Source organism: Ambystoma mexicanum, chromosome 2p (genome assembly GCF_040938575.1).
Source record: "Ambystoma mexicanum isolate Mex_15411 chromosome 2p, UKY_AmexF1_1, whole genome shotgun sequence".
NCBI lineage: Eukaryota > Metazoa > Chordata > Amphibia > Caudata > Ambystomatidae > Ambystoma > Ambystoma mexicanum.
This window is the reverse complement of record NC_090923.1, coordinates 988,685,713-988,974,070: the sequence shown is the minus strand read 5'-3', so window position 1 is coordinate 988,974,070 and position 288,358 is coordinate 988,685,713. Positions and strand designations below refer to the sequence as shown.

Genomic DNA, 288,358 nt, shown 5'->3' with positions numbered 1-288,358 from the left:
CCAATGTCGGCAAAGAATTTACTCATATCTTTATAAAAAGGTGAGGTAGTATGTTTTTTAGTCATTTCCTGCTGAATAACCGACAGTACTGGATTAGAGGAGCCACTTATCATCTTCAGATAAAACCCAGCTCTTTTTTTCAATATCAACGCTTTCAATGAAGGAAGGCCCAATTCCAATCTTATCACAGCCATCGGCACACCCGGGGGAAGACCCAACATACGTCTCCAAAACTTGCCCTCGATCACTTGAAGCCACTCTAAGTCAACTGTTAACAGCGACTCGAGGCCATATATAACCATAGGGACAAAGACTTGCATATAGAGATGGCGGGCCCCCCATAGAGTGAAACCGCCCTGCTTGTTAGTGAAAGATGAGACTAATGAAATTACTTGTAATGCACGAATGGTCCGCCCCTGTTTGTATAATGTATAATCACCTAGTGGTTCTATTTCCACTCCTAAATAACAGTAAGAAGGGGCATAGAGGATAAGATTTTTATGTACCACCAAGTTCACACGGGCTACCCTTATCCTGGTAAATCTAAGTACTTTAGTTTTATCCAGGTTAATGGACAAACCATTGGTTCTAGCATAGTCCCAAAGAATATGTGCTGAGCGCCTAAGGCCACCTATGGTGTTATCTAGGACTACCAGATCATCAGCATAGGCCAGAACGACACACAGTACATCCCCCAATTTTGGTGGGCAATTGTCCACATCTGTAAGTGCCGCGGGGATGTCATAAACATATAAGTTATAAATAAGAGGTGCTGTAACACAGCCCTGCTTAACCCCCCTATTTTGAGGCACATTTCTAGTCGTATTGCCCTCTTGGTTAAGTCTAAGGCACACCGAGGTATCATGATGGAGTAATCTAAGATAGTATAATAATCCTGATGGGCATCCCATTGTTTCCAACTTGGCCCAAAGCCGCTCACGAGGGATGGAATCAAAGGGGGCCTTGAAGTCAATATAGAGGGCATACAACGGGGGCTGTCCTTTACTAAGCGCTCTAGTGCGTAATATATCCATTACCAGTAGATTATGTGATGTAGAGAAATCCTGTCTAAAACCGCATTGGAATCTGCTAAGTATATTAGTGTTATCTACCCATTTTTGCAGCTCAGTTAGCAGTAAAGAGGCGAAAAGTTTCCCTGTGATATCTAACATAGATAGAAGCCTATAATTGTTGGGGTCTGAGCGCCTACCTTTTTTGAATACTGGAATAAGAATGGCAGTTTGCCAGGAACTGGGGATAGTTCCCTGGGCTAAGATTTTGGTAAAGAGTAAGGAGAATACTTCCGCCCAGAATACAGAATTATTTTTTATCACAATATTCGCTAGCCCATTTGGGCCAGGAGCTCTTGAGGACTTAAGGGCAGCAATTTTATTAAGGATTGCCTCCGAAGAGACATCAAAAGGGGGAAGAATCGGGGCCTTCTCAATAGATATACTCCAGGATTCTTCTTCTTTCGTATTACGATTTAATAGGAACTCTACCCAAGTATTCTCGTCAATTGGGTTGACCATAGGGCCTTTAACTTTCCCTCTATTCTCATTGAGAAGTGCCCAGATGCTGCGTGAATTCCTAGCACAAATCGTAGTTATGAGTCGTTGATCCCTATTATTTCGCTCTATTCTCTTGATATTTTTAATCTCAGCTCTATATAGAGTTTTAGCAGTTCTTAATTTCTCGCGGTACTGGGTTTCAGAAAGATTCAAAGATTTTAAACCACGGATCACTCTTCTGAGCCCTCTCTTGGCATCTCTGATTTCTCTGTTAAAAGGGGGTAGAGTGCCACCCGTTTTTAACATGTGGCCCTTTTTGGCTGAAGCATGTTGACCTGAAAAGCCCAATATCCAGTTTTCAATTTCGTTTATCGTCATATCATGAAAATCATAAAGGCCCTGTATGGTGGTAGGTATGAGAGCTTCAGATGCCGCTCTGATGTTTTTCTCTGACCATATAGTTCTAGTTTCTGAACAATTAGATTGAATATCACCAATATGCGCTAGGGGAGTGAGGGGGATCGGTATAAATATTGAGCAATGCAGCGAAGCATGGTCACTCCATCCATTAGGCTTAACCCACATATCCCTTACTTTGGACTGCATCTCGGGGCTCATAAATATATAGTCTAATGTACTAAGTGATGATCCATTTGCCCAAGTATGCTTCCCTGGTCTGTCCCCAAAAGTGCGGCCATTAATCATCACCAAGTCCCAGGTTTCGAACAATTGTAACCACCCAAGTCCTTCATTCTCCCTCTTGCTATGGGTCATCAAACACTTCGCACTGAGACCTGAATTGGTGGGTATAAGAGTATCGTCAGACATATGGCAATTAAAATCCCCCACAACAGTGATAGCAACATTACTAGTTCTTAATGTCCAGGTAGACAGTAAATCCTGTATGGCCTCTTGTAAGGTGTCCCTTGCTACTGCTCCAGGAGGTTTATACAGATTAATTAATAGAAACCTGCTACAGCCACTTTCAGTAGGATATTCTACTTCCACCGCCAATAACTGGTCTTCAGCTTTACACTGTATTTTCCGGGACTTGATAGTATTGGTAACCCCCGTCAGTAGGCCACCAAAAGGGCGACCCTTACAGCCTCGTTTCGCAGGTGATTGATGTATAACAAAACCATCTAACACTAAGGAGTCCAATGACCATGTCTCCTGCAGACAAATATAGCTATGTTGCGATAGGAAGGCAGAAGAACCATCTGTCCTAGAACGATGTGAGAAACCTCTTCAATTCCATGACAGTAATGATAAATATCAATGACTTTGTAACAGCTTGGGTAAGGAATCTAACAAGGACTTGAGTGGTAGTTGTACTTCTACCAATAGTGGACTATCTCCTGCTCCTGTATTGCACTCATTTCCAGAAGATGATATCCCAACTGATTCCTCATAGATAACTGAGAGATCCTTCTCCTGCGGGTTCACATCAATATCAATATCAATATCAATATCCACCGCTCTCTATTTTCTCAATAATTGCACAATATTTAAAAAAGTACAATGTAGGGCAGATACATTAGGATTAGCACCCGACAGAGGTTCAATGAAAAGAAAGTCATCAGATTTTAAAATACGGAGTTGCGGAATGTGGTGTAGCCGAGTTAATAGCTCAGAGCGTGCCAACCAAGAGTTCTTGTTCCTGGGGTACAGATTCTTGATGAAGCATAAGCGATTATTCTTGATTTCAGGCACTTGCTTCTGCTGTTCCAAGAGAACATGCTCAGTCTGGTCCTCCGAGGACCGTGTCTCCGGAGCAGGCTCAAGGTGGGAGGGCGTGCTTACTTCACAGACAAGCACCGAGTCCTCCAATACAGTTTCCTCTAGGTCCATGGCCTGGGACTTATCTTCAGGTATTAACCAATCTGTAAGCGGACCTTTTTTTGTTGCTGCTCGCAAGGCGGCTCTTGTCAGTCTTTTTCTGGCTTTTTTTGAGCGAGTTTCGAATATAGGTCCTGCCCCTGCCGTAGGAGATGGGGCATGTATTATAGCTGACTTGTTTTTGAGGGCCTTTCTGGCCAATCTACGTTGTTTACACGTGAGGGGGGCTTGGGGACGATGTTCCAAATCTTGTTCCTCTGTCTCTGTGGGAGTATCTTCAATTAAGATGTTGCTATGAGGTGACCCTGGCACCGTTTCCTTCACCTTCTTGTCTGCTTGTTCTTCCATCTCCTCGGCTATTTGGAGAGCGTCCGATAAATTAACTTCAGCTTCTTCTCGTAGAATATCCTTCGAGTTTAATATCGTGGAAATAGAATTGGTGTTAGATAAGATACGTCCCGTCATCTGTAGCAGTATCTTCAAAGCAAATTGGAGGGAAGCTACAGTCGTTTGGAGCTCAGCTAGCTGTGTAGCATTGGATTGGGAACCAGTGCTCTCCACCATCTCGTGGTCTGGCTCGTCCTCCATTGAGGCCATTGCAAGGTTCGGGGAGAGGGATAGACGTTCCCCACTTCCAGCTATATTATGTCCCCCTAAATCAATATTCATGTTATTTTCTTTCTGGGGCGAAAAGACTTTGGATATTATCTGTGGCGTGTGTGTCTGCATCCCTCTCTGTATCGTCAAACACAGATCCAAAAGAGAATTATTATCAATGTCATCAAAGTTGGAAGAATTTAGAGAGGTGCCTCCTGTGTTTGCCGGTTCAGTCGTCTCCTCAATTGTAGTTGAATTGGTCTCTGGAGGGGGGTTCACAGGGAAGAACTCCGTAATAGCTCCCTGTGCTACAGGTAGAGCATATTTCGAGTTTTTCTTAGCTTTACCTCCCTTTCTGTGGGTCTCCTTTGGCTCTTTTATAGCAGGGGTCCTGTTTTTCCGTACGTTATAGATCAAATGCTGCGCTCTTTTTCCCCGCTGCATCTCTGCGTTGTCTCACTCTTTCGAACGGCTAATTACTAAGCCGACTGAAAAGCAAAAAAGGGGGGAAAGAACTGCTATCACCCAGTCCAACCATGCAGTACGGAGGGGGAGGATTTGTCCAACATTACCGCCAACCCTCCAAAAAGGGGGAGACCGTTAGCAGTAAATACCGGGTCAACGGCCGTAGCCCGCAGTCCCCGGCTTATATACCCCTTTTCGCTTCTTAGTCAGGACGTAGAGAAGGGGACTTATGGATCTGCGCACCAAATATCAATCCCCCAGCGCACCCGAACAGGCTCATACACGGAGGATTCCGTCGTACAGACACCTCCAGAGCCCAACACGGAGGCTGAACGGGAGGGAACAACAATTGTCCTCCACCCCCGCCCTCCACTCACCCCCTCCTTACTTCTGTATCACCCACAAGAGCAAAATGAGGCAGGTCGATCCCTGCACTCACTAGGCAGGGACACCAACAGGGTAAAAAAGGGGGGGAGGGGTCACCCACAGAAATACAGTGAGGTAGGTCAATCCCTGCACTCACTCGGTAGAAACACCAACAGGGCAAAAAAAAAAAAGGGAGGTGCCGCTCCCACACCAGGCACCTCCAAGGCCCCTTCTGGCTGTAAGACCTCCTCACCTAATAGGTGCACAGAGCAACTCTATCCAGCTCTGCCCAGCTCGTCGCGGCCCTTCCCCTGCACTGCACACTCAGAGGACCGCTCCTTCCTCGCGTCGTCCTTCTAGGAGCCGGCAGCGCCCAGAACGGGATGCACCCGCACAGCACAAGGCTCCCTGTACGCTGTGCCACGGAGCTCGACTCCGTCTGCTCCTTCGCGTCTTTCGGCTCCGCACGTTCAGTTAGAGGAGAGGACCCTCCCTCCTGCTCCGTATGTCGCACATCACATACGTGTCAAGCCGCACCTCTGCTCGTCAACGGCAATACATCTCACAAACAGACAGCTCTACAGCATTGCCTAACTGGCGCAGGTAAAACAATGCTCGTAATACAGTGATAAGGGGTTAACAGCACTGGCAGCATTACGGCGCCGTTAACCCCTTACCGCCAAGGTCGTAATGACCCCCTATGAATTTAATGGCTGCTTTTATCACGGATGTCACGATTGTTACCCCAGCAGGGGTTTCAACACTTTGGGCCTCCTTACGATTTTGGCGGTAGCCATGCCACCATTGGCGGCATGGCTGCCGCCAAAATCGGGTCCGGGTCCCGGTTCCCAGAATGGGGAATTATCGGGCCATTCGGAGTTCGGAGGGCCCGGTAATTCCTCCCTCCAGGAACCCGGGCTCGGACCTTCCCCAGTCCCATTTCAGCCCCCATAGGGCTGAATGGGAATGGGGGAGGGAGCTAACAACAGGCCAATTATGACCGGCCCGTTGTTAGCTCCCTCTTCCCCTCGCGGGACCCGCTCCGCAGGTCTGGTAGAACCAGACGTGCGGAGCGGGTCCCGCGGGGGACCTCGTAATGTGGCGGAATGGTGTTAACGGGTCCGCATCCTTTTGCGGCACCCGTTAACCCATTCCACCACTCTTGTAATGAGGCCCTTTGACACCCTAGCCTGTGGGACACCCAGAGAGCATATGTAACAATTTTGGCAGTATATACTAATATTTTGGTTTAATCAGATGTGAGGTCGATCCACCCAAGGCCTGTACATACCAGTCCTGCCCTAAAGATGCAACAGTAAACTAATGCTTCCGCTTTGCTGCACATGCGTTGAGACAAATATGCCCATTGCAAGCACATGGGTGAGGAGCGACGCATGACCAGTACTTGGTGTACACTCGAGCTACAGGTGGCTCTGAAATAGTGCTATCTGGGGCGCATACACGAAATATGGCATTTTAAAACCATCACCCTCCCTCTTCTGTGATTGTTTGCATATTCCTGAAACAAAAATAGGAAGCATTTGGCTTTTCTGCCGGCTATGTGGACAATGCTGCTAAACAGGCTTGTATTGATAATTAAACTGGGCATATGTTTGCGTATGGAACACATTGAGTACAACCCAGCTCAGCAGCTGTTGGCAAAATTATACCTTCATTTGTTGTGGGGTAAGTTTGTGCAAAGAGTTGATTTGCCCAACACATCTATCATCACAGACCCTGATGTGCTTCACGCCTATCTATTTGATAATTCTTATGAAGCATGTTCATAGATGATGAAACGGCTTGTCTATGCTGATGGTACGCCATGGAATATCCAACAACTTTAGACAGCACAAACCTATTCATAGCAGCGTCCACACATCCACAACCGCTCACACCCCTTAAAACTGGTTGCTGTGATGGATCAATTACAAGAATGAGTTCTATTGCGGTACTGATGGCATTATTTTTGTCAGCCAACCTGGGGATCTCAACCCAACGGAAATGATCTAGGTGATATAACTTCTGAGTTGGCTCCTGAAGAATACATTGTAGAGTTTGTATCCGCTGGTCCCAAAACCTACCCCTATTGCACATCACTAGGAGCCGTCAGCATGAAAGTAAAAGGTATAACGTTAAATGTTAACACAGCTACAATACATTTTGACAGTTTAAAAGAGCTGGTACAATCCATTGTACAAAAAGATGCATATAACACCCCCACAGTATCGTGGTTACACATCTGGGTATAGTGCACAATAAAAAACAGTGGGACATTAGTACTGTCACTCTACAAAAGACGCTCAGTGTTTGATGAAATACCATTGGTACCGAGCGGGTTGATGCACCTTTATGGCTATTAAATGTTTTAATGTTGGCCTTTACCCAGCCCTTTCACTATTTCACAGCGCACCTGGCATGTCTCGACTAAATCATCTATGCCGCATAAGTGGCATGTCCTTCTATCTGTCTGCGCATTGGGTATTTGAATTGCATTCAATGTTTGCCTTTTTCTTTATTAAACCTAAAGAGGGGCGGTCGAATCCTAACCCTGCTCCCCCTCCCGTAAGGAACATGAGTTGTAAGAAGAACTGCAGAAACCATGATTGCCCATACCATTTCAGACAGATTCCCAGTGCACCTATAATGGACAAATAGTTGAGAGATATCCACTCAGCCAACCCCATAGCCCAGGAACAGTGCAAACATTGCCCAAGGTGAATGAGTAGCCTATGGATACCATTAAGAACACTTCAATTGACAGCCTCGAATAAAAGCGCCAAGAAGCTGTGCTAGTCCGTTAGAAACACCATAACTTAGCAGCGTTAGACATGAAGCACACATGCCATCCGCACATCGGGACACATTCACACGCCCAAATACAAAAACACATGCGTACAGTTCTATAAGCTAGTGGATGGATACATATTGTCTCCACATTTATTATTTTGTCATTCGCTTAACCACAGCAATGCAGAATTTGCAAGAAGCAAATGATCCTGAGCAGGCTTGCAGATTCTTACATGCAAATTAACCTATGGAGCAGCAGGAACACCTGAGGGACCTGACGGATCCATGCACAACTAACATATGGAGACAGAATAGCACAATGTAGAAGCTATGCCATGGCTTAGAAAAATTACAGTAGGCCACAATCGTCTCAATAAAGGCTCGGCTGAGCTGAATTCAGCGTGAACAAGCGAGCAACCGTGTGGGACAGGGCCTGCTGCCAAGACCACCGAGATACAAATGCCATTCCATTCCCTGAACTACATTAACACTGGCACAGCAAAATATGAATAAATCTGAATAATTCAGAGCTCCAGGAGCCCCGAAAACGGTCTCTGAGCATGAGACCAGGCCGAGTTGATCATGAACTGAAAATAGCAGCTGGGAACGAGGAGCGGTCTCACGCAGCCAGACAAAAGTCGTAACAGGAGATGCTGAGTGTTGCATGTTGAGAACAAGCACTCTTTGGTGGTGCACACACGTTACAATGCAGACACATAGTTGTTCTTATTACCTTGAAAAGGTACACTTCGAGCTGTGAACATTTTGGATCCCAAGCCTAGGGGCGACAGCTCTAGCCAATCACGCCTTAGGACCCTAGGGTTGGGTAGCAATGGGCGAGAACCAATGGTAAGATCCTCACACTGCAACATTGTAGAAGTAGCATTTTTTCCAGGATAGTCCAGGCCTGACGTCTGACATGAGAGAGCCAATAAACTAACCCATACACAGTCCCCTATAGGTGGACTACCACTCAATGTCCAATACACTTGTCCGATAGGTTTTCTGGAGATGGGCCCAGGTTTTGGCGTTCTTGTGACGCAAGGATCCAACAAAACTGGACTGCGAGCCAGAGCTCACTGAGATGTCGCTGGATTGTTTTTCCATTCACTGATCCCTGTTGGCTTTGGCTGTAATAAACAGCAGCTGAACTTGCTGTCAGTCTGGGCCTGTGTTCCTTTTGGGAGTGGGAAGACATTGAGCCTTCCATGAGTTTGGGGTCTGCAAACTACTAGTAGCCCTCCTGCTTACCTGAGAGTTTTTAACTCAACAAACTGCTTATGCATAACTTTTTCTTTATATAAAGACCTATTTTTACAAATCATACAATGGTCTGACTTTATTATGCGGTCCTTTTTTATTATGTATAATAACACACATCACTTTTAAAGTGTATTTTGTTCATATGTATAATGCTGTGCTGTGACAGAGGAAACTGTTTCAAACCCACGATGTAAATTACTCTTTCCATGTTTCAAAATGTTGGCTTTATTTTCACAGATGATCCTACAAGCTGTTAACACCGCTTTGCCAGAATGTATTTATGTCAGATTTATGCATGGTTCACTACAGCTCAACTTAAAGATACACCCAGGTTTTACAAACACATTTCTTGACATTTAAAACATTTTGTTCAGATTTTATTCACATTAAATAGCTTGAGATGTCAAATGTTGTACATTGATCTTCTGATACAAATGTTGATGTATCAACAATTACTTCGTACAGATTGTCATTAGCGGGTGGCTGGTGTCGACTCATAGCTTTGTGATACATACAAATGTTTTACATTTTATTCTGTATAACTCGGGTGGTGCCTCCAGATAACAAAGTAAACCCAGCTATAAACATACACACCCAATGGCAGGTTTCTCATTAAATTAATCTCTTTCCAGCAGATGTTAATATTTTATTTCCTGCAAAGAAGCGCAAATGTAAACATGTAAAAACCTACAGATTCATTCCCTGTGGGTTGGTTTACGGGGTTCCATGCACATTGCTCTACTATAGTGTCTTTGATATACTTTATCGCCCCACTTGCAAACTGTTTTCTCAATGATACTTCTAACACATCGGCCACTACCCGTCTAAATTGCTTCAAAAGGGGGATTATTTGGCATTTGCATAGTGCACAATGTTTTGGACACGCATTGTTCCGTCCCTAGACCGACTCTTAGCTGTGTCAGCGACTGTATGAAACGCATAATTTCTACAATGCGTTTAGGGCTCAGCATGTGACATATTTTACACAGCAAATTATCCATGTAAGCTTTTTCCAAACATTCGTGAGTATCCCATCAGGGCTTGTCAATTTTGTGCCCTGAGCATCATCTGTGGAAGTGTTGTTTTAAACACGGTTTCACAACAATGGTCGTGTAAAACCTTTGATGACCAAAATATCGATCCAGGTCACAGGCTGTGTAACCACATCTTTTTTAAGGCTATCCATTTCCATCAGTAAAACACAGGCCTTACACAAGATGTTTTCAGAATCCCCTGAGTTTTCTGGTTGGTTTGAACAGCAAACGCAGTAAATATTGATAATCTCTGCTACAGCTTGGTACTCCTCAGCGCCATCCACTTTTCGATTAGAGACTGTAGACAAAACAAATGTGCATAGTTTTAACTATAGCTGCTTCTTATGTCCTACAAAATACACACGGTTGCATTAAAATATAATCACTGGATAACAGGCCTTCTGATAGCCGGGGTGTTTGGCCCTCTGTTTTTGCTCCTGGCGTAATGGAGCATAAGCAGTCTCAGGTGTCATGGCCGCTTATGCCTGAAAAACCATATATTCATATCCACTGTCCTCAGACACCCTCCACCCCCTCTGTTGTAGATGGTTGCTCCAAAACCACGTCATCGCCATCCCAGGTCACCATTTCCAGATTAGTGAGTGTTATGGGCACATGTTATGAATGTACTCTCCAACAGACTCCCCCATAACCGTAACAGTCAGCGCTGGCTCGCTGCCGATACAGAGTGTGGACATTATCTTGCAGAGCGCACTGGTCTCGCAATCCGCTAACAAGTCCTGGGCAAGCTCTAGATCATCATTCCTCATAAACAATAAGGGGTATAACTCCTCGGAATGCCCTGGGCTTCCTGGTGGTGTTTTCCCTTCATCGTAACTGTAGCTGTTTATAATAACGGTTTCCTGAATAGCCCATGTAAAGCTAAAAAAAAGCGCTGCTTTCCAACCTGCCGCAAAAGCAATATATCTGGTTTGTAAAGCCCACCCCGAAGCAGTCACAGCTTTAAGCCGGCCCTTTAAATCAAACATGAAATTCCTAAACTATATCCATTTTAAATAAAATGTATTAAAGGTTGTATCAAAAATATATAAGTGTATATAAACGTTATTCAAAGTCTCACCAAATGTCCACCAACTTTATGTGCAAATAATATAAAATGATTAAAATTCATAAAATTAATATCAAATACTTCAAAGGGCGTATTGATAATATATACAAACGCACTCCTGCGTCACCACGACAGAACCCTAACATTCACAGTCTATCTTTTCACAACTCACTTCGACCTCCAACAGGCAGCAGCGCACACGAGTGCTCCCAGCCCACATTTATATATAAACTTTATATTCACTTTATATCAAATATCATCCTGTCACACTACAAAAACACCTTATATGAAAAAATATACATATTATCAAATAAATATCATCTTTAATATGAATTTAATATTAAATGTATGTCAAGTCCATATCAAACGATATCATAAGGGGGCGTTCCAGTGATAAAGGATAATGAAAAATATTAAAATATTTTCCTTCTGCCCTGCGATGCTGCTTCTGTGATATTGAAAATAAACAATGAAAAATGACTCCTGTACCAGATGTGGTCTCACAGGATTAAGGAAGGCACTTTCTTTTTAAATTTAAAGTGTATGTATGTGTGTGTATGTATGTATATATTCAAGGAAAAAACTTTATTTGCAAGGTGAGAACTTAATGTAACAAAACCCTGAAAATCAGCTAAAGCCACCTCAACTTCGTGCCCCGTGTTGCGCAGACTATGACCACAATGATGACATCACAGATCACATCACTAATTACATTACAATAGTAACTGGTATTAACCATGAGCTTCAGCCATGGTCAGTGTGCGTGGTCAAATATATTTTAACACATGAATGGGTACTAGCCATGGCCTTCAATTATGGACAGTGGTCACAACCTTCACCCGTGTGCACTGAATATTTTAAAATGCTAACAAGCTACCAACCATATATTTTGGCCTTTACCAGTGGATGAAGCTTTCAGAAGTGTCCACTGTATATTATAGTCATTGAGCAAGGCACTAGCCATGGACTTTAGCACAATAGTGGCCAGTGGCCACAATCTTTGATTGTGCACACTACTTATTCTAACATATAAATGGGCCACTAGCCATGGCCTTTGACGTTCAACAGGCTGTACATCTTTTGGCCATGTCGGTGTACATTTTAAAATAAAAAATGCAATAAACGATGGCCTTCGCGCATGCCCACTGTGTATTACACATCACTAACCAGCCACAGCCTTCGACTGTGCTCACTGTATATTATATACACTAACCAGCCACTAGCCATGGTCTTCAACACAATACTAGCAAGTGGCAACGGCCTTTGGCTGTGCCGACTGTATATTCTGACATATTAATAGACACAAGCTATGGCCTTTAGCCATGGCCACTGACTACAACTTTAAACGTTGCCTACTGTATATTTTAAAACAGTGACAGGCTACCAGGCATTGGCTTTACCAGGCATTGGTATTTTTTTTAACACTAACCGACCACTAGCTATGGGCTTTGGTGCTGACCACTGACCCCCGCCTTTGTCATTGCCAAGTCTACGGCCTACATTTTTATTAAGGTAAGCAAAATGTTCATGTGCTAACTTATAAATGATATGTCTAATTCCATTATTGATGTAATATACAATGCAATCAGTGTTGTGATTTGTAATGTCATTATTGTTCTCATACAACATGTAGTTAGTGATGTCATCAGCAATGTGATCTGTCATGTCATCATTGTGGTCATAATCTGCGCAACAGGGGGGTGCGAAGTTAAGGTGGCTTTAGAAGCATTTCTAGGGTTTTGTTGCATTACGTTCTCACCTTAACGTCCCTGCAACTAAAGTTTTGTCTTTCAATTTCAAGGGTTTTGCTATTCCATACACAAAGTTGCATATTTTTAAATATTATTATTTGTAGCCCAGCTACAGCATCCGCCAATGAATTGCAGGATTTTACATGCAAAGCTAACATGAGCAACAACTGGAGTGCTTTTATTCGCAGCTAAACTACGGCCCCTGTTAACAGTCTAAGCACAGAAACAAACAAACAATTGAGAGATTTGAATTACTGAAACTGCATAAAATAAATTACAATAGATATTGTAATATATTTTTGCAGTCTGTGTTCAATTTTATCTATTTTTGTAAATTAAAGTGTGACCCTTAAAAGGGCCATTTGGGGAGATGGAAGGAGGGCGATGGAATAGGAGAGGAACACACATAAGAATGAAACATCTAACAAAGGGAATTAAAATAAAAAGCAACATATATATATATATAAAATACATATTTTTTAAACTTTTTATTTATAAAAAAGGGGGAGAAACTGCCACTTAAAACAAGAAATAAGAATTACAACCTGATGTGGCTGTGATTGGCCTGGTGAACAGTGAAAGCAGTCTATCAGGGAGCCGGCAGGTGAACACCGGCCCCCACCAAAGGCTCATGCTTAAGGCCCCTGTCGGAGTGTGAAGGTGCGTAGGTCTTTTCCCCGCTGACACCTCAAGGCTATCTCCCCTCCTGCTGAGGTAAATCTCAATTAAGTCATGCGAAGCCTGGATCGGCACAACGCACATCAAGTAAGTCACCTGAGCTGTGCAACTGGTTCAGCACCACCTCCCCTAAAACGTCCGTTGACTCCCAGGATCAGGGTCCTCTGAATCAGAATAACTAACACACTGAAGCCTACGGGCATCCCATAACTCACAGGAAACTATGATCGGACACGAAATATGGTCGGCCAACACCCCGGCTAATCCCAAGCATACCACCACAAGCACACTGACCCTCATGTGCTGTTGATATGCAGGTACAGGTCTTAGAAACCTTCAGACCATCCTGTTTTGCCACATGTGCTCATCATATGCCCTTTGACCACCATTCAAATCTAATGTGTCATAAACCATCTATGTGTGATTTGTTTTTTTTTATTATACATGCCATAAGCCTTTGGCTACCATTCAAATCTAGGTGTGATATATTAACATTTCATAAGCCCTTAACTTTCATTCAAATCTAGGTGTGATTCCTTTTTAACGTGTTATAAGCCTCTGGCTACCTTTCAAATCGGGGTATGATTTTCTAACGTGATTGAAGGCTATTCGCAATGACCAGCCTTGCTCCCCCATGGCCCTTCAATCCCGGGAGTCCCTGGTCCAAATAAGATGGCTTGAATTCCTTCCTTTCTATACAGGAGAGGTAGTTAGCTCACATCAACGTACACAGTTCTAGTTAATTATATTCAGAAACTATTCAGTGATATGTAAACAATTCATTTTAATCATAATATACACATAGATAAAAAGACAGAACAATACAATTGTGTCTTATTGTTAATAATCTATAAAAAGTCTAAAAAACAGACAACTGGCTTGTGACATCAAACCCTTATTCTCTTAGGGGAATGTATTGGAGATTATTAGTTCAATCATAAACTAGATCAGAGGCATTTGCCATCTTGAAATAGTTTGGGCCCTTTTAGTGTTTTATTTTTTTAAATGGCCCTAGTGCTATAATAGGGTCAGACAAACACGGAGCGGCAATCGCTCCTAGTCAATCTGTCTAAATATAAACCTACGAAAATAGTAGAACAAGTCCTTAACAAAGGTCTAGGATACGTAATTTCGAAAAAACACAACCCCTTTCTGTTCCATAATGACTAAACTAATGCGGAAAATACATCTTAAAGAATTCTTTTCAGATCCTAACAATACCAGTGAAACCAACATACATACAAATTGCACTGGTCTAAAGAACCCGTCTAAATTCTGTCCTTCAAGTTATGCCTTCTCTCCGGAGTAAAAAATCTTCGAAAAATGTGTTCTGGCCGATATAGCTAATATGGAAAGTAAAAAGATCTCCTGTTTTCAAAACCTCAATCGGGCTGAAACTCAAGCTCTCGATAACATCTCCAAAAACAAAGAAATTATAATAAAAAGAGCTGACAAAGGAGGAGGAATAGTGATCCTAGACAAAGTAGATTATATTCGAGAATGCCAAAACCAATTAAATAATCATCTATATTACAAAAAACACGAGGAGAACCCATCAAAAGAACTTGAATCTCTGATCAAATCCAAAGTGAAAAAAGCTAAAAAACGAGGTTGGATCAGCAAACAAGCGAGTGAATTCCTTATTAATTTAGATCCGAGTATACCAACCTTCTATTGCCTCCCTAAGATTCATAAAACCCTGTCTAATCCACCGGGGAGACCGATAGTAGCGGGAATTAACTCTATTCTAGAGCCTTTATCAAAATTTGCCGACCACTATTTTAAGAACTACGTTGTGCAAATTAAATCATATATAAAAGACACCAAGGATGTGATAAAACGTTTCGAACACCTACCGTATAATGTGAATACCAACTTTTTAATCACTCTAGACATAGTGTCTCTCTACACTAACATCCCCCAAAGAGAAACTATTGAAACTATCGAAGAGATCCTCTTAACACGCATAGATCACGATCCAGTGCCGACATCTTTTATACTTTGGTGTATAGAGGTATCTCTAACTAGAAATTTCTTTGAATTTCAAGGAGTTTACTTATAACAAATAGAGGGTACATCAACAGTGGGCCTGCATGGCCCCTAGTGTAGCAAACTTATACGTTGAATTTTTTGAGAAAAGGTTCATCTATACTCCACATATGACTAATGTGGTGTCATGGGCAAGATATATCGATGACATTATCGTTATGTGGCAAGGCACAGAGATAGAGGCGACTTATTTCCTTGAATGGCTAAAACAATGTAATAGACATTTACAATTCACAAGTATCAATAAACAAGAAATCAACTATTTAGATCTGACAGTTTTTCACCAAGATGGTTCATTACTTGTTAGAGCCTACCACAAGAGCACTTATAAGAATTCTCTACTAGACTACAATGGTCACCATATAAAACATTTGAAAGACAATTTGCCCTATGGACAATTTTTACTTTTGAAAAGAAATAGCAGTCAAAAAGAGGCCTATGAAAAAGAAGCCAAGGAGCTAGCAAAACAACTCAAAGATCGAAACTATCCAAAAAAAGAATCAGAAAGGCAGCAAAACAAGCCTTTAATAACAATCGAGAAGCTCTCTTAGATGACAAAGTGAAAAAACCTGTGAAAAGGAAGAGGATTCAACCTAGGAATCTGCCCGTCCCCTGCACACTTTCAAATGTTTGGACAAGACCAATACTGTTATTTAAATAAAGCTGTAAAAATTGTACGAATACTAATTTATGACAAATGTAAGCAAACACAGAAATGTGTGACAAAAAAATATTTATATCAGAGCAATGCTGTTTCAAAAAGAATGTTTTCTCTAAATAAAGTTATTCACAGAACAAAGAAACAATACAGTATCAATAGATGACACCAAAATTGAAGAAAAAGTGAAGTCCAAATCAATTAGCGACGCGTTTCGAGGATGATCTCCTCTTCTTCATAAGGCCAGAGTTGGACTCTTAATACAAAGAGAAAACATTGGTTCAGAAACTTTTATGTAGACACCAATTACAATTTTTATATACCATACTCTCCATTTTCAACTTAAATATCTGTCTCCCATGTTGCGCCTAAGGCAGTCCTCACCCCCATCAATATAGGCGAAAAGATTCAACATGTTCTCATATGTGTTGTCATTGATAATACACTCTTTGAAAAACCCAAGAAACTATGTTTAAAGATATGCAGGGCCATATAGTGGTCCCCATCCTGTAAGCTTGACAACGTTAGATCATCAGTATAAGTATTCAGTAAACATAGCCAATATCTATAATTGGCAAGTAAAAGGCACAAGTAGGCTACAGACGTTGGAAGTGAAAGATTCATACTAATTCACAAAATCTCTAACTCTGATATGTAAGCAAGAGGTAATGCAGATATAAATAATTACCCTTAAGTGCACAAATCCAAACAATGTAGAACCGGAAAGTAGAAAACGAATATTAAGCATATCGCTGAATTCCTGGGGGTGCATTCCTCAATGCAGACCGTATGCAATTAAAGTTTCTATGGAGTCAAAGAAAGCAGAACAAATTACGGCACTTAGCTGTGTGTATCCAGACAATTAAAGTTAGTAAAAATAAATTTAGTAAAAATAAATTCAAAGTAACTTACCTAACGTAAGTATGAATAGAAGTAGGAAGTAGGGTGAAAAGGAATCCAAGCAATCAGTGAAAACCTCTTGTCTCAGACTTAAACCTCTGATATGCGGGGGCACTTAGAAATGTCAGCATGCGCATGAAAACTAATTGAAAAACAAAACCAGATCCAACTGTAAGCAGCAGTCAAAAAATAGTGAGGAAATATACCTTAATGAGGTTATGCTCATGACGGGATTGAAGACACCAGTTCAAGTCGGAGTCAATAATGCTCGCACGATCGAACATGAAAATGCGAGGAAGACAGTCTCTATAATAAATCAACTGTGAAGTAAGAGGTAAAGAGAGCACAGTTTAGAGACGAGAACTTTCTAGCAAGTCCCTAAAGAGGGGTAATGTAGACTCTCACGCGCCTACCGAAGCGCGGGGGGACAGCTCTACAAAGGGTCTGTTTCCGCGAGAAAAGCTTCTTACACTGGAGCCATGGAAACGTCATGCGCCCAGTGGAATCTTAATAAAGGAAAAGTCCTAGGAACGAAGTGGAAGAAGGACTAACGAGTGAGTACCCAAGCAGTCGGCCATCTTAGAGTGATAAACCAAATAGAGATATACTATAAAGTGGGTGCCAGAAGAGGCGTAAGCTAAAAAAGAAACAATGAAATGAAGGGAGAATCAGGGTGAAATGTGAATGCCGACCTGGGGCAATCTAAATGGAGACGTGAGGGGCATACCATATAAATGTCTGAAAAAAACTACGTAATGAATGTGTGAAATGATGTTCACATCAATCCTCTCGCGCTTAGAGGAAGGAAAGATAAAAGTCAATGGCTATAGAAAAAAATGTTCACAGGGGTGCTTGGCATAGTCATCAATGATGACTAAATAGACTCAAGCCTGTTGAGTCAACAAGTAGATAGGAACAGGAAAATGTCAATGTTGTCAAGCCTTCAGAGTGGAGAGTGCCAAGGCTAATGGTCAACCAAAAAATGGCAGCATATGGTCTCACAGTCTAAAATGAGTATACTGTGATAATTCTTGTGATTCAGTGTAAGGCATGACTAACCATAGACCCTACATACCTCATTAATAACATAGTGCAACGGTTCTTATTGAATATGTACATTTGATAAAACATGTAATGAATAAACATCAGGGGGAGTACAATCATTTCATCCAATTGACAAGACCGCATATCAATGTGCAATTTTCAGAATAGATTTCAATCTAAAGGTACAAATTGGGCTCTCCAATTGTTACAACCAGACACAAACATTGTGGTACAACCATCAGATTTGTGTTGTTCTTTAAAATAAAACATTCCATATTAAATACATCAAGATCATAAAAAGCAGCTCAAGGTGAAATCCTCATTTAGGCCCCAAGGCTGCAGGGAACCCATTTTGTCAATCCAGTATGCCTCTCTTTGTAATAGGAGTGATTGGTAATCACATCCTCTTGTGGGTCGTTTGACAACTTCAAGTACCTGGAATTTTAATTGTGCAATTGAATGTTTATGCAAGTTAAAGTGGCGCGCCACTAGTGAGTGTTGTTTGTTACATCTTATGTTTGAGTTGTGTTCAGTCAATCTTGACTTGATGGGCCTTTTCATCTGCCCTACATATACTTTTCCACATGGACACTTCAACAGGTAAATGACTCCCGATGATAGACAAGTAGAGTAATCTCTAAGTTTAATCTTTTGGCCATTTCTCGGGTGAGTGACCACATTACCTTTAATTACATTATTACAATGTGTACACCCTAAGCAGGGGATGGTACCCAATTCTTTGGTAGTTAGAAAATGTTGTTTCTCCTTTGGTATTTTTTCAGCCTTCACCAACTTGTCTCTTATGTTTTTACCCCTTTTGAAGCACATCATTGGTGGGGTAGGAAACAATTTCAGAAGAGTTTGATCGTTATGAAGAATATTCCAGTGTTTTTTTATACTTCTTGAAATCTGGAAACTCTGTCTTGAAAATTTCGATATAAATAGCAGTGGGGTATCTTTCACATCTGATTTGGGTCTTAATAAATCAGTGCGTGAAATCTCGGAGGCTCTGTTTTACGCTACTTCTAGAGTTTCTGGAGGGTAGCCCCTATTCTGAAATTTGTCGACAAGGTTAGTACATTCCTTGTCGAGATCTTCTGGGTCAGAAATTATCATTTTACTCGCAAAATTTGACTGTATGGTAAATTTTGAAGCATTGCTCTTGGGTGGAAACTTGAATAATGAAGCAGGTTGTTGGCATCGGTTGGTTTGTGATACACAGAATTGGCAATTTTATTGTTAATAATACTCAAATTAACATCCAGAAAGTGTAGGTAAGGGTTACCAATTTGAATGATAAACTTAATTTTGGGGTGTACAAGCTTAAGATATTCAAAAAACTGATTTAAGTCTTCTCGTGTGCCGCACCAGATACAGAAAATGTCATCAATAAACCTTTTCCATTTGAGAATGTACTATGCCCATATGGGGTGTTCCAGTACATGCTGAATTTCAAATTGAAACATAAAGGTATTGGCATAAATGGGTGCCATCGATGATCCCATCGAGGTACCAGAAGTTTGTAGGAAATATTTGCTCTGATGTCTGAAGTAGCTGTTGTATAAAATCAAGTTTAATACTTCCAAAATAAACTGTGGGTTACCTTTAACCCCTGAGCTGTTGAGGAGCAACCATTCGACAGAATCTATACCCTCGCTATGAGGAATTGAGGTATATAAACTGCAAACGTCAAGACTAAACAGTATGCAGTCTTCACTGATAGCTGAAAAATCTTTTAGACCGTTCAAGAAATCTGTTGTATCTTTCAAATAAGTAGATGATGCCTGTATGAGTGGTTGTAGTAGTCTGTCAATATAGACTGCCAGAGGGTCAAAGACACTCTCTGTTCCAGCAACAATGGGTCTAAGAGGTGGATTTTGTTTATCCTTGTGAATTTTAGGGAGCCCATAAAAGACTGGTGTGATCGGGTGGAGATTAGTTAGATACTGATATGTTTTATCATTGATTCATTCGTTCTCCTTTGCTTTTAGCAATGTCTTATTAATCAGTTCTCTAATTTCTTGTAATGGGTCCCTATCTAATGTTGCATATGTGTCAGTGCCACTGAGAAGTTCAGTGCATCTCTTCATATAGAAGGATGTATCCATGATTACTATTGCACCGCCCTTATCAGCCGGTTTGATAGTAATGTCTTTGCTTTTGGCTAGGTCATCTATTAGGTCTAATTGACGGTTCTTGATATTGATAGGTGTTTTCCTTTTATAATCAATTCTACTTAAATCTTGTAAGACACTCTTCTCAAACAAATTCAAGATTGAATTTTGTACATGTGGGTCAAATGTGCTCTTAGGACGTATTTCCAACATCTCTTCTTGAGTTAATTTAGGTTCCATTTCAGGTTGTGAATCAAAAAAGATCTTCAACCTTAGTTTCCTCAACAATCTGTGTAAACAGATTTTTTCTTGAAACAACGAGGTATTGCACGTTGGAACAAAAGATAATCCTTTGTTAAGTATGTTAAGTTGTTCTGCTGAGAGAATCTTGCTGGAGATGTTTACCACCAAGTTGGTGTCCTTTATTTGTTTTTCTTTTTTGTTTGTGCGCTCTTCCCTCTCCTGGTCTTTCTCTTGTACCTAAAAAAACCCGGTGGAGGTATTGGGTTCAGTTTCTTTATTAGCTGGGGATGTTGGTATCCGTGGTCTGTTCGTGTCCTCAGGTGACTCACATTCTCTAGTATGTTCTGAGGCAGGTCTCTGTATTGGTTCCCCAACACTGCTGTCACTGCTATTGCCTGAGCTTGTCGAGCCAGTGTTTTGTTGTCTGTTATGATTAAAATTACGTTGTCGGTAATATTCCTGCCAATTGTATACTATATCATTCAGATAGTCAAAGGTATCTCTCTTAAATTTCCTCAACTTCCTTTGTTCAATTTTGGACTTATAGTTAGCCAATTTCAAATTGATATTGTCTAATATTTCAGAGAGATCCTTAACCGATTTAAATTTTGATATTTGGTCTTGAAGAGATTTTGTATCAGAGTCCATGCTTTCAAGGGATTTTGACAACTCCTCGATAGTTAATAGCATCAGGTCCAAAGAACACTTATTCAAAATTTGATCTCATTTCTGTAAAAAAATCTTATTTTCACTACAAAGTGTTGGTTTTAAGTAGACCCTCAAGCCTGTGGGTATTTATTTAGCTTTGTAATACTCCACTAATGTGCTGGCATGTAATTTTTGGGAGATCTCACGTCTAATGAGTTTTTCTAGTTTTAAACGTTTCTGAACCATAAAAGGTTCTGAACCAATGTTTTCTCTTTGTATTAAGAGTCCAACTCTGGCCTTATGAAGAAGAGGAGATCATCCTGGAAACGCGTCGCTAATTGATTTGGACTTCACTTTTTCTTCAATTTTGGTGTCATCTATTGATACTGTCTTGTTTCTTTGTTCTATAAATAACTTTATTTAGAGAAAAAATTCTTTTTGAAACAGCAGTGCTCTGATATAAATATTTCTTTGTCACACATTTCTGTGTTTGCTTACATTTGTCATAAATTAGTATTCATACAATTTGTACAGCTTTATTTAAATAACAGTATTGGTCTTGTCCAAACATTTGAAAGTGTGCAGGGGACGGGAGGATTCCTAGGTTGAATCCTCTTAATTTTCTCTGTCTATTGTCGGGGTTTTGTGCCAAGACCCCAGTTCCTCCCTCGCCCCTAAAATTGATCAAAATTAACTCTTGAATTAGTTCACAATTTTCTATGAACCAAAGGTGTGCACCTGTGTTCAACCTTTTAAAGTGAAAAAACCTGTAGATAATAGAATAGTGAGTGTGCAGAAAAGCAGACGTGAAATTAGACTATGCTCTTTTCGCATATCGTAAATCCACCACTATAGGGAATAGAGTGAGTGGGAGTAAACTCAAAAGCAAAACAACACAAATTGACACTCTTACAAAAATATGGGGCATGATCCCTATCACAGGTCACCATCCTTGTGGAAATTGCTCTGTGTGCAAACAAACAAAAAAATCTAATGAAATAGAAATTGGACTAAACACATCATGGCAACAAACCAATTTTTCAAATTGCAACTCAGAATGTGTTATATATATGATCACATGCCCTTGCCAACAGAGATATATAGGTAAAACTATAAGAAAAGTGAAAACGAGAATTATTGAACATAGAAGCTGCATACGAAACAGCACCGTTCAAGCCCCTATGGTGAAACACTTTATGGAAGCTAAATCATACAAGTGAAGATTTTTCCTGGACTGTTCTATTGACTCTTAAAGGGAACAATGTAAACGAAAAGAAAAAGATTTTGGTAGAAGAAGAAAAAAGACTCATCTTCCTAACTAAAAGTGATGAAAACGGGATGAATGAAACCATAGAATGGCATAAATTATTAATAGAGATTTACTACATAACACAGAATAATTCCCTGTATCATCTAAGAATAATCCAACTAAGCTATATGTGCAAAAGTAAACAATACTAGTACCTGCGGTCTAATATATTAGAAAAAGCTAGATCTGGTTTCTCTTTAATTAAAACATGCTTTTCTTTTTAGTTAAAATATGCTCTAAGCAGAAATGTAGTTTAAGATATTAGCTTAATTAACAAAGAATTAAGAATCCCTATTTATAATATACTCCGTAAAATGAATAACCATAACATTCCCGTTAGAATTCCACTAAGAGTCTGATAGAACTCTAATCTGAATAGAATTTCATATGCGGCTAGATACCATCGGGCCATGAACACAAAGGTTTTATCAACAAAGGGAGATCATTAACATTGAAAGAGGACTTTTTCTATAGTAAGCTATCCCCACCCAACATGGCGCATCTACATCAACCATACCGCGTAGTGTTACGAATGGAAGAGACTCCACTCAAGTTTGTATCTAGAACAAGACGTCAAGCGAGAGACATCCCGCGCTGGTAAGAGTTCTGCATACTGCCATAGTAAACTGAGTTTAATATTAGGAGTAAAGTTAGAAGTTAACAACCCAGTACTTAAACTAATTCATGGACATATAAGTTGAATAGCAACTGAGCGTTTCTACGCTATGAACTAAGAATAGAAATTTAGAAGTTGATAACTTAAATAATCTATTATTAGATACAATGGGAAGTGCTACTCCTGTTCTCTGAATCCCATATTCCTCATTTTGTGTCCCGTTTAGAACAAACAGAGAAATCGACGCGCTAGATAGCAAATGCAAATATACAACGAAACCTGCATGGCCACGAACACAAATGCGAGAGAAATCTCCATACCTAGGCATCTACGCATAAACAACCGAGGGTAAGCCATCAAGACTACTATTTAAACCAAAGTCGTCCTCAATGTTTACATGATTAAAACCTATAGCACATTCAGGGACCGATAAAGAATATTTATTATTACATTTTTGTTTTTTTAGATAGCCAAGTGATCTATCGCTATCCACCACAAGAGTATCCCATCTAGATACTGACCCAAAGCTGAGCGCACACAGAACAAACTAGTTAACAAGCCTGCGTAATCCATAAGGTATGTTTAACACCAGCCCATAACCTTTTACTTAATAGAGATTCATGGTAGATGACTGTGGATAGCAAGCAAGGTTTATATTGATGTAAATTCATTTTACGGGCCTAGCTGGATTCAGAAGAGTCTAGCTACTGCCCCTGAGGAGATCTCCTGCCTAATCCAGGACACACCCTCAGAACCCCTCCACTAACTGGACGAGGTAATGAATGAATGAATTTTTCTGGTCCAAGTAATATATTGAAAATTTAAAGTAAACAAGCAACAACAGCTTACTATTTTCTTTCCTCTCTGTTTTTGCATATCAACAGACACAGCAAAAACTGCAGATTCAGTTGTGAAGTATCTATAACAAGAGTGAAATATACTCATCAACAGAAGCAACTAGATTGATTCATGTTTTACGTTAATGTGTGCTAATAGTGACATTCTCCTGAAGAAAGTTCCCGCAATCACCTTAGAGAACTGAAACATGTCGAGTCATCTGACCCTATTATAACACTAGGGCCATTTAAACAAAAAAAACACTAAAAGGGCCCAAACTATTTCAAGATGGCAAATGCCTCTGATCTAGTTTATGATTGAACTAATAATCTCCAATACATTCCCCTAAGAGAATAAGGGTTTGATGTCACAAGACAGTTGTCTGTTTTTTAGAATTTTTTTTATAGATTATTAACTGTGACAAGACACAATTGTGTTGTTCTCTTTTTATCTATGTGTATATTATGATTAAAATGATGTTTTTACATATCACTGAATAGTTTCTGAATATAATGAACTAGGACTGTGTACGTTGATAAGAGCTAACTACCTCTCCTGTATAGAAAGTTTAAAACTACCCAACAAAGGTAGAGCTACCACTATTAGTGGTTATATTGGGTTTCCCTCTATATAGTCATTTGTTGAATTACTTCCTCCATTGCCCACACCTATTGCAAATGGCACGTATGCCCCCAATACATACAATATCCCACCCACTAGCTTCCTTCCGAAGGTGCATCCTTTCACACACTTCTACATCATACCTGAAAACTCCCGACCACCGAGAGCTCTGGAGTGATTTCCCACCTTCCTGCATCTCCACCCACACAACACCCTGCTCCCTAGAATACAGAAACAAATGCCTAGCCTCCCGCAGAATCTCAACCCCAAAAAACCCTCCAACCTCTCATCCCATCCATCGCACGAAGAATGAAAGACTCATCTCCAGAACAAAGACCTGCCTATCTACTAGTCCTCATCATGCATCTACATGCATTATCTCAACCCCGAGCGATGTCACCCACTCTGACACACCTACACCTGATAAGGAGAAACAAATAAATCCCAACTCCATGAAAACCATCACAGTGGACATTGCAAATATAGACAAAACAACACGCATTAAGGGAGCCCTTATCAATGCCAGATCCCTCCTGGTAGAGGCCCTGGACATCGCTGACCTCATTAAGACCAATGATCTAGGCATCCTTGCTATCACTGAAACCTGGCTTCACCCAGCAGCCAGCCCTGTCCTTTACATGGCCATCCCTGAAGGGTACACCATCCTTAGGAAATATCTCCAAGGGAGGGGGAGTGGTGCTCATCGCCAAGAATAACAGTCTGAGAAAATCCACCAACCACACCTTCCCCTCAGGAGAATTGATTTTATACAAAATGTCCATCTCGGCCACATCCACCCTCACCCTCCACCTTGTCTACAGACCTCCATGCCCTGTGACCTCATTCAAAGAACACATTGCCTCTCTCCTCGCAACTAACACCAAACCCCAGTCAGAAATAATCATTGTGGGAGACTTCAATTTAATCTTCAATGACCCAGCAGACACTCAGGCTCTCGCCAACACTATCGGAGCACAAGGCTTCACTCATCGCATTTCCAACCCTATGCACGGCAAAGGACGAATACTGGACTGCTTAGCGGATCTCAACTGCCTCGCCAACATTCTAGCTAACAACCCATGCCCATGGTCAGACCATAATGTCGTTCTATACTCCATCGCCGTGATTACCAAGCCCAATATTCTGCCACAGCTCACCCTGGCGACACTCTCGATGCCATCGGAACATCACCCCCTACAACATGCTCCTTTTGCTACTACCGATAACTACTCATTACACCACATCTGACACCACCGCAATGGTGACCCTCTACAACCAAACGTTCCAAGCTGCCATCAACAAATTTGCTCCCTTGGGGAACCGCAAAGCCAAACCTATAGCCCACACTAATTCTTGGTTTCCCGCTAGCCTCAAAAACCTACGCTCTTCTGAAAGAACTGCTGAGTGATTGGAAATAAATATCCTTTGACGCAAAAAATGACACTTCAATACCTCAGCCACGGAATACAAGGAAGCCACCATCCAATCAAAGGGCAACTCATACAACTTGAGAATTGAAAACGCCTGCTTGGGCAATAGAGAGCTCTTCTCCATATTAAGGGAGCTTGAATCATCAGCTCCAACACCTGATCACTGTATCCAGGATCAGCACTGGTGCACGAACATCCAAAATGCCCTTTCAGACAAAATCGCCCTACTCCAAAACAAAATCAAAGCCAAAAAATGTAAGCTCACCTTAGACACCTAACCACCAGTCCTACCTCCCCACACCTTTAACCACCACTCCTAGATTTGAATTCACCCCTGTCTCCACCGCCGAAACTACAAAATCATCAAAGGTTTGAAGCCCTCCAGATGCCAAGGTGATATTTGCCCTGCCACCCTCCTTAAAGACTGAGTTAATGAGCTTTCTCCGTTCATCACAACCTTCATCAACAACTCCTTCTCCAGTAAGGTACCAGAACATTTGAAAGAAGCCTGGGTACTCGCACTGCTCAAAAAACCTACACTGGACCCAAATGTTCCCACCAACTACTGTCCTACCACAACAGTACCCTTCCTTCTGAAAATAGTCGACAGAGCAGCTTACCTACAGATCCCAAGATTTGTGAAATTCAACAACATCCTAGGCCTCCGCCAGTCAGGCTTTCACCCTGGTCACGGAACTTAAACCGCACTCTTGGACCTCAAAATTCAAATGGACCAAATTAAAGACAAAGGGGACTTAGCAATCCTCCTACTTGTCTTATATGCAGCCTTCAACCTAGTTGACCACAATATACTTTGCCAACACCTCAACCTAGCTGCCGACTTCTCAGCCAATGCCATACATTGGATTGAATCATTCCTTTCCAACCGTTCAATGAGAGATTTCTCCACCTCTGCAGCAGCTTCACTGGCCCCAGTCTCGTGCAGAGTTCCCCTAGGCTCATGTGTCTCGCAACTCTGTACAATGTGTTCACTAAGCCACTATTCGACCTCCTACACAAATTGGCAGTCACATATACCAACTATGCGGACGACACCCAAATACTCCTACCAATCACCAGAAATTATGACACCAACTCACTGAACAAAATCTACCTCACCATTCAAGCTTGGATGGCGCAACATGAGCTCTGTCTGAATGATGAAAAAACAGAACTACTCATCATCGGTAATCAATCCAAGCTAAATAATCTACCCCAATCCTACAAATTCTTCCCCATTGACAGTAACATTATCACTGTAGCAAATAAGGTCAAAACCTTAGGAGTTTACCTTGACTCATCTCTCTCTCTCTAACAAGGCAAGTAAGCGCCATAGCCTCAGCAGCGGCCTACAACACCATAGCTTGTAGACCCTTCTTAACCACAGACAACTGAATCACCCTTTCATTCCACTTATTTTCACACATCTATGAGAATGCGATCTCCTGGTTCCCTGGGAGAGACAGGTGCACTTCAAAGCATGGGCGTGGCCACACTGACATACACTGTGCTACCTAACTTGGTTCCTGCCCTTTTAGTTAATCTATATCTTTACTTATTGCTCTGCTTACATTGGGAGCATGCTTCTCTGTGCTTCCCATTCAGGCTCCCGACTTCGGAATTCATACCGTTCCACATTCATTTCATACACTTTCATACACTTATGTGTAACCAATCTCCCTGTTTCCATGGAGAGACTGATGCACTTCCCAGTGTGGGTGTTGCCATAAGAGCGTGCATGTCGCACTGTGCCACTTAACTTGGCTCCTGTCTGAGGAGTTTAGCCTTACCTTTATTCACCCTATATTGCTCTGTATTTATTTCTTTTTTCATGCACCTATGTGAGACTGGTGCGTCCCCATCTCTCCATTAGTGGAGGAATCGGGACGCGAGGCACCTTAGGCATGCCACCCCCCGCAGCGTCGTAGCAGTCTCCATAGCAACCATTTTAAAATATGAGACGCGCGCATCTGTGCGCGTTCCCTACCTACTGGTTGCGCCTCTGGCTGCAGCAGGTAAGGGGCTACCCTACACGCTGCGTCGTGTAATACACTTTCCTTGCATATCATATCTCACACAGGACTTTATCCTTACCCTAATCTGGTTGGGTTTCAGTTTGTGTAATCTAGTGGTTTAACACTCATTAGTTTCTCGTTCGAGAAAGTATTGGACTTGATCGATTTAAGGTATTTTCCAATTCCTTTTCCTTTTCCTCACACACACCGTCAGACCAACAGTTTTGTAACGATATATACTGACATTGCATTCTGTTTTTGTTTCTCCTATTATTTTGCATCACGTTTAAAACTTGGTATCTACCTTCACCTTATTACATGATTCATATGTAATCGTGATATCACTTACATGTTGGACTACATACTTATCGATTTGTGGAATATTTTTGGATTTGCTTTATGTAACCTTCTGTAGGGCTCTGCTCTTATGAAGGAGTCTTTTACCCCGAAATTCATTGGCTTTATAGCTCTTTCCTAGATGAGGCAACAGCTGGGCTCCCTCGCTGTTGGAAATTAAATTAAATTTTTTGCACTAATGAGATCGCAAGATTGGGTGTTTGAAACGTTAACTATCAATTTAAGTACTGGCTTTTGAGGACCACATAGAAAGGTAATCAACTTGATTCACTTCTCTATAATCAATTAGTAACTCTGCAAGGAGTACATTCTGATAGCGACTGGCTAGCTGTGTGGTTCCCATACAGTTTTTTCGGTTTATAACTGTATCACCCTTGCCAGAGCACTTATCCTATCAAGGATTGACTACTGTAATTCCCTCTTTGCAGGCTCCAATGCCCGAAACATCCACAAACTACAAATAGTTCAAAACAATGCAGTCAGAGCCTTCCTCAACATCCCTAAAAAATGACATATCTCATTAGCCTGACACAACATCCACTGGCTGGCAGTTTGAGATTGCATCAAATTCAAAACCCTCTCATTAACACACAGCTTCCCGGTGATTGCGGCAAAACAATGGAACTCCAAGGCCTTGAGAACAGACCCATCCCTTTGGTCCTTCCGCAAAGGCCTCAAAACCTGGCTCTTCTCCCAAGAATACTAGAAACTCTATGACCACATACCTACTGGCACCTCTGCTCCACCATTCAGCCTCCATATCCCTCTTACATCCACACCCTCCCCACCTACACCCAGCTTGCCTCCCACACAACTTAGACAACCAAATGCCTGGCATCCTAAATTGGCTACCCATTGCATTTTCAAATATACCTCAGTTATGAAATGAGAAAATGAATATAATTTGTTCTTGGAGAAAATGAATATGATATGTTATTGGAAAAAGAGGTTCACAATTGGAGAATTCTGAAACAAGAGTTACAAGCTATAATTGATTTAGTGTGAAGATAACACTGTCAATAAATTTGATTTGACTCACCGAACAATAATCTCTCATTTGATGATCTAAGGAGTTGGCGCATTGGAGTGACATTTCGCATATATTAATAATTTAATGCATTTAGCTTGTGTAGTAGCCACACACATTTTATGGGAAACACTCATGCTGACAACTTCGCACTTTCTGAAACAAACAGCATTTCATCTATTTCAATTTACGAATTGATGTTGCCAAGGTTGAGCTTAAGTTGGCTACAAACTAGAGTTTTCTAAATACCTCAGTTATGTATGTATCTTATGTAACTAACGTCTGAAACACATATAAACTTGCATGTAAGCAATGTAAGTAACTTCTGTAATTTATTACCCAAGCAAGCTAATTTCGCAATATCTGTAACCTACTACCATTGCAAGCAATCACTGTAACCAACCCTCCTAAGCAAAAAACGCGTAGATGCCTCTGGGTTATGTGCGCTATACAAATGACAAATAAATAAACAGGTAATCAGGTATTCAGCGAATAACTTCTACCATTCCTAAAATGTAGCACCTCCCTTGAAAACCCATTCAAGACATCATCTACACAAAAATGCTCATGTACTTATATGAAATAACTGAAAAATAATTAAAATACGTAACAATAAACTAGGTAGGCTAACATTCCACAGCCACACAATATAAAACAATGTTAAAAATGCACAACCTAAATACATTCTATTGTACCTCTAAAACTACACTACAATTCCTCCTTTTCATATTAATTTTGTTAAACTATTTTCTTCTATTTCTTTCAAGTCTCACATTCTCAAAAGTCTGAAAACACACAACCAAAATAACCCCTGACGCGACTATACCTAAACAAAGATTACAGATTAGTTGTAATGTGGCGTTAACGGGTCGGCAGCCCAAGTTAACGGGCCGAGCGAAGCGAGGACCATTAACGAGGGCTCTGGCCCGTTACCCCCGTTCCAGCCTTTGGAACGGGGGCTTAACGCCATTAGCACCCCAGGTTACCAAAGCGGTAAACCGGGGTGCTAAAATAAATATAGTATTTTCAGTCAGTGAATGGGACGCCGCGCGCGCTACGCTCAATGACTGAAAATACTGTGCTTAGATGGCCGCCATGGAATGGGAAGGCAGGCTTTACATGAAGCCCCTCGTCCCTTTCCATGGCGGCCGGAGAAGCTGAGAAGCTGCTGCAGCACCAGCCTGTGCTGCCGTAACGCACAGGTAAGTGGGGATATGGAGGGGGGTTGCAAATGGTAATACAATATGGATATATAAGGGGACAGAGGGCGGGGGAAGATGGCCGTCAGGCGGCTTTGAACGCAGGCTGAGATTGCAGGTTTTCAGCCCGCTTTTCTAGCCGGCTGATTGGCTGGTTCCCGTGTGCCGGGTGCTAATGTCATTTGCAAGTCAGCTGTGCTGTCACAATTAGCCTATAATAAAAACATTGTTTCCAGACATTTATATGGATATTGCAGGCTGCCATGTATTATAAGTTGATGACTGTTTTAACCTTGGCGTAGGGGTTAGTTAACTTAGTCATATGCGTCATTGCCGAGGCCATCCATACACTTCCCTCAGCCACGCCTCTAGATTTCCTGCACTCCAGTCGGGCATCCTTTACCAATTACCCTAATAATAAAACATTTGGCACAGCAAGACTTCATGACATTCCCATGCATTTCCATAGACTTCCTGATTGAACTTGTCAAGAAGTTAATTTGGTCAGCCAGAGTTTTTTGGAAAATCATTCTATCCTGAGATGATATTAAACAGCAAAAAGCAAGAGAACACAACAAATGCGTGAGTAGAAATCTACAACCTTTATTCTCCCAACAGAAAAACAACACATTCAACTTCTTTACATCACACACAAAGCTCCATTTATATAACTAGCTTTCCCCACACTCAAAGAACCCTATTAACATTTCTCACGGCAATGAAAAAAGAAACTCAAGACCTCCAAAATGTCTTCACTGGATAGTCGACAATTCCCACCTGAGCCCCAAGACCCCAAAATCTCTGTATGACATTTACCACAGTTTCAAAGACCACACAAAGCATACTCATGTTCGTCAGCACTGCTTTGTGGGACTGTTTTGATTCAACTCTTTTGCGCCCGGCCGCAGCTCCTCAGTTCACCATAAGAGATAAGAGTTTGAAGAGCTGCTTTTGCTTGCTCTGGACATGAACATTACTGTTCAAGGAACGCTACATTTCTCCTCAACCAAATGCTCCTCCATCACCACATTGCGTTTCCATATTCGATTAACGACATCATGAATTTGCGAGCATCAAGACCTCCATCACGCTCAGGGCCCTTCATTCTTCTGGTCAGGGCCTACCACATTCACATTGCCTCAAGCATGTAGCTCGCCGTCCCCAAACTCCGATCTGGCCAGCTTTGTGGGTTGTTCATTTAACAATGGCCTTTGTAATGATACCTTTGAAGACCATCCAAGAGGGTGAGTCAATGAGACCCACCTTATCAGTGTCATCACTCTCTTTTTCTGCATCTTCCAACACTGCCCCTCATTCTTATCCAATCCAGGTGAGCGGGTCAATCATCCCAGGCAGCTGGGTGTCTTTTCCTCTCCCCACCTCCATTGCCATGGCACCATCACATCCCCAGCTGTCCCTCCAGCAGTCCCAGATCAGCTGTTTAACTCTTATGGATACTCTTCGCTTCCCTCACTCCAGATGCTTTCCTGCACCCTCTCGGCGCCCTAGAGCACCACCTCACTCAGATGTGGGGGTGGCTCGGGGCCACAAAGAGCGTATGCGTTATTTCAGAAGAATCTACACTAGGGGGCCGTACAACTTCTAAATGTACTTAATTCTCGCTATCCTCAGTACACCTTGTTTTAAGGCACATCAGTACCTCTGCACATTGGGGCTCTGGGACAACATCCTCCATTGCTGGGAACAGGACTGGAGCCCTCCACAGAACCCACAGATAAGTCAGCCATCCTGCTGCCTGCTAGATCTACTCTCAGGTGAGCTAATTCTTCCAAAGATGATGTACACTCTTTATTGGCAAAGGTGGCAGGGGTTTTTAAACATTGAGATGCCCCCCTCCTAATGTTGAATGGAGAGCAGCATTGCTTTCAAGGACCAATCCAGAGTTAGCCAGGGTGATGCTGGGAATTATGTCATCTATGCATTGAGTACTGTTGTTTTTTTTACCCAATGATCTAGATTTCAATGTAAGTTGGACTTGTTTTACATCCTTCAGCTGTTTTATTTTAGATAATGATTCCCAGTGTCAACTGACGACCCCGTTGACTTTAAGAACTTTGTTCCCCTCCTTTAGCCAGAGAAAAGGAGGGGACCAGGCTATTCCACCTGCCTGGTCCCCTGGATCACCTCCAAAACTGCCTCAACGGCCATACCTTGCCACACAACCCATTGCCGGGCAAGGGCAGGCATATTGGAGGACTAAGCCTGGTGTGACGCCTTGAAAAAGGGTCTAGATTCAAAGTGCCCCCTAAAAACATGGAGCCTTTTTAATCATTCACATGCCCAGCAAAAAGGAGGTGACCAGGCAAACTCAGTTTCACGGTTTCCACATCAGCAGTGATGATTCCGAACATGCCCTCTTAAAAGCCTTTCTTGGACTGTTGATGATTTGTAATTCATGTTCCAAATGTACATTATTAGTGGAAAAGAAAAATAAAGAAAAAAGGACCAAACATGAATGGATGTAATCAAATGATAGAAAACCCTCTAACTGTTGGGCTATACCGGCCCGGGAAGGATGGGAGATTGACACTACGCATTCTTGCTACGTCTTAAGTAGCTTCTGGTATTATTAATTAAGGTATGCAATTATATTTGTATTGTTTAGTTATTAACACTACTCCTAATTTAAACAAAACCTTATGGCTATCTGGAGTGTGACTTGACCTATGCTTAGTTTCTAATTGTTTAACATTGTGTACCTGAACTGGTACATTCTTTAATATTAACTGCAATCCATACATTTGTAAGCATTGTCAGTAACTTACTGACTGTGGTAACCTAGTCCTTCTCTTGAATAGGTCTAGATGTATGCTACCTTTCTTCTTGAACTACCGGCGGCCATTACTGCTTCTTCCTTTTAGAAGACACCCACACACTAATAGGTGACTTTACCTGCCTTTACATATTCCACTAGAGGCTAATTATATCTAAACCAGCCTGTACACTGGGTAACTTTGCTATTTTAGTCATATGCCCTGAAATATTCGAGTAGATTGATTACAATGGTATTGGATGCAGGACTTTGCAAATACCCATGGACATAAGCATCCTTGGACCTGTGTAAACTTGGATGACATAAATCTCACAGATTATTTAATGTATGTGCATTGTACATAAACAAAATGGAGAATAAATCATATGCTATAGATAGTAGCAGCAACTGAAGAATTAGATATGACATAACTAAGTGACTTATAACTGCTTGTTCTATCATTTGATTACATTCATTAATGTTTGGTCCTTTTTTCTTTATTTTTCTTTTCCACTAATAATGTACTTTTGGAACATGAATTACAAATCATCATCAGTCCAAGCAAGGCTTCTGAAGAAGAGGGGATGCCCTCGAAACGCGTAAAGCCATGCTGTTATGTGTCTTGGATTTTTGAAGAATACGTTTACTTGATTAAAAAACACTCTGTGTATTTTAAGATATCTGTTTTCTCTGAAATCTTTTCTCCTTTGTTACTTTGAACCCACTGTGAACCATTTATCCTTATATTGATTGATGTCTATTAACTATTGTTTAACACCATTTTGGTGGATTGTCGATAGTGTGCGAGGGATGGGAGGATCCCTATTGTTGGATCTTTTTTCTGTTCTATGTGTATAACAGGGCCTTTATGCCAAGGCCTTATTTCCTCCTTTGCACCTCAAAATTCCTAAAAGCCAGCTAGTCTGGTCTGAGAATTTGGACTTAAATATAACAAATTCATTTAGGTGTGCGCCTATACCCCAACTTGCTTTACTGAAAATGGCAGACCAGGATGAGGCAAAGAAAAAACCACGTTTGTGAATAGCATCACATGCATTCAATTTCCAACATTCAAAATTTCTCCTACATTTAGATCTCTATCGCAGCCTTCCCCTGGGCATGGACCACCTGCTCAGTTTCCCATCGAGGGGTCCAAGAATGTGTTGCCACCAACCCAGTCATTACTACCGTTTTCACCTGCAGGTGTGTGCTTGCCGAATGTATACAATATATTTTGCTGCTTTAATTACCTTGAGCCTCTTGTTGAGTAACCTGATCCAGCACTCTTCACTTTTACTGCTTCTCGTGGAACCTCAACCATCCTCACTTTCTCTACAGTGCTCTCTTCTATTACATCCATTTAGGGCCTCATTATGAGGCAGGCGCGCCAGTAATGAAGGGTGCCGGTGCGGGACCGGCACGGTTCATTACGGGATGCCTGATTACGAGGTCCCCTAGCGGGACCCAGAACAGACGTCTGGTAAAACCAGACATCCTTTCCGGGTCCCGCGAGGGGACCAAGGAGCTAATAACGGTAGCTCCATCCCCATTTCCATTGAGCCCAATGGGTGTTGAAATGGGAATGGTGATTGGTTTTGTGCATGAGGAATTACTGGGACCTCCAAGGTCGGAATGACCCGGTAATTCCTCATTCACAGAACCCGGTACTGGAACCCGGTATGGAGGCCTTTAGTCTGGTTTAGGAATGCAACACCCAGCTCTAGCTGTGATAGCCCCCTTGCCGTCACCCTCTACCTCTCCGTTTCTCTCCCTTCCTGGTCAGGTTCAGCAACGCGACTATGAGGGTCGAGCTGTGATCGTCCCCAGCCCTTCTCCTCTGTTGCTGCCTGCCTGCCTCCCTCCCACCTGGTCAGCTTCAGTAATGCAGCTCTGGGAACTAGCTCTGATAGTCCTCTTCACCTTCACTCCGCTAGCACAATGTCTCCCTCCCTTAAAGTGAGGTAAGCAATGCGGCTCTAGAGTCTACTTGTAAAGGTCCCTTGGCCTTTGCCCCCCACCTCCCTGTCTATTTTCTTCTAGTGAGTTTCAGCAATGCAGCTCTGGGTCAAGCTGTGACAGTCCCCTGACCTTAACCCATCTACCTCCCGGCCTTTCCCTCTTAGTCAGGATCAGGAATTAGGCCCTTCTAGGTTTTTTTTCATTTTATTTTTTATTTGTATTTGTATTTTATTTATTTGTATAGCGCACAAGGCCCGAGGGCAACCGGGCACATTATTTAGTTACAGGCAGGTTATAGTCAAAGTATATACATTAAAATATACATGTTACATAATCGAAGGTATGCAGGTTACACAGGCTGAGCATAATACAGAGGGAAGAAATAATACAATAGGCATATGATGCTAAGATTAATATTACAGTCAAGATCATACATAGTCGTGGGTGGACAGCCAAGCTTTGGCATTACGCTTGAAGGCAAGGAAAGAGGGTTCAGCTCTGAGTGGGTTGGGTAGTGTGATCCACAACTTGGCTACGAGGACCGGGAAGCTGTGACCTCCTGATTTTTGGAGGTTGAAGTGCGGGATGACAAGGCAGTTAGAGTGAGCACTTCTGAGAGGTCTCGCAGCTGAGTGGGATGTGAACCTGTTAGATAGGTAGCTGGGGGCTTGGTTAGCGATGCTTTTGTGTGTGAGTACCAGAGCTTTGAGAGAGACTCTTTGGGTAACTGAGAGCCAATGAAGGTTCTGTCTTCATTCGGAGATTTGTGAAGTCCTGGAGATGTTAAGGGCTGCTCTAATAGCATTGTTTTGGGTAATTTGGAGTTTTCTGATATTGCATTGGTTGGTACACAGATAAAGGGCATTGCAGTAATCAATTTTGGAGAGGACCAGAGTCCTGTCTAGAGTTGTACAGTTGGCTGGAGACAGAAAGGGGCGGCAAGCTGTGATGAGCTTGCATGTGTAGGATGCGGCTGAGGCGACTGCATTGGTTTGTCTGGATAAGGAGAGGATGGAATCAAGGTAAATACCAAGGTAAAGTCCTTGGCCACTTTGATCGAATTACCATCGATGGTGAGGGACTTGAATGAAGAGTCAAGTTTGCTGAGTTTCTGGGGTGAGCCTAAGATGAGGGGCTCAGTCTTCTCGTCATTTAGGCACAGTTCATGCTGCGCCATCCAGGCCTGAATGACTTGATAAATGGCGTTGATAGCTAGGGAGTCAGTTTTGTGATCACCTGTAATAGGAATAAGGATTTGGGTGTTGTCAGTGTAATTTGTGTACGTGACGCCCATGCGGTCCAGGATGTCAAATAGGGGTTTTGTGAAGACATTGTAGAGTGTCGGGGACACACATGAACCTTGGGGGACTCCGCAAGTGATAGGGGAAAGTTCAGCAGTGGCGGAGGGGGAAAAGACCCTCATGGATCTATTGTCCAGGAAGGAAGTAATCCAGGCTGTAGCTTTCTCGGAGACATTAGCAGCAGTTTTGAGGTGGTGGCATAGGATTTGATGATTGACTAAGTCAAATGCTGTGGAGAGGTCTAATAAGAGTAAGAGAGCCAATTATCCCTTGTCTTTTAGATCTTCAATTAGCGTTTTAGGTCTAATAGCGCTGTTTCTGTGCCATGGCGAGGGCGGAAGACCGATTGCCTTAGACCCAGGAGGTTGTTGGTTTCGAGATAATCTTGGATCTGCAAGTATGCCGCTTGATCAAGAATTTTTTAAAGAAATGGCACCGCGGTGATAGGTCTATAATTGGTGGGAGTGTTTGCGTCCAAGGTTGGTTTTTTCAGAAGAGGAATAACCCAGGCATCCTTGAGGTTGTCAGGGACGATCCCCGATCTGAAGGAGGCGTTTATGAGTGTGGTAATGAAGGGCGCCAGGTTGTGTGAGGCCTCCTTGATGATAGTGGCAGGGCAGGAGTCTCCCTGACAATTAGTGGGTTTAAGGCTGTTAATGATGTGTTCAACTTCAGAGGTAGAGAGGGGTGAGAAGCAGAAAGGTTGCAAGGATACAGTATTGGGTTTGTAGATAGCCTGAGGGGCAAGCTGTGATATAAGTGAGTGCAGGCTGTTTTTTTCTCATTAATTTTAGTTTGGAGCATGGAAATTTTTCCAAAGAGAGCCTCTTGGATGTTTGTACACCAAGTGCTGTCTTTGGAGCAGGTGTCTGGAGGAGCGGCAGGGGATTCCAGTTCCTTTAAGATTTTAAATAGCTCCTTGGTGTTGGATTGGGCAAGTTCAATGCGTTTATTATATGTCTCTTTTTTAGCAGACAGTATGGCTTCTTTGTAATTTAGGGTAGCTAGTGCCATGCTTGCTTTATTTGATTCCGTAGGGTGGCTTCTCCAGCAAGTTTCAAGGGTCCTTTTTTCCTTACGTAAGGTTCTCAGCTGAGGCGTGAACCAGGAGTTAAGGTGAGCCCTGGGTTTAGGTTTACGTAGTTTGGAGGGAGCGATGAGATCAAGTGCTTTTAGCATAGTCTGATTGTAAGTGTCAACCAAGACAGTGGGGTCCGAGCATGTAGAGGCAAGATCATTGAGGGCACGGAGGATGAGTGGGATCTGTTTGGCACAAGTTATGTTGCGCTTGTTCCTGGTGGATGTGGCAGGTGCTATGTTAGGGATGGCGTGGATGGTTTTATTGGGGATGCTAAAGGTGATGAGGTGATGGTCCGTCCAGGCACATGGTAAGTTGGAGTTGACCATAGAGTCGCAGTTAAGGTTAGCTATCCAATCTAGGATTCTGCCCTTAGAGTGAGTAGGTGAGGTAACACGTTGTGTGAAGCCTAGGTTGAGTAGTAGGCTATTGACATCATGGGCAGACGCATCGTTAGGGTCGAGGAGGCATAAATTGAAATCACCTAATACGATGATTTGAGAAGTAGTCTTGGTGTTTTCAGACAGGGTGTGGGCGAGACCCTCAGTAAAGGTGGATATGGGGCCAGAGGGTCTGTATATAATGTGGACAGTGATGGTCTGGTTGGGGAGATGGCAAGCTTAGCTGTAAGGGATTCTGCTGATTTGAATTGGCAAGGAGTGGAAAGTCTGTTATTTATCGCGGTTTTATAAATAATAGCTATACCTCCTCCTTTGATTTGGGCGGTGTTGCGGTCACTTCTGATGATAGTGTAGCCTTTGGGGATTGCAAGGGATAGCAGGGGTCCTGAGGCCGCATGGAGCCAGGTTTCAGTGACGGCTATAAGGTCCAGGTCATGAGTAGTGATAAGATCGGCCATGTCAAGGGCATGAGCAGTGAGAGACCTGGAATTGATCAATGCTGTTTTGATACTTGTTGAAGGTTGCGAGGTGGGAGGGTAGGGTACACGAGTCAGGGGTGGGGTCCAACAAAGGTGTGTTCGTAGAGGGGGTGGGAGCATAGTATTGGGTGGCTGCTGTGAGCTTGATGTCGGTTGGTTTGGCTGACTGGGCATTGGTAGAGCGGTGGTAGGAGAAGTGAGGCAGTCTGGACCCTAGACTAGTTTCTCAGTGCGACAGTACAAGGTTGTTTAGGTGTAGGTTTCCTGGCGAAGTGTTGTAGCCAGAGAGCCGGATGGTTGAGGTAAGGGTTAGCCAGAGGGGTGTCCATGGTTGAGTAGGAAGGTAGTTGATGGTGTGCGTTGTCGGGGGTAACACTGAGGCGTTGTACGTGCACGGTAGGGTGCGTGTTAAATATATGTTGTGAGGCGCAGAAGGATGACAGTACGGTGTGCGTGTAGTTCTGTGATGGTGCTACTGAGGATACTATGGGAGTGTTAATGCAAGGTAGTGCTGAGTCTAGAAGTGCTAAAAGATTGATTAGGAGGCAGACGGCAAGTTGATGGTAGGTGAGTGCTGCACTCTGGAGATGCATAGTAGCGGGAGAGCGGGAGAGTAGGCAACAGGTTGTACGTCACTCAGTATAGGTGCAATAGTCTGCGATAGTCCCCTGACCAACACCCCTCAATCTGCCTGTTTCTCTCCCTTCAAGTGAGGTAAGGAATGAGACCCTGGGGTCTCCTTGTAATAGCCCCCTCACCTTCACCCATCTACATCCCTGATTCTCTCCCTCCTTCCATTCAGTGTCTGGAGGATACACTTTGGGTTTAGCATGCAAACCCCAGACTTCTCGCTCCTGTCTCCCTTCCCTGTAAGTTGAAGAGATGATTCAATTGCAATGTTGCATGTTATACAAAATAAAAATACAACTATTGACTAAGGTGTTGAGGTAGACATGTGCGTTAATTGGTATATAAGCAAAGTAGTTTCACAAATGCAAGACATGAGACTTAATGCCGTGACTGGATATGATATGATATATTTTATTTATATCGCGCTCATGCACAGGTGTTTCAGAGCGTGAGCAAGGGAAAAATATGATCTTACTAGACCCAGTGACATTAAGAACGCACAAGTCCACGGAAAAGGGAAAAGGGGAGAAAGTGCATGGAAGGGGAGAGGTGGAAAGTGTGGAACAGAGGAGAGAACAGAATAAATAATATGTGGAATGAATAAATGCAGTGAAAAGTGGTAGTGCAGCCAGACAGTGGCAAGTGCATGATTAGTAAGATAAGTGCAGAAGAAGAGTGGGGGCCTGTATGGGTACAGATACAGATAGCAGTGCCAGGGGTGGCCCGGGGGCGATGCAGGAGGGAGGCAGGGCGAGCAGGTACTGGGGCCCAAAGGACAGAGGGTGGCCAGTGCACTGGACCAGATTTGAAGACTATACATCTACTGCTGTCACGGCCCTTCGTACCTTGTCCTCAGGCCTAATGTCAGTGTACTTAGCACATGCTTCTGAACCGCTTGTGGCGCAGGTCTGAATTGAAATATAAGAGCCCCAAGAAGTGTTGAGAGTAGCCTGCTCTTGAGAGCAGCCAAGCACTGATCAAAGAATCGTTTGATCATAAGGTGACACTTACTGGCTAACAAGTGGCCATGATGTCCACAAAGATAAGTAACTGGCCAATAAACTGTCCTTACCTGCATTGCTTCCTCGGTAGTTAAGAAAGGAAAGCGTAGGGAGGAAAGTGCATGAGAAGCTGGCTTACCTATTTGTAGTTTCTTACCAAGAAGAGGGGGAAAGTGAGCCTCTAGAGACCTATTACATGGCAGATGGTTCAGTGGAGAGGCAATCTTCAGCAGTGACATCCAGGCAGCCGGAAGACTACAGGGTTTTGCTCAGTCCAGTTGCTTTGCCCTTCTCTGTGACTCCATGTCTAATGTCTTCGTGCAAACACCGGTTTAAGCCTACTTGTAAAGAGAAAATTGTAAAGGATGTAAGATACAATCCAACACCACATCAAGGCAGAAGTCACCAAGACCTTGGACTAAGATGTGATTGATCGCTCCCAGAGTCCATGGTCATAGCCTTCTGTATTGGTTTCTAAATCAGGGATGACTGAATTGAGTTGTTGCATGGATTAACAGGCCAGTGCTACCACGACAGCAGTTGACCACCCCATCCCAAGTGCTGATGAGCTTGAAGATAAGTTAGGGGTGGGTCTGTACCATACAATTTTTAATTGGCTTCAGCGGCACTTCAGCTTGTGCACAGGCGAAACCACGTTCTCAACTCTGGAGGCGATGTACTACAGTGCTCTTTGGTTTGAAGCATTCACCGGCCGCATTCCAAAGTCTGGTGAATCATGCTGCCACTGGGCTGGAAGGCTTATTTTATTTCATATTTATTCTGTGTTTTGTAACATGTCACATATACACACTATACTTCAGAGAGCGAAGAATGAAGGAGGGGGTGCGCGATGGCTATGGGGGTAAAGGGTGTGCGATACATCCAGGGAAAATGAGACAGTAAGAGAAAGGAATGTTGTGAAACCAACAGATTCCCATCTTGGTTGCACAATTAGTTTTACAACTATATCAATGTTAGAAGTCCATTGTGAGGTCTTAACAAGTAGTGGGCGCGTTGCTATGTTGACACTAAGAGAGTATCCTTAAATAGCAGTGTTTCTTGCCTTCCTGAACTTCGGGTCGCTAGGCTCGATTATTAGTTCTGGTGTGATGGTATGGCGTAAGTCTAGATCTACCACTGTGAGGGATTGTTTCCTGAATCTTTTCAACATGTAAAATGCAATGGTCAGATTGTTAGTGGCAACCAATCTCGTGGTTTTTGTTTGGTGAGGTGGTTTGAGAAGTCTTTTGTCCAGAGTCCCACACTGCCCTCTTGGTGACAGAGAGGAACTTAGAGAGAAATAGGGCATGAATTAGCAACCATTTAGGGCTTAAGAGACATTATTGTTCCTGGAGCAAAATATTAGTTGAGTGGCTCTATTTTGGATGGACTGACATTTTCCAATCTCTTTTTTAGGGGGGCTCAATGGCAGGATGTTGCGATAATCCAATTTCAATAGAACGTGTCTTCAACTTCAGTTGGGAAGTGCATCTCCACCACCTCACAAAGTTGTTGCAGGCACGAAAAAAAGTCACATTGACCACCAATGCCTCTAATTCCCAGGAAGTGTAAAGGTTTGTTGTGTACTTTGTGCAAAACTTTGGGGTCGGAAAGTGAAGTTCCTCCAAGCCAAGGTCTGAGTGGTTCTTGACTCGGGCCAGTCACCACTGAGACTAGGCAAAAGCCATTTTATGGATCACTGGGCATTACTCAAACTTTGTGCCCAACAATGGGAGCCTAGCAATGCCTCTGACAGTTCTAGCCTCTAGCAAACAGGCTGGGAAGGTTTTTTGCACTGAAAAGTACCGGCGGGTCTTCCAATGCTAAATGATGACCTTTGCCAAGCATCTGTGTTGTGGGACCCAGATTTTAGCCAGACTTTTAGCTTGATGAGAAAGACATATAACCTTGTAGCATACACCCTCCAACTCATAGAAAGAGGGCAGAGATGGCTGGCTGCAAACAAATAATGCTTTCCCATTGCCTCCAGCAATTTCAGCACTACCTCTTTGGGACTAGCTTCAAGGGCAGACAGACCCAAAGCCTCTAAAGTGCCTTATGGCCTGAAAAGGAGATAATCTTAAATTGTTATTGTGGTACAGCCGCCAGCAATGGCTTGGCTTCACTGGGAAGCATACGTTCTAGTAATGGCAACATAGATGGGCTTTCTAGGAGATTCTCACCCTTCTCCACTGGGAACTGCCTGGTGCACTCCCCACTGTTCCCGTACCCAACCCCAGTGGTATTGCTGGTGTACAGCTGCAAGATTTCTCTAATTAACAAACTAGGAATATTCTTACACAATTACTGGCTGGGGATGCCATTGAATGCAGTCTTCAGATCTAAGTACAACATATCAGAGACCAAGGCAACATATTTCTCAATTAGAACGCCAAGTCTGAAGACCTGGAAAGTGGTGTTAACGTTGTTCCTAAATCCTGCTTACAAATCGCTGATGCAATTGGAATCTTTAGCCCATTCTTCCAGTCTAGTGAGGACAAGTTTGCCAAATATCTTACCGGTGGCATCAAGCAGAGATATGGGACGATAGTTGCCTGGCTCGTTTCTTTTACCTTTCTTGTATATCGGAACAGTCTCAGTTTGAGTCCAGGTGGACGGGACTCTATTGATCCTAGAAAATAAGTTGAATACATGCTGAAGATAGGCAACCCTCAGACCTTAGGTTCTAATTTGTAAATATTTACCTGAATTGTATTTGGTCCAGGTGCTTTGCCCCCACATTGTGAATTTAATGCATCACCCGCTTCCTTACTGGAAAACACCAGTTAATCTGGCGCAGTTACACCAAGAGTTATCAGCAAACTCTCAGTTCCTTCCCTTGATTCTAGGAAAGATGATCTGTTTTCTTTATAGAGACTGGACAAATGGGCATACCAAGTGTTCTCAGTTATTGCAAGTTCAAACAGGTTGCCCTCTTCATGATCGATCTGCCAGGAGGTTTTTGGCTGTTGCCTTGGTTTCATTTTTGTTTTTAACCAATTCCTTATATTCTTTCCTAATATATGGCAGGGATCTCTAGTCACAGTCGTTAGCTGATGTTAATGTTGCCAGAAATTCCTGCTTTTTATTCCTGATCACACCAACCCACCTTACTATTGTTTTTGCCCTTCACTTCTGTAACTTTTCAGGGTATGGTCGGTGATGACTAAGTTGCTCTGACGCCTTCTCATTGACTCCCGCAGTATCTCATCACTGGGCTTCTTTTGATCAAAGCCTAGCTCAAGAGGCAATATCTCTGAAAGGATTTGAGGGACCATGACTTCCAGGTTTACTGATTCCCATTTCAATCGCCTCCTGTTATTGGAGCAAGTTAATTCGGCATTAGCTGGGGGAAATACACTGTTTTTCCTTGTGGCAAGTTTGTTTAGAACCATTGATATCGGGTAGTGATCGCTTTCTGTTCTAGGGTGAATTTTCAATTGCATAGCGGGGCGCCAGTGTAGTCGGTCTATGAAAATGTAAACGATATGGCTGCTAATGGGCCCATTATGAAAAGTGGTTGAGGACAGAACGTCGCCAATCACACGACCATTACATGCGCGCGCACGCACGCACGCACGCACTCGGAAAAGAAGTTGTGCAGTTTCCAAGGCATGTTTATATTGCCAGGTTGGTTTTGCAAGCTGTAGGGTGGGGATATCCCACGTCTGGTCCTCTTCAAAGCTCATTCAGGGGCTCAAACTGAAGGTTAAAATTGCAGAGAATCAGAACAGTGACTCGTATTTAAATGAGGCCATTGCACCGATGCTCATTCCAAGTCCAGTAATATCTGAACAACGTTCCTATCGTAAGAGCGATTATAAACATTGTGCAGGAAATAACGCGCCTTACTTGGTAAATATATTGAGCAGAAGCGTAAATCAGTGTTGTTAGTGGTTATTACTTCAACCTGCGCATTAAGTGTGGATTTAACCCATACACTCAGCTCCACACTTGGTCGCCCTTTGGCACCCCTTTGTGTCGTTGCCAGGATTTCGGAATTGGTATACCCCTCCATGGTCACCGGGATACAAGCCCACGTCTTCTCGAAACATAATATCATGGCAAGTAATGAAGTTAACCCAATCTGGAACATCTAAATTATTAATAAGGCCTGCAAAATTCCAGCAGATTACTTTCATTTTGATATGCAACACATTTACAGGTGCTATAAGGGCTTGGAGTATCTAGTGCCAACTGGGGGCATGGTTGTCAGGCTGTTTCACCATCACACTGGTTGTACCCTGTTGGCGGTGTTCGTGCAGGGGGTTTGCCTCTAGTTTCAATTTTCAGACCCAAAGGTGATACGGTCCTACAGTCAATGGCAAGGAGTTTGTTAGCCATATCCGCCTCATAGAAACTGATTTCGATATAATCATACTCCTTATATATGTTCTCATTGCTACTGTAAAAGGCTTTTGTGATGGTGGTGTCCACAATATATGTCATCATTGCCGCTGTGAAATGCTTTCCTGAAAGTAGTTGTCATGCAATATCTAATCATTGCCACTGTCGAACACTTTTGATAATGGTACACACACTATGGGCCAGATTCCCCAACAACTTTTTGCCACTCTTAATTTGCCCTATGTCATCCATCATTGCAATGGTAAAATGTTTCCTGATGCTGGTGTACGCACTTTATGTACTCAGTACCCCTGTAGATCATTTCATGGTGCAAGAGCTCCCAATGTACGCCATCCTTGCTACTTTAAATAACCATCATGATGTTGAGGCCCATAATCCAGGGACCACAACAACAGAAACATTGTCCTTTCCCTTGGCACAGACAGACGGCCAGCGCCCTTGCACAGTTCCATTCTTAATGCACACCTCACACACTGCCCCAATGGATAAACCTTGGGTCATATCACCCTCTCTCCCCAATACCCTGGCATTCTCAAGAGAATAGAACGGGATGGGCAAACAGAAAGGGGAGTCCTTTTTAATTGGCAAACCCTACTCTTCTTTTGACACTAGTGGGAAGATATTGATGTGAGGGAGTGGAGAGGGGGTGGAGGGGTTATGAGCGAGGGGTGAATGAAGAGAAGAACTCCCAAGCTGCTGTTCAAGACCCTGAAAACAATGGTATTCTCATGTAAACTGATAGTGAAGCAAGATTTGGGGACGCTTGGAACCAAGACTCATTGATCAAAGAAAGGTTGTGTTGGGGATCAAAGTCATGCACAATCTGGTTAATGTAGTGAACATGTTTTGCAAAAAGAATACAAGTCTCCTGGGCACTCACTCTGACTATGGACCACGAAATAGCCACACAGAATGTATGTGGACTCGGCTATGTGGTTTTGCTCCAAGTACTATCCATACATTTCTTGTTTGCCCAGATGCCTCCTTTAAAACCAACCGTGGCATACAGAACACAGCCATTTACATTGGTAATAGGCAGATGAGTGAGAAACTACTTTGAAATAGGTTCTCAGAAAGGTGCAATGACATCTCATTAGACAGCATCTGCTTGAACAGACCAAGCATGCCGGGGACCTGCCACATAACGGTGTCCCATCACTCAGGCCTCCGAGGTAGCCAAGGAATTCTGCAAACTCGTAGCTGTGTGGCCTTGTGCGGCCATACAATGGGAGTGCACATATGCTGCATACATACTTTCCGCGCCACCCGGAGTTCTCCTGGTGCCGGCCCCAGAGGCAGGGCAGAGCGGTACTGATCCCACCACTGAAGGGGAGGGCAAAGTAGAGTAGGCTCCCTAAATCAGCAGACCTAAATGACACTGCGAAGAGGGTGGCAATCTTTGCCCCTGTGGTCACCTTCTTGCTTCACCAAGCTCCTTCCTCGCCGGGGTCAGAGTGATGATGCGGCAGACAGGCACAGCACAGAGGCAGGAGCGCACCTCTGACTGAATAAAACATCCTGCGTTCTAATTTATGCTTTTGGAATCCATGTGGTTGAGAATGGAATCTGAAAACATAAATTAGCATGACAGATATTGAACTCAATCAGAGGAACCTTTGCTAAAGCACGTGGGCTAGCTGAACTTGTCCTGGCAGTGGAGTGGAAGTGCAAACTCACTGCCCAACCAGGATGGGTCGAGGACCTCAATTACACATAAATGGAGTTCTCACCTCAGCCTTGGAGCCACCATCTACCTTCACCACACCCATTGCCAGCCAGGCCTGTGATAGATTGGTACAACACTGCCAATGAGCCTCAGGGCCAGAAGGTATCTCAGCATCGAAGCACCACGGCGATGCCTGTCCTCCTCCTGGCCCATCTCCTCTCCTCTCCTCTCTGTAGGTGCCGACACAGCGTTCCCAGACCGCAGGCAATAAAGGTTCAAGTGTCTCAACCTCAACCCCACACAGACATTCCATTTTCTTTGGCTCAAAAAACAATGGATATTGAATGGGTGTATGACTAACAGTGGACCCTGGCTTCAGACTGGTCCAAGTCTGCTGTCCGTCACAGTCACTCTTGCACTGTTTGGGAATAGCTTATTAGTTTGAGAGATTCTGTGTTTCCTGACCTTTTAATCTCCGCTGGCCAGGAATGCAAAAGCCCTACGCCATATGCGTGAAGTGCTTTGGGCTACGTGCAGAAAAGAGAGAAAGCCTATCTTGGTGTGTCACATGATGGTCCCTGTGCAGGCCGCACCGCCCCAGCCAGGCCACCATGCATGCGAATGCAAGCCATGATTGACGACACACTGCTACCGCCTGCAAATGCTGCAGCGGTGTACTAGTTGAAAGATGCAAGTAGGTTTTGAATTAACACTTATGGTTGCACCCCTGCATTCAAACATACAAGGCATCACTGAGGTCAACAAGCATTTTAGGCTTTCAAAGCTGGTGAAGAAAAATTTGAAATCTGGGCCCTCCCCAGTGAGTACTTCTGCAGGGCTGAGCCTGGGTCGTTAGGACGGACACGGTCAAAACCCATAACATCTGGTAGTTGTAAGACCGCCTCCTGATGTTTAAGTTCTAGGTTCAGTTGCGAACTCCCTTAAAGCGTTGCGACTTGCTGGACACATGTTATAAGGCTTGTCTATCAGCTACACTACATCCTGCTGAACTTGCATTTATATGATCTGCTGTAGCTGTTGTTGACCAATAAAGTGGAGTTTCACCATGTTCGCCATTTTGTTTGCTTCTTCAAAGAAGGTCATACATTGATAAGAATATTGAAACTGTGAGACATATTGTGCCTCATTACAACCCTGGCGTTAAGGGGTTAACGGCGCCGTAAAAGGCTGCTGCGGCACCGTTAAACCCTTAACGCCCGATTCACACTTTAACGCCTGCTTTTTGCAGGTGTTAAAGTCCAACCCGCTAAGGGACCTTGGTGCTAATTACGGCACCGTAATTTACGGTGCCGTAATTAGCGCCTTCCCCATTCCCATTGAGCCCTATGGGCCAAAAATGGGAATGGGGAAGGGGCCATGGTAAATGGGGATTTCCCGCTCCGCCAACCTTGGAATGGGGCGGTAAATCCGCCATCCACCATGGCGGAATCCGGCATGGACCATGGTGCTAATAGCACCATGGTCCAACGCCAGGGTTGTAATGAGGCCCATTGCATGTTCACTCTAAGTGGTTAAGGTCTTCAATCCTCACTATTCATTTTTCCCCCTCACTTCTGGAGTAGGATGGGTCAGTACCTCTTATCAGGTTCTTTGGATCCCACTACTGACACTCAGCGGGGTTGGCCCTTTAAAAAAAAACACACACACACACACACACACACACACACACACACACACACACACACACACACACACACACACACACACACACACACACACACACACACACACACACACACACACACACACACACACACACACACACACACACACACACACACACACACACACACACACACACACACACACACACACACACACACACACACATATCAATTACATTTATGTAAATGCTTTACTTCTCCTAATGTAGTGGTGCAGTAAGCTGGAAAAAGATGGAGCACCACAAAGCAATTGCCAGTGGCTACGATTATTTCAAAGCTTTCCCCTCTTCAGTGATGTTACATCTGAGAACACGTGTTTATACAAGGCATGTGATGTGCCAGGTCACCAACTTAGATGTGATATTTTGCATTACCCTGAATTGGCCCAAACATTTGGAGTCAATACGCACTATGGATCAATACGCACTTTTTATTGGAATTTTGTATCAGAATGTACACTTGCACTTTGAAGATGTTATTACACTTTAATATTTTCACAATGTAGCAATGATCATCACGTACATTTCATGTTATTGTTTACATGTTCTTTTATGGTTTGGCAGGAATCCAATCTGCCGAAAAAAGCATACACAAAAGAATTGCAATTGTGTGATATAATGCAGCCGGAAGAGAGTAGTGACAGGCTAGATCCAGCACGCCTAGGGCCCGCTCTCGGGGGCGCGACGCTGCGCAGCAGAAGAGGAGGAGGAGTTTCCGTTCGGCTGCTGTCTTTATCCCGTTTCATTTGGATTAGACTAGAGGGTGCATGTTTGTTCATTCATTTTTTTTTGCTGCGTTTTAGGCTCCACCCATATGCGCGCATCGCACGAAAGAAGCTGAACGGGAGGAAAAAGAAAAGAAAGTCTTGTCAGGCAGTCACTGCACCTGTGGGCCCCATGCCTAACTGCCCATGAGTGGTTCGTTTGTCCATCTTTCACCTCACATTTCTTGCTGCATGATTGTCGCAACTTGGCAATGCGCACTCTCCTCATGACACACATATCTCACGCAGCAAGAGCCCCGCGCTCACATTCACGTCGATGTCGCCTGTTTCCCTGCACAACCCAACTACTAAACCTACTGGGCAGGTATCAAACTACCGAAGTCTCCGGGCGCGTCACCCTGCAACACACACATCACCTCAGGGTTCTTAGCCACTCAGACTCTTACCCACGGCCGAGCATTGCTTCTCTGGTCTGCCACACATCCCCACTGCGGCAACTCACATCTCGGCATACTTCAAGGCTAGCTATATGCCTGCATCACATCCTTCCTGGGCTCTCTTTGAGTTTCAATGAATGACTCCCAATCAGAATGTTCAAAGTTGGTGGGAAGAAGGTGCCCCCTATCCAAAACACCAGGTGGCCCTGGCCTTGGTATTTAATGCCAAAAAAAGATATGAACCTACGACTATCTTAATACAAGTCTTTGGCATCCTAGCCCTGGTATGTGCAGTAACAAGCCTGCCCTCCCAAACATGTGGGATTCCAGCATGACTATCTTGAAATAAAAAAAAGATCCGCTACATAGGCCCTGATGGTAAATTAAATACTTTAACAACACCACATAAGACACCATCTAAGGCCAATGCTGAATGCCAGCTAATGCCCGCCTCCCCACCCCCATCTGGCACTCTCCTAATGTTGAGCCTGCTGAGGCATGCCAGGAACACCTCACTTTAAGGGACCGACCTATCATCCCTAAAAGATTTCCTATAATAGCTCTTAAAATCAGCAGCATTCATTACGCCCACAGTATACAAATCAAAGCTTTATTGGTGGATGCTGATAGGATTCCAAAGGCTGAGGGATGGTTTTTAAGTTTATATGAATAATGGCGCACTACAGATTCATCTCACAAAGACTAAGATCCTGCAATGCTCAAAGGGTCGAAGGAAGACTACCTTTAAATGGCATGTAGGCCGAGAATCAGTAGTCAAGTTGCACTCATTGATACATCTGGGGTTTTGAATTCAGGCAATCCATGGCCTGACTAGGATGAAAGAGTGGCTCAAGAATCGCCCCTCGATAGTAGTTAACCAACTGGTGAGGGTCGATTCCCTTTATGGCACCTTGAAATCGCATTTAAAATATTACGCAGGGAAACATGTTCCCAAAACGTTGTACGGTATGGACCCACTTTAGTTATTGGAAGTGCTGCCATTTCCCGTGCCTAACTCAGTTCCTATTCCTATACATGCAATTCGTCATGAGTTGGGCATTATTTCATTGCAAGTGCAGTGGAAGATATTGTCACTGGTGAGAAAGATTCTATGCCCAGTGTTGGGTTCCCAGTTTGAGAACTTGAAAACCATTCTCGAGTCGGGGTGCAATAAATGGTTGAATGAGGTATATGATTACTGCAGCATACTTTTATTGGAAGTGAGTATTTCTGTTGCTGAGTTAAGGGAGAATTCTTGTAGAGTTAAGAAACTCTTATTTAAAAATGACCGGTCAGCCAATATAGCCGGTCAGATAGCACAGCGAGTAGAGCGCTCACTTTGACATCCGAGCATAGCCCGCCCATGCAGGTTCGAATACTGGCAGGGCCAAACTCAGCCTTTTGGGCCTCATTACGACCCAGGAGGTAAGTTACCGCCTGGGTCGTACCTTTACCACCATGACGTAAACTATGTTTACGCCATGGTGGTTGGCGGACTTACCGCCCCATTCCGAGGTTGGCAGGGCGGTAAGTCCCCAATCCCCATTTACCCTTCCCCATTCCCATTTTTGCCCCATAGGGCATAATGGGAGTGGGGAAGGCGTTAATTACGCCACCGTAAATTACGGTGACGTAATTAACAACATGGTCCCTTAGCGCCATGGATTTTAACACCTGCTAAAAGCAGGTGTTAAATCCTCCATGGCGCTAAGGGACCTCGGAATCAGGCGGTAAGGGTCGGCGCTGTTTACGCCGCCGTAAACCCCTTACCGCCTGTGTCCTAATGAGGCCCTTTGTCTTTCCGAGGTCGAGAACTGAGCACCACACACCGTGGGTAATAATAAGCAGTGCTCAGATGCTTGAGGGTTTGTAGCGCTATATAAGTGCCTAATTATTATTATTATTATAACTGGATCGGCACTATAGAGAGAATGCACGAACATCCATCATTATGTCACAAGAAACCCTGCCCCCCTTTTTAGCAACTTATCCAGCTAAGTCGATAAGGCATGACTTTTTAGGCTGTTGCTGGAACTTATACCCGACGATAAAAATTCTGATCAGACTTGGCCATTCGGAAGCTGATCAGATGCGATGCCGCTTTTGCACGAGAGTGAAACCATTTAGCATTTATTGATAGTTTGTCCAGCAGTTCAAGGGTTGAGATGGAATCATCTAAAGAAAAGGTGCATCATCCTTGGAAAGGGGGAGGGGGAGCAAGTCTGGTCTGCTTGTTTGTCAGGTCATACAATCGCCACAGTAATAGCAGTTGTTACTTTTTTTAAAAAAAACTCTTAAATTGGAAGAGTATTTTGATCGAAGCTGCATGTGTAAAATGGAATTGTAGTTAGAGGGTGCTATTGGAAGGTAACCTTGCATCTGGGGGCTCTGCTTGTTCTTGTCGATCAGTCTCCTTTAATACTTATGAAAAAGTGTGAAGTTTAAAAAGTGGTTAACATATGTGAAGTTTTATTAAATTGTATGTAATCTCTTTTTTTTTAATGATTATAGTGTTTGATGATGTGGATTTGTTTAAGGAAATTAGGTGTAATGATTGTTGGATCAATGTTGTGTTTCTTTGTGAGTATTACGTTTCTTTTTTGTATTTGTTAAAAGTTAACTCTTGTTTAACCATAAAACATAAATAATAATAATAATGCCTCTGCTTAAGACAGGCGGATTCCAGTCACTTGTGGAATTATAGGTCAATTTCAAGGCTCCCCTTTCTGGCTAAGCTCTTGGAGTGTCCTGTGACGTGGCAACTGCAGCTATCTGTGGAAAAACAGCGTCCACTTGGTGGTGCAGAATCTATGGTAGTTTCTATCATCAACGACCTTAGAATGGAGGGTGGCTCAGGTGATGTTAACCTGATTCTTATCCATATTTCCACACATTCGACACTGTCGATCATACCACCCACATTAACCAACTTAACAAGACTGGCGCGCCAGGCCTCGACTTGGACTGAATCTGTTCCTAGCTTACCCACAGGGATCTTGCTGCGGCACTGCCTACTGTTTTTTTTCTTTGCATTCTGCGACTTATAGTCCGAGTTTTATAAATAGAGAAAAGTAGAACTACAAGTCCCAGATTCCAAAGAAAAAAAACGGGACTGGATTATGTTGGCAACTATGTTAGGGATGTGATGGGGGAGGTGGAGAGGGCTTTGGTGTGCGGGATTTGTTGGGGGTTCAGTGATTCCACTAGATAACATTCAGTCGAATCACATAGACCTACCTGGCTGTGCAATTAATCTAAGCCTGCCCCTGGCATATGAAAGGGTCTCTGATGGAAGAATTGAAACTGGGGTATTAGTAAATGAACATGTCAGGATAAGTTATGTGGATATTCCCTCGCAACCCCTTTTTAAGTTGTCATCTCAGCTCTCCCAGAAATTGGCATCTTGGCATCTGGCTTTGTAATTGTGTCTAATGGATAAACAGAATATGACCCATATCCTTACCACGCTTTTGGATGGGTCAGGCTCTTTGCAGACTGCTCCCTCTTCAAATGTAAGGCACGGACTTCTCATGAGCTTATATTTTAGGTAATAGTTGACGCCATAGACAACCTGCAAACAAAACACCACAGAAAAATTATATCAACACTGCAGCAAGCTCACTAATAGTGGCAGGAGGGTGCGATACAAGACCACGTACATTACATTTCATTACAATAGCTCAGATAAATGCTTTGAGCGGAAAGGGTGAGCGCCATCCTCAAGTCGATGCAATGACCTCTGGGGTAGCAGTAGAGGCAATTATTGAACATGATCAGCGACAGTTATGATTCAGGTCTGGGCTCAGATAAGAAGTCATTTTTTGCAATTGAATGTTTACACTTTTGCACCTATGTAGGCATTAGCAATCATCTACATACCACACCTGTTTGATGATCAATCGGGAGCAGGAAACCATATAGTAATGCCATAGACATGAATACTTCAAAATAGCCACCACGTTTTGCATCATGCCACAGCTGCATCAGTGCCAACACCCTCGGATGAACGCTTCTCACAGCTGTAGCAAGGTTGCCCCAGGGCACCAGCCCGAGAATCACAGCGGGAGTGAAGCCACCTCAAGAGAGGCACACAAGCAATACCCATCTAAGAGTCCAGACTGGGATATGCAAGGCCTAAGAATACATTCTGATGTATAGCTTCAGTTTTGAACAATGAAGGCTTATGAGATGCACACAGGGATGTCATTTCACCAAAATGCCAGGGGTAGTGTGGGTGACATCACATGACCCTTAACCTCTGATGACATCATGGGAAGTGATGTCATTTGACCCTGCCCCAAAGTGACATCAGGGGAAGTGATGGCACACAACCTTTCACCCCTTGACAAACCGGGAAGTGGCATCAAATAGCGTTGTTCCTTAGTACAGTAAGAAAAACATGGCTGTGATATCACTGTAATATGATATACACTTCATACAAGAATGGATCACGATATGTAGCATTAATATCAATGTGTACAGGCCTTTATTACCAAATTGCTGTCAATGTAAGCAGACGTCCAACACAAAAACCTGGACTATTGTACATAACTTGGGCTAAACTATAAACAGAGAGAGCATCTCGAAGAGGCCTAAACCCCAAAGCGCAGACATCCAGTGCCTGCCAAGTGTCTGACCACAGACTGGAAACAGCAACTGGCCAACATAAGTCTAACCAGAAAAACAATGGTCTGGGGGTTTTTCAAGAGCTGTGACAGTGGTTCTGAATGATTTGAAGCCTTCCAACCATCACCTTTCTGCTTTGCTTCTTTTATAAGTAACCAGCAGTTGTATTTTCTAGATGGGAGATAGAGGGGAAGGATGTGTTGCAGGTCACAGTCATTGTAGGTATTTTAATTTTAAAATGTAAGCAGCAGCAGCTCCACGACATCACTCATAGAAAAGGCCTATTTAATGATTTTCTTTGGTGCTTTATATCTTTTTTTTTAAAACTTTTTTTTATTAATCAGCTTGGCAGCATAACACAGGCGAACAAAATCACAAGGCAAGCAAAAGGTAGGTACAGTTGAAGCAATACAGGCATACAGATGCTGCATCCATTATGAACATTTTCCATCGAGATCACATACGGGATAAACGCAGGGTGAGAGACCTTTTATCTCAGGACCGATGAACCTGCGTGAGCAGGTGTATTAGTTGGAGAAGATGTATCCAGTGTCACATTTAAGTCTGACATATAGGAGCGAAATTTGAGCCAGACATCCCTGGGCCTCGAGTGAGCTGGTTGTAGGCCAGACCACGTCTCCTCAGTGTCTGAGGCCCATGTGAGTGCCCTGAGCCATTGAGCATGAGTAGGAGGTGTAGGGCGTAGCCAACAGAGCAGAATGGCTCGTACTGCAAGGAGCATGCAAAGGCCGGCCAGTTTCCTGGAATCTCGGGATAGCCCGGGGAAGTCATGGAACAGGGACCTCGCGGGGGAGGGGTCGATAGGCTGGTCAAGTATAGTGGACACGGTTGAGAACACTGTTCCCCAAAATTGGGAGAGGCGGGGACAAGCCCAAATCATGTGTATATAGTCAGCAACATCCTTTCCACACCTAGGGCATCTTGCGGAGTGATCACTATGCATACGATGTAGCCTGCTCGGGGTATAATGAAACCTATGCAACACCTTTAGTTGAATTAATTTAAAGTGGGCATTGAAAGACACCTGATGTGTACGAGCACACATATGAGCCCAGCGTTCGTCCGTCACCTCCACCCCGAGGTCCCCCTCCCATGCCCGTCTAAGCCCGGTGAATTTCGGAGATCTAGATTGCATCATAGCGTACAGCCTGGATATTTTCCCTCTGGTAGGCGTAGGGGAGGTCAGTTCTTCAATAGCAGGATCGTCCGGTGGTATTGCGGGAAACATGAGGTAGTTTCGTTTCAGGGTGTTACGTAAAGACGAATACTGGAGCCATGCACTCGGGCAACCTCTCAAGGGCAGCGATAGGTCAGTCCACTCAACAAAGCTACCCTGCTCAAACATGTCACGGAGCAGCTTGTACCCCGCTTCAGCCCATCTGCGCACAGTCGTCGGTGGTACATGTGGGACCCCCACAAGAAAGTTCCATAGCGGGATATTGCCATGGAATGGATAGGGAGTGTCCAGCATTTTCCATGTTTTCGTTAACGCCAGAGAAGTGCAAACCACCGGGTTCAGCGTATCTCGTGTCAGGGAAACAGTTTGTATCACCAGGGAACGGATGTCCCGGTCGCTGACCGCTAGTTTTTCGAGTCTAACATGTGGAGGAGGGTCCGCCGTATTAAACCAGTAGGATGTGTATTGGATTTGAGAAACCAGCCAGTATTTAAGAAAATCGGGGGCCCCAAAGCCGCCGTCAGCCATAGAGGCTGATAAGGTACCAAGCTTGAGCCTGACCGCACCTGAGTGCCACAAAAAAGTGTTGATACTGCGTGTCAATACTCGGAATAACCTCTCGCCAGGCCACAGGGGGATATTGGTAAACCTGTAGAGTAATTGGGGCAGCACTATCATTTTCAATATCCCTATTCTACCTGCAAGGGAGATCGGCAATTTGCCCCATTCCAGAGTCTTGGCCGCCAGGTGCGCGAGGAAGTTTTGATAGTTCTCATGGAAGGTCGACTCGAACTGACATGTTATTACTATCCCCAGATAAGTGAATTTTGACTGTGCCCATGTGAACCCCAGAGTGTCGGGAGGGTACTTTCTGTGAGCGGGAAAAGCGTAGATTTTGCGCAGTTTACCTTGAGGCCTGAGATGCGTCCGAAGTGGATAACATCTTTCAGTATAGGGGGTAAATTAGTGGCGGGAGACTGCACGAAAAGGAGCGCATCGTCAGCATACAGGGACACAATATTGGCTTGACCTGCCGAGCGAAGCCCCCTATGTGAGTGGAGTTGTCGAAGCATGTCGGCAAAAGGTTCTATCGCTATAGCGAAAATCAGGGGAGAAAACGGACAGCCCTGTCTCGTCCCCCTAGCAATATTAAAGTGCGGGGAGCATCTGTCTTCCGTGCAGACACTGGCCACAGGACCTGAGTAGAGTACCTTGACGCAGGAGCGAAAAGCAGGCCCAAATTTGCACTACTCAAGCACCCGCCAGAGGTATCTCCAGGAGACTGAATCAAACGCCTTCTGCATGTCTACGGTTGCGGCAACCGCTTGCACCTCGGGGCAAATCCTACTAATGATATTGAACAGCCGTCTCAGGTTCAAAGAAGTGGAGCGACCTGGGATGAATCCCGCCTGGTCTGGGTGTATAATAGAAGGCATACAGGGGGCAAGTCTGATTGCTAACATTTTGGCAAATATTTTGGTATCACAGTTTATGAGGGAGAGTGGGTGATACGAACCGCACTGGGTGGGAGATTTACCAGGTTTGAGCAATACAGGGATTGTGGCTTCGCGAAGTGAAGGAGGGAGTATGCCCGCCTCCACCGATTCCTCCCAGAGAGTTATTAAGTGAGGGAGTATGAGAGATTTATAGCGTTTGTAAAATTCAACCGGGATGCCATCGGAGCCGGGAGCCTTCCGAGGAGAGAGAATCTATGGCCTCCGAGAACTCCTCAGGGGTGAGCAGGGAATCGAGGGAACCAGCGGCCTCATGTGAGAGGGTCGTTAAGGGAAGAGCAGCAAGATAGGAGTCCACCTCCGCGGCCTCGTCCGAATTGGAGTATAGAGCTGCATAGAGAGCAAATAGCTCCGAGATGATGGCCTGTGATGTGATAGCTAATGAGCCATCCGGTCTAACAATCCCGGGGATATGTGGAGCACCCAGCTCACGGCGGATAAGTCTAGCCAGGAAGCGGCCGGGGCGCTCGCCCTCTCTGTATCTCCTCGCCAGACCGGGTCTATCTAGGAACTTCTGTTCTCGTTCCGCAAGAGAACGAAATACATCCAGCTCCGCTCCTATAGCTGCAAGGGTCGCAGGTGTCGAAGACAGCGAACACTGGAACTCCAGGGTCGATAGCTTAGTTTCGCTAACAGCAATATCCCTTCGAATTGTTTTAAGAATGCCACTCTCCTTGGGTAGTGCTATGCCCCTAATATATGCCTTGAAGGCCTCCCATAGGGTGGCCTGTGAAGTCACAGAGTCCTTATTAATTTAAAAAAACTCAATGGCCACCTCGAGCTCAGAACTAAACAGAGGGTCAAGGAGAGAGTGAGGTTTCATCCTCCATCGTCTGATATGAACACCGTCCAGTCCCCAACCCATGGTGATGGTCACTGGCGAGTGGTCAGATAGAGTCCTAGGGAGGATCGTCAATTGTGTCACATTTTTAATCAATACATCAGAGATTACCCATCTATCAATGCAGGAATAGGAATCATGCACCGAGGAGTAAAAGGAATAGACACGGGAGTCAGGGTATAGTAGTCTCCATGCGTCCACCATTGCAAGGCGGGGGAGGGACGACAGTGTAGCATAGGCAGCCCTGGTGAGGTGGCGGGGTCTGGACCCAGATCTGTCATGGTCTATATCAAAAAGGGTGTTGAAGTCCCCTCCCCAGAGAATAGGAACCATAGGGAAGCCATCTAGGAGGGATGCGAGGTGTATGAAGAATTCCGGGTCATCTATGTTGGGGCCGTAGATGTTCAGTAGAATCACCTCCCTGTTCTGAAGTGTGGCATGGAGTAGGACAAATCTACCCTGATGAAGAAATTAGTGCAAATTTAAGACTCTTATGAATAATAGTCATAACCCCACGACTTTGGGTAGAGAAGTTGGTAAAGTATCTCTGGGGGCCCCATGTTTTAGCAAATCTCATACATTGCTCGGAACACGCATGTGTCTCCTGCAAGAAGAGGAACTTAGACCCATGCCGTTCCGCTTGTAGCTGTAGCTGTCTCATTTTTTTAAAATTGCCCAGCCCTCGAACATTCCAGCTCATGAAAGTCAGATAATTCTCCGTCAAGGGAGCGGCAGCGTTCGTATCGCCGGAATGATGATGTCCAATGGGCTGTTGCAGCAGCCCTGCAGCCCTATTAACACAGCATTGTCCTGTGGTCCGCCCCCGCTGCCAGCGCCAAACTTTTTTATAACAAAACACCCATCACAGCCCACCCCCACCCACATCCCTCCCCCAACTAGAGGAATGATAACCCCAAAACCCCTGAACCAAATCCAAACCAGTGGCATCAACGCCTGGGGGCCTGTGGGCCGGACTAATGTCGCCGCTCCGGGCCATGGCAGATCCAGTGAGAGCATAGTGCCCACAACGAGGCTTCGGACGTAACTTGACAAAGATTTTTGGCACAAATTAATTTGGCACAATCATGCGGAGTAAACCAACTAACACTTATTGAGGAGTACAGGTGTGGTGCATTCCTAGTGTTGGGAGATAGCCAGTGTCAGTGACTCCCCAACGGGTTCAGCTCAGTAGCTGTAGTGGAATAGCTGGGGAGGTGGATCAACCTGGAAAATGTTCGTCGATAAATCTGGAGGCCTCATCGCAGCTTGGCAGGCTATAACATGGAGTATTTGACTCCGTGATCTCTAAGCCTTCTCTTTACAGCCAGGAAAGTCTTTCTTTCCCGCTGAACGGCCACCGAGAAATCAGGGTATAGATGTATCCTTGCTCCACCCAGCAGAAGTTCACCTTTGAGTCTTGCGGCTCTGAGGAGGGCATCGTGCTCTCGAAAGTTCAGGACACAAGCTATAATGGGTCGTGGAGGTGCACCCGGCTTGGGTTTAGGAATCAGGGCCCGGTGTGCCCGCTCTATAGCAAACTGCGGAGAGAGCTTCAGTAAATCTAGAAGTGACAGCAGTGTATGTTCGACGAAGTCCTCCATCGGCTCACTAATTCCGCTCTCAGGAACCCCAATGATATGGAGGTTGTTACGCCTCGAACGAGATTCCAAGTCCTCATTTTTCTTCTCCACCTCCAGAACGCGGTTGGACAGGGCTGTGACCTTGGAACGCAGTGCCCCCAGACCGTCCTCCAAGGAGCTCACCCTGGTTTCAACCTCCGACACTCGGCTTTCAGTCCTCTCAATATGGGCCTTGATAGAGGAAATAGTGCCATTCATGTCGTCTAACTTCCAGTGAAGCGTAGTAAAACCCTCACGGATAAAGTCCATCATATTCTGGGGTTCTGAGGTAGCAAGGGACGAAGAAGTGATAGGGGCCTGCGCGGGGACATCTTCAGCCGATCTGATCGGAGTCTTCGTGAACATGTTCATGGAGCTCTGTTTTTTCCCAGCTCCCTTAGTCATTGTGACCGTGGTGCGATGGAGGAGAGGTGTAGGAGAGTTGATGGCACCCCCGGCTACATCGGACAGAACCAGTAAGATATAGCCTCCAGGGGATCCAAGCAGAGGAACCAAACAGTCCGTCTACGCAGTAGGCGACCGCTCAGAACAGCGGTAGGGTAACGTATATGTCCCTTGATGATGAAAGAGGACTCTCAGGTAGTGTCGGTGGTCGAGGCGGCGGGGCACCCCAAGTGTCTGTTGCTCCCCAGGTGTGCAGGCCCCAGATGCACCACTTAGGAAACCAGGGGGGTCCAGGGGATGTGTACCTGTCCAGGGAAAAGGGAGATCGGGATCACCGCCGCGGGTCAACCCGCAACAGGGGAGGCAGGGGCAAGAGCCAGATCCCCCTACGCGCAGATAGGGGTCTCCACTGTAGTTCACCAAAAGAGAATATATTGCGCCCCTCACTCTGTTACTGCGGAACCCAGGGGTTCACGTGCAGGTTTCTGGCTGTATTAGCCAAGCGGGCAGCACACCGGTCCTTCTGCCCCGCGGAGTCAGGTACAAGCAGGTTTTAGGGTGAAGGAGAGAGAGATGGCCACGATGACAGCTCCAGGGCTCAGGGTCCCCCAGACTTAATGAAAGTGGTTGGCACAATAAAGCAACGTCGGGGAGATCGAAGTCAGGTGTTCTGGAAGGAGGAGGAGCGGGGCCCAGGCAGAGCCTCAAGTGCTGAAGAGCAACCGGCACAAGGCAGCAGAGCCGGACGATGTGGCCTGTAGGGGGTCCCAGACAGCGTGTGGGGCGCGCAGCCAGGGTAGCCTGCAGGTCGCGGCAGGGCAAACAAGGGCTCGGGCCCCTCCAGAAGAGTCTAGTGCGGTCTACGCCGTGTGGAGACAGCACGGGGGGATGTAGGGTCAATCACGCTGCAGGGTGCCGCAAGGGGCACCCCTAAGGGTGGGTGAGCGGAGCCGGGGTAGCTGCCGGGCCATAGCAAGACATCTGGCGGGGTCCAGCGAGTCCCAGAGCGTCCTCCATTGGATGCGGGCAGTTGGTGACCCTCCCAGAGCAGCGTGGCCAAATGTTGTCTCCGCTACGAGGCGGATTGGGGTTAGCAGCCCTCAGTGGGGGTGTTGGGGGCTCCCCGTCCCCCTCGTACCTTATGTCCGCCAAGGGTCCCAGTCAACGCCTCCAGTGGAGCGTGGCACATGGAGTCCGTAGGTGTGCAGCAGCTCTACCCCGGGCGCTGAAGTCTCATTGACAGTGGGGGGGGGGGCCCACCACCGATCCACTCGACCGTAGGGGTGCAGCCACCGAGGGGAGAGGCTGGGCAAAGGCCGATGTGGGAACCGGCCTTTGTCCAGCGCGGGTGCCGGCTCGGAGCGTAAGGGTCACAGCCCGTCTCGGGTTGCACGGATCCGATGTCTGCGATGGTCTGCGCCGGCGTTGTACGGCCAAATTGACCGCGTAGTTCGCTCCCTATCCCCACCGCAGGGGTGCTCCACCGCCCCACGGTCTTCCACGGGGGCAGCGAGGTGACTCAATTCCGGGCGACGGAGTGAACCGATCCTCCACCAGTGTCTGGTTTTCGGCGCGTAGATGCGCGGTCGCTGGGGGATGGGCACAGCAGTTCCCGAGCACAGGGTTCCCGGCGCCGTTTTCAGTCGGGATTTGGACCAGATGTTCCCTGAACCAGCAGCTGACGAATCGCAGTCGCTTGGTGCAAGTTATATATCGGAAAGGCCCTAAATCAGGATCGTGTGATCTGCCTGCCTCGGAGCTCGCAGATCAGGCGGCCATCTTGTTCGGCGAACAACAGCGCCCCCTGGTGCTTTATATTTTGCTTAATGCCAGCCTCCTCCAGCTTCTAAGCACTGGAGCAGGAACTGAACCCATGTTGCACTGCATCCTCCTGTTCCCAAAGCAAGTGTGTTGCCCCTGAGCAATCCTTCCAAATATATATTTTGTTTTGCTTGAGGAAGCAACTGATGGCTTATTTCAAAGGCAAAGGGCAACTTCATGCAAAGTAATTAACTCACCTTGCGTGTATCTACAGTGTGCCTGTGATGCAGGTCTGGCAGATCTGTGTCAGGTCACATAGTACCCAGGCAGTATTGGTGGAAGAAACCCATGAGGCACACCCCTCTCATCACAGGCCCAGTGGCTCACTGGATGTGCAAAGCAGACAAGAAACACTGATGAGATTTGCGTTCATGCTGTGCTGTCACTGAGTACTGCAGGCGGCGCTTACATAGTGCCAGCTAGCTAGACCTAGCCCCCATGCCCTTCCTGTTGCTACAGTACTGGGTAGGAGCTGCACAGACAGCCCTGCCTCTGAACCCAACCAATCAGGCATTCTTCACTAAACTGCCAACCTGTTAGTGATGGCGGCTTAATGTTTTTTCCTGCATCCCTGTTATTTCTCCAGCTAATGAGATCGAGAATTCATGTGAAAAAAAGCTGTGGCACATTTAGCTGCATTTACAACCGCCTTTTTCAAGTGCAACACAGATATCTGCTCTCGTCACTGCCTCTTTGTCCAGTGGGTCAGGGGTAGCAAGAACAGGTCTAGGGTAGCAGAGGGGGGCGAGGGGTAGCAGCTGCTACCCTTGGCAACCCCCAAATGACATCCCTAAATGCACAGCAATGGTGAAGCACACAATTCGTTCTGTGACCATTGCCAATTGCCAAGAGAAACAAAGTATAACGGATCCTCAAAGATGGGGGCATAAAGGAAGTGGAGTCATGTGAGGGGATCTACTTCCCATCTAATAGCACCGAAAGGAGGATGAAGACGTGTGCATGTGTGTGTGACTCTCCATAGCCTGACATCGAACATCATTCTTGCCCCCCCTTCCTAATGTCTCAGAATGAGTAAGCGTAATACAAGGAGCTAGTGTTTATTCTATTTTACAACGCTGATCAGCTTATTACCTTGGTACCAGGAATCAAATGAGAACACCAGCAAATGTCACTCTCAAACCCACAGAAGCAGAACGCCACTCAGCTCTCATGTACTTCCAACCTGCACCCATCAACACAACAGCTTTCTTATATACCTCTCGTTATCCCTTCCCCTCTTTTCTTGCAGAATAACGCACAGCAAGGCTAACCAGCATGGCCGAAGGAAGCTATTTTACATGACATCACCTCCCTGGAGACTCACTCATTCCTTCACAGCCTCATACACTTCCATGGAGTGTCACTTTTTCCTAAACGGGTAGCCTTATATACTAGTCTCACTCTTTCCCACACTGCTGGCCACATACGCCTCTAGGAAGAGTGCGTAATTCCTATGTGGATGGCCTCATACACTTCTTTGGAATCTTACTCATTTAAACGGGTGACCTCATAGACTTCCATGGAGACATACTAATTACTACATGGGTGACCTCAGATACGTCCACAGAGGCTCACTCATTTAAGCAGGTGGGCTCGTACACTACAATGGAAACACACTCATTCCTTAAGGGGTTTTCTCATGCACTCCCCATAGAGTTGCATGTATTCCTACATGGTTGGTTGCATACATTTTAGGACAGAGGGGAATTGCTGGACATCCGTGCGTGTCTTGATAGTGAGAGGGGAGTACACACTACAGGTCAGGATATAGGTGAATCGCTGGAACTCTGTGGGTGTCTTGCTAGTGGTTTGGGAGTGTATTCTGCAGGGCAAGTCAGAAGAGGCTCACTGGAGTCCTATGGGTGTCTTGGTCGTGCAATAGGATGTCTTGGTAATAAGAGGTCCATGTTTGTCAAGAGGAGGAAGGAAGTATGCTGTTGGGAGTGGCCAGCAATAGGCAAGCAAGGGAAAAGACAGGGACCATAAAGGGTCCGAGTTTCACAGAAGGCATAAAATGACCAGACATTGGACCTCATCACGAGTTGGGCGGTAATGCTGGCGGTATTACCGCCGGCGCTTTTAGCATCGGATCACGAGTTTGGCGGAATGGTTAGTGCCCATTCCCCATTGGGCCCATTCGGGAATTCCTCATTTCCCATTGTGCCCAAAGGGGAAGATTTGCGCTATTACCGCCAGCGGATTTCCCACTGGCAGTAATAGCACCAAAAATAGGCAAATTTGCAGCGGATTTCCCCCCAACTCAGAGCTGGGAGAAATCCGCCAGGGCCATGATCTGGCGGACCCTTAAATGCGGTGGTAATAGCGCTACCGCCGCATTTAAGGGATACCACTAAACTCGTGATGCGGCCCATTGTAATGATTCCCACATAGCCAAAACATATATTTTTTATAGCTTTTGGAACTAGCTCCGAAACCATGCAACAGAATTGTGCCCCTTATACTCAAAATCATACCAAATTGTGTACAAGTATTAAGAAAAAGTATCAGACACCAAACATACTCTAGAAAGGCAGTCTCTACTCCCATCCCTGTTCCCCTTTTGTACTTTATTAACATGTCACCAGAATCAAGCTAATCAAAGGGAGACCACATGGCCAACTCATGGAATGAGCTTCAAAGACGACACAGACATCATATTTTCCCGACACTCCTAGAAATCATACCACATTGTGTAATAGTGTAAAGATCAAGGCACAAACCAGTCAACCTCAACGTACGCCAGAAAGGTAGCCCCTTTCCCCCTTCATCTCCCTTTTGTAGAGCAAATAGTTATAAATGGATGAGGCAGTACCCTCTTGGCTCCAGCTTGTGTACAGCTCACACCTTGTGCATATGACAATCCCTGAGAGCCTCTCCCTATCTTTGCAAGGGAACCCCCGAAAAGGAATTCATTATACATATAAACGGTCTTGCCTTGGTTTCATTACGCAGCTGCATTAACCAATGAGCTTGGATAGAAGCCATTAGCTAGCAGGCCAGAGCTAAGGCCAATATGAGATAGCAGTGTTATTGATCTCCCCATCCTATCCCCAACCCAAGCACCCTTTCATGTACTGTCAGCATGCTTCTCTTCTGTTTCCTCCTGCCATCCCCGTCCCCTTTAGAGCAAAGGATGGGGAAGAGGAGGGAGAGGGGGAACCTGTTCTACCACTAAAAATCCTCTCTTCTAACAGAGCAACGGACAGAAGGGCAACAAACATGACAGAAGGTGCTTTATAAGACTATTTTAAATCCCATTACATCACACCAAAGGGTTTGTGCGATTTCCTCTCCCTGACATATGGATGACCCTTGCCAGCATCTACCTTCCATAGAGTCTTAGACAAGTTGTTGGGGAAGCCGCAGCTTTGTGCGTGTGCTGACCATTCTGCAACAGAGGCGGATGACCCACATGAAAGAATACGCACTGGCAAATCCAACCGTTTTGGCTTGTGTATAGGTATAAAATAGGCCTTTGCCAGGCACTGCTATCATATGCCCAGGCACTCACGCCATTTTTCAGCCGTTGCTATATTATGGCCTACTAATATCATTAACACAGTGCATGGCAAATGCCTATCCTAGCCAACACAAAAGTCAAAACCGTTAGCTTTGCCAATGCTTGTTTTTTCCTTGCGGGCGTCATTCATTTCCTGTATGTATCAGATGTTGTATCAGCAGAGTGCTGTAAAGGGCAAGTGCGCAATAGTCCGGAGGAGGCTGCAAAGGGGTAGCGAAGGGCAGGGCCGGTCTTAGACCAGATTGCACCTCAGACGGGAAGCATAATTGGCGCCCCCTCCCCGTAATAACAATAACAAAAATTGTATGTTACAAATGTTATAAATAGGGGAACTCAATAAAGAACTAGATGGAAATACAGCCACTCGATTTATAAGCACTATGTGTTTCCTTTCGACTCAGGTCCTGTTTAAAACAAGGCTGTCCTTGTGGCAGTCTTGGCTCCTGTTGGGCCCTGGAGTCCGAGGTTGAGCGTCCTGGGTGCTCTGTCGCGCTCCTCAGACAGAGCACCCAGGACGCTCAACCTCGGACTCCAGGGCCCAACAGGAGCTAAGACTGCCACAAGGACAGCCTTCAACAACTGAACCAGGACCCCAATGAGGGCTCACAGAAATTCACACATGCCTTGAGAAAGACCCCCAGGGTCGAAACACGTGTCGGCTGACCAAATTGGTACATCAAGTCCTAATAGTTTTTCTTAAACACTGACAATTGTATTAAAAAAAACACCCAAGAAAACCACCAAATAAAAAACGAATTGCTTCGTACCTACCAGAGTGTTGGAACTAATCATTGCAGCAAATCCAAGCAAGATATCCAGGAGTAAAAACTCTTTACCGACCTACCAAACTGGGGTCCAGGCTAAACCCCAAAACCACTCCTGTGATCTTGCGATACCCCCAAACCTTAAATCAAATGGAGCTTAGCACAGGCAGGTTCCACTCCTAGAGCCTAACTTCACCCTACCTGTTTAAAACAAGCATTGGTAAAGCCAACAGTTTTGGCTTGTGCATAAGGTTTTAAGCTTTTGCCAGCCACTACTATTAGATGCCCAGGTACTCACACCATTTTGCAACTGCTACCAACAAAGGGTAGTTAATACCACTACGGTTGTGCCTGGCAAGTGCCTTTCCCATGCCTACACAAAAGTCCAAACTGTTGGCATTGCCATTGCTTGTTGGAGTTGCCCTAGGCTGGCCTGGGATATGTCTCCTGCAAATGTGATTGACCCCTGCTCTAGAGCTATCTCCTAATTGTTAATCTTTGGAAACGAGGGTGGGCATTAACACAACCCATTCTGAACTCTAAAAGCATTCCTTGAGGGCTATGTGGTGACGCGCTGCAATGCATGCACAGGTAGCATATGGCATGCAGGTCTTTATGAAGTTATAAAAAGTCATACAAAATATCAAATTTTTTCATAAGTGAGATAAAGAACCACAGTGTATAATTATACTTAAGAAAAATGCTGCTGAATTATCCTAGTTTTGGCACACCATATTAACAGAACTAACACATGGCCAGACCTGAGCTCAGTGCACACCTGCTCTTCCGACCAGAGCAGAGCAGAACAGTCTTTCCACTCACTCGTTTTGCATTGTACAGTAAGTGAATGTTACAGTGTTCGGTACGAAACCAATGTTGTTTAAAAGTGTATAGACAGCTTTGGGTTAAAAACGAAAGAGTAAATAACATTTCCAATTTCACTAAAAGGGTGTCAAATTTGCCTGCGCTCCTCCATTTGTCCCCATGCAATGCCATTTTATAACAAGGAGCTTCTTAAACAAAATAACACACTGAGGGGTCACTGTGACCCCAACACCTTAGAAAATCTTGGGGTAGGGTTTGAGGGGCAGATATGACATCCAATTGAATGGTAGGACTGAAAAAAGCAGAGAAAGCTTGACATAAAATGGTAACGTTTTGACGAAAAGTACAGCCAGGACCATGAAAAATTGGACAAGCGGTTTTGGGGTTGTTCATTGTAAAGGGGGCACCGACATCACTGCGCAGTTGTAATCACCATTTGTATTGCACAGCGAACATACTGCAAGGTCCTTTGGCGCTGGAATAATAGCTGATATTATTGCTTGACTGAATGATCCTCATTTTAGCTTCTTCACAATGATGAGAGGCTGAGCTGTATGTGTTGGGATTAGTACTTCTGACTTGCAGACAACAGCCACATCTCTGCCGTGGGTCCTGAACCCACTGAACTATCTCACTATTGAAGCATGTATGGTATTATTACCCAACTCCCTCAGAAATTTGAAACTGTTGCTGACAACTGTATATTTCTGTAACATTGTAAGCCTCCCATATTCTTTCTGCCTGTGCCCTGCTGCCCCTGGGTATGGTGCGCCATAGAAATAAATAAACAAACAAACAAACAAACAAACAAACAAACAAACAACCCTGTCCCATCAACCTCGAGCTTGGACTGCTATAACTGTAAGAATGTACTCTCTATACCCTACATTCTCTCGCACAATTACAGCCTCACGTTACTGTAAATCTTGCACAATATTAGCACTAGGTCAAAAATTGGCCATCTGCAAAAAAAGTATTGAAATACACATATTAAAAAGTATTCTTTCAATGCATGTTTGCACCAGGGCAAAGTGTGCCCTAGTGCTAATACTGTGGCAAGCTTTGTCCTGGTGCAAAAAGGCACTGAAAGCATTACATGTTTTCATTAGGGCAATAACATTGCTTATTAGAACTTGGACAAACTTTGTCCGGGTGCAAAAATGCATTGAATTAATACTTCTTTTGCTCTAGAGCCCTGTTTGCTCTAGTGCTAACACCATGCACAATTGCACATGGGGCAAAAGTTCTGTAATCTGGCTCAACATGTTTTTACCTTCTCCAATTCCATGTTGCCCTCTCTAGCGACCTCTGAGGAATGAAAGGCCAAATGGACTTCTTTGGGATTTTAACCAGTCAGATAGCAGCATTCGCACCCGATATCTGTGCGTGCAGCCTGCTGTAGCAGGTTCGAATCCCAGCGGGGTCCCAGCAGGGTCAACTCAGGCTTTCATCCTTCGGAGGTCATAAAATGAGTACCCCTCTGTGGGATAATAATGTCTTCTGTTATTTGAGCGCTCTGAGACCTTTGGGTCTGTAGTGCTAAGAAATACTTGTGCAAGGATCTCAACATGAGAAAATGCTGAGCTCTCTTAAAAAGAAGAATTGAACCCAGGGCCTTACATTGGTTTGGACCACAATTAAAAGGGTCCCCCAGTCAGTAAAGTCAGTTTGCTCCTTTTATCTGAGATTGTTGTGGGTATTTTGGACTATATTTGAACTGTAACACTGCCAAAACATCTAGCTGCACTGCAAAGTAACTCATCAACATGGCCCACTTTGACAAAAAAACCTGGCCCACACTAGCATGTTGGGCTTGCACTTCCGGCATTGCCTTGCACACAAGTACAAGACTGATTGAACCCACTGACGTGCAGGTTGATGTGGGTCGCATGAGCTTAATCAATGCAGCTATTTCCACCAAGCAGGCTTTTCACCTGTGTCTGCAGTAGCAGCATCTCATCCCACGAACTGGCTCAGCACGCATGAACTGCAGGTTGATTGCAGTAGTAACCCATGAACTGCAGGTTGATTGCAGTAGTAACCCGCTAAGCTATCATTGCCAAGCAGGATTCAAGCATTTTGCTTGTAGATTGCATAGTAATATTTGCAGCAGGTGCATTCATTCACATGCCTATACTCATTGGGGCAGGGAGCAGGCTTGGACTGTTACAAGGATGAGACAACCTTTGCCTCACAGTTTGCTCATGTACTTCAGCAGCTTCACTTGTCCAGCTATTTTATCTAAGCTAGATTCCATCCTTTGTCTTGTAGGCTGCCCACACATATCAGCACCAGCTTGCAGCTGCACAACTCACTGAACTGTCTCGTGAGCAAAGGTTTGAATCCGTAACTTGCAGTTAGTACACAAATCGCAGCAGCCTAACCCACTAAGCCATGACAGCAAAGCAGTATTCAAATCTGTGACTCACAGGTGCACAGAGAGGATTTCGGCTGCAGTGCAACGCATCCCCTTCAGCTAACTCACTGAAGCTATTTGAATCTGAGGTATGCAGATTGCATGCCGATCCTTGCAGCAGGTGCATCAACTCATCATACCTTTAAGATGGCGTAGTGGACCTTGAATTAGGGTGAACAGAAGACTCACGGTGTACCACTTCTGGGTCATGGACTTTAATTTAAGATACATTCTGAGATTTGCCTTGTTTACTGCACTTGAAGAAGTCCGACTTATGTTCTTGCTAAATTGTGATTTATAGAAAAGAAAGCATCAGACAATGGGTGCCTAGTGACATGGAGTCACCTAGGCACCCTTTCCTATCCTGTTTCCGTGGGTGGCACTAATTCTTGCATGTATTTGCCTAACACAGAATGGCCTCTAGGCGCTGCCAGAAGCTCAATATACGGCTGTGCGCCATTTGTAGCGTTGCCGGGTTGGAGATGAAGCAAAGCAGTGGGGGACGTGTCACTGTCCGGAAGGCCGGGTTTAATTGAGTCCAGCTGCTTGTTGAGGATTACACGCAAGGGCACCATCCCCACAAGCTGCCCAACCGTTTGATGCTGTTTGTACAAGACCAAAGTGTTCTCAATGTAAATGAAATTGGGCTGCCTAGTGCCCACGTACCTTTAATCCTTTTGGGTTGGGCATGCAGCTTGGTGGTCAGTGGTCAGTGTCACTACACTCACTGTACTACTGCATGCTGCTGTGCACTGTGTAGTGCACACGTGTGGGTGTCTGCCGTCAGCCAGTCAGCAGAGCACTCAGCAACGGATGGGTTAAGCCTGACCAACCCGGCGATTGGAACTTAAGCAAGAAATGTTGTGTTTGCTAGAGGATCATAAAAGCAAGCACCCTGGGCTTGCAGACCCCAGGTGCCCTGACATCAGACTGGCTGGCATTATGCAGTGCTCTGCTCTCTCAATTACTGACTGAGTCTAATGATTTCGTATTGTCATTGCAGCACTTTGCTTTTATGTACAGTAGTACAGTTTATTAAAATAACATTAAATGATGCACTGCAGCATTGGAGGAGTCAGACTACTGGCGCCCCCTAGAGGCTGACACCTCAGGCAGCCGCCTGCTCTGCCTGACACAAAGACCGGCCCTGGTGAAGGGTGTCATGCTGGGGTCCCAGATCTGTGGCTGAAGAGATATTCTTTGAAGTGGAGAGTGTTGAATTACTCCTTGAAGTCTGTTGAGGAGGGAACCTTTAGAGACATGGCAATTGTTTCTGGTACTACATGCAAGCAACCAAGTAGTACACATTTCGAGCATTCAAGAACAGAAAAACACTAGCCTTATTACCTGCTAAGATGAAGCTGAAGCAGCCATTCAGGTCCAAGGAGCTGCATGTGCATAAAGTAACTAAATAAGCCCCATGTCACAATGCGGTCGCTTGCCCCCTCAGCGATTTGAAGGAAGGGCTAGTTTAACATAATAATAGTATTCCGTTTCTAAATTGCGCTTTGTGCCAGACTCTTCCAGCCTCTAAACGCTGCAAAAATATGTTTTTTTTAAAACCCATTTTAAATAGTACTTGCTTACAAGTGTGGGCTCAAATCTGGATTAGAAACAGGCGGTCACTCGTATAAAGGTTTTATTTTTTACTATGCTTTTTTGCCTTTGACTTGAGCTAATGGCCTTAACAAGTGCCAGTGTAGCTAAGCATCAATGAAACACATTCTAGTTTGCAAATTATTTTATTGCAGGAAGTCAGCTTGAAGCAGGCGGATGCTTGGCTGTTTTCCTCAAACAAGCCAAACACCGTGAGTTTGTGTGTCTTTACCTGACGACGGGTTGGCATTGTGATGCGCGCGGTTGATTGAGCACTTTATCCAGACACTTGAAATTCTCTTCATAAAGCTAATGAATGGAATTCATGAGGCATTTGGAATTGGCCTACTTGCATTTTTTTTTTCAATTCGCAAACATTACCACATAGAATTTTGCACAAATATAGGTGACTATCTGGAAATTACTTGAGAACTATGCACTTTTCTGATATCACAAAGAAAACAAGATGACGATACCTTAACATTCATTATCAAACAATAACATGTTTATTCCGGACATTAAAATAAACCCATAAAACAGCACAATCGTCATTGTCTCATTAAAATGTAAAATGACACCTAATACAAATACAGCTACACGAAGGTTAATTGTGCTACGGTAATATACGATAACTTAGTAATTAGGGTGACAATATTAGTTGCTATAAAACTAGGAAAAAGAAAAGATAAACGTATTGCTGTGCTTCGGGGTTGGTTCCGTTTTGCTTAGTAGTAGTACATTTGATAAGTTTGGCATGAATCCTTCAGTAAAAAAAGAATAACGGTTTGTAACACATAGGGCCTCATTACAAGGTTACTGGTCCGGTACAATCGATGCCGGTACGGTAATACTGGCATCGTTTACTGGACCGGAGCATTACGAGCCGGTAATAAGTGATTCAATGATGCCGTTAACACCGGCATCGCGGTGCAGGCGTTAACAGCAATCAGGTGTGTACAAACCTGCCACAGATGCACGCACAGGTGGAAGCAATGGAGTCTGGCACAGCACAAAAGGAGCACTCCCACACACCACACCCCTCCCAAATCCATAATGCTACCATAAGCACTTGCAGTACTGGAGCTGGAGGTCATGCCTGCCTGCTATCAATGTGGAGGCAGAGAATGCAGCGGAGGCACAGGAGGAGAAGAAGGAGGGTGAGAATGGGCCAGCACATACCCATTGTGCAGGCAGTTGTACCCCGCAGGCAGCCACCAATCCCTCATCTAAGGGCCAGCCCATTCAACCTAACCCCTGCTCAGATCCAAACTTTGTACCGGCTGGACAGGGTCACCATCACCACAATAGTGAACCTCATTCATGATGACCTGGTGAGCCTGATCAATATCCGGACAGCCACCAGGCACATATCAGCACACATTGGGGCAGCTGCATGGAATCTCACAACTCTGTTTCTCCCGTGTGCTGACGCAGATGCACTCCTGAAACACACAAGCAACCACATCAAGTTACCAGGGACTGCAGAGGAGGTGAATGTAACCAAAATATCATTCTATGCACTGGCAGGCATGCCAAATGTGATTGGTGCCCTCGACAGCACACATGTGGAGCTGGTTGTGGGCATGCTGTGCAGGTAGTGTACTGCAACAGGAAGCTGAACCATTCGCTCAATGTACAGATGGTGTGCGATGTACGTAAAATCATCACTCATTGCTGTGCAAGATTCCCTGACCACACATGATGCCATGGTGCTGCACAACTCCACGCTTCCCCGATACATGGCATGACACGCTGCAGAACGTACCTGGCTGCTGGGTAAGTGTAACCACAGGGCCATGCATGGTGTTGAGTGGGGGGTGGGATTCCCAAGCATAGTGAACTTGTCTGCTGGCTGGGACATGAGGGGTGTTGAGTGGGGGCTGGGATTCTAAAGCACAGTGAACGTGTCTTCGGGCTGGGACATCAGGGGTGTTGATTTGGGGGGGGGAATTCCCAAGCATAGTGAACGTGTCTGCTGGCTGGGACATGAGGGGTGTTGGAACATAGCATAGGATTGCATTTGTGAGGAGCACAAGAGCAGCCAGCATGCATTGATCCATCATCACTCCTGCAAATAGGCGTAAACATTTCCAGGCATTGGGTCGGGCAATAGAAGGCAAAGTCGGATAAGGAATCAGACCTTGCAACCTTTACATTCCCGACCAGCACAACAACAACCACACACAATAGAATGGAAGAACACCACACACAGCATCCTGGGTGACCCCAACTGTGACCTTAGAAAATTAAACAGAATGTGCATCACAGCCAATGCTTGCAGATGTGCAATGCCTACACAGCTGTGTGCACATGCAATGAACAGACATATTGCACACACCAGCACATGTATAAGGAACATCAGAAAAAAATGACCCACATGTACCACCCTGTAGCGACAATGCATGAATTACATGATCTCAGCAGAGGAATCACGAGTCATGCTGCCCTGCCTGAGAGAAACATATCTGCCACACTGAATAATATCAGTCACGGCACTCAGTCCACAGGCACACTGCAGATCCGTATTCCCGCCACATCACCTTAAGGGACACCTCGAAGTACAATGCGTCAAGTACGACGAAGATTGCAACCAGATATCATTGACTACCACCAATATATGTTTAACGTACCTTTGTTCCACCATGCCAAACACCACCCAGCCGTATCACAGAAATGTAACCCTTCACCTGCGGGTCATACCAGCAACATAAAAGTAACCTATTCATATGGGGGAGGGTGTCGATAGACATGTGAATGGAGACATACAAGAGTAGAATGCATACTGGGGAGACCACTGTGTGACATTAAGCCAATTAGACCAATGCATGATTATCCACTGTACATGCACAGTCCATTTCCATTGGTAACACATTAATTGAATCTGAGCCCATCTTGGAAATTTGTAATAGATATGTGAGAGTGCAGGTTCACATTGAATGGTCTTTGGATCCCCAACTGCATCCATCCCCCCTCCACCCACGGTTCACCCCTAAGCACACTTACCTGGCTCATTGAAAAATTGACATGTCATGTACAGTAATGCATCATTAGTAGCTCTTGATGATGAACCCTGTACAGGCAGTGCCAACATGGGATTAGCAAAATAACCACAAGTATCCATACTCTTCATCCCTTGCAGGTGATGCCGAGTATCTCCTGAAGGGCTTGCTCATGACCCCCATCAGGCAACCAGTGAACAGGCACGAAGGCCTGGGTCCGCTGCCTCAGCAGGTCGGGGGCCCTCATGTACGGCCCTGGGAAGGTGAGAAGAATTGTGTTGGTATGTGCCATGCTACACAACATGTGCATCTGGCGCAACATCCCCCTGCCCCCTGACATGGACATGATGCCACCTGAGGATAATGATGAGGATGATGAGGAAGATGGTGGAATTCCCAAGCGGGACAATGTGAATGAAGGACGTGCAATACAGCAAGATTTCATTGCCCACTACTTCTGATGGACTGGGAAAGAGAAGGCACTGGGCACTGTACACAATTAAATAGACACACACTCAAGAAGCAATGTCCACTCATGTGCATTACTACCTACCACTACTTGACCCCACAACCCCACCCCCACAACCCTCTCACCCAATACCACAACACCCCCTCCCTCACTACCCCCACAACAACTCCACAACTACTCCATCCCCACGTGCACTGGTGACTAGTCCTATTCACGCCCCCTTTTTGGAGGAGGGAGTTCAGCGTCTGTGCGGCGAACAAGTCACTGTGAGCAATACACAGGGCTCATTTGGGTTGAGCTGGCTGGTGTTGTGCTGGTGGATGGTCCAGGTTGTGGTGTTGTGGTGGCGTTGTGCTGCTCAGCAATGGCAGTAGCCAACTGCGCTGTCCGGTCATTTGGTCGACAGACAATTGGTCGACAGACAAATGGTCGACGCAATTTGGTCGAAAGACAAATGGTTGAATTTTTTTTTATTTTTATATATATTTTTCAGGTTTTCATTTAGGAAAAAAAAGGGTTTTTAAGCAAAAAAAGGGGGTTGGGGGGACCCCCCCAAACCCCCCCCAAAAAAAAATTGAAAAAAAGAAATTCGACCATTTGTCTTTCGGCCAATTGCGTCGACCATTTGTCCTGTCGACCTTTTTTTTCGACCAAATTACCTGTAACCGCCAACTGCGTGATGGCCTGGGCCATGTTAGACATCACAGCATTGCCCTCCCGCACATGCCTGGCCACAAGGTAGACGGCTCTGCTGACCATCCTTGCCGTGTCTTGCAGGGCTTCCTGCATTGCCTGGCGTGTCTGTTCATCGTCTGACACATACTGTGTCACCAGGGCCTGCATTGCCTGCTGGCGCCCTTCCATGTGTGACACTCACCCCTCGAGGTCCCTGATGTCCTGTAGACCAGGTACTGGCAGGGGTGGTGGGCTGTGAGGGCTTGTGGGGGTGAACCCTGCTCACTCTGCACTGCAGATAGTGCCTCCTCCTTCTCACGCACACGCAACGGGTGATTCTGGCTCTTCCACTGGAAGTGACTCCTATGGCCCAGGTGTAGATGTTTGCCGGGGGGCAACGCCAGCAGCACTGGATGTGTGCTGGGGGGCCTTGCTGGAGGCTGATGGTGGCTGATGGCCAGCTTGTGCTTCCTGTTGGCGGGTTGGGGGGCTGTGCCGTGGATGTGGTGCCACGCTTCTGTCTTCCTGTGGAGGTTGATGGCTCCTAGCTGGAAGCGGTGTCTTGTCCGCGGCAGCGACGTGAAGTGGCTCTCCATGGAATTGTGGCATGTTCGCCCTCACTGTCTGTTCCTGTGCCTGTGGGGGACAGTGAGGCAGGGCATTAGTTATGGGTGTGCATCCATCTGACATACATCGATGGTAGTACATTCTGAGTAATGCACATTCTTATGGACATGTTTGAGGGGCTGGCATGGTCCACACAGGAATGGGGGTGAGGGGTGCAGTGTGGGTGCATCCTTCTGGTGCAGCAATGTTGTGCACAGTGTCTGTTGGGTGGGGTACAGGTGTTGACGCCTGCAGTTGTACATTGATGTGTGTGTCCGTGCATGCAGATGGTACTTGTGTTGGCAATACAGGGGTCATGTGGGGTGTGTCAGTGGGGATTGTTTAATGTGTTTAATGTGTTTGTGGCAGGGACATTTCCGTTGTGTGGGAGGTGGCTTTCGGTGGGTGCAAATGCTGCAGGAATCTGGTGCCGCCTACTTGGCTTTTGCACTTCGCCATTGCCATTGGGGATTATGGTAAGGGACACTCACCATCATCATCTGTTGTTGGAGCTCCTATCTCTGCATTTCCGACACTCGATTCCTCCCATATGGATCACGGTGCTACAGGTCTCCTCCCAGGAAGTCAATTTGTGGGATGATGGCGGTCCGCCTCCTGTGAACATGCCCTGGCTGCGCTCTACAGCAAGGAGGTTTCTGACCTGCAGACGAAGGTCGTCCCATCGCTTGCAGCAATCGCGGACAGTCCGCAGTGTTCTCCCCACTGCCAACACCTTTCGGGCCACTTCCTCCGATATGGCTTTCTTTCGAAGTTGTGCTGCCGCATGTCAGCACAGAAGACCATGTCCGCATGTTTGAGCAGTGTGTCGGCCAACATGTTGAGCTCTACGTCGCTGAATCTTGGTTTCCGGCGACGGACAGTGCCTTGCCTGGATGCCATGTTCCTAGGGATATCTGCTGCCTACTCAATTCTCCAATTGTACTGCTGTAGATTGAGGATTGCAATGGATTGCATTTTTAAAGATGGCCGCCGGTGCATTTCTCGTTCCAACGCAATGACGTTGCTTCTGGTGCCGGTATTACCGGCATCAGCATACCAGTAATACCGGCATCGTAGGTACCAGTGCCTGCAGCATCATGGATGCTGGTATCGAGGGTTTGGGGCCGTTAGCGGCATGCTGGCGCTACCTTTACCGGCATGCCGGAATGCGCGTGCACGTTTACTCGGAATCTACCATAGATTCCGGCAGCAGTGCTACACGGACATGGTAGCACCGGCATGCGGGTAATTTCCTTTTTTTACCGGCTAACTAGTAATGAGGCCCACAGGCAAATCCATATCAACCAAAAACAACTGTAGTAATGTTTTACCTAGCCCTGACACTTCTAAAAGCCCTCATCAAAGCTTGATGAATGTCTCTGCTGATATTTGGGGAAAGTTTTGTAGTTTTTGCCGATGATTCTCGGCTGACAAGGTTGGTTGCGTGTTGTGGTAAATTGGTCTGCTTTGTTTGAATTGGTGGATGGTCCTGATTTTGTTCTTGAAGTCATCTGCAAGGTCGTTGCATAGTTTCAGTGATGGCATGGTGTGTTCCTTCAGCCAGGGGGATTTCTCATTTTGTTTATGATGTTAAACAGTTCTTTTTGAGTGCTGGCAGCTTTTGGTGATTCGGTTGTCGTAGAATGTCGTTTTGGGCTTATGCAGATTTGTTGTTGGAAATGTCATTTCTTTGCCAGGTCATATTTTTTCCTCCACTCTAGTAAAAGCGTCTTGTTTTGTCTTTTCATGTCGCTGAGAAGCAGGTTAAACCATTTTGCTGTTGCTCTTTTGCGTGATGGGGTGAAAGGTTTTTCCTTGGAGATGTTGTTGATTGTTTTGGCGATCCACTTGTGCAGTAGTTCTGTTTTTGTTGTCGAGGTCAGCTTGGTCCAGGGCCCTTGTCGGTGGTTTGTGGATTTCCAGTTGTTCTATTAGGTTGCTAGCTTTGATGGTCCTCCAGTTTCTCTTCATGATGGCGGTCAGTTTGTCCGGTTGTTTGGCTTTTGTCCTGGGTAGCGTGATCATGAAAGGGATAATGAGGAGGTCGCTCCAGAGGATCTGTACTGGTGGTGCTGTGGTGATGAGGTTTTTGTTGGTGAAGATTGCGTCTAGTGTATGACCCACCGTGTGAGTTGCTCCTTTGATTAGCTGATGTAGTTTCATTGTCTTCAATTGTTTGGCTAGTGATTTTTATGAGTAAGCGGTTTCTTCTTCAAACCAGATGTTGAAGTCTCCTAGAATCATCAGGTGTTGCTGCTCGATGGCTAGGTTGGTAATGGCTTCTGTGTAGGTGCCCACAAAAGTCGCATCACATGTCGGTGGTCTGTAAACTAGAACAAATTTGAAGTTTGCTTTGGGGTTTGCTGTTAGGTGAACGATTATGGATTCACAGTTTTCGATGCTTAGTGGTTCATTTAATTTTCAGGTGTTCCTTTTGAGCTAGTGCCAGTCCTCCTCCTCTTGTTTTTTCTGCTTGCCTGTGAGCACTAGAAGTTGTCAGGGAGGCAGTCGTGGAGAGTGATTTTGTAGTTTTCGTCTAGCCAAGTTTCGGTTATAAATAGGATGTCAATACCCCTGTTACACAGGAGGTCAAAAATCTCTGTGTTTGGACATTGATCTTGCGTGGATTAGGTTACAATGGATCTTTTTGACAGAGTTATGTTTATTTTTATTTTGTGTCTGTTTTGTCTTGCAGTAGTTCTGTTTGGTTGCTTCTGTTTTGCTTACACAAATTGATTGGAGCTCCATGGCATCTGCTTCATCGTTGAATTGTTCTTTTAGATTGATAGCTGTGTTTGAGAAATCTTCTACGTCTTAATCTTCTATGTTCTGATGTAGCTGTTGACGCTGCCCTTGTATTTTTGGGATATAGGGAGTGAGGGCGTTGATTTCGTTCCTTTCTCTTCTCGGATCTTCTCTTCTTTTCTTGCGAGGTTCCAATAGGTTTTTGGTCTGCCTAGAACTGCTGGTGGCATTGTGGTGTTGCAGAGTGGAGGCAGTTGCGAGGTACCGTGTTAGATGAACAGGTTACTTACCAACTGTAACGTTCTTTTGACTGGATGTTCCTCCCACTTATTCCTCATCTTGTGATAATTTGTTTCGCCAGCTTCGCTGCATCGGAAAAACATTTTTTGCCAGAGGGCGCTGTGCTCAAGGTCGTGGCGTCGAATGTCCCTCAACGGGCTCCGTACCGTGTTGACGTCACCGCTGGTATAAATGGCTCGAGTCGCACCCTTTGGCTTCAGTTCTGTTTTTTCGAGGAAATACTCGTGGAACATCTAGGCGTATGCTGTGACTGATAGGCCCATCGTTGAGAGGAAATTGTAAGAAAATGTAAACTATACTGCGGGGTAGGCTGGGAGGGTCGATGAGGAATACGTGGGAGGGACATCAAGTCAAAAGAACGTTACAGTTGGTAAGTAACTTGTTCTTCGAATGGATTGTGTCCTCCCACGTATTCCTCATCTTGTGATAGACTCCCATAGCAGTGACCAATTTGGAGGTGGGAGTGCTAGTTTTTGTTTTCATGTACAGAGTGAAGTACTGCTCTGGCAAAAAGTCCCTCATTTGAGGATGAGGCATCTAAGCAGTAATGTTTGATGAAGGTATGCATTGATGCCCGTGTTGCAGCTGAGCAAATATCTTTTGCAGGGACTCCCCTATTCAAAGCCGCATAAGTAGCCATTCCCCTTGTGGAGAGAGCACGTAACCCATCCGGTGGGTCTTTTCCTGCTAATCTGTAGCATTCCAATATATCTAGAATAATCCAGCGGGATATGGTTTGTTTTGTCACCGCTAACCCCAATTTACGAACTGTGTATCCCACAAAAAGTTAGTCGTCTTGACGTAATTTTGACATTCTTGCAATGTAAAAACTGAGAGCCCTCTTGGGGTCCAGTATATGTAACCTCTCCTCTTCTTTTCACAAATGAGGAGGAGGATAGAATGTTGGTAAAACAATTTTCTGCGACAAATGGAAGTCGGAAACTACTTTCGGTAAGAAAGATGGTTTCACTTTCAGAATCACTTTGTCTTTATAAAAAGTGGTGTATGGAGGTTTACATGAGAGAGCCTGTAGTTCACTAACCCTGCGGGCTGATGTTAATGCCACAAGAAGGACAGTTTTTAGCCTTAAAAGCCTCAATGGACATGAGTGCAGAGGCTCAAATGGTATACGTGTTAGGAATTTAAGAACGAAATTCAAATCCCAGGTTGGAACATGAAATGGTATTGGTGGATATACATTTGTAAGGCCTTTTAAGAACTGTATTATTAATGGTATTTTAAAGTAAGAGACCTCTTCCGAGAAGCGCTTAAATATGGACAGCGCAGCAAGGTATCCTTTCATTGTTCCGATCTGGAGCCCCAGATTGGCTAGATGTAAAAGGAAAGAAAGCACCATTGGTGTGCCACATTGAAAAGTGTCCACATCTCTATCCTTGCACCAGTTACTGAATTTATTCCAACGACACTGGTACCATGATTTTGTTGCTGGCCTCCTGGCTGAAAGCAAAATCTCCATTGCGTCATCTGGAAGATCCCAATCCGTGTATCTCAACCTCTCAGAAACCATGCATGAAGGTTTAGTGTGTTGACCTTTGGATGGAGAACACAACCTTCCTCTTGCGAGAGAAGATCCTCTCTTTGTGGAAGACGCATTGGAGGGCAGATGGATATGTCCAGAAGGTCCAGGTACCACATCCTCCTGGCCCAATCTGGGGCAATTAGGATCATGGTTTTCCTGAACTTTCTCAACCTCCTGATAACTTGAGGAATCACGGGGACTGGAGGAAACGTGTACAGCAGGGGAAAATCCCAATCCACTACGAATGTGTCTCTTAGAGCTCCTCTTGGAGGAAATTCCCTTGAGCAATACTGATTGCACTTCCGGTTTACCGAGGTTGCGAACAGATCCACTTGAGGGGTTCCCCAAAGGGCGAAGATCTTTAGAAGGACTTCCTGAGCTAACTCCCACTCGTGGGAGACTGTGCTCTGCCTGCTCAGAGCGTCTGCCGCCGTGTTCTGCTCTCCGGCTAGGTGAACTGCCGATAGAGAGATTCCTTCTTGTATTGCCCAGAACCAGAGCTGCATCGCCTCCCTGCACAGAGGTAGAGATCCTACGCCTCCTCTTTTGTTGAGGTAGTACATGGCCACTGTGTTGTCCGTCATTATCAGGACATTCTTTCTCTGTACAGAGGGCAGGAAGGCCTTCAGAGCTAGCCTAATTGCCCTCAGCTCCAAAAGGTTGATGTGTAGTCTGGACTCCGATGGAGACCAACGTCCGCTGATTGTCAGATCGTTGGTGTGTGTTCCCCACCCCGTGAGTGATGCATCCGTCACTACTGTTATCTCCGGCCATGGTTGCCAAAATGATTCTCCCTTGAGGTTGTTGTCGTTGCACGCCCACCATGATAGATCCTGAGCAACTGCTCTCGGGACTTGCAGAAGATCTGACATATTCCCCGAGAATTGGGACCACTGAGTTCTGAGGGCCCATTGGAGGGATCTCATTCTCAATCTGGCCTCTGGCACCAGAAAAATGCAGGATGCCATGAGGCTGAGCAACCTCAGGAAATCGAAGGCCGCTAGATGCTGGGCTTTTTGGAATTTTGTTACTATCTGCTGGATGTGGAGAGCTCTCACCTCGGGCGGCGAGGCTTTCCCCGAGGAAGTGTCCAAGACTGCTCCGATAAATTGAAGTTGTTGGGATGGTACCATGTGGACTTCTTGAAATTGAGGGAGAAGCCCAGGTTGTGGAGGAAGTGGCAGGTGATCGACAGGTGTTCCTGGGCTTGTTCTGGAGAACGTGCTCTAATTAGCCAGTCATCCAGGTAGGGGTATACGTGAATCCCCCCCCTCTCCTGAGAGTCGCTGCCTCTACCGCCATCAGTTTGGTGAAACCCTTGGGACGGAGGTCAGCCCGAATGGAAGAACTCGAAAGTGATAGTGAGAACCACCAACTGCAAACCTCAGGTATTTTCTGTGCTTGGGATGGATTGGCACATGAAAATAAGCATCCTGATGGTCCAATGATACCAACCAGTCTTGGAGTTGGAGAGCCTGAAGGATCTGAGAAAGGGTTACCATCCTGAACTTGTCCTTCCTGAGGAATTTGTTTAATTTTCTCAAGTCCAAGATGGGTCTCAATCCTCTGTCCTTTTTGGGGATGAGGAAATAGGGGGAGTACCAGCCTTTGTTCCTCTCCACTACAGGTACCTGTTCTATTGCACCTTTCTCTAGCAGGGTTATAATTTCCTGCCAAAGGAGCGGATCTGGAATTTTGGTAGAGCTGGCTCCTGGTGGATGATCATGAGGTCTTTTTATGAAGGGTAGGCAGTAACCTTGAGCTACTGTCTCCAGTGCCCATGCATCTGAAGTAATGCCCCGCCATTCTTCCAGATGCTGAGAGATTTTGCCTCCCACAGGTGTTTTGTATGATAAGACCTCAGACAGATTTGGAGGCGGCTGCAGGAGCGGCTGAGGGCATAGATGCCGTTCCTGAAGATGGCTTTGTAGTCTTTGCTCGTCCACCACGAGTGACATTTCTTCTCCCCCTTTGAAAAGCCTGTCCTCTTCCTCTACCAACAGAGGAGTAGTATCGTAAATGATGACCCCTCCAGGAAGATGAGCCCGAATAGGGTTTCTGAGGCTGTCGCATGGAGGCACTCAGGGACTTTTCTGCCGCTTTCGAGGTCTGTAGTTTTTCGAGGCTCTCATCAGCCTTACTACCAAACAGCCTCGAGCCATCAAAGGGTATGTTGAGAAGCCTGGTCTGTACATCTGGTGCAAACCCCGACTTTCTTAACCACGCAAATCTGCGAAGCACTGTGCTTGATGCCATGGACCTGCTAATACTATCAGCAGTATCCAGTCCAGACTGGAGGCATTCCCCCATTGCATCCTTACCGTCATTGACTATATTCAGGAAGCCTTCCCTTTCCTCACCTTCCGGAATATGCTCAGCCGCCGCCGAAATGCATTCCCACAGGGTATGTGTGAACCTGGCCAGGGTACAGGTGACATTGATAGATTTCAAGGCCATGCTACCCGACGTAAAAACTTTACGAGCCCAGGCATCAACCTTTTTTTCCTCCCTGTCCGGAGGTATGGTTGGGTATGCTGTCTGCCTGGATATAGTAGCTGCCTGAATAACCAAGCTTTCTGAAGTAGGGTGTCTACTCCGGTATTCTGGGTCAGAAGTGGAAGTTCTGTACTTTTTTGGGAGATTGCTGTCTACTGCAGCAATGCTATCAGGTTTTTCCCAGTTTTTCTCAACTGTTCTTTGTAATGCCCTATGAAAGGGGAGAACTGGATCTTTCCGGGGTCCTCGGACTATAATATCCATCATATCGTCTTGTTCAAACGTGGGGGAGGCTCTTCCCCAACCCATATACTCAATCACCCTATTCATCAAATTCCTATACCCTCAGTCTGCATGTTCTGCAGGATCAGGTGCAGTAAACTCCAATTCGGGTGATGTGTCCACACCACTAGCAGAATGCAGAGTTTCAGAGAGATCTCTCATTTTTGTGTGAGGATTTATCAGTTCCTCTGGAACTTGTCTAGTTCCATATTTTACTCCAAAAGGAGTGACCTCCTCATCATCTGAACCGGATTCCTCAAAAATTGAAGACATGGACTTAAAAAAGTCCTATCTTGGTAAAGGTGTAAACCTTCTCTCTTCTTCCTTATCATTTGTCAAAGGAATCGGTGTTTTCTTCCAGGGAGTCGAAGGAACCTTCGACACACTCGACGAAGCCTTCGACAAAGGCGTTGAAGATAAACTAGGCTTCGTCATCGGAGCAGTCGGCGCCGATGAAGTTGCACCCGACTTTGACAATTTTTGTTTCTTATGAGGGATCAGAGAGGCACTCGATCCTCGAGGATCTCTCGACGACTTGTCGACTCGAGATCTATGGGTACTACTAGGCTTAACCGTTGTAGTTGCAGACTTCCCCGCGTCGTCCAAAGGAGCAACCGGGGTCTGGCTTTTCTGAGGTTTCTTCGAGGGGGTCAAGGCCGCATTCTCAAAGACCTGCAACATTCTTTTTCTAAAGCTCTCCTACTTTGAAGGGGAATCCGATCTAGTTGGACATCGAACCAATTCTGTTGACGAATCGGACGATGACGACGGAGATCTATGTCTCCTTTTGAGCTTTTTAGAGGAAGATGAAGAAGATCGTTTCGTCCTCCTACGAGATCGGGATCTCTTCGAGTGCTTTTTATGGCATTCCGATTCCGTAGAGTCGGACGATTTTTTATGTTTTTTAGATAAGGCTTTCGAAGAGCCCTTCGATGCCTCCCGCCCCACCGCTAACTTACTTTTCCTCTCACGGAGGGCCTTCTCTGTCATAGACTGACAGGAGCCACAGTTGCCGGTTCAATGGTCTGAGCCTAGACAACACAAACAGATACGGTGAGGATCGGTGATGGACATCTTAGATCAACAGTCATTACACTTCTTAAACCCATTCTTGGGAGTCGAAGCGGTTGATGAAGAAGACATTTTCTTGACAGAAAATCTCGAAGCGCGCCGTTCACGAGAGCGAAGCAATCGGAAAAACGGAACTGAAGCCAACGGGCGCAACTCGAGCCATTTATACCATCGGTGACATCAACACAGTACGGAGCCCGTCGAGGGACATTCGACGCCACGACCTCGAGCACAGCGCCCTCTGCCGAAATGTTTTTTTCCGATGCAGCGAAGCTGGCGAAACGAATTATCACAAGATGAGGAATACGTGGGAGGACACAATCCATTCAAAATAGGGATTTTTCTATTCTCATGACGTTTGTTCTGGTGGTTGTGGTGTTTGTAGAGGTGTGTTCTGTATTTGTAGCAGTTTCTATTGGAAGAGGGAGCAGCTGCATTGGGATTGTTCCTTGTTCCGTGTTTCTTTGGTGGTGTCCTGCTCTGTGTCGGGGCATCTTGTGGCCCTTGGTGGTCGCAGGGCTTGGATTTATTCATTTTCTTTTTTTTCTTGTCTCTTTTGGTTTGGGTTTCAGGGGCTGTAGCCCACCTGCAGGATCTTTTGTGGTTTGGATGGTGTCGAATCCTGTCCTTTTGCCTTGTGATTGCGCGATGCACTATGTGGCCTCGCTTCTTTTGTACATAGTTACAATCCAGGGCTAGTTGTGGGGTAGTTGTGATATAGTGGGCTGCTGTTGTAGATTGGCTGGGGTGTCTGCGTATGAGTGATATTGAGATATTTGGGGGATTCTGGGCTTGGGTTGTTTTAGGGTGCAGGTAGTTTGCTGAGGGTTTCCCGGGTGGCTGCCGAAATAGTGGGTTTGGGTTTTGTAGCTCTCTTTCCTGTGGAGGAGGGTGCAGGTGCAGTGGTGTTGGGATATTAAGCATTGGAGAGACGGTAGGCAGTTCAATCAGTTGTGGGAGGTGAACAACGCGACCTTGGTTCTTAGTTTGGTAGTGATCAAGCTATGGTTATTTGCTTTTAGCGGGTAGCCGTATGTTCCTGGACGGCTGGTGAAGGCCTGGGTTTCACAAAGTGGCAGATACAAACACACCTGCATTTGAGATTCCTGGAATGTGGGAGAAGGGCCTAGGCTTCAAAGTCACAGATATAAGCACACCTAAATTTGAGACTCCTCGACAGTGGGAGAAAGGCCCGGGTTTCACAAAAAGGCAGATATAAACACAGATGAATTTGAGATTACTAGATAGTGGGAGAAAGGTGTAGTTTTCACAGCGTGGCAGATATAAACAAACCTACATTTAAGATTCCTAGACAGCGGAGAAATTGCCTAGTTTGCACAGAGTGGCAGATATAAACACACCAATATTTGAGATTCCTAGATAGTGGGAGAAAGGCTTAGCTTTCACAGAGTGGCAGATATAAACACACCTACGTTTGAGATTCCTAGGGCGAAAGGCCTAGTTTTCACAGAATGGCAGATCTAAACACACCTAGGTTTGAGATTCCTAGACAGCGGGGGAAAGGCCTAGGCTTCAAAATATGAAGGACATTTAAATGCGTTTGGATTCCCACTGGTCTTACCGGAAGATGTCACGGGCATGTGTGATTGGTTCAATTATTACACGTTTTTTGTTGATTTTGGTATGATATGTTGTGAAGGTAATAAGAGAGGCAGGGCTTTTTGGAATACAGTAATTGCTGTACTCTGCACCGAGACCACACTTATCTTGTCAGTCGCTGCTGGTTGACGGCTGCCTACTGGCTTCTCAGGTTAACACGTGCAAACTAGGTCTGGAGCTGCTTCTTTGGGAACTGCTCTTTGTCTTGGGGCCCTTAGCCGAAGGGGCTGCACAGGCAGTGGGCTGTCCTAGGGGGCATGGTTAAGAGCATGCCTCCTGGATAAAATAGCCAATCACTGACAGGGGGCAGGTGAAAGGTCACACAGGTGCTGCAGAGAAATGGAAAAAAAGTCCTGAAGGCAAGTAGAAATGCCTGCCAGGAGCAAGGCAGAGACACGCCCGACAATTCTAACCAATTGCAAGGGAGGAGTGTTAAAATAAACAGGGTGATTTAGCAGTTTGTTTTTCAGACCCCCAAACCCTACTTTGGTCTGTGTTGGTGAAGTCAGACAGAAACATTGCAATGATTTGGGAATTTAGGATTTCTGACCCCCCCTACACTTAAAGGCCTGGGTTGGGTAAGATGAATGGTAAAAATTGGGATGATTTGAGAATTGTGGATTTTCTTTGCCTTTATTGTTGTTTAATTCACAATTTCCCTTGTGTTGTAATTGTTTCTGCACAGAGTTCTATTCAGTGTATGGCTTAACTGTGTTTATGGTTGGATTGAATGTGTTGTATGAGTTGAATGAATTGAATTCTTGAATGAATAATTGTATTGTGTTATTGTTTGTATTTTCCATAACATTTTAGAAATATAAATTTCATTGTTCCAGATCTCATTTTTTCAGAAAATACAATTTCATGTGAAAGGGGCCTTTGCATTTCTTCTGGTACTGTGAATTAAAAGGGCTTATTTTCCGTTTTTAATGACAGCTAAGCCTTTTAACATAAGTGCATCTTGTTTTCGTTGGAGGCTCTCCAGCTCAATTTCCCTCAATAGGGAGTGAGCACTCCAGTCTGCCCTTCTGTCTCTGTGTTGGGGGGTGTAGTATGCCACCCCTTTTCTTCCTTCATCAGGGAGTGGGTACTCCAGCCTCCCCTTCCATCTTTGGGTTGGGGGTGTAGCACAGCACCCCCTTTATTCTTTCTTTCGGTGGTCCCTAGGGTTCTCTCCGGACTTCCCTCTTGCTTCCAGGCTGGAAGGTAAGGAATTAATTATCCAACAAATAGAAGGTTCAGTACTTTTTACACACATTTCTCAGGAAGATTTACACAGAAGTGACACGAAAACAACAACGTACAATTATAACACAAGACATTTTCACCATTTCACAAAACCATATTCATTTATCTTCTTTCTCTTTACAATGAACATGAAAATGACTCCCTGTTTATATATATATCTAAGTTTCCAGCACACTTTTCATTCTTCCTTTTTATTCTTCAAATGGGTCCTCTGCTCGACTTTCATTTGGCTCCTCAATCAATCGTAAACGAGTCTGGGATGACAGCTTTTCAAATGATGGATATGGACCCATTTTTCCTCTGTCTGTTCTCCTTTTGGGATACAGATCTTGTAGGCAACAGGTATTTTATGTACAATTTTAAAGGCACCACTCCAAGATGGAAGAAAAGGCCACTCCTTGGTATAATTCCTTTGAAAATTGTACATGTAAACTTTGTCCAATACTTCATACTCTTTCTTGGTGGTCTTTAGATCATAATAGGTCTTCATTCCTTCAGCTGACATTTTTAAATTGGGCTGAGCATAAGCAACAGTGTGCTGGAGGTGCTTCGTTAAATATGCAATGTACACATGAGCGGTAGATGCATTTATCAGGGTCTGCTCATGAGTTCTGTAGAGCAGATGCCGAGGTAACACCATTTTCCATCCGGTCATGAGCTCAAATGGAGACTCTTTGTTGCAGAAGATGGTGCAGACCTAATAGCCATTAGGAGAAGCGGTAATCAGAGGTCCCAAATGGGCCCAGAGTCTGCCACAAACATCTTTAAGATACTGACAATTGTTTTGTGGTATCTCTCTACCCCGCCACTTGAGGCCAGCGGTAGGCAATGTGGAGTTTTCTTTTTACCACTAGAATCTCCCACATCTCTGCCATCAACTCACTGGTAAAATGACTTCCTCGATCTGACTCAATCCTTTGCGGGAGGCCGAAACGAGCGAAAATGTGATTGATAATTAGCGCAGCAGCTGCCTCCGCCTTACCATTCAGGGCTGGAAGACATTCTACCCACTTTGTGAACAAGCATGTCACAGTCAATACGTACTGGTTTCCTCTAGAGGGGAGATTCACTGGCCAGATGAAATCGACTTGCATATCTGACCAAGGCAGTGTCATTCCCCTTTTTTGTAGGGGAGCTGAGCTCTGTGTGTGAGTGAACTGGGTGGAAATAGAGCACACACAAGATACTCCTTTAGGTAAGTGTTGAGGTCCTGTCCCATGTGTGGCCAGTAGGCAACCTCGTGCAAGATTTCTAATGTCGGCACATCATGGCTGTGGTTCAACATCAGGCTCCGGAATGAGGTAGGTACCACTGTAATGTAGGCATAGTATCAATAGTAAGACAGACACAAGTGACCACCGTTCAAGGGTGTGTACTGAACTTCAAAAATAGTTTGAAAAACATCCATCTAATCCTAAATCTACAGATGGGAGCAAGCTACGACCATCAAATAATAATAACACAGTCCTCGAAGTGTCTTATCAAAATAAAAGGGCCTATACTAATTAACCTATTGCCAATCCTTACCTATAAATACAAATAGTGTGGGAAACAATGTTACCAAAAAGAAAGAAGTGTGTTCACAAAACGATATGTCAGGATGTTCAGGCCTTTGGCCTCCCTTCCTCACTTTCTCAGCACGGGACAAGGCGGTACACTCCAGATTAGCACAGTTGCTGCCTTCTCTAGCACGAGTTCAACCATTCGCATCAGGGCCTTCTATGCCCAAGTCTCTTTCAAAGTCTTTCATTCAGACAAACAAACAATTAGTTATTTTCCTCTTGTAGATTATCACAAGTACTGAAGTTCTTAGGCGATACTCTATTCACCTCAGATCTTTTCACCACAATGTTTGTACATCATTTATGCAATTCCTCCTAGGGTATTCTTTCTCTGGTGACTCGTGGTTCACCCCGGATCCTCCTCGGTCAGGCTCAGATCTTGGATCCCCCTTGGTCGTGCTCAGATCTGTTTTAATATAATGTTCATAACTTTACACAAACTTGCTTTAACCAAAAGCTTTTAGCCGATCTCCCTCCGCCAGGCTCGGACCAACTTCCTATACGATTTCATCAACTATCGAAGACTTTAGAATGTGCACAGGGTTTTGCTTTACCCGTTGCAGGTCCACTTTGATTTCCCAATTCTTTATCACTCTTCACATTTTGGACCTTTCACCTAGATACCTAACAGAGACTTTCGAATGAGCACCCATGTCGTGCCGGACCACTCTGAACCCAAGATACAATACTGTAGACAATCACTCATCCCTTGATTAATTATGTTTGCGTTGCTTGCCATGTTCTCTTCAGCTTTGATTATACAATATTGCTGCTTGCAACCTTGGCTTCAACACAGACCGGTCTGCTATCAGTCTCCCCAACTCACTGCCTGTGCTGACTTCACTGGCGATGCTTTGTTGTAGGAGCCAAAGACAGTACCACAGTGGCAAACGATTCTCCCCGCCTTGACTATCAATGCAGGAGAGCCCTGGTTACATCTGACACACAATGTCACGTTCTTCAGCCTCGATTCCTGGTATTACGCTTCCTATTCTCGAAGGTTCCTGAAAGTAATGGTCTTTCATTGAAAAGGTCAAGGGCACTTCCCTCCTTGCAATCCTCTTTGGTTTTTCAGTCTTTCGCCTTGTATTAAACTGCCATCTTGGAACTGCTGCTCCCTTGTGTGCTTTCCCTTGCTCGGTGTGTTTTTAGTGGTCTGCCTTTTATCCATGTAGGGAAGTATGATGGAAGTCAGTTGTGTGTAATGGGCAGCGATTGCCTAATCCTGCCTGACCATTGTATAGGGACATGCCAGGTATACAGCTCGGGTGTTAGTCCATTTTCTCTCACAGTGAGCTGTCCGTGAGAAAGTGTTTGTGTTGGAAAAGGGGGAGGGTTAAGTTTCTAGGTATCGTACCTGGTAGGATGGGGTAAAGGTGTTAAAGGGAAGGGGATACCACGTCTCAGCATCCTGTGTCCAACCTCCACTCCCCAAGGACCCCTCACCCAGGTGATCCTCGCACACTGGTCCACCCCAGCAACAGGATCTCAAAGCGAAGGCCGTGTCCTGGCAACCTGGAATACAGATCCCCTGTGACTAACGGATGAGACACCTTCAGGTTTCTCCCATACCCTTCCCCTATGCCAGGTGGATATAATTGGTCTGGGTCCAGGCTCTTCAATTTTAAGACCTGGGAAAGAACAAGAACAAGAACAAGATATATCCAAGGACTCTCGCATATTCCACAGGTTTCTTTTAATCTGTGCAGGTAGAGTCAAGGTGTTTTTATTGGTCTCTCGAAAGTAGTTAACAAAATGGTCTTGAGGGGTTGACCCTTGATTTATGGGCACCTTATGTCTCGTGGGAGATTCATGGTGTTCTGTCTTCTTCCAGTACCATATTGGAGAGTTTTGGGCATAGTAGTTAGAGTGCCAGTATGTTTGGGGTAAGAATTCCCTATGGGAAGTTGGGGATTCCTGCAAAAGGGCAGAGAATGTAGGGAAGTCTCATCCCACAATGACCTATTCAGGGAGCCCAGGGATGATGGCTGATGATATCAGATATGACTCGCTCCTGATGTTAATGTACACATACCCCTAGGTACTTATTTAATTATCCCTGTGTAAACAGGTAACTAACGAAGGTAGCGTTCTCGAGGTCCGTTGTTGTTACTAAATCGGCCCTTATGGCGTTTGCTTGCTACCGGAGTCGATTAACGATTTCACTTGTTTCCCATTCACCCAGGCCTTTTCATATGTGAAGTCAGCAGAGGACGGACACAAACATATGCTGAAGGTTTCCAGATCTTATTGGGGTTCTTCCCATTCGTCCCCTTTTAGACCACCTATTTCCATAGGTTCTTTAAACTTTTCGGACAGTGTCTGGCCAAATGACCAGTTTCTCTACATGAAAAACAGATAGGAGGGCATGGTTGGCTTCCTTTAGGTTCTTCCCTTTTACTTTCCTCTCTACTTGATATGATAGGTTATTTATAACGCGCTTAATACCCAGAGGTTTCTAAGCGCGGACCCGGGGATCGAACCTGTGGTGCTCCTTGTCGTCTTGCTTCCAAGGTCAGCATGATGCCCCTGAGCTATCCTCCCAAGACTTCTAGGGTCAGGTCTTTTAAATTCCATTCTTTCCTTTGGTATCCACTCCTTGATCTTATATGATCCTCCTCCCTTATCTATCATCTGGGGTTGGAGTCGGTGAGTAGGTTTGTGATCTTTCTGTTCCTCACCTCGGTGTACCGAGTGTAAGTGTTTGGCTGCATCGCAGTGGTTTTAGGCAGTCTCAATGGCCATGGCTAGGGTAGGTCGATTTAGTTGTAACACTGCTTTTTGCAAAAAAAGGTGGTAAAGAAATGGTGAATTGTTGTAAAGTAATAATTTCTACCAATTCTTCCATTATTTTGTTATTAATCCAAAGACGATTGTATTTTTAATTCGCTCGCCCATTTCAAGGGGGGTTTCTCCCGGATTTCATCTAATGGCCCTTCATTTTTACCGATAGAAGGTACAGGTTTGGCCTACTCATTTCAACAGCCCTTCTTTTATGGTATAAAGGTGGCTCCCTGTGCAAGATTAAGTAGGTGGTTTGTAGCACACCTTTCAACAAGGGTCCTAAATAAGAAACATTTATTTTCTTCCCACCCCAACTGCTAGGCTAACCATTCGAAATTCAGAAAAAAGTTCCCTAGATCCTCGCCCTCTAGATATGGTTTTAGTATCCCTTGCGGTAGCAGGGTCTTGCTTGTAACAACCAAATTCATCAAGTTTTTTTGGAGCCTAGCTTCAGCTTGAATTTTATGGGTAGCCAACTGTGCCCTGACAGCTGCTAGGACAACCATTTCTTCCGGTGGGGTAAAGGTATCAGAAAAGAAGCAGGTCTCGACTCCTTCAGATAGAAGGGTCAGACGACTTCTAACCTCTGAGTATGACTCCGCCAAAGGGAAGGCTTTAGATAGACTGGTCTCTAATCCTAATGGACCACGGACTGCCGGTAACTTAGTACCAAAAGAAAAAGGTTCAGGACACGGGGGATTTAGGGCACTAGGTCTAATGAAGGTATGGGCTGGCTGTGTTTTTAATATTATTCAATCCCACAGTTGGATGTTATAATGGGAGAGTGGCAGTGTATCTAATAACAACTAGGTTTTACAAAACAAATCTGGTTGACCAGTTGGGATGTGTAGCTGAGAGAGCAAAACCTCTTTAAGATTGAATACACGGTCAGAGTCAAGGAGTTCAACGATTCTATTTTCCCCTTCTGGTGGTTCAACGATTATCAGTATGGATTCTCATTTTTTATCAATTGAATCACATCCCACTCCTGACACAACATGTAAGGAAAGCATGGTATCAACAGTAAAACAGACACAAGTTCAGGGGTGTTTACTGAACTTCAAAAAGGGTTTGAAAAATGCCTAATCCTAAATCTACAGATGGGAGCAAGCTACGATCATCAAATAATAATAACGCAGTCCTCGTAGTGGCATGTCAAAATAAAAGGGCCTATACTAATAAACCTATTGCCAATCCTTAACTCAAAATACAAATAGTGTAGGAAACAATGTTATGAAAAACAAAGAAGTGTTTGCAAAATGATATTTCAGGATGTTCAGGCCTTTGCCCTCCCTGCCCCACGTTTTCAGCATGGGACAAAGAACTGGCGTTTTCACACCACTCTCTGGTCACAGCCAGATAGGGCTTTCCTTACCAACAAATCGTCTTGGATCCGGAACATCTTGGAAAATATCATCAACACCCAGAGATCCGCTTTACCAGTACAATCCAATGCTGTTTGAAAACCCTTTGAGTTTTCCTCTATGTGTTGATAACATTTCCCAATGATCGGGTCCTCTTTATGTGCAGTGATCAAATCTGCATCTGGGGTATCTTTACTCCACTGGGTAGTCGAGAGTTTACTATTCGCAAAGGTTTGTGACCTGGTGACAGCGGCAACTTGGATTTCACCCAGCAGGGATTCTGTTTCTATGAAATACCCCTGCGGAGCTCTGGTATTAGCCAGCTGGTCAGACAGGTAATTCCTAGTCTTACCTGACTCCTTCCTAGTCTTATCTAACTCCTCTATCCTGGAATTACTGCTTATCTTCTTTCAATAGATGGTCATCTTATTGGAGGTCACCAGATTGTCAATTGACTGGATCAGTTTGGCATGCTTTACGGGTTTGTTGCTGGCACAAAGCATGCCTTGATTCTTCCATTTAATCAGGTGCTCCACAAACCCATTCCTAACATATTCAGAGTCAGTGAGTATGACCAGTTCATTGAGTTGGTGGTGCACTGCAGTGAGGATGGCTTGATGAACGGCCATCAACTCTGCAACCCGACTACTTCAGGGTCCTATTTTATAACCAGCAGAGGGTTCTGGGGCATTATTCACTCAGGCATTCCCAAAGCCAGCCACTAGTTCTTTTTCCCCATTGTTAACAACATGGTAGGAGCACCAATCCACATAAACTGTGGGTATCCCCTGACACGTGTCTTCCTCACAGACCTTCTGTAGGGAAGTTAAGTATGCTTCCATGATGTTGTTGGTTATTAGACTTTCATCCTCGAGACAGTTTTCTTGGGCACAATCATGGATGTCTGCCAACCCTTTCACCAGAGATCTCTTCTTGTTTTGGCCATATCTGACCTCCATAGAAAAACCTTGCATGGACAGATTACAGTAAGTAATTCTGCAATTACTAACGTTCCCCACCCAGATTCTGTCACTTTGGAGATATTGCATGGGTTGGTGAGAAGTCTCGACAATGATGTGCTCCACCTGGATGAATCGGCAGTAATTTCTTGCAGTCATTGAAATTTCCTCCACAGAGCACACAGTCTTGCTCGCCTACGAGATTACTTTGTTGACCTTGTTGTGCTTTTGATACAACACCGCTGTTAGGCATGTATCTGAGAACCCCTGTCTCCAAGAAGAACATATTGTTCTTTATGGGGTAAGCCAAACAAGGGGCCTGGAAAAGGCTTATTTTCAGTACTTTAACTGCCTCAGCTTGTTCCGGACCCCACTCCCACTTGACTCCAGCCTTTAATAAATGGACCAGAATAGTAGGGTGTTTTAATTTCAATAAGGCTTCCACCTTCTTCACCAGGGGATTAAGACACTCAGGGGTGATCTCGTGCCCTAAAAAGTTCACTCGGGTCTTACACCACTTGTAAGTTTTGCAAGCGCAAGCTTGTACTGGTCTTCCCTACTCAAAAGTACTGTCCAGTAGCCGTTGGTCAAGTCAATGGCGGTGTACACATTTGACCCTGGGATCTGGGCCAGTCCCAGAACGATGTAGGGAAGGGGCTATCTTGACATGTGGACCCGTTTGTTCAACTCCCTCAGGTCTGCACATAGTCTCCATTGGCCGTTTGGTTTGAGTATCCCCCAGTACCGGGTTTGTGAAGGTACTGTGGATAGGACAAATTATCCCACAGGATTCTAAGTTCTTAATAATCTTTGTCAGTGACTCTATGGACATGAGAGGTATCTGGTATTGGTTCACAAATACTGGAGCCATCTCGGGGTCCGTGGGTATGGTGGTTGAATGAATGGATGTGCGTCCACAGTCATATGAGTCCACTGAAAAGATATCTTGGAATTCCAGGAAGACCTGTTTCAGCTTTTGTCTTTGCTCCTTGGTCTCGCAGGCATCAGCAAGATTGATCCTTTTCTCGACCACCTGCTTGAAATCAGGAAAGACCTTGGTCTTTGCATTTTCAGCGTTATCCTCCAGTTGGGTGGAGAGATCTCTTTTGATGGTGTCGACCTGAACAGTAGGTTCCAGGGATTTGAGGAAGTGGCCCATGACTCTGAACACTACCTCCTTATGTAATGGGTCACCTCTTCCACCCGCATAGGGGCAGGAAGAGTACACCATGTAATTCCCCCCATACCTAGTAAAAATCTTTTTTGGAGGAATCCTGTCGCTAATGTTGCAATCGTTGTTTGGGATTGGTCCATCAACCACCACTCCAATAAAGGTGTCTGCGCCCAAAGTGATACTTCCAGGTTCGCTGTCATCCAACACTATTCGAATGCTGTCATGTTCTAGATCTACTAGAGATGTCAGATTTAAATACAAACCTTGTTGTTGGAGATGGGAATTTTAATGTATATAGGCGTCCTGATGTTTGAGGTTCTGTCCTCGCTCAGCTTTGAGTGTAATAGTGAATTGTCTCACCTGTCCTGGGATGGTAACCTTTTCTTGCACTTGAACTTCAATGGCATAAGACAGCAATTGAGCAGACCAAAATGGTTTTTCCGGGTTGCCAAAGCCCATGAGGTTACCGCCCCAGTCGTGACCAGGCTTTATTATTAATTAGGTCCAAATTGATTGCAAATCGGTTGAGAATGTCACTTCCCAGATAAAAGGAGGAAGGGACATCTGTCACAACCCAACAATTATGCTCTATGCTTTTGTTGCCAATGGTTATTTTTTAGCATACACCTGTAGGCATGAGATGTTTGGAATGTGTTGTTTTCAGACCTACTTCCCATTTGTCAATCAATTTAAATATGGGAATGGTCTGGTCTTTTGGGAGTTTTCTGAATAATTCTTGGCTCCTCCCCCACATTTAACTGAATGGGGAAACACCCTTTTTCTGAATGTCTGTCAGACTTTGAGTGGATTCGTCCTTATTGGTTTTATGAGGCTCAAGGTTTCTTCTGATTTTGGACTGGTGTAAAATGTTAGGGTCTTCCCCAGTGTGGATTACCACTTAAAACTGTGAGGAAGGTTGATTTTTAGAGAATGAGAAGGGTTCCCATCACCAGCTGGTTCTCCTACAGAGATGACAGTGATGTCTGGGACTTATTATTCCTGAAATGGAATTCTACATTCTCAGAACGTTGATCAATTAAATGACAGGTAGCATTCATCCTTACATAATTGGTACTCCTTTTTTAATTTTATAGGCCTGTTAGTCTGGGTCCAGAGGACCTTGTTTACACAGTCGATACACCTCCTCAGGTGATCGTTCCCCAGTAAACAGGGTGTGCCCTCTGGAGTCATGACTATCACCAGATGTTTAACTCAATGTCGCCCAATTTTTATTTCCAGAACCGCAGTCCCTTTGATGGAAATGTCATTCCTGTCAAAATTTCGGATTTGTCCGGAAAGTGGTGTGAAGGGAATTTGGTGCCTCCCCCCATGCTGAGTTTAGTTGGTCAAAGGCCTTTTTGGACAGGAGGGTGGCTTGCGATCCAGTATCCACCAGAGCTGATAATTCACACTGACCCTACCAGCGCATAAAATCAGCCCTCTTCTCCCCCAAGGTGCAAAGAAAGTGTGAGTTATTTGACAGCCTGGTGGTAATTTTCTTAATATTAAACTCTGACACTGTGGGATCTTGGGCAATTCTGTGTCAGAGTTCAGGAATCTGTAAAGAAAACTTTACAACTCACAATGGCAGTAGTTGTGGAATGCTCCTTCTCCCCGGCACCTTGGTTGTCTACCTTTACCTGGGGACAGTTCTCAGAACCCTTTGGGAAGAGGACACCTCCTCCATTTCAATTGTGTCTGGCTCATATTTTTGGGGCTGAATAGATTCTTGTTCTGGGTCAATCTCCATGCTTACCCTGTCCCATTCAGGGTATTTTGGGACCCATTTTTCTTTAGGAGGGATCCCCCTGTTTTTGAAAGAGAAGGTCTGTTTACCTGAATCCTCCAGGGATTGTTCTCTTTCGAAGGGGATGATCTTGATGTCCCCCACAAAGTGATTTCTTCTTTGGCCTCTCCTACTTATCCTTTGCTCTTTGGGTTCTAACATTTCAGGGGTACAATAGACCCTTTCAGGTGAAGAGGCTTTTAGGGGTTCTCTCTGGGTGAGAAAGGAAGCTTCCTTTAGGGCTTTGCATCTCCCCTCCACCTGGGCATCCTCCTCGGGAACTGTGGTTTGTCGGACATTTCCTCACGTCATTCCCCCCCACACCCCTGCCCGAGGCAACAGCCCTGGGTGTTGGAGAATTCTGGAAAGTAGGGTTAGGTTGGGGGTTGGAATGAGCCCTCAGCATAGCGCCCCAGGTCATCGGTCAGTTGCTGGACCTGTCGCTCCAGCTGCAAGACTTTTTCTGGGTGGTTGGGTTGAGTCATACCTCTGCTGCTCCCATAAAAGAGTAACTGTCCCTTCATCCGGAGTAGCTCGGGTACTGGAAATTTCCCCCATAATTTTCCATCCTGAATCTCCCTTCTCCCAGGTTCAGGGATCTATTGTCCTGGAACGGGGAGAGAGAGGAGGATTATTTTGGTAGTTCTGGTTAGGGGGATGTCTAGGGAACAAGTTCAGATTGGGAGGAGGAGTGATATCTCTCTCCTGGGGAAGTTGAGGGAAGTTTCCCGGGGTGGGGTAGTACTTACCTGATTGCCCCCCCCCCCAACTTGGACCGGTGGAGCATATAAATACCCCAGGATTGGTTTGTTACCCTTATACCTAGGGCTCACATAGGTGGCAAGGTCTGAGTGATCATTGTTCTGGGCCCCTGCCTGACTACCAATCGATTGGGCTGGGTTAGGGGATTCCTTCTGCATTTCTTTTTGATTGCTGGCAGGAGGGTTACTTGGCATTCTAGTGGTATAGGGTCAGGATGCTCTGTTTCCCTGTCTTTTTCTTCTTCTGCACCAGAGTCCATTCACTTTCAGACTCAGAACTGCTACTGCTACTCCATTCCCTGTCTTCTAGGCGCTCCCAAACTCTATTAGACTGGGAATATCTCCCAGAACCACTGGGTCTGGACTCCTCTAGCAAGGGCAATAGTGAACTCTCAGGGTAACTCTCCCTGTAGTTACCTATAGGCCCAGGATAGAACCCAGTTTTCTCATCCCTCCTTCCACAGTCTGTGGAATCCCCCTTCCCCTGAATGTACAGAGGTACATCTTGCAGTTCAGAAAACTGTGTTTGACGCTCTGCACTCTCTTGCTGCTGGTTTCTAACTCATTTTTAGTTGTTTCATGAGGCTTTCTTGTTTTAACTAGAAAATATGGTTCTGCTGTACTTGATCATCTGTTTAAGTTCTTTCTGCACCTCATTTAGAATCTCAGTCTGACTCTGCGCACAGGCCTCACTCTTCTGCACTCGCTCTTCCACTAACTGCAAGTGGAAGTATAGACAACCTGTGAGCTGAGCCATTTGACTCAGTCCTGCTTGATGCCATATCCCACCTTGACAGCAAATGTCAATTTCTTCTGATGTGACATCTGGCATCATTTTGTCTTACCTGCTCGCTTCATCCGGCTTCATCCACTAAACTCGAATGAACAGCCTAGTAAGGAAATATCTTCTGGTATTATCTAATTCAATTGTATACATTTTTGCGATTTTGTTTAGAATTTCCTCTGCACATGGGCAAAAATAACCGTGTTCCCGCTCAATGGCCACCCCCAATTTGTAATGGTTTGAGAGGCCACCCTCAACACAGGGAGTTCCTTACCTCCCTAAGCGAAGTGTCACACTATAAACAGTTAATGTCAGTTCTTTTATTCAGCCCTCTCTTAGTCTCATATCATGCCCCTTGGATCCCTCCCCTGAGCTACCAATGAGCCAAGAACCGGGCTGGTGTACAGGAATATATTTGTATTTATATGAATCATAGGTAATAGAAATCACACTAAACTACAAATGCCTTCTTTGTGGATCACAATAACTTCTTGTTACAAATAAATCACAATGGGTTGGGAAAAACACAAATTACAATACTTTTCTTTCTACAGAGTTCACTTCAAGAAATAATCAGCACTGTCAATGACAGAATTCCATTTCCATATGCAAAGCTGTGCAATTTCGATTTTGCATGTGCACCTAAAAGGCTAGCAGTTTAGTTTTACAAATGTGTGCAAATGCATATGGCAATTATTATTTCACCCACACTTTTGCTTTAAAATAAAAACAGGGGCCCTCATTACGACCCTGGCGGAAAGGGGAAAACGATGGCGGAAAAGCAATACCGCCATCGAAAAGCGCTCGGTGCGACTATGACCCGTCACCGCAAAGTACGAAGCCATTAGCGACACCGTAGTGAACGCCAACGCTAACTGCACTAAGCACGCGCGCGCGCACCATGCCAAACCGCAAACACCACCATGGTGCAACGGTACGCCAATTCCGACCCTAGCGGACATGTACCTAACGCCATCAGGCATGGCGGAATGGACCATCCCGCCATGGCGAGAAATACGGCATCGTGAACCAACCGTAAATGGCCCACTGAGTGCCTGTACTCCACTCCCTGGCCACATTGCACAACTCCTGGCAGGCGCAATGTACTCACACCATGCAACCAGTGAAATCTACAATTCACCCATGCATGCCAACGTAGAAATGCATGCAGGTGTTCAAAGCGCCCCGTGAGTGGGCATCCATGTACGGCATGTCACCATAGCCGTACTGATGCAGCACAGGCATGTGAAGGTACAAGACATCAAAATGGAAATCAAGAACACATGACACAAAACAACAGTAGTCCCCCATCGCTTGCCACCAGCGCAAGGCAACATCCAAAACAGCATCCTGAGGGGGATTGCACCAGCCCTGTACTCTTGCCAGTAAACAAACCAACCATCAGCAGAAGCATGTACCACACAAGTTGGCAGAGTGACTGAGCAGCCAGGCACATCCCAAGAGGGGCCGATGGGAGCTGCAGGGCACAGATGGCATCAATACAGAAGCTATTCCAATGGACATGACCCCAGTCCCCCTCCAACAAACGCACGCAAACACAGGCACCTGTGACCAGCCACATTCTGAACATCCCATCATACCATCAATCGACCTGGCTGACAGGCACCAGTCGGCCAAAAGCCAATCCCCCGCCCCTGAACAGCACATCATGTAAACAGTCACAATGGCAGCCCCTATCCGTGACCACACTGTGCTACGTAGGCAAAAGCGGCCAGTACTGTACCACACAACTCAACTCAGAAGGCGGAACACAATGCAGATCATCTCGCAATACATACCGCCACAAATCGAAAATCGCCACATCACCTGCAAAGAATAACGCAACACGCCAAATATCGGAATACAATTTAAATGCACATCCAAATGACAAAGGCCTCACAGCAATTTGTAAAATAACACCAAAACATCCATCATCACCGAGGGCTGCATCTGCAATAATTGACCAGCTTCCACTTGTGTGACGCCCTGTACCATCATGGCACACAGGGCCAACATCAACGTTCCAAAAGGCAACATGGAAGCGGCAAGAACCGCAGGTCCGTCCCATGAGGCAGGCACTAGTCCAGCTGAAAGGCCGAAATGTTGCACCTAGCCACCAGAACAGCGTAAGGGCATGTGGCCCATTGGCGATCGTCCCATAAGATCGTAATGGTGCTCCACTGATTCACCCGAAGCTGCAGGTGTCGAGAGTAAAATCCATCTGGAGGAGTGGCGTACAGATGGCATCTGCAATAGGGCAGGAGATACCTGTCACCAAAATGAAACACAAATTAACCGATTGCACTACAGGACACATGATGCATCACTATCTTCATTCAACACACCAAATCCACACCCATATGCATGCTAGCCCACTCCAAAGGAATATACACACCCCTAAATCAGTATCGATACATAACGAAACCAATCGAGGTTAATACACCATTGGCAACGTCGGTTACTGTGCATGCGTCCGTCAAGATAGAACCCATGACATGGGATTAGTAACGTGCCTAGACACAAGTGTATGAAGGCGCGTCGAGACAGGGAGGATCCGACAAGGGCAGATAGACGTAAGTCCCACTATGGCAGCCTTGCATCACATAGCGCAGGGGAAGGGGATTGAATCAAAAAACACATGTACATGGCAGACCCTAAATGGAATCATCTGTCCATGCATCCATTCATCATTCCCTCATCCCGCAATGAAAACGCATGAACATTCACTCACATAATATGTGAAACTTCCATCGCGTCTGTGCGTAATGCAGTCTGCAAAAACCACTGTGCTCCTGGCCGGATCTGTAGTGTCGTGAAGCTAGATGGACTTGGGAACGTCCTGCCTTATCGTCCACTACGCTATTGCGCATCCCATTCAATTCATGTCATTCATTGCTTGCTCGTTATGGGCCCTGTCCCAAGGACATTCAACAATAGAACGTTACATTTCCAGGCAGACCTGTGGGCGTCTCCTCACCGCTACTTCGCAACCAAAAATCCTGGCCTTCGAATTCCTCACTTGCAACATTACGTCGAAAAGGCTTCTGTGAACGCTTGCATTCACAATTACATCAATGTAGTGCGGCTGTGTGTCATAATGCTAACTGGCTGCAATCACAAATGGGACGCCACGCCCGTCGGTGAAGTACGATACTGTGCTGCATGAGGGTCGGCCATCGATCGAGCCCTACATACCACTGACTCTTCACAGGTATGTAAGCGGCTGCAATCATAGCATGTGTAACAATGGGAGCATAGCATGAAAATCAGTCAAAGTACATCACACTGCCATCGGGATTTGATACATGATTCCAATCCCAAGATGCCATGCGGCCAAATGCAGCCTTACGTGCGGGACGTGCTCAGCCAGAAGGGATTGCATCCGCCACAGATTCATTCAATCAGCACAGGTGGAGGCCATACAGGCCGACAGCACATATATAGCAGACCCAAACCCCTCCCACAACCACTCCCACTCCAAAATGCTACCGGCAGGACTAGCGATGTTGGGCCTGGGGCACCAGATAGCACTGCAAGTGCTACAACTACAAGAAGACGACGAACAACAACAGGTACAACAACCGGGCGCACAGGGGAGACGGAGGAGAAGGAGGAGGAGGAGGGCAAGGCAGGGTCAGCAAGGCCCACAAGCACTGCCACTACCAACACGCAGGCGGCCCGCAATCCCACGCCTCCGAGCTGATCCGTTCAACCTCACTGCTGAGCAGATCCACACCCTCTACCGTTTGGACCGGGACACCATAATCGCCATTGTGGACATGACACATGCTGACCTCGTGAGCATGATAGATAGCCCAACCGCCATCCCACCCCTACTGAAGGTGGTGTCTGTACTCCACTTCCTGGCCACAGGCACCTACCAGCACACAGTGGGGCACTTGCATGGCATTTCACAGCCACTGTTCTCACGGACACTCTCCCAAGTGCACGATGCCCTCCTGAAGCACGCCGACGACCACATCACACTACCACGCACGTACCAGGAGATTACCAACGCAAAGGTGGGATTCCATGCACTTGGCGGCATCCCGGGTTGCATTGGTGCCATCGACTGCACCCATGTTGAATTGGTTGTCCCACATGCCATGGAGGTCCAGTACCGCAACCGGAAACAATTTCATTCAATCAATGTGCAAATGGTGTGTGACTCCAACAAGATCTTTACGCATTGTTGTGCCAGATTTCCAGGATCTACCCATGATTCTATGGTCCTGAGGAACACAAGAATACCACGCTACATGGAGCGACACGCAGGGCACAGATCCTGGCTACTCGGTGAGTCTCATTCCATGCATGACATCGTGGCCCATTTGATGCGTCAATGACCTTGCAGGAGGGGGGGGGGCTACTTAGCACTATCATTCCACTGACACCCTTTATTCGTCCCATACAGGTGATGCCGGGTATCCACTGAAGAGATGGCTCCTTACACCAATCCGGAACCCACAGAACCAGCATGAGGAGGACTACAACCATGCCCACTCACGTAGCCGTGTGGTCATTGAACAGGCATTCGGCCTACTGAAGGCTCGTTTCCGCAGCCTCAGCAGGTCTGGCGGGGCACTCATGTACAGCCATGAGAGGGTTTCTAAGATGGTCATGGCATGTGTCATGCTGCACAACATGTGCATACGTAGGAATGTGCCCATGCCCCCTGACGCTGTACTGCATGCACCTGAAGATGATGATGATGAGGGTGGGGATGTGGAGGCACCCCAAGGAGTCCATGAGGCACAGGATGCACGTGCAATCCGACAGAGCATCATAGATGCATGCTTCTAGCAACCACGCATGGTGCCTATTACACGGAAAGGGGACCTGTGGCACTGTGTGTGTGTAGTACAGGCACATAGTGGACTGTACGCCTATGAAGGCCTCGTACGCAAATATCAATGTCCACACATGTCATTGGATGATAATGAAGTGCTGTATTGTTAATGTGATTTGATTCATACACCCTATGGACCCGCCACCCAGTGAAGCCCAACACACCCCCTCCACCCTACTTCCTCCCCCCCCAACACCAGTGTCCAAATATGCATGCTGCCCGTGGGTAGACGCTATTGCAAGCCCCCTCTACGGGTATCAGGGGCACCCCTGCCCGTGGAGCGCAGGTTCCTGCCAGATCTGCGTTGGGGGCTGCCCTGGACGGAACTTGCCACGGATGACGTCTCTGCCTGCTCGCGTCCATGCATGTCTCTGAGGGTTTGTGAGAGCTCCGAGAGCACACGGCGCACAGCAGCAAGTTCAGCACAAACGTCTTTGGACGTCGCATTCAGTTCCCCCCTCAGGCTCTCGGTGCTTTTCTCCATTTGTGCTCTCAGGCTCTCGGTGCTTCTCTCCATTTCTCCCCTGAGGCTCTCACTACTTTTCTCTATTTGTGCCCTGAGTGTCTCGGTGGATGTTTCCATGGCTGCCCTGGAACCCCCGCATTCATTCGCATGGTCCTTGAGTAGCGTGGACACTTCCTGCTGTTGCTCGATCAGCAGGTCGAGGGACTGTTGCCTCTGCTGGGCCATGGACATTTGCGGTGGTGTGACAGGGGGGCTGCTCAACACATGTTGCCTTGGCACAGGACTTGTGGGGGTTGGCCAGTCGTCGTCTTCTGGGTGCCCCTGCGTGGTTTCGTCATGGTGTAGGGGATGGGACATGCAGGGGGATTGGGAAAGGTCATGGATGGTACCTACGTCGCCAGCACTGTTTTCCGTGTCGGAGCATGCTGGCATGACAGCTGTGTCACCTATGGTGCTGCTACCACCAGAGGCAGTGCCATCAGATACGTTCTTTGGGGGGACCTGTGGTGCTGGGGTTGTGGACTTGCTGGCTGCTGGGGTGCCTGTTGCAGTCCCCTCCAGTGTGCTGGCACTTGATTCCTGCTGCTGCCGTGTCTTGATCCTTGCACCTGAGGTGGAGGCTCTTGGGACGTTGGTCCTGGCCCTCTTTGCAGGCGTGCTGGTAGGGGTGTCCTGCAGCTCGTCGTTGGTATCGGACCCTGTGGTGGAGTAAAGAGGGGCGAGCGTTAGTTATGGGTCTGTCGGATTTGGAATGGCAACGTATCAAATGCATTGGGGTGGTACATGAGGCTGATATGGGACTGGGCCTTGGAGGTGGTCTCATTTTCGTGTGGATTGAGGATGCATTCATTTGGCTGCCTGCAGTTAGGGGGTGCATGCTGCACATGTAGGGGTTGTTTATGGCATCTTGATTAATTTGTTTATTCATTCTGACTTTTAGAGGGCGCTGTCAGGGCAAAGTATGTATTGCACTATGGGGTCACATGGTACTGCACATGTTCGTGGTTTGTGGATTTCGCATTGTTTCTCTTGGCCAACCTACCTGATTCTCCGGATGTCGGCACTCCTTTCTCCATCCCTCCGACTCCCTCTATGCTCTCCATTCCTATGGTGGAGGCGCAGATCTCCTCCCAGGGGGTCAACTTGATGGGCGACTCTGATCCCCCCCCGGTAGCTGTGGCGATGTTCCTGTTCGCAGAAAGTATGCTGCGTACGCGGATCCGCAGGTCGTCCCACCGCTTGCGACATTGCTGTGGCGTGCGGGGTGTTGTCCCCACCGCACTTACGCGCTGTGCCACAAGGGCCCATATGGCCTTCTTGTTGGCAAGGGCCGTCCTGGTCATTTGACTGGAGAAGACGACGGCGGCATTTTCCTGCAGGGTCTCGGTCAGCACGGTCAGTTCCTCTCGGGAGAAGTGGACCTGCCGCTTGCGATCACACGCTTTCTTGGCTACCTTTCCCATATTTATTTTTTTAACTGGGGTTGCTAACGGGTTGGGATGTGTGTCAGGGTCGGATTTTTAATGGTTGTGTTGGGATTCGGATTTTATAGTTGTGCGGCGTGCTGTTTCCCGTTCCGGCCACATGCTTTTACTTCCGTTTCCGTATATTTACGGTGCCCGTAATTTGCGGTGCCCGCTCATTACGGTGCCCGCTCATTACGGTGACCGCTAAGATGGGTGGCGGTATTGCACCTGGTGCAGCGTACGGCGGCGGTAAGGGCCGTTTTGGGGTCATTTCCGCCATCGCAGCCTTTCGGATTCCGCCATGGCGTAATGCTCGTGCCCGATGGGTCGTAATTAGCCGCACTTTGCTCCTTCGTGCAATGGCGGAAACGCTATTTACGCTGTTGCGGTCCGGTCAGTCAATTTCCGCAAGGGTCGTAATGAGGGCCAGGGTGATTTAGCAGTTTGTTTTTTGGACCCCCTCTACTTTGGTCTATTTTGGGAAGTTGGACAGAAAAATTGGAATGATTAGGGAATTTTGGATTTCAGACCCCCTCCACTTAAAGGCTTGTGTTGGGGAAGCTGGATGGTACAAAATTGGGATGATTTGAGAATTTGGGATTCCAGACCCACCCCCAACCCCACTTCAAGGCCTATGTCAGGGAAGCAGGATGGTAAAAATTGGGATGATTCGAGAATTTTGGATTTCACACCCACCTCCACTGAAAGGCCTGTGTTGGGGAAGCTGGATTGAAAGATTACCCAATTAAATTATAGTCTATAGTTTTCAGCACAGACTGGGAATGAGCTTGGTTATCATCGAAATTTTACCAGAAATTACCCCGTGGTGTTACTCCAAGGGGAATTAATTAAATTAATATTTTCAGTTAAATAGGCTAAGGATCTACACAGTTTTGCCCCCCTCACCTCCGCCCAGTATAAAGGGAAAGGATTTAAGGCCAGCAGATTCCCCCACCTTTTGGTTACAAAGGGTTCAAGTCTACTTACATTGAAAACCTCTGTTTAAAGTTCAGGAAAGCCAGTTGGATTTCAGGACCCTCTAGAAGATAGGGCAGGGGTCTAGTCACTCCACTCTAAAGGATGGGCCCAGCTCTTCACCATAGGACCCAGGCAGCTTTTGGGCCTTGCTAGCAATAAACAACTCCACCCAGATGCAATTTCCTTTGGTGTTTCCTTTCAGCTGTCAGATGGTATGTTTTAGCAGCTCCTTTCACAATGGTAATTTACAGAGTTCTCCTTTTTTTCTTCATTTTTTCTCGTAGTGCATTCACTTTACATAGTGGTGATGACACCATCAAGTTTACAATCTTGGGTAGTACCTGGCAAAACGTCTCACAAATAGGATTGGACAGTTACCATTCTCTCTCCTCCCAGATCCAGCCTCTCTCGATTGGGTTAGGAGTCTGGAACAATATAGCAACTTCCCTTAAAACTCCCCCTTTGTTTCTAAGTTAGCTTTTGTAGCAACATTTCAAAATTTTACAACAATGTATATATTCCGCTTCAGCTAATCATGGGGAATTAAATAAAATGACAGGCAGGTCCGCACCATTTTGCAAGGCCAGTTGACAATTTTCTGCTGTTTTTACAAAAAAGCATAATATTTAGGAACATGTAATTTAGTACCCATATTCCTAATTTTACCCTCCACCAGCACACCACCTCTCACATTCGGGACATCTTAAAAGCAGCCAGGAACACATGTTAGATTGCCATTACAATTCCCTAAGTTGCAGTTGGATGAATTTTAGATCAACAAAATCGCCTGGAAATTATCTAACAAATGACACATGAATCAAAAAAGTACAACTTCTTATTGCTGAGAAAAATGTCTAAATGATAATAGTCCATTTAAATTAACAGAACATCTTTGGGATATGCAGATTGGAGGCCTCCTGTCTGCAGCACCATTTGCCTCTCTGGACTAATGTTTTTATAGTCTCTTTTTTGAGCTTTTAGGTGCAGATCGTAAATGGGGGATGCATTTGCTACACAGAGATCCTCCAATGCAGACATCTGGCATACTGTCCTGTTATCTGAAGGGGACCACCTTTTGATTTGAAAAGCTTCTATTTTCTTTTCTCCAGAGTTCAGCCTTGATCATAGCTCCTATGTTCACACATTCCCAGTCATGCATCAGCCAGAGCATTTGGCTTGCGCAGAACTGCCCTTTCAAAGGTGCCAAGTCTAGGGAAAGTGTGTTTTCAACACCTCTTAGCAGCAACACTTCATTGTAGTTGTAAACACCTGGGATGCCAGCCAGGCTTTCAGTGTGGGAGTCCTTTGTGAAGTTTTCTCCACAGCAAGCAAAAGGGTCTATTTCAGGCATACAGGAACTTATTTTCATGGAAACAAAGTGGGATTTTCTCTTTAAATGTTTGCAGGTATTTTGCACGTGAAGCATAATATATATACATTTTTGTCAACACGCACCGTGGCCCTGATTCATGGATTATTTGCGCTGAAAAAAAACGGGATTTGTGCGCCATTCTGCCCGCGAATCCCCATTTGTTAAACAGGGATTTGCGGGCAGAATGGCGCACAAATCCCGTTTTTTTCTGGCGCAAACAATCCATGAATCAGGGCCCATGTCTTTTCTCTGACATGTTTATGTTGGCTGGGGAAAATGTTTCTCTTGTCTTGCTTTAAACTGCAAGCACACATGCAAAGCCGTTTTGGTGTCAGTGTTTAAAAATCCTGTTTTTCATGTGAAAAGGGAACTTTGGATTTTCTTCTTCCCCTGTGAATTAAAAAGGCTGCTTTTCCCTTGTGTATTAACAGGTAAGCCTTTTCACATAGCCCATCATTGTGTTACATTCAGAAACCCCCACAGTCTGCCTTAATAAGTCCCTTTTCAGTGTGAAGATTGTTCTTATTTTCTTTGATGAAAGCTGGCAGGCCATGCTTCATGTGGACCTTCAGTTTTGTTTATTTGGGGGCTTTGATTAATCCTCACAACATCCTGGTTGGTTACATGTGCAACCACCAATTAGAATGCAATCTAATTTCATTTAGTCACAGGCTTTCTAGAACTTGAGTTAATGAAGCAGTAGTTCAACGACAATAATAATGCCGTAACATAGTATGATGAATCCAGGAATTTGTCTGCCCTATCCCCAATGGGGAGCTACCCCCTTTGGGACTAGGGAGTTGAGCCCGCTCAGCATAACACGCCCAAGGGAGCAGGGCAAGCAGGATCCCACTGCGGGTGACACCTCCCTTGGTGATCAGGAAATCCCTAAACAGGGCTATATGTTATCCTCCCTTGTCCCTGGAACCTAATGGTTTTGTTAAGTTATATAAGTTAAACTGTACAATAACTTGCAACGTCCTACAATGACAGCTGTTATGGTTTCTGACCCTTTTTGGGTACTGTCCACACCCAAGAAGAGAGAGTATAGAATATACCCACCCCCTGGTTGTGGGAGGATTAAGAGTCCATCAGCATTACTACACAGGAGGACAGTAGCACGCAGAGCTGCATAGGTGTATGGACCTCTTGCTGGGAGGTGTGACAAGAAGAAGAAAGCCCATGCCCTGTCACAAATAAATCAAATTTGCACTTATAACAAACCATTAATAAAAGTGAATGTGTGATGTGTATCTCAACAAGACAAATATACATAATTGCATCCGTATCGTAAAAGACATATTTGGAGAAAAACTCTTCACTATAACATCACATTAAAGCTTTTCTCCAAGAATCTGTAAACATTACTTCTTGGCCACAAATTATCAGTTAAAATATGTGCCGGACTATAAACGAATCTAGAAAAAAACCCTCAATCGAATTTCCATAGTTCCCATGCAATCAGTAAATAAATGCTGCCATGCTTACATTTGATCTTCAGAGAAACAAAGTCTACAGGCTCTTTGATTACAGTTAAGACCACGCATGGGTCCTTGAACCTCCGGTATAGGTAACAAATTTAGGTGAAAACGTGGAAAGATGGACCGTAAGAACTTTGAAGGGAATCTATAAATATATTTAGGAAACGCCCTGCCCAGGAGGTGATCCTAGAATACTGTTTATAATTTATATAGTTATCCATTCTGGACTTGTTGCACGAGTCCCATTCTAATAGTTTTCTTTTTCTCCCGCAGTGGATCATGTAATAAAACTTGCTTATTGGAAACATACTTCATTAAAATGGTTTCACACTGTTCCACATAAGTTGTTAACACCTGACAGATTTAAAAAACATTGTTCTATTCAAATCCTCATACAGGGAATATGGCGTAGCCCTTAATTTACTGGGAAACACAGTAAGGTTCTTCCACCAGACTAATTACTTTAGGGACTGAAACCCCAATTCATTCCTAAACATCACCATAGGTATGGTTATTGGAGGATTCAGGGTATCTTTCCATAAATGGCCCTCTAATCTTCCAAAAGTAATCTAGTTATTTGCACAAAGGAACTCCATACCATAAATTAGAGAAGGAATAACCTTTGTTTTACAATACATAAAGAGGGGAGACAAGGACCATCTACATAGCTTATTTTTAAATGTTCTCATTTTGGCAGTCAAAACTGTGGCTTTCATCCGTCCCCTCTTCCATACACAACTCTCATTAGGCTGGCCAAAGACTGGATAGCCCAAATAAATCAGACTTTTGAATTGGGAAATTACTTCCCCATCAATCCTCCATGGGTAAAGTGTCACTTTTCTCTTATTAAAGAAATCATTGAAGTTTTGTGTTGATTAATAACTAACTTATATTCTGTTGGGTAGAGGAGCAGCCGAATGCCTCTCCAGCAAGTCCCGCCACCTTACTGCCTATATGTTGTAAACATGAAACTACACCATGCTTGACACCAGTAGTTATGACCATACAGCGACAAGTGTTCGAGAAAAGGTATCCATACCAGATGTATGCTTGGAGAAATGACAATCTCTTGGAAGAGGTCCCTGAGGGAATATGATCCAGAAGCTCTGTTGACCACTAAGAAATGTAAATCCAAAGAAGCGAATCCCTTGACTAGTTTCTTGCAGGATTGCTGGTGTGAAATATCCAAGCGTATGAATGCAGATCCTTATCGGCACTTAAATGCCTCCATTTGGCTCAACCCCGCCTTGAAATATCAGGGAAAACGGTTTCTTTGGCCGGAATGGTTCCTGACGGGCATTAAGTACATCCATGATCTTATAGAAGGGGGAAATTGGATCTCATACACACAACTTTGCCAATCTTATAACATGGCGGATTGTACATTCGCGGAATACCGAAAATTGAAAACTATTGTGGCAAATTGTTTTGAAATGCCTCATTTGGAAACTCAAAATGTTGCCTGGTCAGCACTAAAAACATGTTCAAGTGCTTTCCATCCAGCTGCCACGTTATATGGATTCTTGAAGGCTTGCCGAAAGGGTGACCTAAGGTTACCATTTATCTGGGCAGAAGAGCTGGGAGAGGACATTGATCCAAACTGTTAGCAACAGTGCTGCAAGAATGCTCGTTTGGTGAGTTTGGACTGGGGCCTTAGAGCATCACAAACTAAAATTCTTTTTAGATCCTACTCGACACCAGCTAAGTTATTTCGGAGGCAACTCTTGGAGGACGATCTCTGCTGGAAGTGCAAAGGTGCAAGTGGCTCCCTCAGTCACTTGTTGTGGTTCTGTCCGAAAACAAGAACATTCCGGGAACATGTATGTGAAAGATTAGGATTGGTTTTGAACTGTACAATCCCTCTATCTGGCTCCCTTCTGATTTTAGGTGACATAGCTCAGTTTGATGATTTAACCTTTGGAAGGAAAACTTGGTTACTCTGGGCATGTATGATCGCCAAGAGGATGATGGAAGTCAAGCAGCTCCTTTAACATTGACAAATGGGTGGACGAACTTCTCACTGTCTCCACTTATGAGAAGGCCATTTACAGAGACTCAGAAGAAGCTGAGAAATTTTGGGACATTTGGGGAAGTTTCCTTGAAGTTTATGGTTGATATACACCTATTATTTGGACTGCAAGGTCTCAGGCCTCTTAACTATAATGCCAACATGGTTCTCTCTTTGATTCATTGTATGATGCTTTATTTACTGTTAGCAATGTTTGATAGTATAATTATGTTTTGGTTCTTTACTCTTTGATCTATTTTCTTTTTCCTCTTTTTCTTCTTCCTTTTAGTTCTTGCCTTTTTAAATGGCCTTGGTATTGATGTGATCTGATATGTTATTGTGCTGGTTAACATTTACTAGATTAGATGCTTTTAGGTTACTTGTTGATGACATTGGTTCATTTGTTTTGTGTACTTTGTTTATTTGAAAATAAAAACTTTAAACCTCAGAAAATGAGAGAAAGAGAAGCTGGTGATGTCATGAGAAGAAAAAGAAAAAGAAAAAGAAAAAGAAAAAGAAGGGACCCTATGGAAACTGATGACGAAATAAGGAATCTAGTGAATGTTCCTATGTGGAAAGAGGATTGCATGTGTGTGAGATGCACTGCAGAAAATGCAAACCATACAATGAATGTACAGACACAGAAATGCAAGTAGACTAAGTGATCATAGAAGCTTGCTATAAGTAGCAAATAACCTGCAGGCAAAGCCGCCATTGTATAGTGTCTGGACATCGGTGTCATAAACTTTAGTAAGTTCAGACTAACAGAGAAAGGAGGATTGAGAGCTGTGTGTGTCACAGCAAAGAATGAGCTGGAGATCACGGACTGGAAGGGTGAAGCTGTTAGGCCTGATATCAAAGATGGAGCAAGCCAAGGTTGGTTATCTACTCTCAAAGGCAGCAAACATTAGAAGCTTGTTAAGGTGCAAAGAAAGAACACCATGAGTGGCAAGTTTTTAATTCAAGAGAATGAATGGTGGCAAAATGGGCCGAATTGTGGTCTCCTGTCACGTGAGCCGAGGATGGAAATAGGAGTTGGGCATGCAGACCAGAACTGTGATAAGAGTGTGCCCACACTCCCTTATATTCCCAGAGATGAGAATACATTGTGAGGCCAAGTTCAAAGGCACTGTTCATGGCAGAAGGCATAGACGATGAGATGCTGGCCTAATTGGGTGGGAAAGCAAAGTCAACTCCATCTCCCGGCACTTGGGTATGAGTTTACGTGCTGCTAAAGAGCCGAATGTTCCGGACATGTCACGAGTGTGCCAACCAATTGTAGAGGGCCATATAACTAAGGGCTGTATAGTTTAAGAGCCAATAGTATATTCTGTGTACTTAATAAGGGTTGAGGATGACTTGCACTAGAGGCAGGTTTAAATTGTCCACCAGACAGTAGAGGTCCTATTATAACCCGATGCCTTATAGAAAATATATTTAGATGTTCCCCTTGAGCCAACCACAATCCCTCGTAGGTTTTTCTTATTTGCCACGTAGTATTATGTCACGCATGACGGATTTTCAGTATATAAATGCGTTTTTATGTAAAATGTATTGAGAGCTCGAGCGAGCGTTTGGTATTGTCCCTTGTAACTCCCTGTTTTAGCCAATTGATATTAAAACAGTAAAACCTGGACTTTGCAAATTCCTGAGTTGGCCAGATTATTTGGTGTAAGAGTTACACTGCATCCCAACCTTTGCATGACATGTTACTGATAAGGACCTTATGTTCAGTTTCATTAATCTATCCAGGGTTAAAAGGGCATGTGAGAGACCAATGGGGGTGTGGTATATCAAAATAATCTCATTGGCGTAGCCTAGCCATTTTATATGCCCATAACAGAGTTTGGGAGGATACAGATGGGCGTTATTTAATGCTAAATCCAGGTCTGATATATATATATATATATATATATATATATATATATATATATATATATATATAAATTAAAAAGTGTGACAGGATCAACATTGTGGCCCAGTCAAAGGGGGGGGGCACGCCCACCCACACCAAGTGCTTGAATGCAGCCAGACACCCTCCCCACCCCTCTTTACCTGCAGCTACTGCGGTCTCTGGGCCGTGGAAGAAATGGAAAGCGCATGCCCACCGAGAACACCAGGAAGTAACGCGGCAGCGTCCCTGCCTAGGGTTGCTGCGAGTCACAGCAACACTGGCAGAGGACACCGGAAAGTGGTGGCGCTCTAATCCCTACACCGGGCAGCAAAGGACCTTGGCTCCAGCTGACAGCTATCAGCTGGAGCCTGCGCAGCAACGCTCCCACTAACCCACCAGGGAATATTAAAAAAATAATAAAGGCCCTGTGGAGACCCTATCCTCTATGCCATCAGGGATTACAATAGTATTATGTAAAAGGGATTGCAGCCCTTAAAGAATCCAGCGTCCTGGGACCCCAGCACGTTCCATGGTGGAAGGGGGAGGGCTTATCAGCCCTTTTAATCTCTCCCATGCCCTTCTCCTGTCACAGCCCCTGGAGCCAGGTAAGCTATTGGTTAAGGTAAGTGGCCAATGCTAGGAGGGGTGGATTATTTAAGAGTGTGTGGGTTAGTTGGGTGAGGACAGGAGGAGGTGGAGGATAGGCGAGAGCGAAGGCTATTGTTAGGAGGGGGTCTGGTGTGTGTGTGTGTGTGTGTGTGTGTGTGTGTGTGTAGTAGAGATAGAGTTGGTAGTAGTGACAAAGGAAGTAGTCATTGGGAATAGAGGTGGTAGGTGGTGGGAGTAGTCAGCGTAAGACATAAGTGGTAGAGTGGGAGTTAGAATTAGGGTGGTGAGCAGGGCACTGTATCGCTAGGTGAGCTGGGTCCATATCCCTGGGAGTCCTTGAAGGTCTAACACAGGGGCTAGTACAGAGGGTGAGCAGGGCACCCTATCCCTGAGATCTGCAACAGTGAGAGTGGTGCCCAGTGCACCTTATCTTGGAATAGTAGAGAGAGAGAGGGGTATTGATAGTAGCAGAGTGGAACAGTAGTTGTGGTAGTAGCAGGAAGAGCGACAGGGAGTGGGAGGTGAGGAGTAGATATTGGTATGGAGTTGAATAGGAGTTAGAACTTGAGGCACAGTAAGAGGCAGAGAAGTAGAGTGAGAGGAAGGAGGGAAAAGGAATAACGGAAGTAGAAGGATAGTTGGGAGTAGACGTGTTAAGAATAGAAGTTGGAAAGGAAGTTAGATCGGAAGGTGGAGGTGGAAAGGTGGAGAGGTTGGAAGGAACAGTGAAGTGGTGGGAGGAGAAAAGCTTACAAGGTCAGATGAGTGAAGGGTCAGGAGTGAGGGTTGGTGAAAGGAGTGTATGTGACGCTGGGTGAAGGAGGCACTATTCCCTATATTCCCCGCAACTAGCCAACAAAAGGAGAGGGAGAGTTAGAAGTTCCCTAGGGAGTCAGATAGCTAACAATTTAGGGAGAACACCATTAGATGTAGTGAGAAGAGAGATAGCTAGGAGTTACAGAACCATAGTCACCAACAGCCCGGTAGGGACGTCTGGAGCTGGGTCCCAAGCCCAGGGATGTCGAGACAGAGAAGGGACTGCCCTAGAGCCAACTATTCCCTAGTCCCTTTGTCTCCAAAGGAATCAAGTAATCAAGAAACAGCTATTCTGATAATTGCTTTAAAAAACCCCCTTGGATTATATTCACAGAGTCAGCGTGGTTATTTGTGGTCGGCCGCCCCGTCACAAAAGGCATGGATCAATTACGCAACCTTGCTTTAGACCCACATGCAAATCTGCTCTGAAACAGCACCCTGTCCATTCAATCTGACTTGAATCTGAGTATGAGTGTAGAGGAGAATAATCATTTTCAGCAAAACGTAAGATGTACCCCAATTGTCAGGCTTCTGCCACAAGACATCCATATGAACTTTATCAAATGAAGCAGTGAGATCTACACATACTGCATACATTGGCAAACTATGATTCCACTATGACTGCATTGGAAAAAGGGATTACTTATCCCATTTGAAGAGGTTCACATACTTTTCCTAAACCCCATTTAAAACCTGCTGAGGATCCCTGATTGAGAGGCTCAAGCATTTAATTCTTCGTTTTGCCAGTCTCCTTCTCTGTCATTCGACCGATGAAGCGTGTGTCAGCCGCTACATTTGCCTCTTCCTTCATCCCTCGTCCGCCCCCGTCATTTGACTCTCCTTCTGAATCTGTTCTAGCAGAGTGGAACAGTAGTTGTGGTAGTAGCAGGAAGAGCGACAGGGAGTGGGAGGTGAGGAGTAGATATTGGTATGGAGTTGAATAGGAGTTAGAACTTGAGGCACAGTAAGAGGCAGAGAAGTAGAGTGAGAGGAAGGAGGGAAAAGGAATAACGGAAGTAGAAGGATAGTTGGGAGTAGACGTGTTAAGAATAGAAGTTGGAAAGGAAGTTAGATCGGAAGGTGGAGGTGGAAAGGTGGAGAGGTTGGAAGGAACAGTGAAGTGGTGGGAGGAGAAAAGCTTACAAGGTCAGATGAGTGAAGGGTCAGGAGTGAGGGTTGGTGAAAGGAGTGTATGTGACGCTGGGTGAAGGAGGCACTATTCCCTATATTCCCCGCAACTAGCCAACAAAAGGAGAGGGAGAGTTAGAAGTTCCCTAGGGAGTCAGATAGCTAACAATTTAGGGAGAACACCATTAGATGTAGTGAGAAGAGAGATAGCTAGGAGTTACAGAACCATAGTCACCAACAGCCCGGTAGGGACGTCTGGAGCTGGGTCCCAAGCCCAGGGATGTCGAGACAGAGAAGGGACTGCCCTAGAGCCAACTATTCCCTAGTCCCTTTGTCTCCAAAGGAATCAAGTAATCAAGAAACAGCTATTCTGATAATTGCTTTAAAAAACCCCCTTGGATTATATTCACAGAGTCAGCGTGGTTATTTGTGGTCGGCCGCCCCGTCACAAAAGGCATGGATCAATTACGCAACCTTGCTTTAGACCCACATGCAAATCTGCTCTGAAACAGCACCCTGTCCATTCAATCTGACTTGAATCTGAGTATGAGTGTAGAGGAGAATAATCATTTTCAGCAAAACGTAAGATGTACCCCAATTGTCAGGCTTCTGCCACAAGACATCCATATGAACTTTATCAAATGAAGCAGTGAGATCTACACATACTGCATACATTGGCAAACTATGATTCCACTATGACTGCATTGGAAAAAGGGATTACTTATCCCATTTGAAGAGGTTCACATACTTTTCCTAAACCCCATTTAAAACCTGCTGAGGATCCCTGATTGAGAGGCTCAAGCATTTAATTCTTCGTTTTGCCAGTCTCCTTCTCTGTCATTCGACCGATGAAGCGTGTGTCAGCCGCTACATTTGCCTCTTCCTTCATCCCTCGTCCGCCCCCGTCATTTGACTCTCCTTCTGAATCTGTTCTAACTAACTTCCATCCCTCTATCTCTAACACCTTGGACATCCGTGCCCCGTCATGAGGATCTGCGTGAAGCCTGCCTCCAAATTCAGCTCTTGGTATGACTCTGACTTGGCAGCTTTGAAACGCAAGTGCAAAGCTGTAGAGCAGAAGTGGCTGGCATCTAGCGCATCCTCTGACAAACTGGCCTGCCGCCTACTCCAAAGGTAAGATCGTCTCGCCATCTGCTTCAAGAAGAGGGCCATGTCCAAACCTGCATATCTGAAGCCACTAATAACACGGCTGAACTTTTTCTGGCCGCCCACATCTCCTCCAAAACTCTTGACATCCTGCCCTCTCAGTCTTCTGCTCCCGCAGCCCCTCGGTTCTTATGCTTCACTTGGACCCCCTCCCCCATACTCTCCTCCTTCTCTCCTATTGCACCAGATGAGATCTCTAGAGTTGTCCGCTCTATGAAAGTAACCTCTAAACAGGTGCTCCCTTGCTCCTCCAGAACCATCAAGGACAACATTGGCTCTCTCGCCCCAGCCTTGGCTGACCTCTGTGCCACTGGCTCCCTCCCACAACCGCTTAAGCACTCTGTGGGCATCCTCTCCTAAAAAAATCTGTCTGCTGACCCTCCTTGCCTGGCTACCTAGCACCCTATCTCTATCACCCCTTTTTTGTGCAAACACGTGGAGAAGCTACTCATCCCCCAACTGAACCTGCATACTGAAGTGGCTGGCTGCCTCCATGGCCATCAGTCCGGTTTCAGGACATCCAGAGGCACAGAAACTGCTGTTGTGAACCCCTGGGAAGCCATACTTACTAATCTGGACTCAAACACCCCCTCTGTTCTGATCCTCCTCGATCTTTCTTCTGCCTTCGACACACAGTCAGCTACTCCAGCCTCATAAACCACCTCCATGATACCCTAGGCATCATGGACAGGGCACTGGCCTGGCTTACCCCTTTCCTTTCTAATAGATGAGCCCAAGAGCAAATGGGACCTCTTCTCTCCTCCACCTCACTCTCCACCTGCAGTGTCCATCAGGGTTCTATCCTGTCGTTATGACTCTTCAACATCTACCTGGCCCCTTTGGCCCACCTGATCCCCCACCTTCTCCCCTAATTTCCAGTGTTATGCAGATGACACAGCTCTGTTTGAAGCTGCCATCCTCTACCTCTCTGCCTCCTCCCTCATACCCGACTGCTATTCAGGCATGGCGCTCTGCCAATGATCTCTGCCTTAATGCCAGTAAGACAGAGATCCTTCTCCTTGGGACGCCTGCTCCTCGTGTCCCTCCCACTCTCCAGCAAGTCTCCTTGGGTCCCTTCCCCTCACCCACCTGTGAGGCAAAAAACCTTGGGATCATCTTTGACTCCTCTCTCCCTTTCTATCCACACATCACAGACCTTGCCAAGAAGTCCAACTTTCAACTGCACCTCCTCAGGGGCATTCTACCTTTCCTCACCTTCTCCCAGAAGCTCAATATCTCCCGAACACTGGTTCTCTCTAGGCTGGAATACTGCAACAGTCTCTTCCTCAATCTGCCTCTTTCCTCCCTTTGCTTCCTTCAACTAATCCAGAATAGGAGACTTTCCCTTGACCTGAAGCCCAGGGACCGCATCTGTTCATAGTCTCCACTGGCTCCCGATGTCCACAAGGATCAAGAGCACATGGAGTGGAGGTTGAGGATCTCCTTATGACATCTTGCCCTGATTGTTTTGGCCATCACTGAATCTTGGCTAAATGAAGCCATCTCTTCTGAAGCGCTTCTTGCCATTCCTTACAATTACCACATCCCCTGGTCGGACCGTAAAGACGGTCAGGGGGTTGGGGCGGGGTGTCTCTTTTCGTAAAAAACTCTAAAATGTCATCTGGTGCCTCATGAGGCCCCTGATGACTGTGAAAGTTTGATGATAAAATAAAAAATCTCTGATAATACCTCAATCTCTATTGTTGTCTTCTATGCCCCCCCAGGGCTCTCCCCCTTTTTGAAGAACAGTTTATTTGTATCCTTGATAAGATCACTAGGACCAATACCCCGTCCTTGTGTTAGGTGATTTTAATAATTGGGCTGAGGTCCTGCTGACACCCTTACTGCCTCTCTATTATTAGGCTCTCTTGGGGATATTAGCTTTATGCAATGGATCTCGGGCCCCACACACTCTGCTGGGCATACCGTTGATTGGGTTCTCTCTCATTTTCTTACTGTTGCCAATCTCACTGTCTCTCCCTGTTTCTGGTCTGATCACCATCTGATCTACTTTCACGCTAACATCCCAGAGCCTCCTGCCCGGCTTAAATCCTAATCCTAGACCAGTTATTCATACTAGAAACTGACAAAAAGTCTCCAGATCTACAGTCTGCTTAGTGCTCAACTGGGCTGACTAGATAATTTTGAGAGGGAAGATGTACTAGCCAGCCACCTCATTACTACTTTGGAAAGCATTATTAATTTCTTGCTCCCATTAGAACCCGACAAGTTAAGAGTGAGAATTGGAATAAAAGGTGGTTTAACAACAGTATCCTTCTTAGACAAAAGAAACAGTCTGCTGAACATTGCTGCCGCATTAACCCCTCTTCATCCAGCCTGGCTATTTATACACTTCTAATTAAGCAATTCAAAGTAGCTATTATAGAGGCTAAATCCACTATATACAATGATATGATTCTCCAAGCCAAGTCCTATTCTAAAGAATTATTTGCCATTCTTAATGTTTTTAAGAATAAGCCTTGTGCAGTCCTTGGTCCAGTAAAGAATGACGATTGGTGTCAAATGATTCATAATGCCTTTACTAATAAAGGTTATATCTCATCAGAAAGCCCTTCAGTCATCCAAGGTCTCTTTTAACTATGCTAAAGAGACCCCTTCGGTCTCTTCTGAACTAGCTTCTATCACAACTGCTGAGTCCCCTATTTTTGCCTTCTCTCCTTGCACTGAGACTTTTATCTCACAGATAGTCTCGCATATGAAACCTACCTCCTGTCAGGGCGACATCTGTACTTCATACCTTTTTATCAGATGTATCGATGTACTCTGTTCTTGGGTTACCAAATTTGCCAATCTTTCGTTCGCAGAGGGATCTGTCCCCCCCTTTTCTCAAAGAGGCTTGGATTACCCCTCTCTTGAAGAAGGATGGTCTTGACCGCCCTGGTGACAGTAAACTATCGCCCCATTACCAATGTCCCGTATTTACTTAAGATTCTTGATAAAGTAGCCTACTCACAATTCCAGTTTTTCCTGGAACAGAATGACATCCTGGGGACTCACCAATCTGGCTTTAGGACCGGTCATGGCACGGAAACGTCCATGCTTGATCTCAAGGCCAATTTGCTTAAGACCGTGGACCAGAGCCAACTGGCAATTCTGATGCTCTTGGACCTCTCCTCCACCTTTGATCTTGTGGATCATACCATTCTTGGGGAACAATTACAATCTTTAGTGGGTTCTTCCAGTTTGGCCTCTCGATGGATTTCTTCTTTTCTTGGTCCTAGATCGGCTAGAGTTTTTAGTGGGGATGCCCAGTCTAGGCCCGCTCCTATATCATGTGGTGTTCCTCAGGGGTTGTGTATTTCACCTTCCTTGTTTAGCATTTACATTATTACCCTTCTGAGATTGTTGGACGATCTGGGTGTCTAGTATACAAATTACGCTGACGACACTCAGATCGTTATGAAACTCACTGGGAAGTACGCTGAGGACCTTGCCGATCTCAATAAAATGTAAAGTGCTATCCATGAGTGGATGGCCTTTACCTCTCTAGCACTAAACACAAAAATGTCTGAACTTCTCATTGTAGCTACTGCCCTAAAGCTCAAAACCTTGCCCCGGGAGTATGACAGCTTTACTATTCTCAATGCAGTTATCCCCATGGCAATAAAGGTGGAAACGTTTGGTGTCATTCTTGATTCCAAGCTAACAATGAAGAAGCATGTCGCGCAGGTTCGGAGCTCTTGTGGCCTTGTTAATAAATCGCTCGGTAATAGCCGGTCTTTTGTATCGCACGAGAATGCTGCCATCCTTGCCACGGCTCTCGTAAACTCTCGCCTAGATTATTGTAATAGTCTCCGGAGTGGCTGCACGCAGACCATTCTATCCTCTCTCCAGGTTACCCAGAATGGCGCAGTTTGTGCTATTACTGGTCTCTCTAAACATGCTCATGTTACAGCTGCAAGACAAGACTTAAATTGGCTTCCTGTTGAACTCAGAGTGACTCAAACTCCTTACCTTGACTCATAAATGCATTCTGAACACAGCTCCCAAATATCTCTCTGCTCGCCTTCAACGCAATACCCTTTCATGTACCCTCTGATCCAAGAACCAACTGACTTCTACAGCCCCGGTTCAGACTGGCAAAAGCATGTGGCCGTAGCTTTGATGGTCTAAGCCCCACTGCATGGAATTTACTCTAAATTACTCTCAGAACCATTAATACGACCACTGATTTTAAAAATGGGCTGAAGACTCAATTTTTTAACTGTTCACCTAACTAAGTGTCGGTTTAAATGAGGTCTTCCCCTATGCAACTGTGACATGAACTTTGTGTTACCTATCTGAGTTTGTCTAGTCTTCTGTCTTTGTGTGTGCCCTGAGGCCTGCGGGTATGTATCACGGTATATAAAAATTAAAATAAATAAAATAAAATAAATAAGACCCATTGCATCATCCACAAGGCGGTCTGGGGCCAGGAACCTGTCTACATCCAGCTTTCCCTCCGTAAATACCTCCCGGCCAGAATCTTTCGGCCCTCTGGCTCCAACTTTCTGCAGGTCAAACATTTCTCCAAGCAAAGAGTGGGAGGTAGATCCCTTTCCTCTGCTGGTTCCTCCCTCTGGATCGGCCTCCCTGACCTCCTCAGACTTGAACTGGATCTTAAGTTCCGGAAACTTCTCAAGACATTCATTTTCTCCTCTTCCTTCCCTCTCCCCCCCTGTGCTAACTCTCCTTCTGCCGATGCAACTGGGGCCTTGTCCCTTCTGAGTCATACTGGGGCTAGACCACCCCTTACCAGTCCCCCCAGCACCCCTTGCCAGCACTTGCCCTCGGGCCCCCTTCCCTGGACCAGCCGAACATAGTCCTCCCTGTCCAGCACACTCACCCTCCCTCTTTCCTCTTCCCCTGGCGCTTGTCACCTTGGCCACCCCAGCACTCTTCTTCCACACTCCTGGACCTGCCCCCTTTTCCCCCCTATCCCCCTGCACTTACCTTTGTCATGCACTTGCCCAGTAGGATTGTCACAAGGCCAATATAACCGTTTTTGATGTTCTTCCTTTATGGTTCTAAAGTCCCTCCCACCCCCCATCTTGTCTTGTGGCGCCTGGAAACACTTGTGTATAGGCGCCATACAAATACCCAATAAAAAAAAATTAATAAAATATTTTTTAAAATCTTGCTTGAAGCATCAAGCAAGGCTATAGGCCTATTATTGGCCGGATCCAACGTAACCGCCTTCTTATAAATGGGGATGATATATGATCTATGCCAAGACTCAGGGATCAAACCTAGCTGGTTAATTGGCTGAAATAAATCTTAAAGAATAATTGCTCACAATGTGGTATTACGCTTGAGTGTCATATTACTTAGATCATCTGGCCCCACTGCTCTAGATGGTTTTCAATTTTATAATACTTTTCTCTAGGTCCAAAACATTCAAATTACCCTGCCATTTGGTAACACTAGACAGATTTACTTTATCCACCACCTGTTCCTCAGAACCATATAATGTGATAAAGTGTTGTAGCTATTGGTGTTCTTCATTGGGATTACTTTGCACCTGGTTTTGGAAGTTAGAGTTTTGATGAATATATAACCACAAATCCACTGTGTTTTATCTTAACATTTCTAGCATTCTATAATTAACTCTTAGCTCTAATTTCAATGTATGCCCATTTAGCCATATTTTATAAGTCTGTTTCATTTTGTGTCTGGCCTCAACATTGCATTCTCATTTCGAAACCTGCTCACTATGAGGCTTCTCAATTTCCTCTGCAAAGCAGATTTATTTCCTTTCACTTCTATATTAAAAAGATGGCAGCTAGACTTAGTGTATGGAACCTTAGAATTAATATTTTATGGAAGGAAAATCGTAAAGATAGAATCAATTCAAGAAGAGTATGCTGATAAATATTCCAAACGAAGAAGTATGTTCTTCATGAGTGGTTTTGTTTGTGATTAAATAACACCTTGTAAAAATATTCACTTTCTATGGATGTCAGATTCGGATCATAGTAAGAACAATAGCAGACAGAACCATCTTGAGCACGAGGCAGGCATGATCACTTAATTTTAAATTCATAATATGCAACAGACATTTATCAAAAATGTCCCTCGAACAATATATGTAATCAATGGTGTCTCTTTCTTCCCATGTTTCCAGGTGGGCCTACTAGGGATATAGCCCTTTAAACCACCATTTAATCAGATCAAATTCTCATCATTCAGAGATTCCATGAGAAGTCTACCCCTACACCGTCTCCTTCGTTCAATTTCAGGGATGAAGTGGGTCTCCATGTCAGGTAACAGATTACCCATCCCTTCCTTGACATGCACCTGGGTACAATAACAGATTCAGTCACTGGCTGTTAAAACCTCTGTAAGGGTCTCAAACAGATCAATTTCCTCTGCTCTAACCGGATTCCAGTGTATATTGATTAACAAGAGGTCAGGTGAACTGGAAGAGTCTATGCAGGACAATGTTACCACCAAACGCAAGTCACAGGGAGCATTCCAGCTGTATTTAGTCACTGCTCCCAAACTATTATTGGCCACAGACCCCAGAGGGCCACCCCTCGGCACCCTTCAGTGCCTTCCTTAAAAGATGGAATTGCTATCTGTAAGAGATCAAGAGTAAGACTCCGACACAGTGGCATGTTAAGTGTTGGTTATAGACTTATTTCTAGAAACTAATAAGAAGGGTTGGAGACAATGTATCTATCCCTGATTCTAAGAGGGGTTTCCCTGCCTCAACAAAACTAAGGAACGTCTGTGTCAGGATGTTAAACAAAAGAGCGTCCTCCTTCCTGTGTCCAAAAATCCTAAACTGACCCTAACACTCTAAACGCAATATAGTTTCTGGTAAACTAGATACGTATTTCTTGTTTCAAAAAGCTCTCAACATAAAGGTTTTAAAGTGCTGAACAGAAAGGAAAGGGGCCTTCCTTCGCCTATTCTTCTTCTGGCAGTTTCATAATGCCTCTCTTACAGTTCAACTGTACTAAAGGGGAATGAACCTTCCCTGGAGTTTCCTTTAAGCACACAGTTCTTCCAAATGTTCAATTTCTCACACTCACGCTCTTGTCCACTTTTTCCCCCTGGTGCACTCTCCTGCCAGAGTATTTGTGACCTTCTCTTTGGTTCTTGAAAGGGGTATGAATCTTCCCTTTTTGGATCCACAACTTCAGGTTTCGTTGTTTTCTCACTCCTGGTTTACTGCCTTGCCAAGATATTGCTTCGCTCTACTGGTTTACTCTCCTGCCATGATATCACTTCACTTCCTACTCCTGGTTTACTCTCCTGCCTGGATGTCACTTTACTTCCTACTCCTGGTTTACTCTGCTGCCAGGATGTCACTTTACTTCTTATCTTCCTCTCCTGGTTGTGAGTCCCTGACTCACTGTTTGCTTAGTGTACTAACCTGCAAGGGATTCATCTTTCTCTGTGCACTCTTTCTCTTATCCACAGAACAATGGTTTTCCAAAGTTGGGTCGCTGACTCTTTGACAAAGTTCATAATTATTCTGTCTCTCATTTTCAAGATTTGGGTCTCCGACCCCCTTTCAACACTGTTCACATGTATATCATTTCCTTTTTTTGAAGGGTTGAGTCTTGTGAAGTGATCACGAGTCAGACACAGACAACAGGTTCAAATTTTATGAACACACTTTATTTTAACTTAAATGTCAGGATGGAGTAAGGCCTGACTTTCCCTATGCTAAGGTGGGATTTCCCTACCTAAAGAAAACTAATGGTAGTCTGCATCAGGAAGTCCAAATTAAAAGTCAGTCTTTATCCAAAACCTATACTTGCCCTCACAATTTAATGAGTACAACGTGTAAGGATGTTAGTCTCAAAATGAATAGTGTTCAAAACAAAGTGGAGCTTCTTCCAGCTCTTGGCTTGTAATCCGTTTCCCTTCCCCAAGTTCAACATAGTTCACAAAGTATCGGGTTTCCCTTCCCCAAGAGGTCAAATCTTCCAGCTTTCAAACAAAATATTTCAAATCTTCCAGCTTTTCAAAAATAACACAATTCCTTGTGACACTTCCCAACTCTTGTCATCAGTACTCTTCACTGGTTCACCAAAATAGTTTCCACCGGTCTAAAAACATGCATTTTTGATAGTTCTTAATCCTGAGTGTTGTCGTCTTGTCCTATTGCTCAACCTCCCTGCCTCTCGCTGTCTCGTCTGCCTGCACCCTACCCGTTGTCCTTCCCTAGTGTTCCCCTCTCCCTTCCACCTCTCCCCTCTCCTCTACTACTCTATGGTGCTCTCTGTCTCTCCTATCTTTTCTAACTGCTTCTCTATTGACTATCCTGCCCTCCTCACGAAATCTGGTAGGAAGAAGTTTAAAAAGGATATCCTGTCTCCAACCCAGGCCTTCCCATCACTGACACCTATACCAGTGCCTCCTCTGAGGAAACTCTCACCGACATCCTCTTTGTCATTCCCTCGCCAGATCTATGGACCCTACATATGGTCTCTGTGCTCTCTCCTTTCTCTTCTTCTCCCATTATAGGTGGCACCCGGTGGGATGCCCTCCTGTCCTCCTTCCATTCCTCCAAAGTCATCATTAATGTTTATTCTAAGGGGACCGTGCTGGTCCAAGGCCCTCAGGCCAACCTTCACCTCTTTGATAGATGCTTCCCGCGCCTCATCAATTTCCTTTCTTCTCCTGCTGTCACATTTCCCCCCTCCACGGCCTTCTTGCCTCCCCCAGTTGCCTCCTCCTCGGCTACCTTGCCCTCTCATTCCCTCTATGCCCCCCTTCAGGCTCCTTCGACACCTCCACAGGGCGTACCACTGATCTGTACCCCTCCCTGGAAGTCCTTCAAGGATGGCAGCCTTCTCCACATTGCCACTCTTAACTCTCGTTCAGCTGTCAAACACTCCTCTGACATCTGCCGCCTCCTGGAAGAACTTGACCTTGATGTTCTCGGCCTCACTGCGACATGGTTCACGGCCAGCTCTGTCACAAGCTTTGACACACTCCTCCCCGATGGCTACAAGATCCTCTCCGCGCCCATGTCCAACCGCTCCAGAGGGGGTGTAGCCCTGATCTTCCCACGGTGGATTACTGCCTCAGTCATTCCTACGCAGGCCTACTCCTCTTTTGAATGCCTTGTTTGCAGGAGCTTTCTCCCCTTGCCATTCCCTTACTGTGGCTACTATCTATTGGCCACCTGGTCAGATTTCCCCCTTCCTCTGAGTGGGCGGACCTCTTCTCTTCACTCCTGGCCTCGTCCACTCAACTCCTCCTTCTTGGAGACTTCAACATCCACCTGGATGCCTCCTGTCCTCCCTCTGAACTCTTTCGCGACCTCTGCGACTCTCTGTCACTCACTATTCTCACCTCTGGCCCGACTCACTCTGCAGGGCACACTCTGGACGTTCTGAGCTCACCATCTGTACCCCTCAGGCCAAGCCACTTCCATCACTGCCACCCACCTTCTCGGTCATCCGAACCATGAAGCGCGTATCAGTTGAGGCTTTCGCCACCACTTTCTCACTCCCCCTTCCCCTTTGGCTGACTCTCACCCTGACACAGCCCTATCCACTGATACTCTTGATATTCTTGCCCCTGTCATGAGGATCCACCTGAAGCCCAAAGCCAAGTGCAACTCCTGGTACGACTCAGACCTCGTCACCCTAAAATGCAAGTGCAGGGTGGCCGAGAAGAAATGGTGTGCTTCTGGCACATCCTATGACAAACTGGCCTGCCGCCTGCTCCAAAGACAATACCAGCTCTCTGTCCTCACCAAGAAGAGGGCTCATATCCAAACCCGAATCTCGGTGGCATCGAACAACTCAGCCAAACTCTAAAATCTGCAAGGAACTGGCCAATCCTGCCGCAGTCTCTACCTCTCCTAGCCCTTCCCAGGCCCTCTGCACGGCACTGGCTTCTCACTTCATCTCTAAAACTCAGGACATCCTGTCCTCACCCTCTTCCTCTCTCCTCCCTCCCTATACTCCCTGCTCTTCCTCTGGCCCTTTTGCAGCCACCTCCCTCCTTCCCTGCCTTAACCCTGTTCTCTGCTGACGAGATTTCTAGACAAGTCTGATCTATGAAAGTCTCGTCAAAACAGGTTCACCCCTGTTCCTCCAAAACCATCAAGGACCACATTGACACCCTGGCTCCTGCCCTGGCTGACTTCTGCAAGCACTCCTTCGCCACTGGAGTCTTCCCATCCGCCCTTAAGCACTCCCTTGTGCACCCTCTTCTTAAGAAACCCTCTGCCAATCCCTCCTTTCCGGCCAACTATCGCCCAATCTCCATCACTCCCTTCTTGGGCAAGCTCCTGGAGAAACTCGCCATCTCCCAGCTTAATCTCCACACTGAATCTGTTGGTTGTCCTTATGACCATCAGTCTGGCTTCAGAGCTGCCAGAGCACGGAAACTGCCCTCCTGAACATCCGTGAAGACCTGCTCTCCAACCTCGACTCTAACACCCCCTGTGTCCTCATCTTGCTTGAGGTCTCTTCTGCCTTTGACACTGTCAAGCATGCCATCCTGCTTAATTGTCTCTGTGATAATCTTGGTATCACTGGTCAGGCCCTGGCATGGCTGACTTCCTTCCTCCCTGACCGACCCTTCCAGGTCCAACTGGGGTCCTTCCTCTCTGCTATCTGGTTCTCTACCTGTGGTGTCCCCCAGGGTCTAACCTTTCTCCCTGGCTGTTCAACCAATACCTGGCACTCCTTGCCCACCGCATTGCCGCTCTCTGCCCAAACTTTCAGTGCTATGTGGATGACACTTAGCTCATCTTCATGTTTCCTTCGGCCACCTCTTCTCTGTCCCCCCTCTCTGACTGTCTGTCTGCTATACAGGAGTGGTGTGCCATCAACGACCTCTGCCTTAATGACAGTAAGACTGAGATTCTCCTCATTGGCACACCCACTCCCTCCTTTCCTGCAGGTCTCTGGCCGGCCTCTCTTGGCCCTCTTCCTGCTTCCACCTGCAAGGCTAAAAACCTCAGGGTCATCTTCGACTCCACATTCTCTTTCCCTCCTCACATCTCTGACGTCTCTAAGAAGTCACACTACCAGCTGCACCTCCTCAGAGGTATTCTCCCCTTCCTCTCCTTCCCCCAGAAGATCACTGTCTCCAGAGCTCTGGTTCTCTCTAGGCCGGACTATTGCAATTGCCTCTTTCTAAATCTTCCTGCTTCTACTCTACGCCCTCTGCAACTCATCCAGAACAGGACTGCGAGACTTGTCCTCGGGCTCAAGCCCAGGGATCATATCTCCCCAGGATTGAAATCTATGCACTGGCTCCCAGTGGCTGCGAGGATTAAGTTCAAAACCATCTGCATTGTCCACAAGGCCTTCTGGGACCTGGGGCCTCAATATCTTCAACTCTCTCTTCCTAAATATCTTCCCTCTCGAGCTCTCTGCTCATTCACCTCCAACTTCCTCAGGGTCAGTCGCTTCTCCAAGCAATGAGTTTGCAGTTGATCCCTATCTTTGGCTGGGGCCTCCCTTTGGAACAGCCTCCCTGCCTCCCTGAAACTTGAGGAGAACCATCTTCGGTTCCAGAAGCACCTTAAAACCTTCCTCTTCCCCTCTCCCCTGCTGAAGTTCTGCTGATACTGATGGGTTACCTGGCCACCCCTCTGATCTCGGGCCCAAGCCCTGCCAGTTGCACGCCTGCACTGCCTCCCTGGCAACCCCTGCACCTGGGGACTGTTTTCTGTATCCCTAAAGTCCCCCTACCAGCACTTATGTCTGCACTCACCCTGCACTTGCCACCAGCTGGGCGTTCTTTTATATATCTTATTTATTATCCCATGTACTGCACCACCCGCACTTTTCTTCCCCCCCCTTCCCCTGCACTTGCGCAATCTGAATGAAACCTGGCCTAGTAAGATCGCTGTCTGTCTTCCCTCTGTTCCCCCTCCCTTGCCGCGTCGCGCCTTGAAACACATGTGTATAGGCGCATTATAAATGCCATATCATGTCATGTCTTTGGATTTCAAAATCACTTGAGTAACTGTAGCAAAACACAAGCTTCCTTATAGTTACTTTCATTGGCTTCTTTCTAAAGGGCCACTCAGTCTAGGTGCAGTTGTCGGACTACATGTTCCACCCACTACAGATCACGCAATTGATATCCTTGCCCATCTGCTTTTCATTAACAATTGTCCACTGTTTTCATTTGACAGTGAAAATATACTCTTCCAACACGTTGCCATCCACCATTCACTTGGTTACACTTTCTGTACTCTTTTGGCTCTTGCCCATACAGGTTTCTTCTTAACCTGCAGTTCATTTAACACTTTGCTTGTGTCAATTGTTTCTCTTCTCGTCCCCTTCTTGGGATTCTATTTGCTTTGCAAACACTTGTATTTCAAACAGTTCACTCAATGGTATTTGCCACTTGTACCACCTTGCTTTCATTCCATTCAATCATGCTCATTACTTGCTTTAGCTCGGTGCAATATTCAGAAATGCTTCATTAGACTCAGAAAGATTAATAACTTGATTTGGTTCAGTATGGCATTCATAAATGCTTATCATATCTATCAGTTCGTTCAGTATTCAAAAATCATCTGTTTCAGCCTTGAAGCTACTTCCAGTTCATTTGAAATGTAAAGGCACTTGTTTCAACATTCAAAAGTGCTTACGACAACCTCCAGTTCAATCAATATTCAAGAAATGCTTGCTTCAGGTTCCTGGAGCGCCCTGGTATGAATGTTCCTTGTTTACATTCAGCTCCCCTTTGGCTTTGTTCCCTTTTCCGCCTGCATTCAGCTTCCACTGACTGCTCTTTCCTCTCGGAGGTTGGAGAGAGCACTGGTCGCTCTCCGGGAGGCCCACGTGACCGGAGTGCTACGGCGCCCCACAGATCCTTCTGCTTGTGTCCGACACAGAGGGTGTGAAGCGTTTCAGACCTTGTCTGGACCGCCCTCAGCCCCGACGTCTCCTGTCCCTGCTCGCCACGGCTTCCAGCACTGTGTCTCCTGCTCCTGTCTCTCTTGACTGCCTCTCTCCAGCTGCAGCCTGCTGTTCCTCTCCTCTTCTCGTGGACAGCCCGCATTTCTATATCCATTAGGTTTGCTAAGTGACCACAGGTGGAGTTTATTTAGTCCAATTGCCTGACCATAGTTAACGGGACATGTCTGGCTGATCCATATGAACAATGAATATCTATTGAATACCGGAAAAAGAGGGACACCAGGGACCTAATGTCCTACACCCCCATATCGTATGAATCAATTCAGCAAAGATTTTCGTTTTTACAGAAAAAAAACACGAAAGCTTTGCAAATTATTTATACAGAATCTTCTTTACTGGTATTCCGCTGACAAGTGTTTCGACCTACACATAAAGGTCTATTTCAATGCATTTCATCCATTTAAGAAGTAGACCCCACCTGTCTCACTTCCAACTTGTTAATCAATCACTCAAAATGTTCATGAACTGAATGTCCTTATTATCTTCAATTCAAGAAGATTCCATATAAATAATTTGCAGATCTTGTGTTTTTTTCTGTAAAAACCAACATTTTGCTTTCTGAATTGGTTCAAAAGATATAGGGGTGTAGCGCATTAGGTCCCTGGTTTCCCTCTTTTTCCTGTTTACTATTCTGGCGAAGGGCTAGTGCCATTTCCAGGTGGATAATGCTCGCTGATCACCCAACCCACAATTAGTTTATCATCACGTTATAGTTTAGGAATAATTATAGGTACATAGCTTGACGAGGAAATAGCCCAGTTTTCTTTCTCTATTGAATACCAAACTGGAAAACTTACCAAGTGCATATTTAAACACTAAAGTGAAGAAAAACTTGAAATCGAGCATAACGAATGCACATTGAATATCAAACTGAATTAAATCTTGAAAATAAGGAAAGTATATTTTTGTTGGGTGTCAAACTGAATGCAGCCTTCCAACTTCACTTATTGAATATGGAACTGAATAACACTTTTTACAAGACAGCTAAATAGAAAGTGTCTATGGGAAAACAGCGCATGGGAAAGAGCACAAGTGTGAAAAAGTGTTATAGGAAGGTGACATGAGCAAGACCACCATAAAGTGAACTTTACGGATATTTGCAGTGTGGCAAGGCCAAAGACTGGCGAGAGATGAGTGACACTTTGGGGAAGAGCCAAGGGGCAAAGCAGGAGAAACCAAAGGAGTGTAAATACTGCACACAAGCCAAGAGGCCAACCAATAGAGACTACAAGAACAGAACACTGTACACAGGGACAAGCCTGGAAAAACCTGTGTGGGCTGAGTTATCTAGGGATCCTGCTTACTCAACCTGTGATGGGTGGACTGTGCAGTCTGACAACTGCGCCTAGACCAGTGAGCCCGGAACTGTGCAAATCCAAAGACATTGTGCAAACTAAAGTCTTGGGGAAGGGCACCCTGAGACTCAAGGAACTGTGAATCGTGTCTTGAGAACGAAACCTCAAGACCCTTTTCCTTTTGAACTTTGTTGCTTTGAACTTGGGGAAGGGGGAGCTGAAGAAGAAGCTAAGAGCTGAAAGAAGCTCAGAACTTTATGTTGGCCACCATTACTTTCATTATTGATATCCATGCACATTGTGTAGCTTTAGTTGTGAGGGCAAGGATAGGTTTTGGACACAGGCAGACTTTTAAAATGAACTCTTTGACTCAGACTTTCCTTACTTTTGTTTAGGTAGGGAAATCCCACCTTAGCATAGGACAAGTTAGGCCTTCAACCATCCTAACATTTAAGTTTATAAACATCTTTTGTTTGAAGTCTGTTGTCTGTGTCTTACTTCATGATGCCTCCACGCCTGCTAGTTGGTCTCTTCCTCATCCTAGTGTAAAAAATGTGTTTCTGGGGGACATTTTGTGGGGGATAAAAGGGAAAAGGCTGACAGTATCCTACAAAGGCTGTTGGGGCAGAAGGTTCATTCTGAAAAGGGAATGGGGATACCATGTCTCACCTAAGGACATCCTTCCATCCAGGTGAATCTCGCTCGCACATCCACCCCCATGGTCGGGATTCAAGAGCGAAGGCCTTTGCCTGGCCACCTGAGAGGAGGATTCTGGGGGGAAAGAAGTGAGGCCGCCCTCAGGTTCCTTACAGTCTCTGGCCCGCTTTCAACAATATTCATATGTATATTCAAATGTTGCGGTTGCAACCATCTCTCAACATTATCCGTATGTACAACAGTTCCCCTGTTCAAGGTTTGGGTCTCCAACCCTCTTTCAACAATATTCGTATGTAAATCAGTTCCATTTTTCAAGAAAGGCTCTCCGACCTTCTTTCAACAATATTTGTATGTATGTCAGTTCCTCTTTTCAAGCATGGGATCTCGGACCCTCTTTCAACAATATTTGTTCTCATTCATATTAGTTTCCTTAAAGTCTTCAATTGGTTTCTCCTGTGTTATCAAGGCAATACAGCATTTGCCTGCAAGTGCTGCAGTAACCCATTCATACTCTCTGGGCTTACCCGGCAGCTTTAGCGATTCTTGCGTCTCTTCTGCTTTTCTGCCAGTCCGCCGATTAGGCATGCGTCCTGTCAGCCGGTCTGTTTTCACTTTGCTATCCTTTGCTCTGGGCTATTTGTCCGGCCCATGATCACCAGGCGGTAGGTTGCTTTCGGTTTGGTCTCCCTTCACATTGTCCGTGTTCGCCTCTGCCCTGCTTCTTCCAATTTGTTTGTTTCTGGCGTCCCAACCAGTGTCATTACAAGTTGCCGGCAACTTCTGCCGCTCTCTCAGATGTTTCTCTCTACACTTCGGGTCAGCTGTGTGTGTTTCAAACTTCCCGGCTTCAAAGAACTCTTTCCAAAGACTACAATGAGGGCCTCATCACGAGTTTGGCGGTAATCCAGCGGATTTCCCGTCGAGCGTTATTAGCACTAACTCCAAGTCCCCCAGCGGATAGTCCACCAGATCACGAAATGGCGTGCACGCACACAGGGACATATGCGTCAACGCAAACAGCGCTCGACGTAGAATTTGCCCAAGAAGCCGTAAATCCAGCGCACCGTACGCTACCACGTGTCAATAGCGCGTGGGAAACGCGTCAATGCCGGAAGGGGAACTAAAGCGACGGTCATTTTGGAAATCACAATCCATCGAATATCGCAGCCCCTGCAAGCCATCCACCCCCGGGAATAGTGAAAAATGTCACAGGAACGCCCCAGGGGCAAGTCAGCCCTGGAGAGGGTCAGGAAACCCAAATTCAGTGACCAGGAGCTGGCCGTACTTGTGGAGGAGGCAGTGACCCACCATGATGAATTACAGCAGCGCAAGACAAGCGGGCAGCGTCGTGCACAGATCTGGCGGGACATCAGCCATAGGGTGTCTGAAGTGGGGCGCGTGCCCCGGGATGGGGAGGACTCTCGCAAGCGCCTCAATGACTTGCGTGTCAGAGTACATGGCATACTCTCCCAGCACAGGAGTGCAAGCATGGGTACTGGAGGAGGGCCACCACCACCCAAGCTCACGCCCTGGGAGGAGAATATGAAAGCACTAATCGACATGGGCACCATAGAGGGAGTTGGCGGACCGGAGGCTGGCACTGGTAACCAGCTGGCTGCAGGTGAGTCCCCCCCAAATGCATTAATCTGAAAGGACCACACATGCAAACCCTGAGTGAATGAATGTGCATGAAATATGTGTGAGGCACTGCAGACACCCATAACTGAGCCTTTGTACCACCATACCGTAGCGCCCCCTAGACTCCCCTGTACGTCCACTACATCAATACAAGGGCCAGGGGACAGACATCCATTGCCATGGTACAGCTACGTAGAGTGTGAGTGTGCATGAAAAAAACCCCAGCACCATGTGCACGGTGCATCCCCATCAAGCATGTGACGATGACACAAACATTTCCGTGCAGTGTCCATCCACACTGACACATTCCACCAATCACAACATGGGGATTGAACACAAGTGCTATGCATAATTGCTACTGCCTACAATCCCACTTGATACCATGAACTGCATGATACTAATGTAGGCCACCCTGTACTCAATCCACACCCTATGTACCCCACAGACACACAGCGATCACCACGAGAAGACGATGAGGAGGCCACTGCATCATAGCGCCCGAGGCAGCGCTCCTCGACCAGCACCACCACCCCGCAAAGGGGCCACCCGGAAGCAAACAGATGCCGGACCCATCCCACATCACCACACCGCAGCCCTACCAGACAGCTGCAGCACCCACATGGCCACAGGGGGTCAGTGCCTACCTCACCCCAACGCATCATGCAGACTCTCGATGCAGAGGGAGTCACCTGTGGGTCAGAGCCCGATGAGGGACCGACAGCTCCAGCTGCACCTCAGCCAGGACTGTTGCATACACCCAGATGCAGTGACACCGAAGGGATGGCCACTCCTCAGGGGAGCCTAGAGCCAGTCACACATGTAGCACAAACCCCACGTGCGCATGTGCGTCGTGTCCGCACACCAGAGCCTGACGTTGACACACCATCATATGGCACCCTAGAAGACGAGCACTCGGACCGCAGCAGCCCCATCCAAGCTGCCAACATGTCCCCATGCAGCTCCCCCCCACCAGGCAGCGCACAGCTGCCAGCCCGGGACCCGCCGCACCCGGGGTACCTTTCGTCACGGGAGCTGCTGTGATGGGACGTCTGGACATAATTGAGGCCAAACAGGCAAAAGTGGAGTCCATGGCCAAATTGCACAGCCGGCACATCAAGGCCATCAGCGGATCCATACGGCATGGCTGCAAGTACATGGCCCGAGGCAACGGGCGCACCTGGAAAGTGGTGGAGAAATGCACTGTGGCCCTGACAGGTTTCGGCCAAAGGGTACGGGAATTCTGCGAGGCAGTATCTGCACTTGCAGAGCAGACAAGGCAATCAAACAACCTTCTCCGCCAGCAGCTGCAGGTCACTGGGTCAGTCCCATCGACCTCCACTACACCCATGGAGGGATCCCTGGAGCCTTCACCTATGTGCCGTTCATTGCGCCACCTGAGATCCAACACACCGGAGGGGCCAGGACATGGAAAGCGCCTGCGACCATCATAGATGGACATGGCATTGTTGTGGGTGCCCTGAGAACATGCACCTACCAGCACTATTGTGGGGAGTTAACTGGAGGGGAGGGGGGATTGTGTGCTGGGTGTTCACTGGAGGGGGGGGTTTGTCAATCATTTAATAAATAACATTCAAAATTCATATAAAGCATGGACAGTCATGATTGTGATAAAGTGCTCTTTAATGTTCAAGTGATATATGTAAAATGTAGCCATCACCTGTATCAAAAATAATTCTCAATCAAGCCCTGTCTGGCCAACCTCCCCTCCCTCACCCCATTCCTGTGTACACGTGCAACACCTTCTGGCACATCATCATCTTCACTCCCATCCTCAGGTGGCTGCACATCAGCATCGGGGGGCAGTGGAACATTCCTGCGACAGCAAATGTTGTTCAGCATGGCACATGCAAGTACGATTTTGCCAACTTTTTCAGGGGCATACATCAATGCCCCTTCCGTACTGTCTAGGCACCGAAAGCATGCCTTCAGCAGTCCAAATGCCCTCTCCACGCAGATGCATGTACGTCCATGGGCAATGTTGTATGCCCGCTCAGCTGCAGTGTGTGGATGACGCACAGGGGTCAATCAACCTTGTGTACTGGGGGTATCCAGAATCACCTGCAGGGGAGAGAATGCAGGTATGAGGACAAGGTTGGTTCAGTGGGTGCACAAGGCTCAGTCATCAGTGACATTGGCAGCAGGATCACGTTTGTGTTAAAGAGGTCATGCTATCTTATTGCAATGCTGGCATCCACCCTTTGCCTTCAGGGACATGCATGGTGTGAGGTTGCTATGCAGCTGTGTATCTATATATATGTGACAACTAGAAACTGGATGGGGTGATTGTTCGCCGACCTTCACATTCTGCGACCTGATATTAGATTCTCATGCTACTTTATAGTTGCGTCGCATTTGGCCGGAGAACTAGAGGTTACGCCCCCACGTCTTGAATATTGAAATTGTAATGAAATTCTCCTTCGTACAAATGCGCCAGATCTTATCTCTTATTGTATCCAGAATTTAATTTAATTCTCACATTAATTCTGAACCATTCTTTTTTACATTGTCATATGCCCTTTTGGTAACACGTGTTTCGGCAACAAAAATTTGCCTTTATCAAACCAGGGCTACATAGTGCATAAACCAATTAAAATTGACACATTATCATTCATGAACAAACCGATTGTTGTGATAACGAAATATGCCATTCATCGTTCAAATATTACGAAGACAACATTGTCACACAACGTAAATTTAGGTGAAAAACAGAGATTATGAAGGATGGGAGAAGGGAACAGAATTTTCGGGAGGAATACAAAGAAAAGGGAAAAAAAACAAAAATGAGAATGAATACCTCTTCGTTCAATTTTGATTTGCTAGAACATGCTAATTTCGTATCATCATATCACAGGTCTCATGTTACTAATAACTGGCATCAAATGCGTATCCCAAATGCATTGTGTGTATTATCTGGCTAACACTCTCTTGTGTCAATAAAAGATCCAAGAAACAAAACCATTGTCCCATATGCCAGTGACCGTGACACTAACATTTTATCGGTGGCTGTTCACCTGTGATTTATACATCTTCATCCCCATGTGAGTAACCAGCACGTGCTGATTTCATATCATCTTGTGATTGGTCTTATGTTACGAATAACTAGCATCACTCATTTGTCCAAACTTATTCTTAAATTATATATGAATATGTGACATGTGCGACTCGAAACACTACCATTGACCCAATTGTCAGTGATTGCGCTGCTTGTGCTTTACCTGTTAGTTTGAAACACATAGGATAATAGCCTTCCATCTGTCCTTGTCGTAATAACTGGGTTAAATCCCTGAAGAGAAAGTAACTCCTATTATCTGATGTTATACAGATATTTATGTTTTACGACTGTGTTAAAAAGGTCTTGCAAGGTAAGTACATCCGTAACTAATATTATCTATACATGTGCGTCCAATTCTTTAATATGCTACCACTCGTCTTTGGACTTTTTGAAACGATCACATTTATGTTAAACTCGTAAATTGCGCATGCTGTCTTTTAACGTGCCTTTTTGTAAAGAAAAGTTATATACATACATACCCCCGTTTATTTATATGCGCACGGCTGTATCGCATATGCCGTCTTTTTTGGTACATCGCTTACGTACCAGTTTGCATAGATGTAAAAATGTTGAGTATAACGCTCACTTTGTAGGTTGGGCTCCTGTGCCTCTTCGATCAACCTGCACTCTTTGTGAGACGCTGCTTTTAACTAAACCAGAATAGTGTTGTTGTTGACCGGTGTCATGGGAACACCTAGTCCTTTCTTTCTTGCCATGATCTTGTCGGTCATCTTTTGGGGCGAATAGCATACAAATAGCTGTATAATCTTATATGTGGTCCTGTACTTGTTTCTTGCATTTGAAGCTATATATTAACAGACTTGGATGACACTATATTTGTGAATTGATCTTATTGCTCAAACTTATTAAAACAGGACGTAATATTAATTACCTAACAAATACTTGTAGATCTGATGCACATCGCGCAATATGCGTGTGCGACATGAACTTGTTTTTAACCTGCTACATTCGATCGGGAAAATAATATATGTTGTACCTTGCTTTTGCTATGTAACTCCGATACTAGCAGTCATTTCGATAACTATGAGAAACGATAGTTAAAAACATGTTCCTATATGGTACATTATTTTTGGTTGTCCATTTCTGTATCTATTACTAATTTTCCTGCCATTTGCCTATTCTTGAGCTCATGACAACAGTGTACTGCAAATTATATCTAATATATCATACTGTCAGTAGTGTCGAGGGTGTGTCGACCTGTCTTGTGCCCATATTGCCGAACATAGGTTAAAACATTATGCATTATTTGTTTTTATGTTGACTTGTATTATGATTTAATTTGATTACGCATTATCTTGTTCATAAAAAACAGTACATTTCACTATCCATATTTAAACCAAATTTAAGGGCTTGGAAATGACAAATACGTCTTGCTTCTGATTGCCGTAATGCCACCTGTAGATTGCCACCACTCCTGTCAAGCCTTTCTTGTTTCAGACCAATACACTTGATGTCTTTTTTGTCTGCCATTTGGTGCTCTTCTTGTCAATGTACGGCTAATGGCAAAAACTGATTTTGGCTGCCAATGCCTGATACATGTTCTCGAATGCGATTCCGGAGTTGACGAATAGTACTTCCAATATATATTTTTTGACAGATGCATATGATAGCATACACCACATGTTTTGTCCTGTAGTTAATATTTTCTCTGATGGTCATGTGGTTTCCATGACCATCTTGAAACTTAGTTGCTGGTTCATAACCACACGGACACATTGAGCAAGTCCCACATTTTTTTAAGGCAAAATTGTCCGGTATAAGCCAATTAGATAACTGGTTTCCGCTTGTGTTTGGGAGTAATGACGGACTTCCGAAATTCCTTAGTGTTTTAGCTCTTGTGAACACTATTTGTGGTCTTTTTTGCGTAAATGAAGTTAAATGTGGATCTAATTGTAATAAATGCCAATTTCGGTTCAATATTTTTCTGATCTCTGAGTGATCCTGTGAATATGTTGTGATAAACCTGACATTTTCCGATTGTCTTTCTTTGCCTTGTTTCTGACTCAAGGTCTCCAACTGTTTCATGGATGATGCTTTGACCTCTGCTTTCTTGATGTATTTGGTTTTATAGCCTCTTTGCTTGAATCTGGATGAGAGTAAATCACATTCATTTTCATACTGAGATTGTTCTTTGCAATTTCATCTCGCACGTATAAATTCCCCTGCTGGAATGTTGTCCTTAACTCTTTGTAAATGGCAACTTGTTGCGAACAATGAGAATTAACTTCCGTAGGTTTGCGGAACGTTCTGGTGTATACCTGATTTTTTTTCACATATATGTTGAGATCCAAAAAGTTGATGGTATATGTATTGATTTCTGATGTAAACTGGATTCCATATTGATTATTATTTATACGTTCTAAGAATCGCTCTAGTACATCCATCTCTCCTCTCCAGATCAGGAGAATATCATCAATATAGCGGGCCCATACGTGCAAATTATCAATCTGTGGCACCGGCAAGGCAACATAACAGATGAAGAGAAAAAATACCTGTTCATTCAATATCCACGCATGCCAACAATTTACTTTTTGCTAAAGGTGCATAAAACCTATCCACATGTACCAGAGGGAAGTCCAATTGTCAGTGGCAATGGAGGAGCCACTGAAAATATATCTGAATATACCGATAACCTTCTAAGTCCAGAGGAACCAAAATTAAAGGCATATTTGAAGGATACCGCTCATGCAATACGGATCCTAAATGATATACAATGCGAACCCCAATACATCCTTGCATCTCTTGATGTACGAGCATTATACACATCGATTCAACACCATTTGGCAATGCAGACAATTGACTATGTGTACAAAGATACCAGCGCATCTCATTTTCAACAAATACACATGCTTAAAGAAATGATGAAAGCAACACTCGATCTTAATGTGTTCATGTTTGATGGCAATTACTATCATCAACATCAAGGAGTGACAATGGGCACAAAATATGCCCCGGCGCTTGCAAATTTATTCATGGGGATGCTGGAAGACAACATAGTATACACTGACAGTCAATACAATGAACATGTGGTCGTATTGGCTCGCTATATTGATGATATTCTCCTGATCTGGAGAGGAGAGATGGATCTACTAGAACGATTCGAAGAATGTATAAACAACAATCAATATGGAATCCAGTTTACATCAGAAATTAATACATCAACCATCAACTTTTTGGATCTCAACATATATGTGAAAAACAATCAGGAATACACCAGAACGTTCCGCAAACCAACGGAAGTTAATTCTACGTTGTTCGCAACAAGTTGCCATTTACAAAGAGTTAAGGAAAACATTCCAGCAGGGGAATTAATACGTGCGAGACGAAATTGCAAAGAACAATCTCAGTATGAAAAAGAATGTGATTTACTCTCATCCAGATTCAAGCAAAGAGGGTATAAAACCAAATACATCAAGAAAGCAGAGGTCAAAGCATCATCCATGAAACAGTTGGAGACCTTCAGTCAGAAACAAGGCAAAGAAAGACAATCGGAAAATGTCAGGTTTATCACAACATATTCACAGGATCGCTCAGAGATCAGGAAAATATTGAACCGAAATTGGCATTTATTACAATTAGATCCACATTTAACTTTGTTTACGCAAAACAGACCACAAATAGTGTTCACAAGAGATAAAACACTAAGGAATTGCATAAATCCGTCATTACTCCCAAACAGAAGCGGAAACCAGTTATCTAATTGGTTTATACCTGACAATTTTGGCTTCAGAATATGTGGGACTTGCTCAATGTGTCAGTTTGCTTATGAACCAGCAACTAAGTTTCAAGATGGCCATGGAAACCACATGACCATCCGAGAAAATATTAACTGCAGGACAAAACATGTGGTGTATGCTATCATATGCATCTGTCAAAAAATATATATTGGAAGTACGATTCGTCAACTCCGGACTCGCATTCGAGAACATGTATCAGGCATTGGCAGCCAAAATCAGTTTTTGCCATTAGCCGTGCATTGGCAAAGAGAGCACCAAATGGCAGACAAAAAAGACATCAGGTTTATTGGTCTGAAACAAGAAAGGCTTGACAGGAGAGGTGGCAATCTACAGGTGGCATTACGGCAATCAGAAGCAAGACTTATTTGTCATTTCCAAGCCCTTAAATTTGGTTTAAATACGGATAGTGAAATGTACTGTTTTTTATGAACAAGATAATGCGTAATCAAATTAAATCATATTACAAGTCAACATACAAACACATAATGCATGATGCTTTAACCTATGTTCGGCAATATGGGCACAAAACAGGTCGACACACCCTCAACACTACTGACAGTATGATATATTAGATATAATTTGCAGTACACTGTTGTCATGAGCTCAAGAATATGCAAATGGGGAGAGAATTAGTAAACAATACAGAAATGGACAACCAAAAATAATATACCATATTGAAACACGTTTTTTAACTATCGTTTCTCATAGTTATCAAAATGACTGCTGGTATCGGAGTTACATAGCAAAAGCAAGGTACAACATATATTATTTTCCCGATCGAATGTAGCAGGTTAAAAACAAGTTCATGTCACACATGCATATTGCGCGATGCGCATCAGATCTACAAGTATTTGTAAGGTAATTAATATTACGTCCTGTTTTAATAAGTTTGAGCAATAAGATCAATTCACAAATATAGTGTCATCCAAGTCTGTTAATATATAGCTCCAAATGCAAGAAACAAGTACGGACCTGACCACATATAAGATTATACAGCTATTTGTATGCTATTCACCCCAAAAGATGGCCGACAAGATCATGGCAAGAAAGAAAGGACTAGGTGTTGCCATGATGCTGGTCAACAACAAACTATTCTGGTTTAGTTAAAAGCAGCATCTTACAAAGAGTGCAGGTTGATGGAAGAGGCGCAGGAGCCCAACCTACAAGGTGAGCGTTATAATCAGCATTTTTACATCTATGCGAACTGGTACGTAAGCGATGTACCGAAAAAGACGGCATATGCGGTACAGCCGCGCGCATATAAATAAACATGGGCATGTATGTATATATAACTTTTCCTTAAAAAAACGGCACGTCAAAAGACAGCACGCACAATTTTCGAGTTTACCATGTGATCGTTTGAAAAAGTCCAAAGACGAGTGGTAGCATATTAAAGAATTGGACGTACATGTATAGATAATATTAGTTACGGATGTACTTATCTTGCAAGACCTTTTTAACACAGTCGTAAAACATAAATATCTGTAGAACATCAGATAATAGGAGTTACTTTCTCTTCAGGGATTCAACCCAGTTATGACGACAAGGACAGATGGAAGGCTATTATCCTATGTGTTTCAAACTAACATGTAAAGCACAAGCAGCGCAATCACTGACAATTTGGTCAATGGTGTTTCGAGGCGCATATGTCACATATTCATATATAATTTAAGAATGAGTTTGGACAAATGAGTGATGCTAGTTATTGGTAACATAAGACTAATCACAAGATGATATGAAATCAGCACATGCTGGTTACTCACATGGGGATGAAGATGTATAAATCACAGGTGAACAGCCACTGATAAAATGTTATTGTTCGGTCTCTGGCATATGGGACAGTGGTTTTGTTTCTTGGATCTTTTATTGACACAAGAGAGTGTTAGCCAGATAATACACACAATGCATTTGGGATACGCATTTGATGCCAGTTATTAGTAACATGAGACCTGTGATATGATGATACTAAATTAGCATGTTCTAGCAAATCAAAATTGAACGAAGAGGTATTCATTCTCATTTTTGTTTGTTTTCCCTTTTCTTTGTATTCCTCCCGAAAATTCCGTTCCCTTCTCCCATCCTTCTTAATATCTGTCTTTCACCTAAATTTACGTTATGTGAAAATATTGTCTTCGTAATATTTGAACGATGAATGGCATATTTCGTTATCACAACAATCGGTTTGTTCATGAATGATAATGTGTCCATTTTAATTGGTTTATGCACTCTGAAGCCCTGGTTTGATAAAGGCAAATTTGTGTTGCCGAAACACGTGTTACCAAAAGGGCATATGACAATGTAAAAAAGAATGGTTTAGAATTAATGTGAGAATTAAATTAAATTCGGGATACAATAAGAGATAAAATCTGGCGCATTTGTACGAAGGAGAATTTCATTACAATTTCTATGTATATGTGAGTTGTTATGTGCATCACACTCATGTATTAAATGTGGGCTAGTTATCACATGATCACTTACATTGAGTTGTGTGCTGTGCTAGGCGCTGCATTGATTCAATGGAGTATTTACTACTTGCAACACCCCTGGTGCTAAATGTAACAGTACTCTGTCACTTGTCATTGGAGGAAGGGACCCTTCAATCTGCTTGTGCATGCAACATGTTGTTAGCCCCTGTGTCATTGGCAATCCCTTTTGCTGCTGTTGCATTTGCACAATCGGCACGATTATGTACAGTTCTCCAGGCATGTGATTGGACAATCAGGGGTCAGTGTTTCAGGGATGTACATTGTTGTGAATCAAACTAGTTGTGTGTAGTGCTTTTATGGATGTGCCTACTTTTGCGCACCTTTGGCATGACTGTCGGGTGGCCAGGGTGGGATGTCTCTGCTGTGTCAGGGTGAGAAGCAAAACAGCGACACACAGGAGGCTTTGTGGTAGTTGGTCTTCCATATGTGACTGTGCTGCCACATGTCTTTGCCATTCAGACTGGGTGTGTTCTGCCGTGTTGAACATGTCCAAGCGTTCTCGTGCGAGGTATATGCATGGGAATGTTGCAGTGCTGGTGCTGCCTATGTCTCCTGGTGGCATGCAAGGATTTGTGTATGTCCAGCCCCATCAGATGTCATTTAACATGCATTTCAGACTACATTTGTACTCACCCAGCATCCATGTGTTTTGGCCTCAATCCCTTTCCATGTACGCTGGCAGGGTACTGTTGCGCAGGACCATGGAGTCGTGGGTGGATCCTGGAAAGCAGGCACAGCAGTGGCTGATGGTGAGGTCAGGACTACATGTCATCTGCACATTCATGGAATGGTAATTTCTACGGTTTTGGTAGGCTGCCTCATGTGCCTGGGGTGGTACTAGTGTGCAGTCCAGGGCTGCTATGACATTCGGAACTTGGGCAATGGCATGGAATTGACCCTTCAGCTGGTTCACCTGTGCCTGTGTGGCTGTCAATGCAATGTGCCCATTCACATGGAGCAGCAGTGCATCCAGCACCTGTCCCAGCATGGCACTGAATGTGGACTGGGCCATGCCATGCATCATGGCAACGGTGTGTTGGTAGCTGCCAGTCCCGAGGTATTGTAGCACGGACAAAAGCTTCACGAGCGGGGGCACTGCAGTCCTGATAGCTATACAGCGTCCGATGTCAGCCTGGATTGTGTCCAGCAACTGGGTGATGGTTGCCCTGTCCAGCCTATACTAGGTCACCAACTGCGCATCAGTCAGGGCCCAAGGTGTTGGCCTGACCCTGTGGATGGCTGACCGCCTTGCTGGTGCTGCTCTCCTCCTCCTTCTCCTCCTCATCCCCACCACCTCCTGGGTGCCTGGTTGGCTGGCCACTGTAGCTCTAGGCGCAGCAGGTAGATGTCCACATCAAGGCTCCAAATGGCAGCATGGTGTTTGGAAGTGTGTGTTGTGCATGGGTGGGTCCTTTGTAGGCCTCTGATTTGCGTTGGTTTCACCTGGGCCCTTATTGCTGTGTCCTGTGTTCTCTTACCTCCAGCATTTGGCTAGGGGTTTTTTCAGCGAATTTCCCGCCGCTTTTCTGGCGCTAATAGCGCCTACGCCGGACTTGTGATTGCTCTGTAATAGTGCGAATGGATACTGGCGCTATTACAGCCGGCGCTATTACAGCCGGCTGTACTTCCACCGGCTGTAATAGCGCCACCAGTATTTGTACTCGTGATTCAGCAGGCCCTTAAATGCGGCAGTAATAGCGTCACTGCCAGATTTAAGGGTTACCGCCAAACTCGGGATGAGGCACTGAGACATTTGCTTACCGCTTAATTATCATCTTAATTACTCTATCCCTCTTCCTCATCTCAGTGCAGTCAAACAAAGGGGAAGAAAATTGGAAACACACAGGTTTGGCAGAACAAGTCAAAGTCCACAGTGCTTGTACACTGAAGAAATTAGGGAAGCACTAAAGCTGCAGGTGGCTGAGGGGTGTGGGAGCACTGCCAGATGCCACCCACAGTTAAGAACCTAAATGAACACAGACAGGTCTCAGTCTCACTGCGCTGAACAGTGCAATAGTGACAGGTGTTCCAAGTAATTCAAAGAAGGAGGGATTTCTCATGAGTCCAATGAGTTTAATAATGAAGTAGCCTGACACGTGTTTCGAGTCATCAACGACTCTTCATCTGAGGCTAAACATAATGCACAACATAATGATGAAGAAAAATAGTACAGCACAACATAAAAAGTTTGAATGAAAGTCGCCATTGTGAAAAAAATCAATAAAAAATTGATAAGGACATTAGTACGGACATTCAACCAAAAGGGCAAACACAAGTGCAGGGAGGCCAAAAAGAACAGCAGTTACAGCATATATATTAAGATAAAATCAAATAGCAGCAAACGAAAATAATAAAACATAATAGATAAATAAGGTTGGCACAGTACCATATTAGGAGGGGATTGAATTGTAAGGAGAATCCATAGGTTACGGGATGCATGTAAGAAACACGGATAAAGAAACAAACAAGTTGCAAGGAGTTAGTTATAATGCATCCACGCAACAGCTATAGCAGCGCAGTCAAAGAGGCAAAAGCCGCCAAAAAAAAACAAAATTGGAATCATAAATAAAAGGTACCTGAAAGTTTCAAGAGCTAGCCTAACCAATTAAGTATATCGTGGCCAGTGATTTTTATTTTATATGAAGTGTTTAAATATGCTGTTCAAGCACAAATGTGAAATTAAGGAACAACAAGAGAGTGTGAGATTAAATGACAAATCATACCTCACTGCTTTGCAATTGCGGAACTCTGTAAGGGAAACGAAATTCCCTCAGCATCACTTAAACATGGACAAATTAACGTAACAACTGTGATTGCTAAAATGCAGCTAGCCGTGGTGCCAGAGGAAACCCAAAACGCAAAAGTATGGCGTGCGTGCGCAAATAAGAATGGGCAAAAGCTAAAAATTGACTTTCTCTAAACTTAATTGAGACGTGCTGATGCACTAATTAGAAGTATAGCGGCCACAGGGCCGTGAAAAACTGTTTACCTGTGCAATGCTGCTGAACTGAATGAAATGAAAGTAAGCCAGACCATAGAGATAGAAACAGGACTATTTAAATACACAAGGTATTTTAGAACATGGCCAATTAGGTCAGGAAAGAAAACCGCCATATTGGAATGAATACCTCAGGAGTGAATTTACCCCAAAAAGCAAGGAGCTTACCAAACGCCGCAAAAAGGCAGAGATTAACCTGTTCTGAATTAAAAAATTAGCAGGGCTGGAATTCCACAAAAAATGTATATAAAGTGCGTTGCACAGCAAAAAATGTACTAATTGCAAAAAATGGAGCCACTTGGGTGTAAATTCAATATTACATGCGGACAGCTGTCACAAATATCATGTCATAGTGAATATTCCTAAAGGAGAGTATATTCGCGCTAAGAGAAACTGTTCCGAACCCTTGTACTTTGATCAAGAAAGTATTGCTATCAAATCCTGGTTCTTGGAGAGGGGTTATCAACATAGCTGCCTCGACAAGGCACTCATGTCAGTACGTCAGCTGAAAAGAGCGGATCTGCTAACTCCTAAAACTCGCAAGAAATCGCTTCTGCCTCAAAAAATCAGGTTTATTACTAGACACAATTCAGAGAGTCACAAGATCCACAGAATTCTGGAGAAACATTGGTACCTGCTCCATTTAGATTCTGACATTGCCAACTGGCTTGATCCCTCTGTTAATATAACATTTAGCAAAGGGAAATCTCTTAAAAATAAACTCTGCCATTCATGTATGTGTCCACTCACTCCTAAATCTACGTTGTTAGACTCTGCCCGTGCTGCTGGTTTTCCCAAATGTGAATTCTGCAGCATTTGCAAGTACACTCTGGAAACTTCAAAGGTCTCCTTTGGAGATAGAGGATACCACACTATTAAAACATTCCTCAATTGCAATTCAAAGTTCGTGGTTTACTGTATTATTTGTACATGCGGATTGCAATATATAGGCAGCACAGCACCATCAGGCCCCTTAAGACTCGTATTCGGGAACATCTCGCCACAATTGGCAGCCAGGAATCCAAATACCAACTGGCCAATCACTGGCAAAAACTGCATCAATTAGATGGTAAGGATTACATTCAATTTGTGGGCGTTTGCAAAGTGTCATTGCCGCCTTGAGGGGGTAATCTCACGCTCAAATTTCGCCAGTTAGAAGCAAGACTCATCTGTAAATATCGTACTGTGTTTAGAGGTCTAAATTCAGACCATGAATTTGCAACCTTTTTGTGAAAACCTACTGTTGTTCTCTTCTTTATTTTACACCACAGGTATCATGTTTTCCTTCCCCTTTTTTTTTCGACATGAGTACTTTATTTACACCCAAGTGGTCATTTATAATCGTGTGGGGTCTAGTGATCCCTCTACAATGACTGTTTGCAGTCCCGTTACCTCACATTTTTCTATAGCAGCGCATTCACAGATGGCAGATGCACAATTTATTTACATCTTTCCCCAATTTGCTTCCTACTAGCATGCTCTAGTAGTTGCAATTCTCTGCGGTTTAATCCCTTTCATCTATATGAACCCGTTTTTCCTTTTGGTTATTCAGCTCAACAGCAATTGGTGCACGAGGCGCAAATTTCCTTTCGTTCTCAGGCCTTACTACTATATATTTATCTTGGCGCCCTCCGGGGCTCCATTTTTTGCAATTAGTACATTTTTTGCTGTGCAACGCACTTTATATACATTTTTGTGGAATTCCAGCCCTGCTAATTTTTACATTCAGAACAGGTTAATCTCTGCCTTTTTGCAGCGTTTGGTAAGCTCCTTACTTTTTTGGGGCAAATTCACTCCTGAGGTATTCATTTCATTTCCATCATTCCAATATGGCGGTTTTTTTTCCTGACCTAATCGGCCATGTTCTAAAATACCTTGAGTATTTAAATAGTCCTGTTACTATCTCTATGGTCTGGGCTTACTTTCATTTCATGCAGTTTAGCAGCATTGCACAGGTAAGACGGTTTTTCACGGCCCCTGGCCGCTATGATACTTCGAATTAGTGCATCAGCACGTCTCAATTAAGTTTAGGGAAAGTCAATTTTTAGCTTTTGCCCATTCTTATTTGCGCACGCACGCCATGCTTTTGCGTTTTGGGTTTCCTCTGGCACCCCGGTAGCTGCATTTTAGCAATCACAGTTGTTACGTTAATTTGTCCATGTTTAAGTGATGCTGAGGGAATTTCTTTTCCCATACAGAGTTCCGCAATTGCGAAGCAGTGAGGTAGGATTTGTCATTTAATCTCACACTCTCTTGTTCTTCCTTAATTTCACATTTGTGCTTGAACAGCGTATTTAAACACTTCATATAAAATAAAAATCTTTTCTTCTCTCTTCCTTTTTAGAGAGTGCATCTGGCACTGGCCACGATATACTTAATTGGTTAGGCTAGCTCTTGAAACTTTCAGGTACCTTTTATTTATGATTCCAATTTTGTTTTTTTTGGCAGCTTTTGCCTCTTTGACTGCGCTGCTATAGCTGTTGCGTGGATGCATTATAACTAACTCCTTGCAACTTGTTTGTTTCTTTACCCGTGTTTCTTTCATGCATCCCGTAACCTATGGATTCTCCTTTCAATTCAAACCCCTTCTAATATGGTACTGTGCCAATCTTATTTATCTATTATTTTTTATTATTTTCGTTTGTTGCTATTTGATTTTAACTTAATATATATGCTATAACTGCTGTTCTTTTTGGCCTACCTGCACTTGTGTTTCCCCTTTTGGTTGAATGTCCGTACTAATGTCCTTATCAATTTTTTATTGATTTTTTTCACAATGGACTTTCATTCAAACTGTTTATGTTGTGCTGTACTATTTTTCTTCATCATTATGTTGTGCATTATGTTTAGCCTCAGATGAAGAGTCGGTGATGACTCGAAACACGTGTCAGGCTACTTCGTTATTAAACTCATTGGACTCATGAGAAATGCCTCCTTCTTTGAATTACTTGGAACACACTTGTCACTATTGCACTGTTCAGCGCAGTGAGACTAAGAACTGTCTGTGTTCATTTAGGAAATGAAAATAGGGTTGATGATTGGTCATAATTGGAGATTCTACATTCACATTACAATATGCTATACACAAGTGTTGAAAAGGCAAATGGCGTCAATAAGAAATACAGGTGCAGGGTTGTTTAGATCTAGTATTCTTCTGTTTCCTTGGAGTTTGTCCTCTCCTACATGGTCCTCCCACAGATAGCCACCCCCCAGGGTTAGAGTTAGGTAATTTCTGTCTTTCCCTGACCATGCAAGGGAAGCTTCTCTTCGGGGAATCAGTGACGATAGCACTAGATTCACATCTCATACCGGAGCTTCCAATAACCAAACTTCTTCCAATAGTATTAAATCAAATTCATTTAGTTTAGGAAAGTCAATATTTTGGTCTATAAAACTAGTAGAATGAGATTTTTAATTTGTGTTTTCAGTATCTTTTGTTTTCCCTTTCAAAGTATTGTTATTTTATTTTACTGTGCATTTTTATGGCACTTATAGAGCAATACATTGGGCCTCATTGTGAGTGTGGCGGTCTGGGAATAAGAGTGCCGGTAGCAATGTACTGGCATCCTTTCCGGACCGTGGGCGGGGACCATTACACCGAGCAGGTACCCGCCCTCAGAGTTTTCACAGAAGTACCTACACCATTGACAAAGGCGCCAGTGCTTCCGTGAACCCATTCGCCTGGAGTTCTATGGGACTTCACAGGAATGGGGACTTTTCGAATCCGCCGCCTGATATCCCTGGCCGCTGGGACTTGTAATGTCCGGATGTCACCGGGATATCAGGCAGAGGATCGATAATACAAGGATGGTGGCAACCACAGGGCAAAGGGAGGAAACATGGGACAAAGGCAAAAGAGTACAATAATGAACAGGATAGAGGTGGTCCTACTAGGCCTGGTGAGCATTCTCAACGTGCAAGTGCAGAGAGAGGTGGGGAGGGGAGGTAAGTGCTAAGGAGATTCCCCAGGGTGGAGGTGCCAGGAAGTAAATTGCTGGGTACCGGTAGAGTGCTAAGCAGAGGACCCAAAGAAAAGAATGGTCATCTGCCAATTCAAAGTGCAGTCCTCTGAGGGAACACTGGCCAGTGGGTGCCCAAGGGCAAGTGCTGGGAGCGGGAGGGGCTGCAGGGGATTGTGAGGATGACCAGGACCCAGGAGGACACATAAGGGCCAAGAACACCAATCTCAGCGACTGAGAGGTTTAGCAAGGGAGGGGGAGGCGGAAGGAGGAGGTGAAGAAGACAGTCTTGATGCACTTCTGGAATATGAGGAGATCCGGCTCAAGACAGCGAAATAGGGTGAGGCTGTTCCAGAGGAGAGAGTCAGTCGAGGAAAGAGATCAAACTCCAGCTCACTTCTTAGAAAAGCACTTGACACAAAGAGTTGGAGCCGGAGGAACCTAAGGACTTAGACAGAGTATTTGGTGAGAGCAGATTGTAGATAGCGTGGTCCCTGGCCCCAGACAGCCTTATGGATGATGCAGAGGGATTTGTATTTGATCCTTGCAGCAAATGGGAGCCAGTGGAGAGATTTTAGGGTTGGAGAGATACGGTCCCTGGGCTTGAGGACAAGGATAAGTCTCGTAGCCCTATTTTGGATAAGCTGGAGGAGGCGGAGCGAGGGAGAGGGTAGATTAAGGAAGTTGCAGTAGTCCAGCTTTGAGAGTACCAGGGCTTTAGAGATATTGGGCCTCATTACGACCCTGGCGGAGTGGGTTTACGCCAGCGTTATTCGCGGCGGACCTGTCCGCCCTACTACGAGTTCCCGTAGCGCCATGGAGCGTTTTCCGCCTGGTTTTTCCGGGCGGAGAAATCCATGGCGCTACGGGACCTTGTTGTTAATTACGCCACCGTATTTTACGGTGGCGCAATTAACGCCTTCCCCACTCCCATTATACCCTATGGGGCAAAAATGGGAATGGGGAAGGGTAAAATGGGGAATGGGGATTTACCGCCCCGCCAAGGTCGGAATGGGGCGGTAAATCCGCCAACCCCCATGGCGCTATCGGCAGCTTTCCGCCGTGCTCCATGGTGCATATTGCGCCACGATTTCCGCCAGGGTCGTAATGAGGGCCATTGAGTTTGTGGGAAAAAGGTGAGGAAAGGAAGGATGCCTCTGAGGAGGTGGAGTTGGAAGTGGGCCCTCTTGGCAAGGTCCATGATGTGAGGGAGGGAAAGATAGAGAGGAGTCGAAGATGATTCTGAGGTTTCTGACTTCAGAAGGAGGTAGGGGATAGCCCATAGAGGGTGGCTACAGACAAGGGGGGGGGTGGGAGCAGGAGTCCTGATAGGAAGAATCTCAGTCTTGCTGGCATTGAGGCAGAGGTCGTTAGAAGCACACCAGGACTGGATAGCAGAGAGGCAGTCAGGAAGTAGCAAGTGGGTCAGCGGGAAGTTTGAAGAAGAGTTGGGTATCATCTGCATAACACTGAAAGTGGGGGGAGAAAGTATAAATTAGATGAGCAAGTGGGTTGAGACAGACGTTAAAGAGCCAGTGTGAGAGGTTGGAGCCGCGGGGGACGCCACAGTAGAGATAGAGGTGGGAGAGGAAAAAGAGCTCAAGATCACCTGGGAGGGACGGTCAGTGAGGTATCTAGGCATATAGGGATATACTCCTTTTGAAATCCTATGACAGAAAAACTATTGATGCTCAGGAATTGGCCTCTGCTAGAACTTTAAAAGCATAGTGATGTTGCTTCACCTTTTCTTTTAGATAGACATGATGCTGCCACGTCTAGGAGCAATTATTCCCACCCAAAAGGAAAAGAAACAGTTCTGAACAAGGAAAATCTACCTCTTCTATTTTTGTGATGTGCCATTTCCTTGCAAACAATAACGACGACCTTTGCTTTCTGGCACACAATAAGGCAGAAATACTATCTGATAGGTAAAGAAAAAAAGCTGTCTATTTTCATTTCCTACGTAAACCCTCTAACGGTCTAGTCCTTTGAAGTTAAGTTATACTTCCTAAAAATATACACTATTAGTTTTTGCTAGACAATGGCACCATATCTATCACTTTCTAACCAACGTTGCCCTTCCTTTGCCTTGGCTTGCATCTGTGATGGTGAGACAGTGGCTATATGGCTTTGGTCTTCAGGTGGCCTTTCCGTCTTAGTTGGGGCAATTCCCCTCTTGTCCTACGGGTCTCTCCTAGCTTTATGTCCCTCACTGTGCAAAGAAAAGATATTCTCTGACCCCACCTCGGTACTCCTGGGTAGTATTTCCCCATCACTATCTGGGTACATAATACAAGACTCTCGAATTTGGGTTGGAGCATAGCAACTACCACCCTAGTCTGACCTCCAAACCCTTCTGTCTAATCTCAAACTTACATTTGTGTCCAGCATATGTAGCGACCCACTCACTTCCCTACCTTTAGAGGATATTGTGCCACGACTCACTACACATCCTTTGAGGCTTTCGTGCACTGGCTCACCTCTCCTCATCTGTCTGGCCCCTGCAATTCTCAGGGTTTAAGTTCTCAGCAGAGTTCATGTTCTAGTCTCAACTCCCAACCTGGCCTCACTAATATTGTGGATCACTGGATCCAGTGACATCCTTATATCACTTTATGACTTAAGTTGGCCCACCCGGTCTAGCCACCACAGCTCCTGCTTCTCAGTCTCATCCTACAATTTGACGGTTCTCACTCTGGAATGTTGCCCTCCACCCCACAGAAATAGGAGTCTGCATCCTTTTTTATTGATTGTAGTTGGTTAATTGGGGCAGAAAAAAGATACAATTCGTGAGTCAGTTCCCTTTCAGGATTCCCATTGAGGATTGGCCGTAGCCCGTTTTCCCCACTTCTGTGGAGATCTTCCCCTTCCTTATCTGCAGGTGCTAGGAGGTTTTGCTTGGACCCAGCACAAGCCCAACATTTCATAGTCAGGTGGTAGGATAATGGCTTCCTGAGCTGGTACTCTGCCTGCAAAGCTTGTGGAATATTTTTTAGCAGTTCAAAAGTTTTCTTTTATTGTTTGAGACACTCTGGAATTCACCTCTTTCCCAGTCTGCCTTTTGCATATTTTATTTTGCGCTGCAATGGGACTGTGCTTCCCAGCATATACAGTTTCACATGTATTTACTCTGTCAGGTCTTACTACCCCCTATCAGAGTGGATGAATTGAATAAGTTTGTATACCTAAAGGCGCTGAACTCGGCTTCCCGGAATGCAGCATCTCAAAGGCTTCATGTCACGTCCTGGTTTCTCACTCCTCCTCTTAGGATGAATCATTACAATGATTCAGACACTTAGGGAATGACCTGACCAGACCTGTCCAGACTGCAGCGTCTCTGATGCTTTACTTCATTCACTGGATTTTCAAGCACCTGTAGGGTCCCACCTTACACTCTGCATGCGCACGCCTAATACAAGATGGAGGCTACACAGTTACATCTTATCACAGTAACTTTATAATTACACTGAAGGACCTCCCGTCCTTCCTCGCGGCTTCCTTCTCCAAGTCCCTCCCACATAAAGAGGCAGACATGCCTCACAGTGACTATGTAACACCTACTCTGTTCTTTAATACTGAGGTGGGGCTTAGCCCATTTCTGGCTTTATTATTTCACTGATGGGTCTCTCCTCTTTGTGATGGTCAATGCTTCTACTTGGTGAGCAGTGTTGTGGCTCTTCCCTGTCTTCCCTCTCTTCCCCAGAGTCCTCACTTCCTCCTGGATATGGTTCCTCCGCATCCCAAGGACTCATCTCCTCTTCCTCACTGGTTGTGGTTGTTTAAACTTTCCCCTCCACGCTTTCACTGCAACTTGCACCAGTGAATTTATTGATTGAGGATGTTTCTCGTGATGGCCCATCCTACTTCATCCCCTGCTGTAATCAGGGTGCCTTTTATCCTCTTGACCGAGAGGATGTTTGGAGCAAATGTGAGGTCTTCTTTTCTATGTTTCACCTGGCATACCAGTTCTTTGTCATCTATGGCCAGAGTTGAATGCTTTGCTCCTCTCCTTAAGTCTGCACTTTCCTTTATCTTTTGTTTTGCAACAGCATCTCGTTCACAGATTACCTGATCCTGGTAGATGGGGTCTCCGGAATCTCATTGTGAGGGAGCTGTGTCCGAACTCTGCGACCAAAAATAAGGTCCGCTGGGCACTCCACTGTGGAGCTGTGAGGTGTGTATCGATAATCCCTGAGGGATTGCCCGTGATTTGAGATCCTTGTAGGGTTTGTTTAATGTTGCCCATGAAGAGTTCAGCCATACCATTGGATTGCGGCCAGAGAGGCATTATATGACTGTGTTTGAACCCCATATAGTTCGCAAAATTCTGCCTCAAGAATGGGGGTCCATTTTCCGACTTGATCACCTTTGGGATGCCATAAACAGTGAGAACGCAATCCAGTGCAGTGATGACAGATGTGGCGGCAGTGGAGGGTATTATTTGTACTTCTGGAAATCTTGAATATTCATCCACTACCACCACTACGACATAAGAGCCATCCTTCATGGGGCCAAAAAACGAATTGCCAGTTCTTCCCAGATGTTTTCAGGTAGCTGTGACATTTGTTATAGATAGGGTTTGGGGGCAGTTCTTTAGCCTGTCCTCTACTCTGCTGTCGAGTCGAGGAAACCATATTTTCTGGCGTAGCAATTTTTTAGTGGACGCAATGCCTCTGTGGCCCTCATGGGCTAGGTCAATGACCTGCTAACACAGTGATCTGGGCAGTACAATTTTGCAGCCTTTCAGCATGATGTGGTCTTCTGTGATTGTAAGTTCCTCCTGGACGTGGGTTAGGCATTTGACTTCTTCTTGTGTGTCTGCATCTAAGTGTTTGCCATGTCTTTCGCATGCTTCATTTTTCCTGTAGACATGCAGCGAGCTATAATAGAGCTGGATCAGTCTCGGACTCCTGTTTGAGGGTTGACCACACTATAGGGAACGGTTTCATTTGATGAATAACGTAGTTGAGATAGGTTTCCGCTATCGAGTGTTCTTGTTGGTTAGATTCTCTTGGGTATAGGAAGAGGTAGTCTGACAGATTTTTGTCCTTCCCTGGGCAATGGTGAATCGTGAATTTTTAGTCCTGTAGGCGCAGTCCCCATCTTGTGATTCGTGCAGCCATCCTTGCTGTTGGGTTGCTGTATACGTAGAAGTGGTTGCTGTATACGTAGAAGTGGAAGTATTCGCAGGGCCATATCACTGCTAAGCTCTTTTTCCACCTGTGAGTATTTTCATTTTTATTTCTGATAAGCTGTGACTTGCGTATGCCCAGAGTACGACTGGGCTGACATCCACTGTCACCTCTGTGTCTGTTGATGGGCTAAAATAGGCAATATATGCTGCCGCAGAAATGTTTGTGCGGATGGTCTCGAAACTGTTCTGGCACTCTGGGGACCATATGAAATCATGTCTTTCTTTGGTATGTTCTCATAGTGGTGTGCTGATGGTGGAATGTAGCGTGAGCAGTAGCTGGCCAGTCACAGGAATGACTGCAAGTCTGAGACAGTGGTTGGTCTGGACGCCTCTGACAGGGCCATTACCCTGTCGGGGTCAGGTCGCATTCCTTGCTCCGAGAATATGTGTCAGAAAGATTTTAGAGTTTGTTTGCGGAATTCACATTTGTCTTTGTTCAGGATCACCCTGGCTGATTCTAGCGCCAGACAAATACGGTATAGAGTGTCATCATAGTGGCTCATTGATTTGCCAAAACTAAGATGTCATTGCTGTAATTGAGACAATTTGGTATGTGTTTAGTGATTTGGTGTATTTTGATTTATGCCGCTGATGAAATTCCAAAATGGAGTCTCTTATAACTAAATAGTCCCATGTGGTGATGTAGCGCGATTCGGGAGCTAGTTCTAGTTGGTGGTATCCTTTATTAAGGTCTAGTTTAGAAAAGACTGTTGCTGCATCTATGAGGTAGATCATGACAGGGATCCTGGCAGTGACAGAAGTGTATAAAAAAAGTAGTGGAACTGTGACTCTGGCGGATGACGGAGTAGGAAGCAAAGGAGCACTGTGCAACACATTTTTCACAGGTTGCAGTCATGCTGGTTGACAGCCATTGGAGTTGCCGTACAAGATGAAATAGATTTCAGTTTAGCTCTAACTGATATCCGGGGGAGAAGTGTGCTTTAACTTCATAAAGAACAGTTCCGGAATGGTGGAAATGGTTGCAAAACGTAGTGGAGCTGCTAACAGTAAAACATAAAAGTAGTGGAACACTGCTCCCCACCGTTCCCGCTCACTCCGACCACTGGATCCTTGGGGTCTGATGCCGTTCCCGTTGGATGACCTCATTTGGTCTGCGCATGTCCACACACAGTCTGATGGAACCTTCTGCTGATTATTTTGGTACTGGTCAAATGGGGGGTGGGTGGGAGACCGAGGGTGTTGATTGGGATTCCTCTGTAGTGTTGGGCTACTGGCTTCATGGTAGGGTCTATGTGGAGTCACACTTTGTAGTTTCGTAATTTCCCCGAGCCCTTGGAATACATTCAGGAAGGCTTTTATCATAGTCTCCTTCTGGGGTGAAGTATTTGTGTGCCACAATCTTATATAGGATGTGTACCAACCCCATCTCCATTGCTGTCTTAAAGCTGTCTTAAAGCTAAGTATGCATCCGCTGTTTGCTTCCGTTGACAGGACGTGTATTTCAATACATGCTGTGTGCGATTTGTGAGCACAGAGGCCTGTGAACACACCTTTGCTAGGGAGTGGGGCGTTGGCTCTGTATGGGTTTATGTATACTGTGAATGGGTTTAGCCTTGGGGGGGGGATGTGGCAACTTGTTGTATATTTCTTTGCTTATGACATTAACGGTTGCTCCTGTGTCAATCAGGAACTCAATTGAGGTGTTGTTGATTTGTAGTCTCAAAATGGGGCTGAGCTCTTTGGCTACTTCAGTATTTAGTGCCCATATGCAACTTCATTTTCTCCGGTCTGAGGAGGGGCCGGAATCCTTGCTGTCTGACTGAGAGCCCATGGCAATATATCGGACACTTCTTTGCAGGCAGTGCGAGTTCCTCCGATCTGGGGACTTGTGGGACTTCATCCTGTGATATCTCTCGCTGTCTCCCTCTGATGGTTTGTGTCTTCTTGTTTCACGAGTGGATCTACGATCGTCCTCACGATACTTGTAAGATCTGCTTCCTGTTGGAGAAGGGTCCTGTGTCGGGGATTCCTGCAGACTGCGCATAAGTGGTCTTCACCTCTGCATGTCATGCATTTTTGTCCTAGGGCTGGGCATTGACCCTCGTGTGGATATTCATAGCCACACCTGAGGCATGTTTTCTCTGTTCTTTTGGCCCTGTCATTACGTGTGGGTGATAGTTTCCCTTTCTTTAGTTTTGTGGGCTGATTTTAGCTTGGTCATGTTGGTGACTTGTGGGGAAATAGCTCAGTCTTATCCGGCTATTGCTAGTATTTCATCCAGCAATCTTAGTTTTTGTAGAAGTTTCTTCTGGACGTCTGAGGATTCACACCCAGATATCACGTGAGATCAGAGTGCTTCTTTGTTAGAGTAGCAGTGAAAAGTGCAATGTTTCATGCAAATTCGAAGTCTCATGACACAATTATCTAAGGTTTCACCTGTTTCTTGGGTCATCGTGTGGAACACTTGGCGTTTGTAATCTACATTGGTATGTGGGGCAAAATAAGTGCCCAGTGCATCTTGTATCTCTTGAAATGTTGCATTCTCTTAATCTACAAGTTTGTATAAAATGCCTCAAACTGCCACTCCCACAGCTAGGGTATGTTCTTTTTTCTATCATCATCCGTGTATCCCATTGCCCCTATGTAAACCTTGAGGTCTTTGGTGCACCTAATCTACCTTGGTCCTAGGTTACTCGTGTCTGTCAGATCAAACACCATGGATATCTGCCATGGGAGTGTCTCTCCTTGTGCCATCCGAAATGTGTCTGAAGGGTGCGCTGATACAGTGGCTGGAATGTCTTCCTCAGACATTGTCTGGAGGAGAGTCAAACAGTATTGGATGCATGTCTCTGGGCATGCCCTTGAACTCTGGACCACCTTTTATTAGGGTCCCCTGTAATCCCTTAGCGTGTGTCACAATTTGAGCAGTGGAGGTAGATGCACACTTTTGTGTAGGGTTGTTCTCACTGTAGCGAGACCTCTGGGATGTGTCACTTGTGGCCGGGTTATGAACAGGCCGCACTTGCTGCTGCCGCCCATGTCCGTATATTCGCTACTGCTTGCGGAATATGGGATGGAGCCGGCCAGCATCAGCTGTTGCCACTTTAACGCTGGTGCCTGGTTGCTGCCGTCTTACTCTGTGTCGGGCCGAATCACCACCACGGGCCATATTAACCTCACCTACTTGGGCTGTGGCTGCCACTTCGCTGATGCTGGGTGCCCCTGCAGTTTGTGGGCCTCCTTATGCGAGAGCCACCTCGTCGTCGCGCTTCCGGTCGACTCCGCAGGGGGAGCCACCACTGCTCGATCATGGCCTCATCAAGCGGAGTAGTGCCCCGCACTTTTAGGTTCATTGGCGCCTGTCGCCAGTATAGAGTTCCACCTTACACTCTGAATGCGCACGCCTAATACAAGATGGAGGTCAGACAGTTACACTATATAGGATCTGTGAGGAATCCCGGTTCACACTAAACTAACACTGGTTAGAAGTGCAAACTCTATCTAGGCCCGGGGTGGGTAGACAATATTAGATAAATGAGATGGAGTACGAAGTAGCAGGGAGCAGTGATCAAAGTGGACAATTGTGGTACACTCATATACAAAATCAAAGATATTTTTTAATAATATTGAAACAATAGTTAAAAAAGAATTAAATAGGTACATATAAGTTAGCACAATGGCTACCTAACACAAACAAATGAGTCTAAAAACCAGTACCATAGGAAAACGTCAAAATCAATCAATGATTTGTGTAACAGAAATCAATTTTCAGTATCTCAACACATTTCATTCATTGTATATATTTATCAGCTTATTAGCAATCATAAGATATGTGCTCTCTCTGTTAACTTCCAGAGCAGAGGGGTCTAAACATGTTTCTGTTCTTTACAAATTAATATGGAACATTCATCAGGAGGACAATAATTAGGGGGAAAATTCCTATTCAGAAACTCCAGGTGGAGAAAGAGGGGTCAACTGCAACCTGTAAATTTAAAAGAGACAGGAGAAAGCTAATAGCTAACTACACTTCCACTCTCAGTTTGTTAAATAGAACTATGAACCTATCTACAAGAGTAAAAAATTAACTTGGAGGGTTTGTGTGGGGGCACACCGATTCTTAAATAAGTTGCGACTAGTTAATGGGTCCTCAGTTGCCACAACTGCAAAGAAAAGCAAAAAGCTAAGCTTTCCTAGAGTGCTAAAAGACTGCCATAAACATCTGTCATAAGGGCGACTAGTCGAACACTCACCTGGGGGTAAGCAAAATCAAGGGTTGGCTGATGGAATCGAGTATTCAGGCGCTCAGTCTTGAAAAAGTAGACTGCGCTGTCATCAGAGCTCTGGCTAGTGTCTGTGCCAGGGTCGCAGGTTAAGAGAAATGCTCTACCTACAAGAGTAAAAAGTCCCATGTCAGGAGTCTGATAAAACAGGGCAAGTCCTGTAGTAGGGTGGACCATCTATGCCGACAGGAAATGAAAGAGATACCTTTAGGGGTGCTATAGAAGACTACTATATAGTGTGCCCAGAGAGATCAACAGGAACAGAAATCCCTTAGGTGCGGTAGCGTAACCTAAAAGGAAAACCACAAAGGCAAGAGAGGAACACAGTTAATCCGTGTATACGGAGTACAGCAGAGCAGTTACTATCCCAATGGGAGTCAAATTACCTTAAACTCAGTGTAAGTCGGGACGAATAGCGAACTTGCAGTGAAAAAAGCCAGCGACCATTGAAAACGATGGCTGTAAGTATCCGGAGCAGTAAATGCTAAAAAAGACAACAACCCATCAGGCTACCGGGAAACCGCAATATGGCTGAAAAAGAACTAACCAAGAGTGCTGCAGTACGGGCTCACCTCTCGATGGAATGTAAAGAATGCGTACATGCTCCTAGTGCTCTGCCTCGTTGACCACCAGTCTTGTCTCACTAGAGAAGCTGGATCCATGTATACAGTGCTCACCATGACAACGCAAGTGCTGGGAAGAGTCCTACCTCGAATCTGTCTGCGTGTTGAGGCGCTATCTTAGACTAATGCCCGGATAAACAAAACCCTATCGTGTAGGGCCCTAAGGGAGAATAGCGATTCACGGGCTACAACCTACCCATACTAAGGAGGCAGTAGGAACTCTACAAGATGAGAGATTAGTATCAGAATGGATCAAAATAATTGTTTGCAAAAAGACATTTTCTAAAGACTTTTTTCACAACAAGAACACAGCAAAGTATTTTTCTTTTTGGGTGAAATGTTTAAACATGGGTGCATTTTAAGTTCTGTTTTTTAAGCAGCTCCTTTGTTCCATGATGCGAGTGTTAGCTTTCCTGGTGGTCTTGCCCAAATAGGGTAGTCCGCACGAGCACTTAATTAAGTATATCACATTTTTAGTGTTGCAATTAGTTAGGCTATTTTATATCCAGGGTTTGTTGGTTCCAATATCGACTTCTTTGGTTTTGGCTGTAAGTTTACAAACTCCACAATAACCACAGGGAAAGTGTCCGATCGATGGTGTCATGGCCCACATCATGGAGAGACTCGGTGTGGCATGATTTTAGTTTTCAGTTTACTGCTACTGACTTTGTTCCCTATGGTTGCAGTTTTCTTAAAAGCAAAGATTGGCGGTGGTAAAGAAATTGTAGATGTGTTGAAAATTCTCCAGCGTTTATTAATGATATTTTTGATTCTTAGACTTTGATCTGTGAAGGTGTTTACGCAGATGATTCTGTCGTCTTATGGTTTGGCAGGTTTTTCTTCTAACAATGCTACCCTGTTGTTGTTGAAGACTCATCATTTGGCTGCACGTTTGACCATTCTTTTGGGGTAACCCCTTTGTTGGAGCTTCGTAGTGAGTAATTTAGTCTCAGATTCATAGGTAGCGTGATCAGAACTATTGCGTTTAAGGCGTAAAAACTGCCCAAACGGGAGATTGTCTCTCAAATATTTAATGTGAGGGCTTCTGTAGTCCAACAAAGAGTTCTTATCAGTGGGCTTGTGGTAGGGTTTCACTTTGAGTACATCCTCTTGATGAAAAATGGTCAGGTCGAGGAAATTGGTAGATCATTTATCAGCTGTGTAAGTGGGGGTTCAATGTATTGAGCTAAGCCAAAAAAACTATTAGTGGCCTCTCTCGAACCTTGCCAGATGACTAAAATATCATTGATATAGTAAGTTCATTTTTTGATGTTTAGAGTAAATGGGTTTGTCTTGCTACAAATGTGGGTTTTCTCAAAAAACTCCACGTACAGGTTAGCCAGGCTGGGTGCCATGGTAGCCCCATCGCGGTCCCTTCAGTCTGTTGGTAAAAGTGACCATTAAACTGAAATCAGTTCAGAGCTAGTTCTACACCAACTGGATCTTGGTCCTCTGTTCAGCAGGATTTCTTCAATGGAGTCAAGTGTGGCCTGTTGGGGAATATTCGTGCATAGAGACACGATATCGAGCCCGAGAAGTATGGAAGTCTCAGGATTGTATTCAAAGTTTTCGAATTGATTAATCACATCTCTTGAATCTTTAAGGTAGGATTTCATGTTTTGACATATCCCCTCAGATAATAGTCGGCAAATTTCGAGAGTGGTTCGAGCACTGAGTTAATCCTGGCAACTATAGGTCTGCCCGGGGGTTTTTACCAGAGTTTTATGTATTTTCGGCAGAGTGTAAAAGGTAGGTATGGTAGGTTTCGTATTAGTAAAAAAAAAAAAACATCTTCTTGTTTCGAAATCCGGTCCGCCAGATCATGGCCTTGGTGGATTTCCCCCCAGCTCTGACCTGGGGGAAATCCGTGGCAAATTTGCCGATTTTAGGCGCTATTACAGCTGGCGGGAAATCCGACGGCGGTAATAGTGTGACTTTTCCCCATTGGGCCCAATGGGGAATGAAAAATTCCCAAATGGGCCCAATGGGGAATGGGCACTAACCCGACAAACCCGTGATCCAGTGCTAATAGCCCCAGGGGGTGGTGGTAGGGCTAATAGCGCTGACGGTAATAGCGCCGGCGTTACTGCCCATCTCGTGATGAGGCCCTTTGTCTGCAATAAGAAGTTGTAATTCTTTGGTAGGGTCTTCTCTGAGAGGGGTGTAATAGTGAATGGCCAGACAGTTACGCCTTGTCACAGTAAATTTATTCTTACAATAAAGGACCTCTCTCTCTCTCTCTCTCTCTCTGTCTCTCTCTCTCTCTCTCTCTCTATCTCTATCTCTCTGATATTAAGAGGCACCAACTGGCTGGTTGTTCATCTGAACGTCTGCCTTTGTTCTTCATTGGCCTCTCTCAAGTTGATTCACATTTGTCTGCCACGTTGCCAGCTTCAATTGGACTCCTCTAGCCACACCTTTAATCTCCTCTGTTCCTTCCTCTATCCCTGGAGTCATGGACCCTCCATCATGGAAATTAAGAACATCATTCCTGATAGTTGGTCTTTCTTATGGTCATATGGTCTTCCACACCACAAGGCAGTGTCGACTGGTTAAGTTTTTAAATCGAAGGGTGCTACCAAAATTAACGAGGGAACCCAAACCAACCAGGGAGAGTTTTTGGGGGAGAGGGTGGGTTCTCCCCAAGACATTTTTTTTAAATAATGGATTGAATGGCACATTTTAGATCATACTTTCTGTGAAAATTGGGTCAAAAGCCACACAGTTTGCATTCGATTTTGAAGGGTAACGCATGAAAAAAAAATTAAAAGCGAGTCACAAACAGTGCACAGGAGCATATTCTCTCTCCTTTTCATGTTGTCTTTGCCCATAATGCTGGATGTGCCAATAAATACCCATGCAGAATGCACAAATACATGCCAGTGTTACCATATAAGAACATACTCCAACAGGAGGACAAGCTTGAGAGAGGTAGAAAAATGAGAGAGCAAAATAACCTGGAGATCTTAATTCCACATGACACTCATACACTTGTACAACATACCTGTATAGCTTATTGTAACACTGTTTGCCTTCCCCCCCACCCATTTCATTACTGGGACGAGCAAGAGAGATGGAGTAATGAAGAGCGGCGGTAAGCCAAAACTGCATTCTGATCTTTGGAAACTTATGACTTATGCCGGGAAGTTTAAAACTGCTACAGCTAACACCAAAGGAGGAGAGTGGCAAAGTCGAAGGTGGTCAGCAACCTGTGTCAACACCGACAAAGACGCCAGAAACCAGAAGATTGAGAGCCGCAGCATAGAGACTAAAAAGGACTGTGAGGAAGAACCGTGTCGAAAGTAGCCTGCCGCCTGCTAACAAGGAGCAGCAGGAGCCTCCCGGAGCAAGAGAAACCAAAGTGAAGACAGACTGGCTGACAAGGGTGTACGCATAGTCAACAGGCCAATAGAGAAGCCGAACAGGAAACGCAAACACCACCAGAGACGCCCAGTAAGCCCAGGGAGACGAATGAGTTACGGGGGCGCATGAGAGCGAATGCTGCATCGCACTGAGAACAGAAGCCAAAGAGGAAACACAACGATCGCCAGAGATGCCCGGTAAGCCCAGGGAGACGGAATGGGTTACCGGGGCCCCTGCAAGCGAATGCTGCATCTCGCTGAGAACACGAGAGAAAGCCATCGAAAATAATAGAGGAACTGATGCAAATGAGAATATTGAGAAAGAAAGGTCGGTGACCGAGCATTCCAAAGGAAGGAATAATGTGTATGTGAACATTGGTAAAAGTGAGACAAAAGCGTAAAACCTAAAAAGAGGAATGGATATATTATTAAAACCTTTTTATAATGCACAACAATCCCAGGGGCCTCAGTGTGCACAACGTTATACATACGGACAGTGTTGAAAAGGGGTCGGAGACCTAATCCATGAAAATGGTGGGCAAAGTAAACACAAACTTTATCAGAAAGGGGTCAGTGGCACAACTGTGGAAAGCTGTTGTGACATGGATGAAAGAAAGAGTGAATAAAGAAGGAGAAAGCCCTGGCAGGTTTGTGCACCAGGGAAACAAGGAGCCTGAGACTCATACTCAGGAGTGGGAGATAAGAAGTGAAGTAATACCCTGGCAGGAGAGTAAACCAGGGTTAAGAAGTGAAGTAACATCTTGGCAATGAAGTAAACAAGGAATGAGAAATAAAGTGATAACAAGACCCTGTTAAAGGAATAAACCAGGAGTGAGAAGATAAATTGAGTGATATCCTAGCAAGGGAGCAAACCAGGCATGAGGAAGCAAAAATCTCTGAGGTTGTGAACCCAACAGGAAAGAATCATACACCTTTCAAGGATTGAAAAGAAAGTCACAAATACCGTGGCAGAAAAGTACACCAGGGGTAGGAAGTGGACAAACTGGGAGAAATCGAATAGACAGGAATACTGTGTGCTTAAGAGGAATACAAGGGAAGATTCATACCGCTGGAGTAACATCGCATTGAGATAAAGTATAATAAGCAAAGGAGGTGGAAGAGAAGATTAATTCCCCTGGTGCTAAGTGGAATAGTGTTAAAGGCATGAGTGCTGAAAGTGAACTTTGTAAAGGAAAATAAGTGTTTTCCCCGAACTGTGGAATTGTAAGAAGTGAAGAACTTCAAGGGAGAAGTCATTCCTCCTTGAAGCTGGAAGTGAAATATTTTGGATGGGCTATACACAGGGGAGGAACCAACCCCCTCGCCCCCCCTCCATTATGTGTGGAACATAATTCATCCAGAGGTGCTGGATAAACTTATAATTATCAGAGAACATTGTAAAGAAACAGCATGCTTGAAGGAAACTCAAAGGAAGATTCATGTCCTTTGGAATACAGTTAAAGTGTGAGAAAGAGACACTTTTGAATGGCCAGAAAGACTCTAGTGGAAGGGATGCCCCTTTCCCGGCAGAACTCTTTCGAACTTTAATGTTCTGCACCTTAAACCTTTATGTTAAGAGCTTTTGAAACAAGTTGCAAGTATATATTTTACTAGAACATCCCTATACACAATATATTGAGTTTAGAGTGTGAGGGTCATATTAGGATTTTCGGACACTGGATGAAGGACACTCTTATCCTCATCCTGACACAGCCGTTCCTTTGTTTTGTTGAGGCAGGGAACCCCCACCCCACCTCTTAGGATTAGAGATACGTATGATTTTACCCAACCCTTCTTATTAGTTTCTGGACATAAAAGTCTATCTATAACCATAACTTTAGATGCCTCCGTGTCCGAGTCTTCCTCTTGACCCCTTACAGAAGATACAAACCAATATAATCATCAAATAATGCAAGGTCCTAAATACAGAAAAGAATTCAAGTTTGATTACAGATTTTTAAGATCTAAAAATAGGAATCTGTACAAGTCCAAGCATAAAGTCGGATTGTTCAGAATTAATAATACAATGGCACTGACCATGTATTAATTTGGTCCCTGAGAAAGACCACATATGCAAAATTACAATGCATATATAGGTGGTCGAAACATATCATTTTGGACATTTTTAGGACATTACTAAAATACATATGAGTACATCTTTTTTTGAGTTTGGCAAATCATTTTGGAGGACTTGTTCCCCATGTCTCTTTACATTTGTTAGGAAAGATTTCATTTTATATGTAATTTTCCCTCCAGTTGTACACCCCCAAACCTTTTTGATGCTGTTTAAACACCTTAGTCTGACTTTGCCAGGGGAGTACAGCCTTCTGCTGCACTCCTCTGGGCTTTCTCTCACTTTTTATGGGGAAACTGACATGCCCTTAAGATAGTCAGTACTGGGAGACTTTGTTTCCCTTAGTCCTTTTCCAATGTTGCAACTTTCCTGCAACATGTGACAAGTGCACAATGTACCTTGCAGTACAGTGCACTTGGGTCTCATAGTAATTTCCAAAGACCCTAGATACTCTCGTAGGACTTTTTAGGACATGTGCAGATGTGTCATGGACAGGGCTAGTGGCAGCTTATCTTTTCATGTAATTGTAACCCTTTCCTGCCATTTAAACTGTGCTTACCGCGTTTGACACAAATAGGTGGCCTGGCTCCAATATGGCCATGCCACGAGGTTCTTTGTCCTGTCCTTTGGCCATCTTGCCCCTTTGCCTTCCCCATGTGGAGCCGGCCCGGGTCAGTCCTTATTTGGTCATGCAGTTTCCCGCGAAACATCAAGCTTTTGCGGGCTTCTGCATGCTCTGTGTGTGTGCCTCCAGGATGTGGGCTGGGGCGTCTGTCCCCAATACACAACCTGGGTGCCAGAGAGTCTGGAGTGCTGTGAATGCCTGGGACCACCATGGTCCATGATTGGTCCATGTATGGAGTGTGTGTTTGTGAGCAAATCTCCCATTGGGTCCTCTTTGTTTTGGCGCGAAGGAGACTCTGGATAAGAGGAGGCCAAAAACACCCATACCATGTCAATCTCTGGAGTTCTCACTGAACAAAGGATAGGATCCAAGTGTCCTGAAACTAAGCAGCCAAGTCGAGGAACCGCTGGTGAACCGCCGAAGGTTTGGCACCCTGAGCCCGCTGTCGTCCTGTGGGAGCCTTCTGCATCTGGTCATCCTAGAAGGTCTGCGAAGATGCTTCGATCCATTAGAATAGTGGGAGAAACTATTCTCGGCACCTTCAACAAAACCTGCAAGTAAGTCTTCTCGGAAGTGTCCCTCGGCCAACTAGCTTGCGCAGGACCTTTGCTCTGTCTCCGCTGTCGTTTCTAGGAGGCCCTCAAAACTTGGTAGACCGCTAGCTCTGTGTTCATGGCACCCTCACACCGAATTTCGTACACTTGGCGTTCCCAGGTCTGAGGTGAGATGAGTGCGCCAGGACCAGAGTAAACGCGGTTACCGTGTTGCCCAGCTGCGGCAACGATCTTTGCAGGGGTGCTGCATTTGTGACCCTCTTGCCCCTGAAGCCTGATGCAGTGAAACTGGCCTGACCCATCCATCAGGAGCAGAGAAATCGCCACTGTCCCGTTTGGGAATCATCACTGTATCTTCGGAACTAAAAGCTGCAGAGACATCCTTTTTGTCGCATTTGAACCTGCAACCGCAGAAGACTTGACTGGCGACGTTTGGTCCGGAGTGCACCTAGGGGCCGGTGAGTAACTCTAACCCTAACCGGTGGTCCTGAGCGCCTCCATCCATTTTTACGTACGAGTGGCCCCTGGGGGCCCTCTCCTTTCCACTACTAGTGCGAACTAGCAAACTATTCCCGAACCTTGGAATCACCTCTACCTTCAAGTGGAGGTCCTCCCTGAATAGTGGGAATCTATTCTTCATCGCCTCACCCACCTTCCTGAGCTGCTAGAGACCCCTGAAGGGACCGCGTTGTGCCCACTGGAACAACCGCGTACGCTTGCATTGCATGTACTATTGAGCACAAGGCTCCTCTCTTCTTAGGGCTTGGACTGCCTCTTTGTTAGGTGTGTGTTTGATGTTGAAGGGGACTAAAGACCTCCTGCACTGCCAGTTTCCTTCCCCTCTGGGTTGTGGACATATTTTGTGCTGTTAACCCTTTAGATACCAATGGTCTTGTATATATCTTGCATTGATAGTGCTGTGTTGGTTTAGTAGTATCATTGTGATTCTTTTGCTATGTGTTGAGTTACAAAGGCCTTGTAATAAATGTGTTTATATTTTTTATATATACACCTGTCTATGAGTAATTTGTAAGTGTCCTTGCTCTGAGTGCTCATTGCGGTCTTTCAGTCACTCTGACGCCTCCCGAGACCTAGTCTTGACTGCCTGTCATAGCTACCTTGATTGGTCTGGTTTGTCCAAAGGTTACCCTGTTCCAAGAAACTAGGCTGGCTTCTGAACACCTGCCCACCAGGTCAGAGTTCAGAAATCCATCTTAACAACATTTATTGTAACTGGATTCATTTTTTAACAACACATAACTAAGTTTCCCTTTCTTTCTTAATATGGAACCTGGAGACCATGGAAATGGCAGCCGTGCATGGTATGAATCAATTTAACATAACAAAGCCATAAGAGAATGAAGTTACGCTTTTATGTATGTGAGTGATTTTATTTTGTTTTAATTGTGGTCTTCATGTTTGTATAAATGTGGCAGCCTTTGTATTGTTTCAGGGGTCGAAATTGGGATTTGTTGACTAGGCACAAAAATCAGCTCCTGTGTATCCGGCATAACGAGTTAGGCAGGAGCCATCGCTGGGGATCCAAGACCTAGTAGAGAGTGCACAAAAAATCTAACTTTGCTCAAGATGCGAACTCTAACATTTTGTCAATTTCATGTTATCCAATATGCTCTAAACGACCCTTAAGTGTGTTCTTTATCATCCTTTGTATACATTCCCAAACATACATAGTTATAATCATATAGCTAGGTTTGTAGGGCAACACTTGCACCAGGAATCAAAAGTAGCTCCTGGTAACTGTTTGTTTCAAGCTTACCAGGCTCCACTTGGCTATAAAGAGGAGCTAAATAGCTCCCAGCTCCTGGAAATTTAGAACCCTGGCGTTGTGTTCTCATCCAATAAGTTTGCAAGTATTACTTGTAATTGATGTCTGTTATCTGTATGATTATAAATATTATGCATTAATTGCACTTTTTTGCAACACAATGTTGAGGTTGTATTTTGTGATGACATTATTTCCTATACACACAGTTTGAGATATAGAGAGGAACTCTGTTCATTTACTTTAGCCTTGATTCCAGTGAAAAATGTCATGCCACAGTAAGAAAGCGTAATCAGACTGGCTGCAGCAATGAGGACCAGTTTAACCAAGGGGAGGAAGGATAGCACAGGTGCAGCGCGTTTGTCTTCAAAGCAAGACAACGTGGCGCACCACATGTTCGAATCCCGATCCGACGCTTAGAAACCACCCACTGGTATTAAGCGCGTTATAAAAGAACAATGCAATAACAAAAATAATAATAATACTTAGCATGTTTGCTTTACCCTTGACGCCCAAGAGACAACGCCATGGCAAAGTCTAAAAGCATAAACAGGCTGGCTGCACCAGTATAGGCCTGCTTAGCAAGATAACACCTATCATGTTTGCTTTACCCTTGATGCTGAGTAAAACATACCATGCCGCAATAAGAAAACATAACCAGACCGGTTCCACCAATGTAGTCTAGTCTAGAAATGTAATAACACTTACGTTTGCTCTAACTTTGATGCCCACTAAAAAAGTGCCATGCCAATGTAAAAAAATGTTACAAGACTGTCTGCTGCAATGTAGGCCAGTTAAGCAATGTAATAACGAGTTTGTTTGCTTTGCCCTTGGTAGCAATAAAAAATATAATTCTACATTAAGAAAATATAGCCAGGTTGGCTTAAATATTATCCTACTGTAAGAAACTACAATCAGACTGGCTACCATGGTTTGCATCACAAAAGTAGGATCTGGCCCCTTCTGCTCCCCAAATCAGAGGTCCGCTCCCCAGCTCACACTCAACCAAACAGCATGCATTCATTCAGCATTAAAACACATTCACTTGCACACCCATACAGCATTGATACACCCTCTTTCACTCACACCTCATACAACATACATTCTTTCATTCACACACACAAACGAACAACATGCCCTTTCATCCACATGCAGCTACGCACAAATAGGTAGTATTTCTTCCCTTACCTGCAGCCGAGGTCCAGATTACGCTCTGCCTCAGGCTCTAAAGAAGGATCTCCTGTCTGCTACCACACAGCATAATCAGGAACCAGGGAGGGCTTCCGGGCTCCTGCACATGCGCGGAGAAGTAGTGAGCCTAGCTCGGTGCCCCAGGCCACCTGAATGTTCAGCGGGGCGTGGGTGCTTCCTTAAGCACATTAAGAGAAGCAAAAGGCCCACATCTTGCATGGCCCATTGGATATGTTAACTCGGGTACAAGAACGGTTAAAGGGAAATTCAGAGCAGGGGCACATTCCCAGCTGATTGATGCAGCGAAAGGATTGCTTAGTGTTTTCACTGGGCTGGCTTGGCTGTAATCATTTTGGCAGATAAACCGATATAGATGTGAAATTGCCTTTTTCACACTTGCCTTTTTCACACTTTTCCAAGCCTAAACTCTAGGTATTTTCTGAAAAACGTCAAAAAATCGTATACATTTACCATTTTATTAGACCAGAAGTCCTTCAAATCTCTGCTATTGTCTTTTGTGAAATATTTGACAGCAAACTCCCCATATAAATAACATGAGAGCACAACTAATTTGAACTATTTTTGAGCAGTCTCCGACTACATTACATTTCTATTTATGTATTCCAATTTTGTGCCCCAAATCATATCTGTTTTTACCAATAAGTGGAGTCAGGTGTGCTTTTAATGTGACTGTCCTAGTTTACTTTCTGTAAAACACTTTAAAAGGATAAACCACAATGTTTGGCTTGAAACAGGATCTATAAAAGCATATGACATACACATGCTTTGGATATTCTTTCCAAACATTGGTTGGAACCTCACTGTATGCAGAAACAGAGGTGAGGATGTATTATGTGCTTTGCTGCGAGACAGGCAGCCTCGTATGCCAATTAAATCTGTCATAGATACGCAAGCATTCTGCCCCTGGCCTCCGTTTTTTGGGCCCCCATTGTTATGAATGTCTGCAGTAGTGCAGGGCGAGTTTCTAAATTCACAGTCACACACTACAAATAAACCATAGTTTACCTCCTTCACCTCTTTAAAGTAAAATGGGCTGAAAGCAGGCTGTACTCGTCCGAATGGTGCGAGTCAGAAAGGAAGCATACAAAACAATAGCACTGTGGTACCAAAATAAATGTTGAATCAAGGTTCTATGAATCACATTAAAAAGGATAAACAAACTATTAAAAATATGAACAACCCACCCCTAAAATGAAATACACAAATAATTCAGAATTATTCGAAAAAATTGGCGCTCTTGGTAGTGAAGACCTGGGTACCAGTGTCCAGCAACATTTAAGCTTTTCAACAGCAGGTCGTTGGTGTGCTGCAAGACCCTGCACTGGGTCCCTGAAGAAAGCGGAGTCTGTCTTCTGCCCTTCACAGCGAGAAAAGTTTCCAGAGACACTTGCAGGGTTTGCCACTTAATCATGAGGAATGCTGGGTACCAGTGTGAAAGCAGCAAACAGATATTTTCCAACAGTGGGTCACTTCAAATGTTTTCTTGAACTGGATGGGGGTGGGGAGGGGAGGTATCTCTTCCTCCTTGGAAATGTTTATACTGCATCTCAATTCTTGCTAACTTTGGGCAGACTTTACCCCAACAAGTTTCCAGTGATATCCCCCTACAAGATGGTTCTTCGAGATGGCCCAAAGGTGATTCCATCAAGGCGGACTCTTACTTTTTTTTAAAGTCATTTTACCACAGCAGATTCATCCGTTCCAAGACCTCTGCAAGTGACCAATCCATGCTGCTGTAACAAGAGTTTTCCTTCTGACGTCAGCTCCCAAAGTGCCTTGTCTGCAGGACGTTAATAGGGTCACAGGTAGGAAGTGTAGTGTAACCATGTTTAAGTTGGCGGGGACCCTTCTCTTGGGTACAACTACCCTCTCAGCTACACTATACTTAACCAGCTCTCAGGTCCACCAATGTTAGAGACTCCACTCATTATCCCATTGGTGTGATTTGCCCATTGTAGTTGCAGAGTTTACCTTCTGGGCTATGTTCTGTCCTCCTGTGAAGGCGTCAAGCCTTCCAGGCACAGAATAAATGGAGAGCGAGGGCTTGGCCCAGCATCTTTTAATGGTGAACCTGCAGCCACAAACGGCAATAGACAAAAACTCTGACATCACCATGAGTCACAGGACACCAGTTGATAATAGAATGATTTTAGATGGGGTTTGGCAATTATAACTATCTCCACCTTATATGAAACTAGATATAGCTTTATATTGATGTTTAACTAATGTACTGCCACCAGGCCATGGGATGCATAGAACAATTAAAACCTCTTTGTTAACTTTCAAAGGGATTCCAGTTGTTATTCCAATAAAGGTCAACTAAATATGTAGACTAACGTTGGTTCTAGACGTGCTAGCAAGACATTTTATGGAGGCCATCCTCCTGAAATGGCCAGGAGTGTACTTTCCAAATTGTAGACTGTTAACACATTTTGTTGCTGGTTGCCAACTAAATAAGGGTTTATGGATCAAAAGACCGACCTTGCAGATTCTAGGCCAAAAAGGCTGCACCCGCAGGGTCATTCTTTTGTGCAGGGCCCTCTCGCGGTCCCTTTCAGGGGGAACCCTGCACCCTCCACCACTTCTCTTCCCACTACGCCCCCTTACTTCTTCCCCACTTACCTGATGTGGACTCTGGCCACCTTGTTTGTGTTCTGGAGCCTGAGAACTGTGGGAAACCTGAAGGTGTCTCCCTGACTAGTCCCCAGGGATCTGTCATCCAGGTGGCCATGACACAGCCATCGCTATTAGATCCAGTTCCTGGGGGTGGACAGTGATGGAGCATCACCTGGATGGGGGTTCTCGAGGAGCGTAAGTGGGACCCCTTCTTATAACACCTTTCCCCCCATCCTACCCCATAGGATACCTTTAACACTGTACCACCCCAAGACCCCTTTTCCGACACATACACTTTCGCACACCATGGAAGACGACGGACAAACACCAAAGTCATTTACCTGACATGTCGCAACGCCAGGCAAAGTCAGGTAATTGACCAGAATCAGACACACCTGACGGCCCTTTTCCTTGCCCACAAGGATAAACGTGGAGTACGAGAGCACAATGCGAGCAAGGCAGACCACACGATGAGAGAGCTAACTCAGCACAGCAGTTCAAGAGGAAGAGAAAGACAGCGAATCGAGAGGGTGCCATGGAGAGAAGTGACCTTGCCCTTTCCGACCAAGGCCCGTGAAACCTTTGCAAGAGGAATCATGAGACAGCAAACAATAGCCAGAGTGTGTTGCAGCAGAAGTCAACGGTACACAGGGTCCTCCTCCGCTGACAACCAAGCTGGGGAGAGACGCCTGGCCCCATGGTACCACCTCAACTCCAGAGACAAGAAAAGCCAAGCAGTTCATCACAGCTGGTGAATTGAGGGGAAAGCGGATAAGAAACCGAACTGTGCTGAAAGTACAGCCAGCAGCTGATAAAATAAAGTACAAAGAACTGTTGATATGAAAGGGGAAAGCCAGCTATAGAAGAGTCAAGCACCACGTGGGTGCTCACTCAGGAAACTCTGGGCGGTTACCCTGTTGTTGAACTACAGTTACCAGAAGGCATTGGGAGAAAGGCGAGAAGGGGGTCAAAGTGGTCATACAGGGGTCTAGTAAAATCCTCTGCACAGTCGAAAGCCTTTGACCGACAGATGATTGTGAAGCTAAGGGAAGCAAATCCCGCATTGTAAAGTTGGCAAGAGTGAACCTGACTGAGGAATGCCGATAAAGTAGGGGCAAAGCCAAATGTCCCGGTTAACAATGTTTTGACAAGAGTGAACCTGGCAGAGGGTTGTCCACAGTGAACTGTTTACAAAGACATTAAGATTTGTGAATGTCACAGATAAAATTGTGTTAAAAACTGTAGTGAACCTGACGGAGTGAAGAAAACATTTGAGAAGAGTCTTAGCCCGAAAGAGGGGGATCCAAGTGTGAAAAGGCATCACCCAACATGCAAGCAGAAAGGAACTTTTGTTTATTATTTTGTTGAAGACATCAGGTCCTCAGAGGCAAGCGACTTTTTGTAGAAAAGGGACTTTACCAGCAAAGGCCCTGATAAGCTGAGAGTGGAACTGTTAGCTCGTGCTGGGGAAACTTGAGCGTCTGCTCAGGAGTCCCCCCTTTTTTTGTCCCATGCTGAAAACATGGGGAAGGGAGACCCTGACTAACGCATACTGACTTATTATTTGTGAACACTTCCTTCTTTCCTGTGAACCCTATTCCACACTCTTTGTTGTATTTAGCGTAAGGATTGGCAATAGGTTTTTCTTCGTATAGGCCCTTTTATTTGATAAGACACCACTAGAACTGCCTTATTATTTGATGGTTTTAGCTTGCTCCCATCTTAGATTTAGGTTTAGATTAGGCATTTTTCCCTCCCGCATTTACGGTTTAATAAACACCCTTGTAAACACCCTTGTACTGTGATCACTTGTGTCTGTCTTTACTGTTGCCACCATAAGTTCCTTACAGAACCCAGAAGCCCTACACACTGCATGTCGTGCTTCTGTGCACAGCCTTTAGTGACTCCGGTTTCCGGGTTTTCAGACCATGAAAAGGGTTTACACTTTTTAATGAAATCATTTGAAGCACCTTCTAAAAGGGTAACCCCCGTTGCTGCTAATATGAATTTAGTTTTAGAAGACTGCTTGTAAATCAACACACTGGTTTACCTCACCCTATAATACTGGATTAATAAAGTGAGATGTGTAAATGGAGAGCTTAATGATATGAAGGGGTTCCTTTAGGACATATTACACTTTTAAAAGGGAACCTAAACTAGAAACTAGAAATAGCGTTTTTGAAAATAAGCGCAGTTAACAATTGGAATTAAAATGGACGTTCCCTCTCAATGTAATTTGGGTCTGTATTGACTTTAGGCACAGAGCTTTTGTCATCGCAGCTGCTAACCTAGTGTTGCCCTGTGTTCCTGTGAAGAAGTTCCTTCTATTTTGTATGAATTGTGTATACGAGCGAAACATGTTGGGGTTATGTGTAGGTTAAAATGGGTAAAATGGATAACCGAAAAATGAAAGGATGTTCACTTTAGTGCAGATATGAATTTTATTTTTAAAGGAAAAACAAAAAACCCTGTTCATGACTGATTGACATTGAGCTTTTATGGTTGACAACGTTAGGAAAGAAGAAAAAGAAAGCTCCAAATTTTATTTGTTGCAAATGTCACTTTGAAAACGTGTTTACAATTACATTTATCACTCTAAGGCTATGCACATGTCACTTTATATATGTACTGCTTTTATAATAATTGAATACATGTTTTTAGAGATTGTGCCAACTCCATTACAAATAAAAATATTTGGAGTTATTGAAACATGAAAATTGTTGTGGCCCTATGTTTAGTTACGTGTTAAAAAAAAGATAAAGGTGAGCATCTGTGGTGTAATACTTTGCTTGATAAATCAAGGGGTGACCCTCATATACTTTCCCTAGTGTCTCTCCTTTTTGTTTATTAAATTTGACATTTTTTCCCAAATAAGAAGAAACCACTCACATGCCATCTTTCAGTTAAACACTGTGTAGCACTTGCGGCATACCACAGCACGGAGCCTTTCACCCCTCCTCTTCAGCATTTACAGATGACACTGAATTGCCCAAATACTAAACTCAGATTGAACATAATCGGCAACTGAATCAGAACCTTCCTTTTAATTGACTCCTGGCTGACCAAAAACTATTTAAAACTCACAGATTTAATGAAAAATATACATACAGTAAAAACAATATTCCCCACCACAATCCCCTTGTCATAAGAAAATCCAATACACCCACCACATTCCCTTCATCGTATGAGATGTGTAATGAATCAGGAGTAAGACTTGGACCCAAGGGCATTAGGTTGATTGCTATAGGCGTTTATTAACACAAATTGGGTTGGAAAAAGACCTAACCCGCCCTTCATCAACAAAACTAAGGATGTCAACTGTCAGAATGTCCAGAATCAAAAGTTCTCCATCTTGTGTGTGAAATCCTAAGCAGACCCTTAAATCTGAAACCTATGAAAACGTGAAAAGGGGTATAGTCTCTCAAGTGAAAATTGTGGTTCTCAACACAAAGTTCCAAAGTGAAAAGGGGCAAAAAGAAACAAGTAATCAAAGTTCCACAATCCTCTGTGAGGAACCTCCCTTTCCCTGAGTTTCTCAGCACAAGCAGTTCTTTTTCTCACAGATGTATAGGTTTCCAGTCCTGGGGGCATGGTTCCTCTGCCCTGGGTTTCTCACACTTAAGGGGCACTCGCTGCTCCTTGCATTCACAGTTCAAACAACAACAGAATTTCCATTCCCCAGGGTTATAGCTCCCTTCCCCTTGAGTTCCCAAACCTCAAGAAGTTACTTCCCTCTTCTTAATTCTCACAGTTCTCTCTCTTTTGGGTGCAGGTCCTGAACTCGCAATTACTCTGCCTGGTATACTCTCCTGTCAGGGCTTTTACTTTATTCCAACAAAAGAAAAGGCTTTCATAGTTCAGCAACACAATTTCTTTCCACAGGGGTATTGTTCCCTTCCCCTGGACTTTCCCAAATTCTCACAGTATTATTCTGCCTGGTATACTCTCCTGCCAGGGCTTTCACTTCATTCCAAGTTTTCATCCACTTCAGGGCGCTTCCCTTCCACTGAAACGCACTTCTACTGGTTTTCACTTTGAAGAGGTATGGGACTTCCCTTATTTTCTCATACTTGGTTATCGAGTCCCTGACTCACTGTATTTTCACCATTATTCAAATGTCCTGTTTCTTTCAAACTCAAACAGTTCACAAACGTTCTCGCCTCCTTATTTATCTCTGGGGTCCACGATCCACTTGCATTCATGTGCGTTATTCCTTTTAGCTGTCTCAGTGTTTCAGCTCCCTCAGTGACGTTCACCCAGCTTAACGGTGTGTGACAAACGATTCAAAGCGTTCTGGTGTCCCAAACTCCCCTATTGGGCTCTCCGGTGTGCATCGGTAGCTCCAGTGTCCCTCACAGCCTCCGGTTCTTCCAGTGGTCGGCGTTCTGTCACAGAAGCAGTCCTCTTCACTCTGCGGTCCCTGCTGTGCCTTTCAGATCGCTTGGCAGCTTCTCCTGCCTTCGGCACCTCAGCAGCGGAGCTTCACTCTCAGAGGCTCTCTGTCTGGCGCTTCCCACATTTCTCCCACTCCGCTCTGCAAACTGCTTCCCTGTGTCCCGACCGGCTTCGGGAATGAAGCATCTCCGTCCATCTATTTTTTAAAGAGCGTACCACCTCCTGGACTCACAAAACAACTAGAGCATGTCTCTAGTTCTGCACTCCACACTGATCCCATGCTCTTTTCCTTGTCTCTGTTCTTTCATGAGGAGAGTGGGGAAAAGCCTTATAGTTTTCACTAAGTGGATGGATTGGATCTATGTTGCAGTAGGCTTGGGACATTTAAAGAGTGTGTGTCATAGCCTGAATGGAAGTGGGGATACCATGTTCCTGCTAGTGTGTCTCCTTCTCTCCCTTGAGGGTTACCTCTCCCATGTGATTCCCCCCGCAGACAACCAGCCCCAGGGTCGGGATCAGCAGTAACCCTTCCCTGGACACATGGGAAAAGGGTTTCCCCGGCAAAGAAGTGAGGATATCAGCAGATTCATCACAGATGGCAGACTTAAGTGAGCTCAAGAAGACTTTTAAGAACCTCAGGTACTTTATAGACAGCTCTCTTACACTGGAACACAAGTGAAAGCACAGGTCAGATATGGCTTTTGACAGAGATGGCTTTTGACACCTAAGAGTTATCCGATACATTATACTGTATTTGTTCTTACTACAGGCTCCTGGCAGTCATTGCTCTTTTACTATCAAGACTGCAGGAGGCATAAATTCAAGTTGTAAGGTACTAGCAGCCATGCAGAAGTCTCTTGCCACCTCAGTTCTACACATACATACAGCACACCATCTGTCACTTGTCAAATATCAATAGCCAATGGCTAGTGGCGGGTGAACATTTTGTCCCTGAAGACTGGATCATATCAGTTTCTACGTAATTCTCAGACATGTCAGATTAGTATTTGTACCTCTTTGACAGAGCGCATTATGCCACAGTCAGAGTCCTGAGCTAGAAAAGTTTAGAACAGATCGCAATGGCATTTCTCACCCTAAACTGGCTTCCAGTAAAATGTCAGCACCAATTCAAAACACTGTATCTCTCACCATGCATTCCCTATGCCTTACCCACCAGGGGCCCAGAAGTAATCTTGAAGTAATCTTGAACAAATCCACCCTATATATATCCCTATATATGTACCGGGCAAGACGCCGCCACCTAGCGATCCAGCCTAAGTGACAGTGCCAACATACAGTAGGAAAAGCCAAACAGATGCCTAATTTGCTGTTATGGCAACTAACATCTGGAACACCAGGCTCAGACAATTGTGCACACAACGGGGACCACCTGACATTCTGGAACGCTTTACCAGGCCATATGAAAGGAATAACCTCATTATTGACACATCATTTGAGGAGGTTAGTGACCCAAAGTTTCAGAAGTACCCTGAAGCTGTGATAAATTGTCTGGCAACAACAAACATCCCCATGTACTCTGGCTAACATACTAGGTACACAGAAACCAGATATGTGCCAGATGTAACATACAATTCCAATGAAAACTGAAATTTCAGATATCAAAAATGGAGAAAAAAGCAAGAATGACTTGTGGTACTACTTAGCCAACATCACACACCTATAATTACATATGTCAACCTGGCAATCTAGCAACAGGACACATGCCAGTTTTCTCACCCAATAACAGTGAAGTCAGCTAATCATCAATCACTTAAAACCTACAGAAATAAGCAAGAAGGCCTTTTGGTTTGCTTATTGAACTAGCATGCCTGGGAAAACAGTAGCAAAATATGTGTGTTCTGACTTGATAATAGGGTGTGGAGGTACCACCCCAGATCCCTCTGCCCCTGCCTGTCACTATGCTACACATAAACCACCAACCCCACTCTAAATCCTATTTACATCCTCTCCTACCACAGAGGACAACCCAGCCTATCGATCAGCCAGGCGCCTGCACATCTCTCAATGCTGTGATCATATGAATACCTTTACCCATGGTCAGATGCAGTTATTGCTTACTTCGCGCCATGCAAGAAGCATTGCTTTTAGGAAATACTGAGCTACATCCAGGTCCTCAGCTGTAGGGTCCTTCAACTTAACACTGTTCCCCCAGCACCAAGTAAACAAACCAGGAAACTCCTCCCCATCCTTTGCCTTAGTCCTTTCTCTTCTTGTCTTTTGTCCTTCTTGCATCCAGCCTAGTCCTTTTCCTTTGTCCTAGTCCGTCTCCTTCAGCCGATTCCTTCTCCTTGGTCCTAGTCCTTCATCTGAGTCCTTTTTTTTCATCCTAGTTCAAGTCATCCTCCTTCACCCTAGTCCTAGTACCTAGCCCTTTACCTAGTGCGTTATCCTACTTATTGTTAATCCTGAACCTTCAACCTAATCCATCATCTACTCCTCCTAGACCATGGCTATCCACTTGTGTGAAAGGATCACTCTGAACAGTCTACTACAGGACTACCAATCCAGTTTCCAGCCATGATCCAGCACAGAGACCGCCACCATTCATGTTATCCATGAGGCTCTGCAAATCCTGGACAAAAGAGATTCCTACTTACTCATGGTGCTCAACATCTCTGCCGCCTTTGATACAGCTGATCAGCAAGCCCTCCTCAACATCCTTGCCACGCGCATGCACCTCGTTGGGACAGTCCTGTATTTGTTCTGCCCTTTGGGACAGTCCTGTATTAGTTCTGCCCCTGCCTCTCCAAGAGAGACCAATTTGTCCAGATGGGCCCAACAGAACCCATCATCATAAATGGCATCCATTGACTCAAGCAATGTCTGTCACTCATCCAAGCTAGGATGTCAAGTGCCAACCCGACAAATATCAAATTCTCCTGGGAAATCCAAGCATGCTCAAGTACAGAATTGGGTGACTGGCAGGAAACTAACTTTCACCAATCCATAATCGCTCGGCTTCACCATCGACTGTGACCTCTCATAAAAACACTCCACAAAGAAAACCCAAGCAGCATGGTTCCAGCTACTGCTCGTCTGCAAAGGCAAGCTGTTCATCACTGCCCCAAGTTTCAGAACAGTTGTCCAAGCCCTGGTCATCAACCACCTGGATGGTCGCTACACCTACTCAGAGAAATCCCAGATGCCACCTTTGCCCCCTGAAAGCTGTCTAGCATGCTTTAGCATGCCTCATCACAGGACTCAGAAAATTGAAAGACCACACCCCCATCCTCAGGTAGCTTCGCTACAAGCATGCATCATGTTCAAGACAGCCTGCATCACCTACAAAGCGGTCACAACCAAAAAAACAACCCATCACTCTATCTCACTGAGATGCTCACCATCTCCGGTGGCCAGAACACCACCAGAAGCCACAACATTATCCACATGAAAAAGTTTCCCCATTGTCAGATGCGGTATAGCTTGCTTGCTCCACTAGCCATGTGAGAAGCATTGCCATTAGGAAATGCTGAGCTATATTCAGGTCCTCATCTGCAGGGTCCTACACTGCAGGGTCCTACACCTTAACACCACTCCCCAAGTACTAAGTAAACATATCAGGAAACTCCTCCCTAACCTTCGTCCTAGTCCTTTTTCTTTATCCGAGACTTTTGTCCTGATCCTTCTTGCATCCAGTCCTAGTTCTTTTGCTTTTTCCTAATGCATCTCCTTCAACTTATTCCTTCTCCTCAGTCCAACTCCTTCATCGTAGTTCTTAATCCAAGTCATTCTCCTTTATGCTAGCCCTTTTCCCTAGTCCTCTTCCTTCCCCCTAGTCCTAGTACCTTGTCCTGGCTCTTTACCTAGTACTTTATTCTAGCTTTATTTTTCATCCTAGTACATCATCTACTCTTTCTCCTAGACCATAGCTATCCACTTGTTTGAAAGGATCACTCAGCACAATCGACTACAAGACTACCAATCAATTTTACAGCGATGATGCAGCAAAGAGACCGCCACCATTCACGTTATCCATGATGCTCTAAAAATCCTGGACAAAGGAGACCCCTACTTACTCATGCTGCTCAACATCTCTGCCGCCTTTGGATACCGTTGAACAGGAAGCCCTCCTCAACATCTTTGCTATGCAGACTGGCTTCATTGGAAAGTCCTGTATTTGTTCTTCCCCTACCTCTCTAACAGAGACCAATTTGTCAAGATAGGACCCCATAGAGCCCATCATCTGCCAGCTGCCTGCAGAGTTCCACAAGGCTCCACCCTGTCCATGTCATCTTCAACCTTGAAGTAGAACTTCTGGAAGAAATCCTCGCCAACACTGACATCAATATACACCAATACCCAGATGAAACAGATCTTTGCCCAATGATCGATTGCATAAATGGCACCCATCGACTCAAGCACTGCCTGTCCCTCAAGTGCCTACCCGAAGCTCAACCTCACAAATATCAAATTAATTCTCCTGGAAAATCCATGCTTGCTCAAGTACAGAATTGGGTGACTGGCATGAAGCAAAATGTTCACCAATTCATAAATTCATAAACCAATTCATAAACCAATTCATAAACAATAGCATGGTTCCAACTTCCGCTTCTCTGCAAAATAAAGCCATTCATCACTGCACCAAGTTTCAGAAAAGTTGTCCAAGCCATGGTCATCTACCACCTGGACGGCGGCAACACCTATCCCTGATGCCACCTTTGCCCCCCTAAAAGCTGTCCAGCATGCTTCATCGCAAGAGTCAGAAAATTGGAAGACATCACCCCCATCCTTAAGGAGCTTCACTGGCTACCCCTACAAGCCCACATCATGTTCAATACAGCCTGCATCACCAACAAAGCAGTCACAACCAAAAAGAAACGACCACTCTATCTGGCAGAGAAGCTCGCAATCACCGGAGGCTAGAACACCACAAAAGGACACCACATTGCTAGGCTGGAAACAAAGACATGCAAAGGGTGAATAACAGGAAAAGACCCTTTGTGAGGAATTGCCATCTGGCAAAGGTGCAAAGCTCTGGCTTTTTTGTATTCATAAATAGAATCAGTGTCATTCCATCCAAAAAAGAAAAAAGGGGTAATCTGCCAACCAGATTCCCCCTTTCCCGTTGACTCCATGCCAAAAGCATAGTGCACTCATGCCCTGCTGCATCAGTTGTCTGATCCGCAGCATCCGCTCTACACGTGGCACAAAGCAGGTTCGAAGGTCATGAGATGCCCACTTGACAGCCGCAGAGACAGCAAAGTCCCTGCGGCGCAGAGGCAGCGTTTAAGATATGCCCCACTGTAGCCACAACTATGATGATCTTAAGACACCCATGCTGGTGGCAGGGTAAACTCTAAATAAAAGCTATGCCCACATTTAGGCATAGTGCATGGTGCTACTTACGATCACAACCACCACTTTCCAATTGATATCACACATGTGTCAGCTCCTGTGTATGGCCAGTGATGTGTGTTTTGGTCAGCTGGGTGTAGCCCATCAAATGGCAGGACGAGAACCTGAAGGCTGGGCCTCTTCTTTGATCTCTTTGTGAGGGCAGGTAACACTGTCAAACCGAGAAAGCCACACAGCAGGCAGCTGTCCTAGGGCCAGACATCAAGAGAGCACACTCATTCAAAAGGAGTAGCCTCACACCAGGGTGATGCATCACCAAAGGTCTTTGCTCTCAGTAAGAAGGGAAGGGGGGGGATTATGTTAGGCAGGAGGGCTCTGGTCAATGGGCGAAGGTTTCCACGATCTTGATTCTCACTGTCCCGCTCTTTCCTGTCCTCTCCACTTGCTCTGGAGCAAAGCACTTTGGGTGTGACATCAACAGGGCAAAGTCCACTCGGTCCTGAGCACGGATTGGACCACCTAGGCATGCTAGCTTTAGTCCAATCACCTGAAGACTTTGTCCTTTAAAAGAAGGGGTCTTCCACCCCTTCAACACATTTGCCCAGTTCCTCTCGGATCCTTCTTGGTAGCAGATTTAATTCTGAAGATCACACTGGACTTCCTTTGGGAGAGTTGTACTCTCCAAAGCGCTCAACCTGAGGTGAAGAAGTAATCCAAACAGAAGCAAGATCTGTCCCCTACCGCTCCCAGGGCACATCAGGAGTAACCTCTGCTGTGGATCAGGAACTACCACTCTGCACCAGAATCTCCTGAGCTGGGAGAGCAGACCCTGAACGGAATCATCCCATCCTTGAGTCCCCCCTGAAAGGACCTCACAGCAACCCGGAGGACCAGACAAGTCAACGCTCCCTGTTCACTGCACTGAACCAGGTGCTCTGTGTTCACCACACCTGGAACAAGAGGAAAGTTGCTGATGCTGGTGGCTGCGCTCCTCCACCATAGTGAACATTGCTTGCACCTTCGACCAGCACAACACTGCATCGTGTCCCAGCCAAAGCTCATCATCTGGTATGTCTGAAGTGACTGCTCCACGCCAGATCCCAAACCAAATCACTGGCAAGTCACATGCCAAGTCACATGCTGACTCTAATCGGGTTTTACAATCACGGCTCAGCCCAGCTAGCCCTTGAACTGCCGCCTCATCAATCACAATTCATTGCACCCAAGATCACCACTTCGCCAACTGTCACCTGCCAACTCAAACCACCGGAGCGTCATTCATTGACCCATCCCTGAAGCCTGACTAGACCTGGCCAACTGCAAAGCCTTCCTGGTACCGCCCCTACATGCATTCTTGAAGAACATGCGTTCTACTGCACACAGCACCTGCATTCGTCCAACTCAATGACCGATTGCTGCTGGGGCCTCCACGTTCCTACCTGCCCAAACTAAGCCTGATTAGCTTCCAGCTAAGTTTGACCCCGGATCTGACAGTCAGCCCACCAAGGACTGAATCCAGGTACTGTTGACTCTGAACTGCTCCCTCAGTCCACTTAGACTCTAGAGGCGGGTGTGGTAGGCCAGAAGGAGACGGAGTACCTGGGGGCATTTTCACAAGTAGATCTATTTAAATAACAAAGAAGAAGGCTTATCTCTCCCTAATAGTACAATGTTTTCTGTACCTAACGCAAAACGAACTATGGTGCTTGTCGTCAGTTAGACTGTCCAAGGTAATAGCCTGTCCTCCATCCCACACTACCTTGTTCTGTCCCTAGCAATATGCAAAAAGGCCCAGAAGAAAACGGAGTCCAGGAGAATGACTCCCTTTTCCTGGACAGGCCTCTATATTCTCAACCAGTCTCTCTTGGGATGGCTTCTGGCGATATTCTGAATAAGTTCCTTTAGTTCTTCAAAGGGGCTCTTGCCTCCCCAGGCCTTTCTCTTTTCTATTTTTGGAACCATTTTTTTTTTCGATGACCAGAGATTTCCTTTCCTCCAATTCTAGCAACGTCTCCATGCTGTTTCCCCAACTTCTGGTATGGTCCTCCCCTGGCCTGTTCGTTTACTCCAACAAATAGATCTTATGTTATACAGAGATGATTGGCCCCTTTCCACTCCTTTCTTTCACTCCAGCTTTCTTTTAGCTTTAATCAAGTATAACTGTCTTCTTGGTGTTTTCCCTATTTTTTCCAATCCAATCTTGCCTTCACTTATACTGGGGCAAGTATGATTGATCCCTGGATACTCTTCATTAGCTTTTCTACATTCACTTGTACTGAGACGAGAATGATTGGTTCCCGAAGATTTCCAACATTCAATTATACTTGAAGGAGTAGAATTGGTTCCTTGGTACACCTCATTAGCTTTCCAACATTCAATTACTGGGATGAGTAGGATTAGTCCCATGGTACTCTTCATTAGCTTTCTGCTGCATCCCCCACCCAGGTCTCCCGCTGCTCTCGTTACCTTTTCTGTATCGGGCTGGCATCTTTGGTTCTTCTTGTGGGTCCAGGTTTGTCCGACTGACATAACCTGCTTGTACTCTTCATTCTTCCTGCTTCGGTTTGAGTCTCTGCTGAGCCTTTCCCGGTATTGTCTCAGCATAGTTCGAGGACCACCTGGTCCACCCTCTTTGGGTCATGTCACCACCTCTAGGTGTTCTTCTGGCACTCTGCTCAGCCTCTTACCTTCGGAGAGATTCCTCCTTCTCCCGGTCCACAGCGTTCCCTCTGGTATGAACCGCTCAGCTTCACTCCACTGCGTTCACAGATCCGGTTTGAACTTCCCAGATTCCAAAGACGAAGACCTCTTCCATTGGTCCAATTTTGGTTTTGATTAGGAACTGCTGGGCCCTACTCTAGCATAAATGCAGTCCTTTATTTCTTTCCACAAGGAATTTGTGCCTCGTGCTTCTTCGTCACAGTGTGGTTGGCTGCCAACCATTGATTATTCTTTATGGCTCTCATATTCTTCTTCTTCTCAGTATGACTGTTTGGTGAAGGATGAATACTGGTAATATTACAGTAACAAATAGAGGCTGGTCGGGAGTGAAGGTTTTGATCCTTTGATGTTCTTGTCACTGCCTCAGGAAAGTTCCTGAATGTAACAGGAGTCCTAGTCCCCAAAAGGGGAGTCTCTCCCTGTGAGATCCCGCTTGCCACCACTGGTAGTGGCATTGTTGCGTAGCAGGCTCCCCTCCCTAGCCTCACATGGGAGAGCTCCCCTATGGAGGGAAGTGACGACATCCCATGAATCGTCACACTGGTTAGCTCATGATCGCGCTTGTTTTCTACTAAAATATCCTTTTTGTTGTTAGTAACCTACTTACCATTCCTGGAACTATGCTCAGAGTGCAACTTTCTCCAGTCTGTCACATCTTTTCTGTTCTTCCTTTGCGTTGGGTTTTTGTAGTGTTTCTATTTGTTCTACATACAGATGGTATGTTTTGATTAAAGTGGATATATTTTCAGAGAACCTTGATTGATCATTCCCTTTTTTGGGCTGTCATATTCTGTTGTTTGGGTCACTACTGGTTCACCTTCACACACCTCTTACGAACATAGCCTTGTCTCGACCCACATTACCACAAAAGGTGTAGCAGGTATATCTCTTAACTGTCTCTGGTTCACCTTTATGATTGCATTGTGTTTTGGTTTGTAGAAGTGTGAGGGCCGAGTGGGACATTTTACCCTTACCCATCCTTGTACTCATGCGGAGCAGAATCCAATTCATCACAATCCTGCATCTGAAACAAGTTACCAATACAGATAAGGGTGGCCTCCTCCATCATGCACTTCAGGAAGGAATGAATGCTGCATTCTTCAAAGAACCCTACACCGCTGGGTGTGTCAACCCATATACAGTGCTCTGTTGCTTAACAGCTATGTCTGCACTTCATCATTTGCATACATTCATACATACTGTATTATCCCAGTCCTTTATCCTAGTCATCATCCTTTGCCCTAGTGCTTCTTTGTGGTCCTTCATCCTAGTACTTCTACTTTGTCTAGTCCTTCATTTGCATCCAGTTCATTAGTACTAGTGCTTCTCCTGTACCCTAGCCTTTTGTTCTTGTCCATCCTCCTAGTTCTTCTTTGTCCTGGTCTTTCTCCTTCATCCTAGTCCTTTAACAAAGTCCTTCTCTTTTATCCTAATCCTTTGTGTTGGTCCTTCTTCGTTCTGGACCTTAATATAATCCTTCTCCTTTTCCTTCCTTCTAGTTCTTCTCCTTCACCGTAGTCCTTCATCCCAGTCCATCTCCCCTTTCCTAGACATTTTCTCTTAGTCCTTCATCCTAATCCTCCTTCGTCATAGGCCTACTTTTTTCTAGTCCTTTGCCCGAGTACTTCTCCTTCATCCTATTCCTTCAACCTAGTCCTTCTCCTTCCTAGTAGTTTTCTCCTTCATTCTAGTCCTTTGGCCTAGTTCTGCACCCTGGTCCTTCATCCTAGTTCTTCTCCTTTGCCCTACTTCATTCTAGTCATTATCCTTGATTCAGGCCTTCTCTGTTTTCCTAGTCCTTATTTATAGTCCTTCATCTTCGTCTTTCTCCTTCATCCTAATCTTTCTCCCTCTCCTTTATCCTAGTTATTCTTTCCAATCATTCATTGCAGTTCTTCTCCTTCATCCAAGATGTTCTCCTTTGTGCTATTCCTTTGTCCAAATCCTTCATTGTATTCGCTCATCCTAGAGCTTCACTTTCATCTTAGTCCATCAACCTACTCCTAATCCTTTGTCCAAATCCTTCATTGAAGTACCTTGTTTTAGGTATTCTCTTTCATCCTAGTTCTTTGTTCCACATCCTTTTCAGGAGTCCCTGTCCTTCATCCTAGCCCTTCTGACCCATTCTAGTCCTTCATCCTAATCATTAGTCCTAGTACTTTGTCCAAATCTTTTGCCCTAGTCAGTCTGCTTTTCCTAGACCTTTGTCCTACTCCTTTTCATCCCAGTCCTTTGTTCTAATCCTTCATCATAGTTCTCCGTCCTAGTGCTTGGTTTCCATCCTGGTTGGTCCCCTTCTTCCTAGTCAGTAGGCCTGATACTTCTCTTTAATCATTGCCTGTTGTCCAAGTCTTCAACTTAGTCCTTTGTTTTCATCCCAATCCATCATCCTTGCCTGTCTCTTTCATTTTATTCCTTCTCCTCCATCCTAGACCTTCTTCATAGTATTTTGTCTTAGCCCTTAGTCCTAGGCCATCTCCTTCATCTTAGTCTTTCTTCTTTGGCCTAGTCCTTCCACGTTATCCTAGTGCCGGTCATTGTCCTTCTGCTTTGTCCTAGTACATCATCCTGCTCCTAGTCCTTTGAGCTACTCTTTTGTTCTAGTCTTAGTCCTGCATTCTTAGTCCTTCATCTTAGTCCCCCTCCTTCTTCCTGCCCTTCTCACTGGTCCTTCTTGACCATCCTAGTCCTTCAACTTCATCTTAAAAAATAATCATATTCCATTCTCTGTGTTCTTCTCCTTTGCCATAGGCCTTTGTTCGAATCTTTCATCCTAGTTCTTCTCCTTTCTCCTAGTCCTTTATTTTAGCCCTTTTTTTCACCTTAGGTTTCCTTTCTTTCTTGTTATACCTTCTATTTTGTGCACGTCCTTCACCTTTCAAGTCTTTCATTTATCCTAGTCCCCTTTCCTAGTTCTAGTTTTTTTTAATATTGTTTTCTTGGTTAAAAATGAATTTAACCTTTAACAATTTACACTTACACAAAACAATGATGTACTTGAACACTTTACATAATACAAAATAAAAGCACAGTGCAACAAGGGAAAAACACAGTAAGATTTCATTTAAAAACAAGATTTAGTTTTTCATCCTAGGTCTTCTCCTTTGTACCAGTCTTTCTCCTTTTCCCTTTTTCATGGTAGTACTTTGTCCTAATCCTTCTCATTCACAGAGTTCTTCCCCTTCAACCTAGTCCTTCAACCTGGACCTTCTTCCAAGTCCATCTCTTTTGTTCCAGTCCTTTGTCCTAATCTTTCATTTTAGTCCACTTTCATCTTGGTATTTCATCCTTGTCATTCACCATCCTTATATTTCATTCAAATCCTTGGACCTTCTGTTACGCTCACCTGGTATCCACGGGGGCGCCTCACGATAATGGATGGAGGACTAAGCGCTATCCCGGACCCCTCTCTGCTTGGTTATGTGCTAGACGGTGGATAGCGCCTAGAACAGGAGAATGGAGGGTTAAGATACTGGTTCTGTGGCGGGTGGGCTCACACCTCCCTCTGGTCAAAATCCCCTCCCTTGGGGTTATTGGTCACTTTAGGTTTTTGTGCGTTGAACTCTCCGTCCTGCGTCTCTGTGCAGGGGCACGTGGTTGGTGCGGGTGTTCCGTGGACATAGTTGCTTCACTGGTCCGTGTGCCCTTATGTCGGGTCCAGACCGGCTGTGACTCTGACTCTGCTTGCTGTCTTCCAGGTGAGTTATAATGTCTTTTCCGTCTTTATTCTGTCTTTTTCTTTCCCTCTGTTTTCTCTGTTTTCTCAGCGTCTTGCTCCACTACGCTGTTCCCTAACAATGTCTCTTTTTTGTTTTCACAGGGATGGTTGCGATCTCGGAGTTGCCGCGCCGATGGCAAAGACCACTGTGAGTTATTGATGCGGAGCGCTGCGCTGTTTATTGGTGTGAATTGCTAACCTGTGTTCTCTTTTCTTCTTTGTACAGGTTGCAGTGATGTTCCGGAGTGATAAGCGATCGAAGTGCTGCTTGCCCTGGTAAGTGCTGTGTTAATGCTGACCTTGTTCCTTCTCCCTTGCAGGTTGTGGTGAAACCCGGAGATGGGCAAGGTAAGAGAAGCACAGGGTGCTGCCAGGACTCGCTGCTTGCCCAGGTAAGAATTGTTATTAATGCTATCCTTGTTTCTTTACCTTTGCAGGTTGCAGCGAACTCAGGAGATGGGCGAGGTAAGCGAAGCGCAGGATGGATTCAAGACTGGTTACTTCACAGGTAAGTGTTCTTGCTTGCTAATGCTGTTCTTGTTCTTCCACGTTATTAATGGAATCCGGATCTAGGGCTTCAGGATCGGGCCGCATGAGAAGCAGATGAGCAGGAGCTGGACACGGTGAGCTTTACACTGCAAGAGTGCAGAATAACGCAAAGGGTGTTCTGCTGTTTGGGTGTGGTTTAAATAGCCCAGGTAAAGTCGCTCCAGGTAAAGTCGTTCCAGGCCAAGTAGTTCCAGGCCCAGCCACACCCAAAACACTAGACCGCATGGCTTGGTTCTAAAGAACTGAGCTGTGTAATAGGCCTCCATGCTGGATTAAGGTCCAAAACTGGTATTGCTTTATTCCTGATAATGAGCCTGGCGCCAAAGGTGCCAGGACTGACACCATGTATGTTTCTGATGGAGTTTTAAGGCCCTTGGGGCCAGTGTGAAGGGCTTTAGCCTCACTGCTGCCAGGGGGCTGTTATACCTGAGGGGGTCAGGGCCATGGATCGTGACACCTTCTCCATTGTCCTAGTGCTAACTCTAGCCCTTCATTTTGTCCTAGTGCTTTTTGTTAGTTCTTCCTCAGTCATTCTACTTTATCCTAGTGTGTCTCCTTTTTCAGAGTCCTTCACCCTCATCCTAGTCTTTACCAACTGTCCTTTGGCTTAGTCTTTCTCCTTCCTCCCAGTCTTTTGCCAAGTCGCCGTCCCAATTCTTCATCCTAGCTCTAGTAAATAATTCAAGTCTTTCACTCTAGTCCCTCTCCTCGACCTTAGGCCCTCCTCCAAGTCTTTCTTTATCCTAGGCCTACCACCCATTCCTTGTCCTTCTGCTTCATCATAGTCCTACTTCTTCAACCTTGTCCTCCGCCATGCTAGTCCATCTCCTTTGTTATAGTCTTTCTCCTTTGTCACAGTCAAGGATCCTAGTCCTTCTCCCTCATTCTAGTCCTTTTCATTCATCCACTGCATTTGTCCTAGCCCTTCTCCTTAGTCCTGGTCCTTTACCCTTGTCCTTATCCTTCATCCTAGTCCTTTGTACTGGACTTTCCATTTCATACATGCATCTTCTCCATCGTCCAAGTTCTTTCTTCATCCTAATCTTCCTTCTTCCTCCTAGTCCTTCTCCTTTGCCAAAGCAGCTTAGCCTTCTCCTTCACCTTCATCCTACTCCTACATACTAGCATTCGCTTCATCATATTCCTTCCTCTTTAGCAGTCTTCCTAGTGCCTCTCTCATGTTCTAGTCTTTTTTCCTAGTCTTCATCCTAGTCCTTCAACCTCCCACTTTATCCTAATCACTGGCACTTCTCCATCTTTATCTTTCACCCCATTCTGTCTACCTAATCATTCACTGTAGTCCTGTGCTGTAGTGAGAGTCATTCATCTTAGTCCTTGTTTGACCTAGGCCTTTGTCCTAAACCTTTATCCTAGTTATTCTCCTTCAACATAATTCGTCATCCTAGTCCTTTCCCTGCATCCTAGTTCGACAAGGCCTTCTATTCTTTGCAGATCCTTCATCCTAATCCTTTATTCTAGTCCTTCATGCTAATGCTATTCCTCCATTGTAATCCAAGTCCTTCATCATCATCATCATCATCCTCCTAGTCCTTCGTCCTAGCACTTCAACTTAATCCTAGTCCTTATTCATCATGTGTTGTTCTGTTGCTAGTCTTTTATCCTAGTCATTGTCCTTCATCCTAGTACTCTGTTCAGTTTCTTCTTTCTCCCAACCCTTCCCTCATTGTACTTTTTCCTAGTCCTTGTACTTTATGCTTGTCCAATGTCCTAGTCATTCTCCCAGGTCTTAGTATTACTCCTTTCGTTCATGTCCCTCTCCCTTGCCTGTGTCCTTCATTGTAGTACTTCATTCTACTTCTTCCTCATAGTAGTTCTAGTCAGTCTCTGATGCCCCTCTCCCTCTCCCCTCCCTCCCTCTCTTCCTCTCTCCCTGTCTCCCTCTCACTCTCACTCTCACTCTCTTCACTGTCTTGTTTGGGGTGGGAGTGGCACTGGAGAACGCAAAGCAGGAATTAAAGGCTGCATGGCAGGCATTTAAGGGGGCTGGGTGCTAAAAGCATAATGTGATGTAATCTATGACAATTTCACTCTGCTGTTCAGAAACAACAGCCCCCTAAGTGGGCCTATGGGTCTGCATGAGATAGTTCTACATTTTGACTGGACGCCTCACTTCCTTGGAGGGTTTGAGGTATGCTTGGACCTTAAGCTTTCTGTACATGGAGGTGTCTGATAAACTGGTGCAGAGGCTTGATGCAAAAAGAAAAAACATTCTTATTGCAAAAAGCAATTATCAAGTAGTACATAGCCTCCTATCCATTGTCTCATATATCATGTATGTATATATTCTATTTTGGAAGACTATGGTCCTACTTTTGGTCCTGTTATAAATTGATTGTTAGGATTTACACAGTTCTGTTGGATATTTATAGCCCTGGGTAATTGGGGCAGAAAGTTGTTTGTTAACTTTATAGATGTAGCCATGGTAGACGGTATATAGATCAATAGCATATTGAGGGCCATAAAGCAGGGGTGAACTGGGAACCAAAAGAGGCTCTGGAAATACATTTTCAAAGTGGCCCCATATTTCACATTTTCAGCAATCCCAACCCTTTTCCTATGGGAACATTTGAAAATAAAATAGGTTACCACACAAAGAGGACTCGGGCGCAGCTGCCTAATGGGAAATCTCCAGAGTTCCCTATAGACTTGTCCACCCCTGCTTAAGAGGCTAACAGTTCACATAGTAATAGCCATGTGATGACTGTCTCTTCCGCTTGAATGTTCATGCAATGAACAACTGAAAAAGCCAAAGCGATTGGCTTTGCCATTGCTTGTTTACTTTCCCATGATGCTTGTGCAAATGAACAGCTGCTGTGCTAGGGTAACTTTGGAGCCACATGAGGGTTACATTTTTCAATTAAGTTGTTGTCATTGTCGCAGCTTAATTCTGACCTAGGGAACCTAATCTGTCTTGCAAAAGCAGAGAATTTTGAAAATGCTGCCCTCTATCTGTCCAAAATGTTAGGAAGGAAGTAAATTCATGCTGCTACCAGGCAGTTTTAGTTCGGGGGGGGGGCTGCAACCTTTGCTCTTCAGATGTTTGTACTACATCTGTCATCAGCCCTAGCTAGACCTGGGAGAACCAGGGAATATATGGGTAGGGCCGAGCCAGTGCCGAGCATGGGGATCTGGTATGGATCTTAGGGCCAAGCACAAAACGAGCCTGGGAAATGGCCATGCAAAATAGGGGAGGGGCCTGGTTGGAGGGCAAGAAACAGGGGTAGGGCAAGAAAATGAGATAAGGGGCTAGGGGAGCAAACAAAACAAGGGGTAAAGGGACAAGCAAACATGGCTAAAATGGACTAGGGCAAGAACAAGGGCTGTGGAAATAATAGGAGCTAAAAGGGCTACCCTGCCCAGCCACAGAGTAAGTGGGGGAACGGAGGATAGCACAGGGGCAATGTGCTGGTCTTGTAAGCAAGGCCAAGAAGAGCAACAGAGGTTTGAATCCCAGATCTGCACTTAGAAACCGAACTCTGCTATTAATTACATTAAAAAAACAATAAATACGAAAATAAACTACATACGTATATCGATACACAAACATACAAGGCTGCAAAGCATGGGGGTAAGTTAAAAGCACTCTGGTGGCAGCCGTTGTGGGCCTCTCCTGTTCACACTCACAGCTATAGTGCCCTAAACCATGAAATGGGTAACACAAGCTACATGCTAGGAGCATAAGGCAAGCCTGCCTGTCGGGATACTTTGGAAGTTCTTTTCAGGGTAAGCAGGAAATAAGGTGTCTGTTAAGTGCTTGACCCCCCCACGCCACCTTAGGTATGTTATCATGTGGTGGAAAATAAGCTGAAACCCATTATTGTTGACAAGGGTCTGTGGATACTGTACTCTCTGGAACCCGGGCCCTGTTGGCTGACCACTCCTAATTTTCCTCAGGGACTATTGTGTCACTTCACCTTTTGGAGGTGGGGATGCATGTCATGTTGATAACCTGTGGTCACTCATTTTGCAGACTTTGCAGGATTCCATAGCAGGATCTCCATGTCCATCATGGACCCCAGGACAAGTCACAGGGCCTGACGTCCTCTTGGTCACTGCACTTCATAGATGTTCTTCAAGTGCAGATTCACTAAGGTTCTTTCTCATTCTATGTGGATGGACGAAAATGCCATTGTGGAGCATTATCCACGTTTCCACAGTGACCTAATCTACCACTTTCTAAAAGGGATTATGGCTTGCTTGTTTTCCTTGCTATTTATGCACAACTGGAAACTCAAAGTGTCAGAAGCAGCTGCTCATAGCGTCCATGGGCGTCTACCTCGGATGCGGCTTGATGACGACTCTCTAATCTTGTGCACACGAAGTGCAGCTCAGCTGGGCTCCTCGCAGTCCAGGACAGTGGTCAGTGCTGTGCCATCCTGTGCCGGGTTTGTGGCCGGCATTTCGAGATGGACCAGGGGTATAGAGTGCTCTACTTAACACTTTAACTGTTGCTGCTCCTGAGTCATGTCTCATTCCAATCAAGAGACCGAGCTGTGGTAAGCTGCAAGGGTGGTGAATGGAGTGTACTGTTTGTTGGATAAGTGACACTGGGTCCTCTGACTATTTGTCCTTTAGGCTTTCTGATGTTGGCCCTGGCTGTGGGAACATCACTTGTTTCTTACCATTTCTCTTTGTGGTTTTCAGATTGTCTCACCTGCTCTTATGTGGTTATACGAATATGAGAGTAGCGGTGAGGTGCATTAACTTGGTTAACCCAATATAATATATTGGTAAGCATCTGGTGGCATTCGGCTCTGCGCACTCTGCTGTACTGGTACTATTGCTGGTATGCCTCTTTTGTACACCGGAAGCTCTCTGGGAGCTGAGTGTATGGGAGCAGTGCTCAGTCCAAGTGTGGCTATAAAGCCAAGACCTAAAAAGATCGCTCAGAGTAGTGGAAGAAAACCGAGAGGTGCAAGCAGACAAGGGCCGCTGAAGTCAACCACTAAAAAGACCCAATCGACGATCAATTGGGTCCTCCATAGTCACAAGGCTGCCCGAGTAGGGCATTCCAGAAGTAATGATGGATGTAGTTGTTGCAGCCATGTGTGCCCCGGGTTGCGGATACTCTAATCTCATTGAAGTGTAGTTGGCAATCTACCAATGGCGGAAGATGGCCTTTCTGAGTTTACAGTTGTGGACACATGTGTAAATGCCCAAGCAGAAAGTGGGCTCTGGAACGTGTGCTCAGTCCTGGTCCTTCTATATATTTTACCGTGCCCCCCCAAGAAGAAGTCTACCCCTGGGCCCGGGCTTGGGTACCACCGCTGTTCAGATAGGTCTACTCTGGAGGCGTTGGAACGTTTCATTGACTGTCCATACGAAGAAAATAGCCTCCACTAAGAAGGTGCAGATAGGATGCCTGAAGAGGGGGCCTGTGGTGTACCTGCAGATGTAGTGTCAATGCAAAGGGCCAGCTCTGTGATATATGATTTTGGTCCTGAGATGAAGAAAACAAAAAACGGAATAAGACCAGGAAGGAACGAACAACAATACCAGTTATGGGCACGGGCAGTCCTCGGTCTATGCAGTGATTCCACCCTTTCCTAATATCATTGTGGATTATTTCAATAGCTCCCATAACAATGGGCAAGCAAGTAATGGTCAAGTAATGTCTGGTATTCCTGTTTGCCCGATCATGGAACCTGGCGTTCACTCCCCCTATGGGTTAGTGGTGAGCTCTCGGAATCTATGGTTTTACCGCAAGCTGACCGTACAGCAATATACTCAAACCCAAATCGCTAGCAAATGTGTTTCAGGGGAGACGGGTGATATTATCCCTATTTATCCAAATGCCTAAATCAACTGAATGCTTCTTTCCTGGAGATTAACCACGTTACAATTATTGCTGGTCACAAGAGGGAAAGACAAAGAAAGAATGGACAAATATTTAGACATTACAATTTCCCTTTTTGCTGGGTAAAGTCAATTCTGTGAAGCAGTCTGGTCCTTGTGCAAATGTGGCTTTGCAGACTTTATTATGTGCTTACTGTTTGATTTTAGTGAAGATCTCATCTTAATTTGGCCTCATGCTTATTAGGTGAATGTTCCTTCTGTGCTTTGCTTGGTGTCTGAACGTGAGGATGTTTGTGTCTCCTAAGCATAGCATATGGTTGATCAACGGCCCACAGTTCGAATGTTTATCCCCTTATGCAGTTCCAAAAATAAGTAGTACCCTAGGTCCAAGAATAGGCAGTAGCCAGGCCCATGCCAGCTCTTCTACAGTGTAGTACCTGAGTTCTGACTCCATTAAGATATTGGACATGAATGCAAAGCTATGATATGTCATTTATAATGCATCTGTACACAAGTGTTTCTGTTCTCCTTGATATTGCTGTGTCATGGTAGCACTGGACCTCCATAGCCTGGGCCTACACAGTGTCAGATGGGCTTAGCTATTTGTCAAGTGGATGTGGGCTAGCTGAGCCCCCGCCCCACCATAGCTTCCTTGATAATAACAATATCAGGTTCTTATAAAGAGCTCCATACAGTGCAATTAGCTGATTTAATGGTATCCAGTTTATCGACCTGGGAAGGATGAGGCAGCCCAGCCAAGATTCATACTTGAAAGATGGAGTCTAGTGCCATCTCAGAGGCAAGCATTTAGCTGGTGAGCTATCTACCCAAGCTTGGTGTATCAGATTTCTTTGTAAATATCTTCAGAAAGAGTGGATTTCCCTTACCCATAAGCAACCGTGAATTTATGTATATGCAAAAGCTGTTGCACAAGGGAAAAATATATAAATATTCAAATATTTTCGTTGTGAATTAATCAAATTATTTATAATCGGCAGGAAAACACTGACATCAACAAACTTGTTCTCTATAAACAGTTTTCAAAATTATTTAATATCTTTAATCACAGTATCAACACCACATGCATATCCCAGATTTAAGACCATTGTTTGTATCAGTGGGAGACATTTCTGAATGTTTTACTTTTGGCTATTAGGTGGTGCTGAAAGCGCTACCTATAAAGCCGAAACTATTGTCATTAAAATAAGAGCTTTAACATGAGAGCTTGAACTAGGGGCTTTGAATGTAGGTTTGTAATGCTTTTCAATGCAGGTTGACATATGAGGAATTATTTATGTAGTTTGGCTATGTGTCCCACCCATTTAATGCCCATTGCTAAGTGAAATATATAGGTTTTTCCTCTCATTCCCACCCATTGTCCCTCCAACCACACCTCTTTTTGCACTCTTTGGCTGAATTTCTACTGTGTGGTGAATTTTTTAGCCATTTTTACTTCCAAAATGGCAGACGCCAAGTGTTAGTGTTAATATTAATAAAAATTGTTTTGAATTGATTGATGCTTTAAAACATATTTCCTGATGGTATTGTGTAATACAAATAAACAAGTTACTGTTATAAATCAGTTTTTGGCAAAATGTCTGTAAAAATGTCCATGTACTTATTCGTGGGTATGTGTCTTGTGTGTTCGGATGAAGCAGTGCCCACGGTTCGAAATGGAGATTCGTGAGCAGGAGCTAAAACCAGCTCCTGGGTGTCTGGCATCAACCTGTAGTCAGGAGTTACTGCAGGGGAACAGGAGCTACAGGAGTTAAAGGACAAGGAGGGTCATTTCACTTGTCCATTTTGTATGAACCATTGTATTTAAATGTATTTAAATGTGTTGTAATGCTTCTTTATTAACATTCTCAAATACTCAAAGTTAATGTCACATTTACATGTTTGGAAGGCACCAGTTTGCCCTAGGAGCCAAAAGTATCTCCCAGGAGCTGTTGGTTTCAAGCTAATCAGGCTCCACTATGCTAGAAGCAGGAGCTAAATAGCTCCCAGCTCCCCTCAATTTTGTACCCAGAGTACCTGATTGGATATGCAGTGTGATATCACTATATTGTGATTGGTTGGATAGTTGTGCTTTTTTGCACACGGCGGCCATTTTGTTTCATCGAAACGGCCGAGCTTCCAGGGATACAAGCTGTGGCCTGCAGGTTACTCCTGTGCCATCCCCACTCATAAAATGCCCCCTCCACTGGAGCCAGAGTGGTTTGTATGCAGCATTAGAAGGGAGAGAGGTGGGGATGTTTATTTTGTATTTCTTTATAAAAAATGTGGCAGTGAACAAATGTGACTATTCTCACATCGGCTCAGCCCATTAAGGGGTAATGGACCTTCATACTAAGTGGGAATACATATTAGATAAACCAAAAAAAGGTCAAAAAGGTAAGTGTCACAAATATTATCCTCATCTATCTCATGGGTGAGCTTTGAAACAAATAATAGCCCTCCCCAGTGTCGACAATCTCATATAAAACAAAATCTTAATTTTATTATACAATTAGTAAAAGCAATGATATTGCATACACTACAATATAGAAATTGCTAAAAATCCATACACCAATTCTTACATCAATTTGTAAAAAACTGATTTCACAATTATGCACAAGTTGCTGTGACCTGGTTACCAATAGCGTCGGTCCACTAGACACACTTGTCACGCTATGGGGTGAAAAGAAACGCAGGCCTGAGAGCACAGACCTTTGGATAAGCGGGGCATCACACATGGTTGTATTGTGGTCGACAGAATTTGACACAGCAATACCACCCAGGGATCCTCAGGAAGACCAGGGTGATAGAGAAGTGGAATCCATCACAAGCCATTCCATGATATACACATTTTCTGCCCCTGATGAATGTCCTATAGGGCAGAAATGTATATAATTGGGCTAAGACAAACATATCGTGACAAGTGTGTCTAGTGGACCAACGCTATTGGTAACCAGGTCACAGCGACTTGTAATTAATGTATCAAGTGCATAATTGTGTAATCTGTTTTTTACAAATTGATGTAAGAATTGATGTATGGAATTTTAGCAATTTCTATATTGTAGTGTTGTGTGGAATATCATTGCTTGTACTGATTGTATAATAAAACTGAGATTTTGTTTTATATGAGATTGTCAACACTGAGGAGGGCAATTATGCATTTCAAAGCTCACTCATGAGATAGATGGTGATGAGATCAGTAGACAAATGTGACCTTACAATCCGAAATTAAAATGGCAGAATGCATGCGTGCATTGCGATCTCGTGTGAGTGTCAAGAGAGAGGGTGGGGCTTGGCCGGTTTATCCATCGCAAAACTTTGAATGTTCTCTATATTCTTACCGACAATTTGTTACACGGTGTAATGAGGCGCACAAGCAATAGACGCCTTGAGAATATTAATGAGGTGGACCATGTGCACCTCATCACGCACAGATGGTGCCTGGTTTTCGCTTTGGGTGTAAGGCAACCTTCTGGCCAAATCGAAGCACAGTGCAAATGTTGAGGACCACAGAATGGCCACCCCAATGCATTCTGTGACCTGTACTCTTAACCTCATGAGCTGGGTGTTACTGCTCTGTCTGGGATGAAGCGTGCCTCCTTAAACTGACAAACAAGAAGCATTTTCGTATTCACTCCCCCCTCATTCTCGGGCGTGGATGCTTGTTGACTGGTTACGGATTGAACAGCTTGTGTCGCTCGCATGAAAAACCCATTTGGTTTCCAGCAGTGAGGTGTCAGAGTGAGGCGCCTCCCTGCTGAAGGCACCCATAAATCACCCAGCAGGTGATGTGGCATAACAGGGGCACATCTCCGTCTCTTTTAGTTAAATTGCAGATTAAACTGTCCAAACAAACCGATGTACTTTGTGGCTATGGCAGCGCAGAACAAATCACTGGATAGTTGGAAATAGTCGTTGTTATGTTCAAGCACTGCGGAGAACCAATGAAAAATAAAACTGGTGTCTGAATTCCTATGCGTAATTTGTTTAATCGAGGGATTGGTTGCTGTGCTAAAATGTTAGCCTTATGATAAACTGCATCTTCTTCATTTTTTGTCATACTGAGTTTTAGTGAAAGGAAACGGGCTTTTCCAGATAATTAACAGTTTTTTCTTGGTTCCCACAGCTGTTGAAATGTAAACAATTGACAGGGATCAGCTCTCAACCTGAAAATTTCTGTTTATTCACCATCACTGTATATTTTTGTATATTTGCTATTATCTGAACATGTTACACTCTTGTACCTTGCTATGCCTATACTATGTACTACAATGTAATTACTGTACCCATATTCTTTGCATAACCATGTAACCTGTTAACTAAGCCTCGCATTATCTGTACTGCTTGCGCCCCGATACCCCTGGGTCTGGTGCGCACCATATAAATGAATAAACTAAACTGTTTCTCTTACTCTCTCACCCTTTCTTGTTCATCTTTCCTCTTGCTCATCATTGGCTCCCTTATCAACGGCTTCCTACGTTGCTCTATTCCCCTTCTCATTCTATTGCACACCTGCACCCCTTATCACATCCTCTTTTAAAAATGTGCACTCTCCTCTTTGCACCCTTGTGCCTATAAATGCAAAATCCAAAGAACAGTAAACGCCAAAACTATTGGCATTGCCAATGCTGGTTTTACTTCATAGCATTCCACAAGAAAACCTGGTACAAAATGTCTTATGTCACTCCTCATGTTCTTGCTTCTCTGCAGCTCTGACAAAATCAGCAGTAAATTCTTTGGGACAGATACACTCTTCAAACTGCCGCCGTGTTAGATTAACAGGAGCACACATAGTACTGAGGAATACCAGATTTCAGGGCTACACCAGCTTCAAGAACCTTGAGCAAGCATTTGGCAGCACCAATATGTGCGGCCAGAGCTCCCATGCCTCATTTTAAAAAGTGATCTATAGCACCTGCAAAGTTTTTTTTTTTTTTCTTTTTTAGGGCCATGGACCGACTTTCCCCCGGGGCGAGTAATGGTTTTCTTTGACACACTAACTACTAAATAGGAAAAAATGTGTTAAAAATACAACAGAAATAAAAACACACTACAAATGAGCCCTATGCACATGCCAAGCACTAATGAGCACTATCAGAGACATTTTTTTTAAAAAACTCTTATTTGGTAAACAAATGATAAAAAAGAAAGAATACAAATTCATTAAAAAAACAGGAACCCATAAAATCACCACATTCCTGCTGTATTACTTTGAAAAGGTTTCATCCACAACCAATCGCCTCAGCTTCTGCCTACACACAGCACTTGCCGCTGCACCCACTGGCCTACGCCACTGTAGGCCTGCATTTACCTACTGATCACAGCACAACGCTCCCTAGCACTTACTATACGTAGAACTTACATCTGCTGCTCACCCACGAGTACGGACACTGCAGCACTTTCCCCCACTCCCTCTTCCCCTCTTCTCTCTCTACACTTGCACGTTCTGAATACTCACAAGGCCTAGTAGGTTCGGCTTCATACTCCATTATATATATTGTTTTCAATCCCATGTTTTCCTCCCTGTTGCCATGTGGGCGCTTTGAAACACAATTTACTTGTTGTACAAGTGCCTAACAAAAGCACAATAAATAAATAAATTACACATCAGATATTGCAGCAGGGAACGCACGAGGGACTGCCAGACTCCATCCCCCTCAGTTAAAAGGAAGGAAGGATAAGCCTGGAGTATCAGACGGCCAGAAATATCGCACACAGTCTGGCAAGTTACACTTCATCTTCGTATTTGTTGAAGACTTGAGTGCCGTCCACCATGAAGTGTTTAAGAAAGAGTTTATCACAAGGATTTGTACGCTAGTAAAGGAGCTATGAGCTATGGATACTTAAAAGAAATGGAACAACTTTAACGGGTCTCACAGTTCATGTTAAGGTCAGCTACAGATTGTTCCGGACAGGTTCGAAGTCCTGTTCCAGGAAACAGGATTGAAAAGCGGATATGCCCTCGTATTCGCTACACAGAGGTTTATTGTTTCTCAGTAAATCCTGAGTAAAGAAGGGGAGATAAAAGCTGACAGTCTGCCCGCCTACTTCCACTGCCACCATTCTGACTGGGTGGAAAGAGTGGAGGGGAGAGGTCATGTTGTGAAGCACGCAAAAGCAGCAGAGAGAGCTTGCAGGCATACCCTAACGCAGGTGTCTCCAGTTATGTTTTGGACTACAAATACCATCATCTCTAGCCAGCATAGTCAATGGTGGGGGGGGGATCATGGGAGTAGTAGTCCAAAATACCTGGAGAGCTACAGGTTGCAGATCTCTGCCCCAAGGCTCTGATTCTGAGGCATGTACAAAATAAGAAAAGTGTGGTTCTGTGCTGCAACTTCACTTTTCTTATTTGCACATTACTCTGATTGAAAACGCATCTAACGAGAAACTGCGCAATCCTCCATTTCCATGCGTCGTTGCCTAACAGTATAGTTACGGCCCAAGTGACCGTTACTTTTGTAGCTGTGCCTTACTGGTGGCATTGTTCTCCTCCTCCTGTAGCAGTATGGCACTCAAGGGATTTTGTGCCTGTTGTAAAGAGGAGCTCGTGGTAAAAGAAGAGAAGAAAGGCAACATTCTCCCCTGCAGCCATTCTGACGTTGGTGGAAGGATTGGAAGAGAGGTTGTGCTTTTGAGCAGTAAAAGCTTCTTAAAGCTCTTGTTATTGGAGAAACATGTGCACCAGTAGCACTGCGAGCATGTCTTAATAGACTGAGTTTTATAATTTTGGAAAGTGTCGTTAAGCTTTCAGCAAATCAGAAAAGTGGTGCTGCAGTCTGAAAAATGATTTTGTTTTCATAAAGGTAAAACATGTGCAGTAGAGATGATCAGCATGCAAAAGGAGGGGTCTGCCAGGCGAATCCCATCATAGTCCCTGCCTTGCATTCCTGACGGATACCAGGGCCGCTGTCAGGTCGTAAATCAGGCACATGCAAAAGCAGAGGCCTTCACATCCCAAATTATTACTTTGATAGAATATGGTGTGTTTAACAAAAGTGTTCCTCCTGCATAAACAAACACTACTATTGCATGCATCTCAGAATCGGGCCCCAAGTCATCACAGAAGACTGCTGCTTGTTATATCCGCCTTGCGTCCCACTATGCGGTGACGCAAGGCGCTCAATAAAGGCCCCGCCCCCGCGCTGCGAAAGCAGTTCCAGGGCAAGGCAGCAACACAATGGTGTCCGTGTCCTTCATGCTCCAGCCGGAGCTGCGCAGCGAGGCCCAACCACGCGGGCCTGCCTCTCCCTGATTCTCGGCCGGGACCAAGCACACAACACTGGTGACGAGGGAAGCGAAACAGCTGTTGAAGCCTCGATCAACGGTGACATTTTTGGAAACACGGTAGGGGGGCTTGTGGGGGGGTTGTGAGGGCACACAAACTCCCACCCACCCCAAAAAAAAAAAAAATCCAATTTATTTTTCTACATCATGCCTCCTTACATCTCTCCTAATCCGCTTACGTCGGATTGGCCACGCTACACAGCCACACGGAGCCAGTGGTCATCTACACCGTGCAGTAGGAACCTGGAAGGGGAGAAAGCACTCCATCACGCCCAGCACGTGGAAACACGCAAAGAAGGCTGAAGACTCCCACAGGGGCACGCCAGGTGAGGCATTGACCCCCACATGTGACCAAGTGACTCCCAAACATGTCGACAGGCACATCCACCCCCAGGCCCAGCACGCCATCCCGAATAGCCGCAAACCTGTCGGTGTCCACGCCACAAGCCCGCCCACAAGGTGGCTCATCAGTGACTCTATCCTTTTGACACATACACTGACCCCATAGATGGCAATTGTGGCTACAAAAGTTTGAGATGGTAATGGAGTGTAAAGACATTACCACTGCAAGGAAGATGAAGTCGCACCTATTATTAAATGAGGGGGGTGAAGTATTACAAATTTTCCATTCACTGACCATCGATGAAAGCCTTGATGTCAACCAGCAGACGAAGGACGCCCTAACGGCCCATTTTCTCCCCCAACTGAACCAAGATTACGAGGCATTCATATTCTGCACAACAATCCAGCTGGAAGAGGAGACACTAGGTGCCTACCACACCAGACTCCGGAAGCTGGCAATATTGTGTGAATTCACAGACATTGAGAAGGAAATCCGATGACAACTCATAAACGGAATCCAGTCAGAAAAACTGAAGGGCATTTCCTTGACCCGAATCCTTGAATTGGGCCGCAGAGGGAACTAGCACACGCCAGGGCAGCACATATGGGCACAACCCTTCAGAAACTACAGCCAGCCCTCACATCGGCCACCGTGGCCCAGATCACAAATCGCCAACCCACGAGGGATGAAACCGGTGGAAAATACACGCACCCCAGATGGCAGCCCTGAACCCCGGGACCCACAGAATGTGGGTGGTGCAGAGGGCCTTGCCACGGAAGACGCAACTGCCCAGCTCAGGGAACAACATGCGGTGCATGTGGCAGGAAAGACCATTATGCCAAGGTATGCAGGTCGTCAGGCGTGCAACAACAGACACCACAAGCATCCCAGGACAGGAGTGGGGGAAAGAAGAAAAAACAGGCCAACGCCCGGCGGATTGAAACCACAAACTCTTCCCCAGAGGAAGGACAGCTCCAACAGGACTCCGCGAATGAGCAGTGGTAGAAAGGAAGGAAAGTTTACCTGGTGTCTGCCCTCAACCACGGAAACACCACGCCAAAGAGGAAACCTAGAAGTCGAAAATGCCAGGTAGCGATCCAGGGCCAAAACATACTGATGACCATAGACACCGGGGCCTCTGTAAACGTGATGCCACTGACCACGTTCAAAACACTAGTGCCCCCACCGGACATGAAAGCAACAGACACGCTACTATTTGCATACGGATGCAAGACCCCACTGCCCATAGTAGGCAGGTTCCGTACCACCATCAGCCACAGTGAAAAGTCACTGAAATCAAAAATCTACGTGGTAAATGCGGGCTTTGAATGCTTCCTAAGTGGAGATGCAGCAGAGGACTTGGGGCTGGTAAATTCCATTTGTGAAGTGAACGACTCGCAAGAAGGCTAGAACGTGTTGGAGAAATACCCGAACCTACTCAAAGGCATAGAATGCCTGAAAGGCAAATCAATCAAATTACACATCGATGAGTCAGTCCAACCAAGAGCTGTGCGACACAGAAGGACGCCGTTCCACATCCGCAACCAAGTGGAAAAGGAACTAAGGGCACTGGAGAAAGCGGGCATCATCGAGGAAGTGACAGGGCCCACGCCGTGGGTCTCTCCCATGGTCGTCACGAAAAAGCCAAAACAACCTGGGAAGGTCAGAATATGCATAGACATGCGCCTACCCAACGAAGCAATCAAGCGGGAGCGCCATATAACCCCGACCCTGGATGAGATAGTGGCAGACCTCACCAGGTCCAAGATATTCTCTAAGGTTGACCTGAACGCCGGTTATCACCAGCTGAAGCTGCACCAGGACTCCCGGTACATAACGACATTTTCAACTCACATTGGCCAACGCAGGTACAAACGCCTGAGTTTTGGAATCTCCTCAGCCGCCGAAGTCTTCCAGCAAACAATACAGGAGGTGATCCGAGACATACCGGGAGTCTTAAATGTCAGTGACGACATTCTGATCCGCCGCAGCAACAAAGAGGAACACATGAGAAGGCTGCACATGCTACTCAACAGGTTGGAAAGCGCAGGCCTGACAATACACGAAGAAAAATGTGAATTCCTGAAGGATGAAATCTCATTTTTTGGGTACACGTTCAATGGCACAGGCATCTCAGCGGACCCCCAAAAAGTGGCGGACATCCAAGCTGCCACACCCACCACCACTCCAACGGGGGTGCATAGTTTCTTAGGCATGGCCACATACAGTGGGAGGTTTATCCCGAATCTGGCCATGCTCTCAGAACCTCTCTGAGAACTCACAAAGGCCAACATGAGGTGGGAGTGGGGAACCGCCTGCCAAGAGGCGTTTGAACACATCAAAATGTCACTGTCAGCTGATACCACAATGGCTTATTACGACCCAGCACTTCCCACTGAACTGTACGCAGACGCCAGCCCTGTGGGCCTAGGGGCCATTCTTATACAGGTGACAAACACGGGAGAGCAAATGCCGATTGCCTATGCCTCCAGGGCATTAACACCGATGGAGCAGCGATATTCCCATATCGAAAAAGAGGCGATAGCCGTACTATGGGGTTGCCGCCACTTCCACCTATATCTGTATGGTCGGAAATTCAAAACGTACACAGATCACAAAACGCTGATCCCCATCTTCACGGGCACATCAACTCACCCCCCCCCCCTGCCCGAATTGCCAAGTGGTTATTGCACCTCCAGCAATATGACTTAGAGCTGGCGTACCAGCCAGGCAGCGGCAACCCAGCAGATTTCCTCTCAAGACACCCGAGAGCGGCAACACCAAAGGAAATCCACGTAGCAGAAGAGACGGAAGAGCACATATGCCAGATTGTACACGCTATGATGCCTCGAGCGATCAGCTTAGAGGACATAAGAGAGGCCACGCAAAGAGACCCATGCTGCGATCGGATAAAGGACACAATCATCTCAGGGGAATGGTGGTTGTTCCTGCGAAACATCCACGACAAAACAGCAGAAGCCAAAGAATTCCTCACAGGGATTTTTGCGGTCCGGCATGACCTCTCCATCACGGAAGAAGGACTAATCCTACGAGGAACCCGAATCATAATCCCCCTGAGCCTACAGGACAAGATTGTGGCCTTGCACACGAGGGCCACCAGGGAGTGGTACGGACCAAAGCCCGTATAAGGCACCGGGTGTGGTTCCCCCAGATTGACGGAAAGGTTGAAAGGCTGGTCAGCACATGCCTCCCATGCCAAATAACAGGGCTTCCGCCCAATCCGGACCCCATCCAGGCGGCTGTGCGAGGATCCACCTGATGGGACGCCATAAGCATAGACTTTTGCAAAATAAGGGAAGGCACACACCTACTGGTGGCAATTAACGACCACTCAAGGTACCCGAAGGTCGAGATCGTCAACTCCACAGCAGCGGACGTCGTTATACCCCCGATCGAGTAAATGTTCACGACGCATGGACTACCAAGAAGAATCAGGAGCGACAATGGTCCACCCTTCACGGGGGAAGAGTTAAAAAAATACCTTAAGGAGCTCAACATCCGATATCACCACATCATGCCGAGATGGCCGCAGGCAAACGGTGAGTTGGAACGCTTCATGCAGACAATTAACAAGGTACTGCGCCTGTCGCGCGTCAATGCCAGCCCATGGTGGGTGAACTTATACCGATTCCTACGGAACTACACGGTCACACCCCACAGCACGACAGGGATACCGCCGGCAGACCTGATGTACGGCACACTCATCAACTCCTCCATACCACATCACCCGAGTATGAGCCCAGACACGTTCAACCACGAGCGCACCGATTCAAGGAGGACAGGAGCCAACGCCCACATGAGCAACAAAAGGCGTGCCAAGCATTCCGATCACTGAGTTGGTGATCAAGTGGTCATGGTGAGGAACCCTTCCGAATCCAAACTATACACCCGCTATGTTGCAGCCCCGTGGACAATCAGTAGACGGCAGGGCACCATGATAACTGCAAAAAGGGAGCAAAGACAAGTGACGAGAAATGCGTCATGGTTCAAGGCAGTGCCAAGGAACTTTGGGACAGACGGCGAATGCCCCAGAGAAGAAGATGATAATCCGTCGAGAGAGGATCCGTCGAGGGACGAGAGACAGGAAAGCCCACACGACGGAGAGAGCATGGACGAAGGAGCCGAGGAACCATGGAGTGAACCAGAACCGGGTGAGCAGGACAATGAAGGTGAGCAACCCGAGGTGACACAGGGGGCCATACCCAGGGGTGGAAGATATGGGTTAAGAGCCACCACCCGGCCTCCAACCAGACTCAGATACTATGAGCGGTAGCGAATCCCCATGAGAGACCTGATAAGAAGGGGTTAGCCCGTTGGCTGAGTAATGCATATTGATTATAATAAAGGAGGAATGTTATATCCGCCTTGCGTCCCGCTATGCGGTGACGCAAGGGACTCAATAAAGGCCCTGCCCCCGCGCTGCGGAAGCAGTTCCGGGGCAAGGCAGCAACACAAGGGTGTCTGTGTCCTTCATGCTCCAGCCGAAGCTGTGCAGCGAGGCCCACCAACGCGGGCCTGCCTCTCCCCGATTCCCGCCGACGCCTCGGCCGGGACCAGGGACACAACACTGCTCTGCAATTGTATACAGTCTCCTAAAAAGTCTTACAATCAATGGCAAGAGAGGCAAGAGTAGCAGAAAAGCACTGCACTGCTTACTGTGCCTGAGCAGTTACTGCTTCAGATGTACAGTAGAGCATCTCCGGGGCAGTCTGTTGCACAGCTCCCACTCAATTAACTGATCAGGATTAAGTGGGCATAGCCATATGCTTCTAGGTGGAAATCTGGGCACCTCATCTTCCTGGTTTTATTCCATGTTTTGTCGAGTATCCCTGGCAGGATACTTTTACAATGTGACTCTACCAAGAGTCTGATCTTTGTGTTCACCGGCAGCATGCAGCTGCCCGATTCTTTGCTTGTGTCCTCTGTCTCCTAACTATGGCTGATCACAGTTGCATGCCTCTGCCCCCATGATTCACTATTTGGTGAAGTGGATTATCTTATTGCATGCAGCTCAATTATCGTCTCCCATTGGGCATTAGCTAGGTCTTGACGTAGATGTTGCGCTTCCATCTCTGAACCATTCAGCTTTGCCAGGCCTTGTCATTTGGTGCCTCAGTAACTGCCATTTACTTTGGTACAGGTCAGGTTTCCACATTTAGGGCCTCATCACAAGTTTGGCGGTGTGGTAAAAATGCAGCGGTGATAGCGTTACCACTGCATTACCGAACCATCCAATCACGAGTTTGGGGCAAAGTTGGAGGATTCACTCCCAGCTCTGAGCTGGAGGTAAAGGCGCTGACTTTCTGCCCATTTTTGGCACAATTACTGCAGTGCAATTGCCACAGGAAGTCTGGGAGTTGCAGTCTGTTTTCTTTTCCATTTCCATTTAGCTCCATCTCAGTAGGGGACTGCACACTTCAACGGTGCGCTACCTAGTAACAGCCACTCATGGGTAGCTACCCACTGAAACAAAGCCAAATGGAAATGCAAAAGAAACAGACTACAACTACCAGAGTTCCCGCGCGCATGCGCCACCTCGCTTTCGCACCCTCCCACCCACTGCATGACTCAACCTTGGACCCAAAAGGGAAAACATTATCAGAAAGCACGCCTGGAATTCGTTTCCTGTGACTTTCCTTCCAGGGGAGCTCCGATCACATCATAAACGGGTTGAGTTTTTCTGCAGTGGGTAAGGTGCTGAAGGGACGCAAATAATTACAAAGGAGCTGTGTGGCCATCAGTTGCTTCAGACTTGCGCGGCCTTGGATCCATCCTTGGCATGTAAATGCGGAAGAGCTTCTGTGTCGCTGCAAGCCTCTGCCTGCTTGACTGCATGTCTACAGTGGATAGACACCTCAAAAGCATACAGTCTTACACCAGTGATGTGCTGTTGTTACCGTTTCCGCTTGCCCGTACAAGCTGTGAATCTACCAGCACAGTCATTCTGCGAGGCCCTACCATACACCTGTGTGCCCGCACATTGAGGCGGGAGAGGGGAGGTATGTTGTGGAGTGGGCACACCATTCTAGCTTCAGACCGAAGTAGAGGAATAGACTGCAGCGGGGAGAGCTGGCACGAACATTCTGCAATCTGTGTGAAAAACTACAGTTACATATGAGGTTCCACGCACAACCTGGGCAAATATTTACATTTGTCGGTCTAGGCAAGGTGGGAAAATTAAAGAAAAAAATTCAAATACAAAATTCATCGAAACGCAGACTGTAAAAAGATGCTAAATCGTTTCACGAAGACAAGCATGTTTATGTTTTCATGTTGAAAAATCCTCTGCTCTTCAGCAATGAGTGTGCTTGATTGCGTTCACGGGAGCACAGCATTAACTTTCACACATGAAACCAAGTCAGCTTACAAAATGGCTGCACCCAAGTGCTTGAAAATCGAGGCTTTAAAAATAATTTAAAAAATGTTTTCCATAAGAAAACAATGCCAATATATCTTTATCATGGCCAACATTTTTAAATTAACAAGGGGGGTTCTGGGTGTCCCTCTGGCAGACATTAGTCCTGGTTACGAGAGTCTTACCCAGAGTCTTTAGCTCACTATCTTTCACAGAGAAGAAATATCCCAAACATATCAGTCTTTGTCCTGCCCTGGGGCAGTCCAGCACCGAAATGCTAGGCAATTCTCCTCTGAACAAGAGTACCAACAGCATCCCCAGACACATGTTTCGGTCTGGTTGGACGTCATCAGTAGGAAGGAGCTGTGCCTCTCTAAGAGTAGTGAGCAAAGGGTCCACATCTGGATTCCCCTAGTAACTTAGGGTGAGACCAAAAGTTACTTAAATATGCAAATTAACAAGGGGGTGGTCCTGGGAGTCCCTCTGCCAGACATTAGTCCTGGTTACGAGAGACTTACCCAGGGCTCAAGTCGAGGGTACACGCGGGGGGACGCAGTCCACCCACTTTTTTCAGAGAATGGACTCAGTCCCCCCCCAGCTAAAATGAGAAACATTGAATGTCCTCTTTGAACTTATGAATTAAAGCCGACCTCAGGGATCGAACCTCAGTCGTTAGGTTTGCCAGCCAGACACTTAACCACTGCACTATATAACCTGATGAAAAATAACAAACAACAAAAAGTGAAATTTCCCATTTTGGTTCTCTAAGATCCAGGGAAAACATTTGTATTGGTTCTTGGAGTTTAAAACATGCACACCTTTTAACTTTTTCAGAAACACTATCAGAAGAAAATATCCTCTCCTTGGTTGTGTGTGTATGTTGATTTTATGAAAAGCAAATGCCATCCGTCCTGTGCAATTTGGGTGGTTATGCAAAGCCAATTTAATGAAATGTGCATATTTCACCTTGATATGCTAATTTATGGCGACGTCACATCCCATTAAGTTTGTTGATGAGTCCCCCCCACTTTAATTTTTAGGACTTGACCCCTGGACTTACCCAGAGTCTTTAGCTCACTACCTTTCACAGAGAAGAAATATCCCAAACATATATCAGTGCTGGTGCAGTGCAGCACCGAAATTCTGGGCAATTCTCCTCTGAACAAGAGTACCAACAGCATCCCCAGAGACGTGCTTTCGGCCAACACGGAACGAAAATGGACAGATGCTGTGGAGCAGGTTGTTGACATACAGAGAGTTGCTAATTTTGTCAAGACAGGTTGGAGGGATTGGTTACCAACTGATGGGTTGGTGTGCTATCACAAGGTGAGGGAGTAGTTCAGCATAGAGGGGAAAATACTTGCGTAAAGCTGGGCGGTTAGTACCAATGTTGGGAATAAGAAGCAGCATTTTGGAGGTGGCTCATATGGGACACTTGGGCATGACTAAAACCAAAGGGATGTTGAGGGGTGATTATTGGTGACTTGGGCTTGATGCAGAGATGAGGTCGTGGTGAAGGAATGTGCCGTGTGTCGGGATGCAGACAAGATGCTTAGGAACTTTGTTCAGCCATTGAGTCTCACTGAATTGCCCAGTGAGCTTTGGGAATTTGTGGCACTGGACATGTTAGGACTGATTATTGGAGAAAGAGGTGAAGAAATAAGTCATCATACTGATTGATTTGTTTTCCAAATGGGTTGAGGTACAAATTGTTCGAGAGGTGGACTCCACGGCTGTGATTGAGCTTTTGGATAATGTTTTTCAGAAGGGGGAGTCATGGAGTCATTCCTTGATACCATTGGGGTCAAACATCATCATGCCTCATTGTATCACCCTGTGAACAATGAAGTGGTTGAGCAGTTTAATTGCACACGTATACATGGGATCAAGATAGCTACTAGTGCCAGTCAGAATTGGGAGGAGTTGGTGGGGAAGCGAGTTTGTGCTTACAGGTTAGTGCTACATGCCACCACTGGTCGGATTCCATTTGAGGTTCTGAAGAGAAGAAAACCACACACAGTGACCAATCCATTGTGCTTGGGTAGATCAGGATTTGTTGAGTGGAGTAATAGGGTCAAGGTCAATCACGCCATCCCGATCAATTGAGTCCATGAGAACCTGGGCATCACGGATCAGCCCCTGGAGTGGTTGACCTCCTTCCTCTTGGACCGACCGTCCCAGGTCCAACTAGGGTCCCTTCTCTCCACCAGGTCTCTTTCCAGATGCAGTGTTTCCCAGGGCTCTGTCCTCTCACCCTGGCTCTTCAATGTCTATCTGGCCCCCTTGGCCCATCTGATCTCTACTTTCTCCACTAACTTTCAGTGTTAAGTGGACGACACACAGCTATCTTTCAGGCTCCCCTCAGTATCCACTCCCACCTCGCTCATTCCTGCCTTAATGTCAGTAAGACGGGGATTCTTCTCATTGGGACCAATACTCCTGCCCGACTCCCCTCTCTCTCTCTAGTCACCCTCCTTGGGCCCCCCCAAGCCCTCTCTTGTGAGGCAAAAAACCTTGTTGTCATCTTCGACTCCACTCTCTCCTCACATCACAGACCTTGCCAAGAGGCCCACTTCCAGATGTACCTCCTCAGAGGTATTCTACCTTTCCTCGCCTTCCCCCAGAAACCCACTGTCTCCAGAGCCCTGGCTCTCTCCAGCCTGGACTACTGCAACAGCCTCTTTCTCAATCTTCTTAACTCTACTGTTCACCCTCTTCAACTAATCCAGAACAGGACTCCAAGACTTAGCCTTGGTCTCAAGCCCAGTGACTGCATCCAGCTCTAAAAATTCTCCACTGACTCCCAGGGGCCGCAAGGATTAAGTTCAAGACCCTCTGTATCATCCACAATGCTTTCTGGGGCCGTGGTTCTCACTATATCCAACTCCCTCTTCCTAAATACCTTCCTTCTAGAGCACTCCGCTCAGCTACCTCCAACTCTCTGTGGGTCACTCGCTTCTCTGAGCAGAGAGTGGTGGTGGGGGGTAGATCGCTCTCCTCTTCAGGTGCCTCCCTCTGGAATGGCCTCCCTGACTTGAGCCGGAACACATGAAGTTCTGGAAGCAGCTCAAGACCTTAATGTTCTCCTCTTCCTTCTCTTTCCCCCTCCCCTGCTAATCTATCTGTCTGCTCACCCTGACTGTTTGCGTAGTTGCCCTCAGATTCACACAGTGTACCATGTCTATCCCCTCCACCAGTCACCCTGCACTGCCTCCTGGCCTACACAGCACTCCCGGTCTGGCACTGAACCCGCTTAGTCCTTTGCCGTACTTGTACTTACTCAGAGCCCTACTGTCCTGAATGCACTTCCTATTTACCCCTTCCCTGCACTTCCATCCACACTCCCTCCCCTGCAATTCTCGTTTTCACTTGCATAATCTGAATGTCACAAGGGCTAGTAAGATAGTTTGTCTTGGCATTCCTCTGTTCCCCTCCCATCTTGTGTTGCCTTGAAACACTTGTGTAGAGGCGCAATATAAATACCAAATCATATCATATTATAAAGTAGATTTTGGTCTTAAGCCAGTCACATCAGCTTCTTTATCGCCAACCTGATCGAAAAAAAGGCTTTAAGTATCATTTTACAGAGAAACTGCTTGACATCCTTGGTTCATTGCATGCTACTCAGAGTTTGTGCAGGTACATATCCTTTTTTTAATTTGTTAGTCTTTTTGCTTATAATACTGGTTTTAAATTCTGCTGTCTATTAACTGTTTCAAGTTTAAAGGGTGAGGAACAGCCAGTTTACATTAGTGTTGAAGTTGAGCTGTGAGATGAGCGAGGTGAGCTCTGGACCATACTACTGGACTTCGTCCCCTCCACCCTCTCCCCTAAGCCACCTGTGCGCCTCCATTTTGGCTCTACTCAGGGTCTCAATGTGCTCTGAAGTGGTTCAATACTGGGTAGCTACAAAACACAGAAAGTGTCTACTTTTGGCCAGAGATGTGGTTGTAATGATAAACGGCCGTGCTTGAGAAACTTTCATCCTCCCCTGAGTTGCAAGCATTGTTTATGGAAGATGTCAGAGCAGCTCAGTAGTGGTCCAGAGCGGCCACTATGGGAGTTCAGAGTGTCTGAAACGTGAATGTCACTGTCGGTGTGGAAGTAACTAGAATGTTGGTGGCAGATATATCATTGTCTGCTTGCGTCATCCTTCTCCTCTCAGTCATTCGTCTCCACTTCTCGCTCTTTTCTTTCTGTTATCCAGCCTCACCCTCTAGGTATTTCCCATCAATTTGGTCACTAATGTCTTCCTTTCCCATCTCCTCCATCACCTGATCTTTACCTCTCCTCTCTCAATTTGCTGCTCCCACCTTTAAATTATTTACTTCTCTGTTCTCATTCTCCTTTCTAGCTCATCAGTCTTATTCTCTTTCACATGCCCTTCTCCCTTATTTATTAACCGCCTCTCTAACCTCCTCTACATTGTCATCCTTCCGTATCTCTGCACATACACACCTTCTCCCTTATCTTTTACATATACGCACCTTTATTCTCTGACACATGCCTTTCTCAAGTTCTACCGTGGACCCTTCACTCCTACACAACCTCTGTCACCGTCTCCCTCTCTCTACAACCTCTCCTAGTTTCCTTTTCCTTGCAAAGCCTCCCTTACACATACACCAATTTTGTCTGTGTCTCAACTGTCTCCTCTAGTCTGCATCGAACCCCATCCTCCACTCTCTGCACCTTTGTCTTTGATCTAATTGATCCGTACTCACCTCCAAACTTTAGCTCTCCCAGTTTACACATCCCTCCGCCCACCCCTCACTTCTCTCTCTTCAGTGCAGTGTAATCTGACTATACCTGAATTTCACAAGATGGATGAGTCCAACTTTCGAGCTGTTCCTTAGTGATTAAGTTGAGTGATTGATTTGATTTATTGAGGCTGCTCGCTCAAGCTCAAAGGAGGGCCTTCTGCTAATCTTAGTTGCACAGATTCTACGTAGGGTAAGTGGGGGTTATGTGTGGTTTCCACGCCACACAATATATAATCCAATTGTATTTCTCACACACACCAGGAAACAAAACATGTGTTCACTACTTGTGTTCAAGGGAGCATAGGCTCTCGTAACGTGCTTTGAAGTTGAGTTTAGTAAAATCTGTGGTGAGTTAACGGGCTGATGTCCAATAACAGTACTTTTACTGTTAGAACTTAAACATAGCTGACAAGTTTCGAGCAAGGTGAGCTTTCAGAAGGTTATAGTAATAGTTACATCACTATCGTGCGTGTCACCCATCAATTACAAGACAAAAAATTGAATGGGGGGGGGGGCGATAAAAGTGAGAGCAATAAAAGTAAACTGGAAAAGAGAAATAAAAAGCTACACTTTATGAGGCGCAAGTCATATGTAAAGATAATTCTCCACTTCACAATATGCAATGTCACTGTGCTATACAATACTTTTAGATCATTCAATGTTCTGGCGAGTTATCAGCAAAGAGATATATCATGATATGCTAGGCATAGGCGTACAAATGTTAAGTTACAAGCTACCGCCAGGCAAACAAAATCACTAGCCCCCTCAATTCATCATGTGCACACAGCACACTTTTTCTTAATCGCCAATAGTCAATCATTTGCTAAAGGTTAGTGGCAAGTACAAATTTTTAGGACCGCTATGCAGCTAGTGTTCTATGATCACTGTCTTTCTGTGTTTGGTGGGACACATGAATGGAGATCCCACTGTTCATGTGTCCTACTACACAATGAAAACCAGTGATCAGAATGTTCTACCTCTTCATGTCAGTCTCTCGCCTTAAACTCAACCTCTGCTACTATCACCTTTAACTCTCTCACTTTCACTCCAATCCCATCTAAGTCAATGTCAGACACTCCCGTGAATTCCTCCCAGACTTGCTCTGACCTCAGCATCTTACTCTCGCAGATCTGTCACCCAATCAGCGTCACACCTAATGCTTCCTTTTTTCTCACTCACATCCTTTTGCCTTCTTGGTCTCTTATCATATTCTGTTTTCCTCTCATTTCTATCAGTCACTTTTCCTCTGCACTCAACTATCAAGTTCCTGAATCTTCCTCTACTTCCCTCATCCTTTATTACAAGTATTTCACCACTCTCCTCCATCTCTTCCTTGATTCATTTCTTGTTTTATATATTAGTTTTTATATAAAGCTCCAATCCAGACAACGGTAGATTTTTCAATGTACGATTTATTGTCTGTATACAGCAAGTACAGCAGGTTTAAACAACAAAGCCCACCCCCCATCCAGCTTTGCCCAACAGCTTCTCTAACCGACTCCTCCAGAACCTGTCACAACCATAGACATCCCTGCACTCTGTATTCCACATCATCTCTCGCTCCACCGTTCCATTCCAAAGATAAAACACATCTCACTTCCTTTCTTACTTCACAAATCGTCTTCCCACCTTTGCCACTCTCCCCAAATTCCACACCCATTCAATCCTTACAGCTCCTTTCATTACCTTTTCTACCCGTACAAGATCCAAATAAAGAAGATACCCTTTCCTACTCATCACACTTTTCCGAATCCTTATGCAAGTCACCCACACAAACATCCAACATCTCACTCGTCCTCCTTTTATTAACCTTGCTCAATCCATTTTCCTTACTCATGTCCATTCTCCCTTTCACTTCCTGTCCCCCAATCTCTGAGGTCCTTGCTCTCCCCAACCAAGCAGGACTTGTCATTGTATTTGCCCTTCTACCTCTGATTAATTCAAATGGGCTCATCCCTCAATGGCATCCTTAAAGCACAGATCCTCTTTCACTGCCTTTCTCTTTTCACCACCTCACACCTGCCATCCGCGCAGCATCCATAATGTTCCTATTCACCCTCTCCAGTAGCCCATTGCATTATATAAGGAGGATATAACGCTGTTCTTTTGTGTTTCACACCAATCCTTCTTAAATAGTCCTTCATCACCCTTCCCACGAATTGACTTCCATTGTCTGTCAGAATACTTCAAGGGTAACCTTTGCTATCAAAGATTTCCTCCAAAGGTTCAGTCACCACCATAGCTTCCGCTTCTTTCACTACCATGTACTCAATCCATTTGGAAAACATATCCACTAACACTAATAAATCGGCCCGAGTGCCACACATGTCAACTGGACCCAAAATATCTGTTGCTAGTTCATCGACACACACCCTGCGGTGTGTCTCGCTTGATGAGAGACTGGATACATACCCCTAGTTCCTTTTTGGCCCTCCCACACTCTATGCAACTCTCCAATCTCTTCCCAACTATTCTATTAAATCCTGTCCACCAATAATCCTCTCTCAACAGTGTCTTTGTGACACCAATATGTCTGAAGTGAGCCATATCCACCAACCTTCCTCTCAAACTCCCCTGAGCGACTACTCGAATTCACCTATACAGAATAACTCCCTCCACACTCAACTTATCTCTCACTTCCCAACATTCTCTGGCATCACCTTTCAGTTGCCATTTCTGAGGTCACCCAAATTCCATACTTTGTATGGCATACTTGATATTCTCATATATTTCTATTACCTCTTCACACTCAGTACGACTAATTACTCCATCGTGCATCATAAAAACTTGATCCATCTGTTCCACCTCTTTCCTTCCTCTTTACCACCCAGCCCTACTCTGGATTAGTTGGAGGGGGTGAAGGGAGGAAAGAGGGAGGTTTAGGAAAAGGCTGTTGCAGTAGTCAAGCCTAGAGGAAACCAGGGATCTGGAGACATTGAGTTTCTGGGGAAAGGTGAGGAAAGGTAGAATGCCCCTGAGGAGATGGAGTTGAAAATGTGACTTCTTGGCAAAGTCTGTGATGTGTGGAGAGAAGGAGAGGAGTCAAAGATGATCCGTTTTATTTGCCTCACTGGTGGGTGAGGGGAGGGGACCCAAGGAGTCTGGCCACAGAGTGAGGGGAAACGAGGAGCAGGCGTCCCAATAAGATGGATCTCTGTCTTGCTGGCATTGAGGCAGAGATCATTGGCAGAGCACCATGACTGAATAGCAGTCAGATATAAGGTAGGAGGAGGAGGAGCAGGAGGAGGTAGAGGAAGGCAGCCGCAAAGAGCTGTGTGTCGTCTGCGTAACACTGCAAGTGAGGAGAGTAGGAGGAGATCAGGTGGGCCAAATAGATGTTAAAAAACCACAGCGATAGGATAGAACTCTGAGGTACGCCACAGGTAGAGAGTGAGGTGGGGAGAGAAAAGGACCCATTTGAACTTGGCAGGGTCTGTTAGAGAGGAAAGAGGTAAGCCATGTCAGTGCCCTGTACATGATGCCTAGGGTATCTGAGAGACAGTTTATGAGGATGGAGTGGTTGACAGCGTAAAAAGCAAAGGAGAGATCGAAGAGGACCAGAACAGAAGGAGAGTTAGAGTCCAGATTAGACAGTGGGTCTTCTTGGGTGTTCAGGAGAGCAATTTCAGTGCCTCTGGCTGCCCTTAAACCATACTGGTGATCATGGAGGCAGCCAGATATTTCGGTTTGAAGGGTCAGTTGGGGGATGACCAGAAAGGGCTGATAGAGATAGGTCGATAGTTTGCCGGGCATTAGGGGTCAGCAGCTGGCTTTTTTAGGAGCGGGTGCACAAGGGAGTCCTTGAGGGGTTAGAGGAAAGAGCCTAGAGATCTCATCTGGTGCAATGTGAGAGAGGAATGCAGAAGATTGCAGAGAGGACAGGACGTCAAGAGTTTTGGGGGGAAAGTGGTAGGCCAGAGCGACACTTAAAGCCAGGGAGGGAGGGGGGAAAAGTAGACTGCATTAGGATTGGTGAGTTTCTTGCAAACTGTAACAAGTTCAGCCGTGTTGTTAGTGGCTCCAGAGATGCGAGCTTGGACATGAGCTCTTTTCTTGGAACAGATGGAGAGTCGGTATTGCCTTTGGAGAAGGCAGCAGGCCAGTTTGTCAGGAGATTAGCTAGATGACTGCCACTTCCGCTCTGCCAATTTGCACTTTCTCGTTTCAAAGCGGCTAAGTCAGAGTCGTACCAAGAGTTGCATTTGGAGGCAGGCTTCACACAGATCCTCTGAGAGGGGCAAGGAAGTCCAGAGTGTGAGAGATAGAGAGATGGAGGTTAGATGGGACAGTCAGGGGGAGAGTCCAGAACAGGGGACGGCGGAGAGATGAAGGAAGAAGCAAAGGCAGCGACTGACATACGCTTCATCGGTCGAATGACAAAAGGAGACTGACAGTCCAGGGGGAGGAGACTGTGGGCATGAGAGGTCAAGGAAGAAAGAGAGGAGGGAGTGCTCGGACCAGGAAAGAGGAGTATTGAGGGGGGGTGGAAAGGGGGATATCTGACGAGATGCGGGCATCAAGGTTGTTGCCTGCAGAGTGGACTGGGCCAGAGGGGAGGATAGTGAGGGAGAGGTGTTGCAGAGGTCGCGAAAGAGAGCGGAGGTCACATCATGGGAGTCGGGATGGATGTTGAAGTCCCCAAGGAAGATTAGTTTGGGGAGGAGGCAAGAGATGAGGAGAGGTCGGGGGGTCTGTAGATAGCGAGAGTCACAGAGAAAGAAGGGGAGACAGTCAGCCTGCAGACTATGCTTTCAAAGGGAGAGTAGGCTTGGTGGGCATGATGGAGGCAGGAACCCACTCACGGAGGATCAGAGCCACTCCACCACCAGATCAAGAGGATCTGGGGTTGAATATGATCTTGTAGCCATCAGGAAGAAGAGTGTCAAAAGCAGTGACGGAGCTGGCCTTGAACCATGTCTCCGTGCGGGTGAGGACGTCCAGGTCAAGATCTTCAAGGAGGCGACAGATGTCAGAGGAGTGTTTAATGGCAGAGCGAGAATTGAGGGTAGCTAAGTGAAGCTGGTGACCCCCTTTAAAGGATTTGCAAGGAGGGGTAGAGGGGTGCGGTGCAACCCCTTGGGGAGAGGGGATGTGTGGATGAGGGAAAGAGGGGTGGAAGGCGTGGGAGGTAAGTTGAAAAGGGAAGGAAGCTGCCTGTCCAAAAGGAGAAGGTTGGGCCGAGAGCCCTGGGCCATTAATGGTGCATTAGGAAGATGAGAAGTGAGCCAAGAGCACTTCCCATCTAGTGCAGCCAGTAATGGGTGAGGAGGAGAAAGGGAGAGGACAGAGACCATATGAGGGGTCCATAGGTTAGCTGAAGGAACAGCAAAGAGGAAGGCAGTGATAGTTTGTCTGGAGGAAGCATTGGTGTAGGTGTCTGCGATGGGCATGCCCGGATTGGATCTTAGGAGTTCCTTTTTAGGTTTCTTCCTTCCAGACTGTGAGAGAGGCAGGGTAGGAGATGGTGAAACAGTTTGCAAAAATAGGGGAGAAGGAGAGCACCCATTGTGGAAGGGGATCAACAGGGGTAGGGGGAGAGGTCAGAGGATAGCAGGGAGAGGGTCAGATATTGATATTTTATTTGTATTGCGTTCGTACATAATTGTTTCAGAGCGCAGCGAGGCAAAGGAGGGGAATAAAACAACAATCTTACTAGGCCCAGTAACATTGAGAACGTGCAAGTGCATGGGAGAGGGAAAGGGGGAAAGTGCATGGGGGAGAAGTGGAAAGTGCTGACCAAAGGAATACAGATAAATAAAATAAATAAATAAATACTTTTAATTGTAGTGGTAGTGCAGCCAGCAAGTGGCAGGTGCTAGGTTTAAGGTCTGCACTTGCAGAACAAGGGGGGAGAGGGGACTGTATGGTAACAGATACAGGCCGCAGGGCAAGGGACTGCCACAGGCAGTGCTGGTGGGTGGCAGGGTAAGCAGGTACCTGGGCCCGAAGTCAGAGGGAATCCCAGTGCACTGTGCCAAGACAGAGCAGTTCAGCAGGGGAGAGGAGGATCGAAGGAAGAAGCAAAGAGGAAGGTCTTGAGGTGCTTCCGGAACCAGAGGTGGTTCTCTTTGAGTTTGAGTGTGGCAGGGAGGCTGTTCCAGAGGGAGTCCCCGCCGAAGACAGAGATCAACCCCCAGCTTGTTTCTTTGAAAAACGACTCACCCTGAGGGAGTTAGAGGTAGAGGAATGGAGAGCTCGGGAGAGAAGGTATTTACAGAGGGACAGCTGAAGGTATTTTGGACCCAGGCCCCAGAAAGCCTTGTGAACAATGCAAAGGGTTTTAAATGTAATCCTTGCAGCCACTGGGAGCCAGTGGAGAGATTTCAGGGCTGGAGAGATATGATCCCAAGGCTTGAGGCCAAGGACAAGTCTCCCAGTCCTGTTCTGGATAAATTGCAAAGGGCGGAGAGTAGAAGCAGGTAGATTTAGAAGGTGTTATAATCATCCAACCTAGAGAGAACCAGGGCTCGAGAGACAGTGAGCTTCCGGAGGAAGGAGAGAAAAGGCACATTAGCTCTGAGGAGGTGCAGTAGGAAGTTTGATTTTTTTTAGAGACATCAAAGATGTGGGCAGAGAAGGAAAGCATGGATTCAAAGATGACCCTGAGGCAATAATACACAATAGAATCCCACTAAGCGGCCAAGCAGACAGAAACAACAGGTGCGCTACAAGTGCACAGATGTAAAGATCAGAGACAAGTTTGAGACGGCCCTAAATTACATTTTTGTAAAAGGCGCTCTAGGCACACAAAACGAAAATGGCTGCACAGATGTAAGAACACCTAAATTCGTTTTTTTTTGCAAAAGGCGATGTAGGCACACAACATGACCATTTCTGCACAGATGTAAGTACACTTTGAAAACGATTTGCTAAAAAGCACTCAGAGGCATGAATAACAAGGTGGTGGTGTTGTTGGTGCTAGACAGAAGTCATAGATAGGCAGTGGAGAAAGGAGCAGAAAGGAGGAGAGAGCGATGTGCCTCATGACTGCTTACCAGGGCAAGTTGAAAGTCCTTGGGCGTGGCAGAAATTGTAGGGAGAGGTGCTTTATGCTCCATCACGCGGCAACAGGTTCAGACAGAGGCCTTCGTGTGGGCCTTAGTGCTGGCGTTTCTGCCTGCCGGCTCCCAGTAGGCCAGCTGTAGAAGAGAAGGGCCAATCACAGGGAATGCAACCCTGATCCCATGGCAACACGCGGAGGCACTCCTGTGCTGAGGAAGAGGGCAGCTATGATGTGGTGATTAGCCTAAGCAGCAAGGAAGTTGCCGCTCACACACGCTGCGACACAAAGCAGCAGAGGTCCGCTCCAAGATGGCAAAATACAGAAATAGCAGAAATTCATAAGCTGCTGCAGTGGGCATCAGCTCGATGTCGCATCTCAGATCTGCCTCAAGCCCTACCTTCAGTGCCTGGGCTCCGGCCCAGCAGAAATGGAAACTCGCGGCTCGGTAGATTCAGGAAAGGAGAGGAGAGATGAGCCTCCAGCTCCTTCAATACTGCTCCCACACCCACCTGCCTTGCATCCAGAGTAATAATACAACCATTTTGTGGTGTCAAATTGACCCAATACTTAGCCGTGTCAATTTCCACCGTTATGGTGCAAAACTCTTTTTCACATTTCTTGTTCCAATTAAACTCCTCACCTTTCTTCAACAATCTGCACACCACACACACCTTGTCACACATTTTTGGTAAAACTATCTCCTAAAAAAAAGGCGTTGCTCCCCTTTCGTTCTTGGTGGCTCTGTTTTTGTAAAGGCTTCTATCATTTGTTTCTTTGACATGACTCTGTTGTCAGATATTTAAGGACCTAAGTAACTTACTGAGTCTCTTCTCTTTTCTCAGTGTCATGCCCCTCTCTTTTAAGATATCCAACTCTTTTTCTGTAATATTGTATCATGTTCCTTTTCATTCTCGCCACAAATCAATATATTGTCCTGAAAAAAAACAATTTGTACATCACCTTTTGAAATACTGACGATGCCAAGCCTAGGCTGAATGGCATCCTGCAGAACTGAAAGACTCCCTCATGCAATTCAAATGCTGTTAATTTCCAAGAAAATTGATCCAACTCTATTTGGTGATAAACTGAAGCTAAATCCAACTTAGAAAAGAACTTTTCTTTTCCAACTAAAGCTTACATTTCTGTCGTGTTGGATAATGGATGCCTTTCTGCCGCCACACATCTATTAAATTGCCTTAAGTCCACGCATAAACACATTTCCCTGTTTTGTTTACAGACAACCACCAAAGGAGAAACCCATTATGTAGCTCCTGCCCATTCAATCATGCCCATCCTGCACAATTTCTCCAATTCTTCCATCACTCCTTCCCTCAAGACCAAGGGTACTGGACATAACTTTGTCACTACAGGTTTGCTTCCTTCTGTTAGAATAATTTGATGCATCATGCCCTTCAACTTCCGAACATGTGTATTGAATACTTTCTTGTGATCCGCTCACGTACCACTCGCATTATTCTGCCCCACATTCAGTACTTGCTCACTGGTATTAGGTCCAAGTGAATGCACAATGTTTTTTGTTCACGCCATCCTATCAGGGATGCCCCTTTCTTTGTGACATATCTTTTCCCCATTGCACTCCTTCCCTTGAATTCCATCTCTGCCAAAAAATATCCCAACAATTCTATCTTGTCCATATTGTATCCTCTGGATACAAGTCTGGTTTCTTCAACTCGTCAACATTCCCTTTCAGGGTTTTCTCAAGCACTTTGCACAACAGAAGTGATATTTTGCACTGGAGTCGGCCATCATTATTACATTAATTCCATTCACACATCTCAGCCTCAGGATAGTCACATTACCCCTTGCCATCCTGGTTATGATGATATCAATAATATTATCTTCCTCAGAGGATTCATCTCTCTCTCTCTCCTCCTACAAATTGTACACTTTCCCTGTTCCATCCAAATGCCCCTGGACGATTCTTACAAATGTTCACAAAATGTTCCAATTTCTTGCATTTTGCACATATTGCTTTTCTGCCTGGACACACTAGTCAATGTGCCATGTGGGTTTTACTCCCACATCTAAAACAAAGGCATCCTCCTCCAAAACCTCTGCCATAAATCTGAGCACCCTTTCCACCCAGTACGGGTACCCCGTTAGGAAGCCCACAAGGATACCTGGCCAATGTCCCAAGGGGAATGTTGGTCTACCCCTTGCCACACCCCCAAGGGGACTAGCTGTCCAGTGGATGGTGGAAAGCTGGGGAAACATACTGAGGACAACATAGCGGCACCCAGGACAAGGGGCAGAGTATTGGCCAGCAATTTATTAAAAAAAGAGGAGGCCAATGAGGGGTGAGCAGCAAGAGGAGAATTGCTTTTTCTTGCCATGGTACCGTGGGCACAGATCATCATCGTCTTTTTACCCTCCCATCTGTCATGTTGGCAGAATAAGACATTTCTTTGTCATAGAAGACCAATTTGCAGTTAAACAAGCAGCTAGACTGATCAATGTTACATGCAATTATGATGTACACAGAATGGGGGGAGAAGAGTTTCCCACAGGGTCAGGGGAAACGCTAGCCTTCTGAGCTGGTTACTATTACTGGGCCCCACTCTGAATGCTCATGGAAAGGAGCAGCAGGAGAGGGTGTCTGTGTCTGGACCCTAAGGCAGAAACAAGAAAACCAGAACACTGCTAATAATATGGCACAAGGTGCTATACTGAAACGCAACAAAGGAAAGGGGAAGAGATTGCCTGCTAAGAAACCTAGCAGCCAAACTAAGGTTCAGGGAAAGAATAGGAAATCAGTGAGCAAGGTTCAGGACAGAGAACCGGATGAAGGAGGAAAAGCAAAAAGACAAGAATCTTAAGTGCAAGGGTACAGGAGAATGGAACTGCAGACTAGAAATTAGGGACCGGAATCAAGGAACAGCGGACAGAACTATAGACCAGGAACAAGAATACTCAGGATCGAAACTCTGGACTAGGATAAAAAGTACTGAACTGCAGACTGATAACAAGGAATTTGAGAAACTGTAAGTCTGGATTAGAAGAACAAGGGCAGGACTGCAGACAGATAATAAGGAAACTCAGGACTGGAATCTAGGAAGCTAAAGCCAGGTAACAGACTTGGCACAGAACAAGGAACTGCAGAGAGGGAACAGAGGACTGCAAGCAAGGGAGCAGGGCTGCAGTGCAAGAAGCACAGGGTACTGAAACAGGAGCAGGTTCTGGAAGCAACAGTACACAGCAGAAATCCAAGGATCAAAGCACAAGGGGCTGGGAGTGAATTCAATGTAAAGAGCCATGTGCTCCTGCAAGCAGCTGCTTAAATACTGACCTACCCTATGCTGAAACAGGCTCATTAGCAACACCTGGAGCACCACACCTGAAGGTAATCTGCTTCCTTCCTCTCCGGTCCTGTGAAAGTCAAAGCAGCAATGAACTCTAAGGCTTCTGGGGATTGCAGTTCTAAGGCTGCTGCATGCGAGTAGCCAGGGAATGTGAACTGCCAGAAGCTGCATCATGAGATATGTAATTTGTGAAATTAAATAAGGACGGACCAAAGTCTTGCAAATGGAAAGTAAAGACAAAAATATGAATAGGTATTGTCCGTCGGGGAATATGGCGATGAATGAGTCCCGAATAGTCCACGATGGTGCTCCAGTGGCACAGTCGTGACACATTGCCAATAAGGCACAAACAGCATGGTGGCACCAATAGGAGAGGGCAGTGGTGCTCCTCTAGTTTTTTTTACTACATTTTACTGTTCCTATACTTTTATTTTAAAAAGAAACCCTTCCGGAATGGTTTCATTTTAAAATAAAAGTGTAGCAACAAGTTAAAACTTGCACTGTCAGTGCACTGCACTGCACGTTCCTTTAAACAGCATGTGCATGTGTTTGGGGGTTTGTATTGTGTGTGGGGGGAGGGGTGGCTATGGGGTTTGTGTGGAGCGGCGGCAGGCCAGTAGGGAACATAGTTCCACTACTTCTTTTCACACACTTCGACCACTGGGAGAGGGGCACTACAGCAAGAGCTTGCCACATTTCTCACCTATGAGAGCAGACGCTTTAAGTTGAAGCACTCATTAACAGGCAGCAGCAACAAAAGTACAATGACAGAGGCTTGCCCTGCCCAAATGTATATACTCCCAGCTTTTAGCTTGCTTACGTCTCCCGATCATTCGCATCTCTTTGTGAAAATAAGCATCCTCTGAATTGGGGCTGAAAGATGGATCGAATGTGCCAAAGGAAGCCGTAATAGATATTCAGCCTCCTTGGCTCAGAGAAACGGGTAAAGTCGACAGCCCAGTGGGTAAAAGCACCTACTGCAGCAATCAATGCATAACCTGTATAATACACATCCAGTTCTTGGTGAGCTACTGATACATGTTTGCTAGCTATGCTGAGACCTGTACTCACCTGGAAGAGGTGCTCAGTTTAATGGCCAACACAAATAACTTTTGAACACTGACCCCATGCTTCACTTTTTTCAGGTCAGTTTGGAGCAGAGAGACCGCTTATGTAGCAAGGTTGCAGAGACTAGAATGCATAAAGCAAAGGCGCAATTGAAAGTGGGCCTGCTGGCACTTGTAGGGGCATTGGATGATCACTCATGGCCCCACTCAGGACCCTTTTTTTTATTTGAAGGCTGGTTCTACCCCTGTTACGCCTCCATGCTAGCATCACCTTCAAGGCCGCCTGCATCAACTACAAAGCGCTAATGTCAAAGACACCATCATATCTAGGTAAAAAATACCACCATCGCAGAAGTTCACTGCATCACACCAGGAAGCAAGATATCACAAGATTGGAATTCAAGAAGAGCAGAAAACAAGCATGCTACTGGGCTCTCATGCTCCGGAACAACCTTCCTGATGACATCACCTGCCCCCCTTCCTCCTGCGATTGAGGAAAGGTGTGAAGACCCTGCTCGTCAAGACGTTTCACTGACATATGAGGACCACAGATTGACAAGATGATCCTCCCCCATCAACCCCCCCCCCCAACGTCAAGATGCTTCACTGACAAATGAGGACCACAGAATGATCCTCCCCCTGCAATGTATCCACTCCCTCTATTGCACAGCGGCTCTTGCTTTCTAGCTAGGTTCCCGCTACAGAAACCCCCTGCATACATACATACATACATAGACATTCTGCTCGGACTACGAACCACAGCACATCTGTACCTGGAAGTAAAAGGAAATGGAGTCCCTCGTGTGGAAAGCGACAGGTGAAATAGAGAGCCAGGAGGTCTCAATGAACAAGACACATGCCAAGCTAGCACCCAGACTATGAACTGTATAAAGACTATGATGGCGTGCATTGGCACCCAACGAAGGGAGCACAGAGCAGGGAGAGAGTGAGAGGGGACAACGCGGAGTGAACAACTAGCGCATGCAAGGAGAGAGTAACATGTTGCAAATTCAAAACATCTAAAATCGCGAACCGGTATCAGAGTCTCTGCGTCTTTTTTGCTTATGGGACTCTATTACCTACAACCATCGTGCACAATTTGAAGAAAGCTGAAGAGAGCTGAGTGACCGTTGGAACAGGGTGGGAAATGGGCCGGCCACGTGGTCTGGGGGCATTTCTCCACACCAGCATCTCTGGTGACTAGTGAGGCGCCAGCATCCCTCAGAAGGGGAGCGCTGATGGTGCGGTAAGGGGAAACTCTCTGCAGAGTGCACCCGCTTCGTTCCCAGGCCTCACTGGTTCCGTTGGGACCGCCCCGGCCGTCACCCACCTGCATCTGGGCCTTCTCGATCGCCACGGTCTGGTAGACGTATCTGCCGTTGCTCATTTTGGCGGTCTCCACCTCTACAAACGCAGCCATGTCTTTGGCTTCCTTGCCTTCAGTATTGATGTCGCTCCAGCCTCCCAGCAGCGGTTGCGCTTTCGTCGCGGTGATCACCGGCTCGTCTTGCTGTGGATCTGCCCGGAGGAGCCCCGGGTGGGCCAGCAGCAGCATCAGCAGTAGGAGAACAGCGCAACACCCCCGGCTGGCAGCCATGACCTCAGGACACAGGCAGCGCTCTCCCCGCACTCAGGCTGCGAGCTGCTGCAAGCAGCAACATATAAAGGCACCTGTCTACGGAGACTGGGCGTGAACTCGAATGGGACATTTGCTAATTGGCTGCCTTGAATACAGGATCCTGGCACGTGAGTCTTCCGCCTGCCAAACCTGTTGCTGGTCTGTTGTGCACCGGCTCCTGTGACTACTGACTGAAAAGTCAGTATGATGGGCCGGCAAACTGCCAGCAAGGCGGGTGTGATTGAACCGACTCCTTACCCACTAGTTAATCTCTACTGTGCTGTGCAGTGTGCACGTACACTGCTATTTGCAACGCATCACAACATACTGGACACACTGTTTGTATTTTATGGCATATACAGCACGAATTGGGCAGGAACTAAAGAGTACGACGGAGCCCTAGTTTTTGGGAAAAAATGGCCATCCTTCCCTTTACCCCCCCACCGCCCCCCCCCCCAGCACTAGGCGAAGGACACTTTAATGTTGTGCTGCCCAAGGGTACTGGAACCTGTGGCTTTCTGGGAATGTTCAAAAGGTGTCTTGGCTGAGCTAGTATCTTTCAATCGCTGGCTCGCATGTGGGAGCTGTTTTTCTTTTGGGGGGAGGGTCGGGGAGGTGGGTAAAGACACAGTTTGTCGGCACTGAGAGCAACATGGTGCAGAATTGAGGGGCAGGATCGGCATATATTGAGACAGGCAGCCGGATTTAATCTGGCCACTTCGCCACTAGCATCATGAACGGTGGGAATTTAAAAGTCAACATAAACTGCATTAAGAGCTTGCAGCGACTATCAGGAAGTGGTTCTGAATGCTAGAGCGGTCCATTGCATGACTCCAAGCACACCAACGAGGGTCTCACTGATTTCACTCACGGGAGGGAGAAGGGTTAGGCCATTGCGAACGCTGGCATCCATTCGCAAAACCACGGAACTGCACGCGCTAACTTTTGGGATGAAAAGCATGGTGCAGGTGTAACTATGGAAACATAAAGTATTTCATGGAGCAAGGGGAGCTACAAAAGCCCATCAGCGGGTAGTGGCAGACTGGGTGGAAGTACGCCTAGCCCACAATGCATATATTGTTGAGACAGGCCTCATGATGTCTTTGAGCGCTAGCAGAGCGAAGATGTGTTTTACAGTGGCAATGCTGGTATGTATTGTGGAGACCAACCTCATTACTTTCTTTGGGCGCAAAAAGCATGACAGGAGGGCAACCCTCATGATCCAGTTTAGGCAGGACCTGCTTGAAAGCGGGGCGCTGCTGACACATATTGTTGAGAGAGGCTGCATGGGTGTTCTTTAGGGATAACCAGCATCCACGTGTGTGTTGCAAAAATGCTCCTTGGTACTGCTGGTGACCTGCTGACATTCCAGTGTGTCATGTGTTGCCGTGCAGAACCGAGTGCCACCAAAAAAGTGATGGGTGGAAGTTTCTGAATAAGTCTGCTCTGGGCAATCTTCCACACTAGCCCACTGTGCCATTGCAAAAGGGGTCCAGCCATGTGCAAATCAGTCAGGTACCATCACCAATGGTAGCAGGCCAGCCCAAACTGCTAGGCCAGGTCCCCTCTGCACAGAAACACAAGCAACCCCAGACATGTTTCGGCCTTGTTGGGCCTCCTCAGTGAGGTGCAGCTTGGTTCCATATGGCGCAGCGAGCAAAGGACCAACAACTGGGCATACCCTCTCTCACATAGGGCGACAAAGTACAACCAAAAAAATGATTGGTGGAAAGTTTTGAATAAATCTGAACCACTCACACTGCTCTGGGCAACCTTCCACACCACCGTATATAGCCCATCTGCGCCATTGCAAAAGGGGTCCAGCCATATGCATATCAGTCAGGTAGTGCCACCAATGGTAGCAGCCCTGCCTGAACTGCTATGCCGGGTCCCCTCTGCAGAACCGAGAGTACATTCTACATTGCTACCCAATTGTTCCGAAAATGTTTGCTTTAAAATGCTTGATTTCAACGCAATATTTAAAAATAATTCGAAGAGGAAGTACCGCCCAAAACTTTACTTGATTAGCTCACGTGAGCATGCTCGGGTCAGTTCAGGGAACATCTTTACACATTCACCATTTGCAACCTCTCTAGACTGTAGTAGTATTGTCTGTGTGGGGCACAGAAGCCTATGAAGATGACTGTCTCAGTCTTGCACCCTTCTTTGACCAGACATTGACAGAACCCGATTCCCCCATAGAAAAACATCTTTGTGCATGGTTCGCTTCCCCCTCCCCACTCCTGCTATGCTGGATACTCCCCTGCTGAGTTCCAATCCATCCTTCGCATACAAGTCAGCTCAAGCTCCTTTGAATGTTGTCAGCCACCTTGGATTAATTTCACCATTCTAGCAACCTTAATGCCTTCCATAGATTTCAATGGAACACCCTCCCTTCAAATCTTTATCACCCTCCCAAAAATGTTTACCCCATTGATTTCAATGTGGTCACTATTCCAGACATTTGACTTCACCTTTGTTGGTGACTCAAAGCCCTTAGCCAAAGAGTACTGTGATTACTGGCAATTTACTTCATCTCTGTGCACCTCACATTTTGTGTATGTTTGTATGTGTCCAGCATGGACTCCGCTATGTTTACACTCTGTTTCCATCATGTGACATGCTGTTTTTGTAATTCTGCGCCACATTGTAAATTTGGCAGTATCAACTACGGTAATACCGCTCAACTGAATTCCTCTTACTGCAAGCGGCTACGATAATACAACACCTGATTTAGGGTTGGTGCCTAGTCCAAGTTATTGCCCGCTTTTGAGGCCAATGGAACTGCATTGGGAACATGTGGTAATACTGCATAGGGCAAGACCTCCATTGAAGATGAGGCAACAAGCAGGCATCATTTAATGCATGGGCTGCAAAGGCCATTATCATGTGTTTCGGCAAGATAGGCGCTACTCTGGAATGCCACCAGTTACACTATTGCCACCATACGTATAGGGAGGCCCTGACAGTGGCAGACTGCCACATAAGGAACTTGGGAAACTCCACAGGTGCCTATGCCTCCAAGGACCTTTCTGGGGCTGATCCAGTTAGCCACAGTCCTGTTGATGTGCCAAAAGGGTGCAGGCAGCTCCTTCCTCTCGCCTTGAAAATAAAGGTGCCATTTGCTAATGATTCCGTGATTGCCGCGTCCGTATTTGCGTCTGCACGTGAAAGGCTGCACGGAACTCTTCTCAGCACGCACTTCTGTGAACTTTAACCCGGAATAACAAAATAAACCAGGAAACAAAATGAATCGCAAAATAAGCTCCATTCTTTAAACGGTCTTGCTGGCTTTTCGTGTAGAACTTAAAGCGCTATTCATATAATAAAAAACAACAGGCATGTCTAAGAGGGTGCGTTTACACTCTTAAAGTATGGCAGTGAAACCTAGAGGAGTTTGTTTAGGCTCATGTCACGTTGTATTGTAGTATTCCATTTAAAATAAGGAAAATGAAGCAACATATAATAAAGAACACATGTTCTGTCAGGTCCACTCCATAAAATAATTATTTTAGTTATTGAAAATAAAACATTCACAAAACATCGTGCCTTATCCTCCAACTAAAGCCTAGAAATGTTGCTGTCAAGTTCCCAAATGTGGACTGCACCACATAAGCAACATGTGTGATCCTGGGCAACTCATTTAATCTAACGTTGCCTTCATTTCCAAATTGCCAGTCCTTACAAGTGATTTAGTTCACCTTCTTCACTGTTCTAAAAAGCCCCCCTATGGTTTTTCTGCATAAATAATAATAATAAACAGGGCGAGTCTGAACTTGCATAATTTAAAGCATTCTAGATATTTCCCATTAACAGTCCCTGAATTGACATTTTGAAAGAAGTATAGCCATAAACATATTTTAGCAATAGTTCTAATCAGTTGGGTTTTTTTCTCTTCATTTTCTCTCCAATTTTTAAAAGATGATACGGCCATTTTTGTTTAGATGTTATTTTCTACTTTTATGCTTTCAGTGTGATGGTTTCACTTGACATAGAATCAAACTTATAACTTCTGCACCACTGTTATGATTTATTAACATCAATATCAATAATAAACGATCACTTGCAGACAGGCGCCTATTACGCTCGCCTACGTACGCCCAATGTACAGCGAGTGCGCTTGCAGGGAGCGACACGTGTTTGTATAGAGCCTGTATAAAAGACAATGGAAAAATAGTTTCATGGAATTTTTTTTAATTCCATTCATTTTCATGCTTACATTTTTATCTATATTTAGAAAAATCGAGTTGAACAATACTCACACCAATTTAATTTGACAAGAGTTGTCTATTTTAATACTTTTATTGTTTAGCCAGAATTCATACTGTAATTAGTAGTAGCAACCATGCAAACCTTGCTCCAGTCACTAGATACACTGTACTTTAAAAAAAAGCATGCATTTGAGGAGTGGCTTCACCTCGATTTTCAGCAGTTTATTAGAATATAGCAGCCCCCTCATCTCTCGTCTTCTTTGATAAGATGATTCTACAAATCTCTGGAACCCAAGAACACCTTGCCGTTCTCTTTTAACAGGAGGAGGTAACTGCAGCCCAAGTAGAGAAGAGTGGAAAGGCTGGCTTATGCAGATAACACCCAGAAGACCACACCCTCTGCTAAAGAGGGATGTGGCCTTCCGCATCACTGTACACATCCCACAAAACTCCTGGCAGGCCTTAAGAGCTTCCAGGCAGCCAGGTCCATGGCGTTGCTCAAATAAGAGGTACAGTACAAATCCCAGCCTCGTTTAATAGTACCTGTAGTTCATTCCGGCTTTCCTACCCATAGAAACCTCAGCCTTGGGTGCTAGGGCAGGGGTCTGCAACCTTTGGCTCTCCAGATGTTTTGGACTACAACGCCCATGATCGCTCACCATTGGCTATGCTGCCTAGGGCTAATGGGAGTTGTAGTCCAAAACCTCTGCCAAGTCAAAAGTTGCAGACCCCTGTCCGAGGGGATGAATTGGAGGGTAGTTACTCTCCTTCCTCCTCCTCCTCATTGCTGGAGCCTCACTGAGCCAGTAGGAAATGAGTGCAATGCATAGTCAATATAGTAGAGGCCTCACATTGCATTTTTATGTTCTGACTGCCAGCGGTCCTTTGTCTAAGTGCACCTACTTCTGCAGGAATGGCGAACAGTGGCACGATGTTCAATCCACTCTTGGTCAGGGGGTAGGTCCCAACAATAGGAAAACAGTTTACAAGGTTAATCTCTTTCCAACTCCAGATGAAATAACCAATCGGCCAAGAGAATTCATAAAGGCGAGTAGGGGTGTTGCTACGCCTGGAAAAGATCTGGGGCTATGCTAATGTCGGGACTGTCGGGACTTGAGGCTAGTTAGCCTTTCGGCTGTAGTCCCTGAGCTTCTATCTGGGGCTACAAGCAAAAGACCCAGGGCTATAGTGTCCCCCCCACCCCCCAGCAACGCCTCTGAAGGCGAGGCAGACAAACACTTTGAAATATCTGTGATCCCAACAATTAACATAGGGCATTAATAAAACATCATTCGTTTTTTAATAAACAAGTATCAATCATCTTTTTACGCAAGAAAATCGACCTCAGCACTTACAAACGTTACTATACTGAAACCACCTTTACACAACCATTTAGTGGATATTAGGGTGTGGGGCACAAACTGAAGGCCAGTTCTCCTAGGTCTCGTATTCTCAGTTATTTCGGTGCCCAGCCCAGCACGCAGGCACGAATCAGTGGGTTTGCACCCCACTCACATACATTGTAGATTATAAGAAGCTTTGCTAAAGACAGACTGATCCAAGAATAACCAGAAAGAAGCAGTGCCCACTCACTACAGTAACGATTCAAGAAAAGTTATCGAGGCATACAGGGGCATCATCGCAATTTAAGCAAGGATCCTCTCACAATCAGGGTGGATGCAAGCTGTTGATGTACACGAGCAAATATCCCGAAAGAACGAGGAGACATTTTGCAGACACATAAAAGGCACAAGCGCATTTTCCTGAACACACTAACCTGACCGAGCTAGATATTATGGGGGAACCAACCCATGTAAATTAATCCTAACATAGACGAAGTAGCTCACACGAGCCACCCTACCAGGACAAACCACATCAAACGTATTGTAGTGCGAAAGAAAATTGTGTATAGTGCCTTGATAAAGCTTGTATAGAACAAAACATCTGTTGGCGGGTTTTTGATAAGCTTTGAATAATGCTATGGGTGGTATGTTAGTACTAACGTTGAAAATGACTTGAAAAAGAATGATATATCTTACTTTATTTTGTGTTAATATATTTCTCATGTAAATCATTCAGAATGCTAACTAAAGTCAAACCAATCATATTAACACCGACACTGGGGTATGACTGCATCCTCACAAATGCACGTTCTGACATTTTTAGATGGCTAGGTACTAGGTGAGTACCTTTTCTGTGGCTATTCCATCCCCAGAAATGCACGTTCTGACATTTTTAGATGGCTAGGTACTAGGTGAGTACCTTTTTTGTGGCTATTCCATCCCCAGAAATGCACGTTCTGACATTTTTAGATGGCTAGGTACTACGTGAGTACCTTTTTTTGTGGCTATTCCATCCCCAGAAATGCACGTTCTGACATTTTTAGATGTATAGGTACTAGGTGAGTACCTTTTCTGTGGCTAGTCCATCCCCAGAAATGCACGTTCTGACATTTTTAGATGTATAGGTACTAGGTGAGTACCTTTTCTGTGGCTATCCCCTGCAGAAGGTCCCAATACACCAATCTCTATTCGTAGAAATTGTGTGTATCGCGGGCAATGCTATCAGCCTAAATTCCACTACCGCAAAACAACCCACACAACTTCACCTGCTCACAGCAACCCAAGCCAAAACACATCACCTTCACTACCAAAACAACTGCCAGCACACACTGTTAGAACCCCATCCAGGCTGTACACTCCACAAGATGCTGGGTCAAGAAGACATGAACCCACTCTGCTACAGCACGTGGTTTCAGCATATCAGCACTAGCACTGACACCCAGGCATCTCAGAAGGCCTCCAACCTGGAGCACACCATAGCAAAAGACGTATTCACATCATATTTTTACGGTGTCAGAGACACAGCTTATTTGCTCATTCGATGGGGGAAATCTACCCTGTGGGCAACCAACCACTGGCAAAACAACTTTCCCTCTTCGTGGCAGCCGTCAATCAAAAGAAGTCATAGAAATGGCAAACTTGCCCTTTTCAAGTCAAGTTTACCATAGCATAAGCGCAGCATGATTCGGGCAACTCTCTTTTCTAATGAATGCCTGCACAATGAAACCCACACTTATAATGAACAGTTAGAACACTTTGTAACTGTCTATAATAAGACAACTGATACAGTGGCACATTGGAATTTCATATGGGCCCCCTGCCTATTATGCAGATTTTCTAAGTTTCCCTCAAACTGATGCCCATGGCCGGCGAAACTAGAGGTTCTGACTATGCTTATGTATGTTTTTAATACATATGCTTTCTCCATACCATGCTTCTGGTGGCAGTGCCAATCATGTGTTGATGCATCAGTATTTGCAGACAACCCTCAGTGGGCGACGGCATAAAGCTCTTACCACTTTATTGCTGTGTTTGCGGCTATTCAGTGCCAAAGGACTGGCCACTTCCTGGAAAAGATAAGCGGGACCAGTAGATGGTCAGATGACACTAGCCGGTCCATGCTGCGATGTTGCGCTCCCAATGCGAACAGTTGCTAAGCGAGGGATGGCCTTGTGGCCTTCAGGTGCACTGCCTGCGGCAGCCAATCAGATCACGTGAGGGAAGACCCCAACACCTTGAGATGAGCATTTTGCAGCACACTTTCCAGACTGTTGCAACAATGCATGAGACACACCTCTTTGGGGGCATACCTCAAGGATACTGCTCAATTGGCAGTTATATCAGGGCTTGTGCATAGTAGTATATTGCTATGCCTCCATCCCTGCCCCAATGAGGATTACGGCTCTGGTTGATGTCACAGTTAGCATATATTTTCATGATGGAACCTCAGTAGCTAATCTCTAGGCAGAATGCCCAGAGTGTCTATTCTAGTGTCAAAATCATCTCTGAGAGGCACCCTAATCTAATGGATTATAGCAGTTGAACTCTTGGCATCCCGCTCACCAATCGTGTCATAATGTTATCCCTTCATTGGCTTTGTTGCTGGAAATGGATAACAGCAGACATTAGAAAGTTCTCATTTCCCTTAACTGCCTAAAATCAGCACTATTTGAAGTGACACAAGAAAAATAAACAGTGCAGTGCCAACAAAAACAAAGCAAGGAAGCTGGAGACTTCGCTGAAAATGCATGCACTCAGGTTGTTATTGATTTTTATCTGGAACTCATGTTGATTTCAGGAGCGTCATGCATAGTCAAAGGCAACCATGCACATTTAAAACATACAAAATTAAGTGTGCTTGGGGCATGTCAATGTGCACAGTGCTCTTAATCTTGATTACGGAAACAGGCCGGAGTAGTTTCTTTCAAAATAGTTCTCCATCTTCTCAAATCCTCAGAGCACATTGAGAGATGGCGGCCAGTTAACCCAGTTTAACCCTTTTATTAGCGGTTGCAGAACACCGAAACATAGCGCCACCAATCGCCCATACAGAGTTGAAGGCCTTCAAAGTAAGACATTGTTTTCTACTGACACGTGCCTGTGTCTCATGCAGAAAGCTATGACAGACACAACTGGTCCAGCACAAACAGCCACGATGACATTAGAAATGTTACAATGCAGTATGACCACTCTGGTGCCAGAATCACAAACAGTGTGGGCACTTATGAGGCCAGACATAGACAATTGCGAGTCAGATGTCTACCCGTTGGCCCTACAGAACAAAAGGAGAGAGGACTTGATGAACAAGTTAGGGAATACAAAAAACAACCGAAAGTCTGATGGCTTTGTGGTCTGTAAGCAAAAATAGGTGTTCCAGGCCAAAAGTGGGTCTGGGAGACCTTCATGAAAACAGAACTGGGAAAACAGGCAGGGTGATGTCGACAAAGTCACCCCATTCCCCACACAGCTATCTCATCTGCTCCATAATTCCCCACCCATGCCAATTCCAACAGACGGCCCCACTCCTGCTCCACTAGGCCAAACCTCAACTCCAGCAGCCGCAACATCTCGCTCCGACGACCCACCTGCCCACTCTGAGATTCTCCATAATCCGCAGGCCACCTTCTACCACCACTATCATTGCCTTCACCATCTGCAACACGCAGCCTGCAGCACATCTCTGCACCATACCACGCCACTCTATGCCAGTATTCAACTGGATCCTCCTCGCGACAAGTGGCACTGGCGCATGTGCACTTTTGCATGTTTTTTAGCACTGGGGTAAAAACTGCCCTAGTGCAAAAAAACAAATCTTTCAAAACTTTTGTACCAGGCCAATGTTTGCCCCCTGTGCTAAGAGGGCAGATTATTAATACTAGGGCAAACATGGCTGTGGTGCAAAAATGCCTTGAAAGAATGCGTAGTTTCGCTCAATGTTCCCTCTAAAATGTTTGCATGTGCGCTTGCCCAGCTTCCTTCTGGGTGCCGCTCAGAAGAATTTTAGCAGCGCACACAGACAACTCCCACCTAATCAAATAAGATTTAATAAGGCGCAAGCCACAGCAGGTACCTAATATTTGCTTTCTCTCAAAATCAAGCTAAATTATACTAACTATTCTTGATATTCTGACCTAACCTAACCTAATTACATTGCCCTGTTATGCAAGCTTGACCTAAAAACTCTAAAAATAGAGTACACCCACACAAGGTTAAAAATGAATATGAAAAAGTGGCTCCACGAACAGAAGAAATAACTTAGATATGCCTGCACACATTAACTACATTATCATTCCTCCCCACCCAGGATCCTTTTCTTGACTCTGCCACACTTATACCCGTATGACTTGGACTACGCCCCATTCCACATGCAGATATTACCAGGCAACCATGACTCTGCCCACCTTAGCTCAGCAGAAGGTTACCAGACTTATATATAAGTGTTGGATATGTTATAATATGAATGACGTTCAAGCACAAGAGTTTCTGTTACTCATGGTGCCTTAGCAAAAGCATTACCCACATTATCTAACCCGAGTGCCAGCTCAAATATCGGGTACAGGCTGTAAGTAAGCAGGCTACTAGGATATTTAACCTCATCCCATGCTTCCTATTCTTTGTACATATGTCACACAAGCACTTTGAAGGCCCCCGTTGCAAGTTAGCACATTATAAAACTCAAATATTAATTTGCCCTCTAAGTATTTTGAGTAGGCAAATGGCATGTTCAGTGTCTCCTACTTTAGCATTGCTAACATTACCATATGAGTGGAGAGCAACATTGCAATATCATTTACTTGGCCTGAAAGGGATAATTAGTATGGACTCTGCCCGGCCTTAAGCATATATATATAATTAGGGAAACACTATTCAGATAACTAGAATGCTTTTCACACAATCTTCAACCTTTCAAAATGTTCAGAGTTCCATGGGGGATAGACCTTAACAAGTTATGTTAACTTGCTGATATACAAAAATGGTTTCACTGAGTACTTGTCGAAACCTACTCAACAATTGAAAGGTGAGGTATGTTGCAAACAATCTTGTATGCACTTTATTGTAATTGTGCACATGCAGATTTATGACATTTTCTTAAACTGCACATATCATCATCATAAGGCTTTAAATTGGATTTGATGGCAAAGTATTGTGGGTATGCAAATATCGGAGTTAGTTTTACTTCTACAATCCCTCACTTTTTACAGAACCCTGTCAACTAATATTAGAGGATAGCACAGAAGACCGGGAGGGCAATGGGTGGAAGGGAATAGGAGAATAGCCCTTCGGGGTGAACAACGAATCAGCAACTTTCAAACAACAAATCAAATGTTTTGGCAGTACAATGAAGGAAATTTGTGTTTGCTAAAGCATAGGAAACTATAGTAATAGCCTAGACAACAGCACCTTCTATTTATTTCTATGCTCAGCTGCTGAGGACTTTTCAATATATTAATGGGTTTGCATTTATTGCTCCTAGCATCCCCATGCATCTTGTTCAACTGATAACAGTGAATTTCAGAAGAGGGGTCCCTAGTTAAAGAAGAAGGTGTTCTGTATGTTGTAACTGTGAGAAATGCTGCTATTGACTTAAAGGGCAAATATACGTGATTTCTACAACAGAGTGCCAGAAGAAACATCAGTAACGCTATTGTTGATTTTTTGTCTAGGCTGTGGTGATCAAAGGTGTGCAAAACTATAGGCTGTATTATATGCCCTGTAATTTCACTTTCGATTTCAGGGTTACAATCAGGGCTCTGAAACGATTTTACTCCGTACTTGAAATCAAAAGATTTTTCAGGGAGTAAGAAAGTAATTGGCGGTGCCAGTAGGGATATTTCATGCTTATTCAAATGCTATTTCCCCCTGAACTTCCTCTTGAGATTGGGCAGTGATATTCGAGTTCCTACCAAAGACACTGCTTTGCTGATCACCGATTCAAAAAGAGATCAGTTGAACTTTTTGTGTAGAAGCAGGGGGTGGATTCCTATATGTTCATGGTTTTCCATTTTTGTTGGGCACCTTGCCCTTTTTTAGGGAGTAAAATAGTATATGTCTCCTAGCTGTAAGGCTGGTTTTGAAAATAATAATGTTGTCACAACTCACAGAAAAACATGATGGGGATAGTAAGCAGAGGCCCATGAATTCTGATCATCATATTCTGTGGTGCAGTTATTCTGATGCAATTATCATCCTTACATATATTATGAGATGCATTTTCTCCTGGCCCTTGAATTACACCATAAAAGTGTCACATAAACTCCTATTGGCATGTTTTCTGACACATTTCTTCCAGTTGCAATTATTATTTTTGCAAAAATTGCATAATGTCTGAATTTTTTGCCAACCACATCAGTGATTAGCGATACTTGTTTTTTGTAATAATGTTTTTTCCCAATGGCTTTAAGCACTTTCTGAATTGTCTCTGAGCAGTGTTGACAAATGGATTCACGAAACCTATTGTTTATCCGGACCATGCAAAACCTTTTTGTGCATACACGTTTTTCTCTATGCACAGGAGTACTTTTGGTATGTTTTAACCTATATGTCTGGAAAAAGAGTTGCAAGATGCTACTTTTACACTGATCTGTAAAGAATTTCGGTGGTTGGGAAGGGGACATTTCATTCCAACCACTTTGGAGATGGGATCTCACTAACTATGCATTCTCACAAAGTGGCCTACATCATTATTCAGTTGCGCACATGGAAAATAAGGTGCGCACGAAGGCTAATCTTATCCGCACTTGGGGAAAAATAATTAGAGGGAACATTGGTTGCGCTAGGGTAATTTTTTAGCTGCTGCTTATACTGTGCAAACTTCCACTTGCACTGGTGTACAGTTTCTTTAGGACACTAATATATTTATTGTCCCCATCTTATCCTGCAGTTTCCTTGTTTTCCTGCGCCTAACCTTATTCGGGAAAGTTTGCACATATTTTAACAGGTGGATTTTTGGTTGTTAAGGACGATGGGGGCCACACAGGTGTCTGCGTTCTTTGTCCCATCTCTGCAGCACAGACTCACTTTTATGGAGGCTTGAATAAACATTTTTTTATGATTGCATCCTCATTCTCCCTTCTTTAATATGCTCAACCTTCTTGTAAGAAAAGAACCAGAGCACCCGCGAAAGCTGAGAAGAAAAGCTAAGCACCTTACTTCTACATTGGAGTAATGCTATCCTGTTGGCTTGTGACCCCAGAGAATCCCAGGTCTTCACTGATATGAAGCAATATATTGAGACAGATACATTAAAAGCTCCTAGTCCGGAAAGAGGGTTCTGTGTTGCAGAGGGAGCTGTTCCAACGGAAACCCTACTGGTGGTGACCTAGAAGTGCTGGGGCAACTTCATACCAGAAGTACATTTGAGATGTCCACAAGTCCGTACATAGGCAAATTCATTGAGGTACCTGTACAGACTAATGTTGGTACTTAGCCAACGGGTGCTAATGGATCCTAATGCCAATATGGTATTTTGCTCCGATAGAAGCATTACACCCCTCCAACTAAAAATGATGAGCTCTTCCATGGGCTTCTGACCTCTACACAACAAGAGGTTCCTACAAAGGGGCCACCACAGACCTCTGTCCACCTCGCACCACTGTTCACCCATCGTTCATTGCAAGCCAGCACATGATTGCTATTTAACATATGCAGTCTTGGTGGGTGGGAGCCTCCCTATAAACCCCCTCAATGCTGTTGCAGTCTTTCAGAATTGGCAAGTTATATAAAGCGAGACATAACATGGATGGTAACCCGGCCTCAGCATGAATGCCCAGTTGCAGATGCTCCTCTAAAACACAGTTGGCAGCCCTTTTCAGAGTGGATTCCAGCAGGGTTCACTTCCCATAATGCACAGAAGCACCCAATAAATTCCTCTGTGATCCAAGCCAAGCCCCAGCTGCTCTTCAGCACCATGAAAAGAAGACAGGGCTGGGAGGAGAAACACCAAGAGGGCTTGGAAGAGACTGACGAGAGGGCTGGAAGGAAAAAGACAGAATGCTGGGGAAAATAAGACACAGAAGGTAGATAAGTAAGAGGTCCAGGGGCTGGAGAAAGAAGTTATTGGAGGTGGAGCAAAAGAAAAATGTTCAGTCCTGGAGAGGTGGACTAGAAAAGAGAAGGAGATAGAGAACAGAGAAGGAGTTGTTGAAAGAGGTAGAGGATCAGAGACATCCAGAAGGTGAAGTGGGGGGAGTGGGTGGGATGATAGAAAGAAATAGAGGAAAAACAGAGAGGAACATCAAAAAGGTGAAGGAGTTGATAGAAGAGAGTGAATGGGAGAAGAGGAGGAACTTCATGAAGGTGAAAGAGGAGATGCTACAAAGGAGTATGAAGAACTATTGTTATGGAGGAGGCAGACTTTACATCAGCATAGAAATGGAAAACAGTAGCAAAGGGGAGAAGGTGATGGAACCTAAGACCCAAATGGGTTCATCTAGGAGAGGTGGAGGAACAAGATGGTGGCGATGTGTCAAGGAGGGGCAGAAGACACTCAGAGCAAAAGACAAAGGCAAGGACAGAGGCAGGTATCGCGCAGGACCAAGACATGGGAGTGACACCGAGGGGAGATGGTGGCTGCAGAACTAGGACCTCAATAGAGAGGGAGGTGGTAAGAGGCCTCAGGGCTGCCAATAGTCTTCCTGTGGCGCTGGGCATTTGTTAATGCCAGCTCCACCGCAGCATCACTTAAAGTGAAGCTGTCACCCAAAGTATAAGTGAAACAGAACTTTGTGTTTGTTTGTTGAATGCATCAGGCCCTTGAAGGCTAGAGACTTTTTGTTAAAAGCGACATAACCATCAAGAACCTGATAGCTGGAGCGGAACTGTCGACTGGTGCTGGGAAGGCTTGAGTGTGTGCTGTGCTCAGGAGATCCATCTTGTCCCATGCTCAAAACGTGGGCAAGGGAGATTCCTTGCAGTCACATCCTGACTTATTCTTTATGAACACTTATTTCTATATGGAGAACATTATCCCGTAGTTCTTTTTGTATTTAGAGTAAGGATTGGCAATAGGTTTTTCTTTACTATAGGCCCTTTTATTTTGATACAACGCCACAAGGACTGCCTTAGTTTTTATTTGATGATTCACGCTTGATCCCATCTTAGATTTAGGGTTAGCTAAGGGATTTTTCCACCTTGCATTTACAGTTTAATAAACACCCTTGAACTTTGATCACTTGTGTCTGTCTTTATTGCTGCCATCATGAGTTCCTTTCATATGGTGTCAGTATGGTGTCAGTATGGTGTCAGTATCAGTGGGATGTGCCTCAATTGAAACTAATTGGGGAACACTACAATTTCAAAAGCTTAGTCAGAGAGCCTCTAGCCATTCCGTCGCCACTAAGGACTCAATAGGGTTTGATATCTGTAGCAGTAGGGAAGCTATTATTCCCCCTGGGAAAAGAGGAATGATTCCTACAGGCTTAGTTTTGATATCTCCTCCTGGGTGTTACATTCGACTGGCCCCAAAATCTGGCTTAGCGTGGACGTTCAGGATAGACATTTTAGTAGGCGTTATTGACCCCGACTTTCGAGGAGATGTGAAGGTTCTCTCATAAAACCATGGCGAGGTCCCTTTTGAGGTACGTCGGGGAGATCAAATTGCCCAGGGAATTTTGGAAAGAGCTCTATTTCTTCAGTTTAAAGAAAGTGAAACAGATAAAACGGAAAGAGGTAACTTAGGCTTTGGGGAAGCGGATAAATTGATTAACATCGAAGAAATGAAGGGAGAAGAACCCACCATCTTTCCTGACCTAGCCTTCACCCAGCGAAATGATCTATATCTCGCTGAAGCATTTTTGCAAGCAATTCCGGAAGAAAAAGGCTAAGAGAAGGGGAGACCCTTTTTCTTTCTACAACAAGGATTGCTTTACAGAAGAGAGACCTCCCCAGAAGGCAAGGTAAAAATACAATTAGTGCCCAGGAGAGTCCCAGTCTACCCCAGTCCCTGCATAAATTAGGAGCTGCAGCTACGTTGTGTTAGTTGGATTTTTGTTAACTGTTCCTTTAACTGAGCTCTGCCTCTGGGTGGCTCCACCTTAAAAGGTGTACACGTGCGCGGAGCCCCGAGGAGAGTCTGAGTCTACCCCAGTCCACTCCAGACCCACGATCCCACAGTAAACCCCTATGTGTGACCGCCCGGAAATAAATGAGTGGAAGCAGTGAAAACCGCATGATGGGCCCACAAACGTGACTAAAACAGAGAATCCAACTCAAGTCAGAACGGGTAGGGTCCCCCTCTCAAGCTCCGCCTGCCAGTTCTGACCTCATTGCAGCTGCGGCGATTAGCGAAGATGCCGAGGTAAGCTCTGGACTTACAATTTTTGTACCTCAGTCTCATGTTATACGAACTGAGCAAGCGCTCCCTGCGATTTATAATGTGTCAACTCTATTCATTCTGACTATGACTCTCATTGAGGAAAAAAAGCTTCTTGCACGCTTTAGAATTAAGCCTGCAGCGGCCGCGCGTTTGCGACCCACAGTTATACTGCCATGTTCGTCGCGCTTGGCTCCTTTAGCAGAAGCTAACTCGAATGAGTGGAAAGAGAACCCGTCAGCCACCCATGCCAAAGTAATAACCTGCCTGATTCCCGAAGACATAGATAACTTTGATTTAATTCCTTTTGAGTTAACTACCAAACACAAACAAGACCTAAAAGATGTAATAATTTAATTTCCTGATGTATTCTCAGAAAAACCAGGAAGAGTAAAAGGTACGTACCACTATATTAGAACACCTAAAGGTAAAGTGGTACACTTAAAACCATATCGACTACCGGAAGCCTGTAAACAGATAGTGATTGAGGAAGTCAACAAAATATTGAAAGCCATAATTATTGAGCCCTCCTCAAGTCCATGGTCCTCACCTATCGTGTTGGTCCCTAAACCTGATAGTTCCAGGAGAGTCTGTATAGACTTCCGTCAAGTTAATGCCATATCAGATTTCGATGCCTATGCAATGCCACGCATCGATGATCTAATTGATAAACTCAGAGCAGCCACCTTTCTATCGACCCTAGACTTAACTAAGGGTTACTGGCAAGTTTCAGTTTATGGACAGATAAGGAAAAGAAGGCATTTTCAACACTGCTAGGATTATTCCAATTTAAAGTAATTCCTTTTGATTTACACAGTGCACCAACCACTTTCCAACACCTCATGGACCGAATCCTACAACCCTATTCTGGTGTCTATGGAGCTTATATTGACGATATCGTCATCTATAGTGAAACCTGGGAGGACCATCTCTTCCGTCTTTACACCATCATGAAAGTCCTCAGAAATGCTGGCCTAACTGCTAATCCAGCTAAGTGCAGATTGGCCCAATCAGCCGTAAAATATCTTGGCTTCTTCATAGGGAACAGGAATATACAACCCCAGCATGAGAAGGTAAAAGCCGTCTTAGATACACCAACTCCCAAGACAAAAAGAGATCTTAGAGCTTTTCTCAGGTCAATAGGATATTACCAAAGGTTTATGCCTAACTTTTCAGGCAAAACAGCCCAGCTGACAAATAAACTTAAGAATGCCGGAACTCAGAAACTTCATTGGAATGGCAAGGATGAGATATGTTATAACTGTCAGGAATTGGAGGCTGTGGAAGCGCTGGAAGCTTTGATCACGCTCCAGTCCTCACCCAAGATGGCCGCCGATCGATCACTCTCCAGTCCTCACCCAAGATGGCCGCCGATCTCACCCAAGATGGCCGCCGACCCTTTATAGGCTGACTCCTCCCACAAACCGACGCGTTGTATCTGTTTACCAGCGCTCGGTTCGTGTGGAGATTCTCTCGTGAAATTCATCCGTTCCGGCTTCCTATTTTCGCCTTCTGTGTGATTCCCTTCTGTATTCCTCAGCCCAAATTCTACTGCACTATACGTGGTATCGGCTTGCTTTGGGCCGTGCCGTGCTTACTTACTCTTGCCTTTATTCTTTGAGCACTTTTGGTCTTTTCAATTCTTGTAGGTACCGGGGGTATATTGCTACCGGTGCCGTCACTCTGTTTTTGCGAGCTAGCCTTGCTCACTGGGACCTTAAGGAGCATTTCTAAACTGGTGAGTGGGTTTCTTTCTATACTTCTTCCTTCTTCCTAATGGTTCGTCTTCGCGGTCTGCTTTGTATGGGTTCTTTCATTCTTTACCTACTTATCCTTTCTAATACTTTTCTCTGTCATTCTGTTTAGTCTTAACCACTGGTTCTAGTAGCTTCTTATATCTCCTGTTCTATTATTCCACTTCTCCTGGATACACTGAGCATTCATCAGCGGAGGAGTTTGTTCTCAAGTCTATCGGACTTCCTTGCCTGCTGCAAATGGAACTTTCATAATTGGAAGAGAGGAGTTCTAATTGCCACCCAGCAGAACCCAATTGGGAACAGGGTTTTTTCTGCCTTAGTGCTTTTTCCCTGAATCTAGGACTGGCCCCCTGGGGATCCCCGCGGTCAGGGATTATCTCTGCCAAGGTGGCCTCCGGAGGGGACAGACCCTATCTGTACGATAAAAAGGCCCGAGCACCAAAGGACAAGACTCCCACAAGGAAGAGGGATCAGAAGAGATCAGAGGCTACTCTTACAGAACCCATTCCGGAAGAAACAGGTGAGGAGTTGGGGGAGGAAGCTTCGGTATCTGACAGAATACAGCGCCCAAGATCCTTCATGGCGTCGCTCGAGCAGTATCAGGAGTTGGTGGCTGCTCTGCAGAACCTTACTATGGAGGTGCAGGCCCTGCGAACAGAGAACGTAGCCCTCCGACAGCAAGTGGTGCTACATCGGGATGATCGCGGGGACCTGCCTACGATGCCCTTTTCCTTTGGCAAATACAACGGACATCCAGGAGATCTGAAGGAATTCCTTGACGCTTGCAGGGTGTATTTCGCCTTCCGACCTCACGCCTTTGAGACAGCCAGATCAAAGGTTGGGTTCATTATAGCCAATCTTACCGGAAATGCTCTTTCATGGGCTACACCCATTGTCACCCGAAACGATCCCCTTCTGAGTGATTATGACCGTTTTACGGAACTTTTCAGTGAAAGGTTTGATAGGCCAGAAATATTCTATTCATCCTTGGAAGCAATCCTAGACATCAAACAAGGAAATACAGACGTCCAAACCTATTTAACTCGCTTCCAGAGGCTAGCAGCCAAGGCAGATTGGCCTGATTCCGCCCAGCAAACCATCTACAGAAGAGGTCTCCAGGACGAGATCAAAGATGAACTAGCCAGAGTAGCCCGTCCTGCATCTTTTCAGGAGCTAGTGACATTGTCCCTTCAGATTGAATCTCGTCTGCAAGAAAGAAGATCTGAGAGAAGAAGAAACCGAAGCTTCTCACAACCTAACCCTACTCCTCCACCTAGAGCCAACCCTGCTATAGATGAGCCTATGCAGATTGGAGCTGCCCGTGGTCCTCTGACGCCAGAAGAAAGAAGAAGGAGGAGAGAGGCAGGTCTATGCATGTACTGTGGCTCTTCGACACATTTGTTGAGAGAATGCACTGAAGTCCCTCCTCGTCGACAGGGAAACTTCCGCCCCCGATCTTTAGCAAGGGAAGTCTCGGGGGAGGTAACAAGCACCCTTGCAGCTACACAAGAGCAGTGAATACCCCGGAAGATAACAGTTTAATGGTGTTCAGAGTGGACCTATGGTTAACAGAAGAAGCTCCCACAGAGGTGTTCGCCATGTTGGATTGTGGAGCAGCGGGAAACTTCATCGACTCCAAGTGGGCTACAGAGCACTTGGTACCCGCCAAAACCAAGATCACCCCGATTCCGGTAGAAGGGGTTGATGGTAGACCCTTGTCTTCCGGACCCATCACATTGGAAACTGTTCCATTAAGGGTGAGGTTAGGTCAACATGAAGAGTTCCTGGTGTTTGATCAGATCCGAGCTGCTCATTTTCCATTGGTATTAGGGATTCCTTGGTTAAGAAGACACAACCCTCACATAGATTGGACTGCAAACCGAGTTTCTTTCAATTCTAAGTTCTGTGAAAAACACTGTATGACCTTGTGTAACGCTCCCCACACCATAGACCGCAGGAGAAGTATCCAGAAGCCAGTCACAGTGGCCTCAGTACCCTTACATTACCAGGACTTTTCAGAGGTATTCATGGACATAATTCCTAGACAACTACCACCCCATAGAACAGAGGATTGCTGTATCGATCTAATACCGGAAGCAGTAGTACCGTTCGGAAGAATGTACCCTTTGTCACTACCGGAAAGGAAGGCGTTAAGAGAGTATCTAGATGCAAATTTGCAGAACGGACTCATTCAAGAATCCAAATCTTCATGTGGGGCCTCCCTTTTCTTCATTCCAAAAAAGGACTCGACAGAACTTCGTCCTTGTATAGACTACAGGGGTCTCAACAAGGTCACTGTCCGGGATAGATATCCCATGCCCTTGATTCGGGACGTCTTGGAGGCTGTACAAGGGGCTGAGTACTTCACGAAGCTTGACCTGAGAGGCGCCTATCACCTCTTGCGAATCAGACAAGGAGACGAGTGGAAGACGGCTTTTCGCACCCCATTCGGGCTCTATGAATATTGTGTGATGCCCTTTGGCCTAGTAAACGCACCAGCCGTCTTCCAAAGGTACATGGACAAGGTTTTCGCTGACATGCTGTTTGTGTCGGTAGTGGTGTACCTGGACGACATCCTGATCTACTCCAAGTCCTTGTCTGAGCACAGATCATTGGTCCGACTAGTTTTACAACGTTTGCAGTCTCACTATCTGCTAGTAAAACCAGAGAAGTGTTCATTTGAATCCAAGAGGGTGTCCTACTTGGGTTTCGTATTGTCCAAGGAAGGCGTTGAAATGGATGCTAATAAGGTAAAGGCCATAAGAAACTGGAAAGATCCTACCAACATCAAGGAACTGCAAGGGTTTCTAGGCTTGGCAAATTTTTATAGGAGGTTCATTCCCAATTATTCCAAAAAAGTACTCCCTCTGACCTCCTTGTTGAAGAAGGGTGTTAGATTTGCTTTTGACGGCGAACCTCGAAAAGCATTCGACTTTTTAAAGGATTGCTTTTCTACAGCACCCATCTTGGTTCAACCAGATCAGACTAAGCCCTTTATTCTGGAAACTGATGCTTCTACGGGGGCAGTAGGGGCAGTATTACTTCAAGAGGCAGAAGACAGCTATGAACATCCGATCGCATACTATTCCAAGACTTTAACTAGTAGTGAGCGAAACTACTCGGTTATCGAAAAGGAACTTTTGGCAATAAAGCTGGCCTGCCAAGAATGGAGACACCTCCTGCAAGGAGCCACACATCCTTTCACTATTCGAACTGACCACCGCAACCTACGGGTCTTACAACAATTGGAATGTTCCAACGCCAGACATGCCAGATGGGCGTATTTTTTCCTACAATACGACTTCATGATGACTTACATACCAGGCACAGAAAACAAGAAGGCAGACGCCTTATCTAGAAGCCTAGGAGATCCATCCGGATCCTATATAGGACATGAACTGGTTTTACCACATCTCACTGTGTTGGCTTCTACGGTTTCGTTTCTTCAAGATCTAATCCCTCATTATCAGACGTGTGCGGAATTTCCGCTATCTACTAAACAGGAAAAGGACGGGTTGTTTTATCATGAAGGAGCCCTCTATATCCCCACAAAGAAGCTGCAAGAACAGATACTTTCTTGGTGTCATGACACCCCCCTGACAGGGCATTCTGGTATTAGGAAGACTTTTGATTTGGTCCGGAGAGGATTCTGGTGGCCTACCCTACGAAGGGATGTAGGTCAGTATGTCTCTACCTGTTCAATATGTGCTTCCAACAAACATCAAACAGGAAAACCTCTGGGGTTATTACACCAACACTCCTTACCGGATCGCCCATGGGAACACTTATCCACTGACTTTATTGTGGATCTGCCTCCTTCATACGGAATGACCACGATCATGGTGACGGTTGATTCCTTTAGCAAGCTGGCACATTTCTCCGCCTTCAAGCAAGTGCCTTCGGCCTCAGAGATGGCTGCAACATTTCTCCAAGACATAGTCCGTCTACATGGTCTACCTAAGACCATAGTTTCGGACAGAGGACCACAATTTACCTCAAAATTTTGGTCTTCCCTCTGCCAGGTTCTCGGGATTCATAAGGCTCTTTCCTCAGGATACCATCCTCAAAGCAACGGCCAAACTGAGAGACTCAATGCCAATCTAGAGCAGTATCTCAGGTGTTTTTGTAGTCCCCAGCAGGAAGAATGGTATCGCTTTCTCCCGCAAGCGGAATTCGCCTACAACAACTCACTTCACACCTCGATCCAGATGAGTCCTTTCTATTGTACCTATGGCTACCATCCTCAACACCTGCCCGGGCTCAGTCCGCCTTCAACCAAGATTCCAACTCTGGATACGATTCTACAGGACTTGCAAGAAGCTCACAAACTCGCTAAGGAGGCACACCAAGCAAGTCAACTTTCACAAAAGAGATGGGCCGACAAAGGTCGGAGAGCCCATCCCAGCTGGAAGGTGGGACAATTAGTCTGGTTATCCACCAGATTCCTACCCAAGTGGGTTCATAGGGGGAAGTTCTCCTCTCGTTTCCTTGGGCCATTTTCCATCATACAACAAATCAATCCAGTTGCTTATAAACTCAGGATGCCAGAATACCTCAGAAGGATACATCCTGTCTTTCATGTCTCCCTTCTCAAAGAACATAAGGAGGATCCTTTCAAGAGACCTGTAATCCGTACACGAGCCCGAGTGAAACCAACACCTGAAGAATACGAGGTGTCTCATCTGGTGGATTCTAAGTACCGCAAAGGGCGGTTGTACTATCTGGTCCATTGGAAGAACTATCCAGTAGCAGAGAGGACGTGGGAACCTGTGGGTCATTTACACGCCCCGCGTCTGGTGCAGAAGTTCCATCAACTCCATCCGGGCAAACCCGGGGGCGCCCCGAGAAAGAGGGGGTATACTGTCAGGAATTGGAGGCTGTGGAAGCGCTGGAAGCTTTGATCACGCTCCAGTCCTCACCCAAGATGGCCGCCGATCGATCACTCTCCAGTCCTCACCCAAGATGGCCGCCGATCTCACCCAAGATGGCCGCCGACCCTTTATAGGCTGACTCCTCCCACAAACCGACGCGTTGTATCTGTTTACCAGCGCTCGGTTCGTGTGGAGATTCTCTCGTGAAATTCATCCGTTCCGGCTTCCTATTTTCGCCTTCTGTGTGATTCCCTTCTGTATTCCTCAGCCCAAATTCTACTGCACTATACGCGGTATCGGCTTGCTTTGGGCCGTGCCGTGCTTACTTACTCTTGCCTTTATTCTTTGAGCACTTTTGGTCTTTTCAATTCTTGTAGGTACCGGGGGTATATTGCTACCGGTGCCGTCACTCTGTTTTTGCGAGCTAGCCTTGCTCACTGGGACCTTAAGGAGCATTTCTAAACTGGTGAGTGGGTTTCTTTCTATACTTCTTCCTTCTTCCTAATGGTTCGTCTTCGCGGTCTGCTTTGTATGGGTTCTTTCATTCTTTACCTACTTATCCTTTCTAATACTTTTCTCTGTCATTCTGTTTAGTCTTAACCACTGGTTCTAGTAGCTTCTTATATCTCCTGTTCTATTATTCCACTTCTCCTGGATACACTGAGCATTCATCAGCGGAGGAGTTTGTTCTCAAGTCTATCGGACTTCCTTGCCTGCTGCAAATGGAACTTTCATAATTGGAAGAGAGGAGTTCTAATTGCCACCCAGCAGAACCCAATTGGGAACAGGGTTTTTTCTGCCTTAGTGCTTTTTCCCTGAATCTAGGACTGGCCCCCTGGGGATCCCCGCGGTCAGGGATTATCTCTGCCAAGGTGGCCTCCGGAGGGGACAGACCCTATCTGTACGATAAAAAGGCCCGAGCACCAAAGGACAAGACTCCCACAAGGAAGAGGGATCAGAAGAGATCAGAGGCTACTCTTACAGAACCCATTCCGGAAGAAACAGGTGAGGAGTTGGGGGAGGAAGCTTCGGTATCTGACAATAACGGCTTGAAGCAGACGCTGTGTCAGAACCCAATCCTAAAGGTAGTTGACTTCTCTAAGGTGTTTGTCTTACAGACATATGCCTCTGTTACAGGGTTAGATGCCATCCTCTCCCAGGTTTGTGATGGATTGGAACATCCCATGCTATTCACCAGCGGCAAGCTGTTCCCATGTGAAAATAAGTACTCTGTGTTGGAACTGGAGCCCCTGGCCATCAAGTGGGCCATTATCCATCTTAGGTACTACCTATTGGGAAGAAGGTTCACACTCATTACAGACTACTCACCCCTAGTTTCGATTAGCCAACGAAAAGACTCCAACCCTCGGGTCATGCAAATGGTTTCTAGACCTACAACCCTATTCTGTCAGTGTGAAACACCGAAAAGGAAAAGACCAAGGAAATGTAGATTTTCTTTCCTGGTTCCCCTGTGAAACAAATGTGGCTACATCACATGGAGGAAGGGCATGTGAGAAACCTGAAGGTGTCTCCCTAGGTAGTCCCCGGGGATCTGCCATCCAGGTGGCCAAGACACGGCCATCGCTACTGGATCCAGTTCCTGGGGGTGGACCAGTGAGGGAGGATCACCTGGATGGGGGGTACTTGGGGGTAGGAGAGTGACATTGATGGGTGAGATGCGTTATCCCCCTTCTTTCAACACCTTTTCCCCATCCTACCACGTAGGATATTCCAAAACACTGCCCCCCTTTTCTGCCACAAACACTTTTGCACAACACAAAAGACAATGGACTAACATCCGATCCGTTTACCTGACAAGTCCCAATACAAGGGTCAGGCAAAGTCAGGCAATTTACCAGAATCACACACACCTAACAGCCCTTTCCCTTCCCCACAGGGATAAAAGGTTGAGCACGAGAGCACCGGACGAATAAGGCAGACCACACGACATTAGTGTTAACTCAGCACAGCAGTTCAAGAGGAGGCGAAAGACGGCAAATACTGAGAGGGTGACAAGTAGAGAAGTGACTTTGCCCTTTCTGATCAAGACCCATGAAACCTCTGCAGACAGAAACATAACACCGCAAACAAAGGCCAGCGTGTGTTGCTGCAGATGTCAATGGTTACAAGACCCTCCTCTGCTGCCAACCAAGCCAGGGAGAGAGGCTGATCTCTCTGGTACCAACCTTGACTCGAAGGAGAAGAAAGCCAATCAGTTCATAACAGCCGGCGAGTCGAGGGGAGAGTTGATAAGAAACTGAACTGTGTTGAACGAAAGTAGCAAGCAGCTGAATTTGAACTTTTAAAGATTTAAAGGATCTATTGAGAAAGAGGGGGAAAGCCCACAACAGAGGCATCCGGCACCACGTGGGTGCTCACACAGGAAACTCTGGGCGATTATCAGATGATAAGAGACTACCATAACAAGAAGGCCTTGGCAAGAGGTGAAGAGAGGTAAAAGTGGTCATACAGGGGTCATGTAAAATCCTCTGTACCGTTGAAAGTCTTTGACTGACAGATGATTGTAAAAGTTAAGGGAAATTAATCCTGCATGGTGAAAAGTAGTACATGAACAGTACGTTGCAAAGGTTGGCAGGAGTGAACCTGGTGGAGGGATGCTAACAAAAGGGGCAAAGTCTAAAGTCCTGTAATACAGTGAACTGTCTAAAAACGTCAGCGAGACTGAACCCGGCAAAGGGAAGCTGACAACCAGGGGAAAAACCTGAAGAACTATTTAAAAAACATTAAGATTCGTGAAGGCAAGAAGCCTAGGGGAAGTGAATTGTCCCCCTTATCAGTTGGGTCCACGCCCAGCCAAGGGAGATCCAGGAGTGGAAAGTAATCATCCAAAGTTCAGTGAGAAAAGGAACTGTTTAGTTGTTTTGTTGAATATGACTGGTGAAGGGTCTGCACCCAGAAGAGGCCGTCACCCAAAGTATAAGTGAGACAGAACTTTGTATTTATTTGTTGAATGCATCAGACCTTCAAGAACCTGATGGCTGGAACAGAATTTCGGCTCGTGCTGGGAAGGCTCGAGTGTGTGCTGTGCTCAGGAGATCCATCTTGTCCCATGCTCAAAATGTGGGGAAGGGAGACCCTGGAAATCACATCCCGACTTATTCTTTGTGAACCTTTCTATCTTTATTGAAAACATTATCCCACACTTCTTTTTGTATTTAGAGTAAGGATTGGCAATAGGTTTTTCTTCAGTATAGGGTATTTTAATTTGACACGACGCCACAAGCACTGCCTTATTTTTCATTTGATGTTCGACACTTGCTCCATCTTAAATTTAGGTTTAGCTTATGCGTTCTTCCACCCTGCATTTACAGTTTAAAACACCCTTGAACTGTGTCTGTCTTTACTGTTGACACCATGAGTTCCTTACAGTACTTGTACCTAACTGTCACAGTAGTCTGATCTGCAGCACCTGTTCTGCTTGTGGCGCAGAGCAGGTTCAAAGGTCACAAGATGCTCACTCTACCACCGCAGCCAAGTCACTGTTGCACAGGGGCGGCATTTAAGATATGCACCCTGTATCAAAACTACAATGATCAAGAGTACCCCATGCTTGGGGCAGGGTCATCTCTAAATATAAGCTATCCCTGAGTTTAGGTTTAGTGCATGATGTTACTTATGATCATGGCCACCACATCCCAATTGATATTGCACATGTGTTAGTCCCTGTGTGTCAGCTCTGCTGTGGAAGGGAATGGAATGTGTATTTGGGTCAGACGTGCAGTTACTGTACTATTCAGAGGAGATATGAGAGGATACCACTAATGCCATACCGACTGTGCTCTGTATATTTCAACTGCCAGTGTGCGGTTTTCCAATTTGATGAACGTCATTTGTAGATCATATGAAGCGAGACAGTGTTGAGTGGTGTCACACAGAATGCAGTGTCTTGTGCGCTCTGCTTGACCCCACTCACCACTGCATTAAGAGTAAGTCTATATGTTATGCATACGAGTAATGTGTGGATATTTATATTTCTAGGGGTACGTGCAGAAGAAACTTAACTTCACTAGCACTGCTGCATAACCACAGGGAAAGTGGTAAGCAGCTTGACATTTACTTTTATTACTAATAACTAACTGTGAATAGACAATAGAACAGCAATTAACACGTTGCTGTTTATCTCCCTATGGTACTGGTGGTGTTGGAAAAAAATCCAATAAGAGAAAATAAAACATACAAAGATTGTTGAACTGGAATTAAGAAAACATATTTGCAGTTGACTCAGCTAGACTCTGCAGATGTGAAGCACCGGTAAAGGAACATAAAGTGTTCACAAGCATTTATGCTCTAAATGACTGAAAGATTGAGGCCGTAGAGGCCTTTCTATGTATAGTTCCTAATAGTGAATTGCAAACATACAAGGAATGAAACATGTTGTGTATAAATATGAACATGAGCACACACGTTGATGTGTTTGTGAAATAATAAATCTATGTCAAGGTGTTAAGCAGTACAGAACACTGCTCCTACATACAATCCAGATCGATATTTCTAATAGAAAGAGTGCAATAGTTAGTAAGTAACCGTGGACTTTTGTATATATATGTTTTGACTGCAAAGCCCCGGCTTTTTTGATCTTTAATACATAAAATGATGCAGGTAATTCCTTCTTCAAAGGGGTAATCTGCTAACTAGATCCCCCTTTGTCACAACTCCATGCCAAAAACATAGTGCCCTTGTGCTCTGCTGCATCAGTAGCCTGATCTGCAGCACCCACTCTGCTTGTGGCGCAGAGCAGGTTCAAAGGTCACAAGATGCCCTCTTGACCACGATATGCCGCTGGTACCCAAATCACAATGATAATGAGGACTCCCTGCTGGCAGGATTATCTCTAAGAATAAGATATGGCTGGGTTTAGGCACCGTGCATGGCGATACTTATTATCATGGCTGCTACATCCAAATTGATATTGCACATGTGCCAGCTCCTGTGAGCCAGCCCTACTGCAGGTGGGATTGTGTATTTGGGTCAGACGGCCTGACACTGCTACACGACAGGACAGAAACCCTGAGGACCGACCTCTTTTTGATTCTCTTGTGAGATCTAGTAACCCCCACCCTTGGAGACAGCTGCACAGCAGGCAGCTTTCTAGGCCCAGGTATTAAAGTGGCACACCCATTCAGGAGGAGTAGCCTTACAACAGGGTGCTGCACAGGGCCGTCACGAGGTGGGTCCAGGGGGGGGAAATTTCTCGGGCCTCACGCTTGCTGGGGGCCTCACGGCCCCCTCTCCTATGTGGAAGGCAGCACAGTCTCCCGTGTCCTTTATTCACACGGGGGACTGTGCTGCCCCTGCAATGATTTTGCTGTTTCTTGTGAAGCTGTTTGGCTCGCAGCAAACAGCAAAATAATGGGAGACAGCAGGGCTCAGAAGTGAGCTCTGCTGCCTCCCGTCATTCAGCTGAAAACGTGGACGTGCTGAATGACAAGAGAGGACTCCTCTCCTGTCAGTCAGTGTGTTCACGTTGCTCAGCGCGACCACACTGACTGACAGGAGAGGAGTTCTCTCTTGTAGGTCAGTGTGTTCATGTTGTCAGTGTGACCACACTGCCTGATGGGAGAGGACTCCTCTCCTGTCAGTCAGTGTGTTCATGTTGGTCAGCATGACCACGCTGACTGACAGTAGAGGACTCCTCTCCTGTCAGTCAGTGTGTTCATGTCAGCGTGATCATGCTGACTGACAGGAGAGGAGTTCTCTCTTGTCAGTCAGTGTGTTCATGTTGTCAGTGTGACCACGCTGACTGATGGGAGAGGAGTTCTCTCTCGTCAGTCAGTGTGTTCACGTTGCTCAGCATGACCACGCTGACTGACAGGAGAGGAGTTCTCTCTTGTCAGTCAGTGTGTTCATGTTGTCAGTGTGACCACGCTGACTGATGGGAGACGAATTCTCTCTTGTCAGTCAGTGTGTTCACGTTGGTCAGCATGACCACGCTGACTGACAGTAGAGGACTCCTCTCCTGTCAGTCAGTGTGTTCACGTTGCTCAGCGTGACCACGCTGACAGATGGGAGAGGAGTTCTCTCTTGTCAGTCAGTGTGTTCACGTTGCTCACCATGACCACGCTGACTGACAGGAGAGGAGTTCTCTCTTGTCAGTCAGTGTGTTCATGTTGTCAGTGTGACCACGCTGACTGATGGGAGAGGAGTTCTCTCTTGTAGGTCAGTGTGTTCATGTTGTCAGTGTGCAGAAAGAGGATTCAACTTGGGAACCCTCCCGTCTCCTGCACACTTTCAAATGTTTGGATTAATCCAATACAGTTGTTTAAACTGCGTTATATGCATTGTACATACATTTGTTTCTAACACATATGGTCAGACACAGGAGTGTGAGATAAAAAAATATATATCTTTATAGTCAGGCTGTATTATTTTCAGCAAGAATTATAGTTCAGACAAAGATTATTTACAGTGCATAGAAACAGTATCAATAGATAAAGCTCAAATTGAAGAAAAATGGAGTCCAAATTGATTAGCGACGCGTTTCGAGGAAGTTCTCCTCTTCTTCATTAGGCCACACTTGGACTCTTAATGTAAAAGGAAAGCATAAATTCAGTAAAGAAAATTTTGTAAGCACAATGCATAGACTGTTCATGTCATATTAAATGTATACAGTTAAAAAATAAATGGCATTAATTGTATTTAGAACATTAATCTGTCCCTAAAAAATAGGGAATTGAAACAATGTAACATGTTCTAATATGCATTGTAATTCATGCAACATTATAAGATTAACTAGGTTGCCCCTGCTCGAGAGAGGGGCTGAAGGTCTACTGAAGCATCTTTTCCTGCAAAATTAACTGTATAACGTCCATCATGCTGTAATTTAGTAGAGTACTACCTCTAATGGGATCTATCACGTGGATGGTGAAACATAAGCTAAAGAAAATTAAATATGTAGGTAAAACAACACACAGATAATTCTTAGGTTATATCAATCTAATATGGAAGAAATACAAAAATCGTTACCTCTGTGAGTAGAAAATGCCGGAAACAGAGAACCGGACGGAGCGGTGAAAATAGATAGACAGTCTTCGTACATCAGTTAGTTCCTTAAAACATGGCTAATTCCCAAAAAGATACCAGAAATCTAAAGAAAACAAAGCCTGATCAATGCCAAGCTCAATGTTCAAACGTAACAGTCATAGGTGTGAGATAAAAAAATTTGAGTAACATACCTAACCAAAATATGGAGGGCGGAAAATAATCAATACAGCGGCCCACATAAGGATGTAGAACTTAAGTTTCCCGCCGTCACTACAGAGGTGCCTCAGTATGTGGGAATTCTGTCATACGAATAGCCAAACTGAACAGGAATGAAGTCCTGATTAGTATAATATACCTAGCAATCTGATATGAAGTAATGGAAACATAATATAATGTTTAATCAAGGCAAAAAATGTAAAGAATTACCGTGGTAAGAATGTGCAAATGGCACAATTCTCAAAGCTGATGTGCAACTGATGTCAAGATTGTGTGGCCGGTCAACAGCTGAAGAATCCGGCAGTAATAGGTCAGTTAGAGTATCAACTAAAGAAAGTGTAAGGAAAACAGAAAAAAAAGAATCATGAGACTAAGGAACTATTTCCCTGGTCCCTAGATAGATAAATGCACATGCATTCACGCTTACCTGGAGCATAGGGGGGCAATCCTGAACAGAGTCTGTTCAGCCGAGTGGCTTGTTGTTCACAAACCATGGAGACTACATGTGACCATGGAGATAAATAGAGGACTGAAGTAATAGGTAAAGAAAAAGGACTAAGAAGTAAATGGGCCTCAAGGTCGGCCATCTTGGAACGAGGTTATATTGTAATGAAGGTGTAGATCTCTAGGCATTCAATGACAAGAAGTAACTTAAATCGGGAAGCGTAAAGGTGCGTAACTAAATAAATTAAAAGGAAAAAATTCATACAGTACAGAAACCTATTGTGCGATGTAAATCGGACATTACAAATACTAGTCCGCACATCGTAGAACGGGGAGAGGAAAGTTGAGAAAAATAGTGTACCATGTGAAATAGAGTCGAAATTAGCAATGACAAAGGGTCTTGAATCGAACGAAACGCTCGGATCTTAAAAGGGAAAAAAATAGCACGGAAAAAATGAATATAATGTTCAGATTATCTGGCTAAGGTCATTTAATGACCATGTGTAACCTATCAGTTCAAAATAGGTGGATCACATGGATTCACATTATGCAGGAAGAGGGAAAAAAACCTTAAATCTCTCTCTCATTGCATGGACAACCTAGTGCAATATAGCAATCTCAATGGGGTAAATGCATTTATTTTACAAAAGATCAAAATTAAATGTGATAAGTATAACAGAATGACAAAAAATGAAAATTAAGAATAAGAACAATTTTTACACTGTGTTTACAGGCAATTATTTTTATGGCAACCATCTACTAGTCTCAACAAAGTAGTGCCTTAGATCACAGTCAGACACAGGAATAGCAATGTGACTCTCAATTTTATGTTGAAGATCAATCATTCCTTATTGTCAAATTCAAATCACAGAAAACAGTTCAATGTGAAATCTTCATTTAGACCCCAGGGCTGTAAAGAGCTTAACTTATCAATCCAATAAGCTTCTCTTTGTAGTAAGAGTGACTGATAGTCACCTCCTCTTGTAGGTCGTTTAACAACTTCTAGCACCTGGTATTTTAGTTGGGCAATTGTATGTTTTTGCATGTTGAAGTGGCGAGCTACCGGTGAGTATTGATTATTACATCTTATGTTCGACTTGTGTTCAGACAGTCTTGATTTAACAGGTCTTTTGGTCTGTCCTACATACACTTTGCCACAAGGGCACTTCAACATATATATGACACCTGATGTCAGACACGTAGAATAGTCTCTTAATTTGATTTTTTGACCATTCCTGGGGTGAGTCACTACATTACCTTTGATTGTGTTATTACAGTGTATACATCCTAAGCAGGGGAAGGTGCCTAGTTTTTTGGTAGCTAGGAGAAGTTGTTTCTCCTTTGGTACTCTTTCAGCTTTCACCAGCTTGTCTCTTATATTTTTACCCCTTTTAAAACACATCATTGGTGGTGTGGGGAACAATTCCAATAGAGTTTGATCATTATGAAGAATATTCCAATGTTTCTTTATACTTTTTGTGATCTGAAAACTCTGTCTTGAGAATTTTGATATGTATAAAAGTGGGGTGTCTTTAACCTCCGATTTAGGTTTCAGTAAATCTGTACGGGGGATCTCTGAAGCTCTGTCTTTGGCAATTTCCAAAATTTCTGGTGGATAGCCTCTGTTCTGAAATTTACTAACAAGATTTGTGCATTCCTTATCTAGAACTTCTGGGTCCGAAATTATTCTTTTCAGGCGTAATATTTGACTATATGGTAGACTTTGGAGCATCGCCCTCGGGTGGAAGCTGGAATAGTGAAGCAGATTGTTTACATCAGTCGGTTTGTGGTATATAGACGTAGCTATCTTATTGTTAACAATACTTAAGTTAACGTCAAGAAAATGTAAATAAGGGTTACCAATCTCAATAGTAAATTTAATCCTAGGATGCACTAAATTGAGGTATTCAAAAAATTGGTCCAAGTCATCTCGTGTGCCACACCAAATGCAGAAAATGTCATCAATAAACCTCTTCCAGGTTAAAATGTATGATGCCCATGTGGGATGTTCCAGTACATGCTGACTTTCGAACTGAAACATAAAAGTATTAGCGTACACGGGCGCCATCGATGATCCCATCGAGGTACCCGATGTTTGTAAAAAGTATTCGCCCTGATGTCTAAAATAGCTATTGTAGAGGATTAAGTTTAGTAGCTCCAGAATGAATTGAGGATTACCTTTCACACCTGAATTGTTAAGTAACAACCATTCAACAGAATCTATACCTTCACTATGGGGTATTGAGGTATATAAGCTACATACGTCCAGGCTGAATAGTATGCAGTCTTCACTGATAGCTGAAAAGTCTTTAAGTCCATTAAGGAAGTCTGTTGTATCCTTTAGGTATGTGGATGATGCCTGTATAAGCGGTTGTAGTAATCTGTCAATGTAGACTGCCAGTGGGTCGAAGATACTTTCTGTCCCAGCAACAATCGGTCTGAGGGGTGGATTTTGTTTATCTTTGTGAATCTTAGGGAGCCCATAAAAGACTGGTGTAATCGGATGGGAATTAGTGAGATATTGATGTGTTTTATCATTAATCCATTCGTTTTCTTTGGCTTTTAACAGAGTATTGTTAATTAGTTCTCTGATTTCTGGTAGCGGGTCCCTATCTAGTATGGCATAGGTGTCTGTATCGCTAAGGAGTTCAATGCATCTTTTGACATAAAAGGATGTATCCATGATTACGATTGCTCCCCCTTTGTCAGCCGGTTTAATCGTAATGTCTTCACTTTTCGCCAATTTATCTATTAGATCTAGTTGGCGGTTTTTGATATTAATGGGTGTTTTTCTTCTATAGTCAATTCTGCTTAAATCTTGTAGGACACTCTTCTCAAATAAATTCAAAATTGAATTTTGTACCTGTGGGTCAAATGTACTCTTGGGACGTATTACCAGTAAATCACTTTCTGGTAGTCTAGATTCCTTTTCAGGTTGCGAGTCAAAGAAAATTTTAAGTCTTAATTTTCGCATCAATCTGTGTAGAGATTGAGGGCGATGCTCCAAAGTCTACCATATAGTCAAATATTACGCCTGAAAAGAATAATTTCGGACCCAGAAGTTCTAGATAAGGAATGCACAAATCTTGTTAGTAAATTTCAGAACAGAGGCTATCCACCAGAAATTTTGGAAATTGCCAAAGACAGAGCTTCAGAGATCCCCCGTACAGATTTACTGAAACCTAAATCGGAGGTTAAAGACACCCCACTTTTATACATATCAAAATTCTCAAGACAGAGTTTTCAGATCACAAAAAGTATAAAGAAACATTGGAATATTCTTCATAATGATCAAACTCTATTGGAATTGTTCCCCACACCACCAATGATGTGTTTTAAAAGGGGTAAAAATATAAGAGACAAGCTGGTGAAAGCTGAAAGAGTACCAAAGGAGAAACAACTTCTCCTAGCTACCAAAAAACTAGGCACCTTCCCCTGCTTAGGATGTATACACTGTAATAACACAATCAAAGGTAATGTAGTGACTCACCCCAGGAATGGTCAAAAAATCAAATTAAGAGACTATTCTACGTGTCTGACATCAGGTGTCATATATATGTTGAAGTGCCCTTGTGGCAAAGTGTATGTAGGACAGACCAAAAGACCTGTTAAATCAAGACTGTCTGAACACAAGTCGAACATAAGATGTAATAATCAATACTCACCGGTAGCTCGCCACTTCAACATGCAAAAACATACAATTGCCCAACTAAAATACCAGGTGCTAGAAGTTGTTAAACGACCTACAAGAGGAGGTGACTATCAGTCACTCTTACTACAAAGAGAAGCTTATTGGATTGATAAGTTAAGCTCTTTACAGCCCTGGGGTCTAAATGAAGATTTCACATTGAACTGTTTTCTGTGATTTGAATTTGACAATAAGGAATGATTGATCTTCAACATAAAATTGAGAGTCACATTGCTATTCCTGTGTCTGACTGTGATCTAAGGCACTACTTTGTTGAGACTAGTAGATGGTTGCCATAAAAATAATTGCCTGTAAACACAGTGTAAAAATTGTTCTTATTCTTAATTTTCATTTTTTGTCATTCTGTTATACTTATCACATTTAATTTTGATCTTTTGTAAAATAAATGCATTTACCCCATTGAGATTGCTATATTGCACTAGGTTGTCCATGCAATGAGAGAGAGATTTAAGGTTTTTTTCCCTCTTCCTGCATAATGTGAATCCATGTGATCCACCTATTTTGAACTGATAGGTTACACATGGTCATTAAATGACCTTAGCCAGATAATCTGAACATTATATTCATTTTTTCCGTGCTATTTTTTTCCCTTTTAAGATCCGAGCGTTTCGTTCGATTCAAGACCCTTTGTCATTGCTAATTTCGACTCTATTTCACATGGTACACTATTTTTCTCAACTTTCCTCTCCCCGTTCTACGATGTGCGGACTAGTATTTGTAATGTCCGATTTACATCGCACAATAGGTTTCTGTACTGCATGAATTTTTTCCTTTTAATTTATTTAGTTACGCACCTTTACGCTTCCCGATTTAAGTTACTTCTTGTCATTGAATGCCTAGAGATCTACACCTTCATTACAATATAACCTCGTTCCAAGATGGCCGACCTTGAGGCCCATTTACTTCTTAGTCCTTTTTCTTTACCTATTACTTCAGTCCTCTATTTATCTCCATGGTCACATGTAGTCTCCATGGTTTGTGAACAACAAGCCACTCGGCTGAACAGACTCTGTTCAGGATTGCCCCCCTATGCTCCAGGTAAGCGTGAATGCATGTGCATTTATCTATCTAGGGACCAGGGAAATAGTTCCTTAGTCTCATGATTCTTTTTTTTCTGTTTTCCTTACACTTTCTTTAGTTGATACTCTAACTGACCTATTACTGCCGGATTCTTCAGCTGTTGACCGGCCACACAATCTTGACATCAGTTGCACATCAGCTTTGAGAATTGTGCCATTTGCACATTCTTACCACGGTAATTCTTTACATTTTTTGCCTTGATTAAACATTATATTATGTTTCCATTACTTCATATCAGATTGCTAGGTATATTATACTAATCAGGACTTCATTCCTGTTCAGTTTGGCTATTCGTATGACAGAATTCCCACATACTGAGGCACCTCTGTAGTGACGGCGGGAAACTTAAGTTCTACATCCTTATGTGGGCCGCTGTATTGATTATTTTCCGCCCTCCATATTTTGGTTAGGTATGTTACTCAAATTTTTTTATCTCACACCTATGACTGTTACGTTTGAACATTGAGCTTGGCATTGATCAGGCTTTGTTTTCTTTAGATTTCTGGTATCTTTTTGGGAATTAGCCATGTTTTAAGGAACTAACTGATGTACGAAGACTGTCTATCTATTTTCACCGCTCCGTCCGGTTCTCTGTTTCCGGCATTTTCTACTCACAGAGGTAACGATTTTTGTATTTCTTCCATATTAGATTGATATAACCTAAGAATTATCTGTGTGTTGTTTTACCTACATATTTAATTTTCTTTAGCTTATGTTTCACCATCCACGTGATAGATCCCATTAGAGGTAGTACTCTACTAAATTACAGCATGATGGACGTTATACAGTTAATTTTGCAGGAAAAGATGCTTCAGTAGACCTTCAGCCCCTCTCTCGAGCAGGGGCAACCTAGTTAATCTTATAATGTTGCATGAATTACAATGCATATTAGAACATGTTACATTGTTTCAATTCCCTATTTTTTAGGGACAGATTAATGTTCTAAATACAATTAATGCCATTTATTTTTTAACTGTATACATTTAATATGACATGAACAGTCTATGCATTGTGCTTACAAAATTTTCTTTACTGAATTTATGCTTTCCTTTTACATTAAGAGTCCAAGTGTGGCCTTATGAAGAAGAGGAGAACTTCCTCGAAACGCGTCGCTAATCAATTTGGACTCCATTTTTCTTCAATTTGAGCTTTATCTATTGATACTGTTTCTATGCACTGTAAATAATCTTTGTCTGAACTATAATTCTTGCTGAAAATAATACAGCCTGACTATAAAGATATATATTTTTTTATCTCACACTCCTGTGTCTGACCATATGTGTTAGAAACAAATGTATGTACAATGCATATAACGCAGTTTAAACAACTGTATTGGATTAATCCAAACATTTGAAAGTGTGCAGGGGACGGGAGGGTTCCCAAGTTGAATCCTCTTTCTGTTTACTGTTTATTGTCGGGGTCTTGTGCCATGACCTCAGTTTTCCCCCCCGCACCTAAAAGTTTATACAACATAATCCTCGAATCTCTTTACTAATCTTACTTACTATAGGTGTGCGCCTCTATCTAAACCCTTCGCCATGTTGTCAGTGTGACCACACTGACTGATGGGAGAGGACTCCTCTCCTGTCAGTCAGTGTGTTCATGGCAGCGTGATCATGCTGACTGATTGGAGAGGAGTTCTCTCTTGTCAGTGTGTTCACTTTGCTCAGCATGACCATGCTGACTGACAGGAGAGGAGTTCTCTCTTGTCAGGCAGCATGTCTACGTGTTGGCTGCGTGGATGCTTTTTAAGGGTGCATGGAGGTAAGTGTTTTTTATTTTAAATTCAAAGTGTATATGTGTATTTAAATTAAATTAGTATGTATATGTGTATGTATATATGAATGCATGCGTGCATGTTGATGTTTGTGTCAATGCTGTGTTTGGTTTTATGTATACATGCATCTATGGAGTTGTGTAACTGGTGGTTGAATGCATGGGTGAAAGTGTTTTTTGTGAGTGTGTGTTCAGCACCACCCCGTAATGTAGCCGCCCTGGGGGCCACTTCATTAAGGGGTGGGTTCATGGCATCAGAGGTCAGGGGAGTTGCTAGGTCTGGAAAAGACCCGGGGCTAAGCTGATTTCAGAACTGTTGGGACTGGGGGCTAGCTAGTCTTCTGGCTGTAGCTCCTGAGATTCTATCCGGGGCTACAACCAAAAGATCCGGGGCTATAGCCCCCTCAGCCCCCCCCTAGCAACGCCCCTGTCAGAGGTGCACCTAGGCTAAAATGTCAGGGGGAAAGGGGACTAATACTTCAAATGTTGGGAGAGGTGCTAACGTCAGTAGCTGTGAAGAAGGGGCAAACTTCCTTGTGTGGGGGCACCTAAAATCTTTCCACTTTTCGAATGAGACTATTCTGGTGAAGCTTCAATGTTACAAGCAGCTACCTCTTGCCTTCATTTCTGAAACATCACACTTAAGGACTGCTGTGAGAATGAGATGTCTCATGTCACCACTTCCCTTCCAATCACTCCCCTAGCATGCAAGTGCTAACCCCACATCACAATTTCAATTACCTAAAAATGTATGGATATGAATGCAGGTGCTAACAGTGAAATGACTTCTCATGGCCATGCTAATCCCTATGGCAATTCTCACCCAGTCCCTGCCCTCCCCACCCAAAACAACTCCTCACTGGAACTCTTTGGGCTAGCTTTAAACATGGCTAGCCATCAAACTTTGCCCTCAACGTGCCTGCAAGTGTTTCCTCAAAGGAGTCTTCTAAGAGGTCATGACTTCATTGGAGTTGTAAACACATATCTGGTGTAATAAAACAATTTCTTAATCAGGTCTGCCTTTGACCACTTAATTTAAAAACACCCTGCATGTCATTCGCTGAAGTTCTTTTAAAAATAAGCATTGGCAAAGCCAACAGTTTTGGCTTGTGTTTAAGTATTAGGCATTTATGAGGCACTACTATTAGCTGCTCAGGTACTCAAACCATTTTGCACTGGCACTATCAATGGCCAGCTAATACCAATACAGGAGTGCCTTTCCCATGCCTACACGAATGCCCAAACTGTTAGCATTGCCAGTGCTCTTTTTGCTTTACCCTTGATGCACAGGACTATGCATCAAGGATACAGCAAACGTACTACTTGGCTAAATTTGCCCACTTTGAATGTAGGCCAATCCAGCCAGTAATAACACTTATGGTACACAGTCAGCCTGGATATATTTTCTGTGGCATGGCCTTTTTACTGGCTGTCAGTCCGTACATGGTAATAATGGCATATATTGATGCAGCCTGCATCAACATAATTAGAACAACCAGCATGAATATATGTTTATACTAGCATATGTCGCGTGGAAAGGTGCATGAAATGTATTGGAAAATGTTCCTATGCACAATTTGTGATTTGCAACTATTGGGAATTTCCATGTGCTTCCATACAAAACCAATTGCAAACTGTGTGGATTTCTACCCAATTTTGCAAAGAAAGTGCTGTAAAATGCATACTTTTAACCCAATGTTTCAAACATTTTCTTGGGAGTGAGAACCCCCCCTGCCCTCCAAGCAACCCTTGTTTGGTTTGGGCTCCCTCACTGTGCTCTGTTGATCCTGCCTAATTGGAACAAACATTTAAGCCTCTTAAGTTCAGAAATGTACCAGCCTCCACTGTACATCATTTGTCACTGTGTATGATGTGTGTTTTAATGCGCAAACAGGGGCAGGGTGCTCCTTAATGATATGATATGGCATTTATAACGTGCCTGTACGCAAGTGTTTCTAGGCGCGACAAGGCAAGGAGGGAGAAACAAAAGAGTAGGACAAAATACAGATCTTACTAGGCCTGTGTCATTCAGATCGCGCAAGAGCAGGGAATGGGGGATGGGAGAAGTTCCGAGGGTGGGGTAGGATGCAGAAGTGCAGGAACAAAGGAGAAACAAGAGTGCAGCCAACTGGTGGCAAGTGTGAGTACTCATAAGTGCAGCCAACGGGTGGACAATAAGAGCAAGAGCGGGGACTGTAGGGTTACAGATACAGACCACAAGTGCAGGGGAGCCAAGAGGCAGTGCGGGATTGCAACAGGACAGGCAGGGACCTGGGTTCGAATTCAGAGCTTGACCAGGTGACCAGTGCATGGATCGGGCAGGTGATCAGCAAGGGAGAGGAAGAGAGAAGGCAGAAGCAAATAAACAGGTCTTGAGGTGCTTCCGGAACCGGAGATGGTTCTCAAGTTTCAGCGAGGCAGGGAGGCTGCTTCCAGAGGGAGGCCCCAGCTGAAGAAAGAGATGTGCCCTCAACTCTTTGCTTGGAAAAGTGATTGACCCTCAGAGAATTGGAGGTGGCACAGTGGAGAGCTCATGCCATCTTATATATATTTATTCATATGATAAAAAATGTTAGTCTGGCATGAACCTTTCTTCAGTAGAGAAAGTAGTAATAAACCATATTTGGGATCCTGCACACAAACTCAACGGTAGATTTCTCGAGTCTCCTGTGTGCGGATATGCCGCCGCTGGGCGAGTGCAAAAAATTGTAAGGGGGCCTCACCAAATGTTTTGCCCTGGGCCTCACCACATCTTCTGACAGCCCTGGTGCTGCATATTCAAGAGTCTTTGTTGTTCAGTTGGACGAAAGGGGGCAGGAGTACGATAGGCAGGAGTGCTCTTGGCAGTGGAAGAAGCCTTGCATGATTTTGTCTCTAGCTGTCTGAATTCTACTGTTATAACTACAGCGGGCTGGAATACTGGCTTGACAGTTGACCTCATCGTGTTGCAGGCAAGTTCTTCCTGTCAATGTAACCTTAAGGTTTCTTTCAAACTTAGAACCTAACAGATCAATTGACTGAAAGATGTTGTTGGACCTTTTGGGACACCTCTGGCTGGTAGGAAGAAAGACAATGTCAAAACAGTACAACCCTTTCTGTATGTAATCAAACAAGTATCTCTGAAAACAAACCTGTCTGGGGTAGTTAATGCAGATGAATACTTGGACAATTCTGTTCCCCTTCAGACACCCACGGATGGTGATCCTATGGTAGACAGAGAACTATGTGAATAAACCAGAATAGCAAACTATGCAAAGCACAAAGTACATTGACAAAAGAGCCTTTTCTTACCGACTGTGAGTCTAAGGAATGTTCTGAGTGGAGGTCCCGTAGAATGGTAACAATTTCTTGGAAATGATGACAAAAAAGAAAATCTGTTCCAGTAAAGCCCCTGTGACCCGTCAGCACGAGGACGCCTAACCTGACAAGAGATATGCAGCAGGAAGTCTCTAGTCACAGCACAATCTCTTGCACCGCCGGCACGAGGACACCTATGAAGCTGCAAAGCGTCTCTATTTCCTCCACTGCAACTCCTAGCAGTGTTAAACGCGAGCATGTGAGAAGGCAAGCAGGGACGGATTCGTAGTTTGGCAAGAAGTCAGAAGAGGACACTTGTAGATCGAGGAGTCCGTAAGCGTTCCGAGTTGACAGGGTGCTAGCAAGAACAAATACAATCCGAGAGGCAAGACAAAACAGAGTACGTGTTCTGTGTCAAAAAACCAGGCCAGTAGGATTTTCGCAACAAAACAGGGTAACCAAGCAGTTCCAATAAACAGGCTGAAGTCAAGCAAAAACCAGAATATCACAAGCAGAAAAATACGTAGCACTACTGAATTAATTAAATTCAGAAGCACCACTGCAATGGTGGGAGGTGCTTAAATCAGATCAGCTGATCCGAAGAACACAGAACGGCCGTGATGACGGACCACGTCTCACATGCAATTGATACCAGCATCGCCATGGCAACTCCCAGTGTTTCCTGGATGGCAAGCTGTGCTGGGGAAGAATTCCACTTTGAACCTGATGTTGCTGTTTGCCAGCAGAGGTTTTCGCAGCTATCTCAAGTCTGTGCCTTGACTTCCCTCGTGGCAAACAGAGCGCATAGCGAGGTGAACTCTTGTTGTTCTTTTGCTTCTTAACAGTAGGAGGATCAGGACGCATCAGTTTGCTATGGCTTGTTGATGGTTTCCTGACAGTTTCCTGCCCCAAAGGTACACACCCCTCCATGGATGCAGGAAATTGTGCTAAAAGGTCTGGGGCATGGATGTTAATCTCTAGTTCCCAGGTCCGTTCTTCGGGCCCAAAACCCTTCCAGTCCACCAGAAAAAACCATCTACCATGTACCAACTTGGAATCGAGAATATCGTGGACCTCATATTCGTCATGTCCCTGAACTGTGATAGGGAGTGGACGAGAAGGAAGTCTGTTACCCTCGACACAGGGTTTCAATAAGGAAATGCGGAAAACTGGGTGTATTTTCCAGGAGGCAGGTCCAACCAGAAAGCTGACGGATTAACCACCTCCTTTACAACAAAAGGACCAACAAAACGAGGTAACAAGGCTTTGCACCCATGTATTCTGAGATGATTCGTAGATAACCACACACTAGCACCTTGTCTCCATAGTCTGTAGCAGGAGCACGATGTGCATCCGCATAAGCTTTGGTCCGGTCTTGCGCTTCAGTTAGATGTACCCGGACTGTGTGATGCAAGGCTGCCAGGTCTCTAATACTAGCCTGCGCGGCTGGACTAACGGAGGAAAATGCTGGTCCCAAAGGCAGGGACCGACGATGCTGACCATAAAAAAAAACAAATGGAGAAGTACTGTGGAAGTGTGCATAGAGTTGTTATAAGCAAATTCTGCCGTATGAAGAACGAACAACCAAGTTTCCTGATGGTGCAAGGTGAGACACCTTAGATACTGTTCTAACACGGCATTGAGGCGTTCTGTTTGGCCGTCCATTTGTGGATGGTACACTGTAGAATATCTCTCGTCAATACCCAAGGATGAAGTGAGGGCCTTCCAGAAACGAGAGGTAAACTGTGATCCACAATCTGATAATATTATATCAGGGAGACCATAGAACCGAAACACATTTTTCAAAAAAGAATCTGAAAGTCCAGGAGCAGTAGGTAGGCCCTTACAAGGGACGAACAGCATCATCTTTGTGAAGTAGTCTATGACTACCCAAATGGTGTCGTAACCTCAGACTGTAGGGAGCTCGACAATAACATCCATGGAAATCATAGTCCAAGGACTTTTACGAACCGGCAGAGTTTGTACCAACCCCACTGGCTTGGTAACCATGTTCTTACTCTGTGCACAAACCGCACACAACGTGATGTATCAGGCAACGTCCTTGTAGATGCCGGGCCTCCAACAGCAGCGTTTTAGCAATCTAATAGTCTTCCTCTGACCAGGATTAGCAGCTATGACACCACTGTAGCGCAATCCTCCGAGTCATGGAATCAGGTATGTAAATGCGGCCCTGTACATACGGTAGTGACTGTATGATGTCCATGTTATTGTCCCATAATTCCACAGGGTCTTTTGATACCTATTCCTGGATCCTGGATCAAAGAGAGCTGAACTGTGCACCCAAACACGACTTGTTGCGGAGGAGAAGAGTACCGTCCCATTCATGGTCAGGAGCAGTCCCATGCAATTGTGACAGGGTGTCAGCCTTGGAATGCAATGCTCCGGGTCTGTACGTGATATTAAAATTGAACATTGAGAAAAAGTCATGCCATCTGGCATGCCGAGCTGTGGTGCATTTAACAGATTGTAACGCCAGAAGGTTACGATGATGTTCCCAGCAGATAGTGCCTCCAAGTAATAAAAGCATCACAGACAGCCAATAATTCCTTTTCAGTAATGGTGTCATTCTGTTTGTATTTAGTTAACCTCCTGGAATGCTAAGCCACCAGGTGTAAGAAGCCTGACACTGTACAGACTAGAGACAAAACCGCCCCTACCGCAATGTCTGATGCGTCAGCCTCAACGCAGAATGGCCAGTTGGGATCCGGATGCTGTAAAAATGGCGATGTTGTAAAAGCAGCCTTACGTGCATCGAAGGACTCCTGTGCTTGGGCACTCCTAACAAAGAGCCTCTTGCTACTCGTAAGCGAGGTAAGAGGGGCCACCATGTAAGAAAATGAACGAAAAAGCGTCTGTAAAAGTTGGCAAAGTCTAAGAATTATTGCAAGGCCTTTAACGTGGTCAGAACCGGCCAATCCAGGACAGCCTTTACCTTAGATTGGCTCATCTTGACCCCTTCGCTTGTGATGTTATACCCGAGGAATTCCACCTCGGAAGCATGGAAGGTACATTTTTCCAATTTGGCAAAGAGATGGTTTTCTCTTAACCTTTGTAACACGTCAGAGACATGTTTGACATGGGTCTCCACAGTGGGTGAATATATCAAAATATCATCCTGATATACACTATCACAAACCGATCTAGCAAATTGTGAAAAACATAATTGATGACATTTTGGAAAGTAGCCAGGACTTTAAAGAGGCGGAATAGCATGACTAAATACTCAAATAACCTGTATCGGGTTTTGAAAGCAGTTTTCCATTTGTCCCCCCTTGTGTATTCTTACCAAATTGTAAGCTCCTCTCAAATCCAACTTGGTGTAAATGACTGATGCACCTAATTGGTCAAGTAATACTGAAATCAATTGTATGGGATATTGATTTCTTATGGTCACTGCGTTCAGCGCCCTGTAATCTATGCAAGGGCGCAAATCTCCCTCTTTCTTGGGTACAAAGAAACGTGGAGAGGCTGCAGGTGAACGGGAAGGGCGAATAAACCCGAGTGCCAATGCCTTATCCAGGTATTCCTTCAACACCACATCCTCGCTCTGGATGAGAGAATAAATCCTCCCCGAAGGAATCTTGGCTCCTTGTACCAAATCGATGGGGCAATCGTAAGGTCTATGTGGTGGAAGAACCTCTGCACTACCCTCATGAAAGACATCAGCAAATGCCTGATATTCCTTAGGTAATACTGTAGCCATAATTCCCCCTATCACTGAAGCGGCATCTAGTAATGGATAACATGGACTGTCGTGCTGTACTAAACTTTGCATACCACTCTGGGGTGATGGGAACATGACCATTCCCATCCTCCAATCAATGACAGTGTTGTGTATTTGCAGCCAAGGCAACCCCAAAATCAACTGGAATTGGGTGCTGCTATCACATCAAATGAAATGTTTTCAGTGTGCCCTGGATTCATAGTCATGGTCAATTCGATGGTCCGTTCGGTAACAGACTGGACAGCAATGTGGTACCGTCAACTACATTGACCATTTCTGGGCAATCCTTAGTCACCAGAGGTATACCGTTTTCCTGAGCATATTGTGCATCAATATAGTTCCCTGTAGCTCCAGAATCCAACACAGCCATAGTAGACCAGGAAGTACTTGGGGAACTTCCAATGGTGATCAGCACTTTGAACGGTTTAGAGCCCAACAGTTGAGCACTCGAAAATGGGGCTCCTATCACTGTCGAGCCCTGGAGTGTCCATGCTTTTTGGGCTTCTTGGGACAAGACCTCAAATAATGATTGGAAGCCCCACAATAAAAACATAAATTGTTCCTGCTTCTGTTTTCCCTCTCATCCGAGGAGAGAGATCCACGGACAGCACCAATCTGCATGGGTTTGCTGTTACCAGGTACTGGAGCTGTGAATCCTGGTGGTACTGGCGGTATCCGTCTCTTTTCCCAATTTCTTTCCACTTTCCGTGCATCGATCTGTAGTACCGGAGCCACTAAGTCCGGAAAAGCCATAGGGACCACCGGTACTGTGGCGATGATGTCCTTTAGCGAGTCTGACAACCCTTAATACAATAGGGCCCCCTTCTTTTCCTCCGGCCATCCCGTTTCTGCCACAAGGTGATTAAACGTGGCCAGATAGGTCAGAAGCGGACTGTCTCCTTGCTTAAGGCTTAACAGCTCCAAATCAGATGCCTGGGACTTATAACGTGTATCAAACACTCGACTGAGTGCCATGATCATTGCATCACAATCATAAAGCAGGTGACTCCCTTGCTCCAATAGAGGGTTAGCCCAAACAGCAGCAGTGCCTCCATGGTAAGACAGCATGAATGCTTCCTTAGTGTTTGAATCCAGGAAAGACATAGGTTGGCATAAATAAATGCATTTTACACTGATTAATAAACATCCGCAAGGTCTTGGGATCACCCATGAACCTTTCGGGAAGTGCCACATGGAACTGGGCTGCCATGTAAACCGGAACAGTGTCTGGTCAGGGCATGGCAGAGCCAGAAGTTGAGACTGGTATAGAAGCAGATGCCTCCACTCCTCCACCTCGGAGACCAGACTGTATCTCGTCTATGCAGCAAGTCATGAGCTGCCGCCAGATCTGAGCGTAAGTCTGTGACCATTTGTACTAATGCAGCAAGGGTGTCGTTAGTATCTATTTTTAAAGGATTCTGAATATGTCAGAATTCTACTGTTATAAATACAGCGGGCTGGAATACTGGCTTGACAGTTGACCTCGCCGTGTAGCAGGCGAGTTCTTCCTGTCCGCTCCTGTTTTCAACCCAATATCCTTTTTATGGTAGTACCTTACCTGTCACCCCTGAACTACGCTCAGAGTTCTACTTTCACCAGTCTGTCGCAGCTTCTCTGTTCTTTCCTATGAGCGTGGGTTTTGTATAGTACTCTCCTTTTGTTTTACGTGCAGATGGTGTGTTAAAGTAAATTATTTATATTTTATAGAAACTTCATTGGACATCCCGTTTATTTTGGACTGTGATACTGTGTTGTTTGGGTCACTACTGGTTCACTGTCACACCCCTCTTAAGAGTATAGCCTTCCCTCAGCATACGTTACCATAAAAGGCGAAGAAGGTACATCTCCTGGTTGTCCCTGTTTTACCTCTATGATTGCGTTCTGTTTTGGTTTGGAGAAGTCTGAGGGCTGAGTGGGACATTTTACCTCTACTCATCCTTGTACTCCTGTGAAGCCGAATCCAGTTAGTCACAGGTACATACTACATTGCGTTGTACTCATGTGTCATTGAAGAGGGTACTGCTTTTTAATTGCAAATCACAGAAGTCTGCTATAGTGATTTCCTAATTAACGATTGCTTTTTTGTTGTATCTACTACTATGCTGATTAAAGGCCTTAACAAAAGGGGGTTAAGTTTTACATCAAGACTTCCCTGGCTGCAGGTTATTTGCTTGCCCAGTCACTTTGACTATTTAAACAGTTCACTTTGCATTTCTCGTATTATGATGCAGTAGATACAAGTATTAATTTAAATGAAAATGGGGAACTAAATTCCTTTCTTTTTCAAGTCGCAGTGCACTAGCATATGATCATTAGCAGTAGATGCCTACTTCAAAGTAAATACCTTCACAACAAAAACCTCTTTTGAAGTTAAAAGTGCTAGTCTTTGATGTGTTCACCATTTTTGTGAGATTGCACATTTTATTAACATCATACATAAGAAATAGATGCAAGCCTGAGTCAAACAACGACTAAAAGTCTGCTGTGGTGTGTTCTTATGTTTGGGAATCAGTACAAAGTATATAGTACTATACAGAGATGTCCGGTTTTCTCTTTTCAGGTATAAAATAATCAGCCCTTGCTGGCTTTCGAGTTCACTTGCTGTTGCATTCTGGCACTTGTAATACTGCTTTTATAATGTGGAAAAACTACAAACAGCATACAGAAATGCAAAATGTTGTGCTCTAAAGAAGATAGCACTTACAAAACAGGCAGTATGACAAATATTTTCACAATCAATGCTGGCATACATTTGGCACATCTAACATGAAAATGTTTGTAAAGTGGCATGCTGGCATATATAGGGCACAGCAAGCATGAAAGTGTGTTCTTACAGTAACAATGTTGGCTTATATTGTGGGCAAAGTGATTATGAAAATTATCCTGTGTACCATTGGTGATCTAGCATCTATTGGGGTTTGTTATGTTACACTGCAGAAGGGCTCTTCAACATTTGTATCTCCAAGTGTTTTGTACTACGAATGCCATAAGCCTCAGCCATTACACTCAATGGTCATAGGAGTCGTAGTCCAAAACATCTGGGGCCAGATTACAGAAACATTGCACTGGTGCAAGGGCAAAGTTGCACCGCAATAGGACTAGGGCAAAGTTTGCCCTAGTGAAAAAAACATGCACTTTCAATGCATTTTCGTACCAGGGAAAAGGTTGCCCTGGTGCAAAGATGCATTGAAAATGCACGTTTTCTGCCCTAGGGAAATTTGATCATGTTGCTTACTGCTCCTTCTACATGCTCAGTCACTCAAACTAATCCGGTGGAATATTAACTTTCCTTCTCTGAAGAAAATCATAAACTGGCACAAACTATATACCCCCTTTCCATCCACCTGCACCAAAAGCTGCCACAGTTTATGGCTTCTTCTGGTTGTTAAATCTCTCATTACATTACTTCCACTGATGTCAGAGGTGTGAAAGGTCACATTATACCACTTCCAATGAGGTGTTTGAATTTGGTGGCTGGCCCATGGACTGACAACAAGTTCAGTCCCATATTCAAAAAGGTTGGACAAGAAAAATTAAGAGGTTCTAGAACTGCTAGCTCCAGGGATGGCTGCCTGAAGGCTGAGCTCCTGCACCTGAACTGAAATCCTGCTCTACCATGGCTGATCAAATCACGTCTGATAACAACCTGCAAAACGGCAGAAAGGTGATGGTGAAAAGGCTTCTGCTGCGAGAGAAGACAAGATATTGGAAATGCTTACTAAGCTGAATCAGGATGTGAATGAAATCAAGGATAAGATGTTCAGGGCAGAGGATAGATACTTTGAACTCACCACCAACTTTAACAGAGTTGAGACTCACTTGACTGGCGTGGATAATACAGTGGGAAAAATGGAAAATAAAATTAAAGACCTACAATTAAGGAATGAAAGGTTGTGGTCAAGTTCTTGAGATTTCCAATAAAGGAGATGGTGCTTAAAAGGGCTCGTGAGTCACGTGAATTATCTTGGAGTGGCCACAAGGTGATGATTTTTGGGGATCTCAGCCGGGATGTCCTTGACAAAAGAAGAGAGTTTAATGCTGCTAAGGACAAAGCAAGAGCAAAAAACCTCAAATTCTATATGGTCTACCCAGCAATTTTTCGTGTTGTCAAGGATGGCAAGTTGTTTTCCTTCACTGACAATAAGGGGGCTGAGGCTTTCTTGAGTGACTTGGAAAGTATTGGTCAGGAGGGTGATTTTGAGCAACCTATGGAAGCTGCTGCATCTGTTTCTCAAAGATTATTACCATCTAAGAAGAAAAGATAAGCGTATCTATTATTAGATTTGAAGAGGTACATTTGTGGACTTCTGTTTTTTTTTTTTTTTACTAAGTTACTATGTTAATTTTTTAATTGAAAACCTGTTTATTTCTCATATTACTACTGCTAACAGTAACGGATCCTGAAAAGCCGTTATTTTGCTGTTTGTATTGGAGTAGCAGCTACAAGCCATTAGAGGAAAGGCCCTAGCAGCGTTCATCACGTCATGAGGAAGTACGTATAATGCCGGATGCCACCATGGATGTTGAGCGTGTAAGGCCGGATGCTATAGCCGAGCTTCTGTGACTTCTAAACGCACAGGCAGGGGATTGCGGAGTTCCGGTGAATGGGGTTTCCCTCCCCTGTTCATTCCTGAGCTGGGCTGGAATACGCGATCGGAATCCTGACTTGCGTGCAATGTAATTTGAGAGGTGCAGTGGATCAGTTCTGCCAGGAGTGTGCAATGCTAAATATTCGGTTACATTTTCTAAATGTGATTCATGATATGCTCCTCCTAATACTGTCATTTTGTTCAGTGCTCAGATGTACTTTTTTTTTGCAAATGTCTGAAATGCACCAAATGTGCATCGTTTATATCCAAATCTCTGGCTTGATTTGAAAGCTCACTCCTTCAACACGATGGGAAAAGAAATCATAATTGGGATCCTGGAGCGGAATGTGTTGGGCAACGTTCCCCCTAACATTCTGCACCCTTGTTTGTTGAATCTAACTTGGCTGGTTCAGATGGAGGTGCACATGTGCAGAACGAGGGATCAGATGTGGGCACGAGGGACCCACAGCCATTGCCTCTGTACTTGCATGCTGAGTACATGGCAAGCAAACGCATGAGCACCTACGTGGGAACGAAGTACACATTAGCAGTGAGGGACGTGAAGGAACTTTCACTGGCTGTCCCCCTTTTTGTAAGCGGAATTTGCATGATCTTTTCAGTCTGAGGCAAATGTACCCCTGGCAGCAGCGCTCTTGCCACAGTATTTTGTCTTTGACACCGCAGAGTGCGTGCACAAATACAAGCAGCGCCGCATTCCAAGAACACATCCCCTTCATGAAACTGAATATTCTTGAAGATGTGGCATCCACTCCTGTAGCTTGCCTCCTGTCAGCAGATTCTGTCTGCTTGTGCAAAGGCATTTGCACGGGCCCCTTTACTTTTGCGAATTCTGCCATCCACGGAATGCAGTGTTTAGTCCATTTATGAGCACCCTTCATTCTTGCCAGTGAACAAAACTTTATGAAACTTGCCCAATGTGTCTAACCAACGCATATTATTTATTTTTGGTGCACTTAACGCTGCTGCCACGATTGAGACTGCTGCGGCGCCATCATATCTTTGTTTCCCTCTCCGGTCCAGAGTTGCACGCATGGGCTCCGGGAGGTGACTTTCACATTTTGATTACTTGGAGACATATACACTTGTGTCTGACATCGTATCCTTCTGAATCAGCATTTCTGTACACTGGCATTTCATTTATGGATGAGCACGATCTACTGTATAAGGGTCTGTACAAGGCTTTGACAGTGTTCCCTTTTTTGCAGCTCGGGGACTCGTCATTGGACTTTTGTGACCGTTGTTCATGCCTTGTGGACTGTGTTTTGTATGGATTTATAGTTGAATTCTTCCAAGATATATCTTCTGAGGTCAGTTTTATTATTGTACTTTTAGACCGGGGGTGCTATGCAGCACAAGGCTGGTGAAAGTATTGGAACTACCAGTGGGACATGCCATTTGGTTTCCTTTAATATGTGCCCGGATTTTTCTTTTTTTTTTTTCAGCATTATTCTCCCTGGTATTTTTCTACTGGTGACTTCCTGGGTGGTGGGATTGAAGGATATTTTATGATTGCACTTGTCCCATGTTATGTTATGTCATTCCTTGCGTTCTTGCACTGTGCTCTGGATGGACTATTTTTATTGATTCTGTCATTGATAATGCTGTGATGTTAGAGGCGGTACCTGTAACTAGATTGTAAGTACAGTGGGGAAGTGTAACACCATGGCCTGCTCCGAGCTACCTTTAAGAATGTACTGCTCTAATGTTGTGCTCCTTCTCACTTTAAACGCAGAACGTGGTGTGTATTCAAGAGGACCCTGAGACATGTTGAAGGAGTCCAGCACTGGACGATCAAAAGCTGTTGTTGTTTGGTTCCTTATTGGGATTTCTTTGTCCGTGGTACTGGGGGATATGGGGGCATATGGGTTGGACTCACTTGAGGGGGGGTTCTTGCGTGTATGTATGCTGAGCTAGGTTGGAACTCGCTGGAGTGGATCGCAAATAACTTATTGCGTATCAGATTTGTTTCCAGACTGCCTGATATAGTGGCATGCTATTTCTACTTAACTGATACTGTTGAGTGGGAGGTGGTGTTTTTTTTGTCATTAGTCATTTGTTGCAACTATTCTTCTGCACTGACTATCTATATATAGGCATGTTTATTGGGAAGAATGTATGTGGGGCCTCATCACCATATTATAGAGACCGCTATCTCTGAGGACTTGCTTTAGTCACATGTGGTGATAGTATCGCTGGGTGGTCTGTATAGGATCTGAGAAGTCGCAGGTTCTATGGACAACAGAGACAAAACTAAACTTTGTTGTATATTTATTTACAATGCGGATGGATTTTCTTATATGTTGGGGAGTGTACTTGATAGGGCTGACTGTGGTTGGAATGCGTGATGTGAACATTGGGTATTCAACTCGTGATGATGGGAAAATTTGGTTGTTATTGGAGTAATAACATTTTTGGCTACAGCATTTATTTTGGGTTTCTGTTGCTGTTTTTGGGGTAATGTTGTTGTTACCTTATGGTTAGATAGGTTGCAGTTAGGGGAAGGTGGGAGGGGGGAGTAGTTAGATGAGTTTTATTGAAATGTTTAATGAACCTCTATGGATTGATATAAGGGTTAGAGCAGGGATGATTGCTATATTTACTGGAATTAGAAATCTGGGCTTTGGGGTAATTACGGTTCAAGACTTTGGAGTTTTTGTAAATATTGGCACTCAATATCACCTTGATATGATGCAAGGTGTAATGTTATGTACTTGTTATGGTTTCTGTGTACTTGTCTTTGTTATATGTTGTCTTGTGGCGCCTGTACAACTCATGCTTACTGCACCCCCTGGTGTAAGGAATGGATTGAATGGATTATGGACTGAGTGGTTACTTGCATACCGGGTGTGATTGTCAATGGATGAATTGAGGGTATGTTCGTGGAATGTTAAAGGTCTTAACATTCCTAGGAAGAGGAAGGAGGTACTGAACAGACTGAGGAGGGAAAAGATAGATATCGCCCTTCTTCAAGAAACTCATTTGTTAGATGATTCAAAACATCTTCTTAAGAATAAATGGTATACTAAGATCATCTTGAACTGTTATGGTACCAAATCGAGGGGAGTAGGTATATTATTGCGCAAAGGTCTGCTTTTGCAGGTGGAGAAAGTAGTGATGGACGAGGAAGGGAGGATAATTTTACTTGATGTTAAATATGAGGAGAAACTAATTACAATAGGTTCTATTTATGGACCATGTGCTGGTGGTGGCACTTTCTTTAGGAACCTGTCATTACTCTTCCAGGAAATGAATGGGGAACACAACATTTTAGGAGGTGACTTTAATTGTGTGATTGATGGAAAAATGGACCGTTCAGCGCAGTGCAGATATACTGCTGTGAACGCTAGTCGGGCTTTTAGTGAGTTTTTAGATAGCTTAGATTTAGTGGATGTTTGGAGGTTTTACCACCCGCAGGAGACGGAGTACACCTTTTATTTGCCGGTTCATGACTCCCACTCGAGGATTGATTACTTCCTGATTTCCGATAGGTTGGCTAACAAGGTCCACAATGTGACCATTAAGGAAAGGGGAATATCGGAGCATTCGCTGATGACAATGCAGATGTGTTTGGGTCAGGAAAGTTTGGGATTTTCCAAGTGGAGATTGAAAACCTATGTTTTACAAGAACAGGGAGTGGTTGATTCTCTGGAGGGATTCACAAAAGATTTTTTTGAGAATAATGTAGGTTCTTCTTCTGAGGTCATGGTATGGGACAGTTATAAGGCAGCTATAAGGGGGGAACTAATGAATATTACATCCCGTGTGAGGAAAAAAGGAATGGCTGACCTTAAGAAGTTGGAAGAAGAGTTGGATGCGGCCCAGAAAAAGTATGCATTATCAAAAAGTGTTGGGGACAAGATAGTAGTAGGAAGACTGAGAGAAAGACTTAAACAGGAAATGGATATTCAACATGAAAAAGGTGTGTTTTTTATGAGGCAAACATTTTGGGAACAAGGGGATAAGAATGGTAAGCTATTAGCAAATAGATTGCGTGGCCTTACAGAAAGTTCCTTTGTCCAAAGGTTGGAAGGTGAAAACGGTCGGTATAAGACCAGAAAAGGCGAAATATTCGAAAGCTTTAGGGGGTTCTATAATTCTCTATACCAGGAAGAACAATTTCCATCATTGGATACCATGAATTCCTTTTTTGATAAAATTACTCTGCCAAAGTTAGATGAGGATCAATCAGGAATGATGGATAGTCCCATTACGGAAGAGGAATTATTGGTAGCGCTGAAACAACTCAATAAAGGTAAATCACCAGGCCTGGATGGCCTCCCTGTTGAATTTTACCAGGCTTTGAGTGGGGTGTGGTGTCATTCTTGTGCAATTTGTATAATGGTTTCATGAGGGATGGAGTGATTTGTCCCACATTGAGAGAAGCATGTGTTGTAGTACTTCCGAAACCAGGGAAGGATTGTAAAAAGTGTGAAAATTACAGGCCGGTTTCACTCTTGAATGTAGACCTTAACATTTTTACAAGAATACTGACTAACAGACTGGATGCATGTATTGGTAAACTAATTGGCAGCTCTCGGGTTGGATTCATGAGGGGTAGGTATGGATATGACCACATTAGAACGTTGATTGATATAATGGGACTGCAGAGGGAAAAAACCTGAGATACTTTGTTGATTTTTATGGATGCGGAAAAGGCCTTCGATAGGGTTAACTGGTCTTTTTATATCATACCCTTGGAAGGATGGGTTTTGGAGACACATTCATAAACACCATTAGATCATTAAACTCTGACATTAATGCTAAGGTTTGGGTGAATGGAGTGATGTCTTCTTCCTTTTTACTATCTAGGGGGACCAGACAGGGATGCCCATTGTCACCATATTTGTTTAATTTAGCATTGGAGCCTCTCATTGTATAGCTAAAACAAGAACAGAGTCTTCATGGCCTTCGATTTGATGATAGTGAGGTGAAGGTTTTGTGTTATGCTGATGATATGACTATTGTTTTGTCTAATCTAGCGGAGGGTTGCGATCGACTTAAGTGCATGTTTGATGAGGTGGGTCAGTTATCGGGCCACAGGATCAATTGGGGAAAAACAGTGGTTCTTCCTCTGGATGTTAGACTACCATGAACTGTTTTGGGTTCCTGGGATTGTCACTGGGAAGTGGGTGCAACAAAATATTTGGGTGTTTACATGATTCATGATTTGAGAAGAATGGCTGAATTCAATATATCGAAAGTTTTAGAGATTATTAGAAGGGACATATTAAAATGGGGCCAGCTGAAGATGGGATTATGGGCTAAAGTTAACGCTATTAAAATGGTACTTTTGCCAAAGATACTCTACATTATACAGTCAATCCCTTTGAAATCTACGGAAAAGGTGATCTCCTCTATTGATAAGGTTTTCCAGGGATTCCTTTGGGGGGAAGGTAATAGACCAAAAGTGCCCAAATATATTTTGATGCGTCCTGTGAAAGAGGGTGGATTTGGATATCCGAACCTGAGGAATTACTGCACTGGTTTTATCTTGAAGAAATCAACTTCTTATTTCTCTGAAATTACTAATTATGTTCCGAATTGGCATATTATTGAACATACTCAATTTTCACCTTATGCACTGAGCGAGGTGTACTCTATGTGTAAAATGCCAAATTTGAAGGTGAAATTGCCTACTATATGCGCTACCAGAGAGGCATTACAAAGTTTTATGAAAAACAACGGGGACAATATCTGGATGCATTATGACACGTCTTTGTGGCATAATGTGGGGCTGCAGAGGATGAATAAATCTTTATGCTGGAAAAGTTGGATCAGTAAGGGTGTACTTAAGATTCGGGATGTGTGGCGGAATGGTCGTATGATTCCGTTTGACCAGTTGAGAGCGACCTTTGGGATTGGGGGTAGAGAGCGGGAACGTTATAGGACTTTAAAATCTCTTTTGATTGAAAGAACGGGATGTTGGAGGTAGCTCTGGCTGAAAGTCCCCAGATGTGTGAGATTGTTCGCTCTACCCCGTATACTGTATCCACGTATACTAATTTGATGCTGTGGGATAGGTCTGATGTGGAGGCCTGGGATAAGCTTCACCAGGCCTGGATGGAGGATCTTGACATAGTTATCCCTGTGAAGGAATGTGAATATCTGATTAATGTGCGGGTACGAGCGAAAATGGATCTGGGACTACGATACATTAGGCAGAGGATTCTTTACAGGTTATATTGGACACCGTCTAGGATGGCGAGATTGGGTCTTTTGGAAACTGATTTTTGTTGTGGATGTGGCGGTGGTACTTTGTTGCATATGATGTGGGAATGCTCAAGAGTGTCTGACTTTTGGTCTGATGTATTAGATAGATTAGGCATTGTGGGGGAGCAACTTCCACGTACTTTCTCATCATCAATTTTGTTATCAAACAGAGGTAGGGGGAGTAGGGCCAGGGAGAGGACAGACTGGATCAATAGAGTTTTGGTAGTGGCGGCAAAACAAATATTACATGTCTGGAAGTCAAGAAAGAAACCAAAAGTGGAAGAATGGTTATTGGATGTACAAACCCTGTCACACTATGAAAAAGTCTTTTGAAACAGGGTAGGGAGGGTTCTTATTCCCGATATTGGGGGTCCTTTGATGAATTGTACAGTTGAGAGTCCAATACTATATATATATTAATCTAGTTATATTATTTAGGGGGTTGGTTTGATGGTTACTTGGAGTTGTCTGTTGTGTACGTCGATGTTGTCTTGTCTTGTTTGTGATGCGTCAAAGGTTGATAAACCGGTTGTTAAATGGTACTTAGTGATTGCTATTATTTCTTGGTGTTCATAAAATTGAGTACAGTACTGTATTTTTCTTGTAAATGTTATGAATTTTGCAATCTGGTTGCATTGTTATGATTTTAAGACGTTGTTGCTTTTCTTTATTTTGTGTGTTTTTCAAAACAACAAATAAAGTGGATAAAAAAAATAAAAAAAAGGTTGGACAAGCGTGCTATTGATCCTTACCCTGATGATGTGAGGACTATTTTCCTGTCTCGCTCACCTATTTATTCTTCTGTCTCCCTCTGGGTATTAAGAGCGTTATAAATATCGTATCATGTCATTCATGCCTCTTCCATCGATTGTGCTTTCTGACTTTCACTATGCACGTAGGACTCCCTTTGACCAACACTATCCTGCAAGCACATTTATACATTGCAAACCCCGTCCTCAGCCCTGGATTGACCGTCAAAACAAACATGTGTTGTGACATAAGACACAGGTGCAAATCACAGGGCCCCATCCTCCTCCTAGCCTGCAAACAAATCCTTGCTGCCCTCACCTCTGCACTGGGCTCTGCCAAATCCTCTCACTTTGCAAACCTAATCGCCTTCCTTTGCAATCATCTCTGCAAACTTTCATCTATTATTTATTTTTATTTTTTATTTTTGCATTTTTAAAGCTCTCACAAAGCCCGCGGACATCGAGGCGCTGTTACAGGAAGTGTTTGTTTTAGTTGCGTATTTATTACACGCTTAAATACCCAGAGGTTTTTAAGCGTGGACCCGTGGATCGAACCTGTGTTGCTTCGTGTCGTCTTGCTTCCAAGGCGAGCATGTTGCCGCTGAGCTATCCTCCCAGAAGCAGCATCTGTGGTGACAAGTGATTATATGACTTCGGTGAATGGAACGGCCAGGTGGTCTGCTGCACTATGTAGCTTAGATGAAGGGACTGTTGTCTAACGTTGTCTAAATTAACCCCTGACCAATTACAGGTGCTGGTCACAATCCTCACACAATTATCACATGTCTCTCAGTCCCAGACTCAATCATCATCTTTAAAAAGAGTGTAAAAAGAGGGAAATCCATAGTTATAATGTGGATTGTGGTTGAAGAGAGGCACACAGAGTAAGAAATGGAGGAGAGAGGAGGGAGAGGTTGGAGAGGAGGAATGGAGAGACAAGAGAGGAGGAGGAAAATGATCTACTGTTGTTCCGGTCCCACATGTGGCATAACCCTAATACTTTTTTGTGATCCAATTAAAATTGACATAGAACATGAAGGTGGTCTATTGATTCCTCAGCCATTACAGCAGCCAGAATACCCTGAAATAATTAGTTGAAGGGTTAATGATTAGAGTTAACCTGATTTTTGCACAATGCCCACACATGGGGACACTGCACATGTGAGGTTTGGGATTGGTGACAGATGAAATGCCTTAGGAACATGTCCATCAATATTAGGACCCAACTAAAGGATCATATCCACCGTACTGGTGACCGTCTAAGTGTAAAATGAGTTTTACTACAGACTCCTCGTACCGCATCCAAATGCTTGAATACAAAATGTACTTAACCTGGGATGCATGTTTTTATTCTCACAATTGTGGCACTGGTGACGCGAGTGAGGGTTGCATTGTGGACAGCTCACATTTGCATGGCCCATATGAATGTTGCTTCCTTCTCCCCCCACCAGAAAGATTGGTAAATGGTTCAATACAGAAGTCTTTCATAAATGCATCTCTGTTTCTCCCTTTCTCTTTCTGTTTCTCTCCTGTTTTGCATTTTTTTCCTTCTCTTACTCTCAGAGAAGCAGCATAAACACCATTTTGGAGAGATGTATCTCGCTGATGAGCTAAGAGTTCAATTGTTTGCTCCTATGACAAGTGCTCCTTTTCCTTTGAAACAAATGAAATATATCATTGTTATGTGATAGAAGGTACATCGAAGGAACAAAAGTACAGAAGCTACTGCAATGACCAATATGTACTTTTTTATAATTGAACTTATTTACACAAATCATAAGTTTATTTGAAATAAAGTTCTTCAAAAGACATCTCTTCCTCTCAGAAAAACGAACACGCTTGTCACTTTTGTAATGGGTCACCCCTCCTGGGAGCGTGGTATCTTCCAGGAGCTCGTGGCAGTAGCCATGTGACTACTCTCAATAGAAAGGAATGAGCGGCTTCCCGCTCTTCTGTCTACAGAGCATTGACTCATGGTGTCCTGTGCCGTTATTCTGCAGCACCTTGCTGGTGATGTGTAGCTGACAGAGGGCCTGCCCTGTAGGGCCCTCCACCATGACAGTGCCCCTGCTGGGCAATGCTGTCCTTCATGGCTCTCTGCCATATTGTCACAGCCCCTGCTGGGCAACTCTACTCTGGGAAGCCGGTGCCCCTGCTGGGCAACGCCAGCGTCGTCGGCTGCAGGCCTGGGTGCCCCCAGGCCTAGGAGGGCCCATGTGCTCACGGGCTGACTGGGTGCCCCCAGTCCGGAGCTGTCGGCTGGGTGCCCCCAGCCTTGATGTCATGTCGGGTGCTCCTGACATTTGCTGGGTGATCCCTGCCTGTGATCCCGCGGCGTGACCGCAGCCCATGGTCTGCTGGGTGCCCCCAGCATGTCGGCTGGGTGCCCCTAGCCTTGGTTCGCCTGGTCTGGGTGCCCCCAGACCAGGACATAACATTGGCGACGAGGAGAGAGGGCCCCAGTGCCTTGTACTGGAGGGGGTGTGCTCGCCACGATGAAGGAGGAGGAGCCCGCCCGCCGTGGCTGTCCGGCGTTCTCCTGGCTGGGCTCTGCGAGGGGTGTGAGGCAGCTCGAGAGAGAGGCAGCATCTGCCGTGGAGTTGAGGTGGATCTGGCCCCCCCCCGCCAAACAAAGAAAGAAAATGCCCGGCGGCTCGCGAGAATGAGGATCTGGGATCCTCTCACCCCAGGAAGGCAGCGTCAGCCGCAAATAGGGAGCAGCTGCACCACACGGCATCCGCCGCAAAGAGAAGAGTTCAGCTGCCCCCTCCAAGAAGAAAGAATAGGCCCTACCGCCTCGGCCGTGAGGTGCTTAGGCCCGCGAGCAGTGTGTGTGGCGTTGCTGCATGTCAAGAAGGCGTGGAGCGGGGAAAAAAAAACCTGCAATGCGTTGTGGCCTGTCCTGTGGCCGCACATGCCCCTGGTAAGTGGGCCAGCACCGCGCTGAGGAAGAGGGGAATCCGGCATCCGCAGCCTTTTGTTGCGGTCCATGGTTGGCGAGTGGTGCTCCGCCCAGGAGCAGGTGTTGGTGTCCTCCGTGTCAGAGCAGGAAAGCAGGTGAGACCGTGAAATGCCCGGGCCACCAAAGGAAATGGGGAAGGCAGGGCACTCCATGTCTGAGCAAAAGAAAAAGACCGGGACCCACTGGCGGGGACTGGAGAAAAAAAAAAGAGGAAGAATGGAGAGAGGAAGGGTTGCAGCTCTCATGAGTGCTTGTGCCGCTTGTTGCCCAGACACCCTGCCATCTGTGTACCCCTGCCAGTGGCCCCCAATGGGAGAGAGAAGTGCAATGAGTGGCCTCTCGCCCTGTCGCCAGTACCCCATCACGTATCACAGTGGCCCCAAGACTGTGGACTTGGCCGCTGTGGCCCCTGGGCCTTCCCAGGTGCGGCTTTGCCGGCCTTTGAACTGTGGTGTGACTGCCCTGAACTCCCATTGGTGAAAAGCATAACTGGTTTCCCACAACTCCACTAGTGCGTAAGATGGACACCATAGACATTCCCATGAAGGCTGGGAGCCTGTAATCCTGGACTTGCTTTAAGTGGCCCAGTCAAGGGGTAATGTAAAGTTGTGGACATCCGTAGGTGTGGACATGCTTTAAGTGGTGGCGGGCTCTCATTGGTGTTTTTCAGTGGGATTAGATCTCACACACCCAGGTTAATAAAGGGTCCTTTGGTAATGTGAGGAAACCCCAAATGTATCACTAACCCTGTCACCCCAGTAAGTGTGTACCTGTCAAAGCATCAATTAAGTGGCAGTGATGTCCCGAATGTTTGTCATTTGTATGTTCCCTATGGAAAAGGAGTGTAATGGGTCACTCCTCCTCTGAGCGTGGTATCTCCCAGGAGCTCGTGGCAGTAGCCATGTGACTACTCTCAATAAAAAGGAATGAGCGGCTTCCCGCTCTTCAGTCTACAGAGCAACTGACTTATGGTTTCTTGTGCCGTTATTAAGCAGCACTATGCTGGTGTGGCGTAGCTGACGGAGGGCCTGCTCTGCAGGGCCCTCTACCATGGCAGTGCCCCTTCTGGGCAACACTGTCCTTCATGGCTCTCTGCCATATTGTTAGAGCCCCTGCTGGGCAACTCTACTCTGGGAAGCCGGTGCTCCTGCTGGGCAACACCTGCGTCATCGGCCCGTATGAATGTTGCTTCCTTCTCCCCCCACCAGAAAGATTGGTAAATGGTTCAATACAGAAGTCTTTCATAAATGCATCTCTGTTTCTCCCTTTCTCTTTCTGTTTCTCTCCTGTTTTGCATTTTTTTCCTTCTCTTACTCTCAGAGAAGCAGCATAAACACCATTTTGGAGAGATGTACCTCGCTGATGAGCTAAGAGTTCAATTGTTTGCTCCTATGACAAGTGCTCCTTTTCCTTTGAAACCAATGAAATATATCATTGTTATGTGATAGAAGGTACATCGAAGGAACAAAAGTACAGAAGCTACTGCAATGACCAATATGTACTTTTTTTATAATTGAACTTATTTACACAAATCATAAGTTTATTTGAAATAAAGTTCTTCAAAAGACATCTCTTCCTCTCAGAAAAACGAACACGCTTGTCACTTTTGTAATGGGTCACCCCTCCTGGGAGCGTGGTATCTCCTAGGAGCTCGTGGCAGTAGCCACGTGACTACTCTCAATAGAAAGGAATGAGCGGCTTCCCGCTCTTCTGTCTACAGAGCACTGACTCGTGGTGTCCTGTGCGGTTATTCTGCAGCACCATGCTGGTGATGTGTAGCTGACAGAGGGCCTGCCCTGTAGGGCCCTCCACCATGACAGTGCCCCTGCTGGGCAATGCTGTCCTTCATGGCTCTCTGCCATATTGTCACAGCCCCTGCTGGGCAACTCTACTCTGGGAAGCCGGTGCCCCTGCTGGGCAACGCCAGCGTCGTCGGCTGCAGGCCTGGGTGCCCCCAGGCCTAGGAGGGCACAAGTGCTCACGGGCTGACTGGGTGCCCCCAGTCCGGAGCTGTCGGCTGGGTGCCCCCAGCCTTGATGTCATGTCGGGTGCTCCCGACATTTGCAGGGTGATCCCTTGCTGTGATCCCGCTGCGTGACCGCAGCCCATGGTCTGCTGTGTGCCCCCAGCATGTCGGCTGGGTGCCCCCAGTCTTGGTTCGCCTGGTCTGGGTGCCCCAGACCAGGACATAACAACTTTGGCTATTTGTAACTTGCAGATGTGTGCCATATGTCCATCATTGCTGCTAGGCTGCTAGGCACCACGCACTTTATGTAGTTGAATTTGATTTTTTTTTATTGCGTCTATGCCAAATGCTTTGGAAACAATATCGCCAATCAACTTGCACTGAGCACTATGCACTTTATTATGGAATATCCATTATTGCTGCTAGGCACTATGCACATTGTACAGTTGAATTTAAATTCCAGGTCAATACATGATGCCTAACTGACAGTTTATTCTGCAAAGCCAAGCTGTACATTTAAAGCATGATTACCAATACGACATTCAAATTTGTTTAATGACTAATGTTCTGGAAGTCGAGTTACATAACCAAATTGCACATTGCATCAACCATTTTTGTATGGAATATCTTAAACTGTTAGGCATCATGTCTATTTGGATTCATTTCAAATTATGCAAACTGCTTGTCAAAAATGGTGCAAAATGAAAAACTGTCAACAGCATATACTGTTTCCAATGTTCACAGCAGTTGTTAACATATGTTCCGATAAATTGCAAACACATAGATTGTGCAGACCCCTACATGAGACTATTGAGTTCCAAAGCATGATATGCAATAAGGACATGTTCCAATATGGCAGGCTGCACTGCCCATGTTAAACATCAGTGGGGCATTTTGGGCAATAAAAAACAAAGAAGGACTCAAACAAATGTAAACAAATCTGCACGAACATTGGTAACACAATCTGACGAAGCCTGGCAGAGTGAAATGCGTATTTGTCCACCTTAAACTTATACATGCCAACCCTCCCGATTTAGGCAGGAGACTCCCAACTTTTCAGTGAGAAATATTGTTTTTTTTCACGTTCTCCCGCCTAAGATAATTCCAGTGCCAATCCATTTCTATGGGGAAAACTACTTCTCCTGATTTTTTCTCTCAAAACTCCCTCCGAGATGCGTCAGAATGCTGGCATGTATGTAAACTTAATAAAGAATATAAATCCAGTGGAGGAGTGCCGTCGTTTTTCACATACAGACGAAGGTCTCCTCTGCATGCTTGTTTTTTTAATATGTATATCTATCTATCTATATATACATGTGTATATATATATATATATATATATATATATATATATTCAACTTTATAGTCGCATTCTATCTATGGATTTGCTAAGCTCGACCTGTTATCATGTGAACATATCCTTGATGGGCCTGACTTTGAGATTTACAGGCAGGAGGCAATTTTTTGCTGAACTCAGCTTTGTTGGTTCATCAAGTACAGGATAGAGTTACAGGGCCTGCCCATAGTGAGGATTGCACTATTTTTTTATTTTATTATTATTTTGGTAGTTTACTTTATTATAAACTTTTTACACATAAAATTAAATCATCAAATCACATGTGGGCTTTATGTTTACATTCCATCTTTCTGTTTGCAGTCAATTATGAATCTACATTTTCCTCATTGTGTATTTGTGACCATATATTTGTTGTCTAAAATCTTGTCCAAAAAGTCAATACCTGCACATACTCGTGCTGGATTCTCTCCTAGCAAAAATAAACTCCACCGGTCATTCAATGATAAGACATTTACATCTCTGACATATGTTTTCATGTAGGTTGTTCTCTCTGGGGTTATAACTGGACAGACGTCATCAGATGTTTAATTGATTATATAGTTTCCGGCTGTTTGCAGAAATTACATAGGTTATCAGAACAAGCATTTTGTTTTCAAGCGTACATTATCTATTTTGTAGGATATAGATTTAATCTTAAACGAAAGAACTGATTGCAATGATAACGACTGTGGAACTTCATCAGATATTTCATTGTGGTATTTAGTGCACAAGTTTCAAATGACAAATCTAACAACGTTTTGTACTGTGCTCTCTGCTGCTGAGTTTCAATCCAGTCTTGTGTCCTGAATTTTCGTTTTACTGCACATGGGTTAGTGATCAAAGTCTCTAAAGAAATGTCCAAGTGTTGCAGGTGAGCCAAACATTTGTCATGCCACTTCTTTAAAGGCCAGGGATAGATTCCATATTGCAGAGGTTTTAATATCATATAAGGGATTGCAGTGTCTGCCATGGCTATTTTCCTTAGGAGAGATAGCGCTTTCCATAAGAGTACTGATTGTAATGATTGAAGCCCCAATTCGAATCAAATAGCGAACACTGGTAAACCTATTGTCAATTGTAATGTTGTTTTCTGAAAATTCCCCTATAAAACATTCCATATTTTCCAGGAATGATTTAAGCTAGCTTCTCCTCCATATGTTAAAATGGGAACCACTTTCTGTTTGTAGAAGGTGATTATTGGAGCCATGGTACATTTTCTGTATCTGGCATGTATGAGTGCCCCCTGGGTTGCTAACATTTTCGTTTTCAATTGTAACTCTAACAGCCAGGGATTTTCTCCAATCGTTTTGTTATACCTAATGCGTAGATAATGGATCGACTCTACCAGTTCCAGGTGTTCACAGCCTACTTTCCACTTAAATATCAATCCCCTTTTCCCGCTATGGTGCTTAAAGCTTATGATTTTAGATTTCTTGATATTTATCAGTAGCTCATTTTTACACATGTATTGTTGCAGTGTGCTTAGGTTCCATTGCAACCCAATTTGCGCCTGGTCAAGAAGGGCCAGATCGTCAGCATAGATGATCGAAGAAATAAGCTGGCCGTTGATCTTTGGTGGAAAATCTTTTACAGCCTTTAAAGCTGCTGGTAGATCTGCCAAATAAAGGTTAAAGAGTATTGACGCTAGCGGGCATCCCTGTTTGACACCTCTCTCAGTCTTGATCTCTCTTGAAAGTTCTCCTTGGTCATCAAGTCTAATCTGTATGGCAATGTTGGTGTGAAACGCCTCAAAGCTTGTCGCAGGTCAGTTGGACATCCCCAGGCACGGGGTTTGGCCCATAGCTTCGATCTGCTCACACTATCAAAGGCCTGTTGTAAGTCAATGAATGCCAAATGAAGATTGGATTTAGTTTTGA

At 45.0% G+C, this 288,358-nt stretch overlaps 1 protein-coding gene across 1 annotated transcript; it reads right to left on the bottom strand.

Annotated features, from left to right (window-relative positions):
- Nucleotides 1-48,181: 48,181 nt before the first annotated feature.
- LOC138566998 (L-cystatin-like) lies at nucleotides 48,182-225,001 on the bottom strand. The gene is made up of 3 exons (XM_069644798.1): nucleotides 224,601-225,001; nucleotides 52,396-52,503; nucleotides 48,182-48,607 (listed from the first exon to the last, which is right to left on the bottom strand). Exons 1-3 carry the CDS (start codon nucleotides 224,865-224,867, stop codon nucleotides 48,527-48,529), a joined length of 456 nt encoding a protein of 151 aa, XP_069500899.1. The 5' UTR covers nucleotides 224,868-225,001; the 3' UTR covers nucleotides 48,182-48,526.
- Between the last annotated feature and the right edge of the window lie 63,357 nt (nucleotides 225,002-288,358).

Bases quoted from the DNA above. Each gene is read 5' to 3' on its own strand.
- LOC138566998 (XM_069644798.1), bottom strand. From the start codon at position 224,867: ATGGCTGCCAGCCGGGGGTGTTGCGCTGTTCTCCTACTGCTGATGCTG. The intron at 52,504-224,600 runs GTGGGTGACGGC...TTTTGTTTGCAG, and splicing joins TCGAGAAGGCCCAGATGCAG to GTTGTCTATGGCGTCAACTA. The intron at 48,608-52,395 runs GTAAGGATATGG...CCTCCCGTTCAG, and splicing joins CTGACCCATCCAAAAGCGTG to CTTCTTTCGTGCGATGCGCG.